The sequence below is a fragment of the Rhinolophus sinicus genome, linkage group LG09 (genome assembly GCF_036562045.2).
Source record: "Rhinolophus sinicus isolate RSC01 linkage group LG09, ASM3656204v1, whole genome shotgun sequence".
In the NCBI taxonomy this organism is placed as follows: Eukaryota; Metazoa; Chordata; class Mammalia; order Chiroptera; family Rhinolophidae; genus Rhinolophus; species Rhinolophus sinicus.
The window spans coordinates 90,690,773-90,933,805 of NC_133758.1; the positions used below are offsets into that span (position 1 = coordinate 90,690,773).

General features: G+C 34.8%; 2 protein-coding genes and 1 long non-coding RNA gene across 22 annotated transcripts; 2 read left to right on the forward strand and 1 right to left on the reverse strand.

Annotated features, from left to right (window-relative positions):
* Positions 1-7,785: 7,785 nt before the first annotated feature.
* Positions 7,786-14,618, reverse strand: LOC109444966 (cytochrome c oxidase subunit NDUFA4). The gene is made up of 4 exons (XM_019726761.2): positions 14,459-14,618; positions 13,235-13,323; positions 12,260-12,320; positions 7,786-8,002 (listed from the first exon to the last, which is right to left on the reverse strand). Exons 1-4 carry the CDS (start codon positions 14,498-14,500, stop codon positions 7,946-7,948), a joined length of 249 nt encoding a protein of 82 aa, XP_019582320.1. The 5' UTR covers positions 14,501-14,618; the 3' UTR covers positions 7,786-7,945.
* A 303-nt stretch (positions 14,619-14,921) lies between these two features.
* Positions 14,922-23,472, forward strand: LOC109444977 (uncharacterized). 5 transcript variants are annotated; one of them, XR_012498884.1, is made up of 5 exons: positions 14,922-16,304; positions 18,929-19,007; positions 20,750-20,914; positions 21,019-21,127; positions 21,964-23,472. It is a non-coding gene; the product is annotated as an uncharacterized LOC109444977 (long non-coding RNA). The 5 variants fall into 5 exon arrangements; XR_012498883.1 differs by adding an exon at positions 16,770-16,865 and having other exon boundaries at positions 14,922-15,085; positions 18,929-20,914; XR_012498885.1 differs by having other exon boundaries at positions 14,922-15,085.
* A 5,002-nt stretch (positions 23,473-28,474) lies between these two features.
* PHF14 (PHD finger protein 14) lies at positions 28,475-202,850 on the forward strand. Of its 16 annotated transcripts, XR_012498887.1 has the most exons (20): positions 29,128-29,363; positions 29,447-29,557; positions 36,515-37,320; positions 43,990-44,134; positions 52,708-52,867; positions 57,671-57,782; positions 60,689-60,826; positions 68,559-68,705; positions 69,319-69,589; positions 69,908-70,014; positions 71,184-71,279; positions 73,064-73,167; positions 76,944-77,075; positions 82,605-82,773; positions 101,604-101,654; positions 101,776-101,897; positions 130,465-131,638; positions 135,339-135,363; positions 138,641-138,670; positions 139,430-139,490. XR_012498887.1 is itself a non-coding variant. In XM_074340780.1 (19 exons), coding segments are annotated over exons 1-19 (2,895 nt in total). In that variant the 5' UTR covers positions 28,475-28,944; the 3' UTR covers positions 187,296-187,425. The 16 variants fall into 16 exon arrangements, 12 of the variants coding, with proteins under 12 accessions (XP_074196881.1, XP_074196874.1, XP_074196873.1 ...); XM_074340780.1 differs by lacking the exons at positions 29,128-29,363; positions 130,465-131,638; positions 135,339-135,363 and adding exons at positions 28,475-28,945; positions 187,221-187,425 and having other exon boundaries at positions 139,430-139,547; XM_074340773.1 differs by lacking the exons at positions 130,465-131,638; positions 135,339-135,363 and adding an exon at positions 189,377-192,126 and having other exon boundaries at positions 29,118-29,363; positions 139,430-139,547.
* Positions 202,851-243,033: the final 40,183 nt, after the last annotated feature.

A 243,033-nucleotide genomic window follows, 5' to 3' on the forward strand; every position in this document is an offset into this window, starting at 1 on the left:
TGGTTTTCAAATGTTGATCCAGCCTTGCATACCTGGGAAAAATCCTACTTGGTCATGGAGTATAATATTTTATACATTGTTAGATTTGTTTTGCTAACGTTTTGTTAAGTCTTCTACCTATGCTCATGAGAGATACTGGTCTATAGTTTTCTTTTCTTATAATGGCTTTGTCTGATTTGGGCATCAGGTTAGTGCTAGCCTCATAGAATGAGAGTTAGGAAGTATTCCCTCTGCTCCTAACTTCTGTAAGAGATTGTTAAAAAAATGGGTATAATTTCTTCCTAAAGTGTTTGGTAGAATCTACCAGAGAACTCATATGAGCCTCGTGATTTTTATTTTGGAAGGTAATTCATTATTGACTTAATTTATTTTATAGATATAGGCCTACTAAGATTGTTTCTTTGTGTGTGAGTTTTGGCAAATTGTGATGTTCAAGGTCCATTTCATCTAGATTATCAAATTTGTGGGTTGTTCACAGTATTCCTTTATTATCCTTTTAATGTCCTTGAGAGCTGTAGTGATAGCCTCTCTTTCATTTCTCACATTAGTAATTTGTATCCTTTTTTTGTTTCCCAGTTATCCTGGCTAGAGGCTTATCAATTTAATTGATTTTAGCTTTTGGTTTCATTGATTTTCTCTATTGATTTCCTGTTTTCAATTTTATTGATTTCTGTTCTAATTTATTGTTTCTTTTCTTCTGCTTACTTTGGATTTAATTTGATCTTCCTTTTCTAGTTTCACCATGTGGAAACTTAGATTGTTAATTCAGATCTTTCTTTTCTTCTAATATGTGCATTCAATGCTACAAATTTCTCCCTAAGCACTGCTTTCATGACATCCCAAAATGTTGATACGTTGTGTTTTCATTTAGTTGAAAATATTTTTTAATTTTTTTTGAGATTCTTTTCTTTCATCCACGTTCTTTAGAAACGTATTGTTTAATCTCCATGTATTTGGGGATTTTCCAATTATCTTTGTTATTTATTTCTAGTTTAATTTCTTTGTGGCCTGCGTACAGACATTGTATGATTTCTATTTTTTAAATTTGTTAAGGTGTGTTTTATGTTCCAAAATGTGGTCTATCTTAGGTAATGTTCCATGTAAGCCTGAAAAATATCTGTATTCTGCTATTGCTAGATGAAGTAGTCTGTAGATGTCAATTGTATCCAGTTGATTGATGATGTTGTTGAGTTCAACTATGTCCTTACTGATTTTCTGCCTGCTGGACCTGTCCATTTCTGACAGAGCAGTGTTGAAGTTTCCAACGATGATAGTGGATTCACCTATTTCTCCTTGCAGTTCCATCCCATTTTGCCTCATGTAGTTTGTTGCTCTGTTCTTAGGTGAATACACATTAAAAATAGGTCTTCTTCCAGAATTGACCCCTGTATCATTATGTAATAATGCCTCTCTTTATCCATGATAACATTTTTTATTTTGTCTACTCTGTCTGAAATTATCATAGCTATTTGTTTTCTTTAGATTAGCATGGCATATTTTTTTATCCATTCATTTAGCTTTAATCATATGTATCTTTTTATTTTAAGTTAGTTTCTGGTAGACAACATTTAGCTAGGTCTTGTTTTTTGATGCACTCTGATGACCTCTGTCTTTTAACGGGTACATTTAGACCATTGATATTCAAAGTGATTATTGATATAGTTGGAGTAACACATGCCATAAATTTTCAGTCATTATTCTTTTGAATATTTCTTCTAGCCTTTCTTTCTTCTCCTTCTGTATTTCCATTATGTTTATGTCACACCTTTTATTGTTGTCCCACAGTCCTTGCATATTCTGTTGTATTTTTTCAGTCTTTGTTCTCCTTGCTTTCATTTTTTAAGAATTCTATTGATGTATCCTTTAGCTTAGAGATTTTTTTCGTCAGCCATGTTTACTCTATATGATGCCCATCAAAGGCATTCTTCATTTCTGTTACAGTGTTTTGATCTCTTCTATTTCACTCATTCATTCATTCATTCATTCATTTATTGCTAGATAGGGACTAAAACCAAGTTGTATATGATTCCAAACCCCACGCTCTTTTTCCTACACAATTCTGACTTTTTAAGAGAATTAGTTACTAGTCAAAATTTAAAAAAAAAAAATTAACTTCACCAAAGAGCAGCTTCCCTATTTGTGCAAAAAATCTAAAACAATGTTGGATGCTTAAGTTTGCTCAACTCCATGGGACATCATTTGCACCACAGCCTACGTGAAAAGGCCTCCTCAGGAGTTGTTTAATATGATGACCCTGCCCCATTTCCTTTCCCCTCCCTAATTACTCACTTTCTACCTTCCAGATGCCTTAGGTCCTAAGAAAAACAAATAAATACCAAGAAATAGCTTAATGACAGGGTGGGCTTTCAATTAGTCACTTTTTTATCTAGTTTATTATTCTACTATGACATATAAGATGAACCACACTTTTCTCATTTGAATCCATTCAGTGGTGTGCTGGAGAGTTTATATCAGTTCCTAAGAGCTGATTGTTGTCATCTTTTTCCAACCAGTGATCAATGACACCAAAATGGTAACCTGAACTCTGCCATGGGAAGTGTATTATTTTTCTACTGCTACTATAAAAAATTATCATTTAGTGGCTTAAAAGACTAAATATATTATCTTAGAAGTATATAGCTTAGCAGTCTGTCACAGGTCTAATTGGCTGAATTCCTTTCTCAGGCTCTAAGAGAATCCATTTCCACAGATTTTCCAAATTCTAGAGGCCTCCCACATTTCTTGGCTTATGGCCCCTTTCTCCGTCTTAAAAACCAGCAACACTGCATTTCTTTGCTCTTTCTTCTGTCACACCTCCCTCTGATTTTCTTATTTAACACCCATTTCCATTTTGCAGGACTCTCTAATTACACTGAGCCCTGCATAATCCAGGATAATCTTCCAATTTTAAGGGCAGTTGATTGCTGACATTAATTTCATCTGCAACCTTTCTTCTCCTTTGCCATATAAACTAATATATTCTCAGATTCCAGGTATCAGGAAGTGGACTACTTTGAGGGAAGGCATCAAGCTGCCAATCACAAAAATTGGCAAATGCTACAATTCAGGATTTTTCCTTCGGAGAGCTGCTTGTTAAACATTTACCAGCACACTACTGCTACAAACTATTATGAGGGAACATCAGACAAACCCCTCAAAAGAATTATAGGATTAAGGCAATTTAGAAGATTCCCCTAACAAAGTTGCTTTGTAACTTAGGATATTTAAATATACTACATAGCAGGGGACGACAAATTACTCTTTGACCAGTTTAAAACAAATTAAATTTGCAAAGTATCTTCACTTAGGATGAATTAATATGGAGTCTGAAAATTTTTATGGTTAAGAACAAACAGAAAAAGGCTATCATAGACTATACAAGCTGTTGCCTTTTAAGATTAAAAAAACAACAGCAGGAGGAGACCTGAGACAAATTTTTCCAGATGCTATTTGTCATTTGTGTATCATCAAAGAATTCTTTCAGTATCAGGCATGGATTAACTCAGTATCGTTTTCAACTTAGGAGAGATGACCTACATATCAAAAGTTTAATTCACTGAGTCAATGCAAATCAGAGTGGGTGGAACATTACTTATTATAGGCTGCTGTATGGGCAGGCACTGTTTTAGCAAACTGAGGGAGAAACATACATCACACCACTTCTTAATCTTATAGCTCTGGTGTAAATTGTAGACACCTTGCCACATCTTAAAATCAATGATATTCACAATAAGGGATCATTTTAGTTTGTTGGTAGTTGGATAAGATTTAGTAAATAGTCCTTTTCTATTCTTTAAGTTTTATATAATAGGCCTTTTAGGAGTTTCCCCTTAAAGTTTCTGATGGAAGGAGAGAAAGAAATGAATTCCAGGGTTTATAATAGCTAATATATATGTTAATGTTTATTCTACCAAGAAATATACTAAGTCTCTTACATACATTATATTATTTAATTCTAAAGACAATCCTAAGACAAGTCTAGAGGGTTCAAGAAATGAACTCTAAAAAAGTCAAATTGTTTGGATTCAAATCCTGGCTCCATCACTTCCTATTTATGTTTGACTTTGGGCATGTTTTTATGCCTTGGTTTCACTTGTAAAGGTAGGTAGGTAGGTAGGTAGATAGATCGGTAGAAAGGACTAATACGTTTGCCTTACAATGTTGTAATTAGTGGTAAATGAAGTGATACATGTAAAGAGCTTAGTGTGGTACCTGGCTCAATAATATTATCTATTACTGTTATTAGCTTCATCCTGATATGAGATGCCTTCTTATAACCCTTTATCGTCTATTTTCTTTACTTTCTACATAACCAAGAAAAGTAGAGATTTCCTTCAAAAATGAATTCTACCGACCACATTAGGGGAAAGAGAAAAACTGCTACAATGGGAAATATTAGTTAGTAAAAGCACATACAATTTTCATGTATCTTTTTATTACTTGATATGAAATTAAATTTCAAATGACCTATTAGGGTGTGTTTTATTGAACAGCAAATGTTATTCATTAAGAGAGTAGGTTCCTGATCTGTTTGAGTATTTTTGAGAAAGTGGCTACAGAATAGCATTGTAACATATTCTCTGCAGCACTAAATGAAAGCCTTGGATATATAAATGCATTTTCTGTGAATTATTTTAATTATGTTGAGGCATCCATTGCTTTTATAATTGGAAAGAAAAAATGGGAATAAAAGAAAATGAATAGTTTTTGGCAATGATGATTATGGTATTGTGGACTCTAAGGGCCTTTTTGTTTTTAAATAAAAGGAGGACCTATCTGGTTTTATTGGTCTGTATCCATTTTCTTTCTTCATTCAGATTCACCTTGATTAAAATAATAGCCTTTAAATTCCAGTATAGACGTTGTTTCAGTATAAACATAATGCTCTAGTGGGAAACAAAAAGACCTATCAAAAAATTATCAAGTTTGGTGGTGAGACAGCACAGTTCAGAGTCCTTTTGCAAAAGACATTCCACCATCTCCAATTCTCATTCTCCGCTTCCATCAAGAGTCACTTGTAGCCACTTGAGATTACTCTGTTCTAGACACTTGATTAACTGGTCCTTTACTTATCCGTTTAACATTTATTGAATACTATGTGATGGCTTAGGACCACGGTGACAGTACAGGAATTGTGTGTTGAAAATAGTGAGTCTGGGTATATTTTGAAGGTAGAGCAAACCATAATTCATTTAATAAACTTGATTTATTCATTTATTGGGTATGGAATGTTCAAAAAAGAAGTTAATGAAGACCCCAAGGATTTTGGCCTGAACTACTGCAAGGAGGTGTTCTTATAAACTGATTAATGGAGACAGTGGGGATGACAATTGTGGATGTGGGGACTGAGATGTTCACCAATTCAGAACTGGACATGTTAAATTTAAGATGCCTATTAGACATCCACATGGAGAGATCAAGTGAACAGATACACATATATACATATGTAATATGTTTATGTGTGTATATACATGGAAAAAGACCTGGTCTGAAAAATTACCTTCGACATCCACAGCATGGTATTTGAAGATAAAAGACTGGTTGCAGAGACTGCAGAGAGTGAAAAGGTCTCAGGTGTTTTTTCCTTTGTGGCATTACAACATTAAAAGGTCACAAAGATGAAAGTGAACCAAGAGCCTCAGTAGACGAGTCAATGATGTTAACAACAACAACAACAAAAACCCAATGGCAGTATGGCATTCTAGAGACTAAGGGATAAAAACGTTTCAAGGAGGAGCTGTGCCACCTGTTACTGTTGGGTCAAAATCAGTACCGATAACTGACTTTAAAATTTAGAAATGTGGACATCATCAATGACTTTAACAGAAGCATTTTTAGTGGAGTGGTAAGGGTAAAGCCTGATCAGGGTGCGTTAATAAACTTGAGAGAAGAGAAAAATCAGTATAATTTTTGCCGAGATCTATTTTTCCCCACGCCACCCCTCACCCACTAAGTACCTCCCAGGAAGCATTTGTAAACTTTGAAAACTGCCACTTTGCAAATACCCATAAATGCTAACCCAAGACATCTATATTTAAATGCAGCTTTGCCTGGTGACCTCTTTAAGATGAGGACCTGACAAATCAGTCTGTTGTATGATTAAATAAGCACACTAAAAGCACAATTCTAAAGACATTTAAGGGGGAAACAAGAGCATGTTATCTTTCCTGGCAGCATGGACATTTGATGCATTTCTACTTCTACTGCCACTGAATCGCAGTAATACGATGTAGTTTCTTCAAGACATCTTTCATGCCAAATTTAACATTCATTCTTAACTTGGGAAATTCCAGGAATACTGAACACAAAGGGGATGCTACTTAGAGTCTTTAAGGATGCATACAATTGTCTTCAATACTAGAAAACGCTATTACTAATTTCTTAACGTAGCATGTATTTGGAACTACTTAGTTTTTGTGAATAATTAATGTTTAATTAATTGGGTACCTAAAACTACAGCCACATTTCTTTACACAATCTTAAACTTTGAGGTAATTTGTACCGTGTCTAGAGCATTCGTTCTTAACAAGGGTGGGAATGGCACAATTTTGCCCACCAGAGGACATTTGGCAGTGTCTGTAGGCATTTTTGGTTTTCACAACCTGGAGAGGAATGCTCCTGGCCTGTGGTGATAGAGGACAGGGTCGCTGCTAAATACGCTAAACTGCACAGGACAGGCCACTACAACAAATTAGTTGGCTCAGAAAGACAAGTGGCAAGGTTGAGAAACCCTGCTCTCTCTGGAAACTGAAATTTTTCGAGACACATGCACTTAGAGCATAGAGTCAAGTAACTAAAATGCACTGTGCATTCTAGATTCAAGGCTACCTGGGTTCAAATATCCACATTTAACAGAACGAACTTGACTAATTTAATTAATTCAAGTCTGTTTCCTAAATTTAAAAATAAAACAAAAACTGCATGAGATAATCCATATAATTCAAATGTTTAGTTCAGTTCCTGACACGTAAAATGTGCTCTTACGTTTTAAACAAAATATGTATATATTAAAATCCAATAGTCTCAAATTCCTCAAGTTTCTATGATGTAATGATTTACAGACACATCTATGTGAACACTTGATATATGAAAGAGGGTTCATTCTTGATTAGCCACCATTGAAATGTTCTGCTCATTGGATCATTTACGGCTTGGCTAATAATAGGTCTGAGCCACGGAACAGGGAACGTCAATACGCATATCAACATCTCCTCCAAACAAATTCCAACTCCACACAGCTCATTGTGAGTTAAGGTAACTCTCACATTTTCCTCAGATTAAAATTGCTACTAATGTACTTCCTGGTCTTTGAAAACCTCCCAAGATTCAGCAGAAATTTTCAAGATCTCTTCCTGGCCACTAAGCTGCATGCTTAGCAGTTAGCTCAGACCCAACTATAAACACCGGCCCAACGGAGCACAGAGACTGGTAACCTTGACAATCTTCAGCAAAGAGAAAGCCATGGTAAAAACAACTGTTAACAGCCGCACATACTTCAGTATCAGCCAGGAGCAGAAATCCAGAGGTTTCCATGTTGCCAATGCCAAGGACGCTTGAACGTCCTTCCTGATCTGCTTTTGTGTAACTTTCAGTTCCAGTTGTTAACAGTGCTCTACTGATGTTAAAGCGTATACATAAAATGTTTTACTGAACAACTTAAAAGTGTTATTTTCAAATTATGCAAATACACAGAAATTCAAGCAATTCCTTAAATTCTATTATTAATTTTCTACACACTAGTTATAAAGTTCAGAGCAGATTTTCAGCATTAAACAGTGAGACATATCAAGTTTCAGATATTTATTAATCAGTGTAAACCCCAACGTAACACACCAACATGATTTTGTGCATTTGGAGGGGAAATATTTCCTGGTTAAGTGGAAAATTGTGCGGATGGCTTCTGGAAGACCTTCATTCTAAGCAGCTTTTTAGTGAAACATTTCATTTAGAAGTCTGGACCTTCTTTCTTCAGTTTGCTGTAATCTACATTCACTGAGTAGAACTTGGAAAAGAAAAAAGATATTTTAGATAGCCTATCAAATATACACAGGTGGTACAGAAGTTTTAGAATCACTTTTATTCAGCTTTCTATAGCAAAATTTACAGACATGAATTCATTAAGAATATTTAACAATGTAAAAGTCATTCAAAGAAAGACACCAAAATTCCAGTTATTTAATAATTTAATAAGGTACAAACATTCCATCTACCACAGAAGAGCAATGCTAGTATCTGTCAGTCAGAACCTATGAAAAATTCTTCTGTTCCAAAATGAGTGATTCTTTCTGATACATACTTCCAATTCCTAAGTTTTTACTTCTATCTCCACTAAGTACACAGAATAGAGGAATACCAAGAACTACAATCCCTATTTTGGTTAGCAAAGCGCTACACGTTAAACAGGAGACATTTATAGAAAGGAGGATAGGCTAGTAACGTAAGGCTATTGCTTTGTGTGGTTTACGTAACTTTTTAGACAGATTGGCTGCCTTAGTGGCTTTTTCAGTACTTTCCTAACCTAGACTGCACCACTATCAAACTGACACCTTACCACCTCTGGTACAAGACTTTTAATTAGTACTGTAATTTTACATTTACGTAATACTGTATTTAAATACTGTATATTTGGAAATTTTGTAATTTCCAAAAATTTCCCTATATTCAATTAAGGTTAATTTTAGAAATCTTATTATGATTGCTTAAAAAAACTGCCTCTCTCAATAACTTTAAATTATTTATGTTGTAAACGACTCTAAAGTTTCTACTGAGGAAACATTAGGATTTGTACATAGGCCCAAATAAGGCTATAACCTTGAGTTTACTCATTCTTGTGCCAAAGTACACTGAAGAGGTTGTGCTAAGTACCAGAAGACTACGTTATTTAACTCCAAAAGAACCAAACTGTGGAACCATCATTTTACTCATGGGTTTTAAGCAAGAAGCTCATAAATCTGTATCCATTACTTTTTCAAACCTTTGCTTTATTTCTAACTGAAAAAATTCTTATTTACTTGGCTTTTTTCAAAAAAAGAAAAATTCCCAGGTTTTAAAGAGATACATACAGACTTTTACAGAGAAGTATAAATAAGCCACAAAGCAGTCTTCTCTTTTCTGACACTATTCTCTTATGAAGCAATTAAATCTAGATAGACTTAAACAAAAAAAAATACTAACTGTGCTATAGCTAACAAAATATTAGCAAGAATATCTATAAAAGGAATTGTAGATTATACGTTAAAAAGAAAATAAACATCTGTTGGGCTCGCACTGTGGGCAGAATGCTTTATCTTAGTTAATTATCGCAACCTTACTCATTCTTATAAGAGGCAACTGAAGATCAAGTTGCCCAACAATGAATAAGAAGCAGGATCAAGCACCACGTCTATGCAGAGCGGAAAGGTCATATATAAGTGTCTTTGCCAATTTTCTCAAAACTAAGCAGGCTTCTACTTGCTTCGATTTGGTTCCACGTGCCAGTATCAAAATTCTCCATTGAGATAATTTTTAAATCTGCTTTATTTTTCAGCTTCCATGTCCCCATTTGTTTTTCTCAATTTAATGGTGGCTACCTTGAAGATCTCTGAACAGTTAGCAAGGCACATATTCTGATCTTGGTTTAGGGCATTCTATTCAGGTTAGAAGTGTTGTTGAGCCTTTGATGCTTAAATCCCATTTTTTGCCCCCTCTTGTTTGTATTAGTTAGCTTTTGCTAGATTGTAAAGTGGCAACAAATAACCCCCAAGTCTTAGTATATTGCAACAAATTTATATATTTGCTCACAACAGATACCACTTATAAACTCATTGCTCCATGCTCTCTTTGTTCCAATCCACTCATGAATGAGTAATTAACTGTCAATTTTGGTCTCGTGACAGATGGAAAAGAACAATGGGGGAACCACACTCTGGTTCAGAAGTTACAGATATCACTTCCTCTCACTTACAACTTGCCTGAGGTAGGTCATGTCGCCAAACCTGATATCAGTGGGCCAGAAAAATAAATTATCTTATGTGAGGGGCAGTGAAAGATAAAATCATCTAGTCTCACTGGGTTTAGAGCAATAGCAGGCTTCAGTCACTCTAGGCTCTAGTCTCTGGAGTCTCTGGACTTGGTTCCCTCTTATTTCTGCTGGCAAATTGCCCAATTCTTCTACAAGCTCATCTCTTGGCAAATACAGCCAGCAGTAGTCCATTAACATCCTGTTTTTCAAATTTTTTTCTTTAACGGCTCTTCAGGCACATGGTTTTACCTTCCAAGTTACAGCAGGTGACACTTTATCGAATATTTTGCCATTATGATTCATTTTTCCATTCTCTAACATCAATGTCATAGCTACTCACAGACCAATCTATGCCACACATATGAGATTTTTGTTGCAGGAACATTCTATTTCCAATTCACATGGCTTTATACTTGCATGTGTTATGTTCCAGAGCATTAGTAACTGGCTTCATTATCAGAATCACTTGGGGAGCTTTTTGAACTACATACCCAGAGGTTCCTTTGTGGAAGGACCAAGGCCTATTTTTTTGGTTTTCTTTTTTAAAGTTTATTGGATGTGGAACCATTTTCTTTAGAATGGACTTAATTTAAATAAACTTGTAAGACAGAAAAATAAGTCACGGTGTCTGCTTTTTTTGAGGCAAAATTTAACACACATATCAGATGGTTCATTTCAGATTTGCTGGAACATCTTTGTTTCTTGTAGGGAGATACGTTTAGATATTTGGAAGCCAAATTATAATCTGAAGGTTAAATGGAAAGCTTGGAATTAGTAAAGGTGGTAATATCTTAAAAGTTGCTGTTATCACTAATGGTAGTATCCATCTCAATCACAGAGGTATATCTGCTAAGGGGTCCTGGACACTCATTGGTCAGGGTGACTCTTCTTGAAAGTGTTTAAGCAAACTGCTATTTCTCTCTTTCAATAAAGCAGCCTGGTATAGTGGCCAAGTGCATGGGTGAATTATACACATCAAATAGAAAAATTGTTTGGTAGGTGAATTATAATTTAATAAACCTGCCCTGTTTTTTGACATTACAAGAGTTTGTCTTACACATAAGAAAGGTTGTTTGGGGAATCAATAAATGGTCTCAAGTTTGTGACAACAATGGATGGACTTTAAGGGCATTATGCTAAGTGAGGTAAGCCAAAGAAAGACAAACACTGTATAGGTATCACTTATATGTAGAAATTTGTAAAAACAAAGAGTAGAATATTGGTTACTAACAGGTGGGGGAATTGGAAAGAAGTTGTTTAAGGATACAAACCTTAACTAGTAGATAAAAAGTTCTGGGGATCGAATGTACAATATAGTGAATACAGTCAACGACACTGTATTACGAACTTTAAAGCTGCTAAGAGACTATATCTTAATTGTTCTCAACACATAAAAAAATGATAATTATGTAACATGATAAAGGCGCCAGCTATTGCTACTGTAATAATCAGATCGGTATATACAAATGCATTAAACCAACACGCTGTACACCTCAAACTTACACATTATATGTCAATTATTTAATATATGTGGATTTATTTATTTTAATCTCAATAAAATAAATAAATAATTTCAGTTCACGAAATCATTCTTTGAAAGAGTAGTTCCACAAACCCCTCTTCAGGAAAGACGTTAAAAAAGTATATCTAGAAGGTTCATGGGAAAATTTAAGTTTCAACTGGTTTCAGTTCTTCCTAATCTTCACATGAAATGTTGTCAACCATACGAACAAGAAAGAGCAGCCAATCAAATCATCCACTAAATCAGTGCTACTCAAGTGTGCTCGAGGGACCAATATCAGGAATCAATATTACCTGACACCTTGCTAGAAACACAAATTCTCACTCTCCACACAAATCCTACTGAATCAGAATCTCCAGGGGTTACAGCTGAAGAATCTATTTTAACAGCCTCTCCATTTGATAACCTATGTACACTGAATTTTGCGAACCACTGCACTAGACTATCTAAGATCTATGAAAATGGTAAGCAATAGCTATACTATCTCTCCTTTTTATTCATCATCTCAGTAGAACTGAAACATTACCTTAATTTCACAGAGTCGAAAGTCTGAATAAAATCCTCAGAAAAAAGTATTAGAAAACTATGACATTTTAATTTCACAGAATGATCTAACAGCTTTTCAAAGTACATAATAATGGAATTTGACTTGTACATCCAATTTAAAAAATCTACTTCATGACAAAATTTATTAAAACACATTTTTACAGCAATTTTAAATCAATTTTGTAGCTTACCTTGTATTGCTGATTGGGACCCATTTTGTTCCAGGGTTCTGGGTTATTCTTTCTATCCCAACTAAAATAAAACATAATTGTTACAGTAATAGAACACTATTTTAAACAGTTTTGTACTTCTTAACAGTTAATATTTTGAATAGACCAATCTCATTTTCTATTAGGTGAAGTATGGTATTTTCTTTATAAAGGTGAAAACAGATAGGCTCTAAACCAAGCAATCCCATGTAACCAATTTAAAAAAAGGTAGAACGCAGAAACTCTTGGGGCAGTTGGCCTTGTTCCTATCCCTGTCCCAGGAAACTTTATACTTGGCTGTTATTAAAGTTTCCCACTTCATCAATAAAGTGATACCATGTTTCCCCAAAAATAAGACCTAGCCAGACAATCAGCTCTAATGCGTCTTTTGGAGCAAAAATTAATGTAAGAACCAGCCTTATATCATATAAGAGACCCGGTCTTATTTTACTATAGCAAAATAAGACCAGGTCTTATATTAATTTTTGCTCCAAAAGACGCATTAGAGCCGATTGTCTGGCTAGGTCTTATTTTCGGGGGAACACGGTATATAGAAAAGTGCATGGAATAACAATGAATCAATCTTTTTTCCTTGCTTGTTGTTTTCCAATTTAAAAAAAAAAAAAAACATTCCCTATTGTGGAAAAGCAGGCAAAAAACATTTACATGTACCAGCAACCCTGATTAAATATTTTATAAAAAGTTATTACCTCGGTTATTATAATGTTACAAGATTAAATGTTAACAGTTCTACTCCACTGATGAGAAAATGATACTCAGAGAAATCTAGATGATATCACGAACCAGGAAAAGTAAATTAACAGCAGAATTGGAATCTGTATGACTACAAAACTCAGGTTCTTTCTATTACCTGATATTCTCTCTCTAGAAAGACTATGGCTCCTAAACTTACAGCCTGATAAACCATCAAAGTTCTAAACGTTTTTAAGTACTTACCAGACATCTGGATTGAACAATGCCAGGCGCATGACATACAACGCTGCTCCAGTACCTCCAGCTCCAATAAATACAAAGAGGGGGATCAACTAGAACCAAACAAAAAATAGACAAGAATTATGTAGTCATCTACATAACAATCATCTTACAAATACCTAGATAACTGATAATGGAAAGGCTACTGTAGTTTTTACACACTGAGTCCCAAGTTTCAAACTGCTGTTTCTCAATTGTGTTAAAATTTTCAAAAGGCTGCCCTCACACCGAGGTAACATTCTTATGACTGTATTCAAAAGAAAGAAATGGAACTTCCAAAGGATGTGAAGATGAGTTTGGCTGGCTTAATATGGAAAAACTTATACTCAAATTTAAAACTTTGCAAGAAAATATATAGTTTCCTTAATCTCGCTAATATTTATGCATCATTCCTACTAAATTTCCCAGCTTCCTTCATCTTGAGGCTGGAAAAACAAGCTCTGGGCAAATTATTTAAGCTCTTGGCAAAATAGTTAAGCGTTTACATACACGTCATGAGAAACAAACTTTGTGAAATAAAGAGTGAAAAAACAAAGAGAAACGCACCTATTACAAATACCGGTTTTAGGCATAATCTCTGAAAACATATTGCTACTAATGATTAATGCATAGACAATCGGATGTAAGATAAAAATTAAACACCAGGTGATTCAGTTTTAGGACCACAGCACGTTGATGTGCTGGGGGGAAATGACGTTAACAAAATAACTGCGATTAAACTCTACGATATCCAACTCCCAAAAAATGTCAAGACGCCAAGACAAACTGAAGATTCCCCTCGTATTTGCCACAAGGCCTGATGGTGCAATGCAGTGAGTACAAGATCCTTAACAGCACAACAAATAGGTAACCTGACTTTTGCTGGTCTGGAACCCACACAGCGCACTATCCCTCTTCGTCCGAGCAACCTGCAAGCGGGCGCAGCATTCCAACATTCACTGGTTTATTTTCCTCGAATGCATCCCTCACCTTCAGCCGGCCAGCCCCAAAACCAAAAATGCATGGTGTAGAAGGTCAGAGCTCAGGGGCCTGGGTCAGCCAGCAATTAGGACAAAGCAAGGCCAGGGCCAGCCTCCAGGAACGAACTGTAAGTGGACGAGAAGGAGGAAGCTCCCAGGGGACTGAGACAGCCGCAATTCGACGCAGGATGGACCAGTATAGACACTGGGAAAGAGGTGAAAGACTTACGCTTGGATGCTTCTTAGCCTGACCGATGATTTGGCGCAGCATGGTAGCGGCAGTGGGCTGGGGTCCCCAAGCACAGAAAAACAAAACTACGAGGCCCAGGAATAGGTAGTCTCTGCGCGGAGGTGGAGCGGACGTCCAAAGTCACCCAGGACCTCCTACCTGAAGGACCCCTGGCTCGGAAAGTAGCCTGCGGCAGGAGGGCCCGGATGCGACTGTCCTTAACAGTGCCTGCTTTATCCAGAGCCCCACGCGTCGGCTCTAACCCGACAAGCCCTTCAGCATTCCATTCCAAATCGAAACATTTTTATTCCTGTGCAACGTATTTTCAGACGGATAATTTTTTTTGCGTCGAAACTAGAACACTTCTATTGACTAGACAGGCACTTTCTCAGGCGGCCACGCATTGAAAGTTGGAGGCGGGCGGGCGGACGAATGGGCAGCGAGCTCTGCGAGCGGGGTCCTCTTGCCAGGCGCCTGCGAGCCGGTGCTGCGGGAGGAGGCTCTGGGGGCGCGCGTGCCGGGCGCGCGCTGGCCGGCCCTCAAGGCCGCTGAGGGAGCTGAGCTGCGCCTGGAGCTGTCGTCGGGCGCCGGGCGCCTGGAGAGCAGGTCGAGTCTCTTGCCGCTAAGGTCAGCGACTGCGGTTTAAGAAGACTGCAGCTGTTTCCTGTCTTACTTAGACTGTCGCTTATGGGCAGAAGTTAAAATAATAAACAAAAAAAAACACAAAACAAATAAATGCGCTAAAGATGGCAATAGTGACGTCAGTGTGATCTCTAAACTCTCAGGTCCTGGCCCTCAATTGAATGTTCAATGCCAAGAAGACCTTTGCGACATTGCCAGTATCCCCTCTCCCTGGGCCCAAAATTGCATTCTTAAAATGGGTTAATGGTCGTGTCCCTACACATAATCTTTTCCAATACCCCAGGACAATTTTCATTGATCTCATTTTTTTTTTAACCCTAAAGTCGTCCATGGGTCAGATTTTAGGGGCCAATGGGGATAATCTGAAACCCCTCCAACCTCATACGTAGCTTAAAGCATTAATCAAATGATACACAAGTTATTGGGAGTGGGAAGAGTAAGAAAAGGCTCCTCCAAAAAAGTAATATTAGACCTGAAGGAGGCGTGGCCGTTAACCAAGTGAAAAATGGAGGATGCAGGTGTAAGTGATAGGTATGGTCTGCAGCTGGAGAGACCTTTTGACCTGCTGACTGAGGTCTGGTAGGGTTGGAACTGGAAGAGGAAGAGTGAGGATCAGATCTGGGCCAATGACCACTTATACAACATGGGTTTTATGCTGAGAGTATTAGGAAGTTAAGAAAAACAAGATACTGTGGTTTTAAATGATGGCTTTGTCTATGAAGAATGGATTCGAGAGAAGCATGAAAGGGGAGGCACTGGTTAATGGGCCATTACAATAGCCCTTGTGTGAGATAGTGGTAGTTTGGACTAGTGTGGGGAATGCGCTGATGAAGAACCGTTCCAGAGATACTTAGGAAGTAGCACCAACAGGACTTGGAGATGGGTCCAACTTGGGGAAGTGAGAAAAGGAAAGAGTCGGGGGTAATTTCTTCAGAGGTTCAGTTTTGACCAGCTGTGTGGATGTTGAGAAAAGAAGCAACAGAATGATGGATAAGTATGTAAAATCCAAGTGGATTTCTATAAGGCAGAAGAGCGATCTAGACTAGAAGAATACATTTAGGACTTAGTTTATTGATGGGAAATGAAGCCACATGACTGAATGACATTGCTTAGGGAGAGAAGGTAGAGAAACAGGAGAGACAAAGGACATGGAACTGAAGAATTCCAACATGCAATGCTTGGAAGAGGAGATATGGCCAGCAAGGTAGGAAAAAAAGATAAATGGTGATTATTAAGATGATATATCACGAAGCTTGGGAAGACTGGTGCCTTTTTCATTCATTCAGTAAATATTATGTACCTACTCTGTACCAGGCACTGTACTAACAGGGAGATAGCAGTGAATGAGAAAATTGTGCTGCCCTAATGGAGTTTACATGCTGATTGGAAAGAGGAACTATAAACAAGGTAACTTTAGACAGTGATAAACTGATAAATAGAATAATGAAAGAGAGAAGGACATGGGGAGTGGAGCAAAGAAGATTACTGAGAGAAGGCACGGGAGGTCCATCTGAGGAGGTAATATTTGAGCTGAATCCTAAATGAAAAGAAAGAGGTAGCCTGGTGAAGATCTGGGAGGAAGAACATCATTCCAATCACCAGGAGAAACAATTTTGAGGGTTTTTTTTTGTTTGTTTTTTTTGTTTTGTTTTGTTTTTAATGCTCAAAGGAGACCAGTGTGGCTGATCCATAACAAAGAAGGTGAGAAGAAAATGAGATCAGAGAGGTTATAAAGGTCTCTTTGACACTAACCTTCTAAGCTATGGTAAGGAGTATGGCTATATTAAAAGGGGGAAAAAGGCACAGAAATCATGGAAAATACTTGGAAGTTAATACAGAAACCTAACAGCAATAAGTGTAGATAGGCTTTCAGCAAAGAAGTTCGAAGAGGGAAGCTGTCTCCTTGCAGTATTTTATTTTTTATGATCAGAGTTATAATAAACTACGCAAATAGGTATACAGGAATGCCACTGGTAAGAAGAAAGTGAAATCCAGTGGCTTACATTTTTGTCATTGTCCCAGTCTCTAGAGGTAACAATCTTATAGGTAGTCAAGTGATGCTTTGGAAATGTTAAAGTAGGATTACAGATTATAAATTTTGTTGAATATTAACCAAAATGTCAAATTGTAAAAGTTTAAATTTTGCACATTAAAGCTAGGGGAAAGAGTCTGTGATGTATATTTTAAGCAGAGATTGGAAGAGTACAAGTGACAGTATAGGAAATGAGGCCATAGTAGAGGATGCATATTGTAAAAGCAAATTTTAGCTTTAGAAGTAGGACTGACATTGTGGTAGATTATATTGTATATAAATTTGTGCTGCCTTTCCCCAGAAGGGAATATCACTTATTTGCCTCATTAATATCAACATGACTTGCTTATTAGCAAATGGGATGTGCTATTAGCAAATGGGATGTGCTAAAGGAGCATGTGTCATGCACAAGCAGAAGCGTGAAGAGCCAACATGTGTCATATTCTCTTTTTTCTCTCTGCCACAAGATCATCAATGTTCTAGACAGAGGCTTGGGTGTCAAGGTGGAAACTGCCTGGAGTACAGATATTGCTGACCTATAGTGCACACATGTACTGAGAATAAGAAATAAATCTGTATTGCTGCAAGTCACCAGGTTTGAGAGCAGTGTGTTACTGCAGTACAACCTAACCTACTCTGACTAATAAAGAATTTGGCATTAAATGTGTGGTGGCATGTCATCATAATAAAAAATCCTAAAATAGGTGGCACTTGACTCAAGTCCCAACAACAAGTGAAGGTAACTATTACCAGGAGCTAGAAGGACGGCGGTATATGTTTATGCAGTGCTGGAACATCTGGTGAAACAGTTCTCAATTAATTGGAAGACAGTTAATGTGGCTGATGAATTCCTAGCTTTCAGTGAAATGCCAGGCAAAGGGTATGTTAGCAGCATGTGTCAGTTACTACTGGCAGCAGTTGACAAAGTGTTATAAAAAAGATATGGACTTAGAAAATAATCAGTTTGCAAGCTGTAATGACAGGGAATAGAGCATCTAGAAATTTAGAGACTTGCATAGTTGGAAGAAGGGACTGAGTCTCATCGCCAGCTGTATAAGGTAAATATGAGAAAATGTTTGGCCAAACACATCCTTTAAAACCTCGAGATAATGACTCATACAAGAACTGTAGCCATCACCTTTGTTGAAATATCTCAGTAAGTTAAGGAGCCTCAGTAAATCCTTTCAACTGAACAATTTGAAAGCCCAGAAAAATAGATTAGGGTGTAGCTCTCTCACCAAAGCCTGATAGGATCGAGGTGACTGAAATTAAATCTAGAGAAAGAAAGAGGTGTATCTCTAAAAAGAATTGTGAGTATAACCTTCGATGGATGGAGTTTGGAATCAAATAGAAGTCGACTGAGTAAGCCTAAAAGAAACATCAGCCTTAAAATAAGCAGACTGTGACTGTTTGAGATTTGAAATGACACTTGAACTCCCCAATCTTCTGGAGATGAGAAGCAGGCTAAGACATGTGCTGATCTTCCAAGGAGGGTCTGTCTATTCTGTAATGTCCTCTTTAGTGGATCTAAGGTAGAACTTCCTAGAGGGTGAGGCAGGAGCCACAGAAAAGAGTGCACAAGAACTAATCCCAAGATAGCAAAATCAGGGCCTATTCAAGGAATATTCCACACCTTAAATCAGCAGCAACTTCTATCTTGTGAGATTTCAGGGCCAGGTGTGCCTTTCATTCTTTCTCTTTCTGAATAGGATTGCCCCTTGTGGCTATCTAATCCCTGTTCCACCATTGTATTTTGCATGTTGCGAGGCAAATAACTTGACTTTGTTACTTCACAGGTCTCCGGATCAAGAGGAGACATACCCAGAACAAACACAGAGACAACAGCATCATTCATAGATAATGGGCTTTGAGCTGGTAAAGATGATAGTATAGGACTTTTAGGTTATCTCCCTTGGTGAGGAAGGTGAATATATTTTGAAAGAGAACAGGAAAAATATCTAAGTGATTGTATTCAGAAGGGCAGATGGGTAGATTATCTTCATTCACAAATATTTAATGTCTTTACTGGGAAAATATTATATTTTTTATCTGCCTATTTATACCAAGCGTAGCCATATGACTTGATTTGGGCAATAAAAATACAAATGTAAAAATACTGACAATACAGAAAGAAAACAGTGGGGCCTGTGAAAAATTTAATGAAGACTGTGATCTTCATGAATGATCAGGCCAAGGATGAGGGAGATTTGCATTCCATATAGATGCACTAGCCTGAACAAGGAAGAAGAAATGAAAGTTCATAGTATAAGTGCATAACATGCAGGAATTGAGATGAGCTCAGTGTAATGTGAGCTTAGGTTGCATAGGGTGGTACGATAGGAAATGAAACAGAAAAGGTTAACCCAGATTTTTGAGAATTTTAGATTTGGGACTTTATCCTGTAAGCCGTGAAGACTCATACAATGTTTTGTATCTAAACACAAGATAAAGTAACTACAGGACATATCTTAATAAATGAACTGGAGCTGTTTTTTTCCCTCCCATTCTATGCCTTCTGGAATTCCTGTTACTTCATTTAATTTTGTGAACAATTTTTAAATACAAAAAGAAAGCATACAAGTAAATGTTAGTTTTCCAAATGAAATGTAAGTTGTACAGTGAATAGCTCTAAAACATATCTAGACAGTATATCGATAATTCTCTCCAAAAGTATTTCTCTTTCATAGTTTCTCTGAAGATTCAAGCCTAGAAAATTCTGGAAGGCATAGTGATTATATGTTGTTATTAATGTGTGCCAGTAAAGAAATAGCTTCTTTGGAGAGGAATAATTTGATAAGTGAGCCATGAAGTACAATTATAGTAATGCAAATTGAAGGCAGAATCTTATACTTTTTACTCTGTTTGCATTTAGGCATTTAATTATTTTTCTAGCAGATAAACTGACAACTGGAGTTGTTTTTTTGATCATACAAATATAAATTATACCTTCGCTTGTTAATAAAGATTCTGTAGCTATCCTTAATCTAAAAATAAATATGTTCTTCCACTAGTATTATGGTTATTTAGCATAAACTGTATTTAATTATAAAATTTCTATTAGAAAAATGAAAACAGTTTGATCTGTGAAAGTTTACTTCCACTATTATAAATCTCAAAGATTCACATACTGTCATCAATTTAAATTAAATACCTGAAGCAGTTTATGTGCAAAATTCAATGAATACTAAAAAGTAAACAAACTCTAGCAATTTCAAATAAGTGCTACTTCTTTTCACTGGAAACTTCTGGTTAAATAATATTTCAGGAAAACTGTATTTACAATTTTTAAAAATCATACCATACACCTAGATTGTCAGTATAGCATTTTTAGAATAACTATGTCCTATTACTCTCCGATGTTTCCAGTTACCTCTGTGCAATTTCTGTCTTTTCTATGAATCCACCCATTTAGTCGTTTGTTTATTAATGCATTCATTCATTAAACATATATTGAGTGCCTACTATATATTATTCATCATACTGAGGTCTTGGGATAAGAATAACACACTGTCATCTTTCTTCAACACTTTGTAGTCTAGTGGGACTGGGATTATAGTTACAAAGCTTTATGATGATAAGTTCTACAATAGACACTGATATAGACTGTCTACACCAAGATAAAAAGTATAAATTCATGGAGTGACGTCAGAAACATGGCAGCATGAGCAGTTCCCCCTTGATCTTTCCCCTTGAAGTTACAAGTTGAAAAGCTGTAATTCAACAAAGGATTCCCTATGCAAAACACACAAACATCTAGGAGACACGCATCGAATCATCTGAAGGTGGGTAAATCAGGGCAAACGGGAGGAAGGAAGGGAGTAAGGCAGGGACGGGGGCCTCTGATTCAGTCTAGAGCTCACTGTGGTTGTTACTTCTTTCTTACTAGGTCCAGTCAACATGATGCGATCCATGTAATTGGCCATTATGATTTTCTGTGGAATTAAGAGATGATCAAAGACCCCGCAGGAGAGCTGCAGAGTTGATGTATCCCTGAGGTAAGACAGTTAAAGTGTGTTACTAGTCAACAGAAAGGAAACTACTTTTGATGTTTTAATAACAGGTATAAATGCAAAAGCATGCACTAGTCCAAGATCAAGGTACCCTCAGATTTGGTTCCTGGTGGAAAACCTCTTCCTGGATTGCAGATGGAGTCCTCACTGTGTTCTCACATATGGAAGAGAGAGAGAGCTCTGGTCTCTCTTCTATTTATAAAGACACTAATCCCATAATAGGGGCTCCACTTTCACAACCTCATTTAAATCTAATTACTGCCCAAGGGTCCCATATCTAAATATTATAATATCACATTGGAGGTTAGGGCTTTAAGGTACAAATTTTTATGGGACACCAACATTCAGTCCATAACAATTACCAAATCTTCAAGGTAGAGATAATTCCTATGATATTAAATTTGTTCCATAACACTGAAAAAGGAATCTTCCCAATTTGCATTAAAAAGCAAGCATTGACCTCATAATAAAACTTGACAAGAATAGTCCTTCCATACTTTCTTTAATCCCAACCAGCTAATTACTCCAGTCTTATCAAAGAAATATCAGATCCCGCAAAATATGGGGCCCTAGTAAAATATTATGAGTTAAAATTACTTGATTTTAAAACTGTTCATAGACTGTCACTTTCAGAATTGGCAGACTAGATTACTCAGGCAGTGCAGACTATGTTTTTTCTGTTTAAAGACATTCAAGAATGTAATGGGTTGAATAGTATCCACTGAAAATTCATGAACTATTAGAACTCAGAATGTGAACTTATTTGGAAATAGGATCTTTGCAGATGTAATTATTATAGTTAACATAATATATTGGATTAGGATCGGCATAAATCCAATGACTGCTATTCTTAGAAGAGGAGGGAAACCACAGACACAGACATACACAAAGAAGAAGGCCATGTGAAGATGGAGGCAGAGATTGGAGTTATGCTTCCACAAGCCCAGGGACACCAGGAGGCACAACGAACTGGAAGAGGCAGGGAAAGATTTTTCCCTAGAGCCTTGGACATCCTAGAGCCCTGTTGACACCTTGATTTCAGACTTCTGACTTCCAGAACTGTGAGAAAATAAATTCCTGTTGTGTTGAGCCACCCAATTTGTAGTAATTTTTATGGCAGTCCTTGAAAACTAATACGAATTTTGGTATCAGAAGTGAGGTGCTGCTGTAACAAATACGTAAAATGGAGAAATGTCTTTGGAATTGGGTAATGGGTAGAAGCTGAAAGAATTTTGAAGTACCTGATCGAAAAGCCTAGGCTGCCTTAAAGAGACGATTGATAGACGTATGGCTATCAAAGGCAGTTCTGGTGAGAGTTCAGAATCTGAAGTAAAATATTCAAGACTCTTTTCAAGTACCATTAGAAGCAAAAGAAAATGACACCTAAATCCATTGCTGATGAGAGTGTAAATTGGTACTACATTTTGAAAATCTATTTGACTTTTTCTACTGTAGTTGAATACTATATGATGCAGTAATTTCACATTGAGATGTAAACCCAAAGGAAATGTGTGCTATGTATACCAAGAGACATGAACAAGACAATACATAGAATCATTATTTATAATAACCTTGAACTGGAAAGAGACAAAATGTTTATGAAGCATAAATGAATAAATTGTGCTACATTTAAGCATGTGTTTCCATGATACAAATGAACTGTAACTATACACAACAACATAGATGATCCTCACAAAAAAATATTAGTCAAAGAACGAGAAACAAAACAATACATACTACATGAGTCCATTTATATATAATTTTGAAACACTGTTATACTCAGTACAATAATGCCATTACAGGAAGCAGGGAGTATTAATTTAAGGGGCTGGAGAGAGGTTTATGTGGTCTTGGCATGGATGGTGTTTATAAGGGTGTTTGTTTCTTGACGATCCTTTGATCTATACATTCATTTATTTTTCACTTTTCTCTGTTACTTTTTCCAATAATTTTTTTTAACTGAGTTATATAGATTTAAAACAATGTTAGGGAGTTTGCTTGTGTTTTGTCACTTAAAGATCTGATGGATTAGAAAGAACAGAGGTATCATTTATGTATTTCTGTTTGAAACTTTTCCACCTTTTGAATTGATGACTGGAACCCTCCTGCATCTCACATTATTTGTCTGTCTAATATGTGACACATGTAACATTGTAAACCTTCTGATGTTGTTCCACTGATTCTGTCGTTGCCCATCTGGTTTGCTGTCCTGGGACTTGCCCCTTGTGAAACTCAGCTGCTAAGACTGCCTGACATTCATATGTACTGAAACATGATTAAATACCTTGCTTGTCTAAGAGATCTGTCTAATAAACAGCTACTATAGCAAATATTGAAGTACTCACCTCTCACTTTTGTCTGAAGTACTCACCTCTCACTTTTGTCTTTTCTCCATGCAGAACAAATGCTGACCACGTTTCACAGTATCATGTTAATTTCAAAGTAAGCTATGTGACAATGTGGGTGAACCATGAAAATCCTATACTAGGTACAAGAAATCAGACACACAAGACCACATGTTTTTATTATATTTACATAAAATGTCTAGAATAGGAAAATCCATAGAAACAGAAAGTAGATTGGTGATTGTCAGGTTCAGGAATGGGGGAAACGGGCACGGGGGCGGGGGGAATAACTGTAAATTGGTGTCTGATTTTTTTTCTGGGGTGATGTAAATGTTCTAGAATTAGATAGTGGTGATGGTTGTACAACTTTTGAATATGCAAAAAACCACTGAATTTTATATGACAAAGGAGTGAATTTTATGGTATGTAAATTATATCTCAATGAAGCTGTTATAAAAACTTAGCCTTCAGTTAAACACCTTAAAAAAAAGTTGAATCTTGTATATCTTAGAGAGATGATGGACTGGCTAGATAAGATGAAAATTTATTTTTCCGGGCCGGCCCAGTGGCTCAGGTGGTTGGAGCACTGTGCTCCTAACGTCGAAGTCGCCAGTTCGATTCCCACATGGGCCACTGAGCTGCTCCCTCTACAGCTAAGATTGTGAACAATGGCTCTCCCTGGAGCTGTGCTGCCTTGGGCTACCATGCGCTGCCATAAGTGACCAGTGGCCAGCCGGCAACCACCGTGAGAGGCCTTCTCATAATACCAGCAGGGCCAGGGAGCTGTGTCCTACACAACTAGACTGAGAAACAATGGCTTGAACCAGATTGGGGGGGAGGGGCCAGATTGGGGGGGCAGGAGGGGAAGGGAGGCCGAAGAAGGGGGGGAAAAAAGAAAATTTATTTTTGTGATACTCTTGTGCATTTAAAAATTTTGTGTTATGTGTACATGCTATGAAAATTAACTTAATTTTCAATATTATTATTTTGTTATATATGTGGAAAGTTTTTAGTCATGTAATACTAGAGTAGATTCTTGCTGCCTAAAATCCTTGGAGAAAATTTGGTAGTCATTTTATTTTACATAACTTGAGAGGGTGATTACTAATGAACCCTTTATTAGAAAACATTGAAATCATTTCAGAAGTTTCCAACCATCCAAAGTTGCAGCTCTGAATTCTGATTTGAACCTGATTCCTATTCCTTCATATACTCTGTCTTTTCCATATGGGAGCACTTGGGAATCTCTTGAAATTCAGAAATGTCAGTGCAATCTTTTCTTACTTTATCAATATTGTTTTCTCTTGAATATCTTTGAAAATATTAATTATAGCAAGATAAAATAAGCCACAGACTTTTTGCAAAAGACATCCTTTAAGGATCATAAATGACAGCTTTTTGGCTAGCTTCTGGCTCCAGCCCAGCTCAGTATTTCTAATTTCCATGTTAAGATTCTATCATAACACTTGTTACCAAAGGCTTGCCTTCAACAAGCACCTTATTCCAGATGATCACATGTGATTATATAAGGAAGTGTTTTGCCATTGCATGCGTTGGATAGCTGTATCTTATTTTCCACTGGTAATAAAACCATCACTGTCCTTGGACCCATAGCAATTCAAATACCAAAACTTAAATTCCTATAGTTGAAGTTTTATTTATTTATTTTATGAACACCTTTATGTACCAAACACTGTATCAGACAAGATATTAGTAGAGGAAATAGAAACCACTCTAGGTATTTTATACTGAAAAGAAATTTGGTGCATGCAACATCATTTGAAAGACTAGAAGAGTGAAAGTCAGGGATCCAATGAGACTCTCAGTTTCAAGATCATACACCTGTAGCTGTGATCTAGAAGTCAGAAAACACGTTCAGCTACTATTGCTGCTGAGCTTTTCCAGAACTGCTCCTCCATCTACCATGACCTTACACCTTTGAAGCTACTGAGTAGAAGCTAGAATGTAGATTCTATTTTCATCAATAACGCAGCTTGCTTTGCTGGAGCTACAGCTAAAAGAAGGTGGTCTCTGCTTCCCGTTCACCTTCTAAATCTCATGAGACCTGATATATATTAATTATATAATTGTTTTCAAAGTTTTTAAAACTTTAGTCCTCATGTTGTTGGTTTTACTTAAATATTGAACAATTCTTCGTTGTCTGTATGTCTGTATACATAGATTCAGGTAGCCTAACTTTTTCATGCAGCCTTTTCAGCACTTCCAAATAGTAAACTTGGTTAATTGTTTGTCCAGTTGGTACAAATTCATAATGAATAATCCCTCTGATATCAAAAAAGATTAGCAACATCATTGCAACAAGTTTGCAAACTTAATTGTCAGACATCATATCTCCTTTTCTCTCTCAGGGTACTGGTCTGGAGACATCTTTCACAAGGCTTCTCAGAAGGCATAGAGAAGCCAGTTGCCCTATAGTGATGGTCAGCTCTGTACTTCATCACTGACTTGGCCTCCATCCTTTCCTGCTTTGCTCATCCCTCTCCAGTAATGGGGTCACAAGTATGCCTTTGCTTCAGGTTCTGCTTTCTAGGGATGCCAAGCTACAGTGGTGGCCCTGTCAGTGCAAGCTGCAAAAATGGCACATTGAAAACAAACAGAAAAGTTCCTTAACATACCATTGTTCTTGTTTTAATAAGTTCCATTAACAAAGCTTTGCAGTTTAAATGTTCTCTTTCTTTCATTGCAGTGAAATCACTTGGATGAGATTCTTAGGCTGGTGGGTTTCGCTGGCAATCTGAGTCTATCTCCAAAACTGTCATAATTCTTCAATAGCCCTGAAAAGGTTACTGGTGACACTCCTCTTAGTTTTATAGCAGTACTATGGTTTTATGCCTTTATTTCTATTTTTATATTTCTTCTGTGATTTCAGTGAAATTTGGGGAGGGTAGAAAGGTAATTCACATGGTCAGTTAGCCTTTGTGAACCAGACCTACTGTGTTTCCCCGAAAATAAGACCTAACCGGAAAATAAGCCCAAGCATGATTTTTCGGGATGACATCCCCTGAACAAAAGCCCTAATGCATCTTTTGGAGCAAAAATTAATATAAGACCCGGTCTTATTTTCGGAAAAACACAGTATTATCCTTTGACATAAAAAGCTGATTTGCACTTTCCTGACTGCTTAAAAAAAAATTAATCAGGATCTACACCTTCTCTCTCAAACCAGATAAAACAATTCAATTTTTGTTTTCATTTCTCTTATTTTACTTTCCCCAAGTACCCCATCTCTTTACCTCTGAATCTCTTGGATTTGGTTACAATCATGCAGAAGAGGATTTTTACTAAGTAGGGTTTACATTTTTGAAATGGGAGCTTTTCTAGCACAATGGAAAGGTTTGACGGGGCACATAGCAGTGGTAGTTTGGGTCAGGTGACTAGAGGTTCAGAGAGATGGGAAGGGTTTACATTTTTAGCAGTCATGAGTAAAACAGAAAGATGAGGTTGCAATGTAATTGGTACAACTACTGTTATGGAAGAATGTCCTGGGGGCATTAGAGGCTTTCCAGGTTTGGGGGAATCTGATTAGTCATGTGCTCGTAGCCCTGGGCATTTGCATACATCCTTTCCTTGGTCTGGACACCGTTGTCTCCTCTTCTTCCTTTCCCTTTGCCAGTTCAGACACTTTAAATATAAAGTTATGTTTAGATCCACAGTGTCTGGAAGACTTCCCTGGGTGCCTTCTCTTTGCTATGCATGTGTATTATTTCTCTGGTAGCCCTTTACACAACACACAGCAATTGTTTTGGGACTTGTTTGTATCCTCAACTGTATCGTAAGCTCTGGAAAAGGAAAAGGCAACTGTCTTGCAGAAAGTCCAGACTCTATGTAATCATTCCATAAATATTTACTATTTTTCAAATTTAATGTTATAAAATTTAATTCCAGTTTATAAAAGCATTAAACACATGTTTCTTTAAAGAGTAAGCTTCACTACTGCATTATATGATTTGATTCCTACACATTTAATTTCCAGTTTTTCATAACACTGTATTTCCCCATGTTATAAACATTACCACTTACTGTATACCTGTGGAATAAACAAATCAATTGAATCAGCTTTATGAAACTCTCTCTATCCTAGGTATATAAACATTTAAAAAAGTAATACTGCTCAGCTTCTAACATTTTAATATTGCTTTAAAAAATAGCTAACCTGTCTGCAAATAAACATGGTATTTGAAACTGCTGAAGGACTGGTGTGTCTGGCTGTACATACTGTCCTCATGTTTTTATGGGTTAAAAAATTCATCTTAAAAAAATAAATTTCCTAAGTGGATACAAGACACTATTTCACATTCATGTGGACACATATACTCAGTTAATAAATGCACAATATACTTTTGAAAGGGAATGTTTCCCCCTAGATGTATTCTCGTTTTCTCTTAGCAAAATTAAATACTGTGTATGTTTTATTCATGTGGAAATGTCTGTCCACAGTACAATCATTTCAACAGTAATTGAAATAATGAAATGACTTTTTCCTCCTCCGTTAGAGTTGTTATTTTCAAAGCAGCAATCAAACAAGGTCTAATGTGATTCTTATATTACCCTTTTCCAGGAAATAAGATTTAAGCACGCTTCAAGATATTTTAAAGGATGCAATTTATGGCAGAAGCAGCAGGTAGAGTGTGGTTGTCGGTATTACTTTTGTTTTTTGGTAGTGACTTAAATTAGCAAACGTCCCTTTGTGGAAAGTGTATTCTGAGTAAATCCTTCAAAAACAAAACCCAGAATCAAAAATTGCACCTCCATGGATTTGGGCTAAGGGCGGAGCCGCAAAGATTTGTGGGCGGAGCCGCGCAGGGTCTGGGAGGGCTCTCTGTTCCCGCTGGGAACCGCTCGGCACTACTCGGCTCAGCTCGGCTCACGTTCGGCTCTGCCTCCTCCCGCAGGGAGAACGGGGGCGAGTCCCGCGCACGCGCTCTCGGCCCTGCTGCACTTAGGGCAGCGCTCTACCTTGTGTTTTCACTTCCTTCTCTTCAGAGCTGTATCCGGGTCGTTGCTTTCCCCATTGTCTCAGGCGATCGGCCTCGGACTGTGCAAATTCTGGGGCTTTTGTTGCTTCTGGTGCAGGCTAATAAAGTTTTCTTTCTTTCTTTTTTTTTTCTAACAGTTTTAACGAAGGAAATTAACTCCCCAGGGCTGCGGGGTTGGCCACGCTGCCTTGGGCCGAGGGCGCCTCTGCCCGGGGAGCGCCGTGGGAAGGGGCGCGAGCGGCTGGGGTCCGTTCTGCGCGGACTAAGGGGCGGGGCAGGGGGGCGGGTAGGGGACCGCGGGGCTGCACCTGGGACGATCGGGTCTGATCGGCTGCATCGCCGATTTTAAATAGCCTCTTTACAACTCGTTTCCGCGGTCTCAGTCCCCGACTTCAGCGTTGCTTGGGCTGTCGCATCCTCTCCCTAGGTCTCTTCCAAACGACCACATCACGGATTCCTTAGTAAGTGTCGGAGGCCTCCGCGGGGAGAAAGGTCCATTTCAGCCTTCTAGAAGTTAGGGTGGTTGGGAGAACAGGGCGGGGGTGGGAGGGTCCTGCGGGACCTTGGACCATTCGTGGACGCTCCCCATTCAGGGATCGCGGGAATGATCACGACTTCTTTTATTCCCGGGGCTTTGCGTTTTCTTTCTATTGACTGTTATGGTATCTAGATGAGGGATTACGAGCGAGTCGCAGAAACATCACAAGATGTGCAGGAGGGTCGATTTTAACCAGCCTGGGTTCGCCTTCGCCGCACCCCGGGGCTGGAGCTGCCCAGGTCGTTGCCCGGCCCTCCCCGGCCTGCGATCCCACCCGAACCTTCCCCAACACATTTTGCTGAGAATTGAATTAGCTCAAGATTCCCTGCACGAGGTCTTCTGTACGTTCCCTCAACACCACAGCTCTCCCCTGTGCTTGGTGTAATTATGAATGACGATGTAATGTGTGTGTTTTTCTTAACAGTGGATCGCAGCTCCAAGAGGAGGCAGGTGAAGCCTTTGGCAGCTTCTCTGCTAGAAGCTCTCGATTATGATAGTTCAGATGACAGTGATTTTAAAGTTGGAGATGCCTCAGGTAAATGTTTCTTCCCTTTTCCCAGCTGTCTGGAGTTGGGTTTATTTTAAAGAATGGGTTTTGATTAAAATGCCAATTTAAAGCTAAAGCACATAAACTTCATTTATTTTGTCCATTTTATTTCCCACATTTCCCTAAGATCCTATCACTAGATCCTATCATTGCTTGTGTTGATTTTTGTTGATACTTAGATAATTAGCAGCAGAGGACTTATTCTGAAGATGCAAATGCATTTTCTCTATTCTTTTCTTTAAAATATTTTTATGCTTATTTTATGGACAGAGGAAAAAACCCTGAGATATCCCGAGGTAGAATAACATCCTGAGAGTAATGTGAGCCATGAACACCCCCTGAGCAGGGTTCTTCTCTTTTCAGATCACTTGGCACCCTCTGATGGGAGTTTTGCTTTTTGTGTATTCTCTTTCCTACCAGAGAAAAGTTGTACTTCGTGGTGGGTGCTGGACCTTGTGGATTGGGCCTTTCAAAAATCTCTGAGGTCTAAAGCATTCATACTTCCTCTTTATATTTTGTGATTTTAAAAACAATGAACTTTATATACAACTGGAAAACAAAAGTATGGTTTTTCCTTTGTATCTTCTGTTCATTGTAATATATATATATATATATATATATATATATATATATATATGCATATATGCATATGAAGTATTAATTGCAGGAATCTGAGAAGTGAATACAAATCATGTTAAAATATTTTTTGTGAAAAATACTAAGATAACATGTGAGCAAAAAACGTACTTATAATTCTGCCCATTTTAATGGAAATTTAAATAAAGCGAAAAATGAGAGTTCTTCTAGTTTCATCCCTTTAACAGTTTTTAAATATTCTTGTAGAGAGTTTTCTTTGCTTAGTCATGTCTCTCGCCTTTCTGGTTTTTCTTTTTCTTTTTTTCCTGCTAGGAAATGATAGGAAGGGATGAAGTTAGGTTGTATTGTGTTACTATTATTACTTTTAATAGCATCAACAATCAGAATTTGCTTGGTGATTTACTGAGAACCTTTTGTTTCCAAAATCACTTAATTTTTACAATAACTCAGTGAAGGAGATACAATTTTACAGATAACAGGGAGACTGAGTTTAAAGAATTTGCATGAGGTCACTCAGGACATAATGGATCTAATCCATGTCTTCTGATTCCAACATTTACAGTTTTCACTGCTTAGATCCTAATAGTAGATAGGGTATTATCTTAAATGAAACTACTTGGATGTTGTCACTAATTGAGGTCACTCCCAGCAATCAAAAGTTGTTAAGCTTATCTTGACTAATTGTTTTTTAACCTTTGCTTATCAGCTCTTTTGTCTTCCATTTATTAATAGTTGTTTGGTACTTCCAAAGAAGGGAAAGAAAGGGAAGGGAAAGGAGGTAAAATCCAAACCTACTTTAGTAATCTGGTAAAAACATTGGCAGATAATGAATATTCTTGACTAGAATGTTGTTTTGGTTTGTTATGGTCCAGGTTGTAAACAGTAACAAAAATTGTTTGGTCTTAGAAATTATGACTTATTTGAATACTGTTATCAGAAAAACTCCAAAGCTTAATTTCTTTCAGTAGTCTAATTATTTTTGTGCCAGTAAATCCTGACTTTGTAGATAATTTTTTTTTTCTTTTTGCTTATTGAGATGGAGTCATTCACAGGTATCATTTCTCTTTCCAAGGATTGAAACAATTTAATGGTACAAACTACTTTCTCAAAATAATTTATGGTATCAAGCTGAGATTCCTGACTTTGTTAAATCTTATTAGAGTTGATAGGAATTATCTGTTATTTGTGGTATATGGTAGGATAAGTTTTGTTAGGCTGATAATTAAAAAAAAAACAAAAAAAAACAAAAAACCGAAAAGCACTAAAAATATATTTACCTACTGTTCTTTCATGTCATAATACCTAGTTGGCTGTACTTATAATTTACTTCCCAGGCCCTTGGGGAACTGAAATTTGTGATCCAACATCAAAATGTATCTGTGTAGTTCTTGATATTGTAGTTCTCTATATGTTATTGTAAATGAGAGTTTAGTAGAAAATTATTTTCTTTAAAATAGTTCATAGCCAGTAGAAATTGAATGATATTTTTCGCTTTTAGCTAAGGTACATTGGTGTCCCTCATAGCTGAGATGTTGGCTTATTCTAGATTACCCGTGTTTTCTGTTTGAACCTTTTCTCTTCTCTGCCTGAGATAGTTGGACTCTTAGTGGAAATAAGACATTAGACTATCACTGGTTTTCAAAAATGTTGAAGTTGTGGAATCCCAATCCTATTTATGAATAGGAGATTAAACTGTAAGTGGAGAAATAGTAGATAAAAATCTGTTTGATCATAGCTTCTTTGAAAACAATCTCTAGAAATGACTCACTGAATGAACTACTGACTTCCTGAGAACTTAAAATGGTTAGTTTGGTTAATTTTTATTTGGATTCTGTGCATCAATTTCTTCTGATCTTCATTTTGAAATCTGAAATTCATATTTATGTTTGGCTTTAAGAATAAATACAGACAATTCTGAAAGATTATTATATTTAAGACCCTTGCAGATAAACGTAATTTTATTCATGTGCTTCTCAGATGATAAAATCAAAAAAGGTAAATATTGCTCAAAAATTATCTGTCAACAAGATTGGCAAGTGATTATCGACAGTTAATTATTAGCCTCTACCATTAGGAAACTATGAACTGAAAATAGAATATCTTTTATTTTATCTCTAGTGCAAAAGTTGAGCTAAATTTCTCACTTTTGATCGAAGAGAGTCAATAAATAAATTTAAAAATGAATAAGTCCTAAAATGGAATATATTAGAATTATGGTAATAATCACCAGAAATGCCATATGCGTATATTTCTATATTAGGTTCCACCTAATATTTAGCAATGCAGTGTTCCCCATGGCCAAAGTAAGATGGTTAACTTTAGATGTTAAGTCATAGTTTAGTTAGGCAAAATTGTCAGAAAATAATTTAACTGTAAGAGTCAGGCTGAGACTTTGCTTTGTAATATTTTGTGCTTAATCTGACTATCTTAAATGGATCAAGATAAATTAACTGACCATCTGTAGTGTTTAAAAGCACTTTTCTGGATGTTACGGCAAATTCACAAAGAAATAGTGATAATGGAATAATTAAATACAATAATAGATAGATGATACAAGGCATTATTGATCACTTATGCAGTTCAAGTCTTTCAAAGGAGATTGGACTACTTTAGACTGGATTGATGTAGGAGAATTCATTGAGATAAGAGTTGAACTAGAAACTGAAAGAGAAACAATTTAGGTGGGGGAAACATTAAGTTTTAAAAGTGTGGAGGCTGGAAAATGTCATTTATTAATCCTGTATCAGGACTGAATTAAAAAATAGTAGAAGAGATGAACCTGCAAAAGTAGAATGAGGTCACGTTGAGGCTTAGACTAGGGTTTTTCAATCTCAGCACTATTGATATTTTGTGTTGGATAATTCTTTGTTGTGGAGGCCTGTCCTGTGTATTGTAGGAGCACCCCTGTCTTCTACTTACTAAATCCCAGTAGCATCTTTCCTACCTAGCACTTTCCACCCCAACTGCCCTTTCATGGCAACCATTGCCTCTAACACACTGCCAAATGTCCTCTGGAGGACAAAACTGTCATAGCTTGAACTACAGGGTGACTTGTGTTGACTGAAATGGCTTTTTAAAAAGAGATATAGAGGATTAGTCAAAATGGCCTCAAGATGATAACTGAATAACCAATAGACTGGTGATATCTATTATCTATTATATATATATTTATAATACTAATCACTGTTGCACTAGAGCAATGAACAAAATAATTAAATAATTAGGGTTGATGAACAAAGATGATTTTTCATATTGTAAAGCTAACACAACTCAGATTTAAATCATACTGTTTTTTATTTTTTGTCTTGGATTTTATTGTTTAATATTTATCATGGGGAAAACTTAACCACTTAGTATTTGTGAAAGGATTCTTGAAGGTTGGTTTTTTAAAAATACTATAACTTAAAAATTCTTTAACTATCTGTTCTTTGAACTAGCTATTGCTTGGAGAGATTTTGATATAGTGTCTGTTTAAGAAAGGTCACCTTATGCCTAAGATAGCTGTATTTTATGTGTCTGGCTTATTTCTCTAGTCTAGCCTATTTTTTTTAAGGGTGTGAGAGTGATGGATTTAGAACATGGCACAGAGTCATTGTTTGAATTTGTAGTAACAGGAAATTTTTCTTTGCAGCCTACAAAAATATAATTACAGACAGACAAGGACTCTGATTTTCTCATTGTCATTACCAAGTTATGCTTGTAACTACTGTTTATCTCCATCCCTCAAGTACATATGTATTAAAAACAAGTGATGACTAATCAGATGAAGAAGTTATTTTTTCAGAGATCAAAGAAAAATAAAATTTGATGTATTCTCCATGCCTGCAGTTAGAGTATGGCTAATGTGTTATATTTGGAGAACGAAGGTTTGAGTAAGCTACTGGGATTTGGATTTGTGGAAAAATCTCACATTCTTCTAATGATACATTAATATAAAGCATTTAAGTCTTTTTAAAAATTGCTTTCTATTCAGGCATGATTACAAAACAAAAACAGAATCAGATTATCAATTTCCCTTTACTTTGAAAAAGAATGAATTGATTGGCATTGGCAACAATAACCAAAACAAAATTCCAAAAATTCTTGACATTTTATAAAGTTTACCAAGTAACTAGTTTGATTGGTTTAATTTTGATCAGGTACCCACATTTGTGCCCCATTAATCTTACTTTTGTATCTACTGTTATGTTCTTCCTGGTAAAATTATTAGGAGTACTTTCTAGATACTTCTACAAAGGTGTCTAGAAGATTGATCCCAGAAGAAAAGCACGTTTGCTCCGTCTCCCAGCTCTCTGGATTATGGAATTGTTTGCAAGATGTTTCAGTTTTCTTTAGTCAGTGTGCACAGAGATCCTTTTTTGCCTTAGAAGTTTTTAGTCAACTATGCTTATTATTTATTAGATCCTTATCTAAATGTATCTAGAAATTATTGTTTTTTACGAGACTTAGTTGTTCTTGGTAGGTTGGGTTTAATTGTTGTAAGCGTACAAAAAAGTCATAATTTTCTGAAAGATTTGTAGAGCTATTGGACTGCAAAGAAGTCACCTATTTGTGATACTGGGTACCACACTTTTTGAAATCCAAGAAGCTTACAAGTCCAAAGGTGTTTCCTAAGTTGGCAAAATCTTATTTGATGGTAAAACCTAACTGAAACTGATAGACGTTTATTTGTAGTGTTTATGTATCATACTGATAAATATTCATACTTTTTACTGCAGAAATAATGTGGTTATAAGATAGTACCAAAGAACTCACTGGAGGTGTTAGTGTGATATGTTGTGCATATACCATGCTATCCTTCTAAAACTCTTTAAAAATCTAAATTGTGAAACACATCTAGCTCCAAGAATTTCAGATAAGGGATTGTTGACATGGTATTGCTCTTGTGTCCTATGTGAGGTTGTTTAGGATGAGAATGTTTTTTCAGGACAGTCCTGAATAAGCTGTGGGTACCAGCATGATAATCTTGATTGACAATGATTTTATAAGGTCAGTCAACATCTGCGGAATGGTAGCCTTTTTTTAAAAATATAATTTGCAGGGTTTTTTTGTTTTTTTTTTTTTTAAATTAGGCATTTATAACGGATATTTTAAACACCAGGTACTAATTACAGACAACTTTCTTTACATTTAATGTCCAGTTACTTATAGAGGCTAAGGCTGGTTGAAGTAACAGAAATTAAAATGGTGTGGAAACATGGACTTTTTTCACCATTTATTATTACCGTTTTCTTGGTTATAGGTGCAGGAAATCCATCACCTTACACATTTTGCTATTGGTCTTGGCCATGACTTGACTATGACTGGTTTGTTTCCTGCTTCCTCCTGTTCCCCTTCCGTTTTTCTCTTCCTCTTTATCCCTCTCCCCAAATATTTTAGATTTGTATTTATTTGACTAGGTGTAAAGAGGATTAGAGAGAATTAGAAGCTTATTGAGTAGTGTTGGGCTAAGAGAGCCTGGACTGCCGTAGGCAGGAATGGAGGAAACTTGTGAGGAAGCTTCTGGTCCTGCATGAACTCTTTATTTACTCAGCCTGTCTTTTTTAGTGACTACCATGGTTGCTCATTCCAAGATGGATTAGTTTTTTTAAAAATCATTAATGTATTTCACTGTAGGGGGTATAGCAGTTACTGCTTAGGATTTTTGAAAGTTTAAGTGATTCTTTTATTGATATGAATGGTATCCTAAGAAGGAAAATTGATAACTTCTCTTGCAACTTCCATTTTCTGTGCCATCGCTATTGTTTCTCCTCACCTTTGTACTTTGTACTCCTAAAATTGATTGGTATATTAGGGATGTGGTACAAGTTGACTGTCATAAATATCTATGCTCATTTTTACTGGGTAAAGTAAGAAATAAATGAAACAAAGTTTTTTGGCCAGATTTCTTTTGTTTTGAAGGACACTCAATGCTTATGAGTCCATATAGTTTATGAAAGGAAGATGTAAGGGAAGAAGATTTTGGTGTACATTATAATTAAGTTAAAAATCAAATGCCCAGTTTAAAAAGAATCACATGTACTTTCAGAAAAAATATTGCCCTGTATAGTATCAAATATAGCATGAGCTGTATGACACAAAATAGTGCTCCTCTTTTTAAAACATATGTTAATTTAGTTACATTTTTCATCTTCATTAGTGCTATATTGAACTAAAACCATTATACCAACTTCATTGATTTATTATTTAATCAGGTTGGGAATGTCTACCATTCTTTGACTTAAATTTGTTTATATTGTTTTGCAAGTTATTCACAAATTTTGGTGGTTTCATTTGTCAGCGTTGTGTGTGTGTGTGTGTATGTATATACATATGTGTGGTGTTTTTTTTTTCTCATATTTTCAACAGATTCTGAAGGGAGTGGTAATGGAAGTGAAGATCCTTCAAAGGACAGTGGAGAAGGTTCCTGTAGTGATTCTGAAGAAAATATTTTAGAGGAAGAACTGAATGAAGATATTAAAGTAAAAGAAGAACAACTTAAAAATTCTGCAGAGGAAGAAATACTGTCGACAGAAAAACAGTTAATTAAAATGGAAAAGAAGGAAGAAGAAGAGAATGGAGAAAGACCTAGAAAGAAAAAGGAGAAAGACAAGGAAAAAGAAAAGGAAAAAGAGAAAGAGAGAGAGAAGGAGAAAGAGAAGGAGAGAGAGAAGGAGAAAGAAAAAGCAACGCTATCTGATAATGTGGCTGCTTCTGCTGCTGCTGCCACACCAGCCACAAGTCCTCCTGCTGTGAACACCTCTCCTTTAGCCCCCACTACAACAGCTACTACAGAGGAACAAGTCAGTGAGCCAAAAAAGTGGAACCTTCGTCGAAATCGACCGCTTTTGGACTTTGTATCAATGGAAGAACTGAACGACATGGATGACTATGATAGTGAAGATGACAATGATTGGCGACCTACTGTAGTAAAGAGAAAGGGACGATCTACATCTCAGAAAGAAGGAAGTGATGGAGACAATGAGGATGATGAGGATGAGGGAAGTGGGAGTGATGAGGATGAGAATGATGAAGGCAATGATGAAGATCATAGCAGCCCTGCCAGTGAAGGGGGGTGCAAGAAGAAGAAGAGTAAAGTTCTTAGCAGAAACAGTGCTGATGATGAAGAACTGACCAATGATAGCCTGACACTATCTCAAAGCAAGAGTAATGAGGTAGACCAACCCAATTTTTATGATTATCTGTCTGTCTGGGGAAAAGGGAATTCTTCTGTAAACCATTCTACTCGTTATATTAAGTAGCTTCCTTGAATCCTATTTATAGACAGAGATGGGAACAGATGAGTGCCCTAACTATAGCATTTGTTCATTTGGTCAACCAACCTTTATTGAGTATCTATTGTTTGTCACCATTCTCAAGGAGCTCACAATCACTGTCCTCAAGGAGCTCACAGCCTACATAGTTAGAGAAATATTTTTGTATCCATAGACTTGGGAAATGGTAGGGTTTTCCTTTCCCCTTTCTATCTTCTCACCCCCTTGTTCATAGGACTGCTGAATGGTGATAAGTGGATTATGAAAAAGTTCCCCTTTCTTTCAACTTAGTTATGTCCATATCCACATAAAAATTTAGACTTCTAGAATACTTTAGAGGAGGGCAGCGAACAGCTTAATGATTGCCTCAGACTTTTAGATACTCATTTTAACAGGTTAATTCCTTTACCAGTTGTAGCACCCATCATCTGAATAGTCACTGAATCTTTGCTTTAGATGTATGGGAGTAAATATGAACTATATGTTCACATATATTTAGTGAATAAGTTCTCTCTACAAAGAAAAACAAACATTTCTGTCATAAAACAAACATTTTTATCATAAAACTACAGTAATGACTCACTTCTTCCACTTGAAGTTCTACTGCCGAAAGTTAGGTTTATCCATTGGGCCTGATATGCAACAGTCAAGACTCTTCAGTCAAACACAGTTGTGTCTCTGTCTGTGTGTTTATGTATATGTTTTTCTTCAAAAGAAAGATTGATTGTCTTCTCACATGTAGATGTATCTGTTACATCACATGTAGAACTATAATAATTAAGTCTGTCATTTTTGTTAATGTGTTTATAGTCACGAAAATTTACTTTTTTCACTTTACCAAGCACTTGTGTTTTTGTTTTTCCATATCACTGAAATAGGTTAAACTGGTAGAAAAATTTTCTTTTAATGCTTTGTTTTCTTACATTTCTTTTGCTTATAGGTTTTATATAGCAGTGATTATCTATTTTAAGTAAGTTTCATTTAAAAATGTGGTGGAGGTAGCCAGTTAGCTCAGTTAGTTAGAACATGGTGCTGATAACACCAAGGTTGCCGGTTTGATCACCCACGTGGGCCACTGTGAGCTGTGCCCTCCTTAAAAAAAAAACCAAAAAAACTATCATGATCTCATTGGATGTTATTGATACACAATGATACTGTACAGTATTAAAAACTTGGTGATTTTTTTTTTAACCCAAATAATATGTAGCAGACTGTGATGGTTTATACGTCAGTAGAGATGAAACAACAATTTATATTTTATAGTATAAACATTGTTTAACTTCTAGTTTGCCCACTTTCATAGGAAGAATATTGCTTGTCTCCAGTCCTATCCTAGTTCTTACCTTTAAGTGAAGGCAAATTGTCATTTGGAATATAATATACCGTGTTTCACCGAAAATAAGACCTAACCAGACAATCAGCTCTAATGCGTCTTTTGGAGCAAAAATTAATATAAGACCTGGTATCACATCACATCACATCACACCAGGTCTGATAGTAAAATGAGACTGGGTCTTATATTATAGTAAAATAAGACCGGGTCTTATATAAATTTTTGCTCCAAAAGATGCATTAAAGCTGATTGTCCGGCTAGGTCTTATTTTAGGGGAAACATGGCAGTGTTTATAATTTGTAGCACAGGCAGTTGCATATTCCCAATGCTAATTTATGGAATTAGAAGTATGGAAAACCAATTGTTCTTATTTGATTTAGGTATGTATCCAGTCTGTTTTATAGCACTTAGTACTCAATCTATAGTTACTGAATAAGTTCACCTTTGGCAGCATCACTTTCTTACTTCATTTTTATTAGCCTGACATTCACAAAAAGTAGGCTGGCTAATGATCGAGCCAGAGTGGTTAGATTTATGAGTATTAAGGTGTGGGGAATACCTCCATATGTTTAGAAATTTGCCACATAAAATGTGTACATTATCCATCTGTTAATAATCTGTAATACATAACGTATTGCTTATGAGGTTGTAGACTATTTTTTATGATGCATTTAAACGCCACATGTGCTGTTTCGTTTTTTTCTACGAGAAATAACTTTAATAAATAATGGGACTTTATATATTTAGGTTAACAATCCTAAAGGAATGAGATTCCAGAGCATTTCTTGGAAAAATGGCTTGTTTGTTCTTAAATAGCTAAATTAATTCCTCTTGTTAATTTATGTTAATTTTCCTTTTGCTCTACCCTATACAGAAATGTAGAACTTAACAGAAAGTTAATTTTCCCTCAATAATATTCTACCTGAAAGCCTGATAACAGTTTTTGCCCCCCAAGACTGTTATTTGAATTCTTCAGTAATTCCTGATGATTTTAGTTCTATTTAAATGTTACTCAAATTGGATATTAAATTGTAAAAAGATGACTAAAGGTAACCCTTGCTGTTTTATAGCCAATGTTTGTATCTTATTTTCCTAGTTATCTTAGGTAGTTATGCCTTGCCAAGTATCCATTAGTTAATACATATATATTTTATTATATTTGAAGTTTTATTTTTCTGTTTTTACTTTTAAGTTTTCAAACACTACTTTGTAGTAGAGATAGCTAAAAATGTGGCTTTAGAAATATATAATAGAATTATATTTAGTTTATAAGCAGATAAACTTTTTTCTTGGCTGCTATGTCAGGTTCTTTGTAGGGAAATGATGTTGGGTATCATATAAATGATGCCTGGGCACTTCAATAATTTTGAAGTTTCTTAGAGGCTTTGATATTTTTTTTTGATGAGGGGCGTTTTATAACTATTGTCTTTTAATGGTCTTAATATACCTATGTCACGGGCCTTGAAATACTCTAGAGCAGTGGTTCTCACACATTTTCGTCTCAGGACTCCTTTACAGTCTTAAAAAATTATCGAGGATCCCAATTATTATATATGGTAGGTTATATGGATATTTACAGTTCCAAATTAAAACTCAGAAAACCTCACCTTACACCCTTGAGAGAGAGTGAAAAAGGCAAATTACATTAGTATTATTATGAAAATAGCCTTTACCTTATGGACCTCCCTGAAGGAGCATTCCCAGACCACACCTTGAAAACTACTGTTCTAGAATTGGGCATTGGATAAAATACATTTTCTGCATGTGGACACTTGCCTTTGTCAGTGGTGCTACAGCATTTTTTGAATTTAGCGCAGTTTGAACAATCCCTCAATATGATTATGTGTCCTTTTCAAACTTTTATCTTGAAGCTTTGAGATTCGCTAAAGTTATCTTGCCTTGTAGTTTTCTGAAGTAAATTTTTTGGGTAGAGCTGTGTAGCATTTTCAGAAAATGGTTCCCATTTTTAGGATTTTGAAACTGGAGCTTTGGATTAGAATTAATATATGACAGAAAATCATATTAATAGAAATTTCAGAGAGAAGTTTTTTTTTGTTTTTTGTTTTTGTTTTAATAAAAGGCTCTGTTAATGTTAAATGGATTAGATGTCTTGTCTTGTGAGGAAATGGCAATTGTTATCTGATTTGCTAATTAAAATGTAAACATTTTGCGAAAGTTTACAAATAGTCATTTGTGTTTACAGCTTTTTACTTATTAATCAACTGCCTTTTTATACATTTTAAAATAAAACAAATTGCTGTAAGGCCTAAAAAAATCATTTTGTAAAACTGTTCAAAAATTACTTGAGATTCTTGAGAATTTAACCTTATTAAAAAAAAAAACAGGAAGAAATATTGGTCAGACTTCTTTGTATATTAATTTTTTTTTCTCTTTAGGGCAATAGGATTCCTTTAATTCTGGTTTTACATAAAGAGTGCTGGAATTTCATTCTATTAAAAACATGTACCACTCAAATAGAATTTATCCTGTTGGGTATATTATTTATAATCATCTATGTGGAATACATATATAAATAAACACTAAATGTATTTTAGATCCATGGAGAACATTGGGCAACATTATCATTTTTGGTATAAATTTTAAGTCCCAAGGGAAAAATGAAATAATTTACTATAATTTATTACTATAGTGTCCCATTTATTTTTGTAATTACCAGTCGAGTCCTTTAAATTATTCTATAATATTGAAGTTATATTCTAGGTGGTACTCTTGAACTGTTCAAAACCCACTTTCTGATTTCTATTTTTATGTAAAAATCATACTTCAAAATTATATATTTTGTGGTAAAAACTTTAGCTTAACTTTTTTCTGCAGACACTCGCAAAATTATATACAGCTTTAGAAATATCCTGATAAAATTGATACTGAATTGGCTTTTATATTCTGATTATAAGTGTGTTAAACTTATGTTTGATCTATTAATGACAATTAAAGCATAATTTTTTAAGAGAGTGTTATTTAGATTTTCCCATGGAATCATTGTCAGCCATTTGGTTGGGAAATATTGTAGAGTTCTAGTTCCCCCATTTCTTCATCATATTTGTAACAAGAGTATCTAATGATGGGAATCAGAGGGTCACAAATACCAGTTAATTTTGTTTTTTCTGCTTCTAAGTGACAATATGTGTGGAGTGAAGATGGTGTAGACATATAATTTAGCTACTTACTGTTTTTTTGAGAAAAATTGAAAAATTTGAAAATAACGGAATTAGAGCTACCTATTGATTTCAATTTTTCTGATCCAAAAAATTTACTTGTTTCCCACATGGGTAAACCTTATTCAAGGCCTGTTTAGTTGTAATTCCGCCAGAGAAATATTGTTGAGTCCATAAACCAGAGTGACTTCTCAGTCGTCCAACTCTGGTTGTTCATTTGGTCTTTTTCTAGCCTATGATTTTTTTTTTTTAACCTCGATGTAGTATTCTAAGAAAAACATCTTGTTTGGACTGACCATGGGAAGTTGTTTAAAGTGGTTGTGCTAATTGAGGCTTACGACTTTTCTTTTGGGGTTCCAAGGAAGATTTCCCAGTGTAATAAATGGTCAGCTTATATTTCTCTTCTTGAACCACCTACAAGAAGTACAGAGGAAAGAAGAATGGGAATGAGCATTTATTGAGTATCTAGTATGTCTCGCGAATATTCTTGCACACATTATCTTGTTAATTCTTACAACAACCTTTTGAGGTAGGTATGATTTTTATCATCCCATTTTACAGATGAGAAAACTGTACCTTCAAGGTTCAACACCTATTAAATGAGAGCTGAGAATGAAACTAAAGAACTTTTGGCTTTAAGTCAAAAGATGTTACATTGAAGCATGGCTAATGGGATGAAAATCTGGGTAGATTTTTGCTTTGCTCTCTGTACCAAAATCCTGTAAAACATGAGTTTTCTTTTCGGGAAGTTTTACCCTTATTTGCTTTTCATGTCCAAAGCCCCTAAACTATTTGGTTTTATAACAAAAGAAGCAAAATACAAAATTTTTAAGTACTAAAATTCTTTAGAGAAATGGCATATATTCTTTTTGACTTTTGCATTCTTTTCTGATTTGCTTTACAGATCAACTGCAAGTTTAGATGTATTACACAGAAATATATTGAAAGTGTTACTAATTGTGACACTCAAGTGTCATTCAGATGTCACTAATTGCTATTGAAATGATGACTAAGTGTTACCTTTCAATATTGGTCAGTTTAAAAGAATATTAAAAAAACGTTAATATGAAACAATACAGTTAATGACTATATGCTTGGAACTAATTTATTAATTTATTTCTGAATATGATTAGGTTCTTACATGAAAATATACAGACTCAAGTGCCATCTTTTTATTATAGGTAATGCTAAGACAAATTTGTTAAATATGATGAGAATCATTGTCTTGTTAACATATCATCTAAAATTTAAATCCATAATACAGAAGGTTTAAATTAAAAAAGCAAACTGTTCATTTTCTTGAAATAATATCTTTATGTTTATTAATGTATCTTTATCCTTTTATTTTACAATTAGCTAGGTACCTTTATTACCAATTTACACTAGATAATTTTTGACATAAACCTAATAGAGTGATCTGACTCTTCTAGCAAATAGATCCTTTTTTAGATGGTTTTCTGTACCCTTATTCACAGAATATACTTCAGTAGGTGCTTATGTATTCAGTAGTTTGATGACTCTGGAACTTCTGAATTCCTCTTATACACTTAAGGATTATAGAGTCTGTAACTATGCCTTCTCATACATACTTGCTTTTGTGTTATCTTGAATTGATTTCTTCCTGTTTAATATATGTATGTCCTGTCTCCCCTAGGTAGGATTATAAGTTTCCGAAGAGTAGAAACCTAATGTTTTATACTTTTAAACCTATATACAGGGTTAATAATTATTTGTGGGTTAGTTCTTCCTTTCTCCTACTTTAAGGGGTCAGACTATAATTTAGAATGTCAAAGCAGATGTAGAGTTGTTAGTTGCATGCTTGCTTTTTTCATTTTCTCGAGGAGGGAGAATATGGGACTTTCAGAGAAGTTAAAAAATTAGAGGGCGCTTATAGGGTCTTGACAAAGAGGTGTACTTCTCCAAACGTAGCATACTCTGAAATTACTAAAAGGATGGAGAATGCACCATAATTTTCGAAATGCATAAAATAATTAAAAGAGAATTTTATTAAAGTTACCTTTTAATTTAAATATGTGATTTTATGGTATATTTTAATACTAGGACTCGCTGATTCTTGAGAAAAGTCAAAACTGGAGTTCTCAAAAAATGGACCATATTCTGATTTGCTGTGTTTGTCTTGGAGATAATAGCGAAGATGCTGATGAAATAATTCAGTGTGACAATTGTGGCATTACAGTCCATGAAGGTAATTTTGCTTTGTTTTTTATCTTTTTAAAAACTGCTGATTGACACTGCATTTAAATAAGTAAAATCAACTCTTTTACATTTGTGCTATTCTAAGATTTTTCTATAACACTCCATGGTGTTTCAATTGATATAAGACATATTGAATCCTTAAAATATGATGGATGTTATTTTTCAGGTTATGTTAATTTTAAATGAGTGTTTTTTTGTTTTTAACTCTAAATTTGGGGTGACATTGGTTAATAAGATTATATAAGTTTCAAGGGTATAATATTATATTATCTATGTATTGTATTGTGTGCTCAGCACCCAAAGTTTAGTCTCCTTCCATCACTGTATATTTGACCCCCTTTACCCTCTTCAACCTCCCCCCACGCTAGATGTGTTTTTAAATACTTAAAACAGAAATGTTATGTGGAAACCTCAGTATTTCTTTGATGGTTAGTGTTATGTGTTTTTTTCTTCATGGCATTTTTTATCTCCAGTTTTTTAAATGAAATTTAGATGTAGAAAAAGTCTAGTAAGTTAGTCCAGTGGAATGTATAATAGTATTTTAAAAATTACATTCTAAATTTAGGGCCGTTACATAGTTTATTCTTTCTTAGTTATTTTTAATTTTGAACTTGAAAGGAGAATTTGTAGAGATAATCTTTTAAAATCTGAAATAGGAGTCACTGTAATATATTAAAAGGATTTTTCCTAATTTTTTAAACTTTTATGTAATTTTTTACTCAAAAAATTTTATTTTGACATAATTTCTGACTTATGTCAGAAATTATAAGAGTAATACAATCATATTAGTAATATAAGAATAATTATGTCAGCGTTATAAGAGTAATACAAAGAATTCCTATATTCTCTTTACTGAGATTTCCCCAATGGTAACATTGTGCTATATTTGATTTATCTTCTCTAATTAACAGTGTATTTCTGACTTCTGTGAGAGTAAACTGTAGACATAATATCCCCCCTTTACCCCAAAATACCTCAGTGTGCATTTCTTAAGAAAAAGGGCATTCTCTTACATACCAGATAAGTATCAAAGTCAGGAAATCAGCAGTGATAGAATACTATTATCTAATTTATCGACTGTATTCATATTTTACCAATTATCCCAATAATGTCAATTGTAGCAAACTAAAATCCAGGATGTACTACATTTGGTTATCATGTCTGTTTAGTCACTTTTAATCTAGAACAGATCCTAAGTCTTTATGTATCATGAAGTTGGCATTTTTGAAGAATACAGGCCAATTCTTTCATAGAATATCCTTAATGTGGGGTTTTTCTTGTGTGGTCTCATGATTAGATTTAGGTTGTGCGCTTTGGGCAGGATGCCATAGAGGTTATGTTGTGTTCTCAGCGTATCATATTAGGAAGCATATAGTGTTTATTTGTCCAGTTGCTGATTGATTTATTTTGATCATTTGGTTGAGAGGGTGTCTTCCAGGTTTTTTATTTATTTTGATCATTTGGTTGAGAGGGTGTCTTCCAGGTTTTTCTGTGGTAAGTTATTATTCTTCCCTATCACTTAATTTTTTTTTCCCCTATCAGGGCCGTGACTACCACAGAACACTATTTCTAAAGTCTTGCCCTTACCTGCCTTTCTGCTATGACAGCCCTCCTCCCAGGTAGTTCTGGGAGTCTGCTGGACTTAGGGGACCTTTGCCACCTGTGGGGCCTGTGCTTCTTTAACTCTTCTGTTGCCTTCATATGCAGCTGCCCTCTTGCTGCTAAGGCTCACTGTGGGAATGTCTCCTATTTCTGTTATTTGTTAATTTCTTTTTAGTACTGTTTGTTGAGTATCTTCTGTGTGCTAGGTATTCTGTAGGTTTGAGGCATATAAAATAAACAGAATATAGAAATTGCTGACTTCATGGAGCTTAATATTTGGTAAGAGAGACAGGCAATGAAATGATAAAACGATAGATAAATGCATATCAAGGGGTGATCTGGACAATGGAGAAAAATAAAGCAGATCAAGGGATATTGGGAATGCTATGGGTAGAGCTGGTTGAGTGGATAGGTAGAAGTTTGTCTCTGATAAAGTGTTATTTGGGCAGTAACTTGAAGAATGTGAGGGAGCAGTCATATGGATATTGGGAAAGAACAGGAAGAGGGAGAGTGAATATAAAGATCTTGAAGTGGGAACATGCTTGGAATAATGGCACAGAGAGTAGCATGGCTAGAACTGAGTGAGCCGGCTGGTTAGTGGTGGGGTAGAGATTGGGGCAAACAGGTGAGGCATTGCAGGTCATAGTACTGAGTTTAGATTTTACTATGATGGATAGAGGAAGACTTACATGAGTTCTGATCAGAGAATTAATCTAATCTGATTTGATTTATATTTTGGAAGGATCACTCTGACTGTTGGATTGAGAGTAGACTGAAGTGGGTCTAAGGTGGAAATCAGGAATACCATTTAGGGAGACCATTGCAATGTTCCAATGTTTGGTTTTAAACTGTCTGGAGGGGAGGTAAAATGTTGGGACTAGAGATAAAAATTTGGGACTCATCGGCCTGCAGATGTTACTTAAAGCTGTGAGATTGGATGTGCAATCTAGAAAGTAGTAGATTGGTCCTCGCACTTCAGCGGAGATGGGGAACACATGGCAAGGCAATGAGATTGGAGGGGAACCATAGGAGAGAAACTGGCCCCCTTCCCCTGGAGGGCAGGGAGAGAAGAACAGGCAGATCCCTCCAGAGGGGTAGGTGGCAGGTTTAGTCAGCAAAGGAACTTAGGAGGCTTGCCTTGGGCGGCAGCAAGACAAAGATCTTTACTCAACCGGCAGCCAGAATCTTTTAAAGTTTATATAGAAGCCGTAACTGGAGTTCATCACGTACCCAATCCAGGTAGTCTCAGCAGCACATTTCTATCTCAGGGCTGTGTCCTTGGGCAGCGTCTAGTGCCCGGAAGGCAAGTGGAACACGTATTCCACGTACAAGGGAGGGATTGGGAGCCTCCAGCTGCACAGGTCCAGCTCTTGGGTCAAACTGGTGATGACCTTCCCAACAGGCCATTTGCATTTCATTGCTGTTACTTGCTGTACATTTCCTTTGTCATTTCTTAATAGGTTTTACTTGTCTTTTTCCTATTGACTTACTGGAATTCTTTTTTAAGTGTTAATCCTTTGCCTGCTGTATATATTACAATGATTTTTCCACCCTTGCAAATATTTTTTTATCCTGATCCTGACCTGTACCTTTTAACTTTGTGGTATTTTTCAGTGTTCAGAATGTTCCTTTTTATACAGTCACATCTGTAGATCGTTCTGTACTACTTTTAAGTCCCAAAATGAATTTTCATCTAAAATTAATTAATTCAGAGAAAGGGAAATTTTATAAAGTATAATAGGAAGTTAGTATTGCTAGGATTTGTTTGCTTTTCAAAAATGCAGTTGCCTAGTAAATGTAATTCAGCCATGCAACTTTCCCTTAACCGTTTCATGGTTAAACATGAACTTCTTGAATGCTTTATTTTAGAGAAAACTATTTGCCTATCATAATATAATATATGAATATCAAATAAAATTGTGGGAAATATAGAACAGAGAGTAGAAAAAACATTTCGAATAGTCCAAATATCCAGACAACCATAGTTAGTGTTTTGGTGTATTCCTTTGCCTTTTCTTTCCTCCTTCCTCCTTCTCCCTCCCTCGTCCTTTTTAAACATACTCCTTAAGGAATCATAATTAAGAGAGACTTCTAAGTTGAGGTTTTGCTAAAAGATTGTACTCCAAATGTTGCTCTTTAAATATGATTGTCTGATTACTTTTCAGAGGACTCACTTCATCTGGATAAATCTCTTTTCTTTTTGAAATGGAAGGGTTTCAAATTGTCATTTAGTGTAAACACCTTTGTGACGAGATCTTGTAACTGACTGGTAATGGTAGGGTACCCGACTGTGATGTCAGTTATCCTGATGTGTTGACTGCAGTGTCTGAAGAAAAGTGTCACTATGTGTCACAGTACAAGACAGAGCATTAGGTAGTGCACTTGCCAGCACTTACCCTTAAGTTTAGTTGTTATGCATTAAATCAGATCAGGTCTGCTATGAGATGTCTCCCCCCGTTTGTTTATTTTTCATTCTGCTGTTAGCCTAACTCTAGACTATTTTTGTTTCTTAGTGTATGCCAAAATATATCCTCATGAGTGGGTAGTAAAGTATGTTCAAGTTATAACCACTTGGACTTTATAAGTCAAAAGACACTTTGGTTCTTTTATGCTTTAGGATATATTTCTGACAGGTGTCATGAATATTATAAGTTCTTTACTCACAAACAACATTACTCATTTTAAAATCTTTTAGTGGATTTTGTAGTCAGGTCAAGGTATAGGATGTTAAATATAGAAAAAAGTGTTTTAATTTTTTAAATGGCAACTTTTATGTTCCAATTTTTTTTCCTTTATACTGAGAAATTATTAGGATAGATATAATTAAATACATATTGCAGATGATGTAACTCAGTCTCAGAGATGCAGTTTGTCCAGATACATAGCAGGAAGGTAGAAGACTGCAGGCCTCTGGTCCCTTGTGACAAGTTGAATGGGGGAAATTTCCACTCATTTGGACTATCCATACCCTTGCCTAATTCAAAACAATTGTAAACACATTTTATATTATTTTTCCTTAAATATGATTTGTGTAGGTTGCATGTGTTACTTACAGGTTGATCCTAATTAGCTGTAGAAACATGTTTTCTGTTTACTCATTTGAAAACAGGATTAACTCATGTAGAATGGATTTTGTATGTCCATAATTTTTTTTAATTTTATACATTTACCCATATAAAAAACTTATTTTCCATAATCATATTGAACAATCACCTTTTGTATATTTTACTGAATTAGGTAGAATAAACATTGTTTTATAGTAGTTTAAATTCTGTTTTGTATGGAAGAAAGAAAAAAAGATTTAAAAATGCATGTAATCATTAATTAAAATGGATTAGAGTGGTTATAAAGTGCTAGAACTTTGGTCTATAGCTGAGTAAACCCAACAGTTACGGCAAAGATATATGGGGAACATGGCAGGTGAAGGGCAAGTAGAGAACTCTGTAAAGGTGATTACATGGTGTAGGTTAGTTTTCAGGGGTAGTGAGGCTGAAGAAGAAATACTTATCCACTTGCTGGTTATTCTTTGAGCTTGTATGAAACCAATCTTCTAGGTTACAAAGTAGAAATTTTCTGAGTCAGGCTCTCAGAAATCATTTCTGAGGTCGTTCCTAGGTGTTCAAGTTCTGTACACATGTTTGTTGTGTGAAGTATATTCTTTAAAATATAGAACTGAAATTTCATTATGTTCTAAAAAAGTGAACTGCTGTAATTTACCTTGATTTTGGTGAATGAAATGAATAAAATGCATAGCCCATTAGGGGATTTATTATCTTGGTAATTGCTTTTTTTGTGTGAATACAGATGAAAGAATTTGCTTCAAAGGAACATTATTTTGTAAAGAAAATAGATTTTTCCCCCTTGTATTATTGCATAACCCTTTGAGAAAACAGATTGACTATTTTTATTTTGTTTTATGATTTGTCTTTGAATACAGTATTATTCTTACTGTTCCTTTTCCGAAAAATTGTCCTTTATTGGTGACAATCAATAACTGCTCCCGAGAACAAAATTGTATTTCCTTTTCATTTTATGATTTGTCATTTGAAAAATGTACATTTGAACAGAAGTGATGAAGATGATGCTTACCAACCACAATTTAATGATTTTAAAGAAATCAATGAGTTTTGATTACTTTGTTTACCTATCTTGTATACCGAAGTCTAGCTCCTTTGAAATCTTTTCTTTTGCATTCTTTTATATGACTTTTACATTATGTTAAGTTTCACTGCTATAAAGCCTTTGAAAAGCATAAGATGACAATAGTTGGATTTGCCTGAAGCAGCTTATATAAATCGTAGTTACAAATCAACTTTTAGTTTTCTGCCTACTAGGCTATTTTAATTATAATTTGTATTGAGTGGTAGTATTGTATGAATAAAATAGTTACACATGACTGTTGACCTATTAAATGTCATCTAGTAAATTAATGTTACTTTAAAATTATTTACTAATTGTATGTTGTTCTTTTTCTGAGTGATTTGACTCAGTATTTCATTTATATAGTTATGTTTTGTTTTTGTTTTTTTTAATTTGGGTATCATTTGGTGGTAAGAAGGCACTCCCAATTTAGGCTCCTGTTATGTGTTTGGTGTATAGCCAGTTCAGATAATCACATGACCTTACATGGGATATACTGGGGGTGCCAAAAAAATGTATACAAGTGGACACTTTGGTCAACGGTGCTCAAGCAGTAGTTTGCTGTCATCAGAAGGGTCTGGACACTGACGGTAACCACTTTGAGCACCTCTTGTAATTGCAGAAGTCAAACATGACTTGTATTCATCTTTTGTTACCGGTATATATTGAGTATTACAATTTTAATACAGTTTTCTTAAAATGTATATACATCTTTTTGGCACCCTCTGTATATAAACTTAACCAAGTGGTGGAGCTTTTTAAGAGGTGATTGTCACTTACATGTTTCTCACAGTTGTTTTTCTAATGTCTTCAGTTTTTTGGAGGTTACTCTGGGTGTCCCTTAGAATTTATCATTAAGACTACCCTCTTAGAATAAACCTGGTCAGTAGGTTCCTGGGATGGTTGATATTTGATGTTTGTAGAAGCGACCTATCTCGAGAGGTAGGAGATCACAAAAATGCCCAAGCCTAAAGATGAAAAGGGCATACATTTGGACTAGAATTAAGCCATGATCTATTTCACTACTATGTGTGCATGAAGTTCTTTCCTAAAGGAAATTTTAACATGAGTGCCATGTCTTCCTTTCTAGAAGAAGAGCAATTGGATTATATAAAGTTGGTATTTGTCCAGCACCATTTAGGAAAAGCAAATTTTTAGGAGTATTGACTATTCCTAAAGTATTGACTACAATGACTATTGTAGTCACCAGAGAAATGCTCTCTATTGTAACCCATCACTAGTGCAGCATAGTTTTTTTTTATAGTCTGGGTGAAATTGTCTCTCAACTTTTCAGTTCGCCTTTAGTGGATTCCATGATTGTCAGTATTTTGTTGGTGCCAATGCATTCTTCTTTGTATCATTATACTGAGAATATTATTCGTGATGGATGTGACATTGCTTTCTAGTGAGTTTGGTTTGCCAGGCACTGAGAGAGCCTCATCAACACTGAGTTTATAGACAAAATTAAGTTTTAGGAATTTTCGTGATGAGACCCTGATCTTAACAAGATGTTGACAGTGATGGCCTGCCTGAATTTCCGATTAGCTTACATCTGTACATCTGATCTACTTTTTTTAAGGTCAAAATTAGGGAAAATCTTTTTGATTTTATAAGATTTTTACACAGATCTGGAAACCAAAATAATCACTTCAACTATTATTTATAGAGGAGCATTTGAGATCTTGCTTCCTGGAAATTGTAGTCAGTTTTGGTTCAAATAAACTTATGAAAATTCTCTAAAAAGTATTATTTATAATTCCAGACATGCACATTTGAGTTAATAAGGAAACCTTTTGCTTTTGATAATTGGAAGGTAGTTGAAGTGTGTGTGTGTGTGTGTGTGTGTGTAGATATATAGATATATAGATACATAGATATATAGATATAGATATATATGTGTGTGTGTGTGTGTGTATATATATATATATATATATATATATATATATATAAAACGTGTCCTACTCTAAAATGTAAAGACTGATCCCAAATAATCTTTGGTGTGTTCATGAGGATCTTTAAAAATTTTTATCACATTATCTGCTTAAATGATTTAAATAATTCCTCTCAGAATGAGTTATTAGTGAATGAGAAGAAAAGAGAGTAATCTCTTGTTTTCATTCATTTTGATTATGAATAAATTTTTACGGAAACTATTAATAGAATTACAAATGTTTAAAAAGAACAAATACCTCACATAGCTAGAGGCTGGCTCATTTGTGAATGGAACTCAGCTTGTCTAACTCTAGTCTGAACTATTCAAATTGTTCTGTAGCATTCTGTGTGTGTGTGTGTGCTCGTGTGTCTTTCTCTGTTTTATTTTCCTTTTACTAATACTTTGCACTTACATTTATATAATGTATTTTAATTTGCCATCTCCAAAATTAAATCAGGGGCTTTTATGTTTGTATCTTTGTTTTGCATGACTATAGTCTTTTGTATAGATTTTATTGCCTAGTACAAAGGGGGCTCAATAGATATTTACTAATCAATAGTTCCTAGACTCAGTCTGATTTTATTTTGTGAAAACTCATATTTAAGTAATTATTTTAATTTAAAAAAATTTAAAAGAACTATAGATTCCCCCCTCCCCTTGCTGTTCTAGTATGTCTAAAACTATTTTTTAAAATTTACTTTATTGCATATACTATGGTAGGTAAAAAAGCATTGTTTATAAAATGATTTCATTTTTGTGTTTTGATGTTAATATTATTATAAGCTTTTTCAGAATTTTCTCTACTTACCTTCCCTTTTTCTTTTGTGGTTTTATAAATGTGAGCTCAACAAATAAATTATTTAATCATACTTTTTATTTTTTTTTAGGTTGCTATGGAGTGGACGGAGAGAGTGACTCTATTATGAGTTCAGCTTCTGAAAACTCCACTGAACCTTGGTTTTGTGATGCCTGTAAATGTGGTGTTTCCCCTAGCTGTGAACTATGCCCTAATCAGGATGGAATTTTCAAGGAGACAGATGCTGGAAGGTTGATGTCATAATTCTGTTGGGTTAATACACCTGCTTTATAATGTGTCTGCTTTTGACTAGTCTATTCTTTTACTCTGATTTTCTGAGTTACACCCTTTCATTGATTGCTTCTTTGTATCTTGTTGGCATAGAGTAAATGGACAGTAGGCTACAGATCAGAGCAGGGAGGAGGAAAGACCGAGTACCTACATTTGCCTTTCTACCCATAATCCCATTTAATTCAAATATTAACCCTATGATGAGACAAGTGGTAAAATTTCCCATTTTATAGGTCTAGTACCCAAGGCTCAGATCATTTAAGTAATTCTGTTTTTCTCAAGACCACAAGCTGGTGAATAGTCAAGTTTGAACCTGTATGTGTTTCACTTTAAGAGTATATCATTGTTTTGTACACTTGAAACTAAAAAAAAAAGAAAAGGAAAAAGAAAAATAAGTGTATCAGGAGACAGAACCCATAGAGTAATTTAAAAAGGGAAGTTTAATTTAAAGAATTATTAAGCTATGATACAAGAATAACCCTAAGATACAAAAGAACTCTAAAGGATACTCTAAGGTTGAAGGAGAGATCCAAGGAATGACAGATTTGTAAGGGTGACCCCTTCCTCCAGGCTGGGGTCCAAACTGTTTTAGAGATAGTGTAGGTGCAGCCTCCTGGATGACAGCGAAGTGTGCTGGTTTGCTTGGGCCAGAACTGATCTGTGGTTCTTGGTGAGTGGCTGAGCCCAGGTTGCAGAGGGAGCTGGGGCACTGGTGTGAAACCTGCAGTACGTGGTGTCTGTGGTGAGGGCCACAGGAAAGTAAGTGATGTCCAGGCTAGGCCTATGAGGTCACTGAGGAACAGTGTATGTGGTGGGACAGGGCCCTGGCAGATGTCCTCCCAGTCCTGCTGGGAAGCCCATTCCTCTTACAAGGCCCTCCATCACTCTCTCGGGAAGCTTAACATCATGCTCACTGAAGCAGAAAAGCTGAAGACCTTCTGTCCGTTGTTTCAGAGCAGATATGGAAAGGTGGATTTGGAGCTGAGAGGCAGTAAATTGTTAAATAGCACAAAGACCTATGTTCCTTTTACTGTTGATTTCACACCTATCTTTGTTATCACATGTGAGCATTATCATCATACTAGTGTTGATATCTTAAATGTTTTTTTCCCATCCATCTGGGATGGGTGACTGAAATATAAGAGTAGTTCCTAACCTTTTATATTTTGTAGATCACTATCCACAACATCTCCCACCCTGTAAGAGGGGGTGCTCAGTTTTTTATTTTGCAGCATAAAGATAGTTCATTGTTTTTATCAAATATATTTAATCTTTTAATAAGAACAACAAAACAACCCATACAAATTATAATCATCATTTCCCATATTTTAATATTGAAAATGATAGGATGTATTTTGTCCCAAAATTAAGGATAGGATTTCAAATTTAATAACTATGATTTTGGTAAAGTAAAAACTGTTTTTCTTATTTTTCTCATTTTTGCCTCAATTGATAGACAGGCTCTTGCCATATAAGATTGTTGGGATAACAAAGACTATCACGGACTCTGGGAGAATCCTGTGTATCAATGTCTAGGAAAAATGGCTGACCATCTGACCTCTTTTCTTCGTTGCCTATCCAAAAAATAAAAGAAATATATAACAAACAATTTGATGTATTGATAAGAATCTGTGGTCCATATCATAGACATGGGCATTATTTTATGTTTGGGCTGACTTTGGCCTAGAATTAAGGAGTTTAGTACAACATTTAAAGTATGTGCTTTCAAGGTGGACTACCTATATTTGGATTCTGGTCTTTCCTTACTGTGATTTTAGGCAAGTGATTTAATGTTTATATGCCTCAGTTTCCTTGGTACTTTTGAGACGATTACATGGAACAATTATACAGTTTCTGGAACATCATAAGTGGTCAATGAATGTCTTCTTAATTCTGCGGCTGCCTCCTTAATTCTGCTGCTGCTTCACTACTAGTACTTTCTTATTAAAAGTATTATTCTGCACATTTAAGGCAATCATAACATACCAGCTACATAAATTATTTCTGGTAACTCTGCAGTCCTGAGAGTTGAAGTTTATGGTAGTAAATTATAGTGCATAAGGCAAGTTGAGACAAGACAGAGCTTCCTTCCAGGGAAGATAATTTCTTTTTTTTAACCTGTTTTTCTTGTTAATAATTTGAAAGTTCTATTGAAAAGCTGTGAAGTACCTGTCTGTTCATGTTATCACAATCCACAAAACAACTTGTAAAGTTGTTTCTGAATGAAGAAAAGGGAAGCCTCTTTAACCGTTTAGATTTACTGAGATACTTGTATTGACTCCTATGGATGTTACATGCAGAGACACCTCCCTTGATTGTGCAGCTGGCAAACGTCCTTTTATGCTATGTGAACATTTTATCTGTGTTGATGTCTACACTCACCTATAGGCTATAGTGGAAATTATAGGTCTTTATATAGTTTGAAGGATATAACACTAGCTTGATTCAAGGCAAAAAAAGTCAAGATGAGACAAGCCATTTAGTATTGTAGCTTCACATGGAAAACAGGAAAAGAAAGAACAATGTATGGAAAGAATGAAAAAGGTTTTGTAACTGACATGGGATAGACTTTTTTCTCTCTTTCTTATGGGAGCCACCAGTTCTACATAGAAAATGATACAATTTAATGTGAGAAAAACATCAGTACATTCTTGTCGTTAAATTTTTATTTCATTTTTTAGAGTATTTTACCATTTTACGTGGTCTTATAAACCTGATATGGGAGATACTAGACATACTCTACTATCCAGAGATAGCACACTAGACATAATGCTGCAAGCACTAAACATTCATTATTATAACTTCCAAACTGCCTGTGTGGTGCTCCATTCCTGATAGACGCTGAGTAAATGATTACTGAATGAATAAATGAAGGACTGAAATAACAAGGGAAGTGAATTTGTTGTATATGTTGTGAAGGTACTGCAAATACAAGGCATTTCAGAATCAGATTGGTTGATTAATAGAGTTCCCATTCTGAAATGAGTCTTTTGAGAAGTCTCTTTCTACTTAGTTTGCTTTATTAAAGTATGTGATTTTAAAAGAATCTATTAATAGTTTCTATGCTAGAATGACAATTCTGACTCTTTGTTTTTTGGTGGTTTTCTGTGGTGCTTGTTTTCTGCATCTTTCCCCAATCAACATCTGCCATCATAGCTTCAAGCAAAATGGATGGTAAAGTAATAAGGAAGACTATTCCTTTTTGATTTCTCGATTTGTGTTCATTACAAAGTCCTAAAGTGTGTGTGGCTAAACAAATGAACCAAAAACTATTTACAACAGGTATTAATAAGGGCCAAAATTGTCTCCGCTGTTTGATATGTATTTTAATAAAGACTCAGGTTGGCATCCTCAAGAGTGGTTGTGGGAAATGATACACTTGTGTGCCAATCACACTGAAATGGCGGTTTAAATCTGTGGTACTTGTGTGACTTGTACTGAAACATTTTAAGAAGGTCAGTATGAAGCAAGCAGCCAGCTGTTGGGTTTATCAAAGATAAACTCCTGCAGAGTACAGCGGCATTTAATACACCAGTGGAGCATGAAAAAACTGAGCAAATTAAATTGAGAAAGCAGCTGCTTGTCGAAGATGTGTATCTTTATATTGAACTCCACAGGATGGATTTAGGAAGTTGGATTAAAACATTCTATCAAGAAAAATCTCAAAACCTTGGATTTTCTTTCAATAAAACAGATAATTTTTAAAAATGTGTAACTATTTTTCCCAGTACCTCTATAAAATGATTCTTAGTCTCATTTCTTTAAAACTCATAATGCATCACAAGAAAGAGAACCATGAAGCAATCTTAGCCTCGTAAGCTGTGATAAAGCAGAATTTGTTGTCAGTATATTCACAAAGTTAAAAAAGAGATTTGCCATCTTATTTTTACCCTGTTCCTTCAGAAGTGATACAGATCTATATGAATTTCAAAATCCAGTAATCCATATTTTGTTTGGTTGTAAGCAAATAATACCTATATTAAAAAAAGGTTCAGAGCACTTTTTAAAAACCAGAATAAAGTCAACTCCTGTTTATTTTTCCTTTTTAGTGTACTGAAACTTTGAGGATTCTTTGTTTAGTGTTGCAGAATCATTCAGACTTAAAAAAATTATACGTGGGGAATATGTTTTAATACATAGGTTGTATGGTAAACAGATGAATGATATATGACTTCCCTATATTATTATAACTGTTCTGTACATTTTTCTAGCAATCAGTTTAACCTGAGAAGAAAGTCAAGATGCATACCAAAAAAATTTTTAAGATAATATCCTTAAGGATTATGCAACAACTTTTAGAAAAGAGAAACAAGAAAGAACAATTTTACCTAATGGCTGCAGAGTAACTTCATAGTTCCTGAATTAGGATCCTTAATTCTCAGAGTGCTTAAAATAATGAATATGAATGCCATTTCATGCATATGAAAATAATTTTTATTTCATTTGAATAGTGGTTTTGTGCAAATATTTAAGAACAGATAAGTGCAAAGTGCAGTGAATTTTAAGTGAAAAGCAATTACAGTTGTTCACTCTTGGCTTTGAACAGCTGCTGGAAAAGTAGTGCTCATTGTTGTTCCTTTCTCTGTAACTAAATGATATTCTGTGCATGTTCCATACTCTTCATTTGCATTTCTGAGATTCTGAAATCTGACCACAGAATTCTTTCAGTGGTTATTTGAGGTGGCACATATTTTATGTCTATTTTCCACGTGGATATGTTATGAAAGGGTTTGATAGCGAAATCCTATCTTCTCTCCTTATAGATGGGTTCACATTGTTTGTGCCCTGTATGTTCCTGGAGTAGCCTTTGGAGATATTGACAAATTACGACCAGTAACACTAACAGAGATGAACTATTCCAAATATGGTGCCAAGGTGAGACAAAGTGTTTTTGATTGTCTAAAGGGAAAGTTTTTACTTACGAGTTTATATAGCTTTTTACTAATATTGTTGAATACAGAAATAAATGCTTGTTATTAATCATGCTGTTCATATAGCAGTTAACACTGAATCATTTATTATTGATAGTAATTTTCCCAGAAAGCCAAAACTGTATAAATTCTTTCAGGTATTTTTAATTTAGAATAACTTGTGGGATAAAATACTCATTGATACTGCTAGTTCTCTGGCATTTAACACACTGCCTAGTAAATAGTGAGTTCTCTGACTAAATCCTTATTTTTAATTAGTTGGATCAAATACAATCATAATGTTTGCCTTTACTTTTAGAATTTACCAAAATTATGAAAAAGAGTACAGGAAGCCCCTGCTATTTTATTCAGGTTTCAAGGACTGGTTTTATCTTTATGACTGTATAACCTGCTGAGCAAATGATCCTCAGCTTTGATAGTTTATAAATTGGTTTTCACTGATTAAGCTTTAGGATTGTAAGTGATAAAAACACCCAGTTATTAATTTAAACTTAGGTATAAATTACCACAAACATTCCTAGAATACTAGAACTAATTAGGCACCAATATGTTCTCTTTTCATTCCTGTTTATTAGGAAATTGGCAAGGAAGACTCTTGAATAACATCAATAACATATTAAAGGTGGGTGGGGAACTTATAGATTGTTGGAAAATTCCGATACTGAAAATTTATAGAAATTTGACAGTTTTTGCTATTAAAATTCGAATATCCTCCTTGGGCTCTACCACCATCCCCGTGCCCCACCCTCCCCCTGCACTCCACTACTCTTGTGCTTTAGTGTAGGTAATTTCTGTTAAACTATATGCAGCTCCCCTCTCCAGAATTAGCAAAAGCCCCACAGGGGAGGAAAGCAGGCTCAAGCACTGAACTTAACTTTCCTGGTCCTTAGGTAATTCTACACTATCCTGTTAGCTCTCTGACACCTTTAAGTTATAGTTTAAAAAAAAAAAAAGTTTACGTTTTCCTGTTGAGCAGCATTAAAACAAATTACTTAGTCCACCATTACTGGAAGTGGAAGTTAGTACTTTTTTGGTAGTAGCATCATAATTCATAAGCACAGAACCTGGAAGGGACTAGCTTGTCATGTTCAATAGGCACATGTTATTATCATAAATATAAATCTAGAAGCAATTTAAAAAAACAGTAACTAGATAGTACTTCATATAACTGAAGCCAGCAGTGACCTCTAGAATGAAGAGTCAGCAAATGGGCAATTGTTAGCTGATTTTTTCTTTATCACCTGCTTTTGTTTTGAAGTATTACTGGGAAATAGAGTTGAAAATTACGTATTCTCTAGCTCATCTGCAAAATCAAACACAGGGTTGCGAATTATAATTGGGACAGCGCCTCTGCACCACACCATCTACCCATTTCCTAATCCTGATTACTTTCTCCCCGGTGTTCTCAGTTTCTTAGTTCCCTAGCATTTTAAGTGATTCAGGCAATTGAGGAAGATTCTATTTTTTTGTAAGATTGTTCTGTACTCTAATAAAGACTTTATTGTCAGGAAATGTTTCTTTGTATTCACTCTGAAATCCCTTGTTCAATTTCATATTACATTAAATTACTCAGGAAACTATTCTAAACAATTTGGTTCCATTCATACCTAGTATTGACATCCTTTAAATAATTTAATTTCTTTTTTCTCCCTCCTTCTCTATTTCCTCTCTCTATTTTTTGGTCTCATGTTTAGATTACTATTTGCTGGTATTTTATAGCATACACATTCTACTGTTACTGGAAAAAGACCCTTAACGAGGCGGTAGAGTATCAGGGTTTGGGGGTGTGTCAACATCCGTGCCCAGAGTTCTGTCCTTGTTATTTTCATTCATTGCTGATGTGTCAGTCTGGTGATGTCTACCCAGCAGGTCATCACTAACTGCAACAGCATTCTAACTACATTTTTAGTGTCTATTGAAACACTTTATTTCCCCGTTTGTATGTTTCCCTCATATTTAATTTCCTTAGAATACATTTACTAAATAGTACTTCTTTGATTGTCTATGGGCAGTCTTCCACAATTTTAGCAAGCTTTTCTTTTATGAAGATTCCTATTACCAGAGCAGTTTATATTTTGAGACTAGATTTTTTTTTCTCTCTCTTTGGTTAAGATAGTTAAAAGGATAAAAAAGTTAATAAATTTGGGGTAATTTCAGCAGATTATGCTTTTAGTTTTCACTTTTTCCCTTTGTATATAGATATAATGTAAATAATTGGCTATATCGTGTGTCACTGATTTCACCAAATTGTTTACTTAAGATTACTTTTAATTTTCTTAAAGATATTTTTAAAAATGCATGATTTCTTTGGCTATAATGTTTATATCTTTTGGCGAATTTTCTCTGGCTTTTTATTTATTTATTTTCATTTTTCCAAGCAGTTTTATATTGTTCAGATCAGTGTAGCTTAATGGTTAACAGCATGGACTGTAAAGTAAGAAAACCCTGGTTTGAAGACTGGTTCCCAATAATTTTTTGTGTTATTTCGAGCAGATGTCTTCACCTATCTTCCCTTCAATTTTGTCATGTATAAAATGGAAATACTTATAGTACCTGGAATAATGTGAAATGATACTAATATATGTAAAGTGCTAAGAATAATACCTAACACATGATAAGTCTGTAAATAATATTATTTTCATCATTACTATACTATCAGTGGAATTTTGGTTTTCTGAACAACAAACAGAACTGCTTTTTTTCATATAAACTTTTGACTTGCTACAGTTATTGTTTGTATTGATAAAGTGTTGGTTCACTACTTGTGTTTTGTGGATGCTTTGTAGGAGAACGCAGTGTTTGTTCTGGAAATATTTTTACTCTGAGCATTTTCCTGTTATTCCATCGTAGGAGTGTAGCTTCTGTGAAGACCCTCGTTTTGCTAGAACTGGAGTTTGCATTAGCTGTGATGCAGGGATGTGCAGAGCATATTTCCATGTGACCTGTGCTCAGAAGGAAGGTCTGCTTTCAGAGGCAGCAGCAGAAGAGGTAGGTATATTTAAACCTATCATTGGTGAGTATGTTCCTAAGACTTCTCAGTACTCTGTTATATCCTACAATAGGTATGCATCATATAATAAATGTACAGGTTTATTCTTAAAGTCTTTACCTAAATCACTGGTCTAAAACCTCCAAGAATAAACAAGGAATATCAGGTTTTTCCAATTTTAAAGCAAGTCAGACATTTGGAAATCCTGTTAAAATTTTTAGTGAGATCTGACTCATGAAATTAATTCTTTCAAGGTGTCTGTGAGGTTAAAGCTGTCTTCATAACAATATGAAAATGGTATATACTTTTTTTATTCTTAATTGTCTCATGAGCAGTAGTGGAGATATCCAGAAACTATATGACATAACAATATAACACTGAATGCAGAAACAGTTTTGAGAATCCCGGTATCTTCTTTAATGTTAGCTATCTAGATATTAAAGTGATTTGCAAAAACGTAAAATGGTGCCACTCTTCTCAATAAATTTCTGTGTGTGTACGTAAATTATAGTATTACTCATAAATATGTTATTTATGTTAACATGTAATGGGCTTATTGTTATTTTAAAATAAATATTTAAAAAATTTCTCAGTTCTAATTTCTGATATGATAAATATCTATAAATATGACTCATAGGCTCTCTGGGGTCTTCAGTAATTTTTAAGAAGTCTGTTAAAGAGTCCTGAGACCAAGTTTTGTTGCTTCTTAAAGCTTTTTATATGGGCAGGTAGTTGAGTGTGTGGTAATTCTTACTGTATAGCCATGATGGATTTATGTTTCTTCTTGTTATGTTTCTTCTTTTATTTGGTAAATTGTGAATTTGGAAAGGGCCACGTAAGTTTAAGAAAATGTAAAATATAATAAAAAATGCAGTTGGCTAATTCTGAAGTATGTGCAGAGCAGAGTATTAGTACTTTCCTAGGTAAGACGATATCAAATAAGATGAGTTTCAGCTGCAGAATGAGAATTTACTCTTTTTGTTTTAACAAATGCAGTTTAAAAATGAAAAGTAGAATTGGATACTTTTAAAGTGTTATATAATCATTGAATTATACATATTTTTGTTTCAGAAGGAAATGTCAACTTTCAATAAACTTAATATAAATAGTTAATATCTAACGCCTTTGTAAAATCTGAAGTAGATAATTTTGCTTTCCTGGATAAAGCCTTATTTTGCCATTAGCTAGATTGGTACTAATTTTTATATAAATAAAATATAATATTTTATTACGTATAAAGAAACTTCTATATATATATTTCAAAAAATTTTATAAGAAATGTAATTTAAATACATAAAAACACTTAATATTAATTTAGATTTAGTTCACCTTGGGTTTAGACTGTCATGTTCTGTATACAATATGTATGAGTGTTTTAAAAATTGATAAAATAATTCATAAAAGTTAGGGGAAAATAAACAAGTGATGAATGCCAAATGGGAAAAATATACCTTTACAAATGTGATCAAGCTGAATACAGAGTCTTATCTTAGATAGAAACCGTGTGCAGAATATCAGTAAAGCTAAGTTGGTTACATTCAGTTTTTATAAGAAGAAATACTGAACAGCTATAGACATAGTTTTCTTTGTGGTTCAGAAATCATACATCATCAAACTTATTTTTCTTCTTTGGTATCTAGACACCATGCATCTGGGCATTGAATTTGCATTTAATATTTTTATGTGTAAAAGGGCCTAGAAATTTTAAGTACAGTAATAAGAAATTAAGAATTATTGCTCAAATTTATTGTTTTTCTTTTCTGGTCTTCATTTGGGAGTTTCAGATTTGAGTGCAAGACTCTTTAAGAAATAAATTACAACTGTATTATAAACGAGTTAATCATAAAATGTCTGCAAGGCACAGCAGTTGAGGAATGACAAATATAACTCAGCAAGCATTTGTGGAACATAAATATAATAGTCCTTCTTTGTGTTCTATAACCCAGTTAAGTTGTATTATGGGGTGACTTAAACTTTGTTTAGCAAACAGTGAAATTTATATTTAAAGCAGCTTCACGGTACTTGGTGAAGTCAAAGTTATGATTGAGGGCCTATGCGTATATGCAAAGTAGTGAGGTAGATATTGGGGTAGAGGAGTCTGTCAGGGAGTATCAAATAGCTTTAAGGTACAGTGTTCACTTAGGTGGGGATAGATAGTAAACACAATGAAATGTTCAACACCCATACGAGATGGTATTAAAAGATATCACAGTGCCTAATGTGGACAAAAGTGATATAAATACAGAAAAAAGAAGGTTCCCTGGAAGAACCAGAAACTTAGAGCTGGACTGTCTTGACTTACCTATCTTTTACCTTTAGTTATTTAAGGATTGCAGATTAATGTATTTTACTGTCATTCATTCAACATAATTATTTAATGGATATATTGACCTACTATGTATCAGGCATTGTTATATACCCTACAGAGATAGTAGTGAACAAAACAGACAAACTATGTGCTCTTAAAGTAGTTTACATTTGATTGGCAGGATGGGAGAGGACAGACAGTGAAAAAGTAAGCAAAAATATGTTGTTATGAGTGCTGTGAAGAAATATAAAGCAGGGTAAAGTATTTAGGGAGTAATGAGGGAGGGTAAAATGCTCCTTTATATGGGGAGATCAAAGAAGGGCTCTCTAATACAGTGACATTTTATGAAACATATGTAAGGAAAGTGGTAGGGAACATACGTTCATTTGAGAGATCATTACAGGTGGAGGAATAATATGCAGAGACTGAGGTAGGGACATACTTGGTTTGAGGGTCAACAAGGAGACTGGTATGGCTGGTACAGAGTTAGTGGCTGGAGTTGGTAAGAAGGGAGGAAGGAGAGGTAGCAGAGGGCCACATCACACCGTAGGACCTAGAAGAACTTGGGGAAGATTTTGGATTTTTACTCTGAGATGGAAAGCCTTGAGTTTTGCATAGAGTACATGTGAATCAACTACTGTTTAAAAGGACCACCCTGATTATGTGTCAGGTATACACTGTGGGGAGGCAAGAGTAAAAGTAGGGAGACCAGTTAGGAATCTTACTGCGACAGGTTTAGGATGGAGGTAATGAGAAGTCACCAATTTTGTAGGTATTTGCTGGTAGATTGTTTATAGATTATAATAGAAAGAGAGGGATCAAAGATGACTTCTCTTTGGCCTGAGCTTCTAGTACAATGGAGTTGTAATTTACTGAGATGGAGAAGACTGCAGGAAGAGCTGATCGGTTGCAGGACCAAGGATTCGGTTTTGGACATGTTGAGTTCAAGATGCCTATTAGACGTCTAAGAGGAGACATCAAGTAGATAGTTGGCTATCTGAGTCTGAAGTTCAGGGAAGCATTCAAGGCTAAAAATATAAATTTGAGAGCTGTCAGGGTATACATAATTTATAGGGAAATATCTAGAGCATGAGAATAGATTGAGATGAGAAGAAGTCTGGTGACAGCCATCAGGTTGAGGAAATAAGGAACAATCTACCCAGGAGACCAAAATAATGAGGTAAAAAACTGAGAGTAGTATTCTAGGAGTGTTTCAAAGAGAGAGTGAGCAATTGTGTTAAATGAGTAAGAGTAAGATTGAGATATAACCATTAGACTTGGCAAAATAAAGGTCATTTTCACTTGACAGGAGCTACTATTGGAGTGGTTGGTAGTAGTCATGAAAACTTGGGAGTAGAATAGAATTGAAGATAGCTAATAAAGATAGGCTTTTAGATTTTTCCTTTTAAGAGGAGTTTAGAAATGGAACAGCATATGGGAGCCGACAGAAGATCTTGAACTTTTTTTTTTTAAGGTATTACAGTATGTTTAGTATACTATATGCTGAAGTATGCTGAAGGAAATGATACAGTAGAGAGAAAAAATGCAGAAGAGAGGTAGAATTGCTGGAGGAAAGGGGGTGGGATCCAAATCACAAGTGAAGGAGTTAACCTTAGATTGGAACATTGGGCAATCTATCTGCAGTAACGGGAGATTAGGCAAGGATTATGGGTAGGGATGCAGATAGGTTGATGCATGTAGTGATTGGAGGATGCAGAAATTCTTATTTTGTTGCTTTTTTTCCCCCTCCCCAACCCTTTCCAGTGAAATAAGGAAGAGTCAGGATCTGCAAATCAGGAGTAAGGAGGAGATATTGAAGGCTTGAGGGAGAGAGGAAGTTATTCAATAATTATCTGTGAAAATGGAGAGTAAATCAACTTGGGAATGTGTTCAACTGCTCAGATGGAGGTGCACAGTAGGGGAAGAGCTGGGTTTATCTGTGCTTCAGGTCTTGTCAAGCAAAGCTAGATGAAGAAGACAGGAGCAAGTGAGTTGTCTGTGCAAAGGAGTAATTACCTGATGGACGGGGGAATAATCAGGTAGCTAGCGCAGTCGTTAATGGGCATGGGCTGTGGCACAGTCGGAAGGTAGAAAGTCAGTACGTTGTTGATGCAAATGGTGTTAAAAACTTGTTTGAGTCTTAGAGGGAGTGACCAGGAAAGATAAAAAGTGATGCTCAGAGAATGATATTGTAGGCATTGAGAGAGAGAGTGCAGGATCTTGGTACCGTCATGGCAATTAAGTGGCTGAGGTGGGTAGACAAGAATATTGATGATATTATAATTAAGATAAATATGATATGCTCCTAACTCATTATAGTATTTATGCACTCTGTATTCAATAAAAAACTTCAGTTATATTATTAAGATACCAATAAAGCACCTTTGCTTTCTTAAAAATATGCTGGTTTTATAAGTGCCCCTTGGTTCTCATTGTGCAAAACTGCCAGTAGTTTCTTCTTTCAGTTTATGCTCTTTTGATCTGTTGTGTCAGTATTACTCAGGGAGCTTTGTTTAAGAAAAAAAATATACGTGTTTTTCTTAAGATTCTAGACCAAACCATGCAGTCCAGAGGCCCACAGGCTAAATTTAGATGGGAATAGTATTATAAAAAGAAAACCTTGAATGTTAATGATTTTAGATGGGGCATTCCAGTTTCCCACAGGCCCTAAAGGTCACATGCCCCTCCGCCTCCCCCGCCATTTATTCCCCACCACCGTCATTTACTTCTGTCTTATAATTTTCTAGCATCTTTCAGCCCCCCCTTTACTCATTTATGTTTACCGGTACTGGTTCTCATGCAGTCATATTTAAAACCCTTGCCTTGGACCTACTGAATCAGAATCTCCAGAGTTGGGCTTTGTCCTATTTAGAAACCACCTTGAGTAAGTCTGATAACAGTCAGGTAGTGGTTGAGAAAGACAGATCTTACTAGCCATGGGTCTTGGGTCAGCAGCTTAACCTTTCTGGTTTTCAGCTTTCTATCCAGAAAATCGATATTAAAATAAAGGACTTATCTCATGCTGTAGTGATGAAGGATAAATGAGATAGTATATGCAGAGGCACCTGTGCATGGTATGTAGTAGATATGCAGAAAAATGTTTTTCCCTTTCCATTTCCAGAGTAGGATTTTGAAAGCTTCATTTCTCTAAGTAGGTTGAAGGAATATTCCAAGTGAACCAATACATTAATTAAGGACACTATTTTGACTGATTTAACAAAACTGAATAACCAGTGGCTTAAACTACGTCTAATTATCTCTTAATATTAAGATTCCAGACTGATTTGATATCTATAGGAGTTTGGCTCCAGGGACCTTCTTCTTACTTGATGCTTCCTCTTTTCTTAGTCTGTTGCACTTTCTCACATGGTCTCATATGGTCAGAGATGGTTTGTCACAATTTTGACTGGGTTCCACCTCATTGGAAGGAAGAAAGAGGAGGTTAAGAGTGAGCAGCTTCCTTTCAAGGGCATGGTCTGGAAATTTCACATACCTCATTGGCCAGAACTTATCACATGGCTATATCTCAGTCTCAGGGGGGCTTGGAACAGAGCGTTTCTAGCAGTTTAGCCACATATCCAGTAAAACTTCAGAGGTTTCTGATATTAACTGGAAGAAAAGGGGAGAATAGATAATGGAAGACAGTGGTTTTTACAATACTTAATATTTGCTTGGTATGTCTGTTGCATTCTCTGTACAAGATTAATCCCTTGGTCATGCTAGCCTTAGAATTAGGGTTCATGGTCCTCCAATCCCAAATTAACTAATTAAAAGAAAACAAACAAAATTACCTGGTGTACTTATTTCCTTACAGATATCTTTTAGACCAGGGGTGTCCAAACTTTTTTCAACGTTTTTTACCAAGGGCCATATGCGGTAAAATACACAAACAGCCAGGCCACTCACTTGAGGTGAAGTATGTATTGCCTCACCTGGTTTATTTAAGTAAACTAAATATATTTTTGGAATTTGCTGCGGGCCAATTAACAATGGATTGCGGACCACAGTTGGCCTGCGGGTCGCAGTTTGACACCCCTGTTTTAGACCAAAGATAACTGGTCTTTTTCTTAAGCCAAGGTCTTGTCCTAATGCTCAACTCACCTATGTAAGCATGAATCCTATCTCTCATACTCTCAATGTCACACTTTCCTACTGTAAAACAGTAGAATAATACTTCAGATCTGGCCGTTTGGCTGAGGTTCAATATAATCTTTATTTCCATGTAGCATCTTTTGTCACCAAGAGTTAGAGCATGTCATGAGAAAGCAGGTGTGTGTGTGTGTGTGTGTGTGTGTGTGTGTGTGAATGCAATCTCCTACCTACATTTTTTAAAAATTTTGTAGCTATAGGAAGTAGTTATTATTAAGTCAGTTTTACTAATAAGTTACACAGAGGCCCAGAGTTTGAAATCGCAATACTAGTAAATGGTGAAGCCAAGATTTGTATCCAGGTTTGTATATTTCCAAATTCTGTGCTCTTATTCACAGTGCTATACTATTACATCTGTGGAGATAACACTACAGAATTGCTCTTTTTAATGTAAAGGACACCTTAGATTCTTTCTCTTTGGGTTGTAAAACCCAACCTTAGTAAGACACCCTTTAAATATTAACTTAGATAAAAATTATATGGATTCTTATCTTTATTTCTCCTCCTTGGGACATACCTAAAGAATGAACTACCTGTCATTTTGTTATCAGTCACATTGTAGATTACATTGTAGATTTTAGGCTATGTATTTACAAACTATTTCTGTTTTTAATAGAGTAAATTTCTTTTTTTTGTACCTTACTCTTTATGAATAAAAAATGTACCCATTAGGTTCATATCATGAAAGATGGTTATGAAAGAGCTGTGTTTCCATTTTAGGGTTATATAAAGAGTTAAAGGGGATACCTAAAGTGTTTTATTGACTGGTCCTGGCCTTCTAAATCCATTGTTGTCCTGAGTAGAATCTGTCTATGCATTACCATCCAATTAGAAATGTCCCACTTACCAGTGTTGGCTAGTTCTGTATTTTTCTGACTATATTGTTTTGTAATATTAATCTATGTATGCATAACACTAGTGTTTAATGATGGTTTCTACCTGAGATGATTAAAATTCTATTTGTTTTAAATGGGGTTATTCTTTTAGGTATACAAGTATAATTAAATGTAATACACAAGATTTGGTTTCAGTATTTTTAAATCTACAAGGCCCTTTCTAGAAAAAAAAACATTGTTAATTTGAAGTTGATAATACAAGATTAAGTTTTAAAGCAGCAATTCTTATCATTATGTATAAGAATTGCTTTCGTAATTTATTTTAGAAATAATCAACACTGTAGGAGATTCTCTTAAAAATGATCTCTTGTGTTAGGTTTTTTTATGACCCTTTCGAATAAAACTATTTACTTTTTTTCACCTTGTTTTTTGATATAGGATATAGCAGATCCATTTTTTGCTTATTGTAAGCAACATGCAGATAGGTTAGACAGAAAGTGGAAGAGAAAAAACTACTTGGCTCTACAATCCTATTGTAAAATGTCTTTACAAGAGAGAGAGAAGCAACTATCACCAGAGGCACAGGTATGGAATTCATGCCAAAACTCATGTTTTTTTCATTCAAGGTTATTTCTGATCTCATTGCTAATGACGCATGAAGTATAGTTATGAGATATTGTTAGTTACCTAGGAAGTAGATGTCATTAAGGTAAATGGTTAGTATAGGTTGTGGCTACATTGCTCTACATCTCGTCAACAGAGCAGCCATTTATAAAGCATGTTTCCAAATACACTGAAAAATGTGGCTTAGAGGAAATTATTCTATCAGTGCAATATGTTGACCACATCTTTTTCAGTCTGTTCTAATTTTTATTTATGCAAAGGATTTGATCTGTTTTCCCATCATTTAAAATGTATTTCTATATAAATTAAGTAAGTTTACGGAGGCTTGAAAGTTCAGCTTAGTCAAATTAGTTTCTGACAACTCTGATCATAAAGTAGGACAGTTGTTACAAAGGGTAGACCTAATTTATTGTAACCCAAGAATTATATACAGTATATCTTAAGGACCGTGGATAGAATTTGCCTAGATAAAGGAAATTCTGGTCATCTTTACTATCTATAAGCATAGGAGTAAAAATCATGAGTATATTCCACATTTTAACGTCTTTTAAAATTTTATACATTTTTATTACAGGCAAGGATCAATGCCCGGCTTCAGCAGTATCGTGCCAAAGCAGAACTAGCTCGGTCCACCAGACCTCAGGCCTGGGTTCCAAGGGAAAAATTGCCCAGACCACTCACGAGCAGTGCTTCAGCCATCCGTAAACTGATGCGGAAAGCAGAACTAATGGGGATCAGTACAGATATCTTCCCTGTGGACAATTCAGATACTAGTTCTAGTGTGGATGGAAGGAGAAAGCATAAGCAACCTGCTCTCACTGCTGATTTTGTGAATTATTATTTTGGTCAGTATAGACACTGATACATGTACATTTTCAATGAGAACAATTTGCTAAGGAAATTGTTGTCAGTTTTCAATTTATTATCCATGCTACATATATCAAGCAAAAGCATGTTTATTTTCCTAAAATGTTGTAGGTGTTTGTAAAATGCTAGGTTCATGTATTTGTGAATAGAGTTAAAAAGTGTTTTAAACAATGTAGGTTTATCCATATGATTATTTCTTCTTCCACTGTGTATTTTGTGTATCAACTGTTATTTTCTACTAATGTGAAATTGGATAATTAATTAATTAATTAATTTTGGACATTTAATTTAAATAGAGAGAAATATGCGCATGATTCAAATTCAGGAAAATATGGCCGAACAAAAGAATATAAAGGATAAATTAGAGAATGAGCAAGAAAAGCTTCACGTGGAATATAATAAGGTAAGTCTGCTACAAAAACAGTATAACATAGTAGATCTTATTGATAATTTCTTTTGTGATTGTATTGCATTTCTATTTATGTTTCCTTTTGAAGTTCTGGAGTTTTTAGGTTCTTCCCCACAACTTCTACCCATTGTTACCTTCATTATCATCTCTAACATTTTCTGAGCACTTGCTATGTGCCAGGCACAATTTTGAGAAGTTTGCATGTTAATTCATTTCATTCTCACTTCAGCTTTATTATGTGGGTTATGCTATTGCTCCCATTTTCGGAGGAGGAGACTGAGTCCTCAGCAGGTGAAGTAGTTTGCCCACAGTCACTCACGTAGATAGTTAAGTCATGGACATGGGGTTTGAGGCCAAGTAATCTGACTCCACTCCTATTCACCACTGTATTGTAGAACTTCTCTTTCTAAGTTTGTAGAAAACTTAGAAACTTGTTTTTAAGTTACTGTTTTTATCTTGATTGTTTTGTGATGTTTATTACTTTTGATTTTTAAAACATACCTCCCAATTTAAAATTTTATTCTTTCTTTTCATTCTAATGATGAGAATACGCAAAAAGAACAATCATATAAAAGTAAGATATGGCTGAAATGGTAGGTAACAAGTAACATGAGCATACTTGTATAAAACTGGTACTGACTTATTGTTATTAGATAACATTTTAAGTGATAAAAAATTAGTAGCCATACTGTAATAGCCATACATTGTATGGCTGTTAGCCATACTGTAGTAAAATGTACTGAGATTAGATTCAAGAAGACCTGGGGAATCTTGCTAATTCTATGATCTCAGCCAAGTCACAAAAATCCTTTGATCCTTGTTTTCTCATGGGAATATGATAGAAAAGCGTTTTGATAAAGTCCTAAGGATTAATTAGCAGAATGTGTGTAAAATTATATAGTAAACTACAGCAATATATAAACATAGGTATCATTATTATCATTAGTAAAATGCTAACATAAAATCAAATGCTTACATTTTGTTGGTGCTCCTTAACTATTTGGATTGCCTCATCACTCAATGGTATGGTCACTTGAATGTATTAAAACTGTGTAGAATATAAGTATAGATACCCTTGGACATTTATTGATAAATTATTTAAATTTTCATATATCTTACTACGTATTTTAATGATTTACTAATCTGAATTATTTACATTGTAGCTATGTGAATCTTTAGAAGAACTACAAAATCTGAATGGAAAACTTCGAAGTGAAGGGCAAGGAATATGGGCCTTACTAGGCAGAATCACAGGGCAGGTTAGTTTCTTTCCAATTGCTATCTCCTTCTCTGTATGATTTTCAAAGATCAGATCTCTGATACAACTGTCACTTTGCTAACTGAAGAATTCTGTTTGATTAGGGCCAACCTATCCTCTGAGATAACGATTTCTGCCTGAAATACATCTAGAGCAGTGGAAGCTGCCGACTGAGAACCTGTAGCTTAGTTTGGTTGTTTTAACAGCTAACGTGTTTGCAAAATTTTTTCATTTGTTCTAACTGATTGACCTGTCATTGTGATAAAACTAAGATTTGAAGCATGACTTACTCCTACCACATTCTTCTTTCCTCTAATTTAGCAAATTTAGATTTCTTGTCACATTTAATTTTCTGTCCTGTTCTTGTAATATATTTAGGTTTTTTGTTTTTTTTTTCAAATGTGAAATTTAAAAGGCAAACTGAAGAGATTGGTTTTCATGTTGATTTGGTTTTGAACTCTGTAAGAGATGGTTTTTGAAACTTTGTTATTAAAATGTAGTCTTTCCCCTTCAGTTGCTATTATTGTAGCTATGAAAAAAATTACTTTACCCTTGAACATGTTTAGCTTGTTAAAGTTCTTGGTATCGAAAAGAAGATTCATTGCCAAATGGATGTTTTTTTAGTACTGTGCATATAATTAATAAAATAAGAATTCAGTCAAGTAGTTTCAGTTAGATTTTCTAAGGATGATGGAGATTCACTGGTCCTTTTGCTATGAACGTAGTTTTATATGTGAAACAGGATTTTCAAAAAACAGATATTTTTCATTGTACTCTTTTCAGAGGCTTAAAAAGGGGTCAAATTCACAATACAATTCATGTAGACATAGTATTTTCAGAAGTAATACATACTGATATGTAGTGTGTCGTGCTAGCTTTGAAGACTCTCCTTTTGTGATTTATATTATAATAAATAACATAATTTAAAAGGTGAAAGTGAAAAGTAGCCTGTGGAAAATTGACCTTTGTTTCTATTGATAGGTTGTTGATGAATTTTTGGAAGATTGTGCTGTTTTATGTTTTATATTTAGGAAGGTTAATGTTGAGTGCAGGCGTATTATTTGTTTATTTGACAAGCTAGCATTATCTTTTGACTTGATTTGCAAGTTTGTCTCATAAGAATCTACTATAAAAGGGCATTTTGATTTATTAAATGACTTTGCAAAAGTTCACGGATTTCCATGTGTAAGTGTAAAAAACAGCAGAAGTAGAATTCATTTGTACCGCTTGCATGACACCTTTTTCCAGTTGGCTGAACAGATGCCAGCCCACCGGGCCACTGAGAAATGACTTTGATAGATCGTTGCTGTCTGAGAAGCCAGCGTACTACAGATTAGTAGAAAACCCAAAGAGAATCTTATTTGCTTTGTGGAGTTTGGTCCAATAAGATAATTTTTCTAATTAACCTATGGAGCACCAACGTTAGCTGGGATGTTGAAAATAAACGGCTTAGATATTCTTTTTGTCAGGCTGTGTTGTTTTCTTTTAATGTTCTTAAATGCTTGTCCTTGTCTTTCACTTTTTATAGCCAAAGTAGAAGTTTAATTTTCACAATGTTTTGCTCTTCCACTGAAAACTGATGAAAGTATGTAATTATAGGTTTGTAATGGATGTACCTCTGAAACAAAAACTCATTTTTATCCTTTTTGTCAGTGTAATAGCTGGTGAAACATTTCCCCCTCACAATCCTAGCATATTTAGTTGACTTGAGTGGCATAGAGAGGAAAATGTTGCTTTCTATTTCTTCTTTAAAACAAAACAAACTGCATTTGTTCAAATCGATAGAAGTTGAACATACCGGCAATTTTGCGAGCACCCAAGGAGAGAAAACCAAGTAAAAAAGAAGGAGGCACACAAAAGACTTCTACTCTTCCTGCAGTACTTTATAGGCAAGTAATGAAATTATGTATGACCGATTAATATTGTATATTTTTAAACTAATGCTTTTAGTAACAAGATGCTTCATGTATTTTGAATGAATTATACCCCTACCAGAATTTAAGATAAATTCATTTAAAAGTCATTTTCTTAATACCTTCATGAAAAATGCTTTCCAGGTTGATTGATAGCAGAAATTTTTACTCATTTTTTAATGATAAGTAAATGGAATGATTTTTTTGTGTCCTTTAAGTAACAGGATCTATGTGCACATGCTCCATGGAAGTGAGCAGCCCTTTTTGGAAAATTAGAAAGTGACTTTAAATAATGTAGATAACTATTTTTTAAAATGATTAAACAATGTATCGGAGAAATGGGCACTTACATTTTATTTTATTTGAATGAGTTTTAGAGTTTTGCATGTGCTTTAGGTGGCGATGCGTATCATATACACTCTGAATAATTAATTACCTTTGTACATGGTTGGTAATGAAGGTATATTTTAAATTTGAATCTGTCTACTTTTTTCTATGTTCAGTTTTAATAATTTTGTTTCCAGAAGTATTTTCGTTCATTTTCTTAGCTTAATATTTTACAGTGTTCACTATGTTAGTAATTTTACATAGTCAAGATTTCTTTCCATACCTAAATAGGTTAGGATCTCACTTCTTTAAATGTAACTGATTATATTGATTAAATGAGGAAAGTTTAGAAGATGCTATTATATTTACATACACACTATATATATATATATGATTATGTAATGCATAAATATGCCCCACAACCTTTTTTTCCCCTCAGAAATAGCAGCAATAGCAACAATATCAATATCTATAATTACTTGTCATTCTTGGTTGGAGACTCCCTCCATAGGTAATACTGTGTTTCCCCGAAAATAAGACCTAGCTGGACAATCAGTGCTAATGCATCTTGAGCAAAAATTAATATAAGACCCGGTATTTATATTATATTATATTATATCATATCATATCATATCATATCATATCATATCATATCATATCATATCATATCATATCATATTATATTATACCGGGTCTTATATTATAGTAAAATAAGATTGGGTATTGTATTATATTATATTATACCGGGTCTTCTATTATAGTAAAACAAGACCGGGTATTATATTAATTTTTGCTCCAAAAGACGCATTAGAGCTGATTGTCCGGCTAAGTCTTATTTTTGGGGAAACACAGTAGCAAATAACTTCCTTGAAATTTGGGAAAAGAGCACTAGTGTCTTAATGTATTCTGTGAAGACAAGTACATTCTCAGCCCAGCTGTTCCAAACAAAATTGGTTCATTTGGAACCATCAGGCATATCACTATGCTTCTGAGTTTTATCTCTACAGTTCACTTTTGTTTCAGAATGTAGTTCAGGTGATTTTTTGTTTTGTTTTCACTCTGAGCAACTTTGAGTTCAGTACCGGTGGTGGTGGTGGTGGTGGTGGTGGTGGTGGTGGTGGTAGTGAGTGTGTGTGTGTGTGTGTGTGTGTGTGTGTGTGTGTATGTATGTATGTGAGGGAGAGAGAGAGAGAGAGAGAGAGAGAGAGAGATTCTTTTTCTGGTATTATTTTAAAAATTCAAACATCATTGCTCTTTCTGTACATGGATGGCTCTTTTAGGTTCTCAACAGCTTTTCCCTCAGTTTTTACATTCTCAATATAAACATACCCTAGATTTTTAGGTCTTGGTGCTTATTATGTTCTCAGGAGTAAAGTTGCCTTTTTGCATAAAAAAAGTTAGATTCCTTAGAAACAAACAAAAATTTAAACTAGCAGTAACAGCAATAGTAAAATTCTCAATTTTCTTCAATAAATATTAATAATATATTGTTAAGACAGTCTAGTTTTGAAAAGAGAATTATATATGTAGCTTATTTACATGTTGAAGGCTCTGAAATGTTTATGATTAATGGTAGACAATAAACTGAATTCTGTTTGTAAAATCACTTCTTTTGTAGTTTTAGAGAAGCAGAAAATTGGAAAATTATTTTAATAATTTGTTTCTGGAGAAAAATGGAGCTAATGTTAACTATGTTTTAAGTGAGAATTAAAATTAAGATAGAGATGATATTATGAATATATATTTCTGTTTTTAAATTCTTATTTTTCAATTATAGTTGACATAAAACATTATATTAGTTTCAGGAGTACAACATAGTGATTAGACATTTATATAATTTACAAAGCGATCACCCCAATAAATCTAGTACCCACCTGAGACGATGCATAATTATTACAATACTATTGACTGTATCCCCTATGCTATACTCTAAATCCCCATAACTATTTTGTAACTACCAATTTGTACCTCTTAATTCCCTCCCCCACCTTCATCCATCCTCTCTACCCTCCCCAACTTGGCAACCATCAAAATGCTCTTGTATCTGTGAGCTTGTTTTGTTTGTTTGCTTATCCTGTTCTTTAAATTTCACATATAAGTGAAATCATATGACATTTGTCTATCTCTGTCTGACTTACTGCACTCAGGAAAATAGCGTCTAGGTCCACCTATGTTGTTGCTGATGTCAAGATTTCATTCTTTTTATGGCTACTATTCCATTGTATATGTGTACTATCTCTTCTTTAACCTTTCATCACTTGATGGACACTCAGGTTGCCTCCATATCTTGGCTACTGTAAATAAGGCTGCAATGAACATATGGATGGATGCACATGTCCCTTTGAAGTAGCATTTTGGGTTTCTTCATATAAATACCCAGAAGTGGGATTACTGGGTCCATCTTTGTTTGTCGTTATAGCCTTTGTTTTAAAATCTGTTTTGTCTGATATAAGTATTTTTTGTTTCCATTTTTATGAAATTCCTTTTTCCATCCCTTTACTTTCAGTCTATTTTTTCAATCTCAAGTGAGTCTCTTGCAGGCAGCATATGTAAGGGGATTTTTTTTTCTTGTCCATTCAGCCACCCTATGTCTTTTGATTGGAGCATTTAATCCATTTACATTTAAAGTAATTGTTGATAGATATAGTTATTTCCATTTTATTACTCATATTTTTATCAGTTTTTGAGAATATATATCTTATATATGCCCCTCTCTGAAGAGTTCGATTCTAGCAATAAATTTATACTAGATCCAAGCTATTTTCTACATTCTCAAGCATTTAGAATGAATAATTCGTTGACATTATTAAAAAATATGTTATGAAAAAACATTTGATTTCAACTAAAGAAATATTAAATTGGGGTGAATTTTTTTTTCAAATGTATCATTTTTTTATTGCATTTGGATCTTTAGTGACAGAATGCCTGTTTTATGCACAAGTTGTAGAAGAATTCACCCACATTTTCTTCTACTTGCACAGTTTTCATGTTCTTTGCTTAGATTCTTTATATACTTGGAATTTATTCTTGCATTTGTGTCAAGTATAGATCTGATTTTATCTACTTGTCCTAACACCATTTATTAAAAAGTTTAATTGTTGTCCAGGGATTTGAGGTACTACCTTTAACATATACTATATTTCTGTATGCAATTGAGTTTATTTCTAGATTTTTTCATTCTATTCTGTTCATCTAACTAACTATTCATTCACCATCATCAGGCTGTTTTAATTATTGCGACTTTGCTGAAGTATGTTTTAATATTTAGTTAGACTAATAAATACCTCATCATTGCTGTTTTTTTAATTTTTATTTTTTAATTATTGTTGACATTCAATATTAGTTTAAAATTTAAAAAATATACTATGAATTAACTTTCACTATGATTATTTTTGTAATACTTTATTTACTTCCTTTATTCAAAGTTGTGGAATTTGTAAGAAGAACCATGATCAGCATCTTCTTTTATTGTGTGATACATGTAAATTGCATTACCATCTTGGGTGTCTCGACCCTCCTCTTACAAGGATGCCAAGAAAGACCAAAAACAGTTACTGGTAAGTAAAATGGAAGGGATTTAGATGTTAGAAATGGTTTGGCTTCATTTCAGCAGTGTAGGATGAAGTGTTATATTGCTTCATAATTAAGTTTGGTACACTTTAATTGATACTTTTGTAAATATTTTTCCAACTTTATTGAGTCATAGACAATTAAAAATTGTATATATATAAGATATGGAGCTCACAGGTTTGATATATGTATACATTGTGAAATAATCGCCATAATCTAACATATCCGTCACCTTATGTTGTTACACTTTTCTTTTTCTGTGGTGAGAACACTTCAGACATAAATGTTTATTATAGTGGTACATGAATAAAGCTGTAAGTTTTTTTTTAAGAAATGAATTTTAAGTTGATTGGGGCTATTTTGTTATCTTAGTGGGTTCTTAAGGGATGAATTCTGTCTAGTGTGTTTATAATTCTCTTTAGCTTTATTATAAGAATTTCACAAATGCTTTGTTTTGAACTTGAATGAATTTATCAAGAATTTGCCTTTATATTCATGCTTTTATTTGTAATTTAATATTTTATTTCTAAATTAGTGTCACTAAAGGCTTTACTTCTGGTATTTGTCATTTGTGCTAGTTATATTTAAGTTCATCCATTCTTTGCAAATCTAGAAACATTTGACATATGTTTCTTAATTATTATTTTCCATTAAATTATGCGTATTGAGTCTTTACAGATGTTTGATGAAAGCTTATGATACCTATGATGAGTTTTATCTTTTCCTTAATTTTAGTCCAAGGGAGAGACAGATGTTCAAATTTTAACAGGCTGATTCTATATAGGAAGAATATAGGCCGTGGAAAACTTTGCAATGGACATAGTATTCTTTTTATACAAATCGCCTTTCTAGTTTTAGAAAAAAGTGAACCCAGATTCACTAAATTATTTCAAAATATACTCATCGTTTCGATTATAAGATTCTATAAGGTATTTACTTCTCAGGCGAGCCTTTAATCTTTTCATGTGGGAAAAAACAGGAGCAATTTAGTGTATTACACTTTAGTTGTGTTTTTATTTTGATGGTGACCTATGATTCCATGGAATAAAGTGCGTGGTTGTTCTAGCGATACATATAGGAAATATTTTAACTAACACATGGTAAATTACTTCCTTGTTTTTCTTTTATTGTTCAATGTTTTTAGTGTTAAAATTTCTGCTCAGTAGTTTTGCTTAAGTAAATAGGAATTTTAAGATATTAAAAGTAATGTCTTAAATACTAATTCACATTTTAGCAATTAATGTATTTGTATTAGCAACACAAGTGGCACTTAGTATTTACCTCTGTTATGGGAGTTCAAAATTTAAAGCTGTTACTTTTTAAAAATAAACATTAGTTTGTTATTAAGTTTACCGTGTTAATGAGTAAGAGGTGTGAATACTGTTGGTGTATGGATTCAAATGATAAGAGATCTTTGAAAATACTTGACAAGAGAATTATTAGTCCCATCAACACATGTAAACTAAAGATCAAATATAATTATATATATTATGATCATTTTTATAAAGAGAATACTTATAAATTGGACTTTTGGAGAATGTTTTTCTGATTAGTCTTTTAAATTTGAATAAAACATGAGAAAAATTTACTTTTAGCAACTTGTTATGAATTTTTGTTTATATTTTCATTATAAAGATATCCAGCAGTCATTGTGTGGACTTCTGCTGTCCAAATATTAGCCACTAGCCATGTGAATTAATTAAATTTTTATTTGAATTAATTAAAATTTTAATTTAAAATCAGTTCCTCAGTCACACTGGCCACATTATAAGTGCTCAGCAGCTATATAACTAGTGGCTACTGTACTGGACAGTGCAGGGAGAGATAATTCTAACATCATATAAAGTTCTGTTGGACAGCACTGATCTAGACTGATGTTTCTGTTTTAGTGTTATTCATATGTGTCTTTCAAATTTTTTTATTGTGACAAAATACACATAACATAAAATTTACCATCTTAATTATTTTTGTGGTACATTTCAGTGGTATTAAATACATTAATAATGTTGTCTAGCCATCACCACCATCCATCTCTCTAGTGTTTTTTTTATCTTATAAAACTGTAATTTTGTACCCATTAAACAGTAACTCCCACTGCTCCCTCCCTGCAACCCCTGGCAACCACTCTTCTACTTTCTGACTCTGATTTTTATTTCTTTAACTCATCTAAGTGGAATCATACAGTATTTGTCTCTTTGTGACTGGCTTATTTCACTCAGTATAATGTCCACAAGGTTCATTCATGTTGTAGCATATTGGAGAATTTCTTTTTTTAAAGCTGAATCATATTCCATTTTATGTACCAGGGGTGCCAAAAAAAGGCATACAAGTGGACACTTTGGTCAACATTTCTCAAGCAGTAGTTTGCCATAATCAGAAGTGTCCGGATGCTGATGGTAACCACTTTGAACACCTCTTGTAATTGCAGAAGTCAAACATGACTTGTATTCATCTTTTGTTATCAGTGTATATTGAGTATTACAACTTTAATAGTTTTTTCCTTTCTTAAAAGGTGTATACATTTTTTTGGCACCCTCTGTATATACCACATTTTGCTTATCCATTCATTTGTCAGTGTCTATTTGGGTAGCTCCCACATTTTAGCTGTTGTGAAAAGGGCTGCCATGAACATGGGTTTACAAATACCTTTTTGAGACTCAGTTTTCAATGCTTTGGGGCATGTACCCAGAATTGGAATTGGTGGATAATATTGTAATTCTATTTTTAATTTTTTGAGGAACCACCACACTGTTTTCTGAAGTGGCTGTACCATTACATACCCATCAGCAGTGCACGAGGGTTCCAATTTCTCCACCCCTCACCATCACTTGTTATTTTCTGTGTGTGTTTCTATTTTCAAATAGTAGTCATCTTAATGTGGACATGTGGTGGTATCTCATTGCAGTTTTGATTTTCATTTCCCTAATGATTAGTAGTGTTGAGCATCTTTTCGTGTGCTTATTCGCCATTTGTGTATCTTCTTTGGAGAAATGTTTATTGAAATCCTTCAACATGTGGACTTAACAAGCCAGAGTCACATAATACTAGCTTTTAGGGTAATAATTTTTTGTAACGTATTAGTCTCTTGTATCATGTAAAAAAACAAAGTGTAGTTAAAAACCATTGTTACAATAATACTAGCTTTTATAATTGACCATGTATTAACCATTACTGAGATCATCATTTATCCTTACAGCTCTGAGTTACTGTCTAGTGTTCATTTTTATTTCACCTTGCAGAATTCTCTTCAGAATATATTAAAGGTCAGGCCTAGTAGTAGCAAACTTCCTCAGCGTTTGTTTGTTTGGGGTTACCTTAATTTCTCCCTCACTTTTTAAGGACAGTTTTACTGGGCATGGGGTTCTTCTTTGACAGTACCCCCCCCCTTCCTTTTAACACTTAGAATGTATTGATCCAGTGCCTTCTAGCCTCCAAAGTTTCTGATGATAAATCTGCTGATAATCTTATTGAGGATTCCTTGTATGTGATGATTATTAACTTCTCTCTGATTTCAAGATTCTCTCTGTGTCTTTCTCTTTGGAGAATTTTATTATAATGGTGTTGGTGTGAGACTCAGAGTTTAGCTTACTTGGTATTCATTGAACTTCTTGGATGTTTATGTTCATGTCTTCCATCATATTTGGGAAGTTTTAATGCAAACATTGTCTCTGCCTCTATGTCTCTTCTTCTGAGACTTCCACAGTGCAAATGTTGGTTTATTTGTCAATGTTCCATATATCCCTTTGGCTCTTTTCCCTTTTCCCTTCATCCTTTTTTCTTTCTGTTCCTTAGTCTCGATAATTTCCATTGCCATGTCTTCAAGTTCACTGATGTTTCTGCCTGCTCAGATCCTCCTTGTAATCCCCTTAGTGAATTTTTCATTTCAGTTATTATACTTTTCAGCTCCAGAATTTCTTTTTGGTTTATTTTTAGGTTTTCTGTTTCTTTATTGATATTTCCATTTTGTTCATACATTGTTTTCTTGACTTTCTTTGCATCCTCCTTTAGTTCACTGAGCATGTTTATAAGTTATTTTAAAGTCTTACAGATCTGCCATCACGTCTTGCTACACAGTTTCTGTTTACTTATTTTTTCCCCCTTAAGTGGACCGTACTTTTCTGTTCATTTGTATGCCTTTTGGTTTTTGACAAAAACTGGATTTTGAATTTAATAATGTGGTAACTCTGGAAATGAGATTCTCTTCTATTCCCAGGGTTTGTTGTGTTTTGTGATTTATTTAAAAAACTTATTTGTTTGTTTGTTTTTATTGTAGTGGGTGATCTCTGTGCTGAGGATTAGCCTGAGGTGTAAATTTAAGATCTTCTCATGTTTTTTCTGAGCTTTTTCCTGGAAAAGTGTAGTCACTTTCTAATTTTTCTCATTTATGCGCTTATTTCTTAATGTCTTAGTTTTTAATGTCTATCTCCCGAAAGGGGAAGAAAAGAAAAATGAAGGTGGGGAGTGGGTATAAAGTGTGCTAGTCTTTTAAGTTGTGGAAGTCAGTTTAGATTGGGGAGGGGGACTTGCAATAATAGGTGAGGTCACCCACTTCTTTGTCTGTACTTCTGTGATCAAAAGCAGCAATCGGTGATCAGAGCACAGATCCCCAATATTTGAAGCACAGGGTTCGTTTTGCCCACGCTGGCTCCTACCAACTATGTGCAAGCTAGTGTAGGAATATGTGCACAACTGCCTGACACTTGGCTTGACGTGGGGTTGGGTAGCCGCTACTGTGCTAGGAGCTGAAATTGACCAAAATTCACATCAGTTTACCCGTGCAAACCTTTCCCTGAAAGTTGCAAGCCTTCAATAGATTCCAGAGTTCCAAAAGAGTTACGTCAGGCAGATTCTGCCAGTGCTATTGTTTCCTATGTGGAGAAATAGATTCCTACTGCTTCCTGCTCTGCCATCTTTTCCCCCATATTTTTTTTTAATGCTGCCTAAATTCTTTTAATAAGTAAGTTTATATTTCTTCTTTTATAAGTAGTATGGGCCACTAATTAAAATGACCCATTTATTTTTTTCAGCACTTCTTAGAATCTGTTTCTGCAGAGTTTTCTTAGTTGGTATATTTAGCACAGCTTGTCATTAACTAAGGTTAAGAAACATAGCTGTGATAAGAGTAGATTCAGGGTTAACGAATGACTTTGATTTTCAGATGTCACAGTACATGTCACTTAAGGAAAAGTCATGAATTCCAAAGGGAAACTACTTTTTTAGTCAGTGCTGAATCTCTTATGTTGGTTCACTTAGACATGCAGCATTAGTACATGTGTTCTTATACTTATAGGCATACGTGGAATTGCTTTATATACTTACTGTTGTCATTCTTATAGGCATGCATGTGTCTTTCTGTATGTATAGTCATTAATATGTTGTGGTGATATATGCCCGTGTATATTTTTATATATTCTAAACATATACATGAATTTTGCACTTATGGAAACCAATGCTAACACTAGATGGTAAAAGTAAATGTATGAACTTTTTTTTTTTTTTTTTTTCCCCCAATGTAGGCAGTGCTCTGAATGTGACCAGGCAGGGAGCAGTGACATGGAAGCAGACATGGCCATGGAAACCTTACCAGATGGGACCAAACGATCAAGGAGGCAGATTAAGGAACCAGTGAAATTTGTACCACAGGATATGCCTCCCGAACCCAAGAAGATTCCAATAAGAAACACGGTAATTTATTCCCTTTTTATCATGATCACCACAAAATTCTGAGGCCAGAATATGAGAGGTGAGAAAGACAAAGGGTCAACATATACTCGAGAGCCAAAGAAAGAAACGTGTATATTGCTATTGGTTATATTTAAGAGTTTCTTGTTATACATTATGACATATACCACATACAACCTGAGAATTTATAGTTTGTATATTCAACTTAAAGCAAGATAATAGTGAACACCGTTATTAATATAATGAAAGTACCAATCTACTTAAAAAATGGAACATTACCAAACCCTTTGAAGTCCCCTTTGAATTCCTCAGTAATCACATCCACATCCATTTAGCCCAAAGGTCACTTCCTTCCTCACTTCTATATTTCTCATTATCTTCTTTTTAATTACACTACAAATATATGTGTTCATACATGAAACATAGTATTGCTGCTTTTGAATTTTGTATGAATGGAGTCAAACTTTTTTCTTCTGTTACTTGATACTTTGACCAACATTATATTGATTTGATTCATACTTGCTGATCTGTGTAGTTGTTCATTTATTTTCTCACAAGCGTATTATTTTTTTGAAAGAATAGATTATTACTTATTTTATCTTTTGTTCTGTAGATTGTCAGTTTTGCTGTTTCCATATTTTTTCTTTTATAAACAACTGTTTTGAATATTTTGTCAATGTTTTCTGCAGCATGGTAACAAGGAGTGTTGTTAGTATGTACCAAGGTGTGGATTTGCTTAGCTGTAGGATATTTGCATCTTCTGTTTTGCAAGATAATTCTGATGTTTTCCAAAACAGTTTGCACTTATACCAGCAATGAATAATGATACTGTTGCTTCCAATCTTTTGTCCAATGTTCTAATGCTTTCCAATGTGATACATATAAAATAGTATATAGTCACTTTATTTTGCATTTCCTTCAATAGTAATGACATTGAGCATTTATTTGTATATTTTTGGTCAGTTGTATTTCTTCTTCTAGGAAATGTATATGCAAGTCTTTTCTAGTTTTTCTATCAAGCCTATTTTGCATTGAGAATTCTGTGAGGTCAGTGTTTAAAGAATTTCTTCCAGAAAACATTTATATTGTTATTACCAGAATGCCTAGGAGCCCTACAAACCTAAGACTATTTTGAATAAAAGCTTGGCGTGTGTGTCTTTTCCATAACACAAACAGTGTGAATTTCTGCTTCAAACCCATGAGATCTGGCTGGTAGTTAACAACCCCAGATACCATTTACTTTATTACCTTGAGCCAAAGCCAGTACTTTACAAAAATCTGCCTTCGCCTAAGGGAGATGTAAAGATATTTTTAGGGATAGTTGTCATTATTCGTTTTGTTACCTGTTTAGTTTTAGAAAGTCTTTATTTTATTCCTTAAAGTAAAAGTTTTCTTTAATCTGTAGTAACCCACTGTAGTCACTTAAAAGATCTCATATAAGAGAAGTTGCTTAGATTATTTCATTCAGTTTTGTGTGATGGGCTTATTTGAAATCGATGAGACATATCTGGGAATTGTTATCACTTAGATAATTGAACTAATTACTTTTGGGTGCTCTCAACTTGACATAGTTTTATTTATAATTTTCACTGGTATAACACATTTTTGGGGGGCTTCACAAATATATTTTGTTTACAAATGAACTAGAGAGGATTTTACTTCTTTAAGCCTGCTTGTTTCTATTTCTAAAATATTTTCTGTAACTGTTTGATGCCAATATCTGCAACTATTCTTAAGATCTTAGAGAAAAGCTGTTATAACTTTATATATGTCTATATCTACAAAGGTTATCCTCTTATGAAACTTGTTTTTTCTAGTTCTTTATTGTTTAAAGAAATCCTTACAGCCAGTATTATCCTCTTTACCTTTGGAGTTATCATGCAGAGGGATATTTTGTGCACATTATAGTGATATTTATGTGCCCATAGTTTAGTGTTATTTAAGATAAAAGAGGATCCTGTTTTTTAGAATTAGAATTATAAAGAAGCTTTTAAATTTTCTAATTTAGTCCAATTGCTTTCATCTTATTCTCTGTCTCACTACCACCATGATTACACTAGTTGTGTAAAAGTTTTAGTCTTCTTGTAGATATTTGTGGGTAAAACACAAGAAAGGATTCCATGGCCAGCAATTTTAGGAAATACATTCTTTTTTCTCTCTTGGGGGAATTCAAATGAATATTGAAGCTCTGAGAAATACTACTGTTTAGAAAAATGATTATTTTTCCTTATTTTTCTCTTCTGTAACTTAATTTTATCAAAGAGCACTTTTTCCAAGGCACATTTTTTATCATAGCACAGAGTACCATCCTTGGAAATGGTGTTCCAGGTGACTTGCATCAGGATCACCTGGGCTGTTTGTTGAAATGTAGACTTTGGACCCATCAGAGCTGATGAATTAGAATTAGAGAGTTGGGTTAAGCAGACTTCTTAGGTGTGTTTTTTATTGTTATTTTTATTTTTTAAGATTTTATTGGGGAAGGGGAACAGGACTTTATTGGGGAACAGTGTGTACTTCCAGGACTTTTTTCCAAGTCAAGTTGTTGTCCTTTCAGTCTTAGTTGTGGAGGGCGCAGCTCAGCTCCAGGTCCAGTTGCCATTGCTAGTTGCAGGGGGCACAGCCCACCATCCCTTGTGGGAAGTCCAACTGGCAACCTTGTGGTTGAGAGGACGCACTCCAACCAACTGAGCCATCCGGGAGCTCAGCGGCAGCTCAGCTCAAGGTGCCGTGTTCAATCATTAGTTGCAGGGGATGTAGCCCACCATCCCTTGTGGGAAATCTTGTGGTTGAGATTTCCTGGCAACCTTGTGGTTGAGAGCCCACTGGCCCATGTGGGAATAGAACCCACAGCCTTCGGAGTTAGGAGCACGGAGCTCCAACGCCTGAGCCACCGGGCCGGCCCCTTAGGTGTATTTTTATACAGACTAAAATTTGAAAATAACTATCTGGATAACATTTGTGATTATTACTATTACTTTTCTTCCTTTTCCCCTCCATCAATCTATACAGAATTCAAAAAACCTTTGAAGAGCATGTTTGTTTGGTCAGGTACCTGATCGAGGAATGTAAGATGAGAGATGCAGAAGAGAATGATGGATCATTTTGATCTTGATCTTACCACTTAGGCTGAGTTCCTATTGTCACTTTCATTTTTTATCTATCATTTCGGTTTCACAGTTGTAGTAACATTTTAAATTATTAGATGGTATGGTTACAATGAGGAGCACTAGTTTATTATCTTGATACACTATTAATTATGGGAATCCAGCTATATAACTGCCTACTTTGTATAACCAAGTACCATTCACAATAAATCATTGATTTATCTCTCCCTTTATTAATTGTTATTTCTAGTATCTTCCTCCTTACACTTTTTTTAAGTACATATATTACATTGTGGGATGGTCCATCTTTAGATTTCTTATAATACTGTTTTTGCTTTTGTCAATTTATATTTTTCCTGCCATTATTGATCAAAGTGTAGTTCATTTCACAGTAGTCGTATTATACCATCAAAATTTTGAAGAAAATCTTACCTTTGTGACATAGGGAATTTATGACATACTCTAAGCTTCAGTTTCTTATTTCAAAATAATATATCAATAAAAAAACTGTTAAAATGATCATTTGTTCTGTAATTTTCTCCATTTTGGTTAAATCTGTTATGTTCCCTTGGGTTATAGTGATAGCACAATTTTTAGAAAAGTAGTTTGGGGTTATTTCATACTAGTAAGAATAATTATTGTCTTATTTTAATAATCAGTTTTGTGGGATATGTGAATTAGCATTGTGCTAGAATAATGTTATTTTTAAAAATTCAGACATTACAGTATAAGCAAGCACACAGCACTTTAATCACTTTTTGAAAGTGCTATTTCTTTGGAGTTGTCCAAGACCATCAAAAACACAAACTGATCAGGATTTCTGTTGATTGCAGTTCCACTTCTATGGAATAGTTTTGCATACCCCCTGCTATAACTTTCTCAGTTTTTATACTTTGCATCTATATTTTTAAAAGTAAAATCATGGTGGTAGTGAGAGATTTAAAGGGCAAAGAAAGAGATCCATATGTTGGAATATTTGAATAAATTCTGGTATATTGCTATTAATTTAACTTCTGTTTATCCATACTGCTAATAAACCAAACCAATCTTTTTATTACTTGGTATTTCTTACTACTCCTTGACCATGGCATATTTTATACTTTATTTCATTTTTCAAAGATAGGTAAGTCAGAAGGGTTAGTTTGTGGAGGGTTAGTTTACCTTTATATAACATGATTTAATAATAATAATACCAAATATTTGTTGATGACTCATCATATGCCACACACAGTGTATTAATCCTCCACCCTACAACCGCCTTGAAAAAAATAAGTTAGTATTTATCTATTATAACGTCTATTTTACTCAAAACGAAACTGAGACACTGAAAGCTTTGATAATTTACCTGTGATCTTATAGATAGAAAGCACATAGAAATTGAACCCAGATAAGCTGATTAAAAACTCATGTCTTTTCTGAGATCTGTAGAGGAACATTTAGTTGAGGTACAAATGGAGTTGCAGTAAAACCTTTGGTTATCAGGTAGCAAGCATAGCATAGTTGGGAATGGGGTGCTCTAATCTGATACCAGAATGTTCATGTGTGTTTCCACAGCTTAGTGTTATGTATGCAAATGCAGGCACATATCCACTTATTGCCTTGCATAACTGAGTTAATTCACATTAAATATTAGATTCAACACTCTTTCTTTGTACTTTCAATTGAAAGTGAATAGTTTTCCTTTTCAAGCTTGTGTAACAGCATTGGCAATCACAGTGCAATAGCGTAGAAGTTAATAAAATGTTTGAAGGTTATTCTACCTTGAGGAAATTGATGTTAAAAAAATCAAACAGAAAAGAAAAAGATTAGAAGTAGCAAATCAGTAAGTACACTGACAGCATGCGTATATATTAGCCACCAGCATAGATTTATTTTGCTGTTCTATGTTGGTTTCTTTTTTTCTCCAAATTGGGAATACTGTGAAACCTGCTGTGGGGGCAGGGGAGGGGGGAGTATGCTTTTGTATTGAAAGTAAAGATGGAAAAGTATGTAGTGGTTTTCTTCTCTCTTTTTTTTTTTTTTTCTTTCCTAATTAGTCACTCCAAATGGACCTGAAACGTTTGCCTTATTGCATCTTAGCTTTTTTGATTCATTCATATGGTTTGATCAGTGTGAAAAGGAATGGGCTAGGCCCATAGACTCAATCTTTGTGCTCCAACGCCTGCTTTGAGCCAAACAAGACTACTGTTAGAAGAATGGCACCCACTTTTTCCTGCTGACAGGCAGTTTCCATTTATCATATCTAGAGAGTGCAATGGAGAATAGAATACTTCAGCAATCCTTACTATATTTTTATTATTGGATACTGAGGAAAGTCATTTTTCATTTCATTCTACTCTGGTTTCCTTAATAAGGATTTATAGAAATCTGAATGAGTACAGCATATTTTGAGACAGAAAATTCAATAAGATATGGATGCTTTTCAGAGTGAATAGTCCAATTATTACTTTTTTCCCCTAGATTTTTTTCTACCCAAAGGTGGTAAAAAGATTAGCCAGAAAGGTTACTTGAAAAAAATTATAGCACTAAAGGTTTAGTGTTAAATATAGTGTTAAAAGAGCTATAGCTAAGTGTAAAAATGAAAATACTATACTTTTTGAAAATACTCTGCCTATACAAACATACAGATTCTCTCTGATTCATATTTTAATGTTATCTTATATTTAATTGTTGGGTTACCATCATTTTTTTTCTTTTGCAATTTATCATTCTGAATGTTAGAATTATTTTTAAATTAAATTTTAACTATAAAAGTAATATGTCAATACTTTTTAGTGGTAAGGAGTTAAAAATTATAGTTAGTTTCCTTTGACTTGCTTGCCAACGTTCCCCTCCCCCAACACAAATTCACATGGCTTGAATCTGTCTTTAACACAAAGTTACATATTTGAGCTTTGATTATCTTACATTTCTTTTGGTGTATCTGTCAAAAAGTTAAAAAAAAAATTTAACAGTGAGCCATATGGATAAGTAGTATGGGGATAGTTCAAGTAACAGACATATACAAGTATTAATAAGTAAAAGAGAAATGACCTGGTTTTAGAAAATTCTTCACACATTGTTTTCTGCTCCAGAGATATCACTTTGTAACATCTAAGATTGGCTTGTAAATATCCCATCTCCAGTATTTCAGTGCCTCAGAGGCCATTATACTCTATTTTATTACTGGAGGCAAATAGGAGGACCAAGTCTAAAGGATAAGGGTTGAAAAGCATATTTTTATTTACCCTTTCTTTATTGACTATGTATTTTGTATTAATCCACCTGTCATAACTATTCTATGAAGTAATTATTAATATCATTGCCTTACAGATGAGGAATTGAGGCAGAGTTTAAGTAACTTGTCTAGGGACGTACAGCTTCTAAGTGGTAGAGCCAGGAATCAAACTTAGCTAGCTCCAGAGCCCATACTTTTAACTTCTTTACTATGCTGCCTTTCTAGATGCAATTACTAGTTATTGTTCCTGGCTCTTTTCCTTGGGCCAGAATCAGAGGCTTCCCACGCTTCCAGCAGCTTAGTGACTAAGGGTTTGGTCAGGAAAATGGAAGTCACTCTGTGGAGAATTCGGGGTTTATACCACTATTGGCATAGCTGGCGTTGTGGATGTCAAGAATGCTGTCAATATAGATTGGTCAAGCTCTGCTGAAACACTGTCAATGAAATATTTATCCTGAAGCACTGAGCAGGTGGTCGCAGCTTACATTAGGTCAGAGAACTTAACAGTGAAGATCTCAGCCTGAAGAGCACTTGTGAGTGGGTGGAAAAATAAGATTGTGGGGAAGTCTGCAAAGCCTGCCATAACTGTGGAGTGGAAGCTGATGGAAAGGTCTCTAAGGCTGCAGGATCTGAAAAATTCAAGCATCTGACTTCCATGACCCCCTGAGAAAAATGACCTTTATTTTCCTTACCTGTTTTAAATCTGAGGTTACTAACATGCAACTGTACAGGGAAGGGGACTATGGGAAATGTGGTTTCCAGCCTTAGAGTAAGTAAGGTGGTGGTAGTGGTGGTGATGATGGTGGTGGTGGAGGTGGTGATGCTGGTGTGGTGGTGGTGGTGTGTGCCAGATTGACCACAGGCAATCTGGGATAACCAACTGCAGGTTTAAAAATCCTTCTCTTTCCTCCTTGAGGATTTTGATACTGTCTTTTTCATCCATAATCTCCTAGCTCTGAGCATTGTGCAAGGCATGCAGTAAGTTCTTGATCAAGTGGTTAAATGAATCTTTGACAGCATACATACAGTCACTTGAAGAGTTGTAAAATACCGAGAGGATACTGTTACTGTAGGCCAAAGGAAGTGAACCTGGGCATTTTACAGGTTCAGCAGTATTTAAATAGAGACAGGGTTAACTCCTTTCCTAGCTTGCTGGATATCCAGCTGAGTTGTCACATTTGCCATTCATTTATGAGTGAGTCACAGGTTTATTTTTTCTCCCTTTTTTCTTTTTCTTTCTTACAAACTTAATTATAAGGAGGTTCATTAACATAGATAAAGTAGAGAATCTTAAAAAATAAAAGTTCTTGTGATAAATGATATGTCAAGTCTTGGTTAACCCAGTGACTTTTTTTCTCCTTTCTTTTTATTTACAGAAGCTGCACAAATGAGTATAGGGCTTTTCTTATTAGAGACTTTGGCAGGAGAGTCCCTTTCAGTTTGATTGTATTAAGCAATTCTTCAGAATTCCTGTAATTCATATTATCTGTTGCTAGTGTCTATTTCAAAAGTCAGCTTTGACGTAATTCATTTATTTTTTAGTGGTTGAGCCTATGCTTTAAATTTGTACATTGAGTATATATGGTAACATCACTTTATAGAATAAAAACTTTCAGATGTCTAATTATACATTCTGGAGAAAACTAGTAGTTTACTCTAGTAGTTTTAATTTCTGCATTGAAAGCCAATAATAATAATTGGGGTTAATTTTTTAATATATTTTTCATTTATTGTAGGAATGCAAATGCTTAGTCTTTGGGACTGGAATCTCATTTATCCTAATAGAATTCAGCTTCTTTTGTACTGGAAGAATTGCTTTTTCTTTTCTTGCATGAAAGCCTTTCTATAGGACAGTGAATTAATTTATATACCTAGCCACCTTTAAATGTAAAATGACCATACTTCAGATATAGTGTTTGCCTTTGATTCCTACATTATTTGAATTTAAAGAAAAATCTTTTTCTTGTACTTCTTAAAATGTTATGTGGTTCTTATGTTTCAACTATGAATTTTTATTATAATACTTCCATTCCACTGGTTTCAAATAGTATCTTTTTCCTTCTACCTTTCCAGGTTGTTTCTTTGGGATTGAGCCAAAACAACTTTGTAATCCCATTGACCTTGTAGGTTGCTGTTTTACTGATCTGTGATGCATTCACTGTCTAGTATCACGTAGTCCATTTTACGATTTTACAGTATTCTAGTTTTAACATTTAATTGTTTTGTTTTTTACATCTTTCGAGATCCCAATAATTCTACAATTTATTTCACCTGGTTTGATTTTTCTAATTTTCAGCTTTATCTCATATCACTCAGAAGGTAGATTATGACCTCTGATGCATGCAACATAATTCCCAGCTTCAGTGACATTTTAGCTTGTTTTGTTCTCTTGGGTAAACCTTCAGAGTCCAGTAAAGGGATAGTAGTTTCAGGTGAACTTTTGTTTATAATATATAGAAACATGAATTTATGTTATATTTTCTTCACAGTTGTCAAAATTATAGGCAGTTTTGTGTGAGTGCTTTGGTCATATTTATTCCTGAATTGATTAGTTCTCTATAGTAAGCAGTAAAACTTGGCTGCCTGGGAATCAGGTCTTTGTATTCTCTCTAGTCTTTGCCTGTGACTCCTTGTCCTACTCTTGAATCATGATCAGGTTAATGTTTTTCAACATATCCCTGTTGAGCAACTAATAATGTAAGGCATTGGGCAATACATGATGAATAGAATACCAAGATGAAGGCGTGCCCTATGCCCTCTAGGACCTAGAAGGATGATAGAAAGTTGACCCTTCTATCATCAGGAAATGTAATATAAATTAGAAAATATAGTGTCCATATAAGAGGTATAGTTAAATTGCCCTCGCAGTTAACATGATAGTTGTCAAATGGAAGAAGTAAAATAGAAGATTGTGGTGAGCAACAGACTACAAGTTTACTGTTATTAGTAGGAAAGTATTCTACTGGCAGAAAAAGTCTTCATTTTCCTTCATTGCCCAAAACCTGGGTATTAGAAAGTTGAAATTTTTAAAGTAACAGTCACTATAAAAATTTTTAAAGTCAGTCACTGTAAAAGCATTGGAGTCTTTAGCATAAAATTTAGTGTAAAAATTTTGAACCATATTTGGGTATCATAATACTTATTGCTGTCTTCTTACAACATGTTTTTATGATAGGCATCTCTTGATGGCAACAGGGTCTTGCATTACTGTCCTGGCAAATTTGTAAAGAAGTTAATTGAATTAAGTCTTAATCATTTAGTTTTAATGTAGATTCACTTATCAATTAAAGTTATTATTAATGGGTATTAGCACACCTTTAGTAAAAAGAGTCACTATTTCAACCATTTAATTTTTTTGAGATGAATAGATGTGAATATTTTTTTGAGACAGCTCATTTCTCATAAATTATTTCTGTGCTAAGGAAATTGTGATCATCAGTGTATTGGTTGATTTAAGAGTTTTTAACTTAAATAACTTCCTTGTCTTTATTCAATTAGAAATATTTTGTATATGGGTATGCCTTATAATTACAATTGAGAAAGTATCCATTTAAAATATAATGACAATTTTCCTCTCTAGGACAATTCCTTTGTAGCATTATTCCCTTTAAAAGGTAGAGGGCACAAAATCAAATTCTTGACTGTTTTAAATAGCATCAAAACCTATAAGATAGCCTAGTGTGTGGTAGAAAGTACCTCGACTCACATAGTACATTTGATTTCGACTCCATACTCTGCCAATTACCCTTTATGTGGCCTTGGGTAAGACTTTTATCTTGTTTGAACTCATGTCCTGATCCTCAGAACCTGTGAATATGTTACCTTACATGGCAAAAGGGGCTTAGCAGATATTAAATTATGGCCCTTAAAATGGGAAGATTAACCAGGATTATCCATGTGGGCCCAATCTAATCACCTGAGTACCTTAAAGGAGAAGACCTTTCCTGTCTGTAAGTAATAGGGAGATGTGACTACAGACCGTGGGTCAGAGAGATGCAGTTTTGCTGCCTTTGAAGATGGAAGAAGGGGCCCATGAGTCATGGAGTGTTGGCAGCCTCTGGGATATGAAAAAGGCAAACAAACCGATTCTCCCTTTAGAGCATTCAGAAAGGAATACAGACAGCCCTGTCAACACCTTGATTTTAGCCCAGTGACACCCATGTCAGAATTCTGACCTAAAGAACTGTAAGATAATACACTCGTTTTGTTTTAAGCCACTAAATTTGTGATAATTTATTCCGGCAGTGATAGAAACTAATAGAGTGACTTCTACATTTCTTTTGACATTTAAACCTGAAGTGGGAAAATGGTTTATAACTCTACATAGATTTTACTTGAAGCCATAGATGTTGGAAATGAATGACAGATGCATTCATACTTTTCGAAAGTTCAGTAGTGCAGTAGTTTATTCACACTTACTTAAACACTTCATATCATTAAATGATATAGAATCAATAGGTAGATTTCACAATATTTAGTTTTTCATCACTGATGGAAGTTGAAATAATTTTGTAAGTGGCATTTTAGCTTTACTTAGAGATAAGGTAAATATAAAATTTAGTCATTTAAGCAGTAATGGAAAATTTGTTTATTATTAATATTAATTATTGATCCAGTTATAGCTGATACTATTTATAACAGCTTTGCTGAGATATAATTCATATACCATACAATTTACCCATTAAAGTTGTACAATTCAGTGTTTTTTATTATTATATATTCATAGAGTTGTATAGCCATTGCCACACTTAATTTTAGAACATTTTCATCACTCCCCTGCAAAAAAAAAAAAATCCTGTACCATTAACAGTGACTTCATTTTCCACTCTCCCAACCCCAAGCCGTAGGTAGCTACTAATCTTTCTATCACTATAGATTTGCCTATTCTGGATATTTCATTAAAATGGAATATACAAGTTGTTTATAACTGAGTTTTTTCACTTAGCATAATATTTTCAAGATTTTCATGTTAGAGCATACAGTAGGTTCATTTCTTTTTATTTTTATAAAGTACCTCATTATAGATATACCAGATTTTATTGATCTATTCATCTGTCACTTGATGGAAAATTTTTACCCCCACTTTTGCTGTTACAAATCATGCTGCTGTGAATATTCATGTACACATTTTTGTGTGAGCATGAGCTTTTCCCTGGGAGTGGAATTCCTGGGTCATATTTAACTCTAATTTTAACTTTTGATGAACTGCTAGACTATTTTCCAAAGTGGCTGTACGAGTTTTCATTCTCACCAGCAGTGCATGAATGAGGGCTCTAGTTTTCCATGTCCTCACCAAAACTTATTATTGCAATCCTTTTGATTTATAGCCATTCTGGTGTGTGTGAAGTGGAATCTCATCGTGGTTCTGATTTGCATTTCTTTGTTGGTTAATGACACTGATGATATTTTAAGAGAAAAACAAAAATGATACAGCCTTTTTCCCCTCTGTTATTTGTGATATGTAATACATTGCTAAAATTATGTTTCTAGTTGGACCCTCAAATGAAAAATGGCTGAGATGATACATCTATTGTAAAGCATTAATTAATCCTGCATTATTATTGCCACAATCTCCCAATTTCAGTTACTGTGAGCTAAGACAGCAAAACCTAATGTGATATTACAATGGAATTCTAGAAAGATACTCTGAAGAATAATTGAAAAAGTATTCCCATAGCACTATTTTCTTTTGCTGACCTTATCACAATTGTAATTAAGGTTTTTGCATGTTTATCAGTTTAATAAATGAATGAACAGAGAGACTCTTTACATAATAATGACCTGGTCATTTATCTTTAAATATTTAAGCTTCTCTTACATGAATGCTCAGATAAGTTCAGACAGTAAAACTGAGACCAGCAATTAGAACTGTCTTACAGTGGAACGTGCCGCTTGTTCTTTGGAATAGTTAAAGCTATATGACTATCGGGGGTATTTTTTGAAGGGCTTTCTGCATCGGGGAAAGAGAGATTATATAATATTCAACTATATTTGAAATAATATTCAATTTTAATTTTAAGATGTATGTAAAATAACCCTGATTAAATCCAAATTGCTTTGACCTCAGTATGTTGCGGGTCCTTCTTTATATTTCTAGTCCAGTAGCCATCTTTATTCTCACAGTTACCCAGCAGCTTAGTTACCCGGGTATCTCCTGCCATTACTTACAATCCCAGTATCTTATATGGATTCTATGTTTAGTCATTTCAGTAATGCTTTTACTATCATACTTGATTATTTGCACTCATTTGCCAATCTGAACTTGGTCTTTTTCCATTCCCGCCTGTGGGTTGCCAGCATCAGACTTAAATGTGTTCCTTTGAGAATTTATTTTTTTAAAACTTGTTACGCATTTCCTCTATCCTCATCTTTAACGTGTATGTAGTTTTATTATGAAGGGTATTAAAAATATGACTCACTCTTTAAGAACAATTTTGGTTTTAGTAGTTGAGATTTTTAAAAATTTGAGCAGTGTGTGATTTTAATCTTTTACTTCACTTCAGCTGCATTTACCATATTTATAAGTAATTTTTCATGTAATTGTTTGGTGTCTGTAGACTCACAGACCTGAAATCCACATGGACAGGAGCTGTCCACTCTATGTCCACAACATACCACTAGGTTTGGTTCACAGTAGGTACTTAGTGAGTATTTCACAAATGAGTTCTTTCCATCTCCTACTGTGGTTATGCATCTGAAGTCAGGGTACTTTGGAAGGGTCTTTTTTCTAGCTCTTTATTGTTAGGAATGAAATTGGTCCCTTCCTCGTTGTATATTAATCATAACTTATTGGTGAAACTAGAGAATTACTGTAAAAGCAGCCTGGGATACTTCTGTTTAAGTATCTGTTACTTAGACATTTTCTCTGCATTATTTTTTAGGTGGAAACTTTTCACTTGCTCTTAGGGAAGTAAATTACTTTTGAAGAAAATATAAATTAGCTTACCTATGTCCTCTTTGAAGTTACTTTAAAATTGATGTTTGTACTTTTTGGTATATTTTCTAATAACTTTAATGTAACTTGAAAGCTTTCAGGTTTTCTTTTCATTTTCTTTACACACTATGTCATTTAGTGACTTTTCATCTTTTATAGAAGTACCAAAGGACTTGTTGGTACCTATCTTTCCATTGTCTTTACACACATGCATCACCTTCTACTTTCTTTGAAGTTGTCAGATCTTTCTTCCTGTCTCATACATTTTTATTTTGTTTTGTATATCTCTTTTTTTTTTTTTTTTGAAAATAAACACAATAAAATGTCAAAGTACTTTTTTAGCAGCTTTGAAACCATGTTGTTTTTCAGGATGCATCTTTTCTTATAGATAAATATTTTGGAAATATAAATCATTAAACATATGATTAATCTGTTTTCCATTTTACTTAACACTTAAGTCAATAGCTTGTTCCAAGTGGCAGTCTTCATTTGAGAGATATTCAAATATCCTGGAGTCTACTCTTACTAGATTTGTTTTTAAATTAGTTTTACACATGCAAAGTAGTATCCTATTAGCAAACTTGGAGCTTAAGTTCTGAGAATTAGAAAATATGAAATATTTTTAATATATATTTTTAGTTTTTAATTTAATGAATTATAATATTTTTGATGTTACTTTGGAAATATAGAAACATTTGGATTCAGCCCTATTGAAATGACTCAAAGGTTACTATGTATTGTATCCATGTCTTAATTTACTTATCTTTGTACAGTTTTAATTAAATTATTATAGTTTGGCAAAGAATGGTTGGTACATGGGAGCTTTAGATATCAGAGCTATTATTGAGTCTATTACGAGACCCAAGGTGACCTCTGAGGTACTAAACAGATTATATAACCTCTGTCTGTCATCCTTAGTAGAAACCCTGGCAAAATGTTTGTGGTGGAACTGGACCATACTTAACTCACTTTGGCTCACGTGGAGGAAAGAGATTCACTGTGGGTGTCCTTAGCTCAGGTAATCTTACTCAGAACCCAAAGGCTCCTGCTGTGCTTTTTGCATCTTGGAAATGCATCATTTTATTTATTTCCAGGAGTATGAAATAAAGAGAATGAAGAGTAGGCAGAACTTCAGGATTTTATATACTTTGAATATACCATTATCTGTGAGAAGGGTTTTACAGGAATATTTGTTTGTTATATAAAATATGTTTTTTATGTTATATTTTCAGGCTTGTGGTTATTTTTATTTATAGTGTTAAGCCAAATTGGTCATGATTTCCTTTTTATTCTTCCACTTATTTTCCTAATTCTTTTAATACAAATTAAATTAGATAAAAATAAACTATACAGCCAATTGACAAGAAGGGAAAGTACTTTCGGTGATCACCATTTCATCTGTTGTATGCCAATAGTCAACAGAAACAGGTGATATCTTGTTCAACTGTGTGTGTGTGTGTGTGTGTGTGTGTGTGTGTGTGTGTGTGTGTGTGTAAACATTTATTTTGAATATTTTATGAGCTGATGGGAAGCACTTTGAGCAACTCTTGTAACTGCAGAAGTCAAACGTAACTTGTATTCATCTTTTGTTGTTGGTATATATTGAGTATTACAATTTTAATACAGTTTTCCTTTCTTAAATATGTATACATTTTTTTGCACCGTGTGTGTGTATGTGTGTGTGATTTATATTTAAGCATTTTGAAAAGCTGCCAGACAGCTGCTGACATTTAATACTGAGTATAAATATGAAAATATTTAGCTTGACGGAGATTTTCAAGGTTTGATTTAATTATTCGAATTAGCGTTGAATTTGGAATTTTGCTCAAGAACAAGTATTTTCTCTTTGTATATATAAATTATAAGGGAGGCATTCCTTATGTTTTATCTTACAATTGCTATAATGGTTTATTTATTGTCTTTTGTATAAATGTTGACTTGTCATCATAATGATTAGTGTTAAATTTAGAGAAAACAGTGTACAAATGAATTTGTGAAACCCATCTTATGATATTAAAGATGTGGAGGCACTGTCTTTTAGTTTTAAATTTAGTTCATTTGTCAAATGAATCATTCTAACCTTTGAAATCATCACGTTTGAAACTTAATTGTAAATTAAAAAAAAAACAGCTCTAAAGAATTAATTTAAATTTGTTACATATCTTCTAGTCCAAAGGAGTGGTTATTGAAACATTTAATTATTTATTTCAGATGAATAAGCTCTTAAAATGATGTCTGATAACTAAAAATATTTCATTATTTTCTAACAATTTGGAATTGAACCTTCAATTGATCATTTGGAACTTCTAGATAATGTATCTGTGTTGTTTTCAAGCACATACTTTTCAAATAAGATTCTTCTTTCCACATGTTATTTACAATCTGCTGTTTCATTTTATTTCTTTAATAGTGTCAGCCTCCTTGTACATCATGAAATAACCACCTGGTTATGAATACTTCTATACATCTAAGATGGGGCAAGCTCTTTGATAATTGAAATTTGTTAGATGAGCCAAACATGATTTTGTATTTCTTTTTCCTTTTTTTTTTTTTTTTTTTTTTTAACATAATTTCTCCCTCTTTTTAACCGTACTTACATTTTCTGATTCATTCTGGGACAACATGTTTAAGATGTTTTGTTTGTTGTGATCTTAGGCAGTTATGAGTTGTTATGGTTACAGTTGCTACTACTTTATTAAAACTAGAAAGAAACCCACAGCTCTCAGCATTTTCTTGGTTGGAGGATTTGGTATTGTGAAGAGTTGAGTTTGGATTAAATCCCTTTTTTTCTTTGGAAATATTAGTGGTGTGATAAATGATAAGCTTGCTATAATTTACTGTGGTAATAGATCATGTTAGTCATTATACTGCATAGGGTACCAAGTTGGGTAGAGTATAGTGTTACTTTGAGGTATTAAGGTCTCCTTTCCATTGGGTATAATTCTCTAATTTACTTGTTTCAAAATGTAGTAATTCTTCATTTAGCATTATGATTTACAGTTTAAGTGTTCAAATGAGGGTATTTGTTTTCTCGTGATAATTTTGCTCATCTCTACTTGGGATTAAATTATTAATCTTGAATTTGGCATGCAAGGAAAATCACTGAATTGAGAGTTGAGATACCTGGGTTTGAGTTTTACCTCTGTCAGTCATCAGCTGTGTGATCATCAAGTCACTTCTCTGCACTGACTTTTCCAACCTCTAACATGCTATAATTTCCTGTTGCTTGTAACTGTTTTTCTGGCTAGAAATTGTTATGTTGCTTATGTTTAGTTATTTAAAATTACTCCAGGAATGCGTCAATGGTTAACCATTTGGTAATAAATGCACTTAATTTAAAATTACTGTTTTAGATAATTATAAATGCACTTATTCATTTTAAAAATAGCACTTTAATAAATATACATATATAGTTATGTAAGAAGAAATTTATAAATATAGAGAAACATAACTATGCCATTGTGTGTTAGGATCACTAATTGGCATTATTGCTCCTTATGATACTAATTTTGCAGTATAGTTATGAAAAACTTCCAATTGATGGGGTCATTCCAGATGCTTGAAGATTCAAAGTGTTCATCAGAAATGGTAAATAATTACATAGCTTCAAAAGAATTGAAAATATGAACTTGGAGCTTTAACATATATACTTCAAAAATTAATTCATTGATTAGATGATTCAAAAACTAAATGACTCATTTGCTACTTCATTACCTAAAAGATGGGTTGAATGAAGAGAAAGATGGGGATGTGTGAAGGCCTTTTGAGCATTATGTGATGTTTATAGAACTAAAATGAGTAATTTGAATATTTTCCTTTTGTAATTGGTTATTAATTCAGATCACCTTATTGCTATGCCCTATATATATATATATATATATATATATAAATTATGCATATTGAAAAACAGTCTACTAGAGAAGGAAACGATAATGTATCCTTTTTGTCAATTGGTTTATTATTTGTATTATCTAGCATAATCATTTATGAGTTTCAATCTAAACATTTGTTATTTATTTTATTAAAACAAATTTATTAAGCCTTTATGTAATACATATTGTATTAAGCTTAATTTGGTTTAGAAAGTTGAGTATGACATGGTCCTTACCAGTTTGGGGATGAACTGTGTTGGGGGACAGAAATTGAAGCATAAAGAACAGGAATGTCAAAGAAGGGAAAGATGGATATGTAAAGAGCTAGACAGAAAGTTTTAGTTAGAACTTGGATAAGTGTTGTCAATATTGAGGACGGCACTTCAGTGAATTTCTCAAACTTTCATGTGTGTATGACTTACTTGAGATCTTGTTAAAAGACAGATTCCAATTCAGTATGTTGTGGTGAGAATTAAGATTCTACATTTCTAACAAGCTCAAGGGAAGTATCACTGCCTATGAGCAGAGCCGTGACAGATATTTTAAGGAGCAAGGCTCATTGTTCTTTGGAAGTAAGAGTAGATGTAAGGTCTGCATTTAAAGACTTTTCCTGGATACAGTCTTACAGAAAAATTCTTTTCCTAATTTCTTACATAAGATAGTTAAAACGTACTGATTGGCAATACAAATGTAAATGAATATGTCTATAAATTTAGTTTTTTTGAATGATTATTTGAGTCAAGTCTTGGTTATCTAGGGGCAGATTAAACAGTATGCAATTAGCCATGGTATTTAAATAACAAGGACTCTGTATTATGAAGAATTGAAATGACAGTAATTTAGGAAAACATTGATCTATTTATATTAGACAGCAATTCTGTTTAGAATTATTTAGTAACTACTCTAACCTGAATGTTCCTTGATCTCAACACACTAATTTGTGGGATTGGTGCCTCCTTTTGCTTCCAGCTTTCAGTCTCTAAATAGCGGTGGTCGATCTGCCTGTGGGATTATACTGTAGGTCTACAGAGGCTGTGCATTGTGGGTGGAGATTTTTAACGTATTGGCTGCAAATAATTTTCTACTTTGTACTTTATTACTTTTAAACGTTTGGGTGTTGTCTTTCAAATGGTTAAAGTGTTCTGAAATATAGGATGTAAATTTTAATAAGTCATTTATATCATGTTTCAATTTTATTTTAACTAGGATTTGTATACATCTGAGATCTTTTCCTCCTACTTTTTATGGCTGTGAAAAATTGATCGTTTATGTTACACACACACACACACACACACACACACACGATAGACTAGATAGGTATGAATCCAGGTTTAGCATTTCAGCTGTAGAAGTCATATACTATAAGTTAGAAAAATTTAAATGCTCTGCATAAATTATAATTGTGTGACATATATGAAGTGTTGAAAAAAAAATCTTGAAACTAATTTTGGAGAACTTATTTGTCCTATCAGATACTTGTGTTTTTTAAAAGTAAAGTGCTGTTGTAAAGTGTATTTAATTTGTGTGTTTTTATTTCCTGTTGCATTGATTGTAACAAAGTGCAATAGAGCAATACAGCATTAATTAGAAATACTAATTTTCCAAGTGCTTAACTTAAGCAGTAACATTTAACAGAAAATTTATTTTTATTATTAATTAAACATTAGATATTTTTGTAGATTTTGTTTTTCTTTTTCTTTTTTTAGAGGACTAGAGGACGAAAACGAAGCTTCATTCCTGATGAAGAAAAACATGAGGTTGGAATAAGTTAAGCATTCTTTACAATCTAAACTTTGAGAAACTTTCTTGCTCAAAATTATTTCTGTTTTTTTTATATCCTTATTTTGTTTTATGTTTGTTTTGTCCCTGGTATGGCAGGAAAGAGTTCCTAGAGAGAGAAGACAAAGGCAGTCTGTGTTACAAAAGAAGCCCAAGGCTGAAGATTTAAGAACTGAATGTGCAACTTGCAAGGGAACTGGAGACAATGAAAATCTAGTCAGGTAAGTTGCATGATGAGAGCTTGTCTTTAGGGAATTAAGCTTCCATTTTCATCATTTTCTTATCACAGATATAATGGGGAAAAAATCACAATATAGGATCTTGCCTAAAATCTTATTTAGTGTAAATAGTACTCAAGAAGCAGATTTCATCCACTTATTAACCTGCCACACATGGTTATTCTCTGGATTTAGACGTAATAAAGAGTGATAATCTGTATTTTGAACAGTAGAGAATTAATTTTCTTTTGACAAAAGAAATTGACAAGACTCTGTACATAGAGGCCACAAAAACAATTTGATCCAAACACTTTTGTACTAGGATTATTATGTTTTATCTCATAAAACAATAACATTACTAAGTTCTGTTAGCATGTTATAAAAGTTGAAGTTTATTAGCAATAATGGTAAGATACTTTTATTGACGAGATCCTTGCCGTTTATCTAAACGAATGTGTTAAATGCTTCTCTTATGAAATAAAGAAAGATGAAAAGATGGCCTAGATAGATTTTTTTGTTTGTTTTTTTGTTTTGTTTTCTTCTTTGTTTCTTTGTTTTGTTTTGGTACTTTTTTTTTTTTTTTTAGCAGACATAATGCTAATCAGGAATTTCAGCTGACGTTGCACAGTGGCTATTCCTGATGGTCCAGACACTGCCATTTTAGCCATTTGCCTCTTTTGCTGAGATGAAGAAATTACTCAAAGCCCTGGGTGAGATGGAGGAGTGGGGTGGGTGAGCAAAGGAGATCTCATTTAAAAGAGGTTTCACTCTTTCAAAGGATAGTGACAGAAATAATCTTTTAGTATGTTAGAGGAACTGATTTCTCTCAATTGTCTTTTGATAAACCCCTATTAAATTAACTGAGGGCACTGAAACTAACTGTTTTATAAACAATAAATTCATAAAACATATATTAGTACTGTTATATGATTTTAAATATTTGCTTCCAAAATGATAAAGTTTATTTGCCATTAAAATATAATTTCCATTTGTTTTAATTCCTCAAATAAAGGCATGCAGTTTTAAATTTTGTGACTTTTTTTTAAATACTACCATTGAAGAAGATAATGAGAAAATTAAAATTCCAGTGAAGAAATACAAAGTGCTTCAACAAAGTTAAGAAATCTATAACATTTGGCAAGTGTTTTTTGGATATCATGAGAGCTCTCCTGGAGGTTAAATTCATTTAAATTTAAGATAAAGTAGTTCTAATATCAGAAGATACGTGTGAACAATTTTGACCACAGTATAGTTATCTGATTTATATAAAAAACTTTTCCATGCATAAGCATAACATAATGGCGTGCAGAAAACAACAAAAGAACAAAAAATAATAAACAAAAGGAAAAAACATAAGAACAATCTGGACAAAAACTCATTCTGTAGGGAATTTCCTTGGGTTTGACAGTGGCATTGTCGGGCGTGACTAATTTGAAACAATAGTTAAAAACTTGGAGAGCTGGTTCTCTTCTTTTTAGTTATTTGAAACTGGAAATATCTACCCTCTTATTTATATTTTTTAATATAGTAGCTTGATTTAGGACTTTTTGCTATAAGACCTATACATTTTTACTAGATTTTTATTTATTTATATGGTCATGTATTTGAAAGAAAGAACCCAGGAAATAAATACAATTATTATATGAAAAAGCATTTTGTAACAAGAGCATCTTCAACACACATTTTTTAGTTGTCTTAAAAAAATAAGTATCATTTTTCTTTAATTCTTGACACAATTTTTGAATATTAGTCTTTTCTCTCACTTATTTAATTAGTTTCTGTTATAAATTATTCATTTTTTCAATTGCATTATTATAACACGCCAGTGTTTGGGATTTTGTGAAAGTCTTCTGGAAGGTAAAGATATTTTTGTTACTCTAAAATGATGGATATATAAAGTCTTCTTCCTTGATTTTTGCCTTGTTATGAAGATAACATCACAGATTTTCTGCAAAGGTTTTAAAGAGGTAATGAAGAGGGACTTAAATATTTTATAAATACTATATATTAATGCTTTTGAGGACAAAATAAGCTGGATATAAAGCAATGCCATAAAATGTTTTTTTGGTTATAATGTGACTGTTCTGTAAAGAAAAAAACATTAATTTGAAGCACTATTGCTCTTGAGTTAAAGAGGAATTTTATGTAGAATTTAATGTGTTTAAAAAGGTAATCTTATAAGCTAATAGCTGCCATTTCCCTTAACATCTCTTTTATTTTGTAATTGGAACCATCATTGTTTGCAAATCCCCTAAAAAGTCCACACGTTTTTGATTAAGTTGCATCTTAAATATTGTGTACACATGCAATTTTTTTGTAACTTTAATTTTAAGACATTTTAAATTAGAGTTTATTTTCCCTAAAGATATATTTCACTGCTTGGTCAGCGATACATTATACTTATTATATATGTCTACTAGGTTCTCTTATAAGATTAAACTTCTTGGGTCATAATTTAATTAATAGTCTTTTATTGAATATATTGTATTTATTTTCTCAAGTTCCTTTGAACAGATGTACATGACTCACTAGAACCTGCTGTTCAGCAGCGTTGATTTTGAAACCACACTTCTCTATGTAATTCAGGCTATATAAATTCCTTCTTAATTATTTTTCTGGATTTTTCAGCTGTTTGTATATGTGTATATTGAATTTTCATGTATAATTTTTTAATATCATTGGAAAATCGCGTTCAGTTTATCAGTTAACTGTTAATAGTGGGTTTCAACTATTGTTTTCTGTTGTGCCTAAGTTTTTTTCAGGTCTTTGACAAGTAATTTAGTATTTCTGTGTCTCAATTTTTCCCTTTTATTGTACATGATCAAAATCAATCTCTGCTGCATTAGGGATTTTGTGAATAATTACGGAGTGAAAGTAAATTCTTTCTGAGTGAAATAGTAGGGCAATGATATTATTTAGTAATACAAAGGATACCAGGGGGTGCCAAAAAATGTATAAAAGTGGACACTTTGGTCGACTTTGCTCAAGCAGTCGTTCGCCATAATCAGAAGTGTCTGGATGCTGATGGTAACCACTTTGAGCACCTCTTGTAATTGCAGAAGTCAAACGTGACTTGTATTCATCTTTTGTTATCGGTATATATTATTACAATTTTAGTAGTTTTCCTTCCTTAAAATGTGTATACATGTTTTTGGCACCCTCTGTATATATGTATGTGGACGCTGAAATACGGATTCCAATTGGTAAATACATTCCAGTTATAATAAATGCTTATTTTTTAAACCTGTTAGAGAATGTGCATGCCCTGTTTTTGTATATAATTATTTTTAGAATATGGGGGACAAAAAAATTGAGTTTGTTGAAACATGTTCTCTAAAATGATTAGACTGAACTATTTCTACTAGACATGGAAAATATGAAAATTATCAAGGTCTTAAAGAGAAAGATGATTTACAGTATCTCATGGACTTTTTAAAAATTAGTGCTTCTTTTTTGCCATCTTTTTAAATTTAATTAAAAATTATCTAGGAAGTTTCCAATTAAAATATATTTCTTTGATATTTAGTGTAATTAAATGCTAAAGGCCAAATTGAAACTCCGTCTTGAAATTGTGAGTTTTTTTAGGTATTTATTTCTTAGTGATGGATGTTCTTTGTTGGCGGTAGTTATGGGCCCACTTAGCAATATCTTATTTGTTTTTATTTCCACAGTCACTGGCACATTTAATACTCAATAAATGCTTGATAATGAATGACTACTCCACATAAGTAAGAGCTGAGTATTCTTTGCTGAATTAATACAAAACTTTTAATATTATATTTTACTCCTAGAACAAATTGGTCACTAAATATTTGATGAAGATGTTTAAAAATGTAATCAAGGAGGATTGCTTTTTTTGTCACTAAAGAATAGTAGTTGAATATTTTCTGTGTTTTAGGTAAGGAAATAGGAACCACAGATTTGAGATGAGTCAGTTAATCCATCAATGTAAAATAGAAATGAAGTGATTTCTCTCCTTGAACACATTTGATTTTCAAAAGATAGATTTCAGAGATAGGTGGGCCTTTCTTCTGCGTAAGTCTTTATCAGGCTATCAAATTAGGAATAAAACCAAAGTTTTAGACCCCCAGTTTTATCTTAACTGTGTAAACTCAGTGTGACACATTTTCTTAACCTATTGGGAGATAAAGGAGAGAAAAGATTTTCCAAAAGTAAGGACCCTAGCATCTTTAATTTTATTTTGTATTGTAGCCATTATTCAGAATCATTGAAGGTAGGAAATGATCTATGAAGCAATTTCCCTGTTACAGTTAAATCCAAACTATTAAATGCTTGCTATATTCTCCTTATTTGAATATATGGCAAATTATATAGTAATTGAACCATTTTGGTTACAAGATTTGGATGTCTGTTTAGCTCTTTTATTTATTTCACGTTTTAAACATCTGACTTCTGAGTTGCATTAAGGAACCATTGGCAAGATATTAAATCTTAACTTTTATGTAAAAATCTTAACTTTTATATAAAAGGTAGAGATAAAGTAGCATGTCAAGTTGTCTCAGAAGACATATGGACTTCCTGTACCTCTTAGCCTGAAGAAATAATGCTGCCTACCACTTTTAACAGAGTTCACATCAAAAGGGAAGAAAAGCCTGGAATTCTAGATCCCAACTGATGAAGCATTAGAAATTATTTGAAAATTTAAACAAAGGAATATAACTATGACCTCTTTGAACCTTTTTCTTAGGTTTTTTACATATATATATGTAAAAACATATATATATATATTAGACACCTTTACATATTACATATATATATATATTAGACACCTTTACTTTATTTTTTGAATAACTGTTACAGAGTTGCTTTTCAAGGAAATTCTGATATGATTACCAAATAATTTCATGTAAATTTAAGTAAAAGTTCGTAAAATTAGGAACGCCTATTGTAACATAATTATATTCCTAGTTTGATAAAATATTCATAAATTTCTAATTTGTTTAGCAGTCAATTTATTTTTATTTTGATATTTTTAAAAGAGAAATTACCTTATGAAGTCTCTTTTAGTTTTGAAAACTTAATGTATTGTTAGTTTTGAAAATCTGGTCATTTAATTGTATTAACTTTTTAAAAGCTATTAATTGAATCAGGTCAATACCAGAAGTAAAATTCTATAAGAAAGCCAATATTTAATATACCAACAGTGCTAGAATGTGTAAAGAAAGCAGCCCGAGCATTGATTATCAAATATGTTTTTCTTTCCTTTTTTATTAAATGTAAGTAGGAAAGAAAGCAAATATTACAACTATTTAAAGTCTTTTAAAATATTACCCTTGCTGATATGTTTTTAAGAATAGATATATTGATGAACTACAATCTTGGTAATTTGGATGGAAAAAACAAAAAATTAAAAGTTAAGTAAAAGAAAATGGCTGTACCTAAATAGAAACTTAATCATATGTGCTTTTTTTCAGTGTTTTTAAATCCAGACTTTGTAAACTACATAGAATAACAACAATCCAACTAAGTTCCCTACAGTTGTAAATTTTAAAGTAATGATGAAGTGATGAAACAAGCTGGAACAATTTCATGGAAATGCTGCTTCCATTTATTAACATTTATTTATAAATTGTTTGTCCAGTTTCCTAACATTTAGGTTGTCAGAGCAATGTGTGTACCTATTTGTTCAAGCTTAGAATATATAGGAAGGAGTTTTAGAATTGCCAACCCAAACCACTGCAAAACGTAAATCTACTAAATTCAGTAATGTGTGTGTGTGTGTTAAAAGTTACATGCAATGCTATGCATAAATGTTAAGTAAAAATATTGGTGAATTTTAAGAAAAGCATGCATTCACATAACCCCCGTTTCTATTAAGATGTAGTATATTTTCATCATTCCTGCAAAGCTGTGTGCTTTCCCAGTGAGTCCTTCTCAAAGGCAACCCCTTTTCTATATTTTTCACCATACATTAGTTTTGCCTTTTGTAGAATTTCACATAAATGGCATTTTTAGTTTTTATTTGATGTCTGCCATTTGAATGGGTGCTGAGGGAATCCCTCTGTGGTTTTAGTTTGCATTACCCTGATACATAATGATATCTAGCATATTTTTATGCACTCACTGGCTATTTTTATGTATTTCTTTGTGAGCTAACTCTTTTTCTCATTTAAAAAAAAATTGAGTTGTATGTTTAGTATTGAATTGTAGGAGTTTTTAATGCATTCTGGATGTGAGTCCTTTTACACATAGGTTTTTCAAGCATATGCTCCTTATTTGTGGTTTGCCTATTTGTTTTTCTTAATGGTCTTATTTAAAGAACAAAAGATACTAATTTTGCTGAAGTCCAACTTAGCAATATTTTCTTTTATGATTACTGCTTTTGTTTCCTGTCTAAGAATTCTTTGCCTAGGTCTAGGTCACAAAGATTAGCTCCTTTATTTTCTTATATTATAGAAGTTCTATGATTTTAACTTTTATATTGAAATATGTGATCCATCTGAAATTAATTTTTGTTTATGGTCTCAGGTAGAGTTAAGGAAAGTGTATCATCCTGTTTGGGTTTCCAGTTTTCCAACTCATTTTGTTGAAATGCTTGCCTTACCATATTAAATTGCTTTGGTGCCAGTGTTAAAAGTCAATTGACTTTTTAAATGTGGGTCTAATTTCTAGATTTTGTATTCTTACCAACTAAGCTATGTATTTTTTCTACACCAGTACCAATTGTCTTGACAGTTGAGGCCTTAAGTAAGCTCTTTTGTTATTCCAGATCCTTTGCATTGCATTTAAGTGTCAGAAGCAGCTTGCCCGTTTTCATTGAAAAAGAGAAAGCCTGGATATGATACCAAAAAAAAAACAAAAAAAACCCACAAAACACAGGCAGCAACAACAAAAATAGATAAGTTGGATTTCATTCAAAATGAAAAACTTGTGTGTATCAAAGGACACTATTAACATAGTGAAAAAGCAACCCACAAAATAGAAGAAAATATTTGCAAATCATATATCTGATAAGGGATTATCCAGAGTACATAAAGAACTACAACTCATCAACAACAACAAAAAAACCTGATTAAAAATGAGCAAAGGACTTGAATAAACATTTCTCCAAAAAAAGATATACAAAAGGCCAATAAGCACATGAAAAGATGTTCAACATAACTAATCATTAGGGAAATTCAAATCAAAACTACAATGAGACACCACTTCAAATCCATTAGAATCGTTATTAGAAAACAAAAATGAACAAAATAACAGATGTTGGTGAGGATGTGGACAAATTGGAACCTTTGTACACTGTTGGTGGAATTGTAAATTGGTGCATCCACTATGGAAAACAGCTTGGCGGTTCCTCAAAGATTTAAATTAGAATTGCCATGTGGTTCAGCAATTTCACTTCTGGGAATATCCTCAAGTAAATCGAAATCAGGGACTCAAAGAGATACTGTACATCCATGATCATAGCAGTATTATTGGCAACAGCCAAAACGTGGAAGCAGCCCAAGTGTCAATTGATGGATGAATGGATAATAAACAAAATGTATATATGGGATATTATATAAATATATAATGGGATATTATTCATCCTTAAAAAGGAAGGAAACCCTGACAAATTCCGTGACAAGAATGAACCTTGAAGACCTTACATTGAGTGAAATAAGCCAATCATAAAAAGATAAATATTGTATGATCCCATTTAATGTAAGGGAATTAGAATAGTAAAATTCATAGAGACAAAGTAGAATGGTGGTTGCCAGGGGCATGGTGACTGGGTAGTTCGTGTTTACTGGGTACAGAGTTGCAGTTGGGGAAAATGAAAGCATTCTTGAGATGGATGGTGGTAAGGGTCGCACAACAGTACGAATGTACTAAATGCCTCCAACCTGTACACTTAACATGGTTAAAATGATAAATTGTATGTTATTTGTGTTTAACCATATATGTTTTTTAAAGCCTACTGGGATTATGATCAGCTTTGTGTTTGAATTTGGGGATCATTAACATAAATATCTTCTAATCCATGAACTTGGTATATCTCTACATTTATTCAGTTATCTTTTTTTTCCTCATCAATGTTTTTGTAGTTTTCACTGTGGAAGTATACATGTCTATTATTAAATGTATTCCAAAGTATTTAATGTTTTTTGATGCTATTGTATAGGAATTTTTTTTAATTAAATTTTATTGGGGTGACAATTGTTAGTAAAGTTACATAGATTTCAGGTGTACAATTCTGTAATGCATTGTCTATATATCACATTGTGTGTTCACCACTCAGAGTCAGTTCTCCTTCCATCACCATATATTTGATCTCTTTTACTCTCATCTACCACTCCCCCCTTCTCCCTTCCCCTGTGGTAACCACTAAACTATTGTCTATGTCTATGAGTTTTTGTTTCTTCATTTGTTTGTCTTGTTCCTTTGTTGTTTTCAGGTTTATATACCACATATCAGTGAAATCATATGGTTCTCTACTTTTTCTGTCTGGCTTATTTCACGTATAGGAAAATTATAAATAAAATTTTTAAATGTTTACGCAAGTGTCAAGAGCTGCCAGCTGTTGAGGTGGTCAGTTAGGACCACTAACCAAACTGAAAATTACAGATAAAATTACTTATTTATTGCAATAGCATAAGCAAGAAGCCAAACAGGAATGGTTGCTGGTTCCCCAAATGTTCCATTTTTCCCTACTAAATAGCACTGGGCATGGGTCAGATGGATCACTGCAGACATTGGGTGGGGTGTGGGGCGTTCATGTCCCTGTTGACAGGTCATGAACAAAAGACTGTTGCTGTTTTATGGACCCAGGGGATGGGAGGGAAGGAGAGGAAAAAGGGCTAGAAAATCAAAAAGTACTGAGTCAATGGATAAAAGTTTTTTTAAGACCCCTCCATAAGGAGATCTTGGCAGAGGTGCATGAGAAATATTTTAGTCTAGCTCCTCCTTCCCCTGCATAAGGAGGCCTCAAAAGTTGTACCAACCTTGCAATCCTGGGATAAACTTCTCCTGGTCGTGAGGAATTGTTTCTTTTCTATATTTTTGGAATTCATTTTATGGTAAAGGTTTTGTGTCTCTATTCATGAAAGTATTGTTCTGTTATTTTTTTTTTTTTCTTGTAAAGTATCAGGTTTTGTTATGAGGTTATACTGGCCTTCTAAAAGGCCTTAGAAAGTGTTCCTCTCACTCTCTTTTTTTAAAGCATTTGTTTAAGATTGATATTATGTCTTCATTGAATTTTTGTTGAATTCCCCAGTAAAACCATCTGGACTAGAGTTTTCTTTGTTGGAAGCTTAAAAATTAATTCAATTTTTAAAATAGATACAGAGCTATAGAATTTCTTTTTGTCTTGTAAGATGTTTTTCAAGGAATTTATTCATTTCATCTCAGTCATACTTATCACTTGAGTGATACTTATCCCTTGAGTGCACCGTAACTATTTGCTTAATGCTTTCTGCTTCCTGTAATATTTTGGATCATATTTTCTTCTTCCCTTTAAGAATAGATTAGTATTTACTTCTTTCATGTATCTTTCCTGATGGATATGATCACATAATGACCATTTTCTTGCTTTGATGGCCCTTGAGTCCCACATAAAATCCTACATCATGCTGTCATCCACTTGCTTAGAAATCATCTACGAATTATTTTTATTTTCCACTAAATAAGGGCAGATACTTGGTCTTCCATTTATTCCTGATGGTTTTCAAAGTCTAATAAAATCTGGCGCAGGCAGTAAATTCAGAATAAATGCTTGTTAAATTATTTACTGATGCATTGCTTGAGCTGTACACATTTGTAGCTTTATACACTTGTTCATAATCTCTTTAAGGACAGAGACATTTCTTTAAATAGTTCCTGATTGATTTGTTTTGTTTTTACTTTAAAAACATTTAAATTATTTTTTTGTCTTTTAAAAACAAACTTAAAAATAGTATATGCATGTTGTAGTCAAACAAAAACCAGTAGGTACATAATGGCTTTTGTTCACTGTTGATTACTTCACTGAGAGTTTGGAGATCTCAGCTAGTCCAACCTTTTCACTTGGCCAGTTCTGTCATTTTCGGCAAGTCACTTATTCTTTGTAGATCTCAGTTTTCTTATTTTAGGGGAGGGCCTTAGGCTACATCATCTTTGATGTCTAACATACTGGCTCTGATGTTCAGATGTGATATTCCGAGTTCCCAAATCTACCCTGCCTATTTGTTTACGTTCTATCACAGGCTTTCCTGTAAACACATTCATACTTTCAGCAGAATGTCTCTCTAGGTTACTCTAACTATTTATAATGTGATTATTATTATTTTTGATTAAGTTTCTTAGAGTGGAAGCGGTTTTCTAGTTGCCCTGTCTCTCATGTAGCTACCGAGGAATGGAAAATAAGTCATATTAACACACCTACTTCCTTTGATAAGTAACAAATATTTCTTTTTTAAAAAGCAACCAGAGATGTAATGTTCATAACATAAAATTCAAAATTTATAACTGTAGATTTCTAATGATTTTTAATAAGTCTATAGAATTGTTCAGTTATCACTGCAACCCAATATTAGAGTGTTTCCATCACCTGAAAAAGTGCTGTGCCTGATTAACCTAAAAGTATGAAAAGAAAACGGGTAATAGAAATGATATTGTCATTTTTAGAATTTGGACATTTATCAACTCTTGGAAGTCAGAACTCTTATTTTCCCCGTAGGATTAGTTTACATATCAGGCAGAATTTTAACTGACTAAGCGTTATCACTGTCTTTTGAGAAAAAAATGAAAACTACATAAAACTGTATGTCTGTTTGACAACCAAAAACAAGCATGAAAATTAAAAAGAGAAACATTAAGACACACAAAAAAGTGCTGTGCCTGTTTATTGTAAATCCTACCTGCCACCTATAGCCTCAGGCAACCACTGCACATGTTCTTTTGTCACTGGCTCCCCATAGCCTATTCCTTTCCTGTTTTTTCATCTTAATATTATTATTAAATGTTTCTGGTTATGTGTAAATTAGATTTTTTTCCCAAAAATTTTTAATGCACTAAAGGCCATAGAGATTCTTTGCTTGACCAAACTATAGTCAGTTTCCTGAACCTCCAACCCTAGGCTCATTCATCTGTAAAAGCTAGTTTTAGCATGAACCCTGCTAAGTCAGTTTAACCAGAACCCCTGACCCTTGATATCTGATCACCCTAAATATCTGATCAGGTTCTCCAAACCCCACCTTTCTGCAGGTGATGTCTAATCACCCCGGCCTGTCTTCAGCAAGAGTATTATTAGATCTGTTTAGCCAGAATTCCCTTACCCCTGTTGTTTACTCTTAGTAATTTTCCATCCACTGATCCCCACCCTGCTTTTTGGCTATAAATTCCCACTTGCTCATGCTGTATTCAGAGTTCAGCCCAATCTCTCTTCCACTGTAAAAATCCATTTGTAGTGGTCCCATTAGCTATCATCGTGGTTCTGAATAGTCTGCTTTACTGTCTTTAACAAGTATCATGGATTTTTTTTTTCTTCAACAAAAAAAACATCTAATGAAAGAAATACTGAAGTCAGTTTCGAAATGTGAAAAGATTACCCTATTTCTTCAACTCAATATTTTTAACATTAGTTACTGTTTTTAAAGAAGCCTGCTAAAATTACGGGAAGAGCCTAAATTTTATTAAATTTTAAAGTCTTTCTACATTTTTGGAGACACACGTATAATGAATGATTAAGCGTGAGGATTTATACCTACTCAGTTGGGTTTGAAACCGGTGTCTGTTATTTGTGAACTCTGCCTTTTTCTCCCCTGTGGCTCAGTTTTCTTATCTGTAGAACGGCAATAATCAATAGTACTACTGAGATAAGTTAATGAGATAAATACAAGTAAAGGGCTTGACACAGTAGTTAGGGAAATGTAAATGCTCTACATCCAAACAATAACTAATAAAACGCTTATATAATGCTTACTAGGTAGCAGGTACCTTATATATTCATAATCATTTAATCCTTAGAACTATCCTGGAGGTAAGCACTATTATTATTATCTCCATTGAATTGAGGAAACTAAGACAGAGTGAGCTTAAGTAGCTTCCCAAAAGTTGCATAGCAAGAAAGTGGTAGAACTGATACCTAAATTCAGGCAGTGCACCTCCAGATCCTACACTCTTCACCCCATTGTCTCAGCGTAATTTACATTTCAGCTTCCTGGCTGGACAGACTTGTCTGGTAAATGTATTTGGTGCAGGCTAGGCTAAATGATGACATCACTTTCATGATCATATCTGATGTTTTCATTGTACGGTTTCCAAGACTATATGTGTTATATAGTCTTGAGATTTAATTGCTATAATCTGTATTCTAGCCATACTGTTCAATTTCTTTGATAGTAAAAGGATTTACTAAAATATACCAACTACTTTTCCCTTTTTAACTTTAGATTTTATCAAATTATTCTTTATATTTTATATTGAATGAGGATCATAGCACTAATAATAGATGTAATCTTTGTAGATGTTATATCTGGGATATTTGTTTTTAAGGAAACAACTTAGTCCTTTTTGGGGGATAAGATTACATTTTTTCCAGATAATTTTAAGATATGTTAATATCTAAAGGGCATATGAATAAATGTGTTTACATTGTATTTATGTTGTATATATACATATTAAAATGGTATATATCATGTTTCCCCAAAAATAAGACTTAGCCGGACAGTCAGCTCTAATGCGTCTTTTAGAGCAAAAATTAATATAAGACCCGGTCTTAAATTATATTACATTATATAAGACCAAGTCTTGTATTATAGTAAAATAAGACCGGGTCTTACATTAATTTTTGCTCCAAAAAACGCAGTGGAGCTGATTGTCCAACTAGGTCTTATTTTTGGGGAAACACGGTATGTACATATTTAATTCTCATATATAATACGTACATTTAATATTATACTATACATATTAATTAAAGTTGCTGTTTGTGAAAATCTGTGATGCCAACCATATTTTTACGTTTTTGGTCAATATTAATTTTAATTGTGGTCATCTATTTACTAACTGCTTTTGTAGTCCCTATGTCTTGTCTTAAAGAACAACACATTATTATTGTAATTGTAGATTGAAGAAATCCCTGAATATACAGGCACAATGATGTGTAAGTTTAGAGAGGTGAGTATTTGTAGTAACGGTCAGTTTTACAAAAAAAAAGCACGGTCACAAGCACAGTATTTGCATTTTGTGATTAATTTGGAGACAATATAACTGGCATACAGTCAGCCTCTGGATTTCCTGTGATCTGAGGGGTTTTTCTTTTTATTTCTTTCTTTTTTTTTTTTTTTTGAGAGGAGGGGTTTAAATGAGTAGAACAATACAAAATAATAGACAAAGAATTGCAGTCATTTGAAATTTAGTAAGCTTAACCAATAAGAACATTGTCTTTTCAGAATCTTCATAAAATAAATATCAGTTTGTTCCTTAGTTGAGTTTTATATCAAGTCAATTCTTTCTTCAGCATACATGAAACTTAGAGATACATAACCTCAGAATTACATAAACTTAGGGTGATGTTGTTCAGGTTTTAAAGTGTGTGTGTATGTGTATAAAACTGATACTTGAACAGAAATGTTTCACTTTTTCTATTTTATGATTAAGAATAGAGAAGAGAAGCTATCAAACCCCATTTTCCCCTCATTTCACCTTATTTACTTACTCTCTAGGTGTGGTATGCATCATTAGTGTAACTAATTTTCCACTTAATATTGTTGATGTATGGAGAGGTTGTTAAGGAGGAAAATCGTGATGATAGTTTTCTCATTAAGGAACAATCTCTCTCTCTCTCTCTCTCTCTCTCTCTCTCTCTCTCTCTCGCAATGGTAGTGCATTTGATATTTATCTTAATAGGCTGAAAAAGTGAGCCTCCCTTGAAAACTTAAATAACTATAGGAAAAACGGTGGGGAGGGCATAGGGCTGAAATTAAGAGGTTTGAATTTTAGGTAAACCTCTGCCAACAAGAGGCTGTGTCATCATGAGGAATGCAGATAACTTTTCTGGGAAACAGTCATTTCATTCATAAAATGAGCAATGTATTAGACCAATTTGACTATCCGCTTTAATTTTTACATACTATGATTTTATAATACGATAGGAATGAAGAAGAGAAAGAAACTTGGAAATGAAAAATATTTACGTGTAAGAAATTCTGAATAATTTATAGCATAAATTATAGCAGCTCCCACCAACAGTGCTATTTTTAATTGTATTGTTAGCCCATAATATTTTTCTAATTTGAGTTACATATTTTATAGATCATAGCCTACCAAAAATATGTGAGTTAATTGTAAAGCAACCACTTTTCCATTGCTTTTTTTTTACTAATTGAGGCATAGGTTTGTGAGGAATTCTTTATAGTAGAAAATATTTTCTTTTAATCTGAAAAGGTTTGTTTTCTTAATTCTATAAAACAAAATGTTATAGATTGAACTTTTAAACAGGCTCAAATATATTTGTAGTTAATGATATTTTATCTGCGTAAGTATTTATAGCATTTCTCATATTTACTCTAACTTTACAGCTCTTAATTGTTTTGCATGTATGATTTTTTTTCATTTTAATTCTTAAGAATTTTTCTTTTAATTTTCAATTTTAATCCTTTTTTTGAAACTGTTTCAAGGAGCATTTATATTCTGAAATGGAATGAATTAAGAGTATCAATTTCTGAATTTGCTCTTCCTATTACAATGTACTTCATAGGATTTAAAACTAAATATAGTGTACTTTTGTGCAACAACAGGCTCCCATGGAAAAGGAGTTTCCTCTAATTCTGCTTTCACGTTCTAGACTGACCTCATGTAATATTGAGAAAATACATCATCAAAAATTAGGCTGACATTGTGAGATGACTTGGTAGCTGACTTTTCCCATTGCACATAAACAGCACACTTATTCTAAATCACAGTATCACTTTCAGCCAGAGAACCACTAAAATCACTGCACTGTAGTTTCCTGAAAATGCCATAATCCTTCAAATGCCACATTAAACCAAGAGAGAAAACCATCAGTAGTGCCTGCACGGTTACGTAGAAGAATGAGCCATGAACCAAGTGAAGAGATGTTCTGGAAGAACAGTAACCTTTCCCTTGATGTGTGCATTTCCCATTACATTTTTGACACAAAATGTTGCAAAATGATTTAATGGTGGCATTTTGTTTTGCTGACTCCTTTTTTTCATTAAAAAGAATCCAAAGTTAGGATAGGAATGTAGGGGAAGAGTGACCAAGCACTGAATTCTATTATAGGAATCTGTTTTCAAAATGAATAAAATATTTTAGGAACATGGCTTTCCCCCTTTACATTGTATGTTAACTGTGATATACAAATCATTTAGTCCTATTATGTCTTCACAGTGATATTATTTGTTCTCTAAAGATAATATTTTTTTCTCCATTGTCCGCCTTTTCTTTTTTCCTTCTAATAATCCCTGATCATAAATGACACGTCAATAAATCAGGAAAGCTTTGTTTAGTAATGACGTAGACCTCCCCTATTACATGTAACCCAGAAATTGTCCTACTTTTTATTGTCACTTTGGATTATATCACTAGAGCTGATTATACAAGGTAACAAAGTACGAATAGACTCAGAGGTCTAAAAGATCAATGTCTGTTAACTTCGGCAGGCTACATTTCTATTGGAAATGAAGTCATAAAGTTGTCCCACATAAAACTAATACAAGTTTATTAACATGCTGAGAAAGAGAAAGTATATTGCCAAAATATTGTTTGTAAGATTTTGCACCATTAGATTCTCAGTTTGGCTGTTGATATGGAGTGTCTGGGTATGAACTCTGTCACACAATTATTTTAAAAACAAAAATGAAAAACTCTAGGATTTATTTTACACATTCATATTTCTTAGAATCTCACTTAAAAATGCATCAGATAGTGTTTGACTAAACACTTCTTTGGTTCCTCCCTATTCCCAGTATTATAGGAATAGTCATAAAAGGTGCAATTTCAATTAAAGGAATGAAAATTTAACTTGGAATTTCTGAGTCTTTTCTTTTTCCCCAATGGACTACCTTTTTCTTTTTTTTTCTTTTTCTGACTACCTTTTTCAGTAGGAGAGCTTATCACTCTTTATGAACTCTGTAAGTGTGGATTAGATTTAGTTTCCTAAGAAACATTAACTCTGCTGCTTTTTCTTCCAAATGTCACAAGATGGAAGGGTTTACTTTGAGTTCAACAATTCTTTATCTTCATTTTATTTAATTCCTTGCAAAAACTGTTATCTAGATCAAAAACTCATCAGGACAATATGCAGTATGGATATATATCCCCATGTTTTCAAATGAAAATGACTTAATGCCTTTGTTAGTGATATAAGTAAAGTGTGCCTGCAGAGCTAGTTACTTTTTCCTTCCTCTCTCTTTTTTACCTTCCTTACCTCCCCCAAACTCTCCCCACCTCCATCTCCCCAGTCAGTCTGCTCACTCACTCATATCACCTGGTCATCATGACCAGCAAGTCACAGAAATGTGTTCCATAGAAATAATGTTTTCCCAAGAATTTCACATAGTGGGTCCTCTCAGTGTAGGATTAAAAGAGTAGCAGTAGCCAGTAAAACCAGTGGGGTGTAAAAGAATGGGTAGGTTTAAGTAAGTAGGGAAAAATGGAGCAAGGCATTCCAGAAGAGAAGACAGGCTCTATGAGCATAGTCAGGAAGATGGGAGGTTCTTTTATGGCAATAGGTAAATTCAAGCAGAGAATATGGAGAATTATTTGACATAAAACAGCACAATTTGCGATTGTCTTTTTGGAGTGTAACGTTACATAAGTGAGATAATAGAAAGATTTTATAAGATGCTATTTTCACAACTATTACTATTTGCTAAAAATGTGGTTAAAAATAAGTTACAAAAATTAAACTTCAAAATGTTCACAAAGAAATTAAATTCACGCATACACATATATTCTGGAAAAAAATAAAAACCATTAGCAAAACTAATATTCTGGCATATACAGATAGCCTTTGATTTTAAAGATAATGGCATACTGGGTAGAACACATTTGTTAACTTACCGGATTGATTTTTTTAAACCAAAGCAATGTATATTGTTTGTCATCATTTAACTAACAAATGTATAAAGGAATTTTATTTTCTCTCTACTTACTCTAAACCCTTTCCCTTTGAGATAATGGGCATTAATTACAGTTTAGTGTGTAATCATCCATACTTCTAAGTACAAACAAAATATTCAGGGCCCACTGACTGCCTCCTCCCTCCCTCCATCTTTCCCTCTTTTTGTTGTATCTATTATAGATGTTACTCTGAAAACTTCTTTTAAAAAAAAACTTGAGAGCACATAGTAAAATTTTTCAACAAATATAGAACTAAACCAGTCTTTTAAGTAGCTACAAAGTATATCATATTGTGGATGTACCATAATTTATTGTAGTATTTCCCTATTGATGAAAATTCATTTTTCTGTTTGATTTCTTTCCCAAAGTGAGTTTGCTAGGACAAATTATGTGTGTGTGTTATGACATGTATTATTATCTGAAAATTAAATTACTGATTTCAGAATTTATCATCCCTCTCCAAAACAATACTTTCATTATGATATTTAATACCGTCCTATGAAAGGGTATGCTGTTATTTAACCAAAGTTTGTTTTATTTTAAAGAACTGTTATTAGGTTGGTGCAAAAGTAATTGCAGTTTTTGCAATTATTTTTAACCTGTTAAACCGCAATACTTTTGCACCAACCTAATACTTCTTTCTCTGGTGAAAGAAAGTGAGAGAAATAAATATAGAAAATTATTAAAAAGTGAATAACCCAGTTTCTTCAGCCTTTTTTCCATAGGTACTCTATCAGTTGTTTAATTCTTTATGGTTTTCCTTTGAACCATATATGAATACTCTGGAAACATTTTCTTTTTTTATGAGATACTTAATATATGTCTGTGTTCTGAAAATAGGCAATTTGAGAGAAGCATTATGGGTGAAGAAAAGAGTGATAAATTAGGTTGATTATTATCTCATGACTATACTATTAAAAATGTAACCATATAATGTGACTTTAGTTTAAAATGGTTTATGCATTCTGTGTATGTCATTTTTTTAGCACAAAAAGATGCATGAAGACAAGAACTCTTAAGTGTGATTTAGTTTATAAAGAGGCAACCACTTGAGCACTGTGAGAATTAGTAGATTGAACTACATAAAAGTAACTCTTTAAGTGTGTTCTCTCCAAATAATAGCAATCGCAGGAGTTGTGCTTTGAATGAAACTGTTAGGCACTCCTGTAACGCTCAGCAAATCAGATGGACACAAACAGCTGCACCAGGAAGATAGACCTGGGAAAGACTAAATCAATGGGATTCTGTCACATCCACGTGAAACTACATCAGTCAATAACTTTCCTTTTAAGTGACTGAAATCTTTCAGACCCAATTTTCTCTTGTCAGGTTACTCATTTGTGTCAATTATTAAAGAATCGAAAACTTGCCTGATTATATCAGGGACCTTGTTGTGACATGGCTTGTAAGGGTAGATCTTTTTTAGAAGTGGAGTTGAGTTTCATGTAAAGCATTGAGCACAATGACCAAAGATTTCTTTGTTCTTTTGAACCTTTCATTTGTAACAAAATTATAGAATCTATTTTTCCCCTATGTTTTTAAAAATAAGGTTCCTGTGTTTATTCTCATCAAATTGATTTTTCTAATTGATTTCATATTCATTAAAGATATTAAAATCCATTCATTTATTCATCAAATTGTTATATGGAGGGTATATAAGAGACACAAGAATGTAGAGGATCAAGGGAATATTTCTAAAAGGAGGAAGGAGAAATCCTCATATTAAACCAACGTGATATTTGAGTTAGATCTTGAAATATGAGCAGGTTTCAGAAGATTAAAATGGAAGGTAGCAAATCCTTCAAAAGAGTGACTAGAGTGGAAAAAGGCACGGTGTGATCATTGGCGTCGTGTGTGATGCCGGTTTAAGGCAGATTGCTGTCTGGATTCAGGCTAATGATTTTAAGAGTCCTAATGGAGATTCATTGAAGGCAAGAGATGATAGAGATAGTGCTTTAGAAGATTGATATTGCGGTGGTCTGTGTGATGAGTGAAAGAGAAGCTAGAGGTAGACCAGTTTGGGGGCTAGGAATCTAGACTGATGGAAAAATAAATGGAAAGATTCAGGAGACATAAATTCACCCTAGAGGTTGTAGCAGATAACTAATTAAAAGGGGGAGACAAGGAAAAAAGAATGTTAAACCAAACTGGGTGACTTTAATATAACTACAGGTTTCCCTTGCTACGTATCTGACAGTAGAGCATTCCTGTGAAATCTTGTAACTGAAATGGTGTAAAGCGAAGAAGCAATTGCCTTTAATTTTTATGGAAAAATTTTTGAGCATTCCGAGACCCAAAAAGAATCTACTAAATCATACTAAATAACACATAAAACCTAAAATAACACTAACATAAAAGCAGACATGATATAACTACAAAGCTGTATAAGGTAGAAATAATGTATGTATAGAGTAGTTTCACTGGAAGGCTGAGAGGTAGTGATGATGGTGTTAGGCTAAGGTGATCAAGGTTGGGGTGTTAGGAGGTACAGGAGACGGGGCGGCGGGTAGGAGAAAGAGAGGAAGAAGGTCATCTATTAACATCTCAATGTCATGTGAATCCATCAGGGCAGACATGTCACTAACGTCTCCCTACACCTTCTATGTCTGCCTGACTTGATGTCGAAAATCAAGGTTCGTCATTTGTGTGGTTGATATGGGAGGCTTGAAATATGACTGTATGCTTGACTTATTTGTCTCATGCACTTTTCTATCATATAATTCTTTGTATGCACTCAAAACATCCTGAAAACCTGCCCTAAACCTATGTACCCTTTCAGAAACTCAGTACTTTGGCAGATGCAGGAAAGTTCAATGCATGCCCATTGTCCTTATTTTGTTCACCATGATCAAAACCCTTAATTAACATCCAGTTTTACGCTACACGTAACACCCTTAGGAGCTCTTTTAGACTTTTCTGATGCCTTAGAACACACCTAACTAACAGATACACAAAGTAAATCAAGATAAAGCACAGATGCTCACAGACGTAGTTCAATTATAGTGGCCTGAGGCTGAGATGCTGAGATAGTCCTCTGGAAAGGAGCTCCACTCACACTGCTCTGGTGCACGCTGCCTCTATAACAGTTCACTACAAAACAAACGCTGAATGCTATTTTTGCTTTTCACCTTTTTGTAAAAACAAAAATTATCTCTAGATTTTTTTCAGTTAGTGAAAACAGGTACTGATGTAGGTCTTTTCCTAAAAAAAAGTGAAGTGACGTAACATGAACTTTCGAAACGTGGGGGATACCTGTAATTGATAAGTGTAACAGAAAGACGAGTAGTTATATTTATTTATACAATAGGTAAATGGCACCATAGGGGATTGTGAAGTTTCTTTTTAGAAGTGTCGAATTAGAAATTTCTGGAATGTATTTAAAGTTTGGGATTATAAACATATGTATTTAAAGTTATGACATGTAAGTATAGAATGGAATCAAACCCTGGAAATAGATTTGGTAACTTACAGGTTCGTTCTGTGCAACTCAAGTATCCAAACCTAATTTTTCTAGCTTTAAATAAATGTGTCTCTGAGTACTTACTGAAGGTCTGGTAGGAAATCATCATATTCTGTAAGAATGAAGAACTGAAAGCATTTGGGTAATTTAATTACCAAGTAGGAGATCCTCAAGATGAGACTGCTTAATACTCTATGAGGTTTTTTAAAGCTTTGTTTTAGTGACCAGAATATCTTTGTGTGTAAATAATATCTGTCTGTGCTTATTTGTGATAGAACTTTGTAATTTGTCTCCTACCACTCTCTCCTGCCACCCACCATCACCACCACTTTCTTTTTACTTTTTGTTTCCATGCCTCTTTGTGGTGCCTTCTACCAGCTGTGGTGCCTTCTACTCTACTTTCAATAGCGCTTCTTAATCCTGAGGATATATTTAAGTCATCTGGCAGTGTTATTAAACCACAGAGTTTCTGTTTTAGACGTTCTGGGGTGGTGCCCAAGAATTTGTATTTCTATCTAGTTCTCAGTTAATGTTGATTCTCATCGTTTGGGGATCATACTTTGAGAACCACTTCTTTATTCCAGAAGGCCTTTAGCGAAAGCCCTAAAATAGTGGTTCTCAGCTTGGCTCTGGATGCAAATCACATGTAAAAAGAATCACAAACAAAAACAAAACCAAAGAAAAAACATTCTTGGAGATTCCGAACCAGAGTTTCTAAATCTATGGGGTGGAGTTTGGGCACCTGTGGTTTTACCAAGATCTACAGGTATCAGGTAGAGGTCCTACCTAGTTACCTAAGCCAGTTCTCTCTCAGGCCCTTAGATTTACCCTTTCATTATACTAAGTTTTGACTGTTTGGCGAAGATTTTAGAAAAGCAATCAGCAAATAATTATTGTATATTCAATTTGCACCTGATGCTAGACTTGGTTCCAGAGACAGAGGGAACAAGATAGGGATGGTACCTCAGAGTTTAAACCTCCCTGCCTTTTTTGCACATGCTCACATATTTACTGATATAAACCCAAATGAGGTGGTCTTTCTGAACTCTCTATACTGGAACTGCGCTTAGGTAGGGACCTCATAAGACCAAGAGCCCCTTTCGCTGCTATCGGAACCTCATCATTGACTCTTAGAGTTTTTAGGGAAGAGACACAGTTCTCTTCGCCAAAATGGTACTATATAATAAAATGTTGAAGGAGGGATACAGAGATTCTAGGAATCATGTAAAGCTCTACATACAAAATGACACACCAGTTAAAAAAGGGTTTTTCCCTCGTGACCTATGAACCAGACTGACAATAGCAGTGGCTCTAGACAGCTCCAAAATAGGGCAGTATCTGAGGATATCTCTTAAAGACCAAGACCTGACACTTAAGATTTCTGTTTTTACTATCGTCAGAAGGTGCCATAAAGTGTTGCCCAACAAAACGTTCAGGTTTTAAACTCTGAACTTTTAATTTCTCTTGTGACTTTCTCTTTAACTCAGGAGTTACTTAGAAGTGTGTTGTTTTATTTTCAAATGTTTGTAGGATTTCCCATGTTTCTTTCAATTAATGATTTCTAATTTAATTCCATTGTGGTCAAATAACATATTTTATATTATTTTAGTTCTTTGACACTCATTGAGGTTTGTTTTATGGTCCAGAATATGGTCTGGTTCTACATGCACTTGAATAGAATGCATATCCATCTGTTGTTGAGTAGAATATCCTATAAAAGTAAGTGGATCATGTTCAGGTGTTTTTATATATACTTATTTTCTGTCTACTTGTACTATTAATTACTCAAAGAGGAGTACTAACATCTCCAACTATAACTGTAGATTTGTATATATCACAATAGCTTTATATTTATAATTATATATGACATATTCACACAGATATGCACACGCAGACACACAGCCCATTTTTAAAGTGGATAGTATTTCTGGTAGACAGTATATCATTGAAATTTGCTATTTTATTCAGTCTGACAAGCTTAATCTTGCAACTGGTTTGGTTACATTACTCAGAGTTAATGTAATTATTGATATGATTGGGTTTAAATCTACCATCTTGGTATTTTCTGTTTATTCCATCTGTTCTTTGTTCCCTTTTCCCTCTTTTTCTGCCTACTTTTGCATTGAGTATTTTTTATGATTCCATTTTATCTAAATTATTGTCATTATTTAGACCTCTTTTTAAGACTTTTTAATAGTTACCCTACATTTCATTAATGTGTCACTGACTCCCTTCCAACATTATTTTACTACTTCACCAGTAGTATAAGAACCTTAAAACACACACGTAATGCCAGAGGCAGAGTTAAGGCCGGCTCTGTTCTCAACTGAAAGTCTTCCTTGTCTTCACATTCTCCAAGTTACTGTTTCTCCCATTGTATGGAACTCAGCAACTTGTTCAATATCATTGCTCTAAATAAGAACCAAAGAAGTGTACACACTCCCAAATCTTGGCATGTTTGTCTCTTCCTCTGTTTCTTTCTATCTGGTATTCTTCTCCTTGGTTTTTCCCTACCCTGCACTATCAAAGGTGCCATGATAAAAAATGAAGACTAACATTTAAATTTAAAGGGAAAGGTAGGGGTGTAAGTGCATGCGCGAGGGAGTATATGGGAATCTTTTGTATGATGTTGGACAATTAAGTTCGCGTACTCATCCTAGAAAAAGTGCTACATACCACATTGCTAAATATCACTTAGGTCACTTTTGAAGTACTCCCCTTGGGAAGCTATGCACCGACACCAGTGCCTAGTCCACCCTTCAAAGCAATTTGAGAACTCTTTTTCTGGAATGGCCATCAGAGCTGTGGTTGTATTACCCTTGATGTCCTGAATAGCATCAAAATGTCTTCCTTTCAACATTTCCCTTATATTAAGGTAAAGAAAGAAGTCATTAAGGGCCAGTTCAGGTGAGTAGGGAAGGTGTTCCAGTTATTTGTTTACTGGCTAAAAACTCCCTCACAGACAGTGCCCTGTGAGCTGGTGCATTGTTGTGATGCAAGAGCCATGAATTGTTGGTGAAAAGTTCAGGTCGTGTAACTTTTTCATACATTTTTCATACATTTTTTTTTCATGCACTTTTCCATACAGCCTTTTCAGCACTTCCAAATAGTAAACCCAGTTAACTGTTTGTCCAGTGGTACAAATTCATAATGAATAAGCCCTCTGATATTAAAAAAGGTTAGCAACATAGTTGCAACAAGTTTGGGAATTTAATTGTCAGACCTCATATATTTGCTCAATTTTTCTGTAAATCTAAAACTGTCTTAAAAAATTTAAAGGCAGTTAAGTGGAAATTTTTATGTGTATTTTAAAAATTTTCTTCATATATTTATTCATATAATTTTAATGATTTGTTTAAAATGTTAAAAATATATAGCTGTTATGTATTATTTGAAAACAAAATATCAGAATAATATGGGAACAATTTTCCGTCATAACATTTCTTGATAAACATTCCCTCCCTTTCCCATTCTTGTGGCTTCCTGAGACCTTTTTCAAGTCTCATTGTTCTCTACTAGTTACTCTGTACACCTAATTTCCTCTTTCCTCCTTTCTGTGCTTCTCACTTCTGATCAGCAGTCATTGGATCTCAGGCTGTTTGCCTTGACTCTCCTCATTTTTATTGCTAATTTATAACTGTGTTCTGTATCTCTAATATATCTCAATTCCCCAACCTTCTGAGTCTTTCTCATGCCCTATAAAATGGCCTACATCTGAACTCTGATCATTGTGGAAAGTCTACCAGTATCCTCTCTAATATTGAGAATAGGCCATATGTCCTGCTTCTTCATTCTCCATTAGAGCCTGCTGTTCTTTACTCTCCAAATACCATTATTTCAAGGCTATCTTGAACATTTACTGAGTAATATAGGGTAACAGGGCTCACAGCACAGAACAGTCTAAATTTAAAATTGAATGCTTTATATCACTGTGCTTAGAAGTTACTTGGCCATCCCTACCACCAAGAATGCTGCTTTTTTGCCTTAGATCTGGCTTCATAAAAAACAATGATCAGTGATTTAAGTTAATGTTTTTAGACCTAAAATGATATTGTGTTGTACATCATGAAGAGAGATTTTAAAGACGAAATTAGAATATAAATTGGCTCTTGTGAAAAGTTACTTAAGAATGCTTTACTATTAGTACAAATTGGGCAAGAGATGTTTCATTTTCAAAATATTTGTATTTGTGTAATGAAGATAGCCCAGCTACCATTGATATTTTTCGTATTAAGGTGGTATTCTGATAAAATTTGGATTTAAAAGAAAATGTTTACTCAGTATGTGTGTGTGTGTATGTATATATGTGTGTGTGTGTGTATATATATATATATATAATTCAGTTGATTTGATGACTTTGTTAGACATGTGGAATGGCTAACCAGCCTCCCATATTTAGTATTTAATGTATGACATTCTTTGACTTTCAAAATCTCTATGGAAACACTAAACCTTTAAGTAACTTTGTAGGATTCATAAATATTTTTTATGTTATGTGTTAATGTTTGAATTTTTTAAGTTTTCTTTTTTTTTTTTTAAATAAATGCATTATTGACAAGTAAGTCTTATGTAAAGAAAACAGAAGCCTGAACATAGTGTGCATTAATTACATAGTGAAGTGTGGTATTTCTGGAGTATGCAATTTTAGAGTAGTAAACATCATAATTTTAAGCACATATAGCAATGAAATATTTCTCGTTTCACTCATTTATTTTTCAGTAAAAGTTACTTGTGTAATTTTTTACTTATTTTTCATTGCAGTGTGTTAATGTTATTAATTTATACAGAAGGGATTATCTGTTACATATTTAATTGTTTGGAAAGATTGGGACTGTAGCCACAGTTCTGCTGCAGGATAGATGAATGACTTTGAATTAAGTAACCATTAAAGTCCTTTTCTCATCTATGAAATAAGGTCATCAACCTTAGTTTTTTCTCAAATTTGGTAACTTTTGAAACTCAAAGAGATGCCAAAACAAACACTATACTCTCCTGAAAAGGCTCTCCAAATCTGTGATCCCACCATTCATCTGACACTTGAATCATCTGCCCAGTATCACTCCTAAGCAACTAGGGAAGGAGATTCTGCTGGGAATAGAAATGTGTGAGCAACCTATTCCCTTCTGAGTCAGCTTCTCCAAGTGCGCTGACAGGTCTCTCAATAACTTCAATCCTTGGAGTCTTACAAAATGAGTATAATCCAGCTTCTAGTGTTAGAAACCAACTATAGTAAGTCCTCACTTAATGTCATGGGTAGGCTGTGCGACTTTAAGTGAAAATGAAACCAATTTTACCGTAGGCTGACTGATAACCAACATTAGTTCAGTTCCTACTTCATCTTAACGTTATAACTAAACTATGGGTAACGAAATAACATTATTCTAGGACCTGCTGTATATTGTTTGCTGATCTTTCTTTTCTTTCATCAAACATCCTTTTTCATCTGCTCCTCCTATAACAAGGTTTTGATTTGTACTATTTTTGTATAGTTTTGGACATATGAAATGGACACAACAGTAATAAAGTTAAAGGTAAAATAAATTTGAAAATAAGATTGGATATATGTTTTGGAGTTGATGATAGATTTTGATATCTAGGTAATAATGTATAAGAATCTCATATTTTTAACATTTGTAATTGAACCCCAGAAAAATGTTATTTTAAAGTCTTCATTGACTGCAAATTAAGACATTGCTAATGTCACGTGCATACTATGTCCGAGACTCAATGCTCTGCTCCCTAAAAGTATTATCTCATTCAGTTTTTACAATAGTCCCATAAGGTATGCACATCTCCGTTTTGGAGATTAGGTAACTGAGGTACAGAGACACTAAGCATCATGAAATAGAAATTATTCCAATTATAAATTGAAATTATACTATATAAATTAGATATGTATTAGAATACAGTTTCTTCCCTTCCAATAAACACTACTCTAGTGTTTGATAAATCTACTGTTCTTCATATTAGTTCCTGAGATTTATAGAGTGCTTATTATAGAGGCCAGTTAATGTGCTATTGCTTACTGTATTTTCTATCAAGTAATCCTCATGGCAACCACATAAGTAAGCACTGATTTTATCCCAATTTTATGGGTGAGAAAACTGAGAATTGTCCAAGATCACACTAGAAAGTGGTGGAATTAGAGTTGAGAGTAGGCAGCCTTGCCTGCGTAGCACATGCTCTGAAAGTCACACTGCCTCACCAACGACACTGCTGTAGCATTTTTAACTTTGTTGGAGCAAAAGGAGTAGATGCTTCTTCTTGGCAGGCAATTCCAACTATACAAGATACAGGCTACTTGTGCATACATCAGGGAAGCCCTTTGAAAATAATTAATTCCTTCTTATCTATATTAATTTGCAAGTAAGCTTACTAGGTTCATATGGAATCAAGACAAGGCCAAAACTTGGTCTCCAGCCAAGACAAGTCATATTGCTTACTCTGGCTTTAAGAGAGATTTGGAATATTAAGTGATATTTTAGCATGGAGGAATACTAGTAATAGCTTTTTAGTGTTTTTCCAAGTTAAACTTCAACTTGGATTTAATGGGGTTTAAAGCAGATTTCCATACCTAATAATGTATCTACATTCATATTCATGTCAAAGTTAAATACAAATACATGTTTTGTGTTGTCTGCTAGTCTCCATCATTTGTGCATGTAATTAAGAGTTCATTTTATTTCTATGATAAGCGGTGTGGTTGCTTCCTCTTGCATTATGCTTATGTCGTCGTGCTGGTAGACAAAGCACTTCTCAGAATATCAGATTCAGAATGTGCTTAAAGCTCTTCACTTAGAGACTGAAGCACTAAGAAAAGTTAGCTTATGTGACTATTCAACAAGGGAATCCAACTCTATTTCTCATGTGTTGATAAGTACATTTCTCTGAAAACTGTCACATTATATTCTTTTTTCCTGTACAATTTTGTTTTTGCTTTCTTTGGAGGTTATTCATTCAGTTTGGCATGGTAGCTCTTCTCAGTAATGCTTTATTTGTCTGTGATTGTGCCTCTTTTCACTTTCTTTTTTCTCAGTGGAACTTAGAAGCATTAAACACATCTCTCTAATAGTTAAATATTAATACAAACATTTTTTCTACGGTGTGTGACTACTTGGCAATTTCACCTCATCTATACAGATATAAATATCTAAAGGAAATGGTAATTTTCTATGTTTACCATAGTCAGAAAAATATTCTAATTACTTAGTAAGCTCCTAAAATTTCTCCTCCAAAAATAAAAGGACAAAGGTAGCAAATGAATATGTGTCAATAGGGAAATAAGTACAAGAAACATTCCAGAAACTTTTGAGAGATAAATGCAAGTGAATGACTTGAATATTTAGCTAAAATGAGTGTGTTTATAATCAATGACCAGATCTTTACAGTGAGGTGTATTCTGTGTCATTTTTGTTGCACAATCCATTCAAAAAGCTAGTTAGGGATATACTTTCCACAAGTGCAACCAAACATTTTGAGTGTAGTTTTTAAAAAAGGAAGGCAGTAGACACAGGGTATAAGAATCATTTGGACATTTCCTCGCTGAGCCTATTCTATAGTCAAGCGGAACCAGCCCCGCACATACCTATACAATGGGTGTGCTTGTTAGGTGTGCTTGTTTGCAGCACAGTACCATGCTTTCTCAAGCATTGTTAAGTTGCCATATTTGATGAAAAAAGTAGCAAAGTGCTCTTTTTCAAAACATGTATTAATCAAAAAATACATGGCTTCTTCTATAAATACAAACCTTTTATCATTTTTATATTTTCTTTTTGTTTTAGTAGGATAGATTTGTTATTTTGACAACAAAAGATTTTAATAATACAAGAGGAGGCAACTCAATCTTTCAAATGAAAAAATAGTTCAATTTAAACCAGTAAGAACCTACACAAGATCGTGACTTCTAGGTTTAGGGTATCTATCTCTTTGGACCAGATCATATGTTATTTGAATCTACTGTGGTGTTGTTAGTATGTTTCGTAAGACACAGTGCAGAGCTGCTATGATCTTTAAATGTTAATGTTCTTTTCTTATCACTTTACTGTGTAGATACCCTTCATGAGACCCAACTCTGCCACAGCTCATCCTCGGAGGCAATCCTGGAAACCTCTTTTATAAGTGTGATTTAAAAAATGTGGATAACACTCTCAATAGAGTACATAAAGTAAAGGAGAACAGCTATCTTGTCTTTCCCATAAGCTTATCACTGCAAAAAGTTGCCTTTGCTTGTCAGGTTTGAATAGAATGTAATTGATTGGTTTGTTACTTGGACTGACAAGGCACTTAATTTGCCTGTGTGGATTTTTTTCTATTTTTTTCCTTCTACTTTTTTTTTTTTCTGCACTAATCAGAAACATTTGATATGTGCATTGTTGAAAAATACTAGATAATGTCTTTTCAGAATTGTCCTATTAAGTAATGTTTTCCCTCTTGCTTCTTTGGCAAATGATGATATACTACAGTGTTTGGACTTACTGAAGAGTTACAGAAGCCTATGGGACTTAAATGCAATGTACTACTCAGTGTTGTTGAACAATACCAGTAACAAACAAGAAAGACAATGCATTCCACTAGTCTGCTATTCTGTTTCATCCAACTTAATACATATATTCATATATGAAATGCTGCATTAGGAAACAACTATATACTCTTATATTAAACATTAATTCTCTATATAACATTCAGTGAAAGTGAAAGACTTGTAAAGCGTATGTCATTGTAGTTTTGACTCATTAGTCCTAGTGTGAAAGCACTAAGATTATTAGCATGAAATCTTTACAACTTCAGATTTTAAGCTCATAACTAAGAGTATATCTGTGTTGATCTCTAGATCTTTTTTAAGTAATGCCCAAATTTATACAGCTTTTATTGATTTAATATAAACTTTCTGTGTTCAATCTGATTTTATTTTTCTTGACCTTAAGTACGAGGTTATGAAATGAGGGCGATACAAAGCTTATTGACTATACAACCTGCCAGCTGAAAGATCTTCATCAACATCTGTATCTTTCCAGAGGTTTACAGAATTAAAATTTGATCTTCAAGCTTTAATGATCCAGTTTTAAGTCAACTACAGAAATATGTTGAATATTTCATCACTCCATCTTGAACTGACTTAGAAGAGACTCTTTGCTGAAATTGAAATGCACATTTACATGTAAACTGTCAACTTGTTTCTTGGAATTTCCTGATTTATAAATGGTGGTTTTGGACATCTTTTCAGGTATAGTGGCAATTGAAAATAGTTTAAACTTTAGGAATAGAGTAGGTAATGTCATAATCAAAAGCAAGTGTAAATACAAAGTTGCTGTATGCTTGTAATCTATAGTTATAGTAAGGAACCATATTATTGGATGTTTAACAAAATAATATGTAATGTATATAAAATATGTATAAGCTGAGATTATTGATTTATTGAAAGAAAAATTTTAATAACCTGTAGCAAAACTAGTAGGCTTTCTTTTAAGAGTAAGAAAGGACTCATTATTTATCACTACATAAGTTTAAGAAAAAGTTGGTAGTTTTTCCTACTGCTGAACTCCAGCTGATTTTAAGAAAAATTACAGACTGTCATTTTCTTAAAAGAATGTGCTAATACATTAGGCCCTGGCCCTCCTTTGATATATGGTGAAAATTACTAGTGGTCATTTTATTTTAGATTTTTTGAGAAGTTATTAAGTCTTGTGGTTTTGGTGTCACTATTAATCAAAATCCTTTCCACTCTGGTTTTCATTAGAATACTACATCATCGTCATTCTCCATCTTGCAGTCTTCAGTGGTAGATAACGCTATTCTGTATTTGATGCTAGCCCTAAGAATCTTTGTCATACATCACAAATATAAACTGCATAATTCATTAGATTATTGGTCCTAGAAACATGTATTTAGAATGGGAGAACTTTTGAAGGAAGTAAAAAAACACTTTCTCCTAATAATCTCCTAAACGCCCTCATATTTCCACAGTATAAAAAAATTCTTTTTTTTCCTTAGTTGGTCCAGTTGCTATTTAAAGGAGACATTAATGTGTATTTAAGTAAGTACACACTAAATGGTTCATATTTCAGACATGTGTAAGAGAACATGGCGCAACAGGTAAATGATGGCTATTTGTCACATAACAGGAAAAGGATAAAACAATAAAATATCAGGAAGGAAATTAAATGACTGAAATAAAAGAAGAATGAAATGGTCGTATATAGTGGTGGTTCCCAAACTTTACAGTGTATCAGAATCAGAGGAAGGATTTGTTAAAACGCAGATTGCTACCTTATTCCCTTCGGATATTCCTTCTCTTCACTTTCACTTACTTCCTCCTCTTAGCTCCCATCAGTTTCTCATTCATGGGCCTGGGATGAGGCCTGAAATTTTGCATTTCTAACGTGTCCAAATGATGCTGTTACTGCTGACCGGGGACACCACATTGAGAACCGTTTGTTGTGTTGTGTTTGACATTGATTAAATGTTGCTTTCATCTCCTCAAAAAGGCCCTTACATTTTCAAATATATTTGTTTTTACATAAAAGAATTTATGGTAGTTTATCTGCACATACAATATAATTTCTTTATTTTCATGAATTCAGTTAAACAAATGTTTATTTGATTTTATACCTATTATGGGGACAGCAGTATTTTAGATTCAGAAATGAAATCAAGAAACTTAGGTAGTCTTTGTTCATAATTCACTAACTGCTTTGTTAAGAAAAGATTTGACATTAGGATTGTGCCTGAACCTGAAAACATTATTCAGCCTTTATCCATCTTAAGTTTAGAAAAGATGTTTATATATAATTTATCCTTGTTATTCATGTGTTTCTTCAAAATACTTATCTGATTTTACATTTATGATATTAAAAATAGATTGCTGAACATAAATAATAAGAATATTCACACGCATTATCCTATTTCCCTAGCTTTACATCCTACTACTTAATGAAACCACTCTCTTTTTAAATGCTGAATGTTCGTTATTTGACAAAACTTACCACCACTGTTTTACTTGATTCACAATATAGGAATATTTTATGAATATATCCCCAAAATCTATTCAAGGAATTCAGAAGGATTCTCTGAAGCAGAGTGGAATATTATAATAACATTATTAACTTTGTTTTCTGAAATTGTTTTGACAACTGAAACTTGTATAAGACTCAGCTTTAGAGTTGCGTGGCATATGACGGCAGAAATTTTTTCTACAATCTGAGCTAGCACTTTGTAAATTTATATAATACTAAAGATTGTGATTAAAAATATTTCTGAGATGGATATGTATTACAAATACATTCTTTGTAAAAGTGTAGGCCTCTTTCTCCCACTGCTCAATCTAAGACTTTCTGCAGGCCTGCTGATAAGATTCACTGCTGTTCAGGTGCCTAAGATATAATGAAATTGGATGCTCCTGCTGGGCTTTGTAAATAAAATGAGATTGACCCCTAGCCATTATCTCATTTATCTGATTTACATTGTAAAATCAAGATCTACACTATTGATTAGAGCATAATTAGTTAATTATGAACAGGGAAATACAAAGTTATGTGGGGCTTGAGCACAGCAGGTTGTACTGCTGAAAAATTTCCAAGGGCATGAGCAGATGGAGATCAGTTTATTAAAGAACAAAGCAGACGTGTTTCAAGTATGGAAATATCTAATCATTCTCTCTTGCTGTGAAGAGCTACTTGACCTTATTGTGTATTTTTATATGAATTATTTTGTTTCATTTTTGTGTTTCACTTTTGATCTTGTAAACTGGCTTCTGCAAATGTAGCTAACTGCAGTGATCCTATTATTTAAGTGATTATTAAATATGAATTTGGATTTCAATAATTATCCATATATTTTTTCAAATCAATATACTTCGTGTGTAAAAAATACTTTTGTCTTTATTACTACTCATCCATTAATTACTTCCTGTGATAAGTATCTATAGTGGCATTAATGAAAATAGGTTTAAGATCTCCACATTAGTCTTATATTTGTGAAATATGATATGAAGACATTTTCGAATTATTTTGTATAAAAAATGCTTATAAAGGGGTTTGCACTAAAACTGTTGTAAAATACAAGAAATAAAATAGGTCTTTATTGATAATAAATGTTATTCTAATATTGGTAGAATGCAGAATTTTGTGCACGTTTGTATTATTTTAGAAGTGTTTTAACTCATGAGCTACAGTCCTGCATTTTCTCCATTTATAAGAAGTGACTAATTGAAATAATTAGCCACTGTTCAATGAAAGAATTATCATTACTGGTTAATAGATGTGTGTAGGTGTTTAGGCTGCTAATGAGATTTTATTTAAGTAATGTTAATATTTAAGACCAATTCTTTTGCTCTTGTATAACATTTTTACATAGAAATGATGGAAAAGTAAGAAAATCCTACTCATGAATTATCTTGATACTTAGGTTTTCTTTTTCTTTTTCTTTTTTTTTTTTGAAGTAAACAAATGTAATAGTATATATATATTTTAGAGTCAATTTTTATTTTCTCTCTATAGACTCAGAAGGGACCTTAACAAAATGTTGCACTGATATTAAAGATAGGTATGATTACTGATCAACTTGAGCATAAAAAATGTACCTCCCTTTTCAAAGCCTATGTTGAGGATTTCTCTTCTTCAAGTTTAGTATCACCTGGCTATAAATTATATGCACAGAAGGTACACTTAATTATTTCAGTTAGTTTAAAAAGTAGTTATTTAGTGTACTCTCCTAGTGACATTATCAATTGGAAATTAGGGGAGCTAAAGAAACCTCTTGGAACACTGGCATTTAGCCTGTCTCTTAGGCTCAGGAGGAAATAAATCAGTTGTTTCTTATTTATTTGTATGTATATTCTCAGTAATCAGGTAAACATGACTGATTGCTCGTTATATGGATCATAGGACATATAGACATAAATCATTTTCTTCCTCTTTTTTGTCTAGGGTGCTATACTTAACCATATGCTAAGTAAGTATTTTAAATACATATAGAACTATGTTTATTTGCTCACTGCATTTTGTTATATCAATGTCTAAAAGACTATATATACAGCTACTTTATTATTTACATCTGTATCTTATGAATCTGATGCCTAGGAAATTGTATTTAGTAAGAAATGAATTGAACCATCAATTTCCTTTTATCTCATAAATAGGATTCATTTTATCTCGTTTAAAATTGTAATTTTAGAGTGCCCTGTAGTGTTAATGTGTACAGTATTTACTAGATGTTCAAAGGATATTTCCTTAAACATCCAGTTTGCATTTTATTAAACATTTCGTAGTGTTTCTTTATAGCTTAGTTTTATATTATATTTTAATAGTTTGAAGACATTACCTCCCTGTTTATGTGGAATTTGTGTATTACAATAGTCTGTTTTTATTATATAGACATTTGTGTTATTTAATAAAGTATATTGTGTTATATCACTATGCTTTTGTGGGTCAATGACTGACTGCTTTTGCAAAAGATTTTTAAAACATTTGATTCCCTATTTATTTTGATAAATATATAGTATATCATGTGCCGCAATTATGTTTTTCCAAGTATATATAAGAAGTAGAGGTAGAGACCATACATAATAATTTGGTCAATAGCTACCTGCACGCTAATTCAGCTTTTAGGTAGCAGAATGATTGCAGACCCATATGAGTTTCTGATTTTTGAGTGTTTAGAATGGACTAAATTTGTAACATAGCCAGAATTTTTTGGCTTACAAAATTTGCTAGTTTACAAAATGTATGCGTGTGCATGAAATAAGCAATCCACTATTTTTATCATCTATATTGTTCTTTGATTGTAGGATTCTTAATGGTACCTCTTACGTTTGTCTATGGTATATTAATTCTTGTAAACTGTGCTTGAGTTCCCTTGTGTCATTCAGGATATTTTTGTTACCAGCACATAAAGATTTCTTCAATTCAGTATTCTAGTGTAGAAACAACCAGATTTTTTTCCACCACATGGAAATAATTTTAGCTATTTCTAGAAAGAGCTTACATTTGTATATGTTTATTAACAGAGCTACTGATTTCAAGATTTATTTCTTTTTGTTTTTGCTCTCCTGAATTTTGTTAGTTCCTAAGTGTATTAACTACTCCTTTTTGCCATTTAGTCTTGGAGTTTTTATTTACTGGTGAGTGAGCTGTAACTTGAGAGAACTCCCTTACTGCCTTTAATTCCAACAAGCAAATTCTTCCTTTCCTTTGGGACCTATCACAAACACATCAGAGTAACACATGTAGACCAACTCATTCTAAAAGGTTTCACTATTGAAGGAATCAGTAAGGATTAGGTCACTTCCGAATGGCTTAATACTTCAACATATGCTAAGAAATCTAGCATATAAAATTTTCTTTTCCCTTTTGCATTTATTCTTGAGCTGAAAGATAACTTGATTCTACAGTTAATTGAAATCAGCTAGAAACTGGAACTATAGCAAACTTGTGTTTAGTTTATTAGCTGGAAATTCATAGATATACCAACAAGAATCACCAGCATACATGACAGTGAGAAATAGTGAATTATGATTCACCTTTATATTGATGTCATGGTGTTTGACTCGAATTATCCCCTAGAAATCTTAATTTGCAAGTAACTATGACACAGTCATAAAGTAAATATGCAGTCATGATGTTATAATTTGATATAAACTAGGAAAACATTAATACCATAACTCTTCACCTATCAAGAGCCCAGATTATTGGCAATCTGAACTGTGAAGAACATAGCCCAAAAACCTGAAGTTAAGCACAAGAGACTATAATTAACCTAAATTGATTCCATGTGCTTAACTCAGTAGATGTTCTCATTTTCATGTCTTTTTACTGTCACTTTGCATATTCTTAACAAGTTTAGTGATCTGGTTTCTGAATCCATAACAAATTATTGTTGGGAAATGCTGCTTAAACAAATACACTGACACTATCAGAAAGTTGTGACTGATAATTTCCAAGCAAGTTAGAACTCTGAAAACGTGTAAGAGTTGAATACTGGAATTTCAAACAGAACAGCAGATTGATGGTACTCACTCCAAACACAAAAGGCTGACACATTGTTAGACACAGAGTAACATATGTTACTTGTATTCATGACCCTGAGATGACAAAAATAATTTATATTTGCTGTATTTTCCTGAGGAAGTAAAGACTGTGGTTCTTTCAAAAATTTCTATCAAAATGATTGAAATGCTAATTTTCAAGCTTGAAGAAATCTTCCCTCAGCTATCTAGAAATCTCAGCCTCATAAACTCTGAAATGCTTACACTCTGAAGGTTCCTATAACCATCCACATGTTTAATGTAATTGAAATTTTTAACTATTGAAAGGTAAATAAGTTGAATTGAGAAGAAAAAACAAAATTGTGTGGGCTAACCATTTAGTCTTTTTATCTTACAGTTGATGTTAGCTATATGTTGTCTATTGTTTTTTCTTAATGTCAGAACAACAGGTATTTAAACATTTTAACTGCTTTTAAATATAATTTGGGTAGCTTATTTATGATATTGGCATAGTAAATAAAGTACTGTTATTCTCATTTGATTTTTCCCCCCATACTAGAATTATCACAGTTAACATTTTTTTCCAAGTCTGTGTCTTGAGTCTAAAAGATTTTTGGAAAAGTACATAAGTTTATTTGGTTCATAAGGAGAAGTTGTAGAGGAAGAGGTGCATAAACTTATGATACACAACTGTGTTTTAAACTTCTTTTACCTGAATAACTTAGCTAAGTTGCTAACTTTTCCGAAACTCTTGATTCCTAAAATGGGCCTTTGGGAGACTGGGTTTTATAGCATGATATCAAATTTTTAGTATAGTATAAATGTGTGTTTGTAGTCCCCTTTATTGTGATGGTTTTTAAAACTTAATTGTTTTTGTGTGTTGTTTATAACAATAGCTCCTTCCACCTTTTTTTCTAATAAAGGTTATTGAGTAGTAATTTACACTATATTCAAGTAATATATGTCCTATAATTTTTTTCCTTGCTTTCTTAGTTGTGGATTTCTCAACTTTTAAAATTTTTAAATCAGTAAGAGAAACAATATATAGAGAGAATCTGACTGATTGGTTTGGAGAAAGTATTATTTTTTTAACTTAAAAAAAGAACACAAGAAAATGAGGCATATCATTCTATAAGATATATACATCTTTGTTATTTGTTGTTAAATTTTGGTCTTGTTATTCCAAATGATGCAAAATTCTTTTTATAAGACACTGAAATAATACAGATCTCTCTTCATTGTCAGCAGGATGAGATTGTCTGAAACGAAGAATAGGTATGATAGTTTTCTTAGCTTTTGTACATCATAGGTGGCAAAGACACTATCAAAGCATTTAATAATAAGCTTTAAAATGTACTAGGAGGTCCTTTGAAAAACCAAATATTCTGAGAAAAAGTGACAGGTAAATTTTGAGAAAATTTGTATTTGAGAAAATTAATATCTAATTCTTAGAATGGTTTTTCTTTGCTATACATTGTGTTAGTATGCTGTAAACATTGGAAAGTTTATTTCTAATCTAACTTAAATTGGAGAAAGAGTGTATAGAATTGATTACAGATTAGTGTATGTAGCCTAGTGGAATTCTTTAGAGTTCTAAAAAATTTTAAACAATCACAATGTATTGGAATAAATTCATAATCTTGAATTATATGTATCTTATATTATTAAATGTCTTTATCTAATAGGCAATGATTAATTCTTGAAGTTCAAAATTGAAATAGCTGTGTTTGTTAGTTTAGAACGTATATAGCTATACACATACATTCATTCACATGCTCTTAACATTTCTACTATCAAAGTGTCCTGAATGATACTTTTTTGTTTGTTGATTTTATTTTTGTATTTTGTTTTTCCTAAAACATTTATTTCAGGTTTAGATTGTTTTTGTCGTAAACATTAACTTAATAATCTTGTGAGCTAAAGGTAGAATTACAGCGTTAAAGTTGAAATGTACAATAGTTTGCTATTTGTCTCTGAAAACGGTTTTTAAAAAAAATATTATTTAGATATACCATAAATCTGTTTACCCTGCAGGTGTGATGAATGCAGACTGTGTTACCATTTTGGCTGTTTGGATCCTCCTTTGAAAAAGTCTCCTAAACAAACAGGCTATGGATGGATATGTCAGGAGTGTGATTCTTCATCTTCTAAGGTAAGGAGAGGGAAAGCCTATTAGCAAAAGTGTTTTTTCTCTTCCTTCTGATAGCTTTTCTATATCATATCACCAACTTCCCAACTTTAAAGAGAATTGGAATATGAAGGACCAACATTTTAATATCATGTACTTTAAAAATATATTGCCATGGTGATTTTATTGCTTTTACGTTAAAGAATAAACAGCTCTACTAAATTATATAAATTTCCCATATGAAATATTTTAGCTGTTTTTTGTATTCTGTGTTACTGTAGCATATTAAATAGTGTTCTAGGAGCCAAAGAAAAGTCACCCTTTGCTAATTTAACACACTTAGGAAATAAGGATTAGCAGGGGAATTCTGATTTGAGTCATAAGAAATTTGTTTTGAAAAAAAATATATAAATATATATGTATCTATATGGTAATATTAATATGTATAAATATTAACCAAAAGAAAACCCCCCAAAAATCCAATTCTGTTTTGTAGTTGACTCATCTTAACACACATAAGTATAATGTGAATGTTTCTGTTCTCTTTTTCCAATGAAAAATTAAATTTAATATAACAGTTAATCTGAAAGTCAAGAAAACTTAATTTTCTTGAAAACTTAATTTTCTTGAATATTTATGTTACGTCAATTCTGGTTTGCTCACTTTTGAAGACTTCCATTCCTGACCAGCAGGTAATAAATTTCTGTTTACATTTTCTTTTGAAAGATGTTTGCTAGTATGGTCCCCAAGAAGAAAACATTGGTAGATAATGTCATACTTTATAATTCAGTGAATTGCTGTAGAGCTTTTAAATTAAGAAAGCAGTATATTACTAACATCGGAGTCAAGAAAATATCATCTGAGGGCCTAAAAGAAACTCAGAATGAAAATTAATGTATTTTGTCCTTTATTTTCCTCTTTTTGCTTTGGTGTACTGTTACGTGATAGGTAATAATGGGTATATTTGCCATGTTCATATATTTCAGTGGTATGAAAAGATAAAACAGTTATTGCCAGAAGAAAGGAAGTGAATCAGTTGCCAATAAATTTAGGTGGAGGAAGTGAATGTACAATTGTTATAGCCATAAAACATATATCCAGCTTCCTTTCTCTATGGTAGTCAGGATTATTAAATCCAAGAAGTCATAACTTTTACTATACAAATATGACACCATAATAAGAAATTATTTATTTTGCTTAGAATTTTAGATAATACAAGGTGAGGATATATAGTTGAATATGTGCTTGAAAATGTATTGCACTTTACGCAATATTTAACTGTTAACCTTGTCTCCAAATTTTGCCTACCAAGTGAAAGTCTAAAATATAGCCATGTTTACTCTCAGCAGCATAATGTATTTATACATGACTATCTTTCAAGTAATTGCCGTTTAGCTGTGGCTTTATGAGGACAAAAATGTTCTGTCAGTATTCCTTCCTATTAATTTTATAAAAATTCCACAAAAGTTTAACAAGATTTATCATATTTATATCTATAATTTTAAGTTTTAGCACATGGAAGATTTACCCAAGTGTAGATTTAATAATACTGATTTATAACAATTTACTTAAAAATAGAATAGCTTTTTCTAAAAAAAAAATTGAGCTATAATTGACTATAACATTATATTACTTTTAAGTGTACAACATAATAATTCAATATTTGTAGACAGAAAGACATTTTATTCTACCCAAACCCATAAAGTATGGAACGATAAGACTTTCTCTGCCTTATCAACCCCTGATAAACCTAGGCAGCCATTTTAGGTTTCATGAAAAATGACCGATTACATGGACATAGATATATACAGATACATGTGTATACATGCAAACACAAACCTACACACATATTGTCGCGTCCAGCGCAACACAGGCAGTGAGCGAAGGAGAAGGGGCGGCAAAGGGTTAAGAAAGTAAGAAACAGAAATCAAGAAAGTTATGAAACAGGGGCTAAGGGTCTCACAGCCTCAAAGGACTGAGAGCCCTGAATGGGGCCGTACTGTGGCTTTTATTGATGCACACACAAGAAAGCAACATTGTTTTCTCCAAGGTCTGTGAATTTCACATATTATACTAAGAAACTGATTTGAACTAATTACCCCTGCCTGCAAGCAGCCCAACCGCCAATTTCAGGATGTATCTCCCTAAGAGACACAACCTTTATGCTGAAACTTACAGAAATAGATAGATGGAGAACTGATGTTATTATACCACTGAATCTCTTCCCAAGCAGGTTGTAGGAAGGAATGCAGCCACAAAGGCAGCTCTCCTTAACGGGGGGAAGGTGAGGGTCTGTCAACCCTGTGGGTTCTCATGTTGGTCCCCACTCGACTGTTCGTGGCTTGAGTAGTAACCCCCCACCCCCACCCCGGCCGCCCGGTGGGGAATCTTACTCATCATTGGCTGACCACCCATCCTCCGGGGCCAAACAGGGAGACAAAGGTGAAGCAAAGTCCCTGAAAGGATTAGTCTCACAGACTGTCCTTTCTTTAGGTGCAGGTATGAGGGGACAGACGGGTAGGCTGCTGCGTGACAACAACATATGAGTACAAAATCACGGAAACCCACATGCACAAAACATACCTTCCCTCATAGGCTACGCTTCAAAGACATTTGACTAAGGCAGCAGCTAACCAGAAAGTGAACTGTGTTTATTTTCAGTGGAGCTAGTTCATTGCTACCTGTCACCATGAATGACTTATTTTTTCTTTGTCAGTCTTTACCATGTTGTGAAAACACTATTGCTAATGAATGCTGTATGCCTGGAAAAGCAATGTATTTCATTCCTCTTCCTCAGCCTCACCCATCTCATATTTCTTCCATCTCTACTCCCATCTACCTGGAGTAGATGGAAGCCCAATACCTGGACTCATTCAAGCCTTCTCCATCCTTGTCCCATATAGAAAATCACTTCCTGAGTCCTGTAAAAGTTTTCCTTAAATGTTTCTCCAGTCTGTTTTTGCTCCTTTTCTCCACTGCTACTGCCTTGATTCAGTGCCTCACTTTTTCCTCATTCTATCTAGTTCCTCCTATTTTAATACGAAGATATCTATATAGGTCTACAGACTCATGTCCCCTATTACCCATTCCCTTCACTAGAAGCCTCCAAAATGAAGTGTTTGTACCCCAGCAGATAGAGAACATGACTAATGAAATCAACTTGCTTCTGTATAACATCCCATTTTAATTTCTGTGTCTGTTTTATAATGTAAATAATATGTTAATGCTGTAGAGCAGGTACATAATTTCACACATATGTACTTATGTTAAGGTGCATTGTTAAATGTTTTTAGTACTGGGGTACATAAAAAATATTTAGAGCCCATAGTCCTATCCTGCTCCTTGAATAATCTTTCTCAAGGTATATTTGTCACACCTCAGCTTTACATCTGTCAGTGTCTTTTCACTATCCTACATATAAAAAAAAAAAAAAATACAACCAAAAAAAAAAAAAACCCCAGGAAATTAATATTGATACATTATCATCTTTAGACTTCATTCAAGTTTTGCCATTTGTCCCAGTAATGTTCTTTATAGCAAAAGGATCCAGTATAGAACCACTTGCTGTATTTAGTTTTCATGTTTCCTTAGTTTTTAATCTGGACAGTCCCTTAGTCATTTTTTTTTTTACTTTGACCTTGCCACTTTTGAAGATTATAGGGCAGTTACTTTGTAAAATAGCTCTCTCACTTTGCATTTTTCTTTACTTTCCTTGTGGTTAGATTCATTTTGTGCGTCATTGATAAAAATAACACAGATGTGATGAGTATGCATTCTATCAGGTGACACATAATTTCAGTTTGAACCTTATATGATGTTAAGTTTTATCACTTGACTAAGGAGTTATCGGCCAGTCTTCTCCATTCTCTTACCCTTTCTAATTAATAAGGAATTTGTGGGGGAGAACCTTGCAACTATGTAAACATCCTATTCCACATCAAACTTTCATTTTCAGGTTTATTCAATGGGTTATATTGCTTACTATCATTATTTATTTTGATATTCTAATTGTCCTAAATTTGTTTAATAGGAATTACTTTAGGCTGGCTTCTGCCACTTCAAGTTGGCATCTGTGGCCTTCTGACATGATCCCAGCAATCTTTGAGTATTTCCTACTAAAAATGTTCCAGGCTCAACTTGTACTTTCCATTCCCCTCCCTGCTCTTGGAATCAACTGTTTCTCCAAGGAACTCTGGTTCCTTTTAGTGGAGAATTGTCTTTAGAAACAACTAGATGTGCTCATTGTTACCGGGATGTTGCTCCTCCTAGGTCTTCTCAGCAGGCAATGCCAAGGAGTAGGTATATGTACAGGTACACCTCCTTTTATGGCACTTCGCTTTATTGCACTTCACAAATACTGTGTTTTTTACAAATTGAAGGTTTGTGCCAACCCTACATTGAGCAAGTCTGTTGGCACCATTTTTCCAATAGCATTTGCTCACTTTGTGTCTCTGTGTCACATTTTGGTAAGGTATATATGTACATACATTGTTTTTTTTCTTTAGACATAATGCTATTTCACACTTAATAAACTACAGTGTAGTGTGAACATAACTTTTGTATGCACTGGGAAACCGAAAAAATTCTTGTGACTCCATTTATTGTGATATCTCTTTATTGAGGTAGTCTGGAACTGAACCTGCAATATCTCCAAAGTCTGCCTGTATTATTCATATACGTACACATATTTCTGTGTCTTTATAGATGTTGGAAACCATTCTGGTTTTCTACCTTTGCCTGTCGGGAACTCCCTAACAGAAAACTGGCTCCTGTTATCCTTAATATATATTCTTGTATGATTAATCCTCTGATATAAAACTAATCTCTTTCACCCTCCACCTCCAATCTACATGGATACCTACTTTGCTGAACATAACCTGATGGTTTTTAGACTGAATTGTTTAGGAAGGAGAGAGAGGGAATGAGGGTGATGGACATTTATATTTTTTTACAAGCTGCTCACATTATTTTAATGATCAATCAAGAAAAAGAACCACTATTTTATGAATTCTTCAGTTATGACAAAAGTTTTTAAGCTACAAATTAACTTTTTTAGAATTTTAAAACAAATATACACACAATGCATATGACCCAAATCAAACTTTAACTGACACTTTAAAATTATGATATATACTCTCATATAAAATATAGGGTAGACTTATTTTTTAAAATAAAGTTCACAGTTCATTATTCACTCTTTTTCTAGGGTATATTTGATATAGATTTCAACAATCTCTGCCCGCTGAAACACGCAAACTTATTTTGACATGGTCAATGAACATGTGTAAATATTTATTTTTAAAGTGCTTCATCCAACTCATCTATATTTACAAATTCAACTGAGAATATAAATATACATTATATATTTTACAGTGACTATGCCAGTTATGATTTTAGTTTTTTTATCCTTGTTTAAACTCTGTTTTGTGTAATGCCATAGAGTGTACATGACAGGTCATTATGAGCTGTCGTAGTTTGGAGACCTCTATGGGGTTCACTCTTACTTGGTCTTTCTAGTACACTACTCTCTTTGAGCCTTAACTAAGTTAAATTCATATGCATAGAAATCACATCTAAATCCCATGGAAGATTCTCTTGAACTACATATACGTATGTCAGCTGAGGCAGGTGGTACATTTTGATAATCATTTGTATCAGAAATCCCTGACTAGGGGAAGTATGATTTTTTTTTCATTTTTGTTTTATTTTCTAAATTTTCTGCATTGAGAAAGTTAAATTCTATAATCAATATACTTAGGTCAAAATGACATGTATAAATATTTTCAAGTAAAATACTCATTGAGAATTTTGCCTGTGTAAGAACTGAACAGAACAATCTCTCCAAGGAATATCTTGCCACAATATATTGAAGAAGCACATTTAACTGACCTGGTAATATTGGAAATTGAATGTCTGAATTTTATGTATTATGAAGATTTATGAAAAATATAAAATTAAAATGAGTTGTCCTTTAAGGGTCTTTTAAATTTGAAGCACATAACTGACTCATAAAAAAGGACTTTTGAATATTTTAAGTATTCATTTGGCCTCGGGAGTTTTATTTGACATTAGGTTAAATTTTAAATTTCTGAATTTAGCAGTTGACAGAGAAGTCATTTTCAGGTAGAACTTATACCTCTTAACCGTCTAATTCAGTATTCTTCTAGCACTAGTGTGACAAGCATTAGACCTTACAACAGTGTGCTTTATTAAGCTTTACTGAGTATTGATTTTCCTTTTACTAATTCAGGTATGTAAAAGTCTAGAGAAAAGTTGTTTATACAGTATCCTACAACAGAACCCCTAGAACAAATCTATTCTGGTTTGTAGACCTACTAAAAGTCCAAGAATTAAAACTGTGCTGTGGTTGTCCTTGATGATCGCTACAGTTAAATATTTAAACTTGAGATTTCCCATTTGCTAGTGTGTGGGATAAAGCCCACAAACCTCCAGTTGATCTTCCACCTTATCCTAGACCAAATTCAAGGTGTTGCCAGTTACTATAGCATTTTCCCTTGCAGGCAGAATGATATGCGTATCCTTTAAGCCCTTAGTTTCTAATTAAGTGCTGTACTTTCTGAGTAGTAACAATGATTTGTGATTCAATAAAGAGTGATAGCCATTAACAATTCCACTAATTATACTTGATACTTTGCTTTTTTTTAAAAGCAGAGTGTGTTGTTTGAACTAAATATTTATGTACTTGAAATCACTATTTATTTGTCATTATTGCCTACTCAAAGAGGTTGTTCATTTGATTGCCCTGTACATGTTTCTGAAACCTATCCCTAGGTAATATTTTTATCAAATAACAATTTTCAGCAAAACAAAGATTGTTTATGGTTATTCTTTATAATAGCATTGGAATCTATGCTGATTTATTTAGTTCTGTAACCTAAGATAGTTTTCATGGGGACTGTGTAATACACATTAAGCATATTGGTATATACTTCAGTAAGTCATGGTCAGGTATTCCTTAAGAATCTTTTTGAAAATATGATTTATTTCCTCCAGGTAAAGTTTATCAATGTTTATGACATACATTTTAATATATTTCAGTGTCATATTCACAGAGAAAGAAAATGATTGGAACCTCTAATATTAGACAAATATTTTCTATGTTAATCATTTGCAAAATTAAAAACTAAATTACTTTCTAAGTTACACTTACTACAAACTGGAAAAACCAAGCCATTTTTTAATTTAGATGGCATGCGAGCATGCTGTGGCATACCATATGAGATGAGGAACTGAATCAGAGCTGAGATAATTAATCAAAGTACAGCAGAGTGCCATGTATAGGGATGCCTTCCAGAACTCACCAACACCGTACTATCCTTTAGTTTTAAAATCGTTTTGTGTTTTTATGTTTTCGTTTTATTTATTCAGGAGAAAAAAAGTCCCCTACTAAAAATTAAGCTGAAAAATGGTTCATTACAGCTTTAAAAAAGTTAATCAGAATATTTTTACATTATTAACCCAGAATTTGAAATATTAAAGTTGTGGTTCATGATATACGAATGTAAAAACTCAGAAGGAATATAGAATATGTTGATTATATAAACTTGTTATTCCAGCATTTATATATAATGTGAGTCTGAGAGACATTGTTCATTACAAAGGGATAGTCCTAGCCCATTTTCAGAGTTGTAAAAGTAAGCTGTACAGGCTCACATCCTAGCTTCAAAAAAGAGAGATTCCTGTGTTCTAGATATAGATACAGTTAGTTCATTCCTTCTAATTTATTAAACATTAGTTTTGTAGAATTACTTATCTATTAACAAACTGTCTTTCTCACCTACACCTTGTGGTTTAAGAAGTACCCTTTTGCCTACCACTAAGATAGACTTCAAATCTAAGCTAGAAAACTCAAAGCATGAGCTTTCATAGTTAAATGGAATTGAGTTCTAAAATCAAATGTATTTAAGCATTCTAATTTGCATGTTTGAATAGACACGTTAGCAAAATTGAAAAGAAATGATGGATTAGGGGTTGGAGACATAGTGAATGTCTGTTATGCCATATTACTTACATTTTAACATATTCATTTTTTGACATTTCTGAAATTAGGATGAATATCTCCAAGTAGTTTATGCCTTATAAGTGGTGATATTTTTCCATAAAAAATTTGCCATTAAATTTATGGCATTTCCTATAATTCGAGGGACTGTAGAGTCATTTAAAACATACAGAAAGTTAAAGTGTGCAATGTGATATAGAGGAAAGAGCTTCACAGGCTTTGAAAAGAAAGAAACTGGGTTCAGATAGGAACTGTTTACCATGTGTGTGACCTTCAGCAAGTTGCTTCACTTCAGGTGTGTTGCAGGTGGTTCATTGTGAACAGTTTAACGGCAATACTTGGAATAATAGAGATGTAAATGTATCATTCAGTACACGGCATCTTTTCTTATTCTTAACACTAAGCAAGCATTTTAGTTAGAGAAAAGTTCAAAATTAGTGACAATGTTCTGATTTGCAAGTGTAAGAAATGTTTGTAAAAAGTAATCGGAAGTGCAGTGTTCTGTGTTTTATTTTTTTGTCTCCCCATGTACCAAGTGAAAATATTTCTTTTTCAGAGTTTTACACTAAATAAAGTCATGTCTAACTTTTTCATTCTCAGAAAGTTCTCTTTGTTTTCGTTTCTTGCTAGAGTTAAGAGGCAATAACAAGTATTTTTATAACTTATTTTTAAACTAAGGCACTATGGGTCTCGAGGCTTTTAAAATTATATACTCTTCCATAAGGTATTTTTTTCTAAATTTATTGTATATCATTAGTAAATAATGGGTCTTTTTTATATATTGATGGCAATGACTATTTCACATTAAATATAGAAATATGGTCCTCTGAATTCCACAGATCATACACTAATGTGTTTATTTTATTTTATAAGTATAAAGCATTATGTTTAGAAAGTAAATATTTACTTTTACCTTTAAAACACTGGTGCTATCAAGTACTGAATAATAGGAAAAGACATAATAAGATACGAGCATAAAAGGGAGACTTGTTTTTAACCAAAAGACATGTTTTGTTAATAGGTGAAGAAATATCCAAATTTCCCATACATTGTAGAGAGGTATTATTTCCTTGTCAAGGTCATGAAAATTATAAACTTAAAACTACAATAAAAAAATAATAAAATTTAAAAGTAAGAAACCACTGAAGATAGGTATAAGGTAATTTATGTGTCCACTTTGTCAAGGTGTATGCAGCTTTTTATAATAAAAGATTCATCAAGCCTAACGAATGGCTTTTAGAGAAGAGGCATATATCAGCAATTCATCCTTTTATTGTTAAATGTTTGAATACTTTTAAGGATGGAAATGTAGGAATTTCTGAGTTAGCATTTTCACATTCCTTGTGGAGTCTGGAAATTAAGGTTATTAACTTTTAGGGCATACTGTAGAAGCATATTTAGAATTTCATAACATGATTATGTGCCTTCAATATGTCTGAAACAGCATTTATGCCAAGAGAAAGTCTCATTTTTTAATAAGGAAATTGTACTCATTTCAGATGCTACTAATGCCTCTTTCTTTTGGAAAGGTAGACTCTCAACATGTGCTTTATATGTATGTGTCAAATGGCAAAGATTTATGCGTGTAAATTCTTCAGACCCCTATCTTGACACACATTCTTTCTCTGTGTCTGCCACCTGCATCCCTGATTCCCAATGGAAGAAACTGTTTATTATATACAGTCAGCCCTCTATATCACGGAGTCTACACCCATGGATTCATCCAACCGAGAACTGCAGTTGGTTGAATCCAGGGATAAGGAATTTATGGATACAGAAGGCTAACTAAGAGACTTGACAATCCGAGGATTTTGGTGTCTGCTGGAGTCCTAGAAACAATCCTCATTGGATACTGAGGGATGACTGTACTTCCTTAATCGTAGCATATGAATTTCTCTGTTTGTTTACTTCCATGTTACTTAAAAAATTGAATATCTCTTTCTGGAAATATCTATGTGCTGTTCTTAACACATTTTCCCTTGGTAAATGCTGAGTAAAGCAAATTATAAGATTGGGGAACACACTATCCTCCACTGGCTCGCAACCCCTGCTTCATCCAGTCCTGTTCCCTATTAAACTCTTGGCTTCAGTTCTCATTTTGACATGGCCCATTCTGCCATGAGCTAATTTGAACTAATTGTAATAGGCTAGGTGAGCATCACTTTATTCCCTCTTGTGCTTCATTAAAAAAAAAAATCTTCTGATTTACATCATAATTTGTGATTTTCATCATTTGTCAATCCCCATAGCCCAAATGCCAGTGATTTCTCCTCAAAGTGTAGTCTACAAACCACCTGCGCCAGGATCTTCTGAAGTACTGTTACATACTCAGTTTGGAAGCCCCATGCAGACTGGCTACTAAATCAGGATCTCTGGAATGGTGCTCAGGAGTCGGCACTTTTATAAACACCATAGGTGATAATTACGATTGTTAAAATATAAGAACCACCGCTTTTAACTCTAATTTCTTTTAAATTCCTTACGTATAGTTTTCTCTCCAACTTCACTTCACTATTCACTTATTGTACCTATAGGTATCATTCTCAGACTTTGCTGTTCTGAGACTGTCCTTCTACCCCGCAGGGAGGTTCAAGGTAGATTGATGACACCTGATTCAGGTTCAGTAAAGCAGCATTTCTGGATTACGAATGTACCATATTGCCGTTCTTCTTTCTAAGTTTTGGAATTGCCCAGCAACATCTCAGGGTTTATCTCTGAGCTGTATTCAATTTGTCCCTATCAAGAATCTTCCTCAATTACTTTGCCTCATCTTTTCTCTACATCTTTGAGGCAGTTGACACTGTTAGTAACTTTCTCCTTTTTACAAACTCCTTTCTTGCCTCAGTGAGCCTCTTGTCTCCCAATTTTCTCACTTCTTAGTAGATCATTTCTTTCATCTTTTGATAGGCTTCTTTGCCTTGTTTTCACAGTCTTCTGTTTCTCACTCTGCAGGTGACAGCACCCACACCCAAAGCTCAGTACCACTCCAGTTTTGCTACAGGAAAACCTGGGATTTAGGATTTAATGATTCATCTACTTTCTCTGAGTTCATGGTCATCAAGAGAAAGACTTTCTGTCTTTTAAAATATTATTCTTTGTAGTGGTAATTTTATCAATAAGTTCTAGTTGGCCATTTCCACTATGTCCCCTTTTACTACAGAGTTCAAATAGCATTTACTTAAGTAAGAGAATACATATTAACTGATCTCTGAGTGAAATATTATTCTGGAGATATGATTAAATATCCTATAATTGAGGTGTCAGACTCTGAGTGTTGTGTAACTTCAAAGCTAGAAAGCAATAATTCAAAATAGCAATTTGTTAAATATAATAGAACTAATAACATTTATAATACAATCTTGCTTTAAAAAGATACATGCCTCTCACTCTTTTTCTTTTTACTTTTTTCTTTTCTCTGACTTTACCTTTCTGGAGAAAGTTGGACTCTGAAAATAGTTACATACATTGTGTGTTTTTTCTTAAATTTCTTATCAATGTAATAATGGTCATTGTAGAATATTTGGAAATTAAAAAGTGTTTAAATTACCTGCAATTATAGCACCTAAAAATATTACAGTTCTGCTCCTGTTTTGGTACTGTATCCTATTCTTTAAAATTGCAATTATGTTCAGCATTGGAAACTGTCAACCGAACAAAAAAACAATCTACTAAATGAGAGAAGATATTCACCAATGATACATCCAGTAAGGGGTTAATATCCCAAATCTATAAGGAACTCAAACAAATTAACACCCCCCAAAAAAAAATCTGATAAAAAAATAGACAGAGGACCTGAATAGACATTTCTCCCAAGAGGACATGCAAATGGCTAATAGCCATATGAAGAAATGCTCAATATCACTAATCATCAGAGAAATGCAAATCAAAACCACAATGAGATACCACCTCACTCCTGTCAGAATGGCTATCATCAATAAATCAATAAACAACAAGTGTTGGCCAGGATGTGGAGAAAAGGGAACCCTCGTTGAGTGTTGGTGGGATTTAATTGGTGAAGCCACTATGGGAAACAGTATGGAGGTCCCTCAAAAAATTAAAAATAGAAATACCTTATGACCAAGCAATTCCATTTGTAGGTATTTATTCAAAGAAATCCAAAAGACTAATTCAAAAAGATATAGGCTCCCCTATGTTCATTGCAGAATTATTTACAATAACCAAGATAAGGAAGCCACCGAAATGCCCATCAATAGACAATTGGATAAAGTAGTAGTACATGTATACAATGAAATATTACTCTGCCATAAGAAAAAAGAAAAAATGAAATCTTGCCCTTTGCAACAACATGGATGGACCAAGAGGGAATTGTGCTAAATGAAATAAATCAGACAGAGAAATACAAATACCATATGATTTCACTTACATGTGAAATCTAAAAAAATTAACAAACAGAAACAGACTTGTAGATACAGAGAAGAACTTGATGGTTGCCAAATGGGAGGAGCTTGAAGGAATGGGTAAAAAAAGGAAAGGGATTAAGAAATACAAACCAGTAGTTACAGAATAGTCATGGGGATGTAACGTACAGCATAGGGAATATAGTCAATAATATTGTAATAACTGTGTTTGGTGTCAGATGGGTACTAGACATAGCGGGGTAATCACCTTATAAGTTATACAAATGTCTAATCACTATATTGTACACCTGAAATGAATATAATATTGTATATCAACTGTAATTGAAAAACATTTTTAATTGCAATAATATTATACATTCTGTTATTTAATGGTTTTTTTTCCATGTAATTGTATATATAACAATTTTTCATGTTGTTAAATACTTTTTTCTAACCAGATTTTTAAGTACGGTGCAATATTCCTTTGCACACATATACCAGTGTATTTGCTGGGTCAAAAAAAATGAACATGTTTAAAACAAGAAAGGACCATAGTAGTAACAATAACAGCAATTAACATGTATTGACTACCTCTAAGTGCTTAGCATTATCTAAGCACTTACAATAATGTATAATCCCATTTAATCCTCACCATAGTCTATACATCACTGTTTTTTATCTTTTTTGTGGATTAAAAAAAAAAAAAAAAGAGGTTCGAAGAAGTTAAGGATTACACAACTAATAAGTGGTTTAACAGTGATTCAAACCCAGATCTACCTGATTCCAGAGGCCTATGGTTTTGAAACTTTATTTTATATATTGAAGTATTTCCTATTCTTTGTTGCAAGAGATTTTCAAATTAGATTTTTGTCCTAGAGACAATTTAGATTTTCATTATGTAGAAACTCAGATCATTTTCTACTATAAATAAATACCACTAGTAATAGAAAAAGGTAAATGCCTTGTTATTAAGTGGGACCTCTTTTGGTCCTTTTAACGAATAGGGGAATAAAGCCTGGAGGTAATTCTTAAAACAAATAAATTGATTAAAGATGGTTCTACTTTACAATGTGGAAGATAGACTAACTCCTCAAGGCCTTTTCTTCACAAAATTCAATGAAATAAGTATCTGTGTTAAGGGAGTTGCCACTTGACAATATGGATGATTTATGTAGAGCCAGAGAATCTACTTCATTATACTTGGAGGGAGGGTGAGGGAAAGGGATTTAAAAGTGAATTTTTTTATTAGACACTAAACACTGTATGTTAGCTGAGTCAAATATGGCTTTTTAATGTTTGTCATGAGTTGTGAAGTTTGAAAACCTGTATTGTGAAAAGAAACTAAACCCAGACACATTCAATCTCTTTACAAAGATAGTTTAAGAAATATTTTGATTTGTCCAGTGTCAGCCACTTTGTGCACAAACTGGAAAATTTTGTATATTTTTTCAATATCAGCATTCTTTTGCAGTAAAAATTTCCCTTATTGAAAAACAGTATCTTGTTTGTCAGTAGGTCAAATACTAATTTTAATGTAATTAGATTAATTTGGGTTATTTTGTTCACCAAAAAGTATGGTTATTATTTCACTTATACTAAGTTAAAAAAATGTTTACCTCTTCCTTGACAGATAAAGATCCATACATGTAACTCTTTTTACTCGACTGTATTTCCACCTGTGACCTAACTCAGCCTTCTAGGTTCTTTTGTGGTTTCAGACTTCTACTAGTTGTTTTAGGCCTTAATACCGTATATTGTTCTTTTCTTTTCATTGAACTATTTCATATGCTAAATTTAAACTCTGGTCACCCAAGATGCAATTTATTTTAATGTTTTCTCTGAAGGTTTCTTAAAGGTTTATGTTGTAGTGTTATATCTTCTTTGAAGTTAAGCTGGTTTTTGGTTAAATGTACCTTCAATAATGTCTACAAATGATTATCTGCTTCACTGGTTTGAAAACTCTTTAAAGTATGCTTATAGAGGTTACATTTTTTAAGGATCACTTTGAAAAGTTCAAGCTGTATCAAAGCGTTTTTATCAGTTCACGTTTGTGTTCCTGAGGGAGTAGACTATTGTCTCAACTTTTAAAGACAAATAGTGTTCTGTAAATTCTGTTTCTAAAATCAGGTTTTTAAATTTAGATTATCAGATATTTGTGAATCGGTTTCCAAAGCACAGATATATAGGTAGCTTAAAACAAATCATAAACATAAGGTAATGCAGCATTATTTTCCTATTCTATTGCAGCAGTTTCAATATATATACCAATAGCCAAAAAATATTATTTAATAACTCAATTTAAAATTTATTCTAGTCATTCGTATCTAGTCATTAGTTTAGTTATCATTAATTTTTTCCCATTTGACGTCATTTTAAGTTGTGAGCGGAGTAGATATTTTTAGAAAACGTTATTTTCTCTTTTTTATAAACAGGCAAACTGATAGACATTTAGACACTTTTTCCATTTTTTTCATTTTGTCTTCCATTTCGTTTTGAGTGTTCCTAAGTCTGCTACTCATTTATCTAATCTTTGCAGTGAGGCAAACTTTCTATTTTCATGATGTGGCTGTTCCAAAATGCCCAAAATTTCTCTTTTTTCCTACTCTTGTTCACCTCCTCAGTTTCCCAGAGAAAGCATCCTGACCCTCTATATATTTATTGAGGATATTGGTGTTTGTCAGTAAAAAGCTTCTCTAAGATAGGAACCTCCCTTAATAGGGTCAAATATTTGTTAGTTGCCTTTTTATTTTTTATTTTTTACTCACCATAGCAATTTGAAAAAATAAAAATCCTGCAGTTTGAAATTGATACCTTTAAACAAAAACTCTTCGGATTAATTTTGAAGAGTACAAAAGGAAACGGTAAAAGTGGTCGTATCTGTTCTCCATATTAAATGCTTTAAGGACTAATCAGAGTCTTATTTTTAAAAACTAATCTTCTATTTTTATTCAAATGTAAGTAAATTTTATTCTTGAATTCAAGTCAAGATGCAAACAGAAAGCAACTTAATTCTTTCAGCCCCATTACCTTTAAACAACAAGCTCTGTTGGATCTTGTCTCAAATGACTCTAGGGCCTATGTCATGTTTTTTGTGTGTGTTTTTTTCTTTCTTTTTTTGTCTCCCTGAGGTATTAATAGTCTCTTTTTCTTTTTAATATCAAAAATCTAGTCCAGTTTAACGTCAGGGCTTCAGTCTCTCAACCAGTTCAAAGCTTCCTCACCAGCTCGGGTCTGCTTCAAGCCAGGAAATCTAGTTTGAAATGGAGCCATATTGGACTTTGACTCTTGTCCCTGCTTCCTTTTGTGAGTTTTTAATGCTATCTCATCACTAGGGTTTTCCTGCCTGCAGTTTCCTTGATGTGAGAAATGCCTTCTCCTGTGGGTTACTTATAACTCATTTTCAGAACTTAAGTTCCTTTTCTCCTCTTTGATTGGTATCACCTCATTCCCACTAGGCTGTCCTCTTTGGTTAGGTATGTTTCTCGTCAACCAGAATCTTGCTGTCTTTCAAGGGTTATCATCTGTCCTAAGTAAGCACATGAAAACACTTGCCCTGCAAGCTCAGAAGAGCAATCATTCCCCCTGCAGTCCAGCATCCTTTCTCTGCTGCTCTGTCACTATAGCTAGACAAACATGCATCACCACCCAGTCTCTGTGTCCCTCAAACTCCGAGGGGACATACTCTCTAAGTGCTTTTCCGAAAATCCCTCTTATCTAGGGACTTCCTTTAAAGTATCTCTTCTAAAGAAAACCTTACTCGCCAATCTGACCTTTCCTCATTCTTTAGGCTTCTCTTTTGAGTTACCGGACCAATTTTTGTGAGTGTGAGACTTTGAAGAAAAATATTTTCTGAAATATTTTATCAGTGCATGTCTTTTTTAAAAAAATAATTTTTAGACCATTTATGAGAGATTGAGAGATAAAACTTCATCCACCCATGAGTCCTTTAATGTGGTTATGTCAAATACCCTATCACGTGACTCAATTCATTATCCTCTTTTTTTTTTTTTTTTTTTTAATACTTTCATTTCTTCAAATACTTTCAACCAGTTCTTCAGCTCTTCTCAAGACATGCAGGCCAGCATCCTTCTTCTGACTACTGTACCCAAAAATGTTGACTTGGCATTTTAATATATACTTTCACAAAACATTAGAGCCCTCTATTATAGTTTCCCAAATTTCTCTGGATCCACTGTTTTGATTCAACTGTGTGTTTTTTTTGGCCAGAAATAAGTGGAAGAAATTATGAACTTAGATTCCCTACAAATTTATGCCTCCTAAGTTAAACCAGGCCTCATTGCTGTCTTTTGTGAACTCCTTATCAGATTTCTTATAACAGTTATTTCAAATCTTTGTCACAAATCTCAAGTCTCAGTTTTATTTCCAGCACACTCATTTTTCAAGATGACTCTGTCTGTTCACAGCCATATCCTCATCTTATCTCCTCTCAATTTGAGAAATAATCTATGTTACTTTCCCTCCTCAATATGTTATTTCCTGTCTCAGAAGAAACAAAAATAGTCACTTTTGTTCTTTATTGCAAAAATCTTCTTTCTCTTCAGAATTTGTTTCTATTCTCATTAAGCCAACCCTTAGAGGGTTTTTCTTTTTTTTTTTCTCCCCAAATTAGTCTTTTCGAAAGTGACTTTTCACCTGTCCTTCCAGGTTAGAAAACATAAGGAAGGAGCTCTGCATAGTCCATACTATAGAACAGATGTCAGTCTTATTTTCAAGACTGTCTATAATCTGGCCCCATTCTAATATTCCAGATAGCTCTCTCGCTATCTCCCTCTCTCCCTGCTCCCTCCGTCCTCCTTTTCCTCTCTTACAAATATCATCAGGGTGTTTTTCGGATTTTTTTAATGTACAACTTAAATCCTAATTTTCTTCACAATCCTTAGGACTAGACTAAATTTATTTTGCATTTTTTTGGTCACACTGTTCATTTGGTATTCGGTAGATGTCTCTTTGTATTATTATTCATCTTTTTATGTCTAGATTCTTTTTACTAGCTAGATTGCAAACTCTTATGGCAGAGGATATTTCTCTCATACTTCCTTGAACACAAGGAACCTGATTGTTACACGTAATTTTTTCTAAGATAGATTTAAAATTGCTCCTGGTAGTTCTTCACTGCTAGCCCATTTCCTATTCTTTTTCAAATTATTTTTATTTTGCTGAATGGCAGTGGAAGTGGTACACGTTCTAGTTTTTGCCCTAGATGCCCATGACTATTTGTTGAAACAACAAATGATATCTGAAACATAAATTTCAGCTAGCCATAACCCAAATATGCAGAAAAGACCAAAAGTAAAGAGACTTAAAAAAATATCTATTCAGCAAAATTAAAATAATCTTCTTTCTTAGGATAGTTTCTGTTCCTGTCTAGTTCACTTAGCATTTCTGTTAACATTTAAGAGTACCTGTTGATTGTAGTAGAGTTCTTTGGAATATAGATATAGTTTTAAATTAAAAAGAAACTTTGTCCTTCAGAACAAAGATCACTGGGGTTGTCTAAGAGTGTAAAACTAATCTGAAAGAAAATGTCTATTTTGTATTTTTCATACATGAAATTTGAGAGCAGTAACTGTTTTGTTTCTACAGGAATTTTCCTTTTCTGATGGCCCTACCAATATGTCTGTAATAGGAACCACATTTTATTGAATAAAAATCTGTATAGTATACCACATACTCTACTAGGTGCTTGAGATATACTAAGATAATTAGACATGATCTGGTCCTTAAAAACTTACATTCTAGGAGGGTAAATAAAGCATATATGCATATTATAATATAAGATTTGAAGTTTTAATATAAGGTTTAAAGTGTTAAATGTCATTCGAAGGTGAAGATAAGCTACTATGGATGGAAATTGAGAGACTAGGAACATTGCTTTCAGTTCCAAATCAAAAAGAGATCATGAATAATGTGTCATTTAAATGAAATTATGAGAACTAGGTAGGGTTTGATAATAATGGAAATCAGGGTAGACTAGATCATGCAGCACACACACCCAAAGTCTCTAATTTTTAGTGGATTAACTCTTGTTGATTTCTCATGCAAGTAACTCGTCAATACAGGTTAGCAGAGCAACTCTACATACACATCATAGTCCTTCAGGATCCCAAGCTAATGGCTATTTTACTTCAACATATTTGGTCCAAGGCACTGTAGCAGGAAACATGGCAAATTGCAGATTGACTTTTAAAATCATTTGTGGAAATTGACAGATGTCATTTCAGCTTACATTCTACAAATTAGCTGGTTATACCTACAAGATAAGAAGATTCAATATTATCAAGATGGCACTTCTTCCCAATTTGAACTATAGATTGTGTGTAATCCCAATCAGAATCCCAGCAAGTTATTTTGTGGATATCGACAAACTGATCTTTATATGGAATATCAAAAGTCCCAGAACAGCCAACACAATGTTAAAGAAGAATGGAGTTGGAGGACTGAAACGCTCTGACTTTAAGACTTACTATAAAGCTATAGTAATCATGACAGTATGGCACTGGCAAAAGAATAGCCACATAGATCAGTAAAACAGAATAGAGAGCCCAGAAATAGAACCATATATATATATATATATATATATACACACACACACAATATATATGTGTACCTAATATACGTGTGTGTGTATACATATATATGCATATATGTGTGTGTGTGTGTATGTGTGTGTGTGTGTGTGTGTGTGTTCAACTGATCTTCTGCAAAGGAGCAAAGTTGATTCAATGGTGAAAGTATAGTGTTTTCAGCTAATGCATTTTTAATGCAAAGTGGTTGGGAGGTTAGATTGAGACCATAAAGGAGTGTAAATATTAATAAAGGAGTAATAGGTGTAAATATCATAAAGGAGTGTAAATATTTCATTGTAAATCTGTAACCAGTGAAATTCTGTTTGGAGCCCTTTAGAAAATGTTAGGGATCAGAAGGAGAGGAGATACCATTTATACCAGTCATTTGCAAACTTTTTCAATGAGAGACATGTATAGTTTGTTATGTGTCATTTAAGATTTCATGGAATAAAAGCATGCATGCTGATAATTTTTGTTCTTTTTAGATTAAAAATGGTGATTCATCTCCACTAAATTGATTTCACTACCACTTACATGGTTAAATAATTTTTAAAATATTGATTTAGTCAAAGTGCTTTATTTTACAGAAAGCAAAGTGAGACTCAGAGAAGAAAGCTCAAGTTAATCTCAAGGTTACACAGCTAGTTAATGGCAGAGCTATGACCAGGTTAGTGCTAATTAGTATATTTTCTGTAGTCATTTATTAATCTATTATTGAGCACTTTAGAAATTGTTGTACATTATTATTAAGTCTATTCAGTGATTAAAAAAAGGTTAAATGCTAAAATACAGATATCTAAAATCATTTTTCAAAACCATGAGTAAACTCAACTATAGAAGGATGCACAGTGAATGATGAGGTAGAGTATAGTCCTTTAAGCAAACTCCGTGAAAAGCCCAAAAGCATTCTTGTGTTATATGTGTGTTAAATGAGTATTTACATATAAAAACGCAGATTTCTTTGTCTACTGGCACTGGAACCCACCTCTTCATTTGATGCACCCTTCTACGGACTCTAAATGTGATTGTATTCCTTCCCTCATCAATGTCCCTCATTACTTCCTGGTACAGTGTTTCCCAAGAAATTAGTTTCTTAGATGTACTAAATGTCTCTGTACTCTTAGTCAAATAGTCTTCTTCAAGAATACAGACTCAGAATCAAATTGTCTAGGTAGCGGTATAAATTGAGTGGGGGTGACTTATTCTCTCTGTGCCTAATTTCCTCAGTAATAAATAATACCTACTTAGGACATTTTTTTGGCTATTTTATCTGTGTTTTAGAGTATAGTAACGATGATGATGAACCTGATTAGTACCTAATTTACTTTTCTAGTGAATTGCATATCTACAGAAAAAAGAAATGAAATGGTTTCACTAAGATAAAGATGAAATATAAACATATATATAGAGAGAGAGAGGGAGGGAGGGAGGAAGAGAGGGAGGGAGGGAGGGGGAGAGAGAGACAGAGAAAGAGAGAGAGATTTGTGTCTAGTATTTCCAAAACACTGAGAATATCACATCCATTGTGTTTTTTTCCTCATTTGAGCACCATTTAAAATTATTTTCATAGAATCTTGGCTTTTTAATTTTTTTTAAATACTCTATTATAAAATTTAAGCCTAATCAAGAGTTAATTTTCTGCCTATTTTTCACAGTAAATAATTTTTTTTTCCATTGAAACTCCATCTTTGTTAAGGAATAACAATTTCCTACATTGGCAATGGTTAAATGTAACTTTAGCTTTCAATTCATTGCTGTGGTTATGTTTCCAGACCCTGCTGTAAGAGATAAACCCATTGCAAATGAAGACAGCATTCATTTCCTTCCATCTCAGGCCACACAGAATTGATTGAGGTAATAAAATGACAGCACCTTGTAATATACTGAAGGCTCTTTAATTTGAAAACCAGTTCCAAAGTGATTCAGAGCTTGTTTAAAGCTAATTTATACCTTGCATAATTTTCAGCTGGCCAATCAAGGTAAAGGATGATGCATGAAAACTGATAAAGAATTAACTTATGATACATTCAGACCTGTCTTGTTAAAGTCAACTGGTATTATAAAACAGAGGTGCGGGAAATGGTAGAAAAAAATAATAGGTAAGCTTTTGCTTCCCATAAGTAACATTGTTGACAACAGTTTAAATTTTCCATCATCTTCTTTTAAGCCTAGCTTCTTGTTCTTTCTTTTAAAATCAGTTCTGTTTGCATTTCTTACATTTTAAAGTCCATCATTTTCCATCACATATTAAGGTCAGTGTGAGGCTGAGTACAGTTAGCATCGCTTGTGATTTGCACAAAGCCAAAACCATTCTACACCCTGGTGGCAATGTGGCTGTTAAACAGTTCCATCAGCATTTTAATTACAAATAATCTTTTCAGGGTGCAAGTTGAAAGGAGTTAGGATTCTTCATTTTTATTGGGGCTGAAAAATCAGTACTATGCTTTTTGCCTTTGTGGGCTATTTTTCTCTCTTTATTCTAGCATATTTATTCATTTTTGACCCACTACATACACACATAATACAACTACCACAGTATTCTGTACTATGAATGAAACCAGCTTTTTAGAAATCTCATGTCAGCATTCACACCTAAAACATGGATTACATTTTCCTTCTTTATGTTTAAATCCTTTGCATGGTTATTACTTTTTCCCTTAAAAAAATGACAGTGGAGGATGGGCATATCTTTTGCCATATTCTATTATTATTATAGGATCCTAGAAAGGATTCACGTGTGTTACCAGCATCAGTCATTATAATCAATTTCATTTGAGATAATAATCCATAAATACTAGTAATCTACACGTATTCATAAAGTACTAGATCACTTTGTGATTTATGGAGACAGAATTATAAATATCAATTTAGACACTAAAACTCATTAAACTCATTAAATCTAAGTCTCAACAGGATTCCTTTGTAACATTTTTTATATATTGTTGTTTGAGGTCTTTTAAATGATCTGACCTTAGCATTTACTACAATCCTTCCAGTTTGTATGTATATTTTCCTTTCTCCTACATAATTCTAGAGTATGATTTGTCTACCCATTCACAAATATCAGTGCCTTTATGCCAGCCATCATTGTATCATGAAGATTAAAAAATGAATGAGAGAATTTTTCCTTGAGGTAACTATGTCATTAAGAAGATAGACATGTCAATTGAAAAACTAAGGACTTAACTATTTCTTTAAAAATCCAAGGTATGTGATGTTGTAGAAATGTAGAAATAAACCATCTTTTAATGGAACAAGCAAGCAAATATTTGACAGAATGAAGTGTAACAATAACAATATTTTATTATATAAATCATATATTATACTATTATAAAATAATACTATAATTTCTAAAATTTATCTCACTTATGTATAATTTTTGCCATTTCCATTAATTATCTTAAGAGAAAAAAGATTGAGAGATAAGTATTTTATAGTGGGAGCAGTATATTTTTAATTGTTTTCCTTCTTATTTTTATAGCCAGGGCACTTCTATTTTTTTATATCCAGCTCCATTTTCATTTGGTTCACTGTCGCTAAAATGTAAATTCCTTGAACCATATAATATAAAAACTTTATTTTGAAACCTTTTTTCCCCTTTTTAAGTGACTTTGGAGCCCATGTAACAAGTGATTTAGGAACCCAAGTAATCTAACCAAACACGAACATATAGGTTATATATATATGTTTTTTTAATTGCTTGAGGAGCGTGTTATTTTTTAGAACAAATATTTTATTTTTCCCTTGTATGAGTTTTTTAAAAAAACATCTAATAAAAGCAAAGGCCTTGGAAATATTCATATTACAAAAATCTTGAGAAGCAGGGAGGTCTGCAAAAAATGTTGTTGTTTTTCACATTCACAATATTTATATACATAAGAAAAATTTTGTTTTACAGCATAATGTTTTTTAGCTATATTCTTACAGTCCCACTGGAATTGACAATAGAAAGCAGTGAGTTTTGAGTAATTTAAAGGGACAAATCTTGCCCCTAGAACTGAACTGATTTATTTAAAAATTTACAGATTTATTAATAAGAGCTATAGTAAGTTAGATAAAATTTTAAAAATATTTTGTGTGTTTCTGTTATTAAAAATTAGGCATTTATATTTAACCTTTTAGAGTCACTGTATTTATTTCAATGTATACTTGTTTCTTCAGATATTTGGAGGGTATTTAATACATGACTCAGTGTCATTTGCATTATATAGGAATATTAATTTTACAAGCTCTATTTGAATAACTTTACATATTGACCTAGAAAAGAGCTTAATCAAATTTGACTAATTAAAGTAACTAATTGTCATATTCGGAGGAACTTCATATTGAGAAGAAGTTAAAGACATAGAAATCATTAGCCTTTGGTTTGAAATCAAATTTAAAGGATTTTACAAAGTTGTGTTATATTTAAATGAAGAATCTATTTATTTTACATTAACCCTAAAGTATAGGTAATCTAAAACGTTAAAAGACAAATGTCTGGAGAGTGCCGAGCATTTAGCTTTGTTTCTGAAAGAAACAAAACACTAAATTACAAAAGATGAAAAGTATGACAAGTAACTATGGTACTTTTAAAGGTACAAAGGGTGCAGTAGGTATAGTAGGCATACGAAGGGTATAATAAATATTTCTAGAAATGATGAAAGTCAAGTAAAATTTTCCATAGTGTATGACTTAATGTACTAGTCCTCATAATGTACTACTGATGCACCTTTGTGATCAGCAAGTCCAAATAATAATGGCACTGACTTCTGGATTCCTGTCAGGGTAGTGGGGATGACCTGGCCCATCAGACCATTTATTTGGAGCAGTAACTTTCAAAGATTTCTGACTGGGACTTACAGTTCCTCTCACATTCTGACATACCATCCTACACACATTCCTATATATGCCCTTCTACACAATGACTCGACACTCATCTCTGTACAGCAGCCTTCTCGTATCCCTACGTACATCTTTGCATATGTTCCTAAACACACCCCCTACACAGCCTTTCACAAGACCCTACCCTTCTCACACCCTGAACGAAAACATACTCTACACTAAAACAAGACTTGCCTTCTTATCCCTATTTTTTGTGTTGTACCCTATTTCATTCTTTTCTATTAAATTTCACGTTTAAAACAAATATTCACAACTCACTAAACACACTTTTTGTCATGCTTGCTGTTATAATATATCCCAACTGATATATAGGTCTATTGCTAGGTATCTAGGCAATAGAGAGGCAAATATAGATAGTCTAGGAGGAAATAATAATTTGCTTATATTTCTAATTTTGTGTAGGGTCTTTTTCAAGCTTTTGTGATGTGATCTTTCATTGTTCAGCAATAATGAGGTATAGATTATAAGCTCCCTTTTTTCCTCACAATATGATAATACAAACTGCCAGAATATCCTATGCAGAAATATTGAAAGAAACTAGAAGTTCAAGCAAAGAGGATCATATAATAAGATTGAAATTTCTATACTTTTATGTTATATGAAGGGCTTCATGCCACTAGAGTGGCAGTAGGTTCAAATTTTGGCATTATGTGAAATTGTTCCTAACTACTTACTGACATTGAGAAATGTTTAATTCCTGGGAAACATCTTTGATATACAGTCAGTCTTGTCATATAAATGTCAAGAAGCCAATACTGTTCCTGTTATATTTATTATCTCTGAAGTAACCTCTTTTATGTCTATTTCTATAAAATTGAAATTAAATGAAATATGCCTGAGTAGCATGAGATTTGTAGTCATACAGACCTGGATTTGAATATCCACTTAGGTAGCTGTGCCATTCTGGGCAAATTCCTTAACCTTTCTGAGTTTCGATTTCCTCATTAGTAAAGTAAAGATAATACTTTATAGACATGTTCTGAAGATTAGAGAATAGCGTATGTAGAATGCCTGGCACAATTGCTGGCCCATTAAATCCTCTATTCATGGTAACACATGTCATCATGATTATTATAGTTATTACTAATATTGTTGTTAATCTCATATTATATTTATCTTGATTTACAAGCAAAGCCAAGCTATTTTGTTAAATGTATGTTTGATTTTTCATAACCCAAAGGATAAGAGATGCCTAAAAATTTATATCATTATTACTGTCAAGAAAGATTGCTTGAGAAAAATAGTATCATGTATAAATTTGATTATAAATTTGGTTTTCCTCACTCATAACCTATGATTTCTGGATTAATATGAAATTACAGCATAGTACTGTTTCACAATTTATTTCAACAGAGTGATATGAATACTGTATTTTCTAAGCATCTCAATTTTTAGTGTTGAATTTAATGTGATATTAAATTATTGATAATAAAAGAGGTCAGTTATGTGCTCAGACTTACCTGAAAATAAGGAGTGTCTCGCTTAAAAATTTAGTTTGTTAGAATTATAAAGCATTGACCCAGGGAGAAAATTGGTTCCCCAAGGTTATTTGTGGAAAATATGTTTCACCTTGAGTTTTATTCATAATAGTATATTTTCATTCATTTAGAATAGTTGGAATCTTAGAATTTAAATCTAGAAGTGACTTTATAGATCGACTAGTAAAATTCTTATTTTCCTTAAGAGTATCTGTATAGTTAAGAAATCTGGAGTTTCAGAAGATTTGTGAATGATTGGTTGAAAACCGATAATAAGTAGCAGGGCCAGATAGATAGACTTTGACTTTCTATCTCCAAGTCCACTGTTTTTCCCCTATATAGTTCTGATGTCCAGTGCTCATTTATGTACATTTGTGGTTAAATCTCTTATAGTGCCTACATAATTCTCAAAGGTTGTATAATTTCTACGATTATCTAATCGGGCTTATTGCTTAGCATATGTACCCAAGATAATAATATTTTCTTATTTTGATAAGTTATTCAAAAAATTTCCTTGCATTTTGATGTGTGTGTGTGTGTGTGTGTGTGTGTGTGTGTGTGTGTGTGTGTATGGTCTGAGTTTCATCAAGAGCATGATTTGATATATACTTCCCATAAGGAGGTTTAATCTATATACAAATTTATTGTTTAAATCATCAGCTTCTTTTGCGTCAGTGTTGTATGTGAATCTCTTAGTATTTTTGTGTTTCATTTTTTAAACCTAGTTTGAATTTTTTTTTGTTTCTGGTAACTGTAGGCTTTTATACTTATATCACTTTATTAGTGATATTGCTGTTCCTACTTGATACTTGCTTCTCCTTACTATGTAGTCTCCCAAAATTTAAAAATACTGCTTCATGAAAGAAAAAAAAAAGTACTAGCATATTTTCCTCAAATTACCAGACTATGAGAATAATTTGCCTACAAAATTTTAGGTGGCAACCTTTTAAGTATCTAATATCAGAAATAGCAAAGTAAAATGAATAATTTGCTTAAACAAATAGCTTAACTGGTTATTATTTTTACATTAGAATATCTTAGACATGTTTTTTCTTTGTTTTACTGCTACAGATGCTTCTCAGTTAAAGCAAATAGTTTTATTGAGTGTGCTATAGAAAATAGTGTTAAATTTATTATCAACACAAAATAATGAACACGGACACATATCCCAAACACAAAATTACAGATTCTAAATTTTCTCAGTAACCTTGGGTATCCTCAAATTTAAAGATGGTAGAAATACTCGATGCCCTTTTCTGTTCTTACCATGGTATACATCGGAATTGCTCACTGCTCCATACTGGATCATTTTTATCTATATCTTGTGTCTGTTCTTTTTATATAGAATAAATATTTATGTTTTTTCATTTTTCTAAACTAAGAGATGCAGATAAAATAGGTTTGAAGTATCAGCTATAATTCACTGTTTGAAAAGAAAGGCCATATACTGATATTGTATGGAAAACTATCTAAATCATTTCAGCAGCAAGCTTATAAACAAGATAACATCAGCATTTTCCTTCTTGAAAATGTATCTTCCATATATTAAAGTAAGGAAGCAGTATTTTATTAAAAATAGTATGACAAGCTTAAGCTATCATTATCACAAACCCAGCTTAAAGAAGATCCTGTTATGTTTGCTAGGGAAACAATGGTAAGATTTTGTTTTAGTCATATTTTTACTATATAAGATCATCAAAAAAACTTCTAAAATATAAAAACATAAATAAATAAAAAAGTAAAATAGTTCTTATGTTAATAGCTCATAGTTTTCCACTTTCAGTTCTCAAAAAAAAAAAAAAATACTATCCCATGTAAATATAATAATAAACTACATTAATGACTTAATGGCTAGTTGACTAACATCATAAAAGTTATCAATTTGTAAAATCTATAATTTTATTTTCTTCTCACACAAAATGTAGCCTTGTAATTTAGCACTGATTGCATTTTTTTTTTGTAAAGTTAAATATTTGTATAGGATAGGAACAAGCTAACAACAGAGCACTTGATATGCATTACTTAAAAATTAGGAATTAAAAAGGTTTTAATTATGTTAGAAATATTTGACATTCTTTGGAAATCCCAATTTTCATTTCTTGACATAGTATTACTTTTTTCAAAAATGAAAAATAAAATTTTATTGAACTATGATCTATATAATAAAATATGCCTTTAAATAATTTTTGATGATGGTATGCTAGAGTAATTTGTAAATAAATAAAATTTATAAACTTCATTTAACACGTTTTCTATAAATGACCATGCTGCATTAGTTTATTTTTATTATTACTTTTCATATTGCTACTTATCTGTGGTGTATTCAGTAAGGGAGTAAATGGCAGGTTACATTAAGAGCTGCATTTTTAAATGTATGAATTACTTTGTTTTCATTATGAAAGTAATGCATGTTCATTATTGATCATTTGGAAGATGTAGAAAAGAGGATTAAAAAAACAACAACCAGAAGTCATATCCTACCTCCCGGAGATTACCACTGCTAGCATGTTGGTGTATTTCTTTCTAGCTTTTCTTCTTGCCTTCATTTCACAACTATTTACTGAGTGTCTTCTAAGTGTAAGGCCCAATAATAGTTGCTGGGAATACTATGGTGTTCGTGGCAAGATATCACTAACCCCTGTCCTCTCGATGCTTATAGTCTTTCGGAGAATATAGACAAACGAGATGAAAGTTAAGGAAGAACCGAAGGTACTGTTAAAGCCAGCAGTAGGGGGACTAACCTGGTTTGATGGATCCCAGCAAATACTCCTGATATTTTTAGAATATGGTAGGAGCTTTGCTAGATTCCCATACTATTATAGGCATATGTTCTCACTTGTGCTCTCTCATATTTAAAAAATTCCATTGGCCATGTCAGTGAGCATCTAGAAGGAAAAAGAATTTTTTTGTGCATATAGCCTTCATATCTGAAAAATTCACATTACTTTAAAAACCACTATGGTATCATTATCACTGCTATAAACTTAAGTAGAATGAAAATGAGCAAATCTCCAAAATATCTATTAGGCAATTACTTCACTAAGGGCAGAAAAGAATTTAGCATTTCCATATTATTTTTATGATAATATAAAGTTGCTGATTCACTTGTTATATTTTATAGAAGTATTTTATCTTATCCAGTTTTAACGCTACTGTTGTCCTAAAACGATTATCATGGTTTCATAGCAATTTTGTAATAACAATTTAATAATAATATTGTACTTAACTTAATCAAATTGTTTAAAGACCTATTTTTCTAATCACGTAATCATGTGCATTGTTTTTACCATTGTGCTAATCAATTTGAAAAGTAACCTGTACTATAGATATATTTAATAGTACCATAATCCTACATCATTAAAGCAGTAAATTCAGAATGTCACAGAACACTTTTAAAGTTGGGAAAATTATTCTGATTTGACTGTTTCTTTATGATTGGGGTGTAAAGCAACATATGTATACTTTTTTTAAAAAAAGCATTTATGGAACTCTGCTCTGTGTGAAAGTTCTCTTTACATATGTACATTCAGCTCCATGTGATCATTTCCAGCATAATAAGGATTTGCAAACCTAAAAGGGGATGCGGAAAGATGTTCTATTTACAGTATATACAGTAAACTCACTCTGTGAAAATCAATGCTGCAGTTGTTTTTTTGTTGTTCATTCAAACTGAAAGTCTTAAAGACCAGGATAAGAATATATTATATATTGTTTTCAGGGGAGGGATATTTTTATGCTGCAGGAAAGGTTTAATATAGGAGATATAAAAATATCGTGCTTAGCAAAAAAGCTGAGTAATAGTATTGTCAGCAGCCCAGGCTATCAGGAGTAATTTTACTATGATTCTTTTGGTCTTTCCACCATGGTACATGGTTCAAAGATGGCTACTTCCAGTCCTGAAATTAAAGAGGAAGGATGAAGTGCAAAATGGTATTTCCCCTTCGTTCTTAAAATGCAATTTCAGCCAGGCTTTGATCCCGTTATATCTACTACTCCACTGATACGGCTCTTAATGCTGAAAGTGTCTTGTCACTAAAATCTCTTTGTTTTGTCAAATTTAATAGTCATGCCTGTCTGAATCTTATCTGACCATTCAGCATCACTTGACAATGTTGATCACTCCTTTCTTGAAACATTTTCTTATCTTGGTTCATATGAACTTCCCCCCATTATCCTCTAATTTTGTTCCTACATAACTGTCAACTCCTCAGTCCTCTTAGCTGAATTCTCCACTGTACCCAAGTTGTATTAGCATGGCCTAGTCCTTGGGGTCTTTTTTTTTTTTAAATCTATATAGTGTTCCCTAGATGATTGCATATAGTCTCATAATATCTATATGTTGGGACTTCCAGACTTCTAATACCAGCCCTGAACACTTTTCCTAAGATCTTTGTTCATATATCCAGATGTTGGCCTGACAGTTGCATTGAATAAAGATTGTCTCAAGTTTAATGTTGTCAAAATAGAATACTTTCCTGACCCTTCCTCATTTCTATCACAACTTTCTTCTCTCATAGTCTTTCCCAACTCTATACCATTCTGGGGTGCCAAAGAAAAAGGAATCATTCCTAATTACTCTCTTTTGTTTATTCCCCATGTCTACCTGTCTGCGTCCCCTGAATCTGAGCCATATCATACTTGTTTTTATTCCCACCACTACTACAGAACTTCAAGCTGTCATCATTCTTGATCTGGTTTACTGCAATAGCCTTCTGCCTTTTTTTCCCTGTTTTCATTCTTACCTAACCTTTACCCTTCTTTCTCTATACTGCAACCAGAAAAGCTTCAAACACAAAATCAAATCATTGTCACTTAACTTCTTAAACCCTCCAATGGTTTCTCATTTTTGCAAATGGAATAACCAGTATCGCCTACATACTCACACCTAACATGTCACTCTCATGCCAGATATGCTGACCTTTCTGGTGCTCAAACATGCTGACCTCATTTGTACTGTAGGGCCCTTGGCCTTGTTTTCTATGCCTGGACATTTTCTTCTCACAGATTAGTACATGACTGTTCAGTTATATTTTTGCTTTATTATTCTCTTGAAGTTGAATGCATCACTAAGACACTTCAAACTGTAGTGGAATACAGTGTGTACAATTTATTTTCTATTTTAAGATAAAATTGGAATAAAGAAACCACATTCTACTGATGTATTTTCTGTCTGTGATAAAATATATCCCAGTAATTGAAAAAATAAGAAAAGTAAAATAATTTTTTGAAAACCCCTTCATACTGCAATGGAAGGTTAAAATTTCCTGGGTAATTATTGAACATCTGTATTATGAAAATTAGCACTTTCTAAATGTTTAATGTATTTTTGATTTAACAGTATGGTTACCATATAATGTGGCTGTGAAATCAACTTTTATTTTTTCATTTTTATAAATTTAAATTTATAACTTCATTTTTTTGTTAACTATTGCATTATGTCAGGGTTTTATATTCAATTTAACAGTATACTGGGATTTTCTTTTGAAACCCTTGAGTTTGAACTGTCTAGATTCCGAACAGCCCTCAAGAGTCCTTCATGGACCTACCTCTGTAGAGGCTTATGAATCTTCTTCTTACAAATAGAGGCTATTTTTTTTTCTTTCTCTGAAAGTAAGCTTTTGTGTTAGTAGCTGTCAAAGAATTGAAAAAGCCATGGACCTTGATAATAAATCCTCTTTACATGAGCTTATTTGAAGAGCAGTCATTCCAAGGTAAAGACAGAATTTTATGTTGCTCAAAAAGTGATTGTTGCAACATTTTCCCATACCCTTTTATTGTCCTCAACTATTCCTGAATGAGATTTAGGAAATATAACACAACCAATCCTAAATATTGTCAGAATGCTTGAAAAATGAAAAGCAATTGGTATGTTTATCAAAATTTCTATAAATAATCTTCAGGGAGCAGAATTGTTGAACTGTTTTGGATTTGAAGGTTGCTTTTGGATCAGTTCTGGAAGATAGACTCAAGAGATTTTTGTATAACTGATTAATGTGGTCAGTATCTAGTGGGGGGAAAATCTATTTGGAAAGGCATGTGAAGCTTTTAAAATTTATTGATCGCGAGCAATTCTAATTCTCCATATGTTATATGGGAAAGATAATTCTTTGGAGTCAGCCAGAGCTGAGTTTGAAGCCCAGCTCCTTTTATATTTTTAGGTGTATGACCAATAGCACTTCCTCAATGTCTCCAAGACTCAATTTTCTCTATGGGAAATGGGAATGGTAATACTTATGTTGCCTGGCTTTTGTGAGGATTATATATAATGCATGCAAATACTTGGTATTTAATAAGTAGTCAAAAAATCAAAACATTTATTTGCCACACATCTATATAGTAGGGAATTCATATATTTAAGAAGTATTTATTGAGAGGCTATAATATAATCGGAATGGCACTAGCTCCTGAGGATGCTCCAAAATCTGCCATCATGGAGATTACACTCTAGTGAAGGAAGACAGATGATATGTACAGAAGCAAGTAAATGATCATTTCATTGTGATAAAGGTTATAGAGAACAATCTGAGTGGTGAAGGAAGGGCTGGTTTTGTGCACGAAGTCAGAAAATTCCTCACTGACTGAGACCTATATGACAGAAAAAAAAGCATACAAAATCCAAGGCAGAGGAAACAGCTCGTGCCATTTGTTCAGGAGTCAGAGGGAAGAACAGCATGTTTGGAGCCAGATCAGCAAGTTGGAGAATTGTACAAGATGAAGCCAGAAAGGTAGGGGGCACCAGATAGGCCATGGCAATGCTTTGGATTCTACTCTGAATACAATGCTACTAAACGATTTCAAGCAAGGGTAGGATGTGATGTCATACGGTCTTACAAAGATTGCTGTTTGCTATATGGAGAGTAGGTTGTATAAGTATAGAAGCAAGAAGGTTGATCGGGAAGATACCAGAGTAATCCAGGAAAGAAATATGATAGGTTAGAGTAAGGTGGTAACAATGGAGATGGAAAGCACTAGACAGATTTTAGATACCCTGTAGTGATAGAGGCAACAGGAGTTGTCTCCAGTGTGTGAGACAAAGAAATTAAGGAATAACCCTAGAGTTTGGGCTTCAGTGATAAGTGTAGTCCAAGAGAGGTATAGAGCTCTTTGCGGGGGTTGGCGATGGCTTAGGAAGGGGAATCGAGAGTTTGGCTTTGTACATGGTATATTTGGCATGCCTATTAAAATGCCAAATTCAATTCAATGAAGTAGCAATGATATATGAGTTTAAAGAATGGAATATATACTATCAGGGCTGAAGATATAAATTAGAGGGTCATCATAAATAGATGGCATTCGAGACTGTTTAGAGCTATCTCCAAGTGAGGTTATCAAAGGGTAACAGAATTCTAAAGACAGCAATAAAGGGAAGTTAAAAAGAAATAAAAGACACGGGAAAAACTCAGAGAACTAGGAAAAGAAGAAATTTAAGAAAGATGCCAATATTGTGTTGGTAAGGATGCTTTCACTGCAAGTAACAGAAAACCCAACTTTTTTTTAACATTTCCTACGTTGTATATTCAGCATTAGGTCGTTATAGGGTTAATTAATTAAAGAAGATATTTTCTTTGTCTTCTGGCATTATCAGTGTGTTGACTTTTAACTTTAGGCTTGTCTCTCATAGTCACAAGATGGCTGCAGTAGCTCCATGTATTGTGTCTTCACATAATAATACAGAGAAGCAAGCCAAGGAACTGATCCCTGTCTTGTGTTCTTGTTTTAAGAGGAATACTTTTACAGAAATTCCCCAGTAGGTTTTCCCACATGTCTTATCTACAGTCAGTTCATGTTTCCCATAGGGTCTACCATGATAGTTAAACACATTTGAGAGAAACGAATACATTTAACCGGGTTATATATATATGGAACTTGCCTCACAATGCAACTTCATTCCTGTGGTATGGACTATTAATTCAAATAATACTATATAATAAGAAATAATCATGTTTACCAAGTATTTATAAAGGCCTCTCCAATTTAAAATATTGTCCAATTTAGTGAGTGTGTGAGTGTGTGTGTGTGTGTGTGTGTGTGTGTGTGTGTGTTAAAGAAAAACAAAATTTAAATATTATTTTGGGGAGGTGAATTAAATTACTTTTACCTTCTCTTCCAATCTTCCAATTCTATGATTGAATATTTCTAAAAATTGAAGAATTTATCTGTGTGATTGTGACCTATTTTCTGTGAAGCAACAACATGCCTTAAAGGGTCTTAGTCAACTCTACAGGAATTATATTTGTCTAATTTCTACAGCAAATCATTATTTATTGTTCTTGTATATTGAACCTACCTAGATCCCAAGATTATTTTCATTTCAGTTGGACCACCACACTAGGGTTGTTGCTTTATTCAGGGAGAAAAGTCTTAATTTACATTCATCTACAATTACAACATCATGCAGACTATAGGGTAACTCTGGGAGGAACTTCCATAAAAAATGCTAATGAAAGGCCCATGTTGTAATTTTGAAGAATTATTTAATTACTGCCTTTCCGTAATTATTACCACTTATGAATGAGTATCTTTGAGAGTAAACATCCACCTGATTGACTTATTATTTATTGTTGCAATCTTTGAGTCTGGTAATATAAACGATTGAAATTGGAAGATTCTTTGTTGCTTTCAGTTTTATATCCCACATATGCGTGAAGTCACATGGTTCTCAACTTTTTCTGTCTGACTTAGTTCACTTAGCATGATAATCTCCAGATCCATCCGTGTTGTCGCAAATGGCAGCAACAAAGGAACAAGACAAATAAAGAAACAAAATCTCATAGACACAGACAACAGTTTGGTTACCAGAGGGTAAGCGGAGAGGGAGGGATGGTAGAAGAGGGTTAAGGGGGTCAAACATATGGTGATGGAAAGAGAACTGACTCTGGGTGGTGAGCACACAATGTGATATATAGATGATATATTATAGAACGGTACACTTGAAAGCTATGTAATTTTACTAACCATTGTTACCCTAATAAATTTAATTTTAAAAAAGGAAATTGCAAGATCAAGAAATTAAAGAGACAGATGGATTTGTGTTCTATTTAACGTCATAATGATGGTTATTCAGTTAAGAAAGCACTGTTTTTGAAGAGTCTCCCCACTACCTACCTGCATGTCAGTAGGCCATTGATGATTAAAATCCAAAAAAGGGGTCAAATACATGGTGACAGAAAGAGGACTCTTGGTGATGAACATACAATGCAAAACATAGATGGTGTATTATAGAAATGACACTTGAAACCTATATAATTTTACTAACCAATGACACCCCAATAAATTTAGTAAATAAAAATAAAATAAAATATGTAATAAAGTTAAGCCTGGAAGAAGGCAGGAATAAAGCTTATTGACTGCTTTCTGTGAGGCAGGATCTGTGCTATTTTATTTCATTCAATGCCTTTAACCATCAGTTTTAGTTACTACCATTTTATAGAGGGGGGAAATGAGGACCATAAAGGGTGATTTTTTTCAAAGTTGCATAGCTTTGGATAGTGTGTGCATCAAAGTTCAGATTTGAATCTAGGTTTGCCAGTCGCTGACCACAAAGCCCAAGTTTCCTCCACGACACAATTGTATAGAAGAAACAGAACAAATGTAAAGTATGTCTGAAGACACCATCCACTGGCGTTGTGTAATGCCAGAACCAGAAAATGATGTAACCAAGTATTGTCTACCTTTCCATGTCATGTCCTGCTCCTTTCCTGTCTCCCCCTGGGCTTCAGCTGACTTAACCTTCTCACTGTTCCCTCTACCTGGAATGCTCATCCCTTTATTCTCTACCTGACTTACTCCTTATCCTTCAAGTCTCAATGTATTTGTCATTTTCAGGAAATTGGGGAGCTTCCCTGAAACTTTCAGGTCCTTCTATTGTAAGTTTAATAGGCCTATACTTTTCTTTCATTGAACATATTATAATTGCAGTCATATTAAACAACTCAAGTTATCAATTGTTTTAGTCACAAATTACAAGATCTAAAAGGCAGGGACCACGTCACTTATATATGACAGTATTTTTTAGCACCTAGCACAATACCTAATACATAGTTGATACTCAATCATGGAGGGATGTATACATAGATAACTTAATAACTCTCTGAATATCTTACTCAGATAGGATATTTTAAAATGTCAATGTATTAAATATTTTTTCCAATGTCCTATAGCCTAGATTATAGAATTTTGAGAAATGCTTTATACTTATAGAATAATTAATCAATCATAGAAAATATTGGTTAAATGAATGCATATTCAGGCAAGCTTTGTAAGTCAATTGGAACTTGCAAAGTGGCCTACTCTTTTGAACCATTTAAGGACATATCAATGGTTTCATGGTACCAGTTTAAAGCAAACAGTTGAAAACATTTAATGTTTTTCTTAAAAAAGCAAATTGTGGCTAAGTGATAATCTGTAAATTCAAGATGTGGAAATGTGGCTCTTATTTTTGACACTGATTGTGAAACACCACTATTAGAGAATTTTGTGTGTGTGGAATTATCTAAAATAGTATTTTTAATTTTTTTAAGCAAAGTCAACTTTCGTCATGTATGAAAAATTAATGTGCCATAGGAGATGTGTTACTTGGCTGTCTAATGAGCAATTAATTTCAAATAAAACTGTGAAGATTAATGGGTTCACTTTGGGAAAAATAGCACTCAAGTTGAAATAGAGATATTTGAGGCAACTTAATCTGTTCACTTGGGAGTAAAATTTTGAAAATGCAGTTTCTAAACTTAAGGTTATTTCTGAAAGATACAGTCCTCAATGTCGTTCACCTTAATAAAGGGTAATTTAAGTTACATTAGGAAGTATTTGTTTTTAAAGATTCACAATATTAATTTTTGGTCATGTGGGAGGGTATATTATTTTGATGTGATAGCCCAACATGTAGAATATTAATCATTTAAAAAACAAATTCTCCTTATGGATTGTTATAGTTCCGTTTTCTTTTCTATCACATTTATATGCCTGATGGACTTTATTACATGCTTTCTCCATTGCATTGTAGTTATATGCACACCTGCCTACCACATTGGAACATGGGCTCCTCTAGCCAGCAAGACATTTTATTCATCTTAGTTACTTCCAACACCTTGCCTAATGTCTGATACACAATCATTATTCGTAAGTTTTTGGGGGAGGATGAAAGGAAGGATTCTAGGAATAGACTTAAGATCATCTTAAAATGTTTAATATGAGTCAAGGGATACATGTATTTCAGACTCTTCTAAAATAAGAAGATTGTTTGATCAATACAATCAAGTCTGTCATTGGGTTACAGAAAAATCAGAATGATTCTTTAGGTTTTGGTTTGCTAACATTTTCATTTTGTTTTGACATTTGTACACAGTTAAGTCTGTATTAGATCAAATTATGTTTCTATGGAGAAATTTTTGTTAAGGAAAAGTACCTCTTTTTCTCTACATAATAGTCAGAGATGATTTTTTAACCACTGATTAAAGGTACTTAAATAAAACGTCAGTATTAATAAGAACATCTGCTACCCCTCAAAAAAATCTACAATATGATATTAATAAAAACAGACCATGTTATATTTTAACATATTACAGGTTGAATCTTGTTCTAATTTTTCATAAAAATTCTTGTTTCATAAATTGCATGAATCCAAAAAACATGACAATGAATTTCATGTGGACATTACTTGGTATTATTGAATGACTGCATGATTTTTACCAACAAGCAGTAAATACTTAATTCATCATATCAAGTCTGTAATAAGCTGTTCACATCATGGAAATGCCAAAACCTCGTTAGCCATAACTCTGATTACCTCTGCATACTATTTCGGTGAGAAACTTTATAGTATTTGAAACCAAACTATACTTATTACTAAATTATCTAACAAAGATGATTCGTTTGCTTATCTGTTTTTACTTTCGTGTTTAAATAAGTTTAGACTTTTAAAGTTGCAAAAATTGTATAAAAAGTATGGAGTACCCATATGTTAACATCTTACAGAAGCATAGAGCAATTATCAAACCTAAACCTTAGTATAACATTATTAAGTAAATTATAGAAATTTTTGGATTTTACCTGTTTTGCCAATAATGTCCTTTTTCTGGTCCAGGCTTCCCGATTTTATTTTGTCATCATGTCTCCTCAATTTGTGAGTTACTTTTTCCTTGCTTTTCATGACCGTGACACTTTTGAAGAGTACGATGCATTTGTTTTGTAGATTATCTCTCAATGTGGATTTGTCCAATACTTTTTTCATGATTAGATTGAGTTATGCATTACTAGAAAGGCTACCAATTTTGGTATGGTTATTGCTCATATTAATGAATAAATAAAATACTCTATAAAAGTATTTTCTAGCTGTGTAATGACCTCAGTTATTGCTGAATAATCGCTAGTCATAGCATATATATAAATATATACATATGTGTGTATATATATATATATGTGTATATATATATATACATATATATATATACACATATATATATATATCTGTGAAAATCTTAATGCGCCAATTACTGATTTTTTTTTAATCCAACTTGGAAATCTCTTGGCTATGAAAGTATAATTGGACTGGTGATCTTGCATATCTCAAACATTTTTAAACATTGTTTTTGCGTTTTTTAATTTAGTAGCATGTTTTAAATTCCTGGCAATTAAAATCTGTATGTGTATACTTAGGGCAAAAAATAAAAAATATAAATTTAGAAATGTCTCTTCTCCTTGTATACATATGGTGAAAGTAGAAGTTTATATGTATTGTCTTTAAATATTAGCACATTCTGAATTTTGAAATGTTATATTTAGTGAATAGTCGATAATTTATGCAAAAATGTTTACTAAAGAATCTCTTTAAATATTGTATTTTTGTGTGCCGTAAACTTTTAATTAATATATATTAGACATATGCTGTCCTCATTTGCAAATATATTTCTGTGGGCCCATTCTGGAATTTGAGGGGTTTTGGTTTTGGTTTTCTTGTTTTCTATAATCAGTGCTGACCACACACCAACTTACCAACCTAAATACTTCAAAAGCAACTCATATCTTTAAAACTAAAAATGTTATAAATGAAGGAAAGTTATTAATGTGGGGCCTCTAATGTAGATTTCTATGCTTATTTCCCAAATATTAGAAGACTACTAGAGAAAGAGAGGTTTTTTTGTTTGTTTTTTAAGATCATAAGCTCCTCAAGGGTTATGAAACATATTCATCATATAAGAACTCACCTGTCAGAAGAAGAAAAAAGTATGGTGGTATTCTTAGCCTCCAGCAAGTTAGCACCATATCTTAAGTACCTGAAAATTCACATTATGAAAGTTGTGCTTTTTTTTCATGTTTCGGGGAAGGTTATAAACTTAGGGAATTGGGTTTAGGCTCATTTAGAGTCTACCCTAACTCACACATACTGTCCATCATTCATTTTATTTCCTTTTTTTATCCCACTTATTTTGCTAGACTCTCACCTTCCACTCACTGATCTTCATTTCCTCCGCTATAAATAAATATGCCTTCCTTAGATAACTGTGCAAATCCTTAGGGTCTTTCTTCCCAGGTCAGAGAGATTCCTTCTTGATACCAAATCATACCTGGGAAATCCAAATCTTATTTTTTTTTTAATTTATTGGGGTGACAATTGTTAGTAAAATTACATAGATTTCAGGTGTACAATTCTGTATTACATCATCTATAAATCCCATTGTGTGTTCACCACCCAGAGTCAGTTCTCCTTCCATCACCATATATTTGATCCCCCTTACCCTCATCTCCCACCCCCCACCCCCCTTACCCTCTGGTAACCACTAAATTATTGTCTATGTCTATGAGTTTCTGTTTCTCATTTGTCTGTCTTGTTCTTTTGTTGTTTTTGGTTTATATACCACATATCAGTGAAATCACATGGTTCTCTGCTTTTTCTGTATGACTTATTTCGCTCAGCATTACACTCTCAAGATCCATCCATGTTGTCACAAATGTTCCTATATCATCTTTTCTTACTGCCGAATAGTATTCCATTGTGTATATATACCACAACTTCTTTATTCATTCATCTATCGAAGGACATTTTGGTTGTTTCCATGTCTTGGCTACCGTAAACAAAGCTGCAATGAACATTGGAGCACACGTGTCTTTATGTATAAATGTTTTCAGATTTTTTGGGTAGATACCCAGGAGAGGGATTGCTGGGTCATATGGCAATTCTATTTGTAATTTTTTGAGGAACCTCCACACTGCCTTCCGTAATGGCTGCACCAGTCTGCATTCCCACCAACAGTGTATGAGGGTTCCTTTTTCTCCACAACCTCTCCAACATTTGTTACTACTTGTCTTGTTGATGATAGCCATTCTTAGTGGGGTGAGGTGATATCTCATTGTGGTTTTTATTTGCATTTTTCTGATGATTAGTGATGTTGAGCATTTTTCATATGTCTATTTGCCATTTGTATGTCGTCTTTGGAGAAATGTCTCGTCAGGTCATCTGCCCATTTTTCAATTGGGTTGTTTGTTTTTTTGTGTTGAGTTTCATGAGTTCCTTGTATATTTTGGATATTAGCCCCTTATCGGAGGCACTGTTTGCAAAAATCTTCTCCCATTCAGTTGGTTGCCTCTTTATTTTGTCGATGGTTTCTTTTGTTGTACAGAAGCTTTTAAGTTTCATATAGTCCCATTCATTTATTTTAGCTTTTACTTCCCTTGCCTTTGGTGTCAAATTCATAAAATGCTCTTTGAACCCAAGGTCCATAAGTTTAGTATCTATGTTTTCTTCTCTGCAGTTTATTGTGTCTGGTCTTATGCTTAAGTCTTTGATCCATTTTGAATTAATTTTGGTACATGGTGACAGATAGCAGTTCAGTTTCATTCTTTTGCACGTGACTTTCCAATTCTTCCAGCACCATTTATTGAAGAGGCTGTCTTTGCTCCATTGTATGTTTTTGGCTTCTTTATCAAAAATTATCTGTCCATATTTATGTGGTTTTATTTCTCGGTTCTCAATTCTATTCCATTAGTCTATGTGTCTGTTTTCCTGCCAATACCATGCTGTTTTGATTATTGTAGCCCTGTAGTACAAGCTAAAGTCAGGGAGTGTGATACCTCCAGTATTGTTCTTTTTTCTTAAGATTACTTTGGCTATTCGGGGTCTTGTGGTTCCAAACAAATCTGATGATTTTTTGTTCTATTTCTTTTAAAAATGCCATTGGGATTTTGATGGGGATTGCATTAAATCTGTATATTGCTTTGGGTAATATGGCCATTTTAACTATGTTGATTCTTCCAATCCATGAGCACGGAATGTCTTTCCATTTCTTTGTGTCTTCTTCAATTTCTTTTAAAAATGTCTTATAGTTTTCAGCATATAGGTTTTTCACATCCTTGGTTAAGTTTATTCCTAGGTATTTTATTCTTTTTGCTGCAATTGCAAAAGGAATTGTTTTTTGTATTTATTTTTCTGAGATTTCATTGTTAGTATATAGGAATGCAATGGACTTTTGTACGTTGATTTTGTAGCCAGCAACTTTACCGTATTCGTTGATTGTTTCTAATAGCTTTTTGGTGGAGTCTTTAGGGTTTTCTATATATAGCATCATGTCATCTGCAAAGAGTGATAATTTAACTTCTTCATTCCCAATGATGCCTTTTATTTCTTTCTCTTGCCTAATTGTTCTGGCAAGGACTTCCAACACTATGTTGAAAAGCAAAGGTAATAGGGGACAGCCTTGTGGTGTTCCTGAACGTAGAGCAAAGGGCTTCAGTTTTTCACCATTAATTACGAGATTAGCTGAGGGTTTGTCATATATGGCCTATTATGTTAAGGTGTTTTCCTTCTATACCTATTTTATTAAATGTTTTAATCATAAATGGATGTTGTATCTTGTCAAATACTTTTTCTGCATCAATTGATATAATCATATGATTTTTGTCCTTTATTTTGTTTATGTGATGTATCACATTGATGGATTTGCGGATGTTGAACCATCCTTGTGCCCCGGGGATGAACCCTACTTGGTCGTAATTAATAATCTTTTTAATACATTGTTGTATTCGATTTGCTAGAATTTTGTTTAGGTTTTTTGCGTCTGTATTCATCAAAGATACTGGTCTGTAGGTTTCTTTTTTTGTGTTGTCCTTACCAGGTTTTGGTATCAGGGTAATGTTGGCCTCATAAAATGAGTTAGGGGGTACTGTCTCTTCTTCAATTTTTTGGAAGAGTTTGAGCAGGATTGGTATTGGATCCTCTTTGAAGGTTTGGTAGAATTCACTAGTGAAGCCGTCTGGTCCAGGACTTTTGCTTTTGGGAAGGTTTTGGATGACTGATTCAATTTCGTTATGGGTGATCGGTCTGTTTAGATTTTCCAGTTCTTCATGGTTCAGCCTAGGAAAGCTATATGTTTCTAAGAACTTGTCCATTTCTTCTAGGTTATTGAATTTGGTGGCATATAGTCCACCAAATTCAATAATATTCTTGCATATTATAATAATATTTTTCATAGTATTCTTGCATGATCCTTTATGTTTCTGTGGTGTCCGTGATAACTTCCCCTTTTTCCAAATCTTATTTTTAACTTCCCCATTTCCATGCTACTAAAAGGCACCACAAAGAAGTAAAAAGTGACAAGAAGTAAAGACTTAGAAAAGCAAAGCTACTCTACTAGATCTGCTCCAGAATCACAAATTGGAGAGATAAGTGATTGCTCAACAAATGAAATAGAATTATTCATGTATTCTCATACATGGAATTCGAAATTCATTATTGCCCTTTTATCTATCTTAGTTGCTATTAAAATAAAGGATATGATTTTATAATATTAAACAAAGGGAGATTTCTTTGATTAGCTGTCTTTTATTTGAATCAGTAAGTAGAAAAAAAAAGGGAGAAATTTATAAAATAGCTCCATTCTGTTTAATGACATACATGTTTGAGCTAGGTTTACTGAGAACCTCCCTAGTTACTTTAATTTTACAATATAGCCCTAGACTTTCTAATTAAATATGCAACTTCTGTCATAAGAAAAAACCTCTTATGCTTTTTACAGTAAATTTAATTAAGCATTTCTTGTAAGTTCATTTCAGTGTCTATCATGGCCCACTAAAGTTGGAATTCAGTCGTAAAATGGTAGATTAATTGCCTTTTGTATTAAATGAAATAAGAATCTCAAATATGCAAAGTCAGGAAATTTAATTGTGGTATTCAATTGCTTATTCAGTGCATTGGAAAACTGAATGCAGAAGTACAGAAAAAAGGGCCAAAGGTTGTTTAATGTAGCACATCACACACATTTTGCACTTTACTTAATGATCCAAGTATTTATTACTATGAAGTAAATGCACCATTTAAAGAATTATGGTGGAATTGTAAAACGTTAAAAACTCTAATTAATTTTAGTCTGAAGCATGCAGTGTGCTCATTTTGCCTAAAACATTTTCATTATCATCAGTATTTTTCCAGTTATTAAGATAAATTTTTCCTCATTGTGCAGCAGCAGCATATTTTCTGTATTAAAAGCACAGTCTTAAATGCTGTTGAGAGTTATATCTGGTATGTGTTTTAACTGAATAAAAAGGTTTTTGACCACAGATTGGAACAATATATATTGCTTTTCGACATTTGTTCTATAACTAATAGACAAGGTTAAATGTGTCTACATATTTTTCACCAGAAACTATATAGATATAGATATAAATACATTTAAAAAGGGCATTATTAAAGCCTATAGATGATTTTGACTGCTTATTTGAATCTAATTACAATAATTCTTCCTTCTCTGATTAGTCAATGGTATATTTAAAATCTAAAGAAAATATGGTAAGAAAATAGAAATAGTTTGTCAGTGCTTAGCTGCACCTTCTCACTTCATTTCACTCTGGTACCATCATGTGTCTTTGTTATGAACAGCAAATTCAGTGAAATAAAAACAACTGACATCATTCTCTTTGTCAACATAGACCCCCAATAGGGTTACTTATTTCTGGAAATAGTTTAAGTCACCAGATTATAAAGGGATTTATTAAAAGAAAGCTTATATTTTCTGATTGTGAAACTAATCCATACTCAGTGTAGAAAAAAAGAAAATACATGAAAGCACAGATGATAAAATAAAAAATTCACATAACCACTATGAACATTTAAGGTACTCAGGAAAGGAATTTTAAGTAAAACCATGAAAAGCAAACAATTTATTTTAGCTGCATATTTTCAGTGTAGGAGCTACAGGTGCCTTAGATTTTTTCCCCCACATACAATCTTTGAGCATATTTCACACTTACTTTGATTTAGAAAACTTTAATTAAGTAGCCATTTTCATTTTTATAATCTATTTTGAAATGATCTTGGACTTACAGAAAAGTTGCAAAAAGCCTACTAATAATCCACCTTTGCCCTTCATCCAGCTTCCTGTATTGTTACCATCTTCTGTAGCCAAAGTAAATTATTGAAACCAGGAAATTAACATTAAGACAATACTATCAACTATTGCGTGAACCAATACTCAAATTTTGCCAGTTTTCCCACTAAAGTCCTTTTTATGTTCTAGGATCCCACATGGCGTTTAGTCATGATGTCCCCTTAGTTTCTTCCAATCTGTGATAGTCCGAGCTTTTTCTGTCTTTCATGACCTTGACACTTTTGAAGACTACTGTTCAGTTATTTTGTAGTGTTTAAACTGATGTTTTCTCATGATGAGACTGAGGTTGTGCATTATCGGGAAGGCGACCACAGACCAGAGTCTGTGTGCTGTTTTTAGTGCATCATACCAAAGGGTTAGTGTTAATAGGTATCACTGGTGATGTTAACCTTTATCACTTGATTAAGGTTATGTTCTGTCTAAGTCGTCTTCAAAGATACAAAGAAACAATAAGGAAAGTTGTCACTTTGTGTAATTCTACCTTTAAAAGAAATTTAAAACTTGGCAGTCTACAGGATAAATACACAGTTATCTATACTTGTAGACTGTAATTTAAATCTAAATATTACTTGAGCAGTAGAAATTTCAGCTCTAAAATAATTGGCATTTGTTTGGAGTTGGTTACCTCCTAAGAGAAAGGAAAAGCAGATCAATAGCTTTATTAATTCACATCAATTCTTTGAACTATTATGAGAACTAAGTGACATTTGTAAATAAAGAAAAATAGAAGGCATCTTTATTGCAAATTGATGGTGCAAACTGAGTAACATTTAAACAAAATCTTGCAAGTTTTGTTCAATGGTAAGAAGGATTGAGTTTAACTTAAAATGGCAGTGTTTTTACTTATTTCTCTATTAGAATAGTCTTTTAGTCTCATATTGCCAACTGGAGCATTAAACCATAATTACATGGGACATGCCTAGAAATTACATTCTCCTCACTACAACAATGTTGTCAGTGTAAAAAGAGCAAGAAGACTAAGGAACCACATTTAGGTATTTGACATTATGAACGTTATTGTTATATGAGTGCATATTCTTGAAATTCCACATGTAACTAGCAATCGACATGTTTTCTGGAGTATGAATTAACAAGCTTAAACATTAAGAGGTAAATCTGTCTACTTTCCAGTAGCCCCAAAGGGTACATTTTCTTGCTGGCTGCTCAGAACACTTCACGAAACAAATGTCAAACTTGTCAGGGCTGTCACTAAGAAAATGATCCGTGTGGCAAGGGTCTTTCACTGGGAAACAAACAGATGTCTTATCTCAGCAAAGAATTGACAAAAAAAAAAAAAAAACCCTGCCACCTATCAGAAGAAAATTTTGCCTGCCTTTAATATTGAGTAGTGAAGAAATACTTTGGGGGGGAAAAAAAATTCCTTTCTTTGCATTTCCATTCTTTATGCAGTCATTTGTCAATGATACTTGATTTGCTTCCTGAGCTATTGTAATGATTTTATTAATCTTGAACTGCACATAAAATTCTTACAAAAATTGATCTGCAATGTTAGAAACACAAATTAGCACTTCCAAAAAAAAAAAAAGTCAAAACAACCTCTAAAATCCTTTTTAGAGCTTTCTTGTCTCTAATTCCAGTGCTTTTATTTCTAATAATAAAATCTATTAGTGTTATTTTGATTATTTTGATGATATTATACTATAGCAATTCTGATGGTTATTCTTTTGCAGTTAGGATTAAATGCCTCTCCACCCCTCCATGATTCTTTTCTACATCCCGATCACAGCTATCCTTGTACAAGGAAGAAACAGATTGGATCTTATTACTTACACAATGGTTTAAAGGCATAGAAAGGCAAGATATTTTAAGACATGTCTTCAGCATAAAGGAAAGTGCGAAACAGTTTTTGGACCTGTGCTGAACAGGAGGCAATGTTACAAAAGACATGCATATGTAAACCTTTCTTTATTACTAAGAAAAATTCAACAATAAAACGACAGGGATTATATGAAGAATGTTAGTTAAATATGAAAGTAAAGCATAGAGATACTTCCTAGCCCTCAGTATCATTATTAAGCGTTTACATTTCTCTTTTAACTTAAAACATCATTGAAGGTTGCTAGGAAAACTGAATAACCAAGCTTGTTAAACCAGTAAGTCATGTTGGTGTGGGAAGTTAGACTTTCCACATGATAAAAGCTCCATTCTTGTACATATTAAAGGATATGAGCTTGATAATGGCTGTCTTGTCTGATATTGCTTCAGACAGTTTAGCTTATTTCTGTTTTCAGTACTGTTCTAGTAAGTTCCGATTGCTAGAAGTGTGACTACTGCATAAGCAAGGATATTGTGGTTTTCTGAATTACGTATTAGCTTAGGTATACCTCTCTTTTACTCATTTTTTGCGCCACTGTTTCACATAGTTCAGAAAACATTTACTGGACTCCAACTATGTACTGAATGTGTGCCCTGTTCGATGGTAGAATGTAAGACAAAAGGTAGCCCTGCCTTGGGGAACATATAGACAAATTCAATGCTACCTAACAAAAATCTCTTGCCACCTTTACATGCTGATTTCACACTTTCTGTCAGTGTGTCGCCTGAAGAAGGCAGTGGAAAGGGTAGAATAAGATTTGCTTTTTTATTAGGATGTCATTAAAATGTAATCTTTAGAAACTCTTGTCTAAAGTGGAAACTACCTGTTCGTGAATAGATTTTCAAGAGTTAAACATAATATCTCTGTTCAGTAGAGAGAAGTTGAAAAAAATATGAAATAAAATGCAGTGGATTTTATGCTTAGAAAAATATATTAAAATTACATTGCCAAAATGATATTCGAAACACCATCCCCTGTATCTCACATATCTATAATGACTCAGGTTTGTTGACAATATAATTTCTCTACTTTCCTGGTGTGTTGACAAAGACTAAATCACAGATGCTGTTGAATTTAGAGACACAGTTTATAAAGGAAGCTTTCTCCATCTTAATTTTTACAGGCAAAGGTGTGGTTTTTCATGGGGAAAAAAAATGATTTGCATTTGTTTATAAAGTCAGTTTACTAAGCAGAGCTCAACAATTATTTAATTGAATTGAATTTGGTTTTATAAGATGTAGAGATACAGGGTGATGTGTTTGAAATAACTGCTATTATTACTCTTGTCTAGATATACTCAAGAAGTAGCTACTGCTGCTTTAATGAACTCAGAAAGAGTTTGGCAATGCTTTTAATTCAAAAAATAAAAATGAAAGATCTTGACATGTCATAAATATTAGGAACTGCTTTTGGGATATTGTTGAAGGAACAGGTATGATGAGATGGGTTTCAAATTGTAAGATGAAATACTTTTCCAGACTCTCATTATTTATACTTTGGAGGTTACCATTTAATACTGAAAACAAAATATACTTCATTCCTATGGAAGCAGACATTATGATATCACTTCATTTATTCACCATGTTCCACAGGAACCTGTTGTGAATTACAAGGCCACCACTTAGAAGGGAAACTGTAGACGGTTGTAAGCATTCTATAGCCTGACATGCCCATGTTTCCTGTTTTAGAGCTGACTGATCTTCAGATAACATATGGCGGTACCAGTAATTGGAAAATTGGCAGACCTGTCAAGGAAGCATGCTACTAGATGAGACAAAAAGGCCATGCAGGAGCACATACAGTGTCTTAGAAGTTAAATTTATTGCTTTTCATCAAACAGTGAAGTAAAAATATCTGATTCACCCCCTAACAAGGACACTTTTTAGTGGCAGGTGTTTTCAAAAGTAATATTTAGGTCGTTGATAAAATAAGTTGCTTTTAAAAATATAGTAATTTTTAGACGCTATGTAGTACAAAACAGCACCCACTATAAATATTTAAATGTTACATAATTTTACCATTTTGTTTATAGCCTTCCCTAGGATTACTGGAATCACAACAGTCAATTCTTGAGAGAAACAGAGTTAAAATGTATTAGGTATAGCTAATAAAATGCCCTACAGTTTATATTTTAATGTTTTCTAAAATTTATTTCACAGGAAGATGAAAATGAAGCTGAAAGAAAAAATATATCTCAGGAGCTCAGCATGGAACAGAAAAATCCAAAGAAATAAAGGATTTTCTGTAGTGTTTTGAAAAGTTTGCAACTTATGTAGTAGCAGATAAAATTTCTAATTGTAAAATGTTAAATTGTAAAATCTTAATTTGCAAAATGTTCTGAATAAAGTTGAAAATGAAATAGGAGCTTGCATTTGGAATTTGTATGTTTTTAGAGCAATTTAAACTTTTATATAAAAGTTAGACCTTTAAAATATATATATTTTTTAAATTCTTAACTGAAATTTGAGAATAGAGACAGAATTTTCTCTTACCTATAACCTAAGTGTTAGCACATCTGGATGACCTGAAACAAAACTCTGAAAGTTTTTTATCCCCTTGCTAGTCTGTATTGTCTTCTTCAAAGGCCTAACAGAATTGCAATTATTCATAGAAAGAAAAACCAGCACAGTTCAAAACTGAACAGGGAACATGTGTTCATGAAAATACTTAAAATCAACAAATGCCACAAGATGAAATGGCATTTTCTGATTTTTTTCAACTTGTATATTACATGATACTCCAGGATTGCAGGCAAAGACTAAAAAGAAATAATTTAACCTTTTCTGTGGCAGAAGTAGGGCCATGACTTTTAATTCATAAAATATTTACGAAGGTTATCTACTATGTGCTGGGCCCTACACTCTTTTCCTGGACATTTCAAGAACACGTCCCATCTGTGTGTTTGGCTTTAGGAATTTCCTAAAATTCCTTTGATCCCCATCTTTATCAGTCCCCAGTAACCAGCCATTTTACTTTCCCGGGTTCTAATACCCAACCTTTCATTTGCCAACTTTAGCAGGAGCAAAGAATCACCTTGGTATTTCCAGAGCCACATGTTTTTGAGATGTCTTTGTTTTGATTGTTTAAGGCAAGAGTTTCTCGAAATGAGAGGCAGAACTTGAGAAGGCTTATAAGAGAAGGTCAGCATACAGCTTCTTCCCTGTGAGAATGGAATCCCTGTACTTGCCCTAGAGCCATAGTTTTATCACATGCATCTGACAAGCTCTATAAAGGTATGACAGTGGGACATGCTGTCAGCAATGGTACAGTGGCTGAAATGGGAAAAAGTGCAGCTAAACAAGAGAGAAAATTCATTGCTATTTAAGCCTCCAATAATGCAACATAACTGGGTATCAGGAAAACAGTTATATCCCACAGACTGTACTCCCTCAAAGAATTAGGAGCAAAGACTTCGAGCCAAAGAAAAGTCAGAAATCAGGTCAGCGTCTGCATCAGGCTTTTGCAATAAGCAACTACAAAAATTAAGTTGACTTGTTCTCCTATTTTTTCTTTTTTTTTTTTTTTTTTTAAATAGACATCAATCTATTTCAAAAAGCCCATATTCACATAGATTGGAATTACATTAATGGTGTCACTTTTGAAAAGAAGCAATAAAACATTCATATCATAGCTGACACTTATTATATTTATTATGCTGCAGGTACTGTGCTAAATGCCATTGAGGGTGCATTAAGCCACTAATCATCCCAATTAACATACCAGATAGTTACCATTACCATTCCAATTTTACCAGTGATCCAGCTGAGGCTTTCTGACATGGGAAATAAGTTAACTCAGTGATTTTTCATTAGCTTTATGGCCATATTTTTCAGGAGATTGTTTGTTTAATTAGTATTGTGTTATCATCTCATCTCTTAATATTTTGATTTCTAAAATAAGTTTTTGAATAGGAGAGGCACAGTGACACTCAGCCACCCAGCCATCATTTTAAATATTTATATTTAAATGATACCTCTAAACACTCAACACCCCGGTTTTTCTTTCTAATTTTTTTTTTCAAAATACATACTCCTTGGTTTAGGACAGTGAGTAATAAAGTGGAGTCACTGTAAACTTCCTTTAGGGAAAAGTTACCATATGAGTTTCTCAAAGTTTTAAGGTCCATACATTTATATAAATCTTATTTTAATGCTGTAAGTTTGCTTACATTATGTGATTAAGCTAGTCGCTATTTGAATCAAATTATGCAGATTATATATTTTATATTGTATAGAATATTACCTATTAGCTCAGGCTGCCATAACAAAATACCCTAGGCTGGGTGGCTTAAACAATAAATTTTTTTTTTTCACAGTTGTGGAGGCTGGCAGTCCCAGATCAAGGTCCAGCAGGTTCTGAGTTCTGACGAGCCCTCTCTTCCTGGCCTGCACATGGCGGCCTTACTGTACCCTCACATGGTCTTGCCTCAGTGAATGCATGCGGAAAGCAAGCAGGCAGCTCTCCAGTGGCTCTTCTGATAAGGACACTAATTTGTTTGGATTAAGACCCTAAACTTATGACCTCATTTAACCCTAATTACTTCCTTATTCAAGTACAGTCATACAGGGGTGGGGGTGTTAGAGCTTCAACCTATGATATGGGGTGCGGGTACATTCAGTCCCTAACACATTATTTAAATAGGTTCAAATACCTCTGTTATAACAACTCTGAGGTCCGTTAAGGAGCGCTAGAACAAAGTCCCAGTGAAAAGGCTATGGCAGTATGGATTACATTTAGGGTCCTTCGAAAAGTTAATTGGAATATGACCAAAAAAATTGATTTATAAAGAAGACAAGCCACTGCACAATTATATGTACCTGTTTTATCTCTATATCTCCATTAGCTCGTTTTCTGAACCATACTAAGTGTAACATTGCCACTATAAATCAGCCTGGAACTAACAATATAAAATATCTAAAAGACAAAATTCTTTTTTACCTCATGATTCCTATATAATTTCCACCCACTCAACTAACGTATATTCTCTTCATGTTAGTTATTGAGTTATAATTATTCACATCTTCAAAGAATTTAAAAGTAAAACAACTTTTAATCAGTTTTCTCTATCATACTTATGAATAGCATTTTAAAAAATGTATTCAGCATTCTCTTTCCTCGGGTCTATGGAACAAACAGCAGAACTAGGGAGAGGTCTTATGCTGTTCTCACATAGGCAGTGCTGGGCATTAAGATACCCAAATTCTTAAATTTATTCAGCAGAACTTTACTGGGACCTGCTATATGCCATGTACTATCTAGCATGGGGTATTCAGTAACAAACTCCCTCTACTGTCACAGTCTTGAAATTCTTAATACTTTTTAAATAAGGGACCCCGCAGTTTTGCATTGCACTCGGCCTGCTAATTACATAACAGGTACTACTAACAATGTATTGGTTTTACTCTTTAAATCAATTTTATTGGAGTATAATTTACATATAATTTACAAAATGTACCCATTTTAAATATGCAGTTCAATAAATTGTGACAAATGTATATATCTGCGTAGTCACCACTCCAAACTAGATATAAAGCATTTCCATCACTCCAAAAAGATTTATTGTGTAATTTTGTAATCACTCACACATACCTACTACATATAATAACCTTTCTTTCTTTCTTGATTCATTTTGCCTGTTCTAAAATTTCATACAAATGGACTCATTTTGTATGTGTTCTTTTGAGTCTGGTTTTCTTCACTCAACGTAATATTTTGAGATTCACACAGGTTATTGCATGAATCAGTAGTTTATTCCTTTTTATTGAATACTTTTCCATTGCATAAATATACCACAATTTTTGTATCCATTCACCTGTCGCTGGACATTTGAATAGACATTATACAAAAGAAGATAAACAGAGCCAGTAAGTAAATGTAAACATACCCATTTAGGTATAAGGAAAATGCAAATTAAAACCACAGTGAGTTACCACTGCAGATCCATTAAAATGTCTATAACTGTTTTCTGATCCAGCCACTAGCCACTTGTGGTTATTCGGCACTGGAAACATGACTAATCTGAACTGAGATGTGTTATAAGTATAACATACATATCAGATTTTGGTGACTTAACATGAAAAAGGATTTCATTAATAATTTTTTCTGATTACATGCTGAAATTATAATATTTGAATACTTTGGTTAAATAAAATATTACAATAAATTTCAACTATTTTCACATTTTTAACATGGTTCATAGAAAATTTGAAATTACATATGTGGTTCCCATTGTATTTCTACTGGACAGACATGGGCTATATTTTAAAGTCTGATGATGAAATGTTGGTGATGTTGTAAAACAACTAGATGTCATACAAAGGACTCAGCTAAGCCATGTCCAAACTCACGACCCATGGAAACTGAAATAAAAAAACGTGCATTGTTATGAGCTGCTAATTTTGTGATAATGTTTATGCGGTAATTGAAAACTAATAAAGCTATTACATAAGAGGTTGAGGATAGGTTGCTGCTGTTGGCAAGTTAGGCATTCAGCAGTAACCGAATTAATCTTCAAGAGTAAATATTCATGTCATTGAGTCCCTACATAGTTCTCATTCCTGCAGAATGGCCATTTTGTTCATGATCCTATTGAAAAAGCAATGATGTGGTTAATTAATGCAAGTGTAAAATGCTACGCCACTTTGGGAGAGATTTGGAAGTTTCATACCAAGTTAAATATGCTCATAATATATGGCTCAAAACTCTACTATATATTTTTACACCAAAGAAATGAAAATATGAGCCCACACAAAGATTTGTACATAGATATCTTTAATAACTTCACTTATAACAGCCAAAAACTAGAGGCATTTTTTTTTTCTTTTTAAGTAAGAGTCATACTTCATAATGGTTATTCTTTTCAAAAATCACTTGTCACACTAGGCTGTGTAGTATGGTTCACAAAATTAGTGTTCAAGCCTTGATTTTCTTTCAGGGAAATAGGATGCATTGTGCAATAGTATTTGTAACCACAGTATAAAAGTTAGAAATAATCACTATCTACAAAAGATGCCAATGAAAATTAAAAAATAAATTAACATCCCAAAAGTTCAACATTTAAAAAATAGTGTGATGTATTACTGAAAACATTTAATGTAGTTAAAGCTTTTTAATGATTCCATGTTCTGTTTTAATGATTTTTTAATGGCCTTTACAATTGAAAACACATTTAAACCCAATTAAAATATTTTAAATCATAACGGTATCTTCTGAACAATTTCTATCCATTTCCCTTTGGATTAGAAAGCTTAAGGGAGGAGGAAAGCAAGAAGTGTGCCCAGTTGCTCTAACTTCTAGGGTCCATGAATTGCTTTGCGTGTCAAGAGTCTGTGAACTTTGAGTTTCATTGCCACACACAACAATGCTTTTCCTAGGGCATAATAGTTTTTCATTTGTCACTTTCTGCTCATCCAGATGAAATGAGGTGAGTCTAGGTCATTTTGCTTATTTAATATTCTTTGGAAAGTGATAATTATATTCTTGTTGCACATTTTGTGTATTATGTTCTTTCTGTAAAACAATTGCTAATGCCTTTCCACTAAGCTTAAACAGTGGAAGACATTTAGTATATCCGTGTTGTCCTACATTCAATATAATTTGTCTTGATATTCCCAGATGCAACAAATGGTTGCTCTTTAAACTGAATGTATACCAAATAGAAAAAAAAAAGGCGAATGTCCCTACAACTGCATCTCTTACATGGCTATGTAAGATTTACCCCAAAGTCCATTGAGAAAGAAGAAATAATTTTAATTGTTGACAATGCCCCAGTGCCTTGCGTCCTGAGGCCTGCACACATTTCTCTTGACTGGGTGCTAACACTGTGTGGGACTGGTGCAAGTTATTCCTCCCGAGTGTAGGCTAAATGGCTAAATAGGATGCACTCTGAGTAGTGAAGGTTGATTAGAAACCTCCTCCATTTCACATTACCTCAAGAAAACAATTTTTACATAGTCATAAATGAGCACAATTCAGTCCCATCCCAGACTATCCTGAACAATGATAGCAGGTAATAAACGTCTCCCCATGGTGAATTCAATGTGGAGTCCATGGTTTTGTTATCTAAAGAGGAACTTAAGAGCGAACCACAACAGCAGGAAAACACATGCAACTACGGCATAATTCTGATTTGTTTCAGAAAAACTATTAATTTCCTTGTTACAAAGCCAAGTAAGAACAACCCTTTAAAACTGTTGAACCACGAAAGCCATTTTCCTTAAGGGTTTTAAACTTGGGAACAGACTCATGACATTTATAGCTTTAATGAGATATTCTTTGCCTGTAGCCAAGATGAGAGCTAGATCATTGGTTTCCCAGCAGGACACCCATGTATTCTTGTGTGCACTTGATATCATTAGGCTCATAATAACACAGCCAACATCACATTAACGTTTGAAAGGTTCACTGTTGTCTCTTAGTTTATGTCTTTCATTTACACCTACAGCATGCTAAATATCTCACCCTAGAAAATAAGATATACTCTACTTTTATTAATATTGTCAGTGGAATAAAAAAAAAAATACTATTTTCATAAGCATGTTTCAAGCCACAATCAACAGATATGGTTTCCAGAAAACAGTCGATAACTGAATCAGATGTTGTATGTGTACGTCTGAATATGATAACCTTCCTTATTGATACATAAGGAGCAGAAAATGTGGCTCTACGGTGCATGTCAGTTCCAACCATTACCATTTTTGATACTGAGTCTAATTCTAAAGGTGATGCAAGATTATTGTTGCTGTTAAAGATAATGAAGTCTCTCAGGATATTTCAATTTCAGGGCAATGAGAAAAGCAGCTTATTAAATAGTATCAGAAAGAGGTGCTAACCACTGTGGAATCTGTCATTGTATGCTTCATGATGAAATACCATATGCAAGACCTCTGAAGACAGTCAAACCTATTATTCGCAAAATGTCATTATTATTTTGACATTCTACAAAGAAATTCTGTGATTACAGAACCTAATTCTATAAGCTGTGTCCTTAAATTTGTGCCAATGCTTAAAGGTATTTTATCCATAAATTCACAATCCTGCTACTATTTATTATCATCAACAATAGCAGACACAAGAGAGTGGAGAGAAGAGTGTAATGAATCCCCACGTACTCATAACAGATTCAACAAGATTATTAAGGCTTTGCCACACCTGCTTTATCTATATATTTGTTGCCTTTCTTTCTTTCACCAAATTATCTTAAAGCAGATCACAGACTGCAGTGTTTTCTAACGCATATTGTGCTCCTTCCAACAATTCATTTCTGATTGGATATGATTAGTTTATACACATTTTTCTATGACAGAGGCACATTTTGTTTTGTTTTTTAATAATGTGAGATAGTCGATAGGTTAACATGGTAATGGACGATTGAACCACAGCGTATTCTGCCTTGTGCACCTCAGGTCACATTCTTAGTGAGATTCAAAAGAAGATATTTGCTTTGAACTTTTTTAGTGGTGATGAGGTAAGAAGCAGAAATGACACAGAATGTCAGTTCACATTTGCACCTTAGGCAGAAAACCAGAACTAATCAGAGATGCAAATCATAAAGGAGAAGACGGTTCAACCTCCAGAGCACTGCTGAGCCAAGACATCGCTCTGGACGCAAGTGGTATAGTCAGCAGTGCCTTCAAAAACGTATCTTGTTAGTAAAAATCAAATTAACAAAAGGAACATCTGTTCAGGATTACGATTCTTTCTAATTTTTTAGAGTGTATCTTTTTGGCAAGTATTGATTTGGGATTTGAAATTTTACATTTGATTATATCTAATTCTGGAAGTCAGGAATAGTTATGGAAAGGCTTTAGTAAACTATTTGTCTTCAGTTCCCTTAGACACACCTAATTTGTGAGTTCCTTCTTCCCTCGTACCAGCTCAGGTCTATCATTCCAGATGAATAAGTTCTGTTCAAGACCTTTCTTTCACACCTGCATCCTTCCCAGAATTCTCTAAAATCTAGCTCTGCTTCTGCCTTCCCTCAAACCCAGACTCTCTTTCCTATGGAGTTTCACATTCTGCTTTTAGTTATATCGCAAGAGAATAGCTGATCAGTATGGTGAATGAATTCTTTGTGTGTTAGTCAGGCTAGGCCACCCTCTGGAAGCAAACATCCCTGAAATCTCAGTGTCTTAAACTAGCAAAAGTTTACTCCTCACATCACTATCTGATGGGAATCAGGGTAGCTCTTGGCAGTTCTTGGAGAAGAACTGCCTCATGGTTGATTACGTTCCCTTTGCAACTTAGCCTTTTGTGTGTTCACCATGCAGGGGAGGGGAGGCAGGGAGGGAGAGGGAGGGAAGGAGGGAGGCAGGGAGGGAGGGAGAAAATCTGGTGGGAGAGACAAAAACAGACCTAAAAAATGGTCATGAATAAATGCTTCACTAGGAGTTGTTAAAGGGTGCTAGAGATCACATAAGGGAGCAGCTAAATAGGCCCAGAGGTGGAAAAACACTTCATAAATTTAATAATGGAGTACAGCTTTGAAGACATGAGTTTTCAAAGGTTGAAGAATATCCAGCACGTCTGGATCCAAGGAAATGCAGGGCAGGAAGTGAGAGGAGCCACCTCTGGGAAGACAGAATGAGGTTTTCTTATGAAAGGCCTTGGGCTTTGCTAAGGCACTTGGATTTAGTTCTGCAGAACTGACTATTTATTCAAGTCAAGAAGGAAGAGGGAACGGTGGTAATAGCTGTACACTATTATGAATACAATTAATGCCACTGAATTATATACTTTAAAATGGTATATTTTGTGTTATATATATTTTTACCACAGTTAAAAAAAATTAATAATGGAATGTACCAAATGCCATTGAATTGTACACTTTGAATTGACAAATTATAAGGTATGTGCATTATGTTTCAATAATGCTTTAAAAAAAAAAAGATTTAGCCTGAGAAAATAAAAAATCATGGGGAGCTTTTTAAAAAACTGACACTTGAGCCCCATCTAATGATCAAGTAAATCAGAATCTGTGGAGGTGGGCAAGGAATCCAGCAGCTTCGAAAGCACTCTGGGTGATCCTAATGTGTGGTCACGGTGTAGCATCACTTCCTAGGCAATAAGGATGCGGCAAAGAATTTCAATCAGGGGAATAACATGATCAGAATTGCATTTTTGGAACATATGTCCTTTGCTTTTCTACTCAGATCTTTCAGTGGCCACAAGAATGTGTACATGCACAGTAGTCCCCACTTATCCGTGCGGGGATATGTTCCAAGACCCCCAGTGGATGTCTGAAACCATGGATGGTACTGAACCCTATAAATGCATTATGTTTTCTTCCTATGCATACTTACCTATGATACAGTTTAATGTATAAATTAGTCACAGTAAGAGATTACAACAATAACTAATAACAAAATAGAACAATTAGAACAATATACTGTGATAAAAGTTAGGTGAACGTGAGCTCTCTCTCTGCAAATATCTTACTGTACTCTAGTCACCCTTCTTACGATGATGTGAGATGATAAAATGTCTTATTAAGTCAAGAATTTTTACCTTTTCACTCAAGGAAGTACTTTTATGCCTTATCTTTGGCATATTAAAATGGCCAGCATCACTATTCTGGCGCTTTGAGGCCATTATTAGGTAAAATAAGGGCTACGTGAACCCAAGCACTGTGAAACCATGACAAACAATCTGATGACCAATATGGTTACTAAGTGACTAACAGGTAGCATCTAGGCATCCACAGCATGGAGATGCTGGACCAAGGGATGATTCAGATCCCAGACGGGATGGAGCAGGACTGCATGAGATTCCATCCTGCTAGTCAGAGCAGCACACAATTTAAAACTTATGAATTACTTATGTCTGGAATTTTCCATTTAATATTTTCAGACCATGGTTGACCATGGGTACCTGAAACCGTGGAAAGTAAAACTGCAGATAAGGGAAGGCTACTGTAGAGACTTTATTCATAATAGCCCAAACCTGGAAACAACTGAAATGTCCTTCAACTGGCAAACTGGTAAACTCTGGTATATTCATACAATGGAACACTAGTCAGCAATAAAAAGCCTGCACCACCTTATCGCATATTAACTCTCGTTTTTCTGCTATTTCAGGCTCTGTTTGCCGAGGCAGAATCTGCTCTGTTTTCTTTGGGATTGTCCTCTGCCCAAAGAAAACAACCAAACTTTCCTATTAACCTTAGCAATGTCACTCTCCAGTTGTCACTCGAGTCACAAATCTCATTCATTTTGCCTTCACTTTTAAAAGTTACGATTTACATATCGTAAAATTCACAGTTTTAAAGTACAGTTCTGTGTGTTTTGACAAACCTTATGGTCATGTAACTACCACCACAATTAAGATAGAGAACAGTTCCATCACACTCTCAAATCCCCTGTGTCCCTTTACCTCCTACTGTCAATGTCTCCTCCTCACCCTCAACATCTGGCGGCCATTAGTCTGTTTTCTGTTTCTGTGGTTTTACTGTTTTTCAGAATATCATAAAAATGGGATAATACAGTATGTAGCTTTTTAAGTGGGGCTTCTTTCCCTTAAAATAGTTCATCCATGTTGTTTCATGGATCAGGAGTTCATTCCTTTTTATTACTGAGTAGCCGTCACTGTCTGGAGTTTGTATATCCAGTCACCAGTTGAGAGACATTCGAGAGGTTTCTAGGTTTTGGTGATTATAACTTAAGTTGCTGTAAACATCTGTGTACAGATCTTTGTGAGGACATAACCTTCATTTCTCCGGAATAAATGCCTAGGTGTGGGAATGCTGGGTCAGATGGTAAGTGTATATTTATTTAACTTTGTACGACGCTACCGAAGTGTTCACCAAAGTGACTAACATTTTACATTCCCACCCTCCTTAGGTGATGGCTATCGTTGCTTCACATCTTCACATTCTCACCAGCACTTGGTATTTTTTGTTTGGTTTTGCTTTGTTTTGATTTGTCTTTAGCCAGTCAAATTGGCATCTCATTGTGATTTAAATTTTCAATTCCTTAATGACTAATGATGTTGCACATCTTTCATGTGTCTATTTGCCATCTATAAATAATCTCTGCTAAAGTAGCTTTTGCCCATTTTTTTATGGGGTTGTTTGTTTGCCAATTGTTTTTTAATGTCCTGGTTGCCTTTCGTGAACTATGACTGAAGCAATCAGTTGTTCCTCCATTACAATAATCAAATTTTGTTTCTTCTATCATTAAATGTCATTCTAGGTCCTAGAATGTCATTCCAGTCTGGAACTCGTAGCATCCTCTTGTTAGATTCCTATTCCAGCCACCTATCTTTCCCCATTTGAGGCCGTTTCTCACAAAGCTGATGACGTCTCCAAACTTTCCTCCTCATGTAATAAAGCTTTCAGCTGTCTTGCATTGTCGCTTTTCTTCCTTCTGTTCTCCTAAATATCTATTGCACGACCGCTTTCTCCGCTTTCATGTTGAAGGCTTTCCTCAAATGTCTGCACATTCTTGACTGCCCACTCACACTTAAAGACTGGACACTATGTACGTGGGGCAGCACGTAGGCTGGTGAGCTTCACCCCAGGGGCTCGAATAGGAGAATCCTCCACAAGTAACCACCTCCGATTCTTTTTTATGAGGCTGTTCATTTCCTCTAGGAAGAATGCTACAGCCTCAATCCTGGAACTATGTGTCTCAGGGTGGTGTGCCAGGGGTGAGGGAGACAGGCCTCTAGTGGGGCTAAAGAGTCTCATGGCCCCACGTGTAAACTCACTCAACCTCCCTGTGGTCAGCAGGAGTCTCCCCTCTGTCCTAGGAGAACCTGTTGGCCCTCCATCTGGAAACTCTGGTTTACTTTTCGCAGTGAATGAACTTCCTTTCTTCAGCTGGAGGGATACTTATCTGACTATGCAGGTTGAGGAAGTGCAGTTAGATATCTGTTCCTCCTCCGTGTTGTTTTTGAGCTTCACTCTTTACTCCAGCCTTCTACCATGCCTATGGTTCCATTACTTGAGTTTTTATGGGATTTGAGACATATGCTGGTCTGAGTCCCATCCCCCTTAGCAAACACCTCGGCCTCAGCTTCTTTGCTCAGCTAAGACAGTTACCACTCATCATGCTCTTCCCATCGGTCCAAACTTTGACTTCATTTTTCTCCTTGCCCCTGTGATTACAAATCCCTTTGTTTCTTTACTGCAATTTGATTTGGTCTTAGAGAGGCAGCAGTGAGGAACACAGATTCAGTCTACTATGTTTAAAAGAAAAATCAGCCCTAATTTTTAAATCTAATTTTTCACAGGATTGTTGTGAAATTTCTTAGTCACATGCAGCTAGTTTGCAAAGAATAAAAATCCACTCAAGCCTGTTTATGTCAAAGGAGATTTGATGTGTGAATTCAGGGATAGCTCACAAAATCCAAGTGCCAGAAAGCCTCTGACAGGCTAGAATGGGGAACTAGAAAGTTTTCAAGAATCAAGGTAGTTAATTGGCAGCATTCTTCTCTGTAGTCTTCCACCTATTTTTCTCACCTAAAATTGGTTCCCTTCTCTCTCTCTCTGTAAATAACCTCTCTTTCTGATTACTCGTCAGCATAAGTTTTAAATGAATCATAACGAGCCCCTGATCTAACTCAAGAAACTTCTACTAACAAATTCTAAAGTCTGAAATGAGGTGATCTGGTCCAGCTCTTGAGTCACATGTTTCTCCATATCCAATCAGCTTTGGGCAGAGTGGTAGGCTACAAATGCAGTGACAGTTAGGACCATTGGAAGGACACATTTCTCCTAGACAAGGGTCACTAAGGACACATTTTTCCCAGACCAGGGTGCTACATAAAGATTAAATAAGTAAAGGACATGACAGTGTTCTGGTACATGATAGAGATTAAATAACTTTATTTTCCCTGAAACAGTTCTCTATCTCGTCCTTCATAAATTCATTAAAACATTTTACTTTCAAATAAGCTTAAACGGCATTATAATCTAGTAAGAACAGAAAAGGAAAGCTAGTAATATTAGCCAAGTGGCTCAGAGAAGCTACACATGGTGACGGAAACTCAAAGCATGAAGAACAGAGGCCTTGAGGGAGAAGATAGTTAATTTGTAAGGTCCTAGACCAGAATCTACAACCTGAAGGCAAATACTCAGAACAAGACCTGAAGCTTCGTAATGAGGCCAGAACACTGTTAAAGTGAGGAATCTAGAACCAAACCACTAATGGAACAAAAATATAAATAAAGCTGTCTATTTGAGAAGAAATAGTTTTATTGAAAAGCAGGTGTAAATATCAGGGTTGAAAATGAAATATAAAAGAAGAGGCAAAAATCTGTACAAAATTTAATTTAATGTTAGAGCTATTGTGGCTTTGGGTCCAATCAGCTGAGGGCAGGGAGTGAATAATATTACTTTTCCTAAGAATCATACTTTCAAAGATAATATACAATAGTATTGCATTGACAGAAATGATGTAGGTTGGAATACTAAAGATAACACAAAACTAGGGAAATAATTGATTTAAAACACTCTTGCAGAATGAGGACCAATTTCACCTTTTAAAAAGATAAAATCTAGTGGAATGTTATTTTCAAAGCTTTGAGAACAAAAAAGTTAAACACAGATTGGTCTTTAAATATTCTCAGAGCACACAGGGAAGATATATTTCTCTGGCTTGTAAAGGTTTGCATTTTCTGCAGTTCACTGAACAGACAAAATGTCAAAGGGAAATTTCAGGTCTTGGTGTCCATAGTTTATATTATAAAACATAAAAGAAGCTCTGAGCTTCCCTTAAAAAAAAAAGAAAGGCAAAACACCACCAACTACAAAACCCTTTTGTTCTGTACTCATTCAACACCGGGTTAATGTCTTTTCCTCCTGGTTTAGTGTATCTTGATCCTCGAATCACATGCACCTTTTGAGAAACTGGGCTGGAGGTACAGGTTTGGGAAGGGTCTGCAGAGGAATCAGCCCTACAGAATCAGAGGAGAGAAGTCTCCTAGCCAGTGACCCACTCTTCGCAGAAAATCACAAGAGGCAGATCCCTGCTCTTTAGTTGATTGTTGGCCTGAGGAGGCCAGAAGGAGCACATGTGCTACCTACACTGCCTCAGAAAGATTCTTTAAGTGCAGGGTCAAATAAACATCCCCAAACTATGTGTGGCTTTGCCTGGCAAATATACTTCTTATAGAGCCCCAATTCCAGACCCTCTTTGTATTCTTCTAACTCAGGCTTGAGCTGGATGAGTGGAAAATTTCCCTGCCCAGAATTCTCCTGACTCCTCAAGGGTAAAAGAGTGAATTCCCATTGAGGGGCTGGTGTGTTACTGAACTCCAGCTCAGTTTCTCTCTTCCAGCAAAGCTGAGACTTTATTTTTCTTCCTAAAGTGACTAAAGGGGATCACACCTCACTACCAAGAGAATTCATTTCCACCCACTAACCACCCAGGCCAGATCTATGTTACATGCCAGATCTACAACCAGATTGTACTTCTCTGCCTGTGGTTCTTTTCAATATCAAAGACCCCTAGTCTTTCATTTTTATTAACTTATTTTAAAATAATTACCACCCATTAGGAACATGTCTATTATGTAAGAAGAGAAATACCCAAGCTACTCTACAAACACATAATCTACGAATGTTCATCGAAGCTCAGCTTTGCTAAGCTAGATGTGTTAGAATGGAAAGCAAAATTATACCAAAACCTCTAGGTAATTGTCAGAGATAAACTCTTAAGGTTGCCTGTCAAAGAAAACAGAGTAGGATATTTGTCAATGATGGCAAGACAGATTTTATTTGGACTCCGGCAATAGGAGAGAGACACTTCTGTGTAAACTGAGTTCAACTCCACTGAAACAAAAAGCAGGGTGCTTTTGAAATGCTGGGTGTGCAAAGGAAAAGTACAAAAGGATGTTGTGAAGGGAAGTTGGTCAATGTGATTAGACCATCTGTGTCTGCTAACTGGTGTTTATGGAAATTAGGCTCCTACCCTCCCACAGAGAATGGGAGACAAGGGACCTATCTTTCTTGATGATTATATTTCAAAGAAATGGCTCATAGGTCCTTGAGAAAGATACCCCTGGGTTGTAGAAGATACATCTCAGAGGAACAGAGAAAAGATTTACAATTGCAAATTTTCTCAAGTAAATGCTCTACCAAAAGGGAGATCTGGGACCTCTAGTCAGAGTTCAGCTAGAAGAAACAGTAAGTTCTTCTGGCAGCACTGAGCTTTCTCAGGGCAGCCATTTTAAGGGGGCTGGGGTTGTCATCCTAGGGACAACCATGCTAAAGTTTGTACAGGTTTCTTAGTGTAGGTGGTAGACAAAATCATTTGTACATAAAGTTTTGCAATTCTTACCTCCATGATTCCTATCTTGACATTCATGGCTTTGTGTAATCTCCTCCCTTTGAGTACAGGTGAGACCTATGACTTGCTTCTAATCAAATGACTTCAACCACAACGACGGGATGAACATGACTACGTTTACCTAATTACATAAGATGGTAATACACATCTTGTGAAGAGACTCCCTGCTCACTTGTTGATTTTAATAAAAGGAGCCCCAAGACAAGGAGCTGAGGACGGCCTCCAGCCAACAATCAGCAAGAAGATGAGGTACCCAGTCCTACAACTCCAAGGAAATGGACTCTGCCAATAGCTTGATTGGAATGAACTTTCCCCCAAACATTCAGATGAGACCCATCCCCACACAACACCTTGAATGCAGCCTTGCCTAAAAGAAGCAAAGTGTAGCCACACTCCTGACCCACAGAAACTGTGAGATAATAAATGTGTGTTGTTTTAAGGTATATCTGTGTTAATTTGGTACAAGGCAATAAATAGCTAATACAGTCAAAACTTCCAAAAGCATGTGTAGTTGAACACTTTTCTCATATTGGGCTACATGGGGGGAAAAAGAGGGGGTTTCACATCCAAATCAGTTTGGGAAATATTGCATTCTATGTCCCCTAACCCCTTAAAGAGTCACAGTGCATTCTGAGAAATAAAAGGAAGAAACTTGGTTAAATCAGATTCACCTAAATTTTATTTCCTTCTGGATCCTAGTTCCATTTTGATTTTCTAATGTCTAATAATTTCTTGTAAAACTAGCTTTCAAATTATCATACCACAAAGTAGTGGTTGCAACAAGCAATAGCCTTCGAGCTGGGGAACACATCCCCTAAAGGAATCAATTTCCAGATTGTCACTTCCTTATATTCTTTTCCCAAGCTAACAGTCCTAGGAGGGGTCTTCAAGTGTCTCTTTCCTACCTTACAAAAGAAAAGTGCCCCTCCCATTCATCCCCAAAACACCTCTATATGATAAACAAAAGGACAACTTGAAACACTGGTGCACATGTTGAGAAAGTGAATGACCTTAAGACTGGATATCAAATCTTTTCACAAACAAGATTTTTCTTTATTTACTTTCACATTGCAGAAGAGCTTATAGGATTGGGGAAATTGATGTGGCCATCTTTGGAAAATATAGTCTGCCACAAACGGGCAAATAAATTCATAAATGAGTCTCCTCATAGGTAATTAAAGCAAAATGAAGTATGTCCAAAAATAGGGCTACGATGCCCCCTGGGACAAAAGATAACCTACAGCCCTGAATGTTGCTGAATTCTGTCTGAGCATGGCAGCCGGTCATGAGGAAAGAAGGAGGCTTAAAAAGCCATGGGGTCCACATATAGAATTAATTCCTATTTCAAGGCAGGGAGGGAGGGAGTAATGAGGGAATCCTGTTCCATGCCAGACATGTTCACGTTGACTCCTCACAACCACTCAAAAGGTAAGGGGAACTATTACCCATGTTTTATAGGTACAAGCAACTACACGTAGTGAACTGCAAAACTAGGATTTGAACACAGATTTTGGACTCCAAGTCCAGTGTGCCTTTTTAATACCATACCATCAAGTGGATCTTCTCTACTACAATGCAAAGGCAGCTAACCAACCCTTTTTATTCCCCACCTTGAAGGGAACAGTTTAGTTCCTTCTATGAAGCTTACATCTCTGTAAATGGATCTAGTGAACATTGGGCTCCCAGGGAGATTTAGATGCAACTCAAATGCCTAAGACATAAGCCTGTTCAAGTTGCATTCTTAAATTCTAAGAATAAAGGAGAGCCATTTTTTAGCTCCTGAAATGTCTATAGAAAGACATGAGATTCTAGTGATCAGAAAGTACTTTTGTAATAAACAATGACATGGCTGAGAAATATTTATAGAAACTGAAAATATCATTTACATGACATAAATGATTGTAGAATTTGAGACACACCAGTCTAACCTTACTACATATGACTTTGTTTATTCATTTCTAAAGTGTATTCAGCAGTCACTAGTATATGAACAGGTTCAATAAGATAGCTAAGTGCTTCATTGTCTCTGAATGAAGTATACCAGGAAAGAACAACCGCAAGGGAAATTGCAATTTTTCCAGAAATTTCTCTTATAAGATTAAATACAGAGACATGTATAATCAACCTGTATTTCTTTCTTTATATCTGGACTATTTCCTAAAGAAGTAGAGATGGCCTGTAAAATCTATACAATAAAATAGAAAAAAAATAAACATAAATAAATAAAATCAGGAACAGGTAAAATACAAATTAAGAACGAAGGTCAAGACGGGAGAGAGATAGAATGCAGACAGGTAGATTCTACTGAGTTATTAAAATTGAGCCACAAATTTGGCTCTGAGCTTCCTGGAGGCTAAGCAGCTAGAAATTAATGAATAGACTAAGAGATTTTGATATGTTATCAGTAGGAAAAATGTATTTTTTATTAACAGTCTAATTCTATAATACTTCACACTAAATATTCTTTGCAGATAAACTTTAAATATGTTTTTTTGTTTTTTTTCCAAAATAAAGGTTTTGCTAATTAGAAGGATGAGCATAAAGAAGTGTGTTTACAAAACTGTTTCTCATTATGATGGTTTCAAAAAATGTATTATGATAAGGAAGCATTTCAAAGAGTTCTCAGGTTAATCAGGAAAAGTAACCAAGGGCCTGCTGCTTTGAAGGTTTAATCCAAGATGCTTATCCAGCATCTTAGTTGAACAAATTTTGCAAATAAGGTCTTCTCAGAAGATTCACAGCATTTTCTGTGGGAGTTTGAAATGTCAGCAGAACAGGCTTTTTGATGATATTATGCTGGCATAACATCCTAACAGTTGGGGTGGGGATGGAAATGGAAGATAGCAAAATAGTTTTGCTGCCTGGTATTTAGGCTATATTACATTAACAGCTTTTCTGGCAATGATGATAGGGGTAACATAAAGAAAAGACAAAACAGGTAAATACACCAAAGAAAGAAACCAAAACTTGACAGGAGCCAGAAGCTCTTTGCCCTAATAACAGATTCTTCCATGACTACCTTCAACCTAAGACTGCAGCCTTTGACGAATGGATGAGATTCGTGAATGTCCAGAACTCAACATCAACAAATCCTTAGTTAAAGCATACATTTCAAAAGAGGATAAAATCAAAACTCTTATGAAGATAAAAAAAGTGAATACACATTAAAGATTTTATTTAATGCACTGTTAACAAAGGAAGCAGGCAGATGTTACAACTTGTTCAAAGAAGAATCCAAAGAACAGATATATTTACAGATCAGGCATATTGAAATGAATCTTCAAATGGACCCATAAGAGAGGACTGTCCCTCCACCAGACAATTCAGTTGCATGTCCATAAACATGCTTGATTTGCTTTGCCATCAATTGTAGACTAGATCAAAGGCCATGAAAGCTATAATCAGATAACTTTGGAAAGATGTTTGTCTCTAAACAATATATAGTTTTCCACTGGAGACTCCCAGTAATCTTGTTCATTCTGAATTTCCTTACACTGGTAAGTAAATACGTCCTCCATCCTTGACTCTGCACTGGTACTAGCAGTGCCCACCTTTGGGGCATTTTGAAGCATATGATGCTCTTTATCTGTCTTCCTGAGATTTATAAACAGAACAGTGGCCTTCAATCTTACTTGAAGAAAACAAAATAGTGTCATGAACAGAGTCTTATTGTTTTGTGCACCCTCAAGATTTGTTCCACAAAACTTTCAATGGCTGCCTTTAAACTAAGGCTAAGGCATTATGATAAATGAGTAAGATTGCTGAATGCCCACATCTCATCAGCATGGACAAATCTCTCTTGCAAGAAGTTACCTAATGCCACAATTCCAAAACAATGCTTTAGTAATGCATTTTAATAATTTTAAATAGTCAACAAATAATTTAATTTGTTGACTTTTTTTATTATTTAAAGTAATTTTAAATAGTCAACAAATGAATAAAATTCATCCGAATTCTCTTTCACTAGGTCTTTCCATTGGTAGGAGAGACACTACCTGTTCACCACATTTATCTCCTCCTTTGTTAGGTTACACAGCTAGACTGTGTTCTCAGCTACCTTTGCAGTCAGGAGTAGATATATGGCTGCATTCTGGCCAAAACAATGTGGGTAGCAGTGATTGCCCAACTTCTAAGCCTATGCCTTCTCCCTGCTCCCTGCCCCACCAGCTGCATGCAAAGGACTCTGAGATACATAGGAGGCCGGAGACCTATTCTGAAAGGAGCGTATGTCTCTGAGTGACCATGATCTTTTGGACTCTATGTGAGGGAGAAGTAAACATATATTGTATTAAGCCTTTGAGTTTTGTGATTTATTTACAATAGAAGCTAGTATTACCTTAACATACAAGCACCCCAAATTTCTTTTGAATTTAAATTTTAAAAAAATAGGCAATAAAACAAAAAATTGTTTTAACCATCAAAACAATGTCAAAGGTGCACATTTATAATCTCACTCCCACCTTATTTCTGTACACACTAAATATCAGTGCCAGTTTAGGATTTAAGCCCAGTCCTAGCTGATTACAGAACACAGGCCCTGCCCTACCTTCATCAGGGAGACAGGTACCTGGAAGAATTGGTTCTTTTGTTCACCAAAGACAACAATATAAAGCACACATGGAGAGTCAAGTAACCAAAATAAAGTAAGGATGTGGTTGAGTGGAATTGCCCTCATCACACCAGGTGGCAGGAAAAAGGCGCAGCAGCCTCATTCAGCAGTCTGCCATGTATAATATTTTCTGTCAACAGCAGATTAGAACGAACTGTATTTGTGCTCCCAGACCTCCCTATCCTATTCCTTATGAAACACCAGTTTGGAGGCCATCGTCAATCTACATATCAGAGACAATTTTTCTTTTTTTTTAAGCTCATAGCCCTCAGAGCTGAAAGAACAAAAAGGATACCTTTTATTTTTTTTTTATCCCCTCAATTTAAAATTCTGTAGCTCTTGGTCTCCATTCTCACTTCTCTCCCTGCCTCCTGCACATTTTATCTTGGATGTCTAAAACCAGATGCTGCTTGCTCACCTGCCTATTTCTCCTGGATTCAAAGTCAAAGAGCCATTGCTGAGTGTCTTATACCCGAAAGGCAGCAGCCAAGTCCTCGTGATTTTTGGTTCACAATGTTTCTCACACTAGGTAATGTGGAGGAGGCATGACTGCAACCTAGATCTGTGTGGTTCCCAATGCGGAGCTCGGGATGCTTTTCTATGCTGTATAAATTCCTTACTGAGCATGTTTTAATATATAGACACTGTCCCACACCAGTGTTCCCATCATCCTCACTTCTAACAAAGCCCACTGAGAATACAGGATGACATCAATCCAGGGAAAGGTTAGGAACTGGGCATGCTAGTGAAATGGTAGAACTTTCGATGGGAAAAGATACCTAGAGATTAACTTGTCCAACAGGCTCTTTTCCCAGATGAAGAAACAGCATCAAAGAGGATGCGTCTTGCTCAAGGATGGACCCTGAATGAGCAACAGAGATTTGGTCTTCTGATGTCCACTGCTTTTTTCCTTACATTTCATGCCTTACTTTCAAAGCTTTGTATTACTAGCCATGCTTTTAACTATTCTCAACTTAGCAAGTGCTCTATTAATGGGCTGTTTTCAACCTGCCTAAGTAGTCCCTAATTTAAATAAGGCTGAAAGAAATCATGGAAAATTGTTGACCTTTGCATTTGTGAGTAGTGAAACTTCCTGTGCTGTTTTGAACCCAAATTTCTTGGGTAAGCATGGGAGTAAGGGGAGAACAGCTGCGTGGGCTGAGATCTAGAGAGTGGCTATATACTCTGGGTACGTTATTCTTTCCACCTTTCCCCTGAGCATCTGGAATGTTGCTGATTGTAAATCTGTGTCAGTATTACAGGGCACACGAGTGCCTTCCCAAGAGAGCAAAGGAGGTAAAGACACCTATTCTGTTATCATTTAGTGCTCAGACTACATTTTTCCACCTCGGTGTGAATTTAATACCCTACCCACAGAGTTAACCTTTGTAGACTTAGTTTATGGCCTGTCCAGAAGCTTATTCAATTTGCATCATGTCAAATCATGACTTTAGAAAATGCAGTGTGAGGCTAAAAGTTGTTTGGCTGCTGCATCCTTGGAAGGGGTTAGCGCCTGGCCCGTGTCTAGTCCTTCACTTTGTAGGTTCAGACTCAGTTTCACCTATGAGCCTGGGACCATTGGACATAAATCATATTTGGTTCATGGTAAAGAAAGGTAGTGACACTGACTTTGTATGTCCAAAGAATCACCCACCCTCCACTCCCCAACTTTGGAAGAGTATTCTTACGCATCTGAGACCACATGACCCTGAACTGGACCAATCACTGTATTTCACCCTTTGGGCATCCCTCACAAATGAACCTCTAATCCAAATCTGAACAATAGGAGGATGCGTCTTTTAGGATTTTCTCAGCAGCTGGAACTAGCAACATATTTTCTCTTCCTTCTTCCTTGTGAGCTATAAATATATAACCTCAGAGCTGCCAGGTGTCATCCAAATGTATAAAATCCCAAAACAACGATAAGCGCAGAACATGAAATTCCAGTTTCCATATCCTGAAGGCCCTGAAGCAGCCCTGGTGCCTGAAGTTTCTTCTCTGTGAACCAACTTGACAATTTTCTAGGAAACTCTTTTCGTTTAGCTTAAGTTGGGTTTCTGTAATATAAAGAGTCCTGGCTACACACCAAGATTCTCAAGAGTTTGTTTTATAAACTAGGTTGTCAATCTCAAAAATTATGCTAAGAAATATAGCTGCCAAGTGGATTGGCTGTTAGTTCATTCTCTTCCCTAGAGGACGGACTATGTAGGAAACTAAATTATGATGAAAAGGTTGCTGCACAAGTGCAATGTCAGGATAAAAGAAGCAAGACCATCTCAAGGGGCACTTCCTGGAATCCATCGCACTTTAGGGACACAATGTCTGTTAAGTAGGGCAGAGCAATTCTGCCAGCTAAACAAGGCCCTACTCCCTTGCATAATTCTTAGAGGCACGTTGACAAATTCTTCCTTCCAACTTTTCACTCGAAATTTTCTTATCAATCACCAAATCATTCTGGTCCTTTCATCAGCTATCATGCAGTTTTATGCTTCTTTGACTTTGCTCATTTCCTGTGCCACCATTCCTCCCTCATCAAACCCCTAACCACGATCCACCTTCTTTCTCCTCTGTGATTGTAGAAATCTGCCAAACCTTCCAGGATTCGATGCATACATCAGTTTCTCTGGGAGGCTTTCCCATTTTTGCCCAAGTTGGAATTCAATCCCACTCTCTTCTCTGTTTCCCTTTAGGAGCAAATTGCACTCATTTTGCAGTATTGCAAGTTGAATGTGCATTGCATCTCATTCTAGATTATGAGTTCTTTGAGGACACAGAGTCAATCTTACCCACTCTTTCTGATCCCCACTTTTTAACGTAATCCATTGCAAATAGAAGATGCATAAAATGTATGTTGAATGTTAGATATATTAGCAGAAATTATTGCAGTTTGCTTTTGTTTTGTTTTCCTTACAGGATGTTATATTGCTCAAGACTCTTTGGGTGATATTTGACAGAAAAGAAACCTAAATTAAAAGGGTTTGGGATGAAGACCTCAGAAGTAGGCTTGAACAATGAAATGACAGGAAAGGAAGGAGCGCAGCTGAGACTTGAGACCAACTGGTCCTAGTATCACAGCCCCCCTGAGACTCTCTCTGTCTTTGGTCTCTGCACCTCTCCCCACACACCACTGCAGACCAGCTTCTTCCTCACACTGGGGTACATGGGTGCTGACCACCTCAGAGCTTCACATCTCCTAATGTCTGCTACTGACCAGGAGCTAAAATTCACTGGCTTGAGATGGAAGATGCCTGAAGAAGTGTATGGGATTCTGTGGTAGATAGGACATTGCCCCCAATTCTCAGGTCTCCCTGACTTTTTATCTTTTGTGTTTGACTGGAAGCTCTACCTCACAAAAGACAGACTGTATTTCCCCCTTTTTGACTATGTTTGAATGAGGTGAAGACAATAACATGCTAATTCTGAGCCCAGGCCTCAGGAGACCTCTTTTATTTCCATCTGTGCTCTCGCTCATGGGCTATTCCATAAGGAGGACTTTCCCAGGCCGGCCCTCAGGTCCCAGAGGGGATAAGAGATGCATGGAGCGGCCACCCAGCCCACTCCAGGCTGTATCTTCTGACCACAGCTGACCTAGCTGCATGCGTGAGCTCAGCTAAGACCCTCAGAGCTGCAAGGCTTAACCAGCCAACACCCATGTGACCCAGATGTGGGAGAATATATGAGCGTTATTTTAAGCCACTGAGTTGTTAACCCAGCATTTTCATGGCAAGAGTTAATTGATAAAAACCAAGTCTCAGCTTTGCAACTTTCTAGGTATGTGACCCTGAACAAGATACCTAACCATCTGGATTTCACTCCCCATCTCTGCAAAATGGAGGTTTTATATATATATTTATATTTATATATATATATATATATATATATATATATATATATATATATATATAATTATATGTATTATTATTTATATATATTATATGTAACAATTCTATGACTATATATAGAATCATACAATTGTTTTGAGAATAAGAGGAGTTAAAAATCTAAAGTGTCTGGCACATAAAAAACACTAACATATTTTTTATTATGATTACTATTTCACATGCCCATCCACAAATGCTTGTACCCAAGGAGGTGGGAGGGGGCCTAGGGAATGGTCTGGTTTGAGCAGGTGTCCATCTCTGGGTAAATCAGCTGTGGACAGAGAGGACAAGGGTCTGAAAGAAGAGAGCAGCTCCCACTGAGGGAGATGGTTGGATGTGGCGGGGGGAAGCATTTCCCAGGAGACCTGAAGGCTGATTCCACATTAAAATGGGAGGTGGGTTGGGCAGACAAAAGAGGAATGCACCCAGGACGCTGTAGTTTTTACTCGAATCCAAGTTTCATTGGAAAACTCTGAATCACTAGAGATGGTTTCAGATACCTAGCACAGAGCAAACAGCGCGAGTGTATGCTGTCTCTTCTATTTACTAGGCTTGGAAACGCAGGTTGTTCACAGACAACCTGCATTTAAAAGCTCAAAGATTACGAACTTAGCTTCACTTAAATTATTTGAATATTGCAGAATGGAAATAGTAATTGCTATCTCCTGTTACAGCTTTAGGAATTAAATGAGATCATGTATGTAAAACAAGAGCACAGTACATGACATACAGCAGGCACTCAGTAGCGGTGGCTGTTGTTGTTGTAGCTGTTATTCTTAGCTCCCCCTGGGAGGTGCTGTTTCTCATTAGCTTCCATTACAGGAGGGGAGCCTTCCTAAGCCAGCAATTTCCATCTCTGGGGCTGTGTTCACTGACTGCAGCCTAATCATGCGTATGAAGTCTGAACACGAGCAAGGTGCATCCACTCGAGTGCAGTTAGTGCTGACCATATCCACATCCCTCGTTTTTCAAAGGTGACAGGCTCAGAAGAAACCTTGTGATACGTAATCTGGAAAGGCTTTTTAGTGCAGAATCTGAATTGCAAAGCTCTTATTCAAACTTACAAATGATCAGCAATGGTAAATGTGTGACATTAACCCTCTGACCCTCTTTCTCTCTCCTTGGCTGACACTGGAAAACTGGTGGGCAGCTCACTGAGTTGGGCTGTAATTAGTGTGTGCCTAGACATGCAGGTTGTTCACAGACAGACCTTTGCAGGGAATTGCTCATTATTCTTGTGATTTTGGGAAATAGAGATTAATTTCCAAGCCTAAGATAGAAAGAAGAGCAACATACAGTTTTCCTTGGGCAACAAGAATAAGGCTAAAAGCTGATCAGACCCAGCTTGTCTACCCAAGACCACAGTCTGATGGAGTGCAGTTGTCCCTCCTCATCCCCGTGCCTGGGAGCAAAAAGACAGGACCACCATCTTCCCCGGAGGAGGATGAAGGTGTGCTCAGTGGGCTGGTCTTTCCAGAAGCTAAGAGCAATTGCCTTTTGTCCTACCTCGGACTGATGCCGGGAGATATGCTTGGGAGGAGAAGGCAAGTTTGCAGTGCTTTAATGAAAACAAACCGAGGAGAAGAGAAAGAAACTGTACCATGTGTCTACATGGAGTTAAATAAACTACCAGTCATAATTGTAGGTATATTCTCTAGATAAATAAACAGTTTTCATCCTCCTATGTGTATGTTTGAACTTGGGTGTGTTGGAGTGAGGCTAGGGAGGAGGGGAGGTTGTGAGTAGAGTGCAGTGGGCTGGCATGTTCTAATATGCTGCTAAATGTCAGGGAAGTGGAATCATGTGCACAGTGGGTTGCCCCGGTGCCTAGCTCAGAGGCAATGAGAAGATGTTAGCAGGCTCAGGCATCTCAGCATGTCCACAGAAATGCCACCACACTTACTATCCTTAGGGAAAAATGGTGAGTTCTCAGACAGGGGAGGGGCTGCAGTGAACTATGGGGACGCTGTGATCAGATAGGATCAGTGGTCCTGGCACCTGGAGCGAATTCTACCGACTTTGCATGGAAGACATGATCAATGGCTGTTTTGGAAAGATCTTAATGTTAGGTAAATTCACTTTCCCATCATGAACGCCACACTATCAGAAAGACAAATTAATCTAGCATAAGTGACTTACTACTCCCTTATGAATTACTTTCCAATTGTTTTTAATAGCATCTCTTTATCTGTAGCACAAGAAAACACAGTTGACCTTTAACAGCCTCTTTTATAAATGAACCCAATTGTAGTTCAGCGTTTTCACTTTCAGATCTTTATCTCCAGGCACCTTGAATCCAAACTCATCTGAATGCAGGTCTAGCTGCCTCTCTAATGGTATCTATCCATTAATTAAACACTCGGTTCTAAACAGCTTGCACACCAGCAGCTGTGAAAGATGAGAAGGCAGTTCTCCTTTAATCTACAAATATTTATTTTCTTTTGGGGCATTGGTTGGGAAAAGATTAAATGTATAGGAGGATAACCAGTTTATGGAGAATGTGCGTGTTGTGGTGGAAGTGTCTCGCCGAGTCACACCAGGTACAGTTAATAAGCAGGGAGGCTGGCTCCTAATCCCTGCAATCATAAATTAAGAAGTGCTGGTTAGAGCAAGCGTCTTCCTCCATCTGGGCTGAGGAATGTGTCTGTGTTCTCTGAGTATTTTAATGAGTGCATGTTAATGAGTTTACAGGGAGAAGTGAATATAGCTCACACAGAATTGGACTCTGATATTTATGGGATCTGTCGGCACAGGCGCCGGGTCATGGCTTGTACATTCTTATCCTGCCATAGTGCATTATGGGACCTTCCTTAGTCCATTTACATTTTTCCTTGTTTCTCAGACTCATTCATCACTGAACTGTATAGAAACTGTCCTGGAATAACAAAACAACAGGTTGAAAGTTGGACACAGCATTAGCTTTTTGAAAATGTTCTTCTTTTAAATACAGAAACAATATATGTGTGTGGTAGAATATTTGAAAATACAGACAAGCAAAACTAAGAGAATAAAGAAGATGATCTTGCAAATACCTAGAGACTGAAGAGTCAATGCCTTACTGTATATCTTTCCAGATCATTTTATGTCTTTGGATATATATATATATATACACACACATATATATGTATATATATACACACATATATATGTCCAAAAATATGTATATACATTTTAAGAAAGGAAAAAACTGTATTAAAATTGTAATACAAAGAATGACGATAGCATTCTTTTGACTAATGCGAACGTCACACTACACATCACTACCGTAATTCAATTCAACTTGGCAAAGTAATACCTAGATAACATCTCTTAAAATGTGCACATTTTTGGCACCCCCAGTATATACATATATATACACATATATATATATATATATATATACACACACAGATATATATGTTATTTTTGTAATCTGCTTCTTTAGTTAACAATATCTATTTTCCACTTATAATTGTCTCAAAAATGTCCTTTATATTTGCTTTGTCCACACCAGCATCCCATCCAGAACCACACATTGCCTTTAATTGCTATGCCTCCTAGATCTCTCTCAGTCTAGCCTGGTACATCTTTTCATGCACTAATGTGTTAGAGAGAGTGGGCCAGTTAGTTGTCCAGCTCAAGTTTCCATGGCTTAGTTCAGGTTCCCTGAAAGCAGAGCCTGAGATAAACACTTTTGTGCCTGTAGTTCTGGAAAGTGATCTCATGAAGTAGAAGTGAGGGGCAGGAAGACAAAAAGGAAGAAGGAAATGCTAATGGGGATGTGTGTTATTGACATTGCCACCGTAAGGATTTGGGTTCAATTCTGTTAGGACTGCTGAGAAGCACTGAGGAATCCCCTGGAATTGTCTACCTAGGAGGAAAGTGAGGTACTTAACTGCCAGCTTCCCTTGGGAAAGAGGGCATTCATTCTTTTCTGCTTCCAGTTGTGCTTGCACAGGCCTAGAGCTTGTACAGCATCAGAGAAGGTCCTGGGCAAGAATGTAGAGCGGCCCACCCAGTGTCTGTCTTTTCTGGATGTGACTGCGATCAGAGGTGGGCCAAGGGGATATGATGTGAGTCCTGGGAGCTATAGCCCATGTTTTGGATTTGTCTGTATTTCCCCCTATGTAGTGTTATTCAGTATGTTATTCTATAGGACCATTTCTTATAAACTAAAAGTTATCTAAGGCCAGGTATAGTTAAATTAAGCATTGTGGGAAAAAGAATGGCTTGATTACTATTATTTACATATGACTACAAAGACATGCTAATCCCTTTTATTCTCTTTTCAAGAGATTAATTCATCCGACAAACTTTTACTGAGCATCAGATAATGAGATAGGTGATGGTAAAATAACCCTGTTGTTGAGTTTTAGCAAGTTTTGTAAAATAAAATAGTGCTATAGTAGAATTTTATAGAGAGTGTGGTACTAGGTCAGAGGAGGAAGTGATCAATTCTTTTAGCGTAGTGAGGGAGGAGGTAGAAGGAGAGAGAAAAGTCTTTCCCATGGCAGTTGTGCTTGACCTGGGTTGTGAAAGATGAGTAGATGGGGAAAAATGTATTTGAGGCTGAATTATATTGGGAACAAAGGTTATAGTCATGAAGAGGAAAACTTGGGAAACTGAAAGTCATTCATTATGACTGGTGAGTGGGTGAAGCCAGAATCAGAAAACAAGGAAGGGGCACATCATGGCGACCTTGTACATCAGACTAGCTATTGTCTTCACTACTGATTTGACATGGACCATTCATGGCAGGAACACAGCATGCTCCAATCTTTTTTCAAATTGTGAATTTTGGAATAAACAAAACTGATATTTCAAAAAACCAACAAAATTTTCTAGAAGGCAACTCCAGAGAATTGTTACAATTTAGTTAGTCAAGAGTCTGATTGTATAAGCATACCTTTCATGTGATTTTAAAATGCAGCTATGGATGTAACTTCTTTTTGGGTCATGGGGTTGCATTAGACACTAAATGTATAAAATAGAAACAATCTAGGAGGAGGACGGATGAGACAGTAGGATTCCCTAGACCTCTTTTTGCAAGAATTGATAGGCATGAGTTGGAATAGACTTCAGGAAAGTGGGAAACAGGAGTCAGGACTGTTGCTTCTGGTGGCCCACTTCTAGAGACTTCTGTCGAGTCCCATAAAGCAGAACTAGTGGCCAAGATTGATGGAGCTGTTTCCATGAGGGAAGGTGAGGCAAAGAGCGTGGGCAGAATTGCTTTTGTACATCGGTGCTGAAGGGCAGCATGGTGCTGGGGAGAAGAGAATTTTTCCACTTCCTCAGGGACATAGGCCGTCACTAGCTGCTTGAAGGTTGGGAAGTTCCAGAGACGTCCCCCTTGACAGAGACGTCCCCCTTGACAGAGACATTCGTGTTCTCATAGCAAACACAGCAAGTGGGGCAGCGTCACTAAGCGCCTTTGCAGGTTGCGGGCAGTGGTTACAAAGGAGGAGGCAGGAGCATATGCTGCGACATAACTCGGGCTTGAACTGACAACTTGGTAGAAACTTTGGTGTGATCACTGGAGACTCGCCAAAATCATTAGGTCAGTCTTTGCAGGGGACAGCAATAAGGAGATGGAGTCAGGTCACTGAAATTAGTGTTGACATAGATATAGTGAGCCCCATTTGATTCCATGTGTAGGTAAGGCCTGGAAGATTGGGGTTACAGATAAATGATAGGAGTATTCCTGGTTGGGTTTTTGTGGCTCAGGGCCCGGAGCCTGTACATGAAAGCCTTTCTTACATGTGTTTATGGCACCATCGTGATGGTCTCCATCTGGTGGTCATATCCTCCTAAAATGTGCATTATTGTTATGGGCTATACCATGAATGTTGGAAGTTCCTGCAACATGAGACATAATTACCAAAAGCCCCAGACCTATTGCTCCCGTCCACCCTTTGTTGGCTGGCTTATCTCCATGCAAATATTGATCACTGCACGGGGAAAAGACTATATATTCAACCCCTTCTGCCAAAAGGAGGAGATTTATCTGAGTATAAGTAATGAAAGGAGGCAGGAAGAAGGGAAATATGGCCAGGAATCAGCTACACTTGAGGAGAGAGTGATGTCTGGAGGAGTTAGTGACAAAAAAGAGACAAATCAGAGGAGCATCACTCTCCACAGCACAGCCAGCAGCACCTCCAGGTGATGTATGATGATACAGGTTGCCGAGTGCTACTTTTCTAACTGGTCTATGCTGAGCTCTCTTGAACAAGCAGATTTATTGTACTGTCATTGGTGCATCACCGAGCAGAGAAGTTGTAAGGAATTGTGGGTAATAGGTTTTTGTTTTTTTCTTGTTGAAGCCAACAGCCTGCCTCCTTTATCTCAGCTAGCAGGAGACTCAGAGACAGAACAAAGTGGAATTTATACATACACGGCTTACGTTCCTATCCCTCCACGTTTTGTTATAGGGTGTGTTTGAGCTTTGTTTCTACAAAAATGGTAGAATAAAAATAACACAACTATAGTCATACATAACATGAGAAGGATAACATCGTCTTCTGTCTTTCCTGATGTTCCTATATTTTTACCAGGGGTCTATCAATCTTGATAATTTGTTAATAATTGTGAGCTAATGATAAAATACATCGGGTTTCTATTTTGAGGGTGAAAAGAGGGAGGGAACTAGATGGGTAGAGAGAGTGCTCATGTACCTTGTTGGTGGCAGAATTACTTGACTCACTGTTCTGGGGGGCAGTTTAAACACCAAGCAGAATTTAAAATGTAACCTTCCTTTGATCCTGCAGTTTCACTACGAGAAACACTTACCTACAGATATGCAAGTGTGCAAAGATAGATGGAAGGATGATCAGAGAAGCACCCTTTAGAGGGGTAAAAATTGGAAACAACTGAAATGTTGGTCCATATGGGACTTGATTAAACACATTACAAGTGCAACCTCACGATGAAATATTACTCAGCATTAAAATGAGTAGTGTGCATTGACAAAAAGCAAGATGTAGAACAGTTTGTGGAGTAGGATGCCCTTTTAAAAACATACACATGAGTGTATGTGTATGTGCTTGTATATGCCTAGAACATTTTAAAAAAGGAATGAAAACTGAACTATCATTCTTGTGGAAAATGTGACAGGGGGGTGCTTATAGAGGTAGATGTTAGATACTGTTGTATAAGGTGAAAAAATATATTACCAGCATCTTTATGTAAATTTTAAACACACTTGAAAGTAAAAAACAAAAAGGAATATAATAGTTGTCAGGATTTTTTTTTTTTTTTTTAACACAGCCTGTCTCAAGATAGATGGAGGCCCCAGATGACTAAATGGATGTAAGTCCGTGTCCTTTGATCTTATGTTAACACATCTCTCCTCAATACGGTTTTCTTTTCCTCTTTTCACTTTCAGTATGATTTTTTTGTAAACTATCTCAGGGAAAAGGGAAAAATAAATTGAGTAAAAGTGTTTGTGTGGAATTATGAAAAAACACTTAGAAATAATAGGAAAAAAATCCTTGTTGACAGCCATCAACCAAGAGGAACGCACAATCTACTTTCCATGGCCCTTTGTGACGGGCTGTTCCTGTGTGAGGCTACTGCCATGATGATTTGGACAAAGTCATTGTCATTTTAGTCACACGCAACTCCCCAGAAGTCAGGGTTGGAGTCTTCCTTAATTTTCTTTCCTATGTCAGGAAAGCTGTGGCCTGTGTTTTTGCAGCTAAGTGGAGCCAGATCAATTTCAGAACAAGAGCATCTCCAGTTGTCAGTATTAGTTTCTGCGGAGAGATCACTAAACACTCTGAGGTGTCACCCATTGTTTGATGTTGCTTGTAAAGAAAATCTGTGCATGAAACCTATACATAATTGGTTAAACTGAACTTTCTTGATCGAATGGCCATTTTAGGAAACTGACCCCATTTCTAATCCGGCAGCATCTTTGAGCACTTTCTATGTATCAAGCGCTACTAGGCCCTGGGGATATAAAGACAAATGTGCATATTCTCATGGAGTTTACAGTCTAATTGGAGAAGTAAATATACAGCACACAAATTACAATAGAACATGTTAGTTGCAATGAAGTGAGTAGGTCCAAGGCATAGTCATTATCAGGAGACACACACACTGATATTTATAACTGGAAAACACATGCCCACTTCAGCTTCTAAATTTGACTGAAGGAATCTACCGTTATAGTCATCATCTTAAGGTTTTCCTGGGATGAACTGTATGTACAACATTGTAAAATTGTAATCTAATGCTGGGAAAAATGATCTTGTGGGAAAATAAATCACTATAGAATTTTTGACTGTCTACTTACAATATGCATCCTGTTTCCAATCTAAAGAGGTTCCCTGCTTCTCCAATTAACATTGCAACAAAACTCAGTGCTCTCTTACGTGGTTTTCCAAATCTGTTCACTGAGAAAAAAAAATTATTTCCTCTGAATATTGTACAAGAAACAGTTAGATTTGGATTGTTTAGTAAAACTTATTAGGACATTTTGAAGCGAAGATAGCAGCTATCAATGAACAAATAAGAGAGCTCTCGACATTGTTAAAGACCAGTGGATATCTTTCCTTTCCATTCTAAAGTTTTCTACACTTGTTAATTCCACTTACTTTTAATTATACCACATGAATAAATCACATGGAAAAACAAGAGATCTATCTATGTTAATGATGTATTGAAAGACAAATAAATCCAGCTGATCAAACTGAACAGAACAAATATGTGTGTGCTCTTTGGTTATTTTTGTTTGGCTGTCTGTTTTAACAAGCATTACCCAGGTTTACTTTGCAGCAGAGTAAAAGGAGAGCAAAAGGAACGCGATAGGTAAATCTAAGATTATGTTCAACTGAAATAATGGAACTAAAAATTAAGAGCCCAAAAGTTGTACGACAATTTTTTTGTTGTTGTTGTTCTATAATTTGATATTTGGGGTCCTTCTGAATATGAACTCTTTTTTGCTTTTCAGAAGGCTTTGGAGTTAGCCTCGTGCCATCTGCTGGATAAGATTAGGGTTTGCATATGAACTAGGATGATCTGGAAAGACATTTGCTTTCACAGTTATTCTCTCTTTTGCTACTGGCCACCCTTTTTTTTCTGGCCTGTAGCATTTCCCTTTGACGATGTTTTATTTTCCTTCTGCCTTCACTGTCAGAAAAATGGATAAATTAGGAAAATTAGGAAAATTTAGTTTTCAAATCTTATGTCTATACATTATGGCCTCCACAAACAAATGAGATTTAGGGGACAGTGAGTGAATACACAGACCTGAGTCTCCCTGTCATAGGCTTGTTTGGGTGGTTATATCCTTTACCAGGGGAGAAAAAGATGTAGCCAGGTAAACTGAGTTATGAATGTCCTATTTTATTTTCTCTGTTCTATCAAATATCTTGTTAAAAAGGTGTCCAGAGTAAGTTTATTCTGACAAACAAGCTGCATCTGATAAAGATGAAGAGATATTTCAGTAAAGAAAAAAAGGAATTGATAAAATAATAAATATTTAAAATATTAGGTTTATGGAAAGATCAACACTTGAAATTGTGATTGATGGTTTATTATTCTAGGATAACTATACGGACTTCGCAATCAACTCACTGCCTAAACACTACAGAGTGGGAGGAATTCAAAGACTATTTCATCATTATATACAAACAGAAGCAAATAACCAAAGCTGTAGAAAAATGCCCAAGGAACATATTCTCATTGGACAAACATGTAAGGTCTTATTAGTCATAAGTTCACTACTTGGTACATTTTACATTTTGAAATTGTTGGAGCATTCACATGGAACACAAACATAGCCACTATTGCCATGGTAAAGATTTTTCTATCATTTCTTTATACTTTGCCATATTGTGTGCGTTATAGTGCTTGTGGCAGAGTGTTATCTGTATTTCTAACTGCACTTTAAGCCTAAAAAAAAATGTAGTACTTCTCATTTAGCCAACCAGCCCACTTCAACAAGTTAGGAAAAGAAATACATTTGAGACACTGAGTCCCTGTCTTACAAATTGTGCAGTGTCACAGAAGACACCGAGCCAGATAGCAAGCTGGCATTTTATTCTTTTACGGATAAAATAATAGGTCAGCGGGATTGCAGTGTGAGAGAGAGTGCAAATGTCTAGAGACTAGGCACGTAGAAAATTGACAGCTTGCTGTAGTCTTGTTATGCAAGATCAGCTGCTCAAGAACAGATCTGTTAAATCTCACATTCATTTCTTGTCTGTCACTAGGGTTGGCCACTCTAATAGATGCAGATGACAAGAGGAAGGCAACTGTGACAAAACAGAGCCTTGCATCTCAGGGAAACTTTTGTCATTGCCCCGTTTCATTCAACCTCAGCACTGAGTCCCACACATGCACCCTCCAAACACCTACTTATCTCTGGGCCACTTTGATCCAGAAAAGACTGAGTTCCATGAGACTTGGGGGAAATAGAAAATATATGTGTGGATATCTATAGGTGACAACTCTTGAAAGCGGTCACTTCTAAAACACATTTATTATTACAAGAACCCCTAACTTATTTAGAAGAGTAATAGCAATGGGAGTATAGGGAATAACTTATATCTTCTAAAGTACCAGGGATTATTCTTTTTAATTAATTTATTTTATAAATAAGTTTTTATGCGTTTTCTATGCTGGTACATTATTCAGCCTGCATAGCTAGCCTCAGAAAATGAAAAATCTTCTATTTACATATGTAAATGAGCATATTCATAGTTCCCCATTTTCATAATGATCCAGTGCATATTTTAGAGGGTTCCTATGACTACTACGGTTAACAGTATTTAAATTGGAATATTTGGCTTGAAATTACATAAGAGTGTTCTGAAGAACTTGGAGACCATGGGATTGACTATAGAACTATGGCTTAGAAAAATCAAGGACCGGTTAGGTCAATAGGATGGTGAGTATATTTGTCTAATGGATCTGAGCATATTGGTAAGTCAGAACCAATTTACAAACGATTCAATCACTAGAATCTTGCATTAGGTGAAATTTAGAACAATGAACATTATGTGTAAGGGATAAAATGGGATAAAGCCCATATGCTCCCTCAGGAAGCCTATTGTCCAGTATGGGTAACAGACTTCAATATATCAACCTCTGGTAAAATGCATTACATGGTGATTATCCCCAAATGAGAGATAAGCAGAACACTATGAAAAGGTAATGATTCTGCGCAATGTAATTAAGAAAAGCTTTATGGAGAAGATGGCATTGGAACAAGGCTTTGAAAGAAAAGGGAATAGAGCTAAGGTTGATGGAACAGCACAACTGCCATATTCAGGTTAGAGATAATGAAGGCTAAAGGAGGCCACAGGGAATTGAGGCAGAATCAAAAGAGTATTCAGGGAATAGCTGATAGTTGTGTGGGGCTGGTGTGTGGGCTATCTACAATTAGATTTCTCATCTTATTTGAGGGGAAATCAGAAGCCACTTCTGTGTGCCAAGAGAGGCAAAGACAGGATCCAAAGCATGCTTTTAGGTAATTCTATTTAACTTTATATTTTACAATTCCATATATCAATCTGTGAAGATCTACTGATGTTACTGCATAATTTTCTGGTTCCTAGAGACACTGTGAGAAGGTATAGTTTCACATAATTTGCCGGCATCCATTATGAACATTAATTTCCTTTTTAATTGAGTGGCTGTTAATTGCTTTCTTCACACCAAGGTTCCCAGTAAAATAATTGGTAGTTGTTCTTAATTCATCAACAATGTTCACTGTGTTGCAGTGATTTGGTCCATGAATATTTTCTGAAACTTTTTATTGTTTCTCTTATTGCATTGGGAAGACCAGTACCAAGAATAGATATTTTGCCTGAACTGCAATCATTAATTGTACTCCTCTTATTGAATCTCTGTGATTTTTGATTTGTAAATGTCCTAAGTTATCTTAGATTTAACATTTAAATGTTAAATCTAAGGAGACATTAAAGGATTAAGGTCTGCATTTGGACAGATCCATGCATTTCCAATACATTCTTTCATAAGAATGATTGTATGGATGGTTGTCCTTACTCATGTAGAGAACTCAGGTTCTGTTTAATAAATACACTTAAAAAAATACATGTCAGTGGGAATGGAAACAGAAAATGAAACGATTCCTCACCAAAGACATTTGGCTATTATGACATAGTGTCAGGGAAAAGAACAAATTCAGGGTACTGCCCGTAAGACATGACCTCAGAGGAAAGAGTAATTCAAGGCTGTGGTTGTAAGGCCCTTGGCTAAGACTTTTGAAATGATTAAAGTTCCTACTAGATCCTCTTACATGGACAAATGAGTTCATACAAAGATTAAGGTCTTGCTTCTATAGATGCTGGAAATCTCCAAAGTATTTGTAATAGAGTCTCCAGAGAGAGAAGCATGTCTCAGAACGAATTATGGGTGTCATATATTTTGGTGCCACAATGTCTAGAACTTACAATGTTTTTGAAAGAGCAGTATTGAAGAAAGCATTGCCAGCCTGAACTAAGGACTGACATCATTTGCGATTTAAAAATGTCCTGGGACCCCCAGCTTTCCTCCGGCAGGAATCAGGCTGGGAACACTGCTCAGTATCCCAAAATCTTAGGTCCTCCAATGCCCTCTTACAAAGTGGCCAAGGCAGATGATGGAAAAGGAAGAGGGCAGAACCATGGAAATTAATGAATCAGTGAATCACTTTCAGGAGCAGAACCAGGGCCTAATCAAGAAACATTTCCCACCCTCTGAATAGTGAGTTCTGGCAACATATTTTCCACTGGGATTACAGAATAGCTATGAAACAGTGACTTACATGTATCCCATTCTTCCATTTTTCTAATGGGAGTCCTTATTACTTTTATTCTATTCCTGTTCTATCTTTGTATGTTGGATGTGTTCTGGGTGGCTAACCTGTTATTTTATTCAGAGGTCTCTGTATCAAGAAGATCTACCTGTAGTCCTGACGTAGATAAAAAGGTCTTGGACTTTGAACCTGATGGTTGATTGAGACTTTTGAGCGTCTTGGAATGGGGATGAGTCTATTTTGCATATGGCAAGGATATGAATTAATATAAATAAGAGACTAGACTATAACAATCTGTTGTGTTTTGGTTCAGCAAATACTCCTTTCTGCCTCCCACTGTCTCATTGGTGCTTGGCTTGTCCATGTGATTTGCTCTCACCAACGGGATGTTAGTAAATATTACATAAGCAAATGTTTGAAATGTGCTCGTGTGGTGGTGCTTCTGTCGTTACCATGAGAAGAACACATCTTGGGGACTTGCTGGTCCCAGGAGAAGAGAGACATGGATCAGAGCCGGCTCAGCTTCCCCTCATACCGGCAGCTTAAAGGTGTCACCCTAGCCAATTCCAGACCTCTGAGTAGGAGAATAAAAGCTTGCTGCTGTTATGCCACTGAATTTGAGGGATGTTCATTACATATCCATAGCTGACCAATAGAATGCTATATCCAAGGCACCATGCTAAGCACTCAATCATTTCTCAGCCATGAAAGGTGTATTATTAGCTCCACTTTGCTGGAAACTAGAGTTTAGAAGAGTTCAGTAACAGAGCATAGTTTATAGCCAGGCCTGTCTGATTAGAAGTGTTTTCTCTTTTACCCTGTTAATATTTTTTCAATGTTCTGTAAAATTCAGGTGTGATTCTTTGCTCCCACTTGCCCTGACCCTGCTTGTAAAGGGAACTTTCTTTGGGAAGAACATACTCTGTTTTTCAGCGTAGGACAGGAAGGTTCTCTGCGACCAGTTTTAAACCTCAGCAGAGATGACACCAACCAAGGCTGGTGCAGGAATTGGTTGTGAAGCTGGGAAAGTTGATTTTGGGTTATGCAATGGCATGTACTATCCTTACCATTCAAGTACTTTTTTTTTTTTTTAATTTCTGAGTCCTTTGGAAATGAAAAAGAAAACCAAAAGGAAATATTTACTTGGTGAAAGAAACTCATCAACACCTTGTATTCTTGATCCTACTTCCTTGTACTTTAATCTTCTTTTCTCTACACGTGGAATTTAGGGCTTTGTAGTCTCTTAAATATATTAGAGTTAAATGTGAGCAGGTTAGGGAGACTTTGGGGGCTGGCGAAATACAAGTAATTCAAGCAAATCTAGCTCTGAAGGGGAGGAAGGAAAGAAAAGAAGGGTGAAGAGTCGGTAAAAGTAAAGAACAAAACATAGATTTGAGTTTACTGTAAGTGCCAGATACTTTACAAGTGTTCTGGTGTAGCATGCAGCCCACCTGGAAAGAAACCATCCTACTAAGAGGTGCCACATACACCTTTCATCTACTCTGGAAAGTTGAACTGTGGCTGAGATAGTTAAATAGAGGCTTCTCTCTTGCAACCCACCCCACCAGCAGAAAATGACTTGCAGCAATTCTTGGAAAAAGTCCTTTTAATTATTATTTAGCAAATTATGCCTTATATTGAGTAGAGTTGATTTTTAAATTTCTAGATTTTTCTTTATTAAGAAAACTGGTAAAAATCACTGGCTAAGGAAAAAAATTCCCTAAACCTTATTTGAAATAGAATCTTTTTGTGCAGTATAATTGATGACTTCCTGCAGGGAAGGTATTAGTATGGAAAACAAAATATTAAGCAATTTTCTGATAAACTTTATGAGAATTAAGGAGGCTAAAAATTTGTTCTTGGAAAAACTACCACCCATTCTTCCAAGAGTCTAAGGGATATTTTGCTTTTTTTTTTTTTTTTTTTTTTATGTTTGATCTGAAAAAGGTTATTTAACCTTTCTCAGTTTCTAAAAATGCCATTACCAAAACTAAAACTTTAAGTTGCCCTGCTAATTAAATTGTTCTCCAAACAGCAACATTGTAAACAAATGTTTGCTTGTATGCATAAATAGCAAGATTATAACCAAACATGTATCTATAACTAAATTTCCCACTGGGGGAAAATTTTTAGAACATTTTTCTGGGCCAATTCCTCTTCCTGTGCTGCTTGAGGCTATTTGTTCTCTTTGTGGTTCACCCTGTTCTTCTCACAGGCCAATGTGTGGGGGGGCGGGGTTGGGGGTTTGGGAGATGGGTTGGGGGCAGTTGTATGACATTGAATTCAGCCATGGTGGACCTCATGTTACATGATAATATTTGCATAATGCCTGGCATGGCATAGCTACTCAATCACTGTTGATTTCCTGCCTTATTTCTCTGCCTTTCCTTCCTTCCTTTTTCATTCCCTCTGCTCAGATCCCTCTTCTCAGAGCAATCATAACTGTCAAATGGTTTTTAGAGCAAGAAGATCGGCCGCCCCCCCTCCCCCAAAAGGGGAAAAAAACACCTTCAGGCTCTTATCCTCATTCTGCTCTTGACTTTTCACAATTGCCCCTCTACAGAAGTCTATTCTTTCAGTATACTCCTTTAATCACATAATAATTTGCTTTCTCTCTGTGTGGCTGACCCTGCAGGGTGTTCTTGATTGAAACTGAGCATACTGGTTCCTCTTCTATGGGTGGGGGTTGCATCTGTGTGGGGATGAAATAGATGTGGGTGTTCTGTTCTAATCCCTTCAACTCAAAGATCAACGTCATGGCTGAGGTCAAGCTGAGAACAGAGCCCTCCACACTGGGCAGAGACATAACTACCAGGGCACTTTTTGTCCTGCATCGTTAAAGCCTACCCCTGACAGTAGAAGTCCAGGGTTGCCCTTTTCCTATTTCATGCCCCCTATGGTGTGTGCAGGCTAAAAATCACACTTAGTCACTGCAGGAAATCTGAAACATGGGGACAGACACCTTTATTTTGTAGAGGGGAAAATGGATTCTCAAAGAGATAGGTCAGTTTTCCCAAGGTCATATGGCTAATGAGTGGAAGAGGACGATTATCACATTGGCTGATGGTGGAGCCCGTGTGCTTTCAGCACACATTTTTGTACCTGCAACGCCTTGGACCTTTCTATACAAGTATGGACTGCAGATCTATAGCACTGGCATCTCCTGGGAACTTGCTAGCAATAAGGTATTGCAGGTGCCACCCTGCAATACTGAATTAGAATGCTCACTTTTACTGTGGTCCCCAGGTTATTTGTATGCACGCGAGTTTCAGATACACAGAGATAGGACGTAATGTGCAGCTACTGAATAAAGGCATAGAGGATATGAAGGAAATTTTTACAAATATGTAGGCTAGATAAAAACATCCTGAATCTAGTCACTTAGGAGAGCTAGAAGAAGAGAGCAGAGAGAATAGCTGGAAGGCCACGTGTAAATAACAACAGAGAAAACTTTCTCGGCGTTACCTGTCAGACTGAATGGGGTCCCTGAGTACAAAGTAGAACAAAGGGAGAAACAACAGCCACTCATACCTAGATAAACTGAAGACACACATATTTCAGAACACGTAGGATAAGGGACAAACTTAAAACTTCCAGAGAGAAGAAACAGATTAACTAGGGAATGAGAAACAGAAATATAAGTTCCAAGAAGAAAATGGGATAACACAAATATTCCTAGAAAAAACATATTTCAACCTAGTATTCATACCAGTGAAACTGTTATTCGAAGACAAGAGCAAAAGAAACGTATTTGCAAACATAAAAGTTGATTCAGTTGTGATTCTTAGTGGCAGATCACAAAACTGTCTCTATCAAGTTTCAGCAGAAAGGGACTAATTAAAGGCTTTTACGTAGGTCACAGATCCTCTGGGAAGGTGAAAGAATGAGGTTAGCAGGCCCCACAGCCAGGAACAGTGCAGCCAAAGGCTGGAGCACTCACTCAAACCACCGGACAGTGTCAGCAAAAACCCATGACTGTGGTCTCTTAATGCGCAGTGCCTATGATGCTAAGAACTGGACACGATGAACTCTGCTGCAGCCCCCAGAGGAATCAGATACCTTTATTATTGTGTTTGCCTAGAGTGAGCTCTCTCTGCACTTTGTGTCCACTTGCTCTTGCACATTTCTCTGTCTGAGCCTCATAGGGGTGTAGCTGAGGTCCCATGGAGGCAATAGTGTCTGGAAGTTGGAACCATAGTTTTCAGGATGACAGACTCTACAGAACAGGAAGGCAAGCTAGAAGAGGGGTTGAATCAGAGTTGAGTGAGTCAGACGACAGTGTTTGACATACAATGGTTCAAAAAAGTTCACAGGTAATAAATACCCTCTGAAAGAATTATTAATGAATGTACTCCACAGCAAGAACAATTTGAATCCAAGATGAAAAAAGGATTACAAGAAACATGGTGATAAAAGAAGCTAGTGTTTAAAACATGTTTCAATATGTATTAATTATAAGATATTTTGGATCTGAAATTTCAAGCTTGCCTTCCCATTTCTTTCCTATGAGGACATCCATGTTTTCCAAACCTCTGGTCAAACGTGACGAGTCGTGGGTAAGAGAATGGGTTTTAAAACAGCATACACTAGCACTTAAATCCAGGCTGTGCTACTTAGGGTCTGTGTGAATTTAAGCAAAGTCATTTTCTTTCCCTGAGCCTCAGTTTTTAGTTTATAAGGAGGTTTAATAACAATATCCAATTGGCAAAATCAGATATGAGATGAGTGTACTTGACACCATGTTGCCATAACAGGAGCTATTACGATGACATAACTTTAGGTGCCCTTGAAAAATAAATTAGCTGGGAGATCTTCTAAATATCTTCATTGTTGATGGTGAATGTGGTGCATCAGAGACCCAATGTGAGAGGAAAAAGAGAATAAAATAGACGATTAGCAAAGTAAACTGGAGCCATTAACCTATAGGAACCCTTTTTTATTGCTTGCAAGTCTCATTGCAGTTATTTTGACAATATAAATCTAAAGCACTGAAACTAGGCATTTGGGGGCAGCAATTCTTCCAAAAACTTTTCCAAACAAGTCAATTCAATCATTTGCTACAAACCAGGCACCCTTCTATACACTTGGGATACATTAACTTATAAATTAAACCTGCTAAATTGAAAAAAATATGTATATTAGAATTTATATACCAGAATTAGGATCCAGCCTGAAGTACAAATAAAAACAGAGCTTTTATTTTTCAGTCTAATTCGATTACTTCTGTTCCAGATTGGCAGCAAGTGCTGTAAATCTTTGGTGAGAGGACCAGAGTCCCTCTTTCTTCAGAACTGCACATGAAACACACAGGTTTAATCAGTCCAAAAGAGCTTTTACAATTCCTAATAAAAACCTTGTGTCAAATATATGGTGATGGAAGGAGAACTGACTCTGGGTGGTGAACACACAATGTGATTTATAGAACATGTAATACAGAATTGTACACCTGAAATTTATGTAACTTTACTAACAATTGTCACCCCAATAAACTTTAATTTAAAAAAAAACAAAACACAAAAAACAAAAAGCCTTGTGGTGAGAGAACTAGAAGACAAGCTCTGTTTACAGAGATTTGTCAGCTACTATTTACTGTTACTGTTGCTCTCCTGTAGTGACTCTGAAATCAGCCCCAACGGCACAGGAGACCAACGACTATGACACCCATGGTTCAAATCCCTGCACATACCAGTGCTTCTTCCAGAAATGGAGCTCTGCTTTTCTGAGCATTAGTCACAACAAAGAGCACTCCATGTCAGGGCATTGACTTGCTTTATCTTGAGGCAATGGGATTATGGGTAGTTTCATTTTTTTTTCTCTTTGCTTATCTGTAATTTCTAATTTTTCAATAAGAACGTGAATTATGTGTATTAATTTTTCAAGTTGAAAAGAGAAGCCACTTTTAAAGTAAACCTTATCAGTTATATTCAATGTGAAATTCCTCTTGTAGAGCTCATTGAGAAAAGATTAAGCGTGGATATTCATTTAAAAATGGCTAGATCAAACTTTTCTTTTATGCACTAGTCTTTCATTTGGTAGGTAATTTGGAACATGGGGTTTATGACAGGGAGACATGGATAGAAAAGGGACATGGACCTACATTCATGGAATTTACCAATTCGTCACTACATGCTAGTGAAACACATGGGATCATTTTCTGGCAAAGCAGAAAGCTCTCTACTCTAGATGTGGTGTCTCTGCCATTAGACAGTTACAAATGGCATGTAACTCAGGTGTAAAGGAAGGCTTGGACTTTCAGATGGATGTTATAAAGATATACAGAGCCTGGTGGACAGATGCCACGATGAGGCAGTACCACCTGAGCTTCCATCCTGGTTCTGTCAGTGACTCCTGTGTGACCTTGGACTAATTATTCCATTCTCTCTTCATGACTCAGCTTTCTTATCTGTGGCACAGCATAGTTTTACAACAAAGAGTGTTGGAATCCACATTACTGCCACCTAGATATCCCTGCTCATAGAAAGGTGGGATCCAGCCCAGTTCCTTCCTCCCCAAACCTTTCTCTGGTAGGTTTTGGGACTTGAATTATATGCATGCCTGCACTGGCCCATACCACAGCTGCTTCTTTGCTGTCTCCTAACAAATGTTCTCCTTTCTGTCATCTCCAGAAAGCTTTACACACTGGATACTCCTTCCCTCACTCCTCAGACCATCCGTAAGATAAGACTGCTGTGTCCAATAGACATGCGAGTAACATAAGGGAAACATAACAATACAGCAGAATTTGAATACATGACATCATTGTTAAAAATTTCCAGGCCTCATAGGTATAAGGGATTTCTCACTGTCACCTTTCTCTGGAGGTTCTTCTGCTGCTGTGTGAATGGCCTTCTGTTTGGCTAAAATCTTTTCTTGTCTTACCAGCTGCCTGGGAGTACATTTGATCTCTTTGTCATACAAAACAATTTGGTCTTCACCTAGATTAAGCTTCTGGTCTACTTTTGCAAATTTAAAAAGAAACTAATGACTTCCACTCAACAATAATCAATCCTGAAGTCAAGTCTTCATTTCTTCTGGAATGTTTAAGTTGAGGCAGAAATTCTCTTCTTTTTTAATAGAATGCCCCCCGCCCCCGTGTGTTAAACTAAGCTATTGCTGTTGTTGGTTCTGCCTCATCGAAGATAGATTCTAGGAACAGGCAACTTGAAAACAAGTCAGTAGACTGGGTGTGTTTTCCCAGGCCATTTCTCTAACTATGCTTACGCTTTGAGGTGAAACTATAAACTCCTTAACACAATTAAGCTTAAATTGTTGTTTCTCCATTTTTTATTTCTGTATTGATTTTTGTCCAGTGCGGTGCAATGTTTTCATGAAAGAACTTCATAAATTTGATTGGATCATCACTTCCATATGCCTCATAGGCACCAGGGCTGAAAGATAAACCTAAAAGCAGAGTGGATGCTGGGTTTCAAAGGACAATGGTGATAGGGAAGAGAAGTTAGGGATTAGTTTGAATGGTACTGCCAAGATCGTTTCCACAACTTGAAAATTGCTGATAAACACTGTAGGGAAAAAAAAAAAAAAATGAAGTTCTCCATTCCGTGACACCTGCTTGTCCAGATTGGGTTGGGTCACTTCTAGCCGGTGACTCAAATGTCAATGGGTTTACACCGAAGGAGACAATCTGGTCTAGCAGTTCTTGGACTGGAAAAGGGAATGAATTGATAAAGAGCTGTCCTAGGCACGCCAGTCTTTGAAGGAGCTGAGGAAAGCCCACTGAGTGCCAAATTACTGCAGGGTCAGGATGGTGCTATATATCTATTAGCAGGTACAAAAATCATCATTTTCTTGGTATTAAGGATAAGATCTTCTGAAGACAATCGCCCAGATGAAAAAATGCAGAAAACAGATATATGTTGAAAAACTCAGTGGCAGAATATGAGTAAAATTCATAGTCTCTGGGTTTTGACATGAATCTAGGGGGATACTGGAAAATAACCAGCAAATTCACCTACTTATTTCATTACCTTTTAAGCCTAAACATTTTCATTTCAATTGTAACCATTTTTTTTTTAATGAAAACAATTTTAGATTTGGGAAATATATGAATAAAGTATGTTCATCTTCAAGTATTTAGGCGATACAATAATTTTAAAATGAAAAGAAAAATATCAACAATAAACTGCCATCCAATAAAATTATTCCTAGCTTTACTTATGATGTGTACCTTTCCAGATGATTTACACGCACACACACACACACACACACACACACAGAAATACAAAAATTTATCTGTGAATGCATTTTTCTTTACTTACAGAATGAGATCAAACTTCCACATGTTGCTTTGAAACATGTCATTTAGCATCTCACTATGCCATTGCATGTGTCCATATTAATAAATATATAGGCGTAACCCATTTGATTGTACTTCGCAGATATTGTTTTCATCAACATCAAGACAAGACTCTCCACCAGCAAAAAGATCACTGAAGGCTCAGATGGTTAGCATTTTTAGAAATAAAGTATTTTTAAATAAAGATATATACACCGTTTTTTAGACTTAATGCTATTGCACATTCAGTAGTATTATCAACAAGTTACAGGTAGAGCAAAACAATCACTAAAATCTGAGAATGAAGGGGCAAGATATGAGCAGAAGGCTATTCAGCTGCATTCACCTCCTAACTGAAGGACAGATCATTAATAGATTTTACTAGTAGATTTGACACCTTAAAGTTAATAGGATAGAAAAATGGGATTGTTAACTGTGATGAAAGGGTGCAGCACAACATGTTGATAAATTCTTGGTCCATCATTCAAGAAATGTGAGCTTCCTCAATTAAAAAGAACATGCTTTCCTGCTCTCCTTCCTTTCTTCCTTATAAAAGGACAACTGCTGTTTATTATGTCAACAGAAGGAAAGTGAAGTGAACTAGAGATTAGATAAGTAAACTTAAATATCATCAAGGAGTCTGTAGGGAGATGGAAGGCCACATGAGGTACTTGGCAAAGAGAGGTGGCAGAGGTTAGAGGAGGTGGAGAGAATGCAGATATAAAAGAATCAAGTCAGTTATTTAATCTCATGTAATCCTTCTAAAGATTAATTATATGTTTGAAAACGTAGCTTTTGACTCAGTAAGTATATTTTTAGTGCCTAGCCTGCTAAGGCCATGTATAACATTGAAGATAATGGCAGTCAAAGAGCTTACAGCAGCATTTTCCATGTCTTTAATCAGTGTTGTTCAAAAGTTGCATGATAACTACTACCTGTGGATGTAGGAGAGGGCAAATGAGGAGCTATTGTTAACTTTAATTAATAAAATATTTCTGGAGAACAGTTTGGCAATGTAAATAACAAGCTGTAAAATTTTGTGTGCTCAACGTCACTAATCACTAGGAAAAGACACCTGTACATCATGACCACAATGAGATACCATCTTACCCCCGTTAGGATACCTATAGTCTTAACTTGCTATGGCTGCCATAATAAACTACCACAGATGTGGTGCCTAAACAACATAAATTTATTTTCTCATGATGCTGGAGGCTTGAAATCCAAGACAAGGTATAGGCAGGTTTGGTTTCTCCTTAGGCCTCATTCTTTCACTTGCAGATGGCCACTTTCTCACTGTGTCTTCTTCACATGGCCTGTCCTCCATGCACGCATGGAAAGAGAGAGAGATCTCTGCTGCTGCTTCTTCTTCATAAAGACACCAGCCCTACAGGGTTCGGGCCTCATCCTGATGACCTCATTCATCCTCAATTATATCCTAAAGCCCTTATCTTCAAATACAGTCATATTGGGGATTAGGGCTTCAACATATGAATTTGTTGAGGGTGGGAGGAACACACAATTCAGTCTACAACAACCTCAGTGTTTACAACAGGCAAGAATTAGAAATAACCCAAATATCCACCAACAGGAAATTACCTAAACACATCTCTGTACACTCATACAATGGAATGCTATGAAGCCATTAAATAAGATGATTTACATGTAACGGCAACACCTTGCCTTGAGATATGGTAGGTTCAGTTGCAGACCACCCCAATAAAGCAAACATCTCAGTGAAGAAAGTCATATGAATTTTCTTGGTTTCCCAGTGCATGTAAAAGTTATGTTTTTACTATACTGTAGTCTGTTGAGTGTGCAATAACATTAAGTCTAAAAAACAATGTATATACCTTTATTTAAAAATACATTATTTCTAAAAATGCTAACAATCTGAGCCTACGTCCTCACTTGCTGTCTTTTTTTTTGTGTGTGTGTGTGGTTTTTTTTTCCATACTAATCATCCTAACAGGTTTGAGGAGGTATCTCATTGTGGTTCTGATTTGCATTTTGCTGATGAAGGAAACTTTCAGGTTTAGACCTCATCTGACAAAATGTCCTAGCTTGTGTGGAAATTGCTTGAAGATTTCCTTTTCACTTTACTCTGTACCCCTCCCTGACTTTTTGTGCTTTTCTAATTAAAACAAGGAAGAGTCATTCAATTTCTTTTTTTTCAGGAAATTCATATGTCTATTGGAATAAATAGGAAGCCATAAAATGGTTCAGCCTACAGGTATACATAAAAACATGAAGTTAAACAGCTAACAAGCATAATCTTTGGAGAGGGTATTTGGAGAAGAATCGCCATCTACTTTCCCACAGATGAAAAAAGGAAAAGATACCTAGTAAGTGGAATCATGAAATGTTTGTCTTTGTGTGACTGGATTATTTTGGTTGGCATAATGTCCTCCATGTTCATCCATGTTGTTGAGTACTGCAGAATTTCCTATTGTTTTTAAAGACTGAATAATATTCCAGATATGTATTCACCACCTTTTCTTTATCCAGTCATCTGCCTATGGACATTTAGTTGTTTCCACATCTTGACTACTGTGAATAGTGCTACAAAGGTCAACAGGTGTTACCAAAAAATGCTCAGCAACACGAATCATCAGCAAAATGCAAATCAGAACCACAATGAGATACCACCTCAAACCTGTTAGGATGATTAATATGAAAAAACACACACAAAAAAGACAGCAAGTGAGGACGTAGAGAAATTGAAACCCTTACACACTGTTGGTAGCAATGTAAAATGGTGTAGCTGCTATGGAAAATGGCATGGATGTTCCTCAAAAAATTAAAAATAGACTGCCATATGATCCATCAATCCATCAATCCCTTCTGCATATTTATGCAAAATAATTGAAATTAGGAACTAAAAGAACTATTAGCACTCCCACGTTCGGAAGTTGAGTCTTAAGACGTGAAGGTGTGGGATGAGGTCAGCCAGAGGCCTAGTAGGAGCAAAAGTCCCAGGGACAACAATGTCGTGTGTGGAGGGCAACCACAAATTGTACTTTGATATTGTCCATTGGTTAAGTGAAGGCAGGCAAGGAATGAAGCAAGCAGAGCCTAGATCACCTGGAGTGGGTGTAGGACCTTCAGTATGACATTATGGAGATTGGCTTTTGTAACACAGGGAAGGATGTTCACCTAAACCATTTAAAGAATACAGCGATATGGCCAATCCTAAGATCACACACATGACCTGGTAGACTTTGACAGGATAGCTTTTCGGGCCATGAAGTAGGAACTAGAGGCTAGTATCCACGTCAATTGTCCAGGAGAAAGAACGTGAGGGTGTGAAGTAATACTGTGGGAGGAGGGTGGAGAGAAGACAGAACAGAGAAATATTTAGGTAGATGAGACATGAGGGAGAAGATAGAGGAGGGGAAGAAGTCACTGTGGGGATATGGGTTTTTCATTTAGGAGACTGAGTAATTGGGGAGTGCCCTCAACTGGGTAGTGATTCAAGAGGGAGGACCCATTTGGGGATGTGGGTGACAAACTTCATTTTGATGTCCATTTGAAGATTCTTAGAACCTATGGGAAGAAGAGCTCTAGGTCAGTTCTTAGGCTGTGTGTGACACAGGGCCTGTTTTGTTTTGTTTAATTTCCAAATCATTATGGAGTAAGAAACATGAATAACTAGGAAAAGTAAAAGAAAAAAAAAGAATGAGAAGGAAAAATGAAAAAGGCGTACAAAATACAAGCCCAAGTAAACACAAAGTAACTTTGTCAAATTACTATCAGTTTCTAACTTCTTCCTACTTCTTTACTTACTTTATCACGGACATGTAACTGTTTCTTTTAACAGGGACCACACTTTGAGTAACACTGGCTCTAGGCTATAGATAACGATTTGAGGATCATTAGCACATATTTACTTAAGATTTTATATTATCTCCCTATTGCCACCAGGATAAAATCAAAAATATCTTATTAATATTTACAATTCAATTGTTTTCTAGCTTGGAGCTTTTCAAACTTTAAAGTACATAGGAATCTCCTGGGGGATCTTATTGAAACACAAATGCAGGTTCAGTAGGGCAGGGGAGAGGTCTGAGCTGCTGCATTTCGATGAGCTTACAGGTGGTGCTGATGGTTCTGGTCCATTGACCAAACATTATCAGTAGCAAGGTTAGCCAAGTGCTTCTCAACCCTCAATATGTGCTTTCCAATCACCTGGGGTGACTATGCTGGCACCCTATTCACAGATACTGTGACTGTGACTCAGTTGGTCTGGAGATTTTCTAAAATTTCCTTCACTGGTTTTGGGTAGCCACAGTTGGTAATCACTGATTTGTTCCATTCCTTGCCCTTTAACCCTCATGTGGAAAGTAGAATGCCTGGCTTCTTCTCAGCAACCCACACGAGCATGGAGTTCCCAGAATGGCTGGCAATGTTTTTTCTAGCTTTATTGAGGTATAACTAGTATACAAAAAGCTGCACATAATTAATGTATACAATTTGGTGAGTTTGAAAGTATGTCCACACTTGTGTTACCGTCATATGATTGGTAATTTTTAAAAGATAACAGGTACAAGAACCTGGGGAAAGTAGGTTCTAGAAATCAGAAATTCTATAGTCTTAAAAACAGGGTTAATAAGTGTTGTGGTTTGCCTGGGATCATTAGTTTATGGCTGTTAACATCCTAGTTTAATTGTTTGTAGTTTCTCCTCTCACTCACGAAAACTTTCTCATTTGTACAATAAATAGTATGGTCGATCTACTTATAAAAGAGCAAACTATGATCACACATAGATTCTCTGAGCATTCCTCCTCTAGAATTTCTTCCTGTATTGTTGGCAGAACACAGGCCTGGGAAGAATCATCGAGCTATGCAAACTTGATTTACTTAAGATTTAGTAGATCAGGTTTGTGGGAGAGCTGACAGGCAAGACTAGGCAGACGCTCTGACCTCATGGGCTCAAAGTTTTCCATTTAAAAACGTGATCTGTCATTGTCTTTTTCAGGAACTACACCTTAAACTACAAGTTCCCTACTGACTAAGATACCTGTTGCTTTGTGAATCACATTTGTCTAATTCTATTGATTTACTTCACTCTGCTTTTACCTCAGAGCAGAATCTCTTACAACATATTGTTCATCCTAAACTTCTCCCTCGTTTTAATGTGGTAAAATTTCCTCCTGATATGGTACATTTTCCTCCCGCCCACCCTTCCTCATTATGTGTTACACGTGTCTTTCTAAAATTTTTCTCTCTTTAGGCATGGAGCTAACATTTGAATTTTCTACATTCTTCTCTCCTGATTGGTATTACCCATTAAAACCAACACAACATATGATGCTACCATGGTAAACTCAAAGGAAATACTGATAGCCCATTACATGGATTGTCAGTTACTATTGTTCACAGTTGATGTCACTTATATTTTTCACTGAGGTTAAAATCTCCTGTTCTAACGAGCAAAACACCAAATTAAAAAACTGGCATGTAAGTACATTGGGGGAGGGTTGTTTAGGAGAAGAGAGAGGCCAAGAAAACAAATCTATAAGAGAAATTTGTTTGTGAGGGACGAGGAAGATCCAGGTGAGTCAGGACAACTAAGCAAGGTTTAGTTTATCAACATTGACAGAAGCTACAGGAGGGCAGTCTATGGATTAGAAAAACAACAATAACAAGAAAAACAGAAAAGATGACTATTCAGGTACTTTATGTTGTTCCAGTTTCTTATAATACGGATTTATTTTCCTTAAAAGTCAAATTTTCTGACATAGTATTAAAATTAAGATGTTTGAACTAAAAAAAAAAAAAAAACGTTCACTGTGCAACATATTTATGGAGTGTCAAGCCACATTATTTGTAATGAGATATATTTAGGTATATTATTGCAAACATAATATCATTATTGGATTATTGGCTACTATATGAGGATATTCATAATGCATTGGAGCAGTTGGCATTGTTTAATGAGATTGTCTATTTTTCTTCAATTCATTCAGCTTTTAATACTACCAGTGTGGCTTGTTTCATATTTCAGTGGGCTGGCAACAAATAGTTGTGAAACAAGGGGAATGCTGCAAGGCGGCCTCCATCCTAAAGTGCTGTTGCCAATTGTCGTAAGCATTTTGGGATCATCTCTTTATTCAGTCCAAATTCCTCTTTATCGTGTTTTGTGCTCTGTCATAAATGATAACATTGAATTACTTTTTGTTTGCTCACAACATGCCAGCTAAGCCCTGTGCAGTGTTCCAGGGAAAATATATACTTTCTTTGAAGTATTTGCTTTATGATTTTTTAAAGCTTAATCTTGTTGCTAGCTGCCTCTTCCATATCTCAGATTTATATATATATATATATATATATATATATATATATATATATATATATATATATATATATATATAGTGTTGAATTACAGAATTAAACAAACAAAAAAACCCAACAAAACCCTTATTACTATTTGGGCACCAATTGAGTTTCATGTATCCATCTATCCTGGTAAGATAATGAACTAAGTTTATTAAACATTTCCATTATATTTTTATTATTCCTTAAAGATTTCCAAGCTGTTTGTGTGTGGGCATGAAGAGGCTCTCCGTCATTAAGTACATTAAGAAGAAGGTAAAGAAAACGGTATGTTTATTTTCAACTTACAGGATTTTAACATTTCAGGGAAACTATATGCAAGCCTGATCAATGTAAAGCAACATTCTGAGTAAAACGTGTAATTATTGCAAATAAACTCTGAGAACCCAGCTATCATTTGCTGTGATTAGCACCATAAAGCAAATTACCCTATCTTTTGTTTTACGTAGTTTGTACCACCAATTGTAAGGTAACTAACTACAATCTTTCTGTAGAACAATTAATATAACTATTAATAGTACTGGTTTACATGGCTGTAATTGTCTCTGTCTTTTACACAGTAAGTGTAAATTGTCTCTGTCTCTTCCTCAGTAAGTGTTTTGATCATGACTTTGCTGATTTTATCCTTTTGTTGAGGATAATGCGGAAATTGACAGTTTTCTTTTTCTGCAGTCCTTGCAACCCTAGGGATTTCATTTTGCTACTCTGTTGAAAACAGGTATTTAGTTTTAAATTCTATGATTTGCATATGAAAGTCTTCCCATCTCTGCCCCTTAAGAAATTTGCAGTAGGTGTTCAGTGAAAAAATTGAGGTAAATGCTACCAATAGAATACTTCACAATATTTTTTTTCTGGCACTGTAAATCTCTCCTGAACTCCTCTTCTCTGTCCTCACGACTCCACACCTGCCAATGCAGCAACAGTAGTGGTCCTCCATACTTCTACCAGGACTATGGCTACAGATTGCCAACTGGTTTTCAAACGCTACTTCCTAGTGGTCAACAACACCCCACCACTCTCTTTTCCATTACTTTGCCTTATTTTTCGTAATAAAAGAATAAATATTGGAAAATGTCCATGGCTTAACACATTTGTATTGTAAGTGAGAGATTTCTAAAATACACTGCTCACACCCCTGATCCTGTACACAACAACAAAACTATGGTTAGGTTCCAGTTCAAGATGGCGACATAAGAGATCCTAAACTCACCTCATGTCCACATCGGATCTACAGCTACATACAGAACTATTTCCTCTGAAAAAAAACCTAAAAACAGGCTGAAAGACTCGGAAGCATCTGGTGAACGAAGGTTGACATTGAAATGGGTAGGAGAGGCTGGGACTCAATCGCATCATAAATCCCAAGCCTGGCGCAGCAACTCATAGTGGGGAGGGAGCTCAAAACCTGGAGCTTCTCTTGGAGGAGCAAAGGATTCATACCCTACCTCAGACACCGCAACTTTTAAGACCTGCTATCTGAGACAAGTCCCTAAAACATCTAGCTTTGAAAACCAGTCGCGCTCATGTCCACAAAACCCACAAGGGTACAAACAACTGAGATATGATTCTTAAAAGGCTTGTGCCCATGAACTCACCCACTGCAGGGCCCAACGAAGCACCAGGCATGGGAGGGGCACATGAACTTGGGCTTGCTGTGGGAGAAGCTTGTATGCTTGTCTTGGAGCTTTGGCCTGAGGGGCAGGCATCTAATGGACACACACAGGGGGCAGTCTGCTGGGGTGCTCTCCTGGATGAAAACTGTCTGGTGCCATCTTTGTTTGCTCTCTCTGCCTTGCTCCAGTTGCCTGGCTCCTTCTCTGTTTGTTTGTTTTCTTTCCTTTTGGGTGCAATCTCTTCACTTTGGTCATTCTAGTCGGTGGGCACCCTCTTCATACTGTCCCTCTGCCTTGCTCCAAACTCTATATTCTCCCTCTGCTTCACTCCAGCCAGTGGGTATCAACTTTAAACACAACAACAACAAAAAAGAAAGGAAAAAAAAAAAAAAAAACTCTAAGCTTTTCTGTTTCATTTTTTTCTTTCTTCAGAAAATTTTTCTTTCCCAGCAGGCACCATCTGTATGCTCCCGTCCCCCTAGCTCCAGCCAGCAGGCACCATCTTTGCGGTCTCCCTCTGCAGCAGGCTCTAGAGCAATGGTATCTTCTGGAGGGGAGCTTTTACCTGTGTCTGCCTCAGTTTTATGTCTGGCTGCTTGACAGGGGACACTTCTACATCGCCTGGCTCTGGTGGACAGTGGGGCTGACGGAGAAAGCGTTCTTAAACAGCTTCCATCTCCATGACACAGGAAGAGGCAACAGACCCAGGAGCTCAGTCTTTCTTTGAGAGAGGGCCAATTAGCTAATCATCATGACTACTGCCTGAGGGGCAGGCTTCTAATTGCAGGCATTTAAGGGCTGACTAAACCTTCCTTCTGAGGGCAGGTGCTATCTTCCTAATCTCCCCCTGCTGTGCTCCAGAGCACCAGTAATTTCCTCGCATTCTGGAGGGAGGGAGCTTTTGCATGCATCTTGAACCCTAGTATTTTCTTTTGGAGCCCTGATCTTTGTCGCTGCTGCCCAGTAGATATTCCTTAATAGCCTGGCTCTGGTGGCCAGGGGGTTTTGGATTTCTGGGTCCCACAGGGCCATCACAATTGGAGGGATAGTTCTTGGCAGGCTACCATCCCCAGGATACTACACAGCCAGCAGACTGATACACATGTGTCAACTGAAAAACAATATCGACTAAGTGTTTCATCACCAAAAAGACTTATATGGAAAAAGGAAAGGGTTGCAAACCAGTGCGTGCGGACACGGAAAGCCACTTATATACTTTGGCCTGCAAGCCAAGATGGAAGAGTAATTATAGAAGGAAAAAATAAGTTAATGGAAGGGGCAGTTAGGGCCAGAATTCTTCCTGTACGGTTTGCACTTGTATGGTTCTTGTGATTACGTAGAGTGCGAGAACTGCCATAAGCCTTAGCTCCTCCCATAGACCATCCAATGACTGACCATGTTTGCTTAAAGTTCCACTTAGTCTTTATCAAACCCCAGTCTTTTCATGAAAGAGGCCTACTTGCTTGTCCTGGAGTTGTGGCCCGAGAGGCAGGCTTCAGGTGTGGCACATCTAGGACCTACAGACTTGCTCTCAGGGAATGTAGGCTGGTACATGCCATCTTGGGTTCTTTCTCTGCCTCACTGCCCAGGGAACTCCTGTAGATCACTTGGCACTGGTGGCCAGTGTGGCTTACACTTGAAGTCCCATAGGACTGTATATATTTACATACCTTAAAAGCTGCTGCCTGAGAATCTGGCTTCCAAACAGCTTGAATCTAGGTGTTGACTGACATCCCGTTTAGGGCATTGACAGGTCTTGGCACACCTTCAACTACTGGGAGCCATTACAAGTCAAATAGGCCCCTTGAACAATCACAAAGGTTTGAGAGACAACAAAAGGCTAAGGCAGGGTTGAATGATAAGTCATGGGGATGTAATGTACAGCATGGTGACTATAGTTAATGATACTGTATTGCATATTTGAAAGTTGCTATGAGAGTAAATCTTCAAAGTTCTCATCAGAAGAAAAGAATTTTTTGTAACTTTGCATAGTGACAAATGTTAACTAGACTCACTGTGATGATCATTTTGCACTATACACAAATATTGAATCATTACATTGTATACCTGAAACTAATATAATGTTATTCAAATATACCTCAACAAAACAAAACCATAGTTAGTTGATTTAACTGTGTTATCAAACAACAGAGGCCTCATGAAAGATATCTTTAACATATGGATCATAATTTCTATTCAAGTAAGTATTTGTATTGGTCCAGATAAGAGTGGGTACAGGTTTATTCCTACAGTTCTATGTTAACTTTCTTGGCACTAACATATTTATAGGGCTTCATAATTCCCATGGTGTTCTGCTAAGTATATGGCACCTTCATCCATAGCCCTTTGTCATAAGATGACTATTTTCTCATTTTCAACATAATTTTTCCATTTATGGTTTAGTTTGTTTAGCATCCTTTGGTGATAATCCAAAAATAATCCTTTGGTAGAGGATTAACTCAAATTTCAGGAAAATATCCCCTCCCTGTAACACATATTAATTTACCCTTTATTTCCTAGTTACAATTTATTGCAGTTTTTAACTTCCAGCTGGCCTTAGAATTCCTGGCCACTTTCTTTTTCTTGAAAAGGACATCCTGTCCTGATAGGATGTTTTTATAGCTTGAATCTAACTGGGTGTAAAAAATTGCTTATTAAGAATTCACTCAAAAGTGTTTTCACCTAATAAAAGCTAGAGAAGAAACAATTCTGAGGAAGAAACAGCAAATATCTCAATCTTGTCTTATTCACATGAATTATTGTATTAATTATAATGTCTTTCTTAGTCTTTGAAATACTATGCTTAAGGATAAAAGTTTTAAGAAAGCAGCACTATTATCTGTAGTGTTATCTTGTCAAATTAAAAGGTTTTAATAAGATATGATGTGATTCTATATGTACTCAGCACTATTATTTGCCCTTTCTCTTCTATACTCCATTAGCATGTGAGTCAAATTATGATTTCCTCTTAGATCCACAGAAATGCAAATTGAGTTACTTGAAACAAATCCACCACCGTACATGAGTACATTCCAGTATTGCAACTCTGGCTGACAGAATACTGCTTTGGGCATCTACCTGTAATTCTCAGTCCAAAGTTAATTCACATCCATAGAAGTTAGGCACATGTCTTCTCAAATTAAGTGCCCCAAATTAAATACTTTTATGTTAATCAACCTTTAGCCAGATACTTAACAGTAAAATCAAAA

Bases quoted from the DNA above. Each gene is read 5' to 3' on its own strand.
- PHF14 (XM_074340772.1), top strand. From the start codon at position 29,192: ATGTGCAGGAGGGTCGATTTTAACCAGCCTGGGTTCGCCTTCGCCGCA. The intron at 73,168-76,943 runs GCAAGTAATGAA...CTTTATTCAAAG, and splicing joins CTTCCTGCAGTACTTTATAG to TTGTGGAATTTGTAAGAAGA. The intron at 139,548-187,220 runs GTAAGGAGAGGG...TTTATTTCACAG, and splicing joins GTGATTCTTCATCTTCTAAG to GAAGATGAAAATGAAGCTGA.
- LOC109444966 (XM_019726761.2), bottom strand. From the start codon at position 14,500: ATGCTGCGCCAAATCATCGGTCAGGCTAAGAAGCATCCAAGC. The intron at 12,321-13,234 runs GTAAGTACTTAA...GTTTTATTTTAG, and splicing joins TTGTTCAATCCAGATGTCTG to TTGGGATAGAAAGAATAACC. The intron at 8,003-12,259 runs GTAAGCTACAAA...TTCTTTTCCAAG, and splicing joins GTCCCAATCAGCAATACAAG to TTCTACTCAGTGAATGTAGA.